Raw genomic sequence first — 221,868 nt, 5'->3', positions numbered from 1 at the left:
GTTCAAACGCCGTCGAAGAGCGACTGCAGTTCTCAGGGGTGACCCAGAGAGCGCTTTACCACCAAAATGCTGTGATCGCTGCAAGAGTGACCTGAACTGGAAGCTTATGGTTCAGTGCGCCACGTGCGCATTCCGCTGTCACCTTTATTGTTTCACCCCGCCACTCAAGCAGCACCCTGCGTTCCTGATTCGCCGTCAGCAGCAGAACAGTCAAGGTGATCAAGACAATTCTCCTCCCGTCTGGAAATGCGAAAAGTGTGAAGCCACCACGGTTGTCTTCAATGTGAACCCTAGGCCTTCCTCTTCGTCGGCTAAATTGTCAATGAAGATGATGAAGTCGGCCCGCTCAACTAATAAGCGGAACAGCGACTCAATTGCTGCCATAACAACACCTGCGCTGGAAGTGGCAGCAAGTACTAAGGACCAGAATGACGCAGGACCCGGTTGGATTCAATCGGTGCAGCCTCAGTGGCTAGAAAACTCTGCCGTTGTGTTTGACTGGTTTCGCTTCCGGTCTGAAAAAGCTGCGGTGCTTCGCTACCTGGACAGCGATACAAATCACTACCGCAATGGAGTAGACGAACTGGTTTACTATTCAAAATCTTTCGCACTGATGAAGAAAGCTACAGCAGTCTGGCGCGAGTACGTGTCGAAACGACAGCGTTTTCGCCACCAACAGGATGTGGAGGCGAAAGCCATGCTGTACCCGAGTGTGAAATGCAATGTGATGCAAATACAGAATTCAGTTGATAAATCGACAGTGACGTCTGAGGAAAATTGGGATGAGACAGAAGATGAAGACGTCGACCTCGTCGACGTAGCCCTGTACAAAACGTACTCTAGAAGACCCCCACAGCTCCCGTTACTGTGGGAAGGCGAGCCACCAAGTGCTCTGATGTGTTGGACTACTGGTGAACGGGAAGTAGTTGTCAATGTTTTGGATGGAATGATGGAGAGAGTATGTATGATGAATGAAGACTATACTGCTCCTTCCCCTCGCCAGGAAATGATCGTAGATGTCATCGAAATTGAACAAACCATGACAAATTCTGATGAAGCCATTCAAGACGACAGCCACGCCACCCTTATAACCTACGCGGCAGCGGTAATTGTTCAAAAAACACTTGCTCGACATCGTCTCTGGCGTCGACGAGTGGAACGAGCAAATCGAGAGCGACGTGTATACGAAGAGGCCAAACGTCGAGCCAAAGCACAGTCTTCTGTTGCTCTCTTACGAACTTGCATTCAATTCATCGTGCTTCTCATGAAAATGCTTGGACAGACTCGAACAAAGAAAGCAATGCTGTTAGTTCTTCGCGATGCAGCTGAAGAAACTCGAGTGAAAAACACCACGCCGTTGATCACGGATGGTTGCAGCGAGGTTGACAACAATTTGGAGCGGGAGCGTGTGCAGCAACTGGCGGAGGTGCGAATTCGCCGCTTTTTCGTGCGACGAGTTCATCCTTACATAAAGTTGAAGAAAACAGTGATGACACTTCGCCTACAGCATTGGTGGAAACGTGTATCTAATCTTCGTAAGTGGAGAGATGCGGCAACAGCTGTTCGTATACATCAGCTTGCACGCCAAATCCAGGCCAGCATCAAAATTCAGCATTTCTACCGCCAGCTACGGACTCGAAGACAATTTCTTGAGGTGGTCAAGAAACACGCTCTCAAAAAGCTGCGACGAGCTCTAACAAGCTGGCTAATGTCACGTCTTGCGAAGAAGGAAGCTTTACGCCTTGCCGCTTACGAAGCAGTACAGCTACCCAGTACAATGGATGACTCATTACCAGAGAGCGCGTCTCTAGACGAAATCCTTGAGAAACAAGGGATGGAGCTTTACCAGCGCGGCGATTTCTGGAATTCTGCATCAATTCTTGAAAGGCTTTGTGAGCTGAGGGACGGAAAATTGACCCAAGACTTGCAGCAATCACTCGCATATTCGCATCACATGGCATGGTACCTGTCTTATGACCAGTTCAATTTGTCTCGAGCTCACGAATTGTATTGCGCTTCACTCGAATGTACTACAACTGGTGAGCGTGTTGACCCACTCGTTCTACAAGACCTTGCCGTCGTGTCGATGCACAAAGGATATTTCGGTGACTCACTGCGCTTGCTAGCGAAGCTTATCGAATACTTTGCGCGACAACCTCAATTTCCACTCTGGCTACTGCTGGCAGCAGTTCAATTGCAGCAGCAAGGCGAGTGGGAACAAAGTGTCAAGTATCTGTCGTATCTGCATGACATTCCGCCACTTCCCTATTTGGAGCGTGACATGTTAGCACTGTGTGCAATAGGGTATGAACAGTTGGCCATTACCGCAGCCAAAGCGCCCGAAATACAAAACCCGAATGCCTCGTTGGCAAAGGAAGCATGGCGCGCTGCCCTACGTCAATGGAATCTCGATAAAATGACAACAGAGCGGCCTGGAAGTGCTTCTATCGCTCGTGGTCGCGCAGATGGACGTGCCTTAACTTCACAACAAAAATGGGAACTGCTCACTGATCTGGGACAGCGAGCTCTGGAACGAGGTCACTACCTGATTGCCTGCAGGGTGTACATTTACGCTTTAGAACGTGCCGGAACGACATACGATGGAGACCCCGAGAGCAGGACGGCAGCTTGGTGGGATCTTGCAGATGCATTTCGGCATCTTGGGTACCTGGAGTTGTATTTGAACGCCGCACAGCGCAGCCAAAACGACAGATTAGACCAAACACCAGTCGACGAGGATCAACTAAAAAGTTGGCAAGAACTCGCTGACCAGCATGCATGTAGTTTTCAGACCGAGCTCAAGACACTAACAGTGCTCGAAAAACTACGGCAACTCCGGGATGGATAATATGAAATATGCATATATTATGAATAGTGTCGACATGTGTAAAATGTACTTAATCTAGTCGTCCGTGGAACTTCTGCGGATGTCGTCGGTGTGTTCAATCGCTGAGGTCAGTTCTGCCACTACCTGTTCATCATGTTTCTCGCGCTCTTCTATGTTTCGTGAGGTAGTAGAGCGACGACGTTGAGACCTTCGCCTCCGAGGAGTAGCATCTTCATCACGTTCTTCAAGCATATCCTGGCCTTGCTGCTCACTTTTACCACGTTCGGACCCGCGGCGTTGAATTTCCCGTTGGGCTGCCAGCGCATCGCGCTCTCGAGCCCGCATCGTAAGCCCTCGGGCACCAGCCAAGGTACGATTAAAATGCAGAGGATTTTGAGTCATGGTAGCGACCATTTCAAGTTCGTCGTCATCTCCGTCGTCACTATCGTCGTCACTAGCGTGGATAGCTTTACGGGACTTCCCCTGATCGGATTTATCCTTTTGATGTCGGTGTCGTGCACTACTGAAAACCTTTTGAATACGTGTAATTCGTCGGTAGTAGTCGGGTCTAAGCGCTACAACCAGCTCTGTGACGAGAACAAGGGCGAAATACACGCAACTGGCTACCACAAGCGTAGTCGTGGCAACGGCAAGCATCTGCGCCGATGTGCTGGTAAATCCAGTCTCATTAGTACCCAGTCGCCCACTTTCAAACATGACACCTGCAAGCAGAACGAGGCTAGCACTGAAGAGCAGACTTGCCTCCACTGTGTTGTGATCCCATAGGTAACCAACAAGGTTCTGCGGCTCTTGTGAGGCAAGAATGGCTTCGTTAGCTCCACGCACCCCCAACGTTGGCGGTACTGAACTTGCTGCCACTCCTTGGCCTCCACGATCTCCGTGTCCACTCTTCCAAGCCGTCACGGTGGTTGCATGCATTTCTAAGCGAAGATGTGCCGGTTGAATGTACGCTTCTCCTTTTGTCTTGGCGCGGCGAGTTTCCGATAGTACCCGCTTTGCATAGTTTGCCAGGACTCGCTGGGTCTCGTAGGCACTCATGTACGGACGGCAGCGCACTTGTAGCGAGTAATTCACGAACAGCACAAACGTCGCAGTCGCTAGCTGGAAAACGGGGTCTTTCCGGAAAAGCAGACCGATGCCTGCGAGCAAAAATTTTCGCAGGATAATGAGTACCATCCAGTACCAGTACTCAGGCTTGAACTGATAATATAGCTTGGAAAACTTCTTGCGGAACACCCAGCAATTCGGGTTTGATCGTCGACTTGTTCCGCGTTGCATGGCTCTGAGTAGCTGGTCTTCCATCACCAGAGCCCGGTTTCGAGACAGCGTGAGAAGTACGAAGAGCGGGTACCCCAGTGAGTAAACTATGAACGATAGCACGGCGAACGGGAAGAGCTCCATGTGAATCCCACCAGACTTAAAGCACTGCGTATAGATGGCCACCATATACAGTTTTCCGTCCGACGGAATGCTTCCCACGCAGTTAAATACATCCAGAGTCGTTCGTGTCAGATATAAGAAGAGATAATACATCATCACAAGCGTCGACCCAAATAGCTGAGGCATGTGCGACGTTAGTCGCGTTCGCCGTCTCTTGATAAATCGCTTGTAAGCATAAAGTGCGGCAAAAATCGCTAGTGCTATGGCTGCCATCACCAGTGGGAACAACTCGATGATAAACCACTTGTTCACGTACGAAACCTGGAATGAAAAACATTCGGGCGCAATGAGCTCCAAATTCAGGTTAAAGGCTGACAATGTCGAGAATAAGTTGATCAACGTTGTTGGCCAGGAAATGCGGGCATTGCCGAAAATTGACAGAGTCTGGAAGTAGTCGATACCAATAGAAAGTAGACCGAGGCTCACTCCTTTTCGCGTGAGGAGATAGCTTACCACGGATGCTACTGCGATACAGATGACCACAATAGCGACAGACCCCCACTTATCATTCGGACACACATTGCATTCTGAATTAAGCTTGTGGTAATTAGTCACACAGTCTCCACACCTTACACCTGTATAGCCACTTGCACATTTATTTGCGCCCAAACAAGCAAACATCGGATCGCAAGCTAGAACCACTTCGCCTTCACGCCAGTAGCCAGGTTTTGCCAACGGCATCTCATCGCCACCAGCACAAGTAGCACCTTCTGGACAAGCGTCACAGAATTCTGTAGAAGTTCGGTAGTAGCCTGGACTGCATTGAAACTTCAATTGAGTTTGACTGTCGGCAGCCATGACGTTTCCGCCAACCGATAGAACAATGCTCGTGATGCCAGCCTTTGTCTTCGGTGGATACCATATCAACTCCGAAGCGCTTGCCCAAACAACTGTGCCTGTTGAGTTTTCACTCGTGTTTGTTGAACTGGAAGAAGTCGTAGCATCAGCTAATCGTCGACCACGTTCCTCCTCAAAAATGCTGGAGAGGGTTGGCAAATAGGAGATACTTGTAGCACTTCGATGCCGCGATATCGACTGCACCGACTGAGTTGTTTCATCACTGGAGACAAAAGAAATTGTAATGGCATCATTCGGGAAGCAGCCAAAGTCGGTGCCCTTGATCGTGATGGCATTTGCTCCATTCGCATCGGGTTGGTTCGGCATCTGGGCACTGACGACAGGTTGGTTGTACGAGAATGTCAATGCATTGCTTGGTTGATCGTCAACGATAACATATACCAACATATCAGCGCCGTAACCAGCAGGTACCGTAGTTACGATCACAAAGTCCGAGTGAGTGGTTAAGTTTTCAGACACGTCCAATAGTGGATCAACCGCCTCACATAGCATCTGTGTCCCTGTTGTGTCGTTACAGGCATCCAAGAAGCCAAACGAAGGACTCACAACATACATCGACGGATAGCAGACAAAAGTGTTAACGTCAATGCAGGGGCCACTCGTGGAGTATTCGCACGCGTCAGAGCCACATGCCCTCGGATGAGAGCTCTGACCGTCAGCACGAGCGTCACGACCACCGATCAGCACCTTCGCGCGAGTAGAGCCGAAGTTTTTACCATAAATCGTGATTTCATAACCTCCGCAAGTGGACAGGTTTGCGGTACTGGTTTCATATCCAATGAGTTGAGGTATCTGATAGCCGAATTCGATCGATTTGCTGACAACATTCAGCTCCGAGACAGTGAGATTGATGATTCGAGAGACACCTTGTCCCGGTGGCAAGTTGAACTTGATATTGGAGTGACTGAAGTACACAATGTCATCGTTGGTGATAGTCACCGCTTCCATATTTCCATCGGTACTAACTAACTCGATTTGCCAATCAAGTGACTGCACGCCGAAGTTCTTGCCAGCAAGTGTGACTGAAACACGCTCACACAGCTCCGTATCGGCCGGACAGGTACGCGACGAAGCCTTTGAGCATGTTCCAGGGTAGACTTTCATGGTTGCCATACTAACAGGCGGCGATACCGTCGCATTGAGCCAGCCTGACGGTGGAGGATTCGCCGCTATAACATTAGTACGATAGATGCTGATATCATGTTGTAGCACCTGCCAATAACCACCCGTGTACAGAAGTTGCAGGTCTGTCTCGGAATCACTTGTATACACGGGCTTGTTGCTGGAGTACACGTCAGCCACAGTTGTCACGGTGATTTTTTGCGCCACCCCACCCAATACTGTTTGCACACAATAGCTGTCGTCTGAGGAACTAGATGCACTTATCTCAAGGTAACGACATTCGAACGGAGCCGCAAGCGTAGCACAGGGTTGGTCCGGATCTGTGCAAACACAAGTGTATCCCGAGGTCGGGCCATCGCTCCGACTGATGTCGTAGACAACCGGAGGATCGTAGCTGAAAGTCACGCTTCTGTCCACGTTTTCTTGCCCACTCACTGATACTACCACTTTGTGACCGCTTCCTTGGCCTTCACTCGTTGTGCAAGTAATCATTTCATGGTCGACGGTGTCAATTGCGCATGAAAACGATTCGCCAATGGAGATTGCGTGCGCGTTTGAAAGTGCACTGGTTCCGAAATTCTCACCATGGATAGTCATCGTCGATCCGCCGGATGTGGTAGCATCATCGACGTCAATAGTGTGTATGACTGGAGCGTTATAGCTGAATACCGTCGCCTTAGCTAGATTTCCCGCTGAAAGTTTTAAAGTGTAACTTTGTCCTTCCCCAGGGGGAATGATAACTGTAGCATGAGAATGATTAAAATCAGTGATGCTGAGGAAGGTTGAGACGTTAGTACTCGTCGTCATGGTGATGATTGGACTAGTACCAAAATTTGATCCTACCAGGACCACTGTTTTTCCGGTGGTAGGTGCAGCAGTAGCAAAACTTCCAGTCCAATCCACTATGGGTGCAATATAGCTGAAATACCTGGGGCTGCTTGCCGTCGTACCCCGTGTAATTAGAAGAGGAAGCATCGCCCCTTGCCCGGTCGGAACTGTACACGATAATAAACGGATGTTACTTACTCCAGTTACTGATCCAGATAAGAGTACGCTTGATGGTAGGACAGGATTACTCAGCACGACGTTTCTACATATTCCTGCGCCAATAGTAACTTGAGGGCTCCGACCAACAAACTTGGCATATAGACTGAGAGTAGCTCCACCTTGGGTTGCTGACAGGTAATTAAAGATACCAGTTCCGACTTGCTCCGTTTCAAAAAGGTGTGTATCTCCATCCAAACGGTAATTCGTTGTGCAATCCGATGTTCCACACGAAAGGCTAAGTGTGTACCAATCCAAGATGGACGGATCATCCCAGCTGAACGGCACCGAGTTGCTTAGAATCTTTTCTCTGCCGAGCACTACAGTGACGTACCCCAATCGACCTACATATTGAGGAACAATTATGGTATTGTGGGACCAGTATGACACATCGACTGCTAATTCGTAGCTCGCACTTCCTAAATTACGTGCTGTGATAGGATACTTGGACACTAGTACACGTCCAGTGGTGTAAAAATTGTTACCACTTACTGTTAGCTGTATACACGATGGTAAGCACTCTCCTGGCCCCTCATCCGTGTACACGGCGTCAATCCACGGAGAACCATAGTTAATCACAATTACAGCGGTCTTTTGAACACTTGTCGCTCCAACCAAAAGCTGCAAGGAAGCCCCAGTGCCGTATCCCACAGGGATTCGAACAACCACATATTCGCTGCTGTTATAGTCACCAAAGTCGCCAAAATCAATAATAGGAATGCGATAGTTCGACAAACTCGATTGAGGCGGCGTGAAAATTACACGGGAAGCCGCGAAAGTCACGTTTGCGCCAAGATTTTCGCCGATGATAGTTACTTGACTTGCACCATCGGTAGACACAACGGAAGGAAAAGTTGCAGATACCACTGGTGGAGCATATGAACTTGTTGCACTGGACAAACTTGATGCTTGATCACCGACTGATACAATCCACGACAGATTCGCTCCTACACCCGGGACAGTCGAGCAAACGATTGTGGAGTCGTTGTGCCCGAGCACTTCAACTACCTGATAATCCCGCCCAGACGTGCCGTAAGAGATTTTGTCGATGCCGACATCGCTGGGCCCAAAGTTGCCACCGCGGAGGATAACATTCTGGCCGCCTCGAACAAGGGCGTTGAATGCTCCATCGCCTTCAATAGACGTGATAAACGGTTTTGCGTAGCTAATTGTGGGCGTAGCACTGGTCAAGCCATCGATGGTGACTATCCAAGCGAGGCGATTTCCCACGCCAGGGGCGGTTGTGCACACAATGCGCTCGTGGTCAATTACAATACTGCAGTCTTTCGCCGTAAATTCATCCCCGACCATGCCATATGTCACGCCTGAAATCGTGGATGCGTTAATAGTTCCAAAGTTCTTTCCAGTGATAACTACCTGCTGATCTCCGCTCGTTTTGATTTCATTATCGCCATCGGAGCGGAACACTTTGGTCACAATCGGCCCAGCATATGAAGTATTTTGAGTCATCCAGGCAGATGTTTGACCTTCAATAGTTACCCGCCACGAATGGAAAAAACCACTACCTGGAACCGAAATACATTGGATCAGGTTGTGCACCGTTGGAGCATTATACTTGCGTTTGCAGTTGACAGCACGAAGGATGGTAATGTTATCGAACGAATATTCAACAACGGGGTCCACAAAGATAGCGGTGTCAGGACCGAAGTTCTGTCCCCGTAATTGGAATTCAGTGCCTCCTGCTGTGGGGACATCCTTAAATCCCATTACTTCCCAAATTTCAGGCGAATTATAAGATGTCACGAGTTCAGGAGTTGGTGCGCTTTCCAGGTTATCAACTGCCACTTGCCACTGGAAAACTCCTCCTGCTCCAGGCTGCGACGTACACGCCAGCTGCACATGATCGACAACGATCTTGCAGTCATCCAACTCAAATGAATGTATGCTGTTTGAGTACCAGACCGTAACTCTGGCACAACCTTGGCAACCAAATCCTGTTCCGTTTATCAGGACGGCATCGCTTCCAGCAGTCTGCAACCCACTAGATGTAGTTATGTTGGTAATAGCAGGGGAGGCATAACGGCAGCTCGAAGCAAAAACAGCGCTTGTTTGTCCGCGAACCACCACCGTGAACGTAAGATTCTGGCCTGAGCCGGCAGCACTGTGGCATCCTATATATTGATCCGTTGGGGCGATGCTATCGTTAGATTCACGCAGTTGACAGTTTTGTGCTTCGAAATCAACTCCATACATAACGGTAGGCAGAACATCTTGGCTCGTCAAGTGGACCGACCCCAAGTTCTGTCCATAAACCACAATGTCTTCCATCCTACTGCCGTTGGTGGGGAATGCATTGCTGCACAAGACTGAAAGAATTAGTGGTGATTCGTAAGACGCCAACGGTACCGACGACGATGCCTGAAAAATGGTATCTCCCATACTAGGAACGCTCATTACCAGCGTGAGGTTCCAGTATAGGTTCGAGCCTATCCCAGGCGCCGACGTGCACTCGACCCCGGTATTTCCATTGACCAATGAGCAATTTGTTGCGTAATAGGGTGCGGTGCTCCCATACTCTCCGTAGCTTACAGTAAGCCGCTTAATAACGACAGAACCATCCGTTCGCTGCTTGAATCCGATGTTAGTACCTGTCAAAACGAAGCGCTCCCCTCCTATGGTGTTCATCTTAGTAGCACCAGCAGCGAGTCCAAACATATCTATCGTTGTATCAGAGACGTCCACCACCACAATCGCGATATCGTTAGCGATCGCTAGCGCGCTACCACCACTCAAATCCCGTGCCATCACGGTTACCGTGTAGGCTTGCACTGCTTCATAGTCAATTAGGCCACTAACAATTAGATCGCCGGTACTACCAGCAATTCGAAACACATCCAGACCTTGTGGGTATACCGCGCTCAGCGAGTACTGCATAGTTCTGAATACGTTTGAATAAACGTCGGGGTCTGTAGTGTTGATTCGAAGAAGCACCGAGCCCACGTCAGTATTTTCGAGAACAGAAACTGTCGCGGGAAAACGTACAAACGATTGCATTTCATTCACGTCTTCGACGTTGATCGTGATATTCGCAACTGCCGTCAGCTTGCCAGGATCTCGTGCTGTCAGATTGAAGCTGTAGAAACGTCGAGCTTCAAAGTTTAAGCTCAGTTTGATAACGATTCTGGCACACAATGCGTGACTGCAGTCCTGTTCAATTTGCAAGGAAAAGAGAGAGCAATCACTTGCATTCACACATGCTGTCGTGTAGGAGAGAGAGTATCCATCCCCCTCATCGGGATCTGCGGCGCCGATACAACGTGGCAGAGCAAAATTTGCTATTTCGTTCTCTTTCACTGCAAAGACGTACGTCTGCTCGCTGAAAACCGGTGGCTCGTTTACATTTTTGACTTGTACAACAACGTCTTTTGTGTTGCACATTTGCAATGGATCACACGTTGCCACGGTGCAAACGTATGTTCGCCGTTGTTCGAAGTCCAATGAACGACCTGCACGGAGCTTAATAGCACCACTTGATAACCCAATACTAAATGTATCAGCGCAATACGAGTCTGCCTTCGACTGGAGCGTGAACTGAATCGGATCTTTGTCAGGATCGGCGACATACTCAGATATCGATGATCCAGCTTGAGTTCCAGCCGCAGAATTTTCACTGATATTGAATGACGAGGGCAGCGTGCTCAACCACACAGGAGCAAAATTCGACTTAGTCGTGCGTATTGAAATGATCGCACTGTCTGAGCAACTATTATCCGTGACGGTCACCATCGCATAGTACTGTGTCGGATACGCTAGCTCATCATTAACCGGCGTTCTTGCCACCACCAATTGCCCGGTAAGACTGTCGATCCCAATCAAACCGTCAGAGGCGTTCGTTCCGACCACTGCGTACGAAAGGATATCCGATACATCTTGGTCCTTCCCTGGTAGTGGATATCCGATGTTCGTGTCAGCCGCAGATCGCTCCCTTATCATGAATGTGAGCGAAGCCAGCGTGGGGCAATCGTTTGCGTTGCGAATGTCAACCGTAATATGACTATCGACGAATAGTCCTGTTGTACCCACTGTTTCATCCTGAATCCGGACGGCGACAATGTATTGGACCTGTGTCTCGTAGTCTGGAAGCGAGGATGCACTCCAAATTAACTCCACTTGGCCGCTTGTACAAACGGTTGGGCTAAGGTTTGCTGTAACGCTTGATCCGTTCACGGACGCATCATACGCAAGTTGAAATGGAGAGCTGCCACCAAGAATTTGGTAGAACGAGCAAGACGCTCTGTCAGGATCGCTTGCTACAAACATACACGACGTTGTACCAAGCTCATTTAAGACTGTAGCTGTGTTTTCAACCATCGTGCAAGTAATAGCGGCACATGATGGTTCCTCTGGAACATCAGTAACATTCACCACCACAAAACCATTCCCACATAAACTAGTTTGTGTCGCATCGCACACGCGAATATTGAGCTTGAAGGTGGTAGGGTCGCTTTCAAAGTCAAATGACCTCGTAGTTCGAAGCACACCAGTAGATGCATTGATTGTGAAAGGCGCGAATCCGTCTGCGAGAGCGAATAGGTCGGTTGAGTTTTGGTCAGGGTCGAAATACTTAGCAACCAGCACAGGGGTACCAGCCGCCATATTTTCCGCTATAGATCCGCTGACGCCTTCGACAACCGAAGGAGCCTCGTTTTCGTCAAGTACGCTAACCGTGATATTTAGATACGCCCAGAATTCGCCGTCAGAGTAGGCAACTTCTAGGTCATACTCGGCTTTGGTTTCGAAATCCAAGGTTACTCGAGTCAAGAGTTGACCGTCGCTGCGGATAGTAAACTCAGCGCCATTCCCACTGGACGCACCGCGCACTATGGAGAACCCGTAATCGCTTCCTACGGTGCCATCAACGTCAATGACTCGAATCGGTTTCCCAACTAAGGACCCGGGGGCAAGATTTTCAGTTATGGTAAACGTGCCAGCTGTTAGAGTAGGGGGTTCATTCACATTTTGAACTGCCACAACGACGGTAATAGACACGGATATTGGTTCACATAGCGAAGGATCGAGTCGAATATCACACTCCACACCATTGTCTGCAACGGTGACTTTGACCACAAACTCTGATGTCGTTTCATAGTCAAATGGAATCAGTGAATATAGGCCACCACTCGACGACATGTAAACGTCTTCACTAGTATTTACGACGTACGTAAACCCTGAAGATTGATCTGGGTCTATTATCATAAATTGTCCGATAAAAGTACCATTGGGTGCATTCTCCTCGACACTGAATGATCCCATTTGAGAAAATTGAGGGGCCTCGTTCACGTTGAGTATCGTGACTTGCACAAAAGCTTGCGAATCAAGAGCTGTCGGGTACCCGGAGTCGATTACACGAACGCCAAAGGAATACTGGTTTGTACTCTCGTAATCAAGCGTATCCCATTGGACAGCAAGCTGACCTGAACAGCTTTCCAGGCTGAACGGCAATCCCCCCGCATTTTTACTCACAAGTTCATATCGTAACGTTTCCGTCTGGCCACGATCAGGATCGACAGCACGGATCGGAGTTCCAAATGGCAGGCCTAGGGCAGAATTCTCTGGTACAATGAGCGTATAAACTGATTGCAGGAAAACCGGCGGCTCGTTGACATCCAAAATCTTAACTTGAATTTCGCTTTCGCCAGTGAGACCGCCTTTGTCAACTACTCGCACGCGTATCGTTACCACGGTGTTTGCCTCATAATCGAATAAAGAACTGTTGCCCACGGAGAGATTCCCACTAGGAGTAACAACAACGTCTGTGGACGGAAACGCCAACTCGAAGGTGATTTGGTCTGACAAATCTGGGTCACTTCCGGATAGCTGCCCGATAAGAGTTCCGACAGAAGGATTCTCTTTTATCTCAAAACGAGAGCTAGTAATCGAAGGTGCCTCGTTCAGATCCTCGACGAAGATAGAGATAGTTGCCTCTCCTGTCAAACCTCCCCTGTCTACAACGCTCACTGAAATCTGAAGGGGTTGGTCAGCAGGATTGATACTCTCGTAGTCTAGGGCAGATGTTGCCAGCAAAAGTTCTCCTGTTGATGTAATTTCAATAATGTCACTATTCGATCCGTATACAAAATACTCCAGTGATGCCGCGAAAGCCCCAAATATACACAACGGACTATCTGTTGCTGCGGTAGGAACAGCAAAATTCCCTTCAACATCGTCCTTGACATAGATATCAAAGGTCATGTAGCTTGAACTACTGCGAGCTGACATATTTTGCCCCTCCACTTTCACAAGACCTTGTGTAGCAATCCACTCTGGTTTGTCATCGCCGCTTTGTTCTACTAGTGTGACGATGCTACCAATACTGGCTAAAGTGAGTGACAAATTAGACAAGGGTGATGATATAGGAGTATTGACAACATAAGCATTGCTAAGAGCTGGGGCAATGTTTGTCCATTCATAGTCACTGGATCCAGAAAACACCATCGATTTCTGCATCAGCTGCGAAATTGCAATGTCGCTACTTGCGGCTGACAGTTGGACAGTCAGAAAATTGATGTCGTCATACTCAGGATCAAATGCATTCAACAATCCAAGACTAGTTCCAGCTGGAGTATTTTCGTAGACGTGAAGAATTTGATCCGTGATAGAGGGCCCTTCGTTGATGTTGCGAATATCAACGGAAACGATTGCAGTTGAGTTAACCAGTCCATCTGAGCACTGAATTGAAAGATCGTATTCTCGTTTTGTTTCGAAGTCAAGATGTACTGTTTCAGCATACAGTAAGCCACTTTTCGTTTCCACAATAAAAGCTGCGGTGTCATTTAGAAGCGTAAACGATAATTCATCACCCACATCCTCGTCAAAACAGTGCATAGTGCCCAACAACTCTAGGTTACGGGAGTCTGGTCCACTCAGGCGAGATAATGCATACTCATTTGCTGTAAAGTGGGCTGACTGCACAATTGGCGGGTCATTAATGTTCAGGATAGTAACGACGAGAGTGGCCAGAGTGCGTAATCCTTGACGATCGGTAACAGCCACCTCAATGAAAAGCGACGGTGTCACCTCATAGTCTATCGTGGAGTCAGCCACTGTTAGGACTCCACTTGCTGTTTCCAACTTAAACGGAGATTTAGTAGCATTCAACAACTCGAACTGGATTACATCTCCTACGTCTTGGTCAAATGCATCGACAACACCGACCTCAGTCCCTGTCGCACTCATTTCTGCGATCACAAGAGGAGTATTCCCATTAATTATTGGTGCTTCGTTAACATCGATGACACTAAGCACAATTTCGTTACTGCATGAAAGCGATAAGCCCGACACCGGAACGTCATTTGTCTGGTAGCGAATGTGATACACCTTTTGCACTTCAAAGTCAGCAAAGATCGTTTGACTAGCAGCATAATGAAGCACTCCAGTCGCATAGTCAATGGAAAATGGTTTGCTATCAGCTGTAGAAATAAGCTGGTAGGTATGTGCTTGACCCATGTCCGGGTCTTGGACAACCACTTGGCACAACCCCTGAGTTCCAGGCAACCCATTCTTAATTTCCTGAGAGTTTTCAAGCGCCCAACACTGAACTGCTGGACAAATCGGAGGCTCGTTATCATTTATCACAGATATAACCACGTTTGAAAGATCTGTCAAGCCCGTTGAATCAGTGGCTCGCGCGATGAGGCTGTAGGTTGGAACCGATTCCGAGTCAAGAATACCCCCCTGAAACAACGTAATGACTCCCGAGCCAGAAGAGATAGAGAAAACGGTCGAACCATTCCCATCCTCCCACGCATACTTCACCGTATCATTTATATCAGGATCGACAGCTTGGAGGATACCAACGAGGGTACCCGCGTCGCTCAATTCGTGAACCGCGAACTCAAATCTTTGCACTTTAAACGTTGGAGGCTCGGGGACATCCACCACCAACATTGTCACATGAAATGCCGTCGACATATTATCAGCGGTTGTAGTTATCTTCCCACGGACTGTGAGTGTCGGTTCAGTCCAGGACGCGCTTAGTTTCGCCATTGCTTCGTAATCCAAGGAAACACCAGTAGTATAGATTAGGCCGTTTGGGTTCATTGCGATAGCATTTGGAATTGGGCGAGTGTCTGTCAATGAAAAACTAATGTGATCGCGTTCAGGATCCATACCTTGCAGCTGCCCCAAAAGCTGGCCACTCGGAGAATTTTCAGCGATCACCAAACTAGACGCTGATACAGGCAGAAGCATTGGCGGTTCGTCCACATCGAGAATAAAAACGAACAATAGCACTGTGTCTGACAGGAATCCCTTTCCTGTATCGGTGACAGTCAGCTGCACTCGCTGTATTCGCGCGGATTCATAGTCGAAAACGGCTCGACTGTACAACAGATCGCAACTTCGGTCATCGTTCTGTTCGACTTCGATGAACGGGGATGAAGCTTTATCGACAGCGTAATATAACCGCTGACCATTGTCCGGATCTACCGCTTCGATGTGGTCTATGAGGGTTCCCACTTCAATGGTTTCGTTGGCTAGCAGACAAAGGTGTTGATTGTCTTCGAATCGGTTCTCGGCGATGCCCTTGTCGTTAACAAAACAATTTCGAGGTATATACGGTGGTTCGTTGACATCCAGCACAGAAACGACTACATGGACCACGACTATGTTGTCCGCTGTGTCCGTAACGGCAACGCTTACTGTATAACCAGCTTGGGTTTCGAAGTCTAAAGATCCGAACACTCGGAGTTGACCAGTCTCAGCATCTATCGTAAGTGGTAAGTTTTCATCGGGCAATATCGTGAAGTTCAGTACGTCATTGGCATCTGGGTCATACGCTGCAATGGGTAGCCCAACGGCAGCATTTAGCGGCGAATTTTCATCGATAGTTCTCGTAGGCAAGCTTTCAACTACAGGCGGCTCGTTTACATCCAACACAAGAATTGTGACGGTGCACGTTGACGATAGTGACGAAACAGACTGCGCCGAGGCGTTACTCGAGGCATACCTATCCCCAATTTTCACTTCCACGGAGTATCTATTAACGTCTTCGTAGTTCAATGAGATAGAGCGCCGTAACGCTATCCAGTAATCCCCTATTTCGTTCCTCACCTCAAACAAACCGAAGTTAGTATTTTCGGAGTCGCTCACCACATCAAAAACTGTAATTATGTTCACAGCGGTCGAATCAGGATCACCCCACTCGATTGGACCGAACAAGGCATCTGAAGTAGCGTTTTCTGGTATCTTCAAAGTTTTGTCTTTGCAAACAGGCACTTCATTAACGTCGAGTACTGCGACGATAATTGGATCCGAAATTGCTTTTAGCCCAGCCCGATCTGTCGCACTAACTGTAAGAATATAACGATCGTTCGTTTCGAAATCCAACGCGTTAGACTTGCTTATGCGAACCTCGCCATCACAGGAGTGAACCATAAAAATGTCAATGGACCTGCCGGAGCGATCCGTTGCTGCTATTAGTTCGTAGGATATAACATCGTATTGATCCGGGTCGTAGGCAGGTCCGATAACTCCCACAACTGCTCCCCTTGATGCATCTTCGGCGATACGTAACACGGACTGGGATGCAAAAACCGGCGGCTCATTGACGTCAACGATGAGAACTCGAATTACAGCAGATGCCTGAAGTCCAGAGGAATCTTCCGCAGTAACTAAAAGGTCATAAACAGACTTTGTTTCATAGTCGACGGGCAATACCAACGATATGAAACCTTCGCTCGAGACTGAAAAGTGTTCAGTCGAGTTCTGGAATAGAGTCACCGAGTCATTCTCTGGGTCCCAAAACGACACACGGGCGTGGTCGTCGCCATCCGATCTAACCCAATTTAAATCCCCGTTTACGGACTCTGGTACGCAAAATTGGCTAGATTGAATTTGTGGAGGCTCATTAACGTCTTCAACAATTATCTGGATGCTTCCAGAGCAGATCAACCCACCGCCATCAACCGCGGCAATTTGTAGTGTAGCTAAGCGCTGGAGTTCGTAGTCAAACGGGATCTTTACCTTGACCTCTCCAGTTGCTGAAATGAGTACATTATCCTCACCTGGGGTTTCAGCCTCCAATTTGTAATAGCTAAGTGCTCCCCAGGTATTTGAAGTGTTTACGTCCGGGTCGATTGCAAGAACTTGTCCAGCCAAGCCAATAGTGTTTTCTGGTATGGTCAGCGCAGTTATCGACGGTACAAAAGAGCAAGCTTCGTTTTCGTTGGTTAGATCTACGGTCAATGAGCTTGTTGCTTGCATTATCGGATTGCCATCGTCGGCGACAGTCACCAGTAGCACCAGCTGACTCACGGTCTCAAAGTCAAAAGTGTTGACATCAAGAACGCGAATGGACCCAGAGGTCAGTTCAACGGATACCACATTGTTATTTATCTCGGGTACTGAAGAATTGTCGCGCAGAATGAGAGTGGTCTGGTTCAATACAAAACAGTGGTGTTGGTTATAGTCTTCATCAACGACCAGAATGGTGCCGATAATAGAGTTTCGTGCTAGATTCTCTGGGGCAAAAAAACTGGGTAGACGTAATTACAGGAGCATCGTTTCGATCCAACACAATAATCTCCATCTTGCTGGAGGTCGTTAGGTTTCCCTTGTCCGTGGCGCTAATAAAGACGACATAGTATGATTTCTGTTCGAAGTTGAGGAATGCTGTAGTCAAAATTATTCCTGTGACGGAATCAACAGTGAATGAACTTGATGGGTCATTTATCGCATAGATTAGGGAGTCATTTCTATCAGGATCAGCGGCATACGTAATGCCCGCTGCGGTTTCATTGAGGGCACTCGTTGTGAAGACGGACGAGCTAATCACCACGTTTTCAGTAATGTAAAGTGTCGATGGGCGGACTTGAGGCGCTTCGTTGGCATCCTCCACCTCAATAGACACTGTGCAAAATCCACAAAGGCCCCCCGGACCGTTGTCGGTTGCTGAAATAAGCAATCTGTATTCCGACTTCCTCTCAAAATCAAGTGCTTCCTGAAATTCCACAACTAGTTTCCCGTTTCCAGCAACCGATAAGACTCCAAAAGTACCCATATCGTTTCCACTTACAATGCGGTACACTATCGTATTGTTTTGGTACGTATCAGTGTCAATCGCTATTAAATCTCCGACCACCGTTTGTGCTGGAGAATTCTCCAAGATGCTAAAATTGTAAAGGTTCGATTGAAATACGGGAGGTTCATTGCTGTCGGTAACGCTGATGCTAACGGTCGCATTGTCAAATGCTCCATGCTCATCAAACACACAAACGGAGAGTTGGTACGACCGCTTAGTTTCGAAATCTAGCACTGTCTGAACCGTTATTACACCTGACACCGAAACCATAAATGCACCCTGATCACTTGTCGAGGTATCTCTTAACCGAAAAGATTGAGTCGACCCTGCATCAACATCTGACGCTAGCAGGACACCCAACATGGTGCCATTAGCAGTATTTTCCGCAACGGAAAATTGGTAACTTCCCTGTGAAAAAATCGGAGGCTCATTCACATCGATCACCGTCAAGATGATGGTCGCAACATCATTGAGTTGCGAGGATGAACTATTTGACTTAAAGATGCTCGTCAGTGGAAGCTGCACATAGATCACACAGGTCGGCACCGTTTCGTAGTCTAATGCACCCGATGACAGACTTAATAATCCACAAGAATCCACAGAAAAGACTACGTGACGACCACAGGTGCTGTTAACAATGTGAAAGTCAACAGAACATCCTACGGCGACATTCCAATTTTCCTCATCGATCACGTATTGTGATAGAGGTAGGCCAATAGTTGTCCCAACAGCAATAGATTCCTCCGCAGCGAATTGAATCATATCTTGGGAGAAATACGGCGGCTCAAACACGTTCAATAGGTTGATAAAGTATCTCGCTCTTCCGGTAAGCCCACCCTTGTCTCGCACGCACACGTCGACCCAAAACGACGCCATTCGTTCGTAATTAAGGGTTGATGAATTCTGAACCACGAGTTCGGCACTGCTGATACCAGTAATTTCCACACGAAAGGTGTTTGCATAGCTCTGCTCGCATATCCAGAACTGATGTCGCTCATCCTTGTCAGGATCAGTAACCAATAAGTTTGTGGCAATTGTATCCACCAAAGAATTCTCAGAGAGAAGAGCTGGGAGCGAACTGATTAAAACAGGAGGCTCGTTGACGTCCGTAACCGTGATAACTCCGACGACTGCCACAGTGAATTCACCGTCTGAGACTCGCACAGTTAGCGGCAGCGTGTTTCCAGAGGGAGACTCAAAATCTAGTGTACAGTCCATTGTTAACGTCAGTTGCCCCGAGGTAGCGTTGATTCGGATACAGCCTAATAACCTATCACTTGTACCGACAAGATCGTAGACTAGGGTAGATCCCACATCCTCATCGGTGGCTGAAATCGGACCCCCGATTGTAGATCCTGGAGGCAGATCTTCCGGTACAGTTATGTTGACAGCGCTAATTCGCGGCGGTTCGTTCACGTCAAGGATATTGACAACAAGATCGGCTTTTCCGGTCAGACCGCCAACATCAACGACTTCTACCTGCACAGAGTACACCGATTTGTACTCGTAGTCCAACAGCGCTAAAACCGAGACCTGGCCCGTTCTGGAGTCTATTCCAAATATTTGCTCGTTGTTGACCAGTCCAAAGGTTAGTACCTCGTGCCCATTGTTTATGTCAGGGTCTGTCGTTAGGCTTTGGAAATCTTTTCCCACAGGTGTACCGATCTCTGTGTTTTCGCGTATATTAACAATTTGTCCCAAAATTACTGGTACTTCGTTCACATCAATGACTTCGACAGTAACAGTTGCAGTAGAAAACAGCCCACCCGAATCTTGTGTTTTTACTATCAAGCCGTACTCACTCGTTTCCTCGTAATCTAGCGTATCTGTTTGCAATACAATACCAGTTAATGAATCAATTCTAAATGCTGTCGGGGTGCGTGCAGGAGCGCCCACTGGTGTCTCTGAAATTATGCTGAAGAAAATTGTATCTCCTTCAGGGTCACGGGCCTGTACAGGTGGCAGCAGTTTCGTCAACACAGGTTGATTTTCGGCAATTGTTAGCTTGAGCGGCTCTACAGATGGTGCCTCATTGATGTCGTTGACAGAGATAATAACACTGCTGACGCTACTATTCGCCCCAGACAGATCCATCGCCACTATTGAAATCACGTAAGATGATTTTGTCTCGTAATCAAGCCCATCATGCATCAACTGTACTTTGTTGTTCACAATACCAAACATTCCAGGCTGCCCGATCAAGATAACCGTTACAACATCGGGTGTACCATCACTGCTCATGTCGGGGTCAAAGACAGAAATATTCCCTGATGCAACCGTGCCTGCTGGTGTGTTTTCGTCAATATTAAAAGCCGTCGCGTTTAATTGGGGTCTTTCGTTAACGTCATGGATAGTGATGATAATCCTTTGGGGAGGGGACGATGCACCACCCAAATCCGTGGCTTGCACTACCATATTCCACGAATTTCGCTGTTCAAAGTTTACGTTTCGGGGATTATTTACGATTATGTGACCACGAGTAGTGACGTTGAATGGAATATCGGAATCAGCCTCTACTATTTGCCACGTGTGGGTGCTCCACGATGCATTTGTGTCTTCATCCAGGACTGTGAGTGTGCACACAAGTTCTCCAACATATAAACTCAGTTGTTGATCACTTAAATCGTACGGAAACTCGTTCATCTCACAGGTATGGGGAGAAATCAACGATGGTGCATCATCCTCGTCAATCAATTCAATCATCACGATGCCGCATCCGCTCAAAGGCGGGTTCCCATGATCTTGCGCACAGACATTCACAGCAAATCCAGGGGTTTCTTCGAAGTTAAAATAAGTTGAATTACCCACTGATAGTAATCCCGACATTGAATCGATCGTAACAGTGGCGTTCCCCAAGCTTAACGCATCGTATAGGAAGTAGGTAAGTTTTCCGGAAGCGAGAAGTGGGTTATCAGGATCAGTTGCGATAACAACACAAATTGGAAATCCCACCATCGAATTCTCTGAAACATGGCAGCTAATGTCATGAATAACTGGAGGCTCATTCACGTCTTCCAGCGCAACCTGAACTGTCGACACTGCTGATAAACCCAATCGGTCCGTCACTGAAATGGAAATTTCATAGCTGCTTTGCACTTCATAGTCAAGTAAATCAACATTTGCTGTCAACCCGCCGGTATCTTTGTCAATGAAGAAGACAGGATTGGGTGGGTTGCCTTGTATAATTGCAAATTGCACGAAGTCATGACTGTCAGGGTCTGAATATGGCACTACGCCTCCTACAAGCGGAATTTGTGAGACTAGGGGAAGCACACGTGTATGTTAGAAAGGGTCAGCTCATAATTAAGAGTTTGCTAGTCGAAGCGATAGTGTACCTTGAGCTGCCGTGATTTCTAGAACAGCAGCTAGAGCCGAGCTACGGTCGTAGGCGCTGACTTCACCAACGCCGCCTCCTGTGAGAAGGAATGAAATACTATGACGGCTCGACATCTCAGCAATCTGATTCTGAAGTATTGAAGCAATATTTGGTGACCAAACTGCAGTGGCTGCGAGTTCCGTTTCCAGCGTCCACTGGACAAAGCCGGGCATGCCAAAATTTTCAATGTTTATGTCTGCGGTCCATGCCAAATTGGTTGTGTTCAACACCCTGACTTGTAGTGAAAACGGTCCGACTGTCCCGGAAGGGACCGTAAATCGCAACTGCACTAGTGAAAGATGGTCAATCACTTCAGGGAGTTCGACCCCTGTAAACTGAAGAACAACCCCCACTGCCGCCTGGTTGTAGCTATCGTAACCCATTTGTAGTGTTTTGGTTGTGCTGTTAATAGAGTATCCACCTGTAGCTTTCTTTATTGCTACGTAGTCCAAAGAAGACGAGAGAATCGGGAAAGCATACATCTTGGTTGGCAGGGCACGGGTCGGATTCGAGTTGGTACCTAAAAATCCAAAAGAGGAAAGTTAAAACGATTTAAAAGCTTTCGATAAGAAACTAGCGAAAAATTTACCTTCAGCAACACTGAGAGAAAGGTTTGGAGTTGTCGGGGGCTCGTTGATATCTGCAGCAATAATTGATACTGCGCAGCTTGTGCTCAGTGCTCCAACACCATCGTGGTATGCCCCATCATCGTATACTACGGCTATGGCAGTCGTCCAGTTAAGCGAGGGTGATTCGAAATCTAAATTAACACCTTGTGTCACATACAATTGCCCCGAACTTGATAGAATCCGTAAAAATGGATGCTCGAGTGAAAATGAGAAAGCGGTTCCGTGATCATCATCTGTTACATAGGAAATTAGTGGCGACCCGACTAACGTTCCTACACCAGAATTTTCATTCATGACAAACGTGATGTTTTGTTGACAGATTGGTGGAACGTTTTTCGGGATCACTTGCACAAGAATGGTGGTTATTGCATATAGCTGCTTCAAGTCACTCACTCTGGCGGTCAGCATAAACTTTTCCCCAAGATTAAGCATTTGAATTCTTTGCACGGAAGCCACGCTGAGTTCTCCAGTCATCGGGTTCACCGAAAATACCTCAATACCATCTTCCGTACCAGCCACAAGACTGCTGGTAGATGGTTGTAGTGTGAACGATACTGAATCTCCATAGTCGGGATCGACAGCCTGTAGAACACTTATGACGGTCCCGGAAGTGGCATGGCTACTTACCGACAGTTCTGCAGACATTTGGGACGAAAAGAATGGCGGTTCGTTACAATCCTCGACCATCACCAGAAGCCGGCTAGAGGTGCACAAGAGAAACGGGTCACATGCTTGCAACACAAGTTGGTACTGTGTGGTTTCTTCGTAGTCCAGAGGCGACGTCAATATCACCACAGGCTTTCGATTGTCGTTTATAGTGAATTTGCTGTCACCGAAGATTTTAAATGTAAGCTCCTGACCGAAGTCTTCGTCATGAACATCCCACGCCAGCAGACTAGTTTGTATTGTTGCATCTTCTGGAACGGAGATATTTACGGCAGGGGCACTTATTGGCGCTTCGTTCACATCCTTTATCGTGACGACCAGATGACAAAGTGAAGACAGCGGAGGGGATCCTCTATCCGTCACACGCACATTTATCCACGCTGAATGTTGATCGATAGTCTCGAAATCAAGATGATTAGGTTCGGAAGCTGTTATAAAACCACGATATCGATCAACCACAAATAACCCAGAAGGTGACTGAGCCTCGACTTCATATATGAGAAGGTTTGTTTGGTTGAAATCCGGGTCGTAAGCTGAAACTGTGTAGAAGCTGGTGTTCGTGTTTTCGTTCACTTGGATAGCTTCACTTTTAGCTACAGGGGCTTCATTGACATCGGTCACTTTCATAGTTAAGCTGCATGTGCTACACGCTCCTCCAACATCGCAAACCGAAAATTGGAACATATAATGATCCTGTGTTTCAAAATCGATCGAGATACTCCCAACAACTATGAAGGATCTTTCGAAGTGAAATCCGCCGATGCCTAGATTATCGATGAGAGAATACGTTGGTGATTTCCCTACATCTCCGGCGTCGACATCTACGCTGTAAAATGGAGGAATGAGGACAGTCCCGACGATGCTATTCTCGTCAACAAACCGTGTTTCAGAATGGCAGCTAGGAGGCTCATTGACATCGAGAACGGAGATTACCACAGCCGTACATGTTTCAAGAAAACTATCAGTAACACAAATCCCCAGTGTATACTTAAACTGGGTCTCAAAATCCAGTGATGCATCCGATAACAATCGAATACCCCCCGTTTTGGAGTTAATCGCAAACAGAGTTGACAAATTAGAATCCGCCATTGAATACGCCAGCTGATCTCCCTCATCCGGGTCCGAAGCCGTAACGGTCCCAACTATACAAGAGGACGCATTTTCGCTTATTGCAAATATGAAGTTGTCTCGATCAAAGATAGGTGGTTCATTCACGTCAATGACCTCGATTGAAACCGAGAAATTTAATCGTGCACTTCCAGAATCGTAAACTGATATGGGCAAAAGAAACACATGAGGCGTTGTCTCAAAATCTAAAGGCGCGTTGGAGCGTAGCTGGCCGGTGCATCCATCTAAGCTGAAAAACGGAGAATACTCCGATGCATCCAGAGAAAAGCTCAGCGAATTATTTTCGGGATCCCAAATGTAGTTAGCGAGCGCCACACCAATAGGTAATCCGGCGATCATATTTTCGGACGCTGCTGCATGGATCTTATCTTCAGAAAGAAGTGCAGGGGGCTCGTTCACATCAAGAACTGTAACCGAAATGATAGTGCTGGAGTTGAACCTCGTTCCGTATTTGGCTACGATAACGACCAGAGTTATAGCGTGCATTAACTCATAGTCGAGTGGCTCCGTCAGAATAATTTCTCCAGTCAACTCGTTAATTTGGAATGCCGACACTTCTTCATTAAACGAGAACCGCAGCTTATCAGAAGATATTCTGTCTGGATCTGTAACATTGACGAGCAGCACTGATCGTGGGATTGGCCCATTTTCAGAGACCGACACACTGTAAGCCCCAGACACAAGAGGAGCCTCTTCTTCATTCAGTATCGAGATATATACAGTAGCTTGAGCGCTAAGCAGACCTCCGTCAACCACTTGGACCTCCAGTACCATTTCAGGGAAGGTTTCAAAATCGAGTACTCCAGGAACAAGAAGAGTAATATTTCCTGTGTTTGGATCTATCGAGAATACGCTGGTATTCGTCAAGCGATACCGAACGGACGCCCATGGGATTATCGTATCCGGGTCATAGGATCTGACAGAAAGGGCAAGGGCCCCCTTTTGTGCAGCTTCACTAATAGTTCCGCGCTGCCCACTTGGTATGGTAGGTGCTTCATTTACATCCACTAGTTGGACAGTCACGGTAGTGTAAATTGTTCTTGGTAGCATCGCATCATCCATTATCATAAAAATGCACTTAAGTGTAGGATTGGTCTCAAAATCAAATTCGCCAACAATGTGAGCCAACAGGTTATTCGTTAGTCCATCAAGCACGAACGGGCAGCCATTGTTAACAACTGAAAGCTTGAGTTGTTCGTATGCGTCAACGGTATTTGCCACGAAAGTTCCTATGATATCATCCACTTCAGGATTTTCGGCAATCCGGTACACTTGGGAAACAGACGTCGGGGCGTCATTTGCGTCAACGACGTCAATCTCAATCACCATACTATCACTGAGGCCAAAAGGGTCATATACATCGGCCGTGAACCGAAGAGTTTGTTGCAGTTCATAGTCAATCCAGCGAGGACGCACTGTAACGTAGCCAAACGAATCAATCTGAACCCCAGGTGGTCGATCACATTCTACTAGCTCAAAATAAAGGCTTTGGTTTCTGTCTTCATCGGTTGCTGTTAGCGGACTTGGCAGTGTGATATCTGAGGTGACAATAATAACAGGGTCAGCTCATACTAGACATCTTTTTCTTGAAATAAAAAACGTACCAGTATCCGGTCCGAACAACTCGAGTCGCAAGCAAGGGGAACCAATCCAACTAGTCGGAATTATACGTAGCTGCTTCGCAACAACGTTCGGAAAAACTACGCTGGCTGCGATCGATACGTCGGCTACCGTGGTAAACGCAGTAAAAGTAGCAGCCAAGCCAGAGCTGTCCGTCAAAGTTCTGAACGGTGCGTTTCCATCTGAAAGACGCCAAGATAGTTGAAAACTTTGAAGATATCCCTCCCATCCAGTAAAATCAATTCCGGTATAAATTTCAGTCCGAGATACCATTGTCGCCTTCGGAAACGTGATCTGGATCCATTCGTTAGAGGATACCGATCCCGCACACCACGAACCATCAACGGAATCGCTTCGAACAACATCCAACCCGTCGTAGCCATAACCGTGCTTTCGGCTACTGTTTAGAAAGGAACTAGCCGTAATAGCATCTGCTTTGATCACCGGATGTGAGGTTTCTCCGATCAACTTGGTCTCACCACCTATAGAGCCAACGCATTTATTATCGATTAGACATGAAGGACATTTTGAGATAATCATACATAAAGCTTACCCTGGGAACAGCATGCGAGGTTGGCATCTCTCGCGTTCTGCTCAGCACGTGTTGCTAAATTCTGACAAGCTGGGACAGTCATGATGCCTTGGCTTGCAGAAGGGAATGTTAAGGGGCTGTACATGGGCTCTACACACAGTGTGGTAAAATCAATTGGGTCACACAGACGTAGCCTTTGGCCGTTGCAGAAGTGCTTGCCTGTTTCGTGATCGACGTTATTTACTCCTGCTACATTATAGAACGAAGGTACTGTAGCAAAACAATGGTTAAAAGGGTAACAGCTTGAGGACCCCTTTTACATGCTTACCCGAGTACGTGGTAAGTTCTTCAACTTGATCCAACGAAATTGCCCCAGCAAAATAGTGGAAACGAGAAATCCATCCGGTAAACATGGAAGTAGCTTTTGATAGTTCAGCCTGCTGGGCCACCACAGGTAAACCGAACCTCGAAATAAATGTCATTTCGAGTTCCCCATCGATAAAAACACGAAGCTGATTATTGAAGATAGTATAAATGACGACAATATAGTGCCACTCATCATCAGTGATGACAGTTCGAGTTGAAGTGGAAAACACATCCGATGAGATCGCTAGAGTTCCGTCAAAATTTACAGAAATATCAAGATATTGGTTTTCCGTTTCTCCATATAAATACAAAATGTTTCCTCCGGCTTTTTCCGTACGTACACTCATAGCCGTGCTAAAATCGATATCTCCAAACACAAAATCAAATGAGCCACTTCTGTGCAGATCGTGAGTGATGTTGCCAAAGAATAAACCTCCACTATCCTGAAAATGAAGAGTTTCTTGTAGTTGGGCTGCCTCAGTGACTGTTCGTAGTTGAGCCGTCGTAGAAGTGAAGACAGGAGCTTCATTGACGTCACCCACGAGAAGCGTGAGATTCCCGCAGCCTTTCATCACATTAACGTAATTATTTCTTTCTCCGTCATCCGAAGCGCATAGTACGAAAGATACTACGGGCTCTGTTTCAAAATCAAGGTGTGTCCAGATATATACTTCTGATACGTTTTTCCCAACTGCAACAAAACGAATGCGGTCTGTGCTCGGGATAGTGTAAAAAGCCAAAAGGCTGTCTTTGTACGAGTCGACACCCGACACCCGGCCAACACTGGTGCCAACCGTAATATTTTCGTATACATTAAAAATGAAGTCCCCAACAACAGGTGGTGAATTCACGCTGCTAACTGAAATCAACAGTTCTTGATTAGTCGGTGATGAAAGACCAGCTCCGAACTCATCGACAACTTCGACAGTAATGTTAAATGATTCCAAAGCGTCGAATTTCCGCAAGGTCAGTAAAGCACCTGCGTCGCTCAACTGAAATGTACCATTGACCATGCCTCCAGCGATCCTGTAGCTCAAGTCATTGTTATTTCCATCTGGATCTAATGCATTCACGTAGTGCACCACAGTTCCGATAATAGTGGTTTCGGGGATAGATATTTGCTCGGTAGACTCGGTGAAATATGGAGCCTCATTCACATTTGTGATATTTACAATCACAGTAAATTTAACCACGTTCCCAGCATTATCTGTAGCGGTGCATGACAAATGGGTAGATGACACAGTCTCGTAGTCTAGGAGTGCGGAATCCAGAACATACAACTGCCCCATTTCAGTCATGTTAAACGCCCCGCTCAATGGTTTAGAATTCCAATTCGAATCGTCAAGCCGTCACCGAAATCTTGATCTGAAAAATATGTTGCCAAACGTTCGCCAAACAACGATCCGTTTGCTGTATTTTCGGGGACGCTAACATTGATCGGTAAGCTGACCGTAATCATTGGAGGTTCATTAACATCCATCACCAACACACAAAACGTTTGTGATGTTGATAAGTGATTGGGAGCCGTATCCGTTACCGTAACTGTAACATCAAACCTTTTCTGTTGCTCATAATCGATTTTTGCTCCTCGTATCTCCAGCTGGGCCCTAGAAGCAGAAAGCGGCACAATTCGGAAACCGGTCCCGTTGTTGTCTAGAGCAAAGTTTGAAATATACGTGAATGCCAACGTCTGGTTTTCAGGATCCCACCCTTGTAATTCGGCAACAACGGTTCCAGGTGGAGAATTCTCGACGACAGATCGAACATTTACAATAACCGCCGGGGGCTCATTAACGTCAATAACGCTGATAAGTACCTCAACAGCGATAGTGAAATTATCTTGATCGGTAATCACTGCTTGCAGTTCATAGCTATTTTTGCTTTCATAGTCAATATCCGCATTTGCCATCACAAACAACTGGCCAGTCCGTGCGTTAATTTGAAACGTTGTTGACAGTTCTTGCAGGGAAAAGGTAAAGTTCTCGTTTACACCTTCAGGGTCAACGGGAGAAAGCGGGCGCCCAACGGGTGCATAGGCCTGAGTATTTTCCTGCACATAAAAAACTTGCGGGCTTGCCAGTACTGGTGGTTCATTGACGTCTAACACAAATACAGATACCCATGCTTCATTTTTCAGTTCGGAGTCACTTGCCCGTATCAGTACCTGGTAGAAATTCTTGCTCTCGTAATCAAGCGCCATACTTGGATTGAGCACAAGTTGACCACTACGATTATCAATCCCAAACACACCGGGTGAACTCTGCTGAAGGATACTGTACTCCAGTACGGTGCCTGCATCCTCATCCACAGCCTGGATCGGATCTCCTACAGATGTACCTGGTGCGCTATTTTCTGGTATGGATACTTCGAGAGTTTCTTTGGAAATAGCGTCAAAATTCTGAAGCGAGACAAGTTTCCATTCACCGAAGTCACATTGAAACTCAATTGAGATCGCACTGTTGGATGTTGAATACATATAAACAACTACCTCATGGCTTCCCAAATGAAGATAACCCGCATCCACTTCATCACTGTATTGTGTAGAAAAGCCTGGTCGAATTGATGCTTCTGGTAGAAAAATCTGCTGATCGATTAGGAACACAATCACCAATTCGATACTAGACAGAACACGAATACGGATATGGCTATCCGTTCTGAGCATAAACGTCCACTGGATAATTGCACCATATTCTCCTCCAAATCCACTTGTACATAGCGCGCTGTTGGAGAAATCTGTAACGCTATCGATAAGGTTAGTGCAGTAGCCCGCTGGTTGACTGGCGGACTCAATACCAGTAGCAAATTCCATTCCACTAAGGGCGGCCACGGTGTTGATACTCACCATTTTCGTTTTGGCCCGAATAAAATAATTCATTGTCAGAATTGGTGCCTCATTTACATCTCGAACAACCACAGTAATGTTCGCAGTAGTAGCCAATGACGGCGTCCCACTGTCACTGACCGATACCAGTATCCTGTAGTAAGACGTGCTTTCAAAGTCGAGAGAGTTTGATCGCTTGACGTAGAGCTGACCATTACACGGTCGAATACCGAAAAGGTCGTGGCTGTCACCATTCACAATTCGATATAGCAAACGTTGACCCCGGTCAGGGTCCGAGGCAAGAACGGGCGCACCGACCAAAGCTCCTTCCAAAGCGTTTTCATCAATACTTACACTGGCTGCAGGCAGAATTGGAGGCTCGTTAACATCGTTAATCGCGACATCAAATCTGGAATAGGCGCATAACCCAAGCGAGTCGCATGCTTGAACCAAGAAAGAATAGTCTGACCGCATTTCGTAGTTTAATTCTGCTTGTGCGACAACGAGCTTGTTTTCTTTAAAAGTAAAGGGAATGCTTGATCCACCAATTGAATATACCACATTGCCCCCTTCTGGATCTACAGCGATAACTGTCGTCTCATTGAGAATTGGTGTATTCTCGGGACTATTTTCGTCAATGTTCCCGCTTAATACCTTGAACACAGGTGATTCATTCACATTCACAACCCGAATTTCCACCTCTTCAGTACTCGTCAAACCAGCGAGGTCAGTTGCAGTCACATTCAGAGAGTACATGTTGGTAGTCTCGTAGTCAAAGGCAGTCGGATCAGTGACGAATACACAACCGGCTTCACTGTCAATCCTAAATAGGTAGCTTGAGTTACTGCTGAGTAGTGCAAATCGTATACTATCGTTTTGATCGGGATCATGGGCCGTAACATTTAGCACTGATACAGAAGGAGCTTGCGATAAGCCACGCGTAAATTCTAAAACTGAGCCGACTTGACCAGGAACGATTACAGGAGGTTCATTCACATTGACAACGTTGATAGTTATCTCGGTACTGATTGTGCATGGAATCTTCGCATCATCGGTGACGTTTACGGTCAGCATTATCTGCGGCAGAACTTCATAGTCGAGTTTTGATGAGTCCGCCACTGTTAAGACACCAGACGTTCGCCCAATTTGAAATATATCGGAGGTTACGGAAAAGACCAGTCGTCCTGTCGAGTTCAGTCCATAATCTTCATCCGATGCAGCAATAGCATCTCCAACTGATGTACCGATCGCACTGTTTTCATTTATATACCTCGTCTGCACTGGTATATAAGGACAGTCATTGGTATCAGTAACATAAATGGCTATCATACACTGTACCACATTAACACCATCACTGACTGATACTGCTAACCCATAGTATGCTTGAGCTTCGTAGTTGATCAAGGAAAGATCTTTAACAAAAACCGACCCTGTGATGTTCGCATAAAATGTTGAACTCGATTCCGACACGTACGTTAACGCACCACCTTCGGGGTCCGTTGCACTGACTTGCAACTGCCACACATCGTGCCCAGCTAAGTTTTCTGGGATATTAACAGTTTGCATGCTGCACGTAGGTGGTTCGTTGATATCAAGCATCCTTATTGTTATCGGGCAGACGATGTAGTCGATGGGGGAGTAATAAACTTCAAGTATCAAGGAGTACACGTTCTGACGCTCATAGTCAAGAGGCGTGAGGTCATTCACAACGATCTCGCCATTGGAGGAGTTTACAGAAAATGGCACTCCAGTCTCTTGCATGAAAAAACCAACCGGTGGATATGATAACGGCACAAACTGAGCTTGCATTACAAGAGCGCCTACAGCGTTTTCTGACACGGCAACATTTTGCGTCTTGTCTAGGCATCGAATGGGCGGCGTTTCAGCAAGGGCCCCAACAGCGCAAATTATCTGGACTCGATTGTAACCATCACTTACTTCGATACTCAGTAGTACCTGGGCTAAGGCAGTGTCCCAGATACTACTACCGTTCTTGTTTAAAAATAAAACCTGGTCACCAGTTATAGCAAAAGCATCCATCGCTACTGACGACGCGGTAATAGAGAACGTGAGCGGTTTACCTTCCGGATCCCGCTGGCCAATTCTCAGTATTTGCGTCCCGGCAGATGCATCACTATATACTGACCCATTATAAAAAATCTGTCCAACGGGGGGTTCGTCAACGTCGGTAACCTCGACAACAGCCACGCAATCTCCGCTAAGTCCGCCGTGGTCTGTGGCCTCTATCGCAACAAAATGGTATTGTTGGGCCTCAAAGTCAACAGGATGCTTCAAAATCAGTTGCCCGCTGCTATCGATAGAAAACGATTGCGTGTCATTTTTCACTCGATATGAAAACACGGTATCGTATACATCTTCGTCCACAACATACACTGCTCCTGGCAGCAAGGTGGCAATGGGAGAATTTTCGCGTACCTGGATATGACCACACGTCGCGCTCGGCGGATCGTTCGCATCTAATATCATCATAGAAATTGTGTAACTACCGGTAACGTTGCCGTCCACGACCACGAAGCTTAGATAATGGAGCGCCTTTTCTTCGTAGTTTATACCCACGCTGCCAATGTGTAGATACCCGGATAATGCGTCGAAGTAAAATGATCCTGGAACGCTTTGATTCATCAATATGTACTCCAACGCTGTTGAGCCCTCCGGATCGATAAACAGAGAATCAATCGAAGGCTGGATTGGGGTACCAGTCGGTGTGTTTTCAACGGCTTGAAGAATCGTATTTGCTATCAAAAAAGGAGGCTCATTTTGATCGAGAAGATTGATACCAAACGTGTTCTGGCAAGTAAGCGCTTCTGGAGAAGCATCATGAACGATAACGGTTACTTGAAATGTCTTCTTCAAGTTTGCTACATCAAATAACCGATACCACTCGGAGCTTTGAAATTTGATATCAACCACATCGTCAACTTGCAGGTGTGGAAGTATAAACGTGGAAAATCCTGTGGTTGCATTGCCGTAAGAGTTCCAGTCCTCAGATGTGTTGACAGCGGAGAAAATATGTCCCACTCGAATGAGTAGAGAACTTTGGATTCGAGCCCAAAGAAAACTTGGGTCAATGTTGGTGCGCGTGTACAACAGCGTTACGATAGTGGAATTGAATGTTTCGCCTTCAAATATTACTCGAGAAATTTGGAGAACGTCATTAGTTTGTTGAGGCAGTAAGGTACCGAAAGTCGCTGGAAATAGAGTGTCATATATGAATGCCTCATAGTCAAAACAATTTGCGTTTGAGACATGTATCTGTCCCGACACGGCGTCAATCTGCAAACAACCGTCAATACTTTGTGAATAGATAGAATACTCAACGTGACCACCCTTATCCGGATCATATGCGTTAATCGGAAGTCCAACCGGAGTCCCATTTGGCACATTCTCACGCAATTCAAGCGCGGCATCGAGTATAATAGGGGCCTCATTCACGTCTCGTACGTAAATAGTCATATTCGTTTCAGCAGTGAGGGATCCGCGGTCAGTCACTCGAAAGATTAGAGTATATACGTAACACAACTCAAAATCTAGAGCTGTCTCCAGTACCAATAAGTTCTGTACAGCGTCGTACTTAAATGGGCAATTCATGGGTATGCGCGCCACGAGCGATATTATGGATGTATCATTGAAATCTTCATCATTCACCGTCACAACGCCCGATAAACTCATGTTTACGATAGTGTTTTCATCGATGAATACGTCCAATGGAGAGATAGTCGGTGCTTCGTTCACGTCAATTACATTGATTGTAACGTTGAAAAGTGACGATATTGCCGGGTTTCCGTTATCAGCTGCGCTGAGTGTTAGCATATAGTGGTTACGCTTTTCATAGTTTAACCCGCTTTGTAGCTGATATACAGCAAACGCATTTGCCCCTCCACAGGATTTCTCCGTAGCTTCATCGCACATGATATCACATGATGCCACCGGAAGTGAATCGCCGAATGAGAACGGCACAACATTGCTGCACCAGCACTCGGAGCCCAACCCCATCGACATGAACTGAAAAGCCGTACACTTGAGCGCACAATCTTCAAACTTAGTAGTGTTTTTGTAGGAACGATATGCACTGTCGGATCCACTCAAACGAGATGGAAAACATCCAATGAGGACCACTGGCGGTCCTTCCGCAACTTTGAGCTGACCAGTTCCCGAATCAACTGAGAAAAAGTTGTCCGCATTTCCAGCAACAATTGCGAAAGAGATGTATTGTCCAATATCAGGGTCGGTTGCGAGGAGAGCGCTTCCGACCACGGTTCCAACTCGAGAGTTCTCTCGCACTTCTCTCGTCTGGTTGGGGCAACGGGAGCTTCATTTTCGTCGATAACACTAATCGCAAGATATCCGACAGCAGAGAGGGTTGACACTTCTTGCTTCCTCAATCAGCAGCATGAGCGCATAGGATGGGTAGGTTTCGTAGTCCAAGACCGGGCGTGCGACAATCACCGTATTATTCTCGATGTAGAACGCACCAAGATAGTCGCCACTGGTTACGGATACAATTAGAGTATCGCCGTCAGGATCATACAAATCAATAGGCCCGACAACAGTTCCCGCGGCTGCTGTTTCAGCAACTTGAAGAGTCGAGTTCCCAACAAGCATGGGTGGCTCATCCACATCGACAACCCAAATTATCACTGACGTCTCCGCAAGCAAGCCTCCACTGTCCCGAACACTTAGGTGTATCTCATACTGGTTTTGAGTTTCATAATCTAACGAACTGGTAGTTTGCCGTACGTATCCTGTCGATGAATCGACCTCGAAGACTGAGGCAAGCTCGGAACTGGTTAGAGCGTACGTAAGGTTCCGGTTTCCTGTATCGTCGTCATCGGCTATTACGTACTGTTCAGGGGCTGCGAGAGTGAATATTAGAACTGAACTGTTGAATAAGCACAAGGTGATAATACTACTTACCGTAGGCGATATAACGCGAACATGACAGCTTCGTGTTTGTAAAATACGGCGATGGTTTCCAGTTTAGCTTTTCTTGGTTCCAGTATTGAATTTCAACTACAAAGACGGAGGCATTTGGGGTGCATCCTGTATCAAGAATTACTTTTGATGCGTCCACTTCATTTTTGAACTCAAACTCAACCCACATTCTTACATCGGTAGTCATATTTAGTCCGACAAAGGCGGTTGTGCTTGTGTCACCATCCATAGCTGCGCTGAAGTCAGACGCATCCGACGCGATGACGGACACAAGAGATGACGATAAATCAAGCTTGTAGCCCTGTGAGAACCACGAAAGTTCAGCAATCCCAAACTTCAGAGTTCCTCCGTCAGATAAGACGGCAAGACACCACTTTGATGCAACATATCCAAACGAATCGCTGATTGCCGGCCCACTAGTAAAGATAATACTGCTACCTACAGGAATGACCATATAGCTATTCTGAAATGTAGTATCTGCAAGGTCACCGTTAAATCTGTTTGGACGGCAACGCACACCATTGTAAGTACAATTACGACAGCTCGATACCATATCCATAAAAATCCATGTCAAGTGTTGACTAGCCGCTCACCTGTAAAGCGCAAGTAATCCTGAGTGTGTTGGATTGACCGAGCGGGCAATATCGTTTTTAATTTCTTCGGGTGATCTGATTGTACTCCACAGACGCAGCTTCAGGTAGAAAAATAAACACGGTGAATGAGAGAAGATAGACATAAGAAATTTGTTCCATACCAAGTTACACATATGCACCGTACCTCGTCAATTGCGAATTCAAAAGGCTTCACTGGACAACCGACGTCGTCAACGCAGTTTCCAATAGTCAGAAGGGCTGCAGAGCTCCACGTTATTCCAGCGCAAGATGGAATTTCTTGTTTTACAACCACCGCTCCATCCAGAAGTACGTTGAGTTCGCCAGAGAGATTCGAGAAACTCACAGCTATATGATGCCAAGTGTCAAGGTCTAATGTCACCTTTGCATTAAGACTCACGCCATGGAGAATAATTCGAATTGATTCCCCCGAGTACTTTAGTTGTAAGCCTATGATCGAGCTGTTGGCATCCTTCCAGCGCACAAATGACCCCTCATGAACGATAATACGAATCCAACACTCAATTGAAAAATCCGCTTTGGGTGAAGCCACCACCCTGCCTTGTTGCACATTGAGCGAATTGTCCGATATCAAAAGTGCCTTGTTCATTACACGGCCAGAAGTAAGTCTCTCGAACCCCTCACAATCTTCACACGGCTCGCAAGACTCAGTGGGCGTAATGTATAACATGCACGTGGCAGAAGAATAATTGAAAACCCCTGCTACACACGAGCTGACATGCTCACAGCTTTGAAGGCATCTCACATACGAAACAGTGAAGGATGGCTCGATTGTGGTGTTATCGTCCATTCTCGAACAGAGCCCTCTTGATCTGAATCTAGAAGTTGCAATAGTCTGGGTGTCTGAGTCTTCTTCAATAAAGAAATGCTGCTTTGGCAAGAAGTATGGGGCCTCGTTGACGTCAACTACTGTTGCATTAAAGGTGAGAGTCGATGCCGCTCCAGCCTGGTCGGTTCCGGTGATACGCACTGGATAAAGCGAGCGAGTTTCATAGTCCAGCGTTTTGGCCAATACAACATTATACAGTGATGAATTAATCGTCTCCAACGAGAAGGTTAACGAGTGGTCGAGCAACTGAGCTGTGCACACGTCGCCAGCATCTTCATCAAAAATCACCAATTGACCCACTGTTGTTCCGATCACAGTAGTTTCAGGGATATCTACACCCAACACCGATAATGTAGGAAGGCTAGGGAGAAACGAGAGCTGAGGTGGGTCGTTCTCATCTAGGATCTGTACCGTTACTCCAAGTAATGTAATTTTCTCGGGTCGATGTGCATTCCGAACGACAAGGGTTATGTTATAAGAGCGTTGCTCTTCATAGTCGAGCACCTGAGTGGCTCTGATCTGGCCGGTAAGACTATCAATGGAGAACTTTAAACTTCTGCCTGCCAATTCAAACAGGAACGAAGAAGAATTGCGTGTACCTGTGTCAACATCAGTACAATTTTTCCAGATAGCTTCACCAACCACATCATTCAATGCGTTATTCTCCGGAATTGAGGTGAAGACAGTACCAACACATATCGGAGCCTCCAGTTCATTTAAGATGGTAATACTAAAGTTGCATGTCCCAGTCAAAGGAGAGGCAGCGTCATCTTGAACTCGAATTTTTAGTGAATAGAGGTTCTTGGTTTCGTAATCAGGCGACTGGGTGCCAATTGTAACTACACCAGTCGACGAGTTTATCTGGAAAAGGTCGTTGTCCACCCCAGAAGCAATGGCATAGGACACGGTATCTAGGGCATCCGGGTCACTTCCGTTAACAGTACCAACGACAACACCGTACGCTGAGTTCTCCATGATCTGAGCCTGTGCGTTGGAACATTTGGGTGGGTGGTTAATATCCCTTGGTAGTATTCCCACCGTAATCTCACTGTATGAAGATGCATTGACAGTGTCCGTCACTCGTAACACGACATCGATTCGTGCGGCATCAGATAGATAGACACCAGGCTTCACTGAAAGCTCGCACGCTAAGTTATCAGTGCTCATTGCAATAGCGAATCCATTGGTCGGATCCGTAGTGATCGAACATATCCCGCCAATCTGCCCTGGATCTCTGTCAGCTACTGGCAGAAACACCGGTGCATAGGACCCATTACCCAATTGGCTAACATCAACTTTATAATAACCTTGTGATAGCGTAGAGCCCACAAAAAAGGGTGGGGAAGGCACCATATTCACAGAAATCTCAACGGGATCTGAAAATCCAATGAGGCCGTCCGGGTCAGTGGCTTGGATCACCAAAAGGTATTTGCTCGTAATTTCAGCGTTGAGAGATGATACAACGCTCAGATCCCCTGTCGAATTTGAAATGGAAAATTGGTGTAATGGGTCACCTGAGTAAATAGCATACACGAGCTTAGAAACTTGACCAGTATCTTCGTCTGAAAAAGTCACAGGTGTGCCTATGACACTACCCACGTTAGCATTTTCTAGTATCGCCACCAGCGCGGGCTCCGTTGCGATAACGGGCGCATCAGGGCCATCCAATATTTGGACAAGATTTGGTCCGATTTCAGTACAAAGCTTCAGAGGGTCACAAACACTGATATTCGCACTAAACGAGTGGGTAGACAGCAGTTCGTAGTCGATCGCTGCTTTGGTAACCAGTCTTCCGCCACTGACAGCAAAAAAGTCCTCGAACCCGGTCATGGCATGTACAATTTTGTATGTTACTCGGTCGCCTTCCGGATCATGTGCGTCAAAGGTGCAAACAACCGTTCCGATCGGGACATTTTCAAGAACTTCAGCCGTGAAAACGGAGCCGATAGGAGCTTCGTTTACATCCAACACTTGTATAGTCATTAGTTCTTCATCACGGCCACCTCTACCATCGTCAACAGTAACACTAATCGAGAGGGTAGGAGTCTTCTCGAAGTTTAAAGCCCCTACCGCCCATAATTCAGATCCTTTCATTTGAAAGGTGTTGCTTGCGGAGTTTAAGCTAAAGCTAAGAACATCATTTTTATCTTCATCCACAGCATACTTCGCGAGATTTCCTGCCAAACAATCGTTACCCACACAATTTTCAGGTACTAGGAAGACAGCACTGGTCAGGACAGGGGCGTCATTCGAGTCCGTAACATTAATCGCATAATCACACATGCTTTGAAACTTCGTTGTATCCGTAAAGCGGACTCGAAAGGAAATAGTGTCTTTTACCTCGAAATCAAGAGCCTTCTTCAGCGTTAGATTTCCAGCTGGTTGAACACCAACTGTTCCCGATGCACTTTGGGCTACCAATTCGCACGTAACGTAGTCACCTGCGTCCGGATCTATACCATAACTTTTCATGTTGCCGATCACCAATGGGATGGTTGTGTTCTCAGCAACACTAAACGGGTAGGGTGTACAAATTGGTGGTTCCGGTGCATCTAAGACAGCAATCACCACGTTGGCTCGTCCTTCTAGCCCTCCTTTATCTTTCGCAACCATTTCCAATACGAACTGGGGCGTTGTTTCGAAATCTAGAGCCTTAGTCGCGACAATAGCTCCGTCTCGGCTAACTGCAAAATTTCCACCTCCACCACTCGCGATAGAAACGGTGTAAGAATCGTACAAATCGGGATCCTGCACACTAATTGCGGGTGTTAACGTCACTGGGGCCAACAGGTTTTCCTGGATGCTGCGCACGGCCTGGCTATTGGTAATGACGGGCGCTTCATTAACATCTACTACACTCACATGAATTTGACATGCCGTGTACGGTACACTTGCTTGGGTCTCCTGAAGCACCAGTGTGAAATCGTATGAACTTCGTGTCTCGTAATCTAGCGCTTTCAAAAGCGTGACATGATTCTGACTATCCAATGCAAATAAACCAGCGCTGTCAGTTGGCACTTGAAGAGTATAAATCAAGCCAGCAGGGGAGGATACCAGGCTAAAACTGACGCTAGATACGAAAGTAGCATCATTTTCGAGAATATTCAAGGTCTGCTTCTTATCCACGCAAACGGAACTTGGAAATATGAATGCCAATGTGCGGACGCCTCCTGAGCAGCTGTATCCTGCTGGACATTTCTTGAGGGCATACCTGCGTGTGTCTGAGGTATCCTCCGGAACGCCATAATAGCCCGCTGGAATACTTATGTAATTGTAGTAAGCGAACGATTGCTGCAGCGGTAAGACTTGTACCAAGTTGTAGTTCGGTCCCGCAACGATTGGCTCGAACGTGGCCGGTGTCACGTTATCGTTAATCCCGACAAATACAAAACCAGAAGCTGCGGAGTCAATACTGGATTGGGGTACGCCATAGCTGATCAACCATGAACGAGCACTTGCTGGTATCGTTCCTGGGTTAACGCCTACAAGCACAGCAATCCCACCAGTATCCACGGCAGATAGCAGCGGCATGTAGGTGTCACTTGCAGATATGTTTGCTGTGATAGACGAGACTTGCACACCGACACCGGAATATATCAATATTTCTAAAGTGTTTACGGTTTGGACTGGATTCTTAGCTGTGTCTCCATTAGCATAGATTGTTCCTGTGCAGGTTGGTGCTGTAGTACCACACAACGATATCTCAAGGTGTAAATAGATAGGTTGACCATCCAAACGATCGCAGCGTAAAGTTGTGAAACTTGCGGCAGGTGATTTCCGATATAGAAGTGTCCTCTTTACAGTAAACTGCGACTCGGCTCCAATGATAAATAAAATGTGTTGACCCCAAGTTGATGTGAGCGAAAAAAATAGCGAGCTGTTTGTAGATCGGGGAACAATAACGGCTCCATCGAAGATCACGGTAGCACCCCAGTCAAACCCGGCAGTAGGCACTTGAAAATCGTACGTTGGATTGGATTGTGACTGCTCGAAGTACGATATCGTGATATTGTGTGCAAATCCTACGGACCATCCCGTTTTAAACTGAGTCAAATTCACGTCCCTGTAGTCGAAAATATCGATTGATACAGCGGATGTCCCGCTTGTAGCGGTAAATACGCTCTGGTTGAGTGAATCAATCGTCGTTCCTGGCTGTTTCGGTAAAGGTGCTAACGAGTGTGCTATGGATGACGGAGCCAACGCAACCTGTTGAACACTAGCTGGTGTGTCTGGACAGCGAGCAACACTTCCTGCCATGCAAACGCAACCGATTGCGCATCGACCAGAACATAGAGGACTAACCAGACCAGTTTGATCGCCAAACCGGGTGGGTGGGCATTGATACGATATGCCTCTGCGACAATAATACCCTCTTGGACAAGATAACACAGCGGATTGTTGGTCATTTGACGTGGATCCGATGGAATAATAGCCAGGAGGCACGACAATCGGACCCAAGTTCCCTGCTGGGCAGTAAACACTTCTGGAAGGACATGGTGCAATACTTGAGTAGCCACAGGGCGACCCGCTCGTGGGGCAATAAAATCCGCCCGCCAGGGACGGTTGTGCAGTTCGTCTGACCAGGCTTTGAGAACGTTCCATTTACACAAGAAGTGAGATCACTTCGAGACATCTGATCGAATGCCCCCACATAGCCTTCGGGTACATTAAGACATTGGCTGGATCCAGCATCTGCGAAGGTGCCGGCTAAGCACTTCACAGGTGTTGCTGATCCGATTGTACACATGAAGCCTGATGGACAAGAAAGGCACGAAGCGTTACCAGACAAACCAGAGGAGGGGTTGTATGTACCCGCCGGGCAACTCGTGCATCCTTGTGAATGGGGTTCAGAATAAGTTCCTGTAGGGAAAGGAGAACAGTCGCCCGTCTTGGACGCAGAATATCCCGTAAGGCACCTGTCTGGACGCAGCAAAAGTGTTGAGGAACCGTATCCGTCCACATTATCCCACACGATGCTTCCCGTCTTCTGACACCAGCTTTGTGCCCAAGCAACGAACGAATTGCAAATCGGAAGAATGTCAAATGGTGCGTTGAGATCGGATCTAATCGCACTAAGGCAATCGCCATACCAGAATCCACTGCGGCTATTCTTTGCGCAGTTTTGATTTGCAGACAGATCGTTATCCTGGTCGGGGGTGCTGAAATACGTACTAGAAAGTGGACCAAGCGCATCACTTGCATAACTTGCTGTCGAATTGTACCCCTTCACCGTCAGCAGAAACTTCTGGTTCTCGCTAGCTACTCGGAAATCGCTGTAAATTGCAACCTTGGACTGATAGTCTTTGGATATCACAATCATGGCCTCCGTAGCGTGCACAGAGATAGTTGCAAGAGCCTTGTTCCCAATCCACCATTCACTGGAGGATCCCAAGCCGAACCCATCTCGGTATTCGTTCCAATTGCGATTAAACGTGGTTTTCCCGTTGATGCGCCGTTGCGCAATGATCCATCCATCTGAGCAAGGAAGCAGAACTGGATCAGAACTTGGGTCGAGCTGAATATAGTAAAGGCCATCCGGGTTTTGGTCGCCATTTGCCATGCGTTCGTTCTTCAAATGCGTGCACGATACTGCCGGGGTTGCCGTCGATAATCCTAACGACGTTGTGAACGAAGACTCTACTTCCATCGATACCTCATCGATTCCAAAAGCACTGATATTCAACGTCCCAAAGTCAACTTCAAATCGAAGTTGGGTGGCATTTCCGCTGAACCCTCTTACCACAAAGCGGTCTCGTCCACGATAAAAGTAGGCCTGCTGAGCAGAGGTTTGACTCTGTCCGTAGCATGCATAGGTCGCCGAGGTATCAACTTGCACTTGTCGCACCAGTTGGGTGCCGAGGAAAACGCGAATATTCTTCGGCTCCGAACTCTTCAATAGAAGGGTGACCCAATAAAGCGGATCAAAAACAAAATAGTACGTAAACTTGATGCGTACGCTCGTTGGCTTGTCACCCTTATTGATTTGAGCAGTGGTCTTGTTGACGGAAGCGCCAGTGCGCGCAAATGACTTGCCGCCGAGCATCACGATTCCTTGACACAACTGATACCACTTACCACCACTCCACGACGTCAGCCATAGATTATCATCCCCGGTCCCAACAAAGGAATCCTGCAGTCCAAAGCTCCAAGCTATTGACGGGCTGATGTCGTTTGTTGAGCACAAATATTTTGTCGTGCCTAAGCCCCGCGGATCGAAGTTTAATCCCAGCCCATCAAGTACGCTTTCCCCATTAAAGTAGTAGTGCATTCCTAACCACCTCCTTTCGTCAGGTGCACTTGCGGGTGATACCACATCACAAGTACTACCGTTATCACGTACCCACCACTTCCCGCCATCAATTGCGGTCCAATCCAAGCTGCTGTCTTCATCACTTGGTAAATCTACGGCATCACCAACGTATGCATTTGTTATTCCTGGAACAGTCGAAAAATACAGTGAACCATATTTGCGGTGCATGGAGACTAAATGCCCTGATGACCGTGGCACAACTTGTCGAAGGCCCATTGCTTTGCAGCTATCGAGATCTTTTGGGCCCGCACTGTATAGGCAGTCAATATCGTTGGTTCCCAAATCGCATGGTACTAGCGTGTACCCTTCGCCACTGTCGGCTGTCATATTACAAAAAGCATCGTAAATCCCTGCGGTTGTTGCTATGGCATATCGCCCACTTGCAGCGTTTGGAGCGTTAACTTTAATCGCGTGGCATGTTTGAGGCATTTTCAGGTGAACAATACTGCCACCTGTTGCATTGTATGTGCCGGCTAGTAGATTTTGCCGCAGATCAGTCGTTGTAATTGCGTAACACGACGACCCATCCGGGTTTGAAAACCCAGCGCAGTCATTGTTAGCTAAACACATACACCGGCATCGATCTCTTAATGTGTACATGTCAGAGCATCCGCAGGCACTGGCTTGGCACTGCGCTTGCAACGACACATTTAGGCTGAGGGACCATTTGGTGTTCCGAATGATTGTCCAGGCAGTTTCCGAAACGGTCGACTCCTGGGATCGTACAAACACCACCCGTGTTGAATCAGTCGCCAGTGAAGACGTATTGCGTAACATATAGAGGTTACACGCCATCGAAATAGTGTTGTATACACCCAACCTGCAAAGTCCATGGCGACTACAACGAGACTGACACATCTCCTGCGATAACAATGCTCCCCTTTCCACTGTGACAATGTTCCACTGCAATCCTTTGAGTAGGTATCCTGCCGTTGTTGAAGTTTTAGCAATAACAGCAATTGTGTGTGACCCAGCAACTGCGTCCAAGACAGAATGCATTGTCAGTGGTTCGCAAGATCCATTTGTTGCGGTCCCGGATAGCGACGAGAAGTCTCCATCGAAAAGAGCATCTCCGTTTTTTAAGATCCGGGCGCGAAACGTTTCGTTGGCTGAATTCCGACAGATGATACCAGCAACACGGATAATCAAGATGCTGGCAGTTGAAAGTGTCATGTTCTTCGTGAAAATCTGCGACGTCAGATTAACATTGCTGTCAAGAAATATGTCTGCGACGAGCGACGCTCCTGGCATGAACACGGATGTAGTCCTCCCTCCTATAATTTTCCCAGTTTTAGTCCCTTGAAACTGATAATTGAGAGAAATGTTTGCTTGACTTGACGCCGAAACACTAGTGAAGTATGAGAAATCAAGAGGCACACCCGACGGATCGAGAAATGTTTCGTCTAAGCGAAATTGAGATGTAAGCGAGGTAGAACTAGGCCCAAACGCAAGATCCAGACGAAAGGTTTTAACCGCGCTCTTGTCCACAAAGAACCTCCCAGTAAATGCGCAGAGCAGAACACCCGTGGTAGGGTACGAAAGCGCAATGCTTAACCCAGGAACCACGGTCCACTGCGTGGTTACCGCAGTTAAAAAAGTAGCTTGATACGCCCTAGCGTTGCCCCAAGTCGTCGTCGGTACATACGAAAAAGAGACCAACGAGGAAGTGTTTCCTTTCGAACCTTGGCTATCCGACGGCGCAAGAGAGCCTAGATGTAATGCGATTCGTCCTTCGACTGGGACATTCTGGAACTGTAAAAGTGAAACACCCCTCCCGACACTGCTGGCTTTGTTTGCTTGTTCAGTTGTAAGCGTGTTTGTCATCGCCGAATCGGACGCTACAAACTGCACCCACTTGGTGAGCTCCCCAACCATGGCAGCAACAGACACAACTGCTGGAGCGGACCCTTCACGACTGAAGTAGACGCTCGTGGGCTCAAATTTCGCTGTAAGTCCATAAATTCTCAGCACATGGAAGCCAGGGGTGATTTTCATGGCCACCTGAGTGCTTTTCTCCAGAACACCTTTCCAGTAGCCAGTCTTGCCCAACAAATCCTGCACAACGACGCCATCGAGAACCACGACCGCGCCGTTGCCGAGTCGAAAAGGTAGTCCAAGGTACCACACCCAGTTCGTGGCAGCATTACTGGGCTCTACAAACTCCAATTGCAGTAGGAACCCAACGTTCGTATCGACCTGCTTGAACCTCCCACACAGATCGCTTTGGGTGTTCAACAGAGGGCCCAACGCAAACAACTCCCGCTCGCAGAACCCGTCGGTCTCGACAGGGGCAGCAGCGGCGTCGAAGTCTTTCTGGAAAGTTGCCCCTTGTCCGACTTTGTACGCGGTCGCTGTCATTGGCTTCGACGCATAGGAGATCTTGACGTACGGGCTCAGCGCAGCTTTGCACGACAGCGAAAGCAAATGTGAGTGCACTATGCTATCTGCAGCCTGTACTTAAGTAGCACCGACACTATTTTATAGTACTCATACTCGGGTAGTTGAGACGCGACTCCAGCACATTCTCCGTGTAGTATCTGGGGTCCTGCACGCATTGTGAGCTAGGATCTACTGGACCAATCAATGGGCGACTTCCCCACCGTTCTGTAGTTGGCGTGGGCCACGAGCACGCCGGCACTCGGCGTCACGAGAGTCGCCGTCCGGTCGCCGTCCAGGTTGTCGTACACGACCGACGGGAGGACTGCAGCGCAAGCGGCCAGTGGGTTAGTTAGCACCGAGTCCATTCAATTGGAGCGCGAAAGGTTTTCAGCCGCAACGCACACGGCACGAGCTCCACGTTCGCGTTGGTCGGGCGGGCGCTGGCGAAGGTGGCGAAGGTGGGCGGTGCGCCGGCTGCCGGGCGGCAGAGCAGAGCCCAGCGGGTGGAGAGCCATGCGCACTTGGATTCCCTGCGCAGATGATTTCGAAGTACACTGTCACGATCTCAGTACATGTATAGTAATGAGTCTGGCCCAGACTATTATAAAATTGAACATCAATTTGTTTTTTTTTTTACTCACAACAATTCTGTCTTCAAAAGAGAAAGGCTAATTTTGACCATAGACTAATTTTGAATACCGAAATAGTCTGGTAGTTGTAAAGAGGACGTGTACAGTATTACATACAAAAAAGTGCCATGAATTTTATGAACTTTTAAGTATAGTCCTACAGTAATTAGGCTGGGCTCAAAATTAGTCTGTCTTCAAAATTAGTCGGGGACAGACTAATTCATATGCTACAGAAATCAGGATGTTCATATTTAGTCTGGGCACAAATGTTCATAATTTGTCTGCCTGAACTGGGTTGGTCTCGGTGAAGTGGTTGGTTCCTGCCTATCCATTTCAATGAATTAAGCACGCAAAGCTATGATGAGATGTGGCTAATCGCTTGGTGTTGACGGAACATGAACATCAACGCAACTTCTCCCTCACTTACTGGAGATTATACAGAAGTACACAATAAAGTTCGCTGGCAAAGCGCGGCGGGGCCAAGACAACACAGATGAATAAGAGCCAATTGACGAAGACGGGAGTGAAGCTAGATGCCGCTCAGAGCGAGCAGGACCTGTCATCCTCGACGAGGCCATCGTTTGGTGTTTCCCTAGAAACACTGCAAACGGCAGTCTTAACTACATAAATACACGTTCTCTTTACCACCAGCAGACTATTTAGGTATTCAAAATTAGTCTGTCCATTTTTAAGACAGACTATTTATTGTGAGTGAAAAAAAAATCGATGTTCAAATTTAGTTTGATCTAGACTAATTACTGTAAGTACTGTAGTTAAGACTGTGGCTTTCAGTATTCTAGGTAATCATCAAACGATGGCTTCGTCGAGGATGTGAGTTCCTGCTCGCTCTATGCGGCATCTACTAGTAGCTTCACTTTCGTCTTCGTTGATCGGCTCTTGTTCATCTGCTGTCTCGCCACCCTCCTTCATGTTGCCCGCAAACTCCAGTGGGTACTTCTGGATGATCTCCTGTAAGTTTGTTGCTGTCCACGTTCCGTCAACACTAAACGATAAGCCGCATCCCATCATATCGTTGCGTGCTTAATTCATGGAAATGGATGGGCAGGAACCAAACCACTTGCCCAAGACGAGCCCAGTTCAGACAGACTAATTACGAATATTTGTGCCCAGACTAATTACTTTAGGCACTGTAGTACTTGTAAAATAGTATTAGACTGTAATACTACTACCCAATTTTATACGGTATTAGTAATACTAATACCGTTTAGTGCGGTATTCACTATGATGGGTCGAATGATCCTGATGTTGATGCGAGCACTGCTCGCATCAACATCAGGATCATTGCTCGCCGAGCAGTTACACCAAACCAAGCGCGAACGCGGGGCATTTGAGCAGGTGGGTAGTCTTATCGTGCGTTGGCACTACACTAAGAAAGGTTAATGGGATACTTAAAGGAAGCAGCAAGTTTGAATTGCATCGACATTTTAAGGAAATACGTTGTGTTTTAGTATGTTCAGCAACTGAGTATTCGAGATCATAGTTCTACTGTATGTACAGTACTACCAACCCTGGTCGCGACTACTAAGAATTACTCAGCTTTAGTCTAAATTTTAGTCGCGTAGAACTCTTGTGTTGTATCGCTCTCCGCAGGTCGAACTCGGCGGTCAACAAAAGACGACGCTGCAGCCTGTATCCGGATACTGTAGGACACACGTGCCCGTGTCCGAGGCGAACAGCAAAAACCTCAGGCATAAAACAGCTTTTTGGACACATGTTTTCGGTTTAGTAAACCGATTAACTCATCCAGATCCCGGTGGTCTTGCCCGAATCGCATGGCGCAGAATGTCCCGCACTGCATAGCTGCCGTGGGGGGATGCCCGTTATAATAACGATTATTGGTACCGCTGCACGAGTTGGACACTGCCTCGAACCGCTATGGATGCCGAGGGTCCCGAGCTTCGCACACGGCAGAGATCGACTCTCGAGCTCCTCGGTTTTGCTGTCGGAGCGCTTACGCAAGCTCGATTGGCAACAACGCGTTATTAAAAAAATGGCATATGTTTCACTTCCATCTGGCCCTGGACACAATCGAATCGCAGCTTTGCCTCAGCGATAGCCGAAACGGTGTAAGGAAGGGGTCACGCAGATCCGGCTTCAATTTCGCGCAGGGAGGTCAACGCGTTGTCGTTGGCAAACAGATCCGCCACGCAACTGGCAGCAGCGTGAAGGCTGATGTTCATTTTGATGGTCTTCATTCTCAAAAACGCCAGCGACTGCGCACTACAGTACCTCTCCTCGCTTCTTTCACCCCGATGGTTCGCGCTACGCTCTCTCTCGCCATCGTCGCCACCACGGCTGCCGTCGTGAGTGCTCGCCCGACGTACGTCGCGCGTCTCCCCAACGGCGACAACGTCTCCGGAGTGGCGGCCCTGGGTCACGTGGACCCTGCTGGCGGCGGCGCCAACAACGACTTCGGTCTGGACTTCGGCACTGCTGGCGATGAATGGACGACGGAGTTCTGCCAAAAGGACTCGGACGGCGATGGACAGACGAACGGTCAGGAGCTCGGCGACCCGTGCTGCGTGTGGACGGTGGGCGGAACGCCGCAGTGGACCAGCGGCGTCTCGCACCCGGGCGATTCGTCGTCCACATCGGACGAATCGCTCTGGGCCGACATCACCTGCAGTGGTGATTCGAACTCGACCTCGACTTCCACGAGCTCGACCGCCGGATCCAACGCTAGCACTGTTGAGGCTGGCTCGACCACTACCACCGAAACCACGGACGCGGCTACGCCTGCGTCTGCATCTTCGTCGTCTGCCGCCGCTTCTTCGGGATCAAGCGCGGCCTCGGTTGTGACGCCTGCAATGTGTTCCGCTGTCAGCGTCGCAGCGGCTGTCGCTGCATTCTTCATGTAGACAGACTACCTAGATTCATCAATCAAAGTTTCCTGTATTGCCATCGTTCGCATCGTTGACTTTTGCTAAAGGAGATATAAACTATCACTCGTAGGAGCTTTTAAAGAGCGCCGTTAGAGTGCTACCTGAGAATTACGAAGACGCAAGGCCCTGGCCTCGGCTGATCTGAAAAAGAGTGTCGTCTGCGAGACCCTGGTGCATCTGGCAGTGGTTGCCCTTGCGGACAGATCGGTTGCAGTTCTCGGCCTCGCACCGCCTACCGCCACCGTGCGAGATGCAGTAGCCATTGCCGCGGTCCTTCTTCTTGCACCCCTCCATGATGCATCGTCGAATTCCACCGTGCAAATAGCAGAGACCGAGACGCTGGGTTCCCTTCGAGCACCCTGGCACGCGGCACTTCTTGCCACCTCCGTGTGCACGACACAGACCGCCGCCCTGCGAACTCTTATCGCAGCCCTCTACTTGGCAACGTGCGCCACCACCGTGAGTCTTGCATCGGTTGTTCGACTGCGCTCGTCGAGTGCACCCTTCAGCTATGCACTGCTTGGCTCGTCGCGTCCCTTTCGACTTGGTAGACGAAGCCGACGACAGTGTCGAAGATGTAGACGCGTTCGAAATTGTGCGCAATGTGGCGGGGGGTAGCGGCAACGACGGTGCGAGGTATGGCATACTCTTTGTCAACGCCTGTCCTCCTAGTGGAGACGGAGTGGGGAGAAGAAAGTTGGTCGGCAGCGGGTTCACGCGTCCCGGGGTGGTTGAAATCGTGAATGGGCTCGGACAACTGCCAGTCGACTTGAAAGACGACCTTGCAGATCTCGTTCCCGGACCGACGATGTCATCCCATGACTCGCGTAGGAAGGAGTCCATGACCGGTGAGAAATCGGGCATTTCGCTCTCCTGCTTGATGTACACGTCGCCGCCCACGGGTGTTCGACCGCTCACGGGTGTTCGGCCGCTGACCCGAATTTTCAGGTCCGGTGAGAGGATCCCCACCGAATAACCTGATCCGGAATTCATGGCGTGTTGTGCACTGGTGGCAAGAGGAGACTCCGTGTCTTGCGGGTTGAAGGCGTCGCTAAGTCCTGTCAGGTTTAACTCCAGGTTGTCGGGGTCTTCTCTTCGGAACGTCGACGTCGGGGAGGATGCCATGGATCCCGAGTTGTCCAGCATCATCATGGTGCTCTCGAAATCGTCGTCGTCGAGCAGGTCCATTGCTGCAGGAAGATTCAGAATGTCGCCGATATTGTACAACGACGCATTGCCACTCGAGATTGGTGAAGCCCGCGGATCCATCGTTGCTGTTGTTGTTGGAGCGGCACTTGCGGTACGGAGCGAAATTGGATGTGAGGGAGAAGCTGGCGCGGGAAGTGTCCCGCTTGCGATAGTTAACATGCGTATGCCTCAGTGCATGTTGGCTGGGGGTGCTTCGAATAAGGCTCGCGAGTCGAAACGCCCAAGTCAAGCTGCAGCTTCACCAGATGCTAACCCTTCCTCGTCTTGATAACACGCAATGTATCAGGATGGTAGGCACTACCCTCGCTCCCACGTGGTCGGATGAGGTGGCGAGACCGACGTCAAGCTTCAGGTAATTCACACCAAGCAGCGTGTACTAAACAGTCCAGGTATAAATACTTCGCGCGCCAAAGACATCCGCTCCAAAGTTACTTTTTTTATAAGGTGCTTACTCATGAAGTTAGATCACTACCATTTGCTGAACAAGCTCGCTTTGAGTCTTCTGCGCGCAGCCGAACATCATTTTGCTGAGCCCGTTGAGTACAAAGTTTCGCGCGAACTCCAGATCCTCAGCTCGAGCGTCTAGGTTATTCTGCACCTCTGCGTAAATACGCAAGTAGCTTCGCACGACTGATGCATGCTGCGGGTCGGACTCGGACGCCGTAATAGTTGTCCACGATGGAGACTTGAATTCGAGTCCTTGGGTCGGCAAAATCATTGAGTCGGCTTTAGCGACGACAATGCGCTGGTCCTCCTCAAACTTGCGGGAGAAATGGCTTCCGTTGATCTCAATATCGCAGTCTTGCCCACGCAACCTCATCACGAAATTCTTTTCGAGCGAGTGAGGCTTGCTTCCGCGCAACTATTGCAGGAATAATCGCCGCAGCTCAAGTTAACAATATAGAACGGATCATAGCAGTGAGGGAGACGTACATATCGATATCGTTTGTCTGGGATTTCGTGAATTGTCTTCATGTCTTTCCACAAGATTGCAGCAGCTTCTTGGATCGAGCAAGCGACCGGCGTGATGGTCTCGATCTCAATAACCTTTCCATACTGTGTGTTGGAGTTGACGTTCATTTTAGAAGTGACCAACCAAGGCATATCCCATCCAAATCCGCCCTGTGAATCAAGGTAAAGATTTTCCACACGTTGCTCCAGCAAATGCATTATCCCCATGCTGCGATCCAACGGTTGGGGTGGCCGGTATAAAGGAGCTGAACCACCAAACACAACGTCCATGCCCTATATTAACAGAATAATGCCAGGGATTAAACAAAGCGGGCAAGGAATACACTCGGCTACAAGAATTCTAACTCACCTGCAAGGCTGAGCGGCGCTGTAATACTGAGCGCAATGATTCGCTCACTTGCTCCTGGTTTGCAAGAATTGCCTTTAAGTCACGATTGACTTTCTCAGCTTGCTGGCGAAGTACAGCCTGAGTTACAGCTTGATCGTAGCCCTTCGACTCCCTCGCTGATCGAGTGGAAGCAGTCTGAGGTCCCGTCGGTGATGATTGCTTGGCGTGTTTCAGCAAATCGATCTGGGCCTCTAGAACAAGCGCTTCCTCGCGCAGTGAAGTTGCCTCGGCCTTTTTGCGTTGCAGCTGGCGCGTGGACGAGCTCGCGAAGGTCTTGATACGCCGCTTCTTTGCCTTTGGTTTAGCTGGCGGTGTATCAGATCGACGTGTGTCCTTCGCAGAGCTGTCATCTCCAACAAGTTTGCCATCAGCGGGGACATGGCCGCTAGCGCTAGAATCCGTTGTATCATCCTCCTCGGTCCCACATGAATCGATGAAAGCAAGGGCTTCTTCTAAGACGGCTCGATCATCTTCGGCGCCCAGCAACGAGAAACTCATTTGATACGCAACGATGGGAGAAACGTCTTGTGTGTGGTATCGCTTGAGTATTGCCGGTATGGGAGAGCTGGGCACCATAAACAGTCTGGCACCATAAGCAGCGTTATACTAAGTACGCACAGCCGTTGTTCGAGAAGTTGATACCCTCACAAGGAGACCCCCCCCCCGTGAATACTATCCTGTCAATTTTACACAGGATAAACATTAAGTAAGAAAAATGTGCTAGCCATGATGGACAAGACTTCAGTTGATCGCTCTGGAGTTGGTAACACCAAGATTTTAGACAAAATGTTGATGGGCAACATGTACAAATCGGACCCCGTGGCGTACATAAGTACATCTCGACGCGTATCGCCGATGAACGCTGTGTGTCAGGAACGGTGGAGGAGGCCAAGCAGACCGTGACTGCGTTTTTTCCCGGTTGGAACCCGACGCCTTACGAGAGGGTCGTTGGGTAGGCTGGTACCGTGCTGCTCCCCTTCGCTTGTGTACGAATTGCACCTGCATTAGCTCTGTAGTTTGAATGCTTCAATAAGACAATGGCATGTATTATGCAGCTGCAAAATTATATCTATGCTCGTCATTCTCCACTGCTCTAGTCAAACACGAACTTCTACCCGACTACCTCGCTCTTGATAGGTGCATCACGCTGTGTGGACTCTGAATCCGATTTGTTGCTACTGGACGGTGGGGCCGACACTACTGCCGTTTGTGGCAAGTGTGGAGATCCTTTTCGGGGCGTCGCCTTTTTGGATGAATTGTCCTTGTCGTTCGCTTTGCTAGGCGTCACCTGCGTCTTTGCCTTCTCTTTCTTCTTCTTTTTCTGCGGTTTCGATGCCTCGTTTGGTTTTGCTATGGCAGCAGTGGGTGGGGGAGTTTTTGGCGTTGCAGGCGCATCCTTAGATCCTTCCTTCGCCTGGCTCATTTCATCCAGCCACGACTGGAGTCGTTGCTTCCTCTTTGCCTGCTTTTTGCTTTCCTTCAAGAGGCCAACCCTGCGCAGGAGCAGAGCCGTCAGCTCTCGAACTTTTGTGTCGCTGCGCGCATTCCAGTTTTGGCAGGTGCTCTCGAGCGCCTCAGTGATCAGTGAGATATTTTTCGAGACGTCTGAAATGGTGAAGCCCCCTTCCTCCCAGCCCTTCACTTCTTCGTACGCCTTGCGAATACGCACACGCAGCTGCTGGCCCTCCTTGATCGTCAGTGGGAAGCTGCTGATGATCTTCGACAGCGCGTTCATGCACCTGATGCAGATCAAATGTCAATGGTACAGTAACTCAAAGTTAACAGTAGTCTAGCCGCCAACATACCCGTTGAAGGCCGACGCCGACTCGGGGAACTGCTCCTGCACGTCCGCGACGTTGTCTCTGAATTTCTGCACCCAGTGGCGCTTCATGGCCGGTTTCCCGTGCTGCATGATGCCGACCGCCGTGAGCGCCACGACCGTGAGCGTGTCCAGGGCCTCGACCTGGTCCACGACACTATTGGCGTCCAGGTGCTTGTGCGCCGTGTTGAAGTGCTGCACGAGCGTCTTGAGCCCGTCCACGCGGTCGGCGGCCTTCTTCTTCTTGGCCAGCTCGTCCGCCAGGTTGGCGCCAGCCGCCAGCGCCCTGGAGAGCGCCGCAGTGGACTTCTGTCCGGCCTCTGGGGCCTTGGCGGGGGCCTCCGGGGCCGGGGAACACGAGCGCTTCTGCTTCTTGGCGCTCGGCTCCTCCGCGCTGGCCTTGCGCTTCTTCGGCAGGCTGGAGGCCGTGGACACGGCAGCGCCGACCGCTCGAGCCGCCACGCGCTCCAGCGTCTGCCCCAGCTCGTCCCGCGCGCGCGCACAGGCGACCAGAGTCGGCGACAGCTCCGAGGCGTCCACGAACAGCGCGATGGCCAGCTTCTGCGACGCCAGCTGCACCTCCTCCGCGCGCTGGGCGGCGGCCAGTGCCTCGCCGAGCACGCGCTGCAGCTCCAGGAGCTGCGTGCGCATCGCGTCGCGGCAGTGCGCCGCCAGCTCTTGAGCCCCCAGCTGCGCCAGTATCACGTCCATCGTGGCGGCGTCACTGGCGCAGACGTCACTTGGTTTAAGTATGGACTCGAAAACTTTCCGGTCTCTACAACTTTTCCTCGTGTGTAAACTGAAACACTACCACTGTACCTATTACTTCGAAGTATGGTATGTATTAGAGACATTTGAAATAATAGAATTATTTTCATTCTCAATTAGGGCGAGATATGGCTGCGCGTTTTTAAACATATTTTATTATTAAAATAACCGCGGCACACGACGGGCAGCACTGGTGTGTAGCTGCTGAAGAAACTTGGTGGGATTGCTGTGAGAATGTGGTTAATTCAAAACGTAAGGGGATTTTAATATTATTCATTTGGCTCTTGGGCTAACCGCCTCAATCAAGCAAATTTGGCCGGGAATCACAATATTAAAACTGCAATTCATGCTAGACAACTCATCAAGTCATGGGTGGGGATTATCGATCAGACCAGCAGAAGTCTCTGCAGGAACTCAATATCGGCGTCACTCCACGTGTGCTTGAACGATGCAACCGGCGTGTAGTACATGCAGTCGAGATTGTAGCTTGCCTCCACCTCGTCGCACTGAGGTTCTAGCACGTTGTGACTTCCGGGGGGCATGAAGTCGCTCGGGTATGAGTACGATGTCAAGTCGTTGATGCCAGTAGGTAGGAGATAAATCGTCCTCGATACCTGGATTGCTGGTAGTACTGTGGGCCAGGACGTGCACAAAGACACTATATTACACTAGTCAAAACATGACGATATCTGCTGCCACGTAACTAGTCTTAAAAGACTGACCCCTTTGGCTATCTGGACACAAGGGGTGTCGGCACTTTCCAGATGAATGCACATTGCAAAATACGCTTCCAACTGTTTGTAGGTAAGAGAGCATAACGGCGTACAGATTGGAGGGAGGCTCAAAAATTCTTTTTCTGTTGGATACTTTTCGGAGATCACAGTTGGCGCTAACGCTATGTGGTTATGTGTTATATAGTAGTGTACTGTTCTACTCTGCGTGGAAACTACAGGAGATGTATTTTATTAATATCTTAATAGTTTAAAAAGTACTTAACAATCGTTTGCGGCCAAGCCGTCGCCTGCTGCCCATGCCAATATAGGTTGATTTAAAATTGAGACCCCACTGTCAATGGGCCATTGAACTACTGTAGCATTGACCGAAACGAGGGTGTTCGTGTTTTGGCGAACGCCGGGAGTGATGTGGCGCGAAGACCACGAACACCAACTAGTATTTCCCGTTCTCATCGAGCACGAACGCTCTCTGGTTTTTCCACGCTAAATTCTCTATTCTTAAACAAAGCATGCAACTTACTTAAAGAAAATAATTTCGTTGTCTGGGTGATCGTAGTAACGCGAGGGTAAACGCCGGTACATGCTGAAGCACACTAAATCACCAGATCGTCATCTGTTGGGATGCAGCAATTGTTGCTTGTCTATCCAACGGGTCTGACTCTAAGAAAATACTTGGTGAAAGGAGAGGAGATTCCGGGGAAACGTATTTTAAAGTTGGCTGTTATTTTGACCCTGGCATAGCAGACCCGAGGGCGCGGTCAATAGGACTTCTCCTTAGAGTGGTGTGTGGAGTCAACGCGAACGTTGTTCATATACAGTATGCGCGATCAAATGGGAAAAGTGAGTGCTCATCATGGATCGTTCTGACTGTAGTTGGCTACCGTGGACGAAGTGTATGGGATACTGCATATTTGGAGCCCTGGGTTCGACGCTTTGATGGCGGCTCAACGCGTTCCATACCACTCCCCGTTTGGTTCCACTTTGCCAGATCGCCATCTTCTTCACGTAAACTGCGGGACTGGTTTTTCTGCTTCACCTTGACGCCACTGCGGATGCCTTCTTCTTCCCAAATCTCACGCGCCCGCGCCCAAAACAGTCTCTCAGTACGCTGCAAGTCATCTCGCACTTGACGTTTTTGGCTAGCACAGTTCGCCAAGATCGTTTCAGGAGATATCTCATCAGTTTTTGCGGCTTGATTGTTTTCGTTTTCTTGTTGAGGAATCAGTGGCGTCGGACTCAAACTAGCTGGGGGGCCATTTGAAGCGAAAAAGCTGTGTTGCCGATCAGAAGCTGGTAATGATAAGGGGAACGCAGAAACTCCCGATCCAGCGCTGTCGAATGATGCACTGTAGATAAAATCCTCGAAAGCACCAAGCGCAAAACTTGGAATCGAGGATGTCAACGACACAGGAATAATGGTATCCACTGAAAATTTCACAGCTAGAGGGGCAGGCGGCTTCACGATTCGAACTTGGATGATGAATTCTGGGACGACGGCATCGGGGAAGCGCACCAGATACTCTTCCTGTGTTTTGCAAATAGAGGAACTCAGTGAGTTGGTCCTCAACCAACAGGTATCGAAAACATCTAAGCGTACCTCATTGGCAAAATGGAGGGCACCGACAGTTGGGTCGTCAGGAAAAGTTTCCCTGGAGGTGCCCGTCACTCGTGCTGCCTTGCCTATTGCAACTCGACACAGCCCAAGGTACAGTACTGCGGGCTGCTCGGCTGTCATGAACGATCGCATTTCCTCCAACGTGCTATATCTGCCAAAACGCCGAGGGAAGTGAAGTGGTGTGCTGTCGTTCACCTTAGAGCGTGCTCGAAACACCATGTTAGTCCCTGGTGCGTCTTCACGGCCTTGTAGTAGCCTGCAGAAAGCGGCAAAATAATAAACTGCAAGGTTAGCAATCTCATCGTGTGCGAAGGGATATAGTACGACTGGCAAGTACATTGAGCGGTTGAAGATCTTGATCTCCGTCCCGTGCGAGTCTATAAAGTGAGGTTCTTCACCATTTGGCGATGTGTGCATCCCATACACGATGCAGCGTTCCACACTTTCAGCTGGGACGCTACAAAACAACCCCTTGATCTTGATGTCAGAGGTTGTTTGGGCTAGCGAGCTGGTGAATCTCTGGAAGGTAGTCAGCAAGACTCGGTTCTCGATCTTGTAGACTTCAAGCACTTCCAGGGCCTGCTCGGATGATGCAAAGAATCGCTTCTTGATGTTCTCCGTTGCTGCCTTGACACAGCGCTTACGCTGTGCATCCGAAGGCGGCAGTCGCCACATTCGCACCTGCCCTGACGTCTCACTCTCGACCTGCAATGCAAAAGAGCTGCAAAGCAGGCGATCGTTAGTTTCAGAATTATTTCCACGATAAATCGTTCTTCATCATGCATGACGCACTTGAATTGGTGTAGCAACTTGGTAAGTGCTCGCTGATCTCGGCACTTGGCCTCCTCGCGATTGCTCCACGCCGCGATGTACTGACGTTCAGCTTCGAGTAGCGCGTACAGATGCAATACATCGCTCGTTACGTGCTGTTTGTAGGCTTGTTCAAGCCTCTGGAATTGCTGCGAGTAGCGATCCAGCGCACCCGCAGCAGGGTGCACGACCGGTGAGAGGTGATCCGCGATCGCACCTAGACTCTTGCAGTCGTATGACTCCACAGCATCTCGCACAGCACCCCAACGCTTCCTCGCAACGCGCTTTCGCTGTCGAATCTGACGCCGAAGCTTGCGACTGAAAGCTAGTTTTGCTTCACTGGGCTGCACGAGAAGCTGTAAGGCTGCCGTACTGTCGTCCTGGAGATGTAACAGCGTCTTCAAGAACGGGTGAGCGCCATGGAGCGTCCCGTGAGGTTCACAAAGCCCAACACTATTGACCCGAACGAAGAGTTCGCCGCTCTGAATGCCATGAACTCGCTCGCTCCTCTTGTGTGGCTGCGTGTGGCTGGTATTGTTGTCCATGCAGCTCACTTGGTATGGTCCTGTTGCTCGCGAAAGGACACATCCGACCACCGAAAAAATATCTTCGACTACCGAAAAGCGTAGCCATGTCAAGTTGCATGCACGTCTACAGCCCTGCTTGCGAGTTTATGCTTAGAGTCGAGCCTGTCTTGGAGATATCTGAGCTGGCGTTTATGCTTTGAGTTGATCCTGCTTTGGAGATGCCCGAGCTGGATTGAAGCAGAGGCGCGGGGAGACGAGAATGCGAGCGCTCTTCTTCATGGGCGCGTTTGCGGGCCTGGCGGATCCACCGCAACATGTTGGACCGGATGAACAGACCACAGAGGTAGTGCTGCGTGAGCTTGGCTCGTTGCAACATCTTGACGCACGTCCGCACCTCGTGCCACACCCGGTCCAGTTTCTCCTGCAAAGCTGCAGTGTGCGCCGAGCTGGTGGCCTGGCGCTTGGCAAATGGCTGCTGGACCTGGAGCTGCTGGTGCAAGGGCGGCGTGCTCGCCACCAGCCTCTCTATTAACGCGCTTTGCTTCTTGAGGATGTTCTTGGTGGTTTTCTTTTGGTGCGCAGCTTCTAGTTGGTGCACCACGTCAGACCGCACACTGCGCCAATACCTCGCCAGGTCCTCCACCTCTCGTTGGGTAGACACAACGTTGGCGCGGCCTACCGACAGGCGCAGGTCCTGGAGGTCGTGCTCATCGAGGCTGACCTCTGGTAGATGAGTGTCGAAGGCGCGAAGTTGGTACGCTCGCGTCACACGAATGAATGTTTCGATGTTCATGAACTCTTGGCCAGCGTCGCTGAAGACCAAACGGCACTCCCGCGCCGAGATACGACCCGCAGAGACCCCCGTGACAATCTTGACGAACTCGTTCATTCCTATCCGGTCTCCACCTAAGTCGTTTGCAGCAAACGCTTGGCGATACCGCTGTTTGTATAGCATGAGCAGGGCAAAAGATCAGATGACGTTAACAAGTTTTCTCGAAAAAGCAACCTTACCTCCTCGGTTTGGTGAGTCTTTGCCGTCCATTGCTTCAAAAAGATATTCATAACATCGTCGAGTTCAACAAAGCGGGTTGTTCCATCACTCTGATCGATGATTTCGACAACATTTTCGTCGCTCCCTTCACCAGCAACATCTGCAACCGGTAGCTCAGTCATTCCTACCAGTGCTAGTGCATTGATCCGTGGGAGTCCTTCAATCTCCGCGCGCAACGCACGTATCGCTGTCTCCGTTAGTGAGAATGTGAATAGTGCGTTAGTGACAGCCAAGGCGTGACGAACGTCGATAGGACAGCTTCCACTCGTTGTTTCGTCTAGTCGCTTGCCTGACTGGAAAATCCTCATTTGCCCGTAGAATAGATGCGCGAGCGCATGAATGTAGTAGAGGAACACATCATAACTCGGTGGTCCTGATTCATACGCATCCGACGTTTTCACATCTCCCAATCCACAGGCCGACGCGAAGAATGCCACACGTGGATCATCCTGGAAGGCGACCAACCCATTCAACAAATTCTCAAGACGTGCACCTACCACGGCGGGCGCATTGTACCGAGCAATCAAGTAGTCGCATACGAACGGTGCAACGGACCAAAGGCTCGCGCTCTCCAATTGCAAGTGATCAGTCTTTAGGAACTCAAGCCAGATGTCGAGTACCAATGCCTTCACCCGGGCCTTGGATAGATAGGGCAACAACTCCCTCGTCCCGTCGGGGTCGTCTCTGGATAGCACGGCGGAGTGTGCTCGTAGGTACAGCTGCCACATCGAAGGCACTTCACCCCCTCTAGCGATGAGAATCCTCTCGCTGGTACTATTGTCACCGCTAGAAATTGGTGCGGCTTGGAGCAACCCACTGGTGTCACCACTTCGGGGTTGGCGCTTTCGTCCTGTCGTTGGCGCCGACGGAGTAGGTTTCTTCGTCCTAGCAGGACGCAATAGCGTCCGACCTGCCTTGTTGTCCTTGTTGCCTCGTTCTTGAATTGAAGACACGACCATTGCAGGTCCAGCAGCACTTGTTGCAAGCGATCCGGTCTGACACGGCAAAAATCGCCGTGGATTATACCCGACTACCGCGATCTGTGGTGCCACAATAGCTCCAAACACGGTGGGTTGACCACGTAGATAGATGCACTGGTGCTCCTTCCGGCGTGCACAAGCTTCGCGCAGCTTTGCTTGCTCCACGTCCGAGGCAGAGAGGGCTCTATCTAAAGCTGCAAGATCCAGCACTGCAGTGGTGCCATCAATAACAGCTATCAGTAGCCGTAGTAGCGTGTCACCGCCTTCAACGTGGTGAGTCTAAACATAAGGACGTAGAGGACATCCCAAACTATTAGATAATGAACAACCACAGCATACTACTAGTCTTACGTACCCGTTGTACGACGCTCTGGCGCAATAGTGTGTCGTTGGAAGCCACCATATCTACGAAGAATGGCGCCCATGCATCGATGTTGCCCAAGAACACTTCTTGCAGCACATTTGGATCCATAGCGCTTAGGCACGCTACGAGGTGCGGAGACGCTTGAAGCTCATGGAGTAGATCACGGTTTGGTCGGGTGGGCTGGGAACCATCACCACCGTTGTCACTGAAGGTGTCACGATATTGAAAGATTTCTCGCAAAACAGCTAACACGGCAGATTGATCTTCCAACGCAAGGCGTTCCAGGGTAGCCACCGATGCGCGTGATATGAAGTTCTGGACACCCGCGGTCTGCTGAAGTAGTAGCATGAGCTGAAAGAAAGCCGATACGTCACCACGCTGGTGCATTTTAGAGAAAAGTAATTGTAGCGGCTTCGGATGCTCAAGCAACAGATCGGTCAAATCATTTAAATGAGACGTGAACCACTCGAGTAGTAGCAATGCTCCCTGCTCCAAAGAGTCACCAGGCGGCAGTGCCAAAGCCAGCTCCTCGGCAGCAATCGACATTTTTCTCAGTCTGTTTACCGGTAGAAAAGCCTCATGACCACCGCCAATCCCTGGGGGGTTCCACAGTAATTGCATTCCCTTGTACTTTTGGACGAGCCCGTCCAAGAAATCGCAGGCTTTCGAGTCCAATGAGAGGAACCGCTTCACTGGTTCAGGAAACTTCGTGATTGAAAAGATCAGCATACCTGGATTTAGCGCAATAGCACTGAGAAGCGTCTCCGGGCTACGGTTTACCGCATTGACAAGAAGTTCTGGGTTGCGACGCTGTCCAGAAATGATGGCATTCATTAGCTCCGTGAGTTTGCGCTCGTCATCTGAACGGCTGCTTTCAAGTTCCGCCCGCTTCTCGCGTGCATCCTCGCATCGATGGAAACGCTCTTGGATCGGTTCCGATGGCTCCACATACGTACACAGCAGGTCTCGAAGCTTGAGTCGGGCTTCCATCACTATTCTCTCCCCAATCTCGTCCACATGAATGTCAGGCTCACCATTTCGTTCTTCAAGGGCAACCACTTGCTGCTGTTCAATCTCACAAAGCAAATCGAAAACGTCTTCGCACGTACGAAGGACGTCACTGTGAGATGCAAGAAGCTGCTCTGGTAGGATACCCGAGCTCACCGGCCGCGAACGCCCTTGGTTCGGAGACAACTGGATTTGACTTAGGCGCCCGTACCCTGGACTCGATGAGACCAGTGCGCCCAACAGAACCTGCGGGATCGACGCCTTGGATTCGGCGCCAGCGTAAGGCGAGTCCTCCGAATCTCCACTAAGTAATATAGTGCGTGCTCGACCCCTAGCGCCGCGGAGCTTTCCTAGCGCTCGTGGTGCGGTGGGGGCTAACGCGACATGCTTTCCTGCGGCTAATGGCTTATTCGGACCGGTCTCATTGATGATTCCAAGTTGCGAGGCCAGATTCAAATTTCGTCGTGAAAGTTGGCGTTGATGATGGATCAACTCGGAGACGTACGTCTCCTCCAGCGCGTGAAGGACGCTCTTCAGTGTAGCAACCGCCTGGGTGGTTGAGATGGATGGGTCGAGCGCCTTGTACGCTAGACGCTTTTCTTCGGTGCTCAGCTTTTGCCAAACAAGAATCACTAAGCGGACACGTTCTTGGAGAACAAGACTGGCGAGAGCAGCCCCTCGCTTTCGCGTTTCATTCCACGACATCGACTCCGGGCTAGCGTCAACGACATCAATTTCCGACTTATCAACTCGTAGGAGCTGGTTAGCTGATGCTTGCGTCGTTGCGGTAGCATTCCAAAGCACAAGAAGTAGATCATCGTCGAGGACAGGCGCCAGCATCTCAGTCACAGCACTCACGCGACGAGATAGATCCATTTGCTGCAGTAATTGACCGACGCCAGCCGCGCTGAGCTGATCAAACACGTGCTGCTCCGCAAGCTCACGCAGTTTTGCTAGCTTCGCAATTTCCTCGTCCTGGGTAGCTAGTTGCTTACTCTGACGCCATGCGAGTTCCGCGTACTGCTGCTGCTTTTCGAATCCTTGGTCTGGGTCGTACTGTGTGTACACCGAATTGGCGAGCCCACCAACAAGCACGCTTCGAAGTAAGATCGACGCGCCGCACGCGGCCAAGATTTTATCCGTGGCTTCCAGACAGAGAGCAGTGCAAATGGGATTGACACTCCCTGCCTCAGGGTTCCCGAAGCGACCCCGTTCAGAGTGTCGAAGCAATGCTTGCCAGATACGAGCCATCTTGGTCTCCTGCGTCATTGATGGGTCCTCGAATAGCTCTGCCCGCCGCGACACTGTGCTGTACAGTACTTCATCCAAATCAATCACTGCTGGCTGCTGCACGGGGTTGTTGAGCTCTACTCCGTTGAGTGGTGGGAAATCCGATGAAGCAGTAGTGGCGCGAGGACCATCACGCCGACGCCGAGGAGGTCGAGCCTCCACGAAATTGAAGCTCGGTAAAGTGATCCCGATGCTAGTGGCGCGCTCCAGTGTTGGCTCTTTCCTCAGGAGCAGTCGTCGTGGTGGGGCCATGACGGCAAAACCAACATGTCTTGCCAAGTGCTGGTAAATTTAGCGAATACTTCAGCAGGAACTCGAACAACGCTAGCTTTGCCGTGATAATTTTGCGACGACGCTACCAGGGGTAGTAGGGTCTGAAAGAAACAGGAGGGTGGGTAGACTGTATAGGAAACAGTGGAAGTTACAGCAGCATTGTACACGCTTGCTTGAGGCTAGTTGAACAAGTTCGCATCAAGACATCAGCGCTACAGAATAGCCGCTTGACGTGGCTTCATGCGCTTTTTCAGCTTGGCCAGTTCCGACGCCATTAACTCCTGCGACCATGCGCGCAGGGACTCGATCATCTTCTTCTTGAGGAACTCCTCCGCCACAGCGTTGTCATCTTCGCGCGAAATGTCGTCGTCCATGTCCGTATAGGAGGCCCCAGCGAGAACAACAGCAGCAACCCTCGCGCTACCGTTGCTGCTACTGCTGGTGTTGCCACTCATATCCCCGAAGCCGCCCATACCTCCGCCATCTCTCTCCAGATAGGTCGACAGGTCCTTGAAGAAGCTAGCCATGTCCTTGACGCCGTTAGGGAAGACAACCCGCATGCGCTCGATCGCTTCGTTGTCCTTCTTCCTCTTCTCAGCCTCCTGGTCCTCGATAGACACCGTGGTGCGTGCTGCGTGCTCCTTGCGGTTGCGCAGACTGCGCACCCAGCCGTTGGAGCCGCGGAAGTCGTCGATGCCGAGCTCTTCGGCGTACCGCTTGCCCACGTCCCGGATGAGGGTGTCCGAGATGGTGCCGTTCTTCTCCCGATTCATGTCGTACCAGTTCTCCACGAGCCGGTTGAGCTTGTCGAACTTGGATTTCTTGTTGATGTGCTTGGAGCAGCCCGAGATGTTGTCCTTGTAGTAGGCCTTCTTGAACTCCTCCTTGCGCTTCAGGATGCGGCTCACCGTGCTCTTGTTGAGCCCGAACTGCTCCGCCAGGCGGATGCCGTTCACGATCTCCTTGCCGTGCATGGCCCCGCCCTCCTGCTTACTGTTGCTGCTGCGGCTGGAGGAGCTCTTGGGGTCGTACTGGTACTGCTCGGCCACCTCGATGATGCGGATCTTGGTCTGCAAGTCGATGCTCACGTTGGTGCCCTGCTTGCGCTTGCGGCCCGACTTGGTCGGGGTGGACGTCATGTCCACCACCTGAGACGAGGCAGCCAGACGCCCACTATTGGGGTCGTACTTAACGGAACCGGTATTACCCGGTACGTTAAGGTTAATTGCGTCGGTTAAGCGTCGATATTCGTCGTTAGACTTCTGCATCTCGGCGTTAAAATCTGCTGACGCCAGCGGCAGCAGCGTGGGCGACGTGGGCAGCGTCAGCGACATGGCCAGCGGCTCGCCGCTCTGCTCCTCCGCGCGCCTGTCCGCATCCTCCACGTCCCCGAGCGTCAGCTCCAGCATCTCGTCGTGCGCCGAGGCGGCCATCACGGGCTACGTGGTTGCTGGTTGAATGGTCTCTGGTTGTTCTTTCGGGGAACCTTTGATACGGCATAAAACATGCGGTTACATGGGTTGACCATCACTCTTCAAACTTCAACTATGGAACTTGAAGGCGCCGCGCCACCTCCGCCGGCGCGCACTGCAGCAGCCCGAGGTACTGCGAGAGCAGCTTCTGGAAGGCGGCGTCGCGCTCTTGCTGCGTCATGCCGACGCGGAGTGTCACGTCTGCCGGGTCGCCGCCCTCGTCGGCGTCGATATCGCGGTCGCTCTCGTCGTCGCTCGAGTTCAGGGCGGACGGATCCGCCGTGGCCACGCGGGTCTTGACGCGCAGGCGGCGACGTCTGGCGCTGGTCGAGTCCGAGACCTCGTCGCTGGGCCCATAATGTGCTGCAGTCTCGTGCGTTGGGTTGGCGTCGCTGACGTCGACGTCGACGTCGCCCACAGCTTTGGCACTGCGAGTCACCCGACTGTTCCGCCGCCACATCCGCGTCTGCTGCTCGAGCGGACTCGGGTCTTTGGAGCGTCGTCGACTGTCGTCCACGGCGGCAATGGCGGCATCTTCTTCGCTCTGCAGCTGCGCCAGCAACGACCGCCGCCGCGTGAGCTCGCGCTCGCGGCTCGCCAGATGCAGACGCCGGAACTCGTCGTTCAGCTCCTGACTCTTGTTGTTGTTGTTGTTGCTGTTGCTGCTGCTGCTGTTGTCGCCGCTGTTAGGACTATTGGCTGGTGCGTTGTCGTCGTCTGCTTCGCCGGTTTCCGGTTGTTCGTCCTGTTCGTCGTCTTTGGGGTTGTCACTGTGTTGGCTGGCTGCATCGTCGTTGTCTTTTCCCTCTTCCTCCTCCTCTTCTTCTTTTTCTTCTTCGTCGCCCTCTTCAACGGTGAAGAATGTGTCTGGCCGCTCTGTGAGGACCGCAGTGCTGCGGAGATCAGCTGGGGGAGGCGCGCGCCCAGCGATGATGGACATGCGCCTCTGATGAAACGGCCTCGACTTGTAGCCCACGCGATCTCGGATCTGCGCTAACGCCAGCTCAGGGAGCTCCCCGCCGCGCTTCCACATTTGCTTGTTTGTGTCTGGGGCAGGAACATCTGGGAGGTCCTCGCCACCATCGTCCGCTAACTGGTCTGATCGATCCACTACTCGGCGACGAGCTGCTGCACGGGTTCGGCGCAATAGCAGTGGCAGCTCGCTGCGTTTTTCCTTTAGTTTTTTAGGAGGCTTGGCGGCTGGGTTCTCGATTTCCTCGAGTGGATCCGTGGGCTCGTTGTCGACGGCTTGGCGCCGAGGGCCTCGATGCCGTCTCTTGTGAGGTTGTTGGAAACGTCGGCCTGGAGGATGCGGCGTTGCCAACTCTACTGGGATCACTACTGATGTCGAGCGCTGCCACTCTTTAACCTCCTTTCCACCAGATTCGGCAGTGCTTGTTGCATCTCCTTCAGGTGGTCCCGACAATGGCGAGTAAATCATCGTTCCTTTACGCATAACCACCATTCGCTGGATATTCACACCTGATCAAGTCGTACATGTACACAAGTGTCATGAAGAGGTGAGAAGGCATCCCAAGAAAACCAGCGTCTTACCTTTGGTTCCATATATGAAGTAACCGGGCTTGCTCGTGCTGTTGTCTCCAGAAGGATCTGTCCGACTGGGGCTGGTATGCGGATCCTTGCTGTCTTGATTTTCGGGGTAGAGCGATTCGCGTGCTCGCGCATTTTGTTCGGATCCTCCAGTAATGCTTCGAAGTCTGGCGATCGTAGTTCGCCTTGAGCCCGCACGTGGGGTTTCCATGGGTGTGCTTTCGGGTGTTTTTGGTCGAGGCAGGGCTGTTGGGACGTGCTGCACGTCCGGTTCGCGGGAACTGACAATAGCTCGTGCAATGTGGGCAAATGAAGCATCTAGCCTTTCAACCCCACTGAAATCAAGATCGTACAGATGCTTTCTCTCTGGAACAGCATTGGGCTGCGACTTCTTGCTTCTATCGGCGTCAATGAAGGGAGCCATCAAGCTCAATTGACCAGCACCAGTGTAAGGCCCCGTGTGATTGTGCAGTGTAGCGTCGTACGGAAGGGACGAAGGTGGTCTTATAACTGAAGTACTCCGGTTCGTTGGCGGTCGAGGATGGTTCCTCCTTGGAGCCGTGGTCTCACGACGTGACAAACGGCTTAAAGTGGCGGTGTCTGACACTTGAGACTTGTTGATAGAAACCACAACCTTCATCCGGGGAGTTGGAGTTGCCGATGCCAATGAAGTTGATGACCGCGCAGAATTAAGAAGACGTTCATTTCTGTCTTCGATTTCGAGATTATAGTTGTTACCGACTTCAACCTCGTCGTCTGACCACGATTCCCAATTGTCTTCCATTGGCGGCAGTGTAACTGGTGGTATCGAAGCCACGGTTGGTTCCTCTTTTGACGTTATGTTTTCCTCATTGCCGCTGGGAGACTCTTGTACGGCGACATCGGCAGCTACTGAGCTCATAAATGATTGCCAAGCGGCCTCTACATCTGTAGTATCATCGTCACTGTCCGCATTATTTGCCCCAACATCTCGAGATTGTCGCTGCCTATTTCGTGGAGTTGCCGACGGCGACTTGGTCTTGTCGTTGAGAATCGAGATAGTGCTGTCACGAGTACTAGAACGATGGTTTGATACATCGATGGACGGTGTCCGTGGGGGTAGTACTTTTCGCTTTTCATCGGTATCTTCAGACAGCGCTCGGGTTTCAGAAGGTGTCAACTCCCTTGATGGTTCTTTTGAGTTCTCGCTTGAGGTAGAGGGCCTAGTGATGGCTGCAGCAACCATCGATGATCGAGCAGTACTTGAACGTTTTAGTGGTTTCGAGCCTCTACGTTTTCCAGCCTCTGAAGCCTTTCGCTTTTTAGCCTCCTTGGCGGCTTCGCGCTTTGCCTGAGCTTCTCGCTCTCGCTGTATGCGTAGCTCCTCCATCGCACGGCGCAGACGACGAGCTCGGACTACTTCGCGCACCTGGCGCCATATAGATTGAATTTTCATTGCGCAGCGCGAGTCAAACAGATACCGGCGGCGAGTAACATCTTCCACGGTACGGAGTGCCTGATCGACCGGGAAAAGAGCCATGTGCTTGGAGAACTGGAGCAAGTCTTTGAAAGCAATGCTACCTCTGTATCTGGATTTCGGATCGCATCGCCCAGTAGCAAGCGCGAAGATATCAGTGCTTCCATTTGTATTTCCCCCAGCAAGAGCGGCAGATGTGAGGCTCAACTCTTTTAACAGCGCTTCAGTAGTACGCCCAAAAATTTCGATTTCCGCAACGCGCTCACAAAAGGAAGCTTTCGATCTCACCCAAGCCAGAACGTTGCGTTTAATGATACTCGCGGCAGCGCGCTGACGAACACTTTGATAGGCATACGATTGTTCTAGGTGCCGGAGGTGCTCTTTTGCCGGATCTGGTGGAAGAAGCCCCGCGTCACCTGGGAAACGGTCAGCTTTTTCAGCGTTGTCGTTGTCCTCATCTTCACTAGAGGATTCCGAATCGAAGACACCAGAACGGTCCCAACGCTCTAGGAGAGCTCTGGCATCCATCGCCACCTCTGCTAGGCAAACATGGCCATCTTGTAGGAACTGAAGGTGCTCTAAAATTTGCAGCAGAGGGTCGTCAGCGTGGTTTTCACTCGGTTCGAATTCATACAGTAGCTTCTCAACGTTAGCAGCCCAATTAATGAAGCGATCACGTTCCAAGGGACTCGGTCCATTGTTGCGCTGTGAGGATTTACTGTCATGACCGCCTTCCTCGCCATTGTTCGCGAGTTCTCGTACGTTGTCGATAATACCTACGAGAGCGGCCTTGTTGTCAGCACGCAGTAAAAACGCGTGACGACGAGTTTGTGCGAGTTTCTCTTTTAAGCGAGATTTGTGACCAGATACGTGGAATTGAGAAGGCAACGATGGTCGCCGCTTTAGACTTGCTCGGTTTCGTCGCCGTGCACACTCGAGTAGGATGAATTCTTCCTAGAATTGACGGGTAGAAAAGAGGGTGAAGTGTAAGCTTTCGAGCCCGATGATATCGAGGTTACTGGTGCGAGTCGTACCGCTGTCTCGGCGAGCATAGAGAACGCCCCCGCTTTCCCCATTGCCGACATTTTGGCAGCTCGGGTCTCATGTGTCGCTCTTGCTCTGACGCGTAAATTTCCAGCCGATATTTCACCGCTAGTATTTTTACACGTATAAAAATACGCTAGACGATTGCCACACCAATTTGTTGAAAATACGCACGAGAATTGTGCTTGCCAATTGTTGCTTGCGATATTGGTGGGGTGTTTACATGCACGCTAGTGAATGGATGCGCGTTCAACTTGTATTCGCCATTTAAAAAGAGGAATACCATGTAAAATCATACTTCTCCATCGCGCATGATAGCAACTGGACTTTTCTACATCTGCAGGCATTTATTCTTCTTCGTATGATGCGTCGTCACACTGGCTTCGAGTCGATAGCAACAGGAGCAAGCTTTGTCAATCCCGAAAGACGGCAAAAAATGAAGCCAATACGTTGACTAACATTCAGGGGGTACGAAGAAGAAAGGTTCAAGCTCTTTAGGACACACACCGAGATTATTGCAGTCCAAAAGCACGAAGCCAAGCATCGTTAAACGCACTTTGGTTATCACAAGTGATACCTCGGTGGACAGTGAAACGGTATTGCTATATAAATCGTACTGGATTGTGTGGCTCGGAAAACACGGTAGTGGCGGTGTCTTCAAGTAGGGCAAACTGTCATCAAACGAACCTTACGTTTAAAATCTAGGATGTGTCTAATTTTATGTTTTTTAAAACACGAGACAAGATTTGAATCGTACCTAATCGGAGTGCAAAGAGCTGGCGTAACAAACTGTCGCTCTCGCAATTCCCAATTTCTGATGGACGAGGCCCCAGCAACGAATCGCGCCCCGACAGCGGCGGAGAAGCGGGCAGCGCGCCGCGCGCGCGTGCTGCAGAGCAGCGAGAGTCGGCTGAAGCTGCTGAAGGGCCAGATCTCGTCGCTCAAGGAGCCGGCGCCGACGCTGGACCAGCAGCTGGACGACGGCGTGGACGAGCTGCTAGCCGACGGCTCCGAGGCGCCCGCGGAAAGCGCCGAGGCCGCCGCCGCGCCCCCGCCAGAGCTGCAGATCCCGCAGCGCGTGGACCCGGCGCAGAGGCGACGCGACGCCGCCGCCAGACGCCGCCGCAAGGAGAAAATGGTGCAGCAGATGCTCGGGACCGAGCCCCAGGAGGAGGGTATTCCTAATAAGGGGTCGACGGAACATAGCGCCCACGAGCCCTTGCAACGCCAAGCAGCTGCTGCCACTTCAACTATCGCTTCCCCTGAGCCGACGTTCAGCCGCCACTCGACGGCACTGAAGCTACTGGCAATGGAGGAGAAGCTCGTGCTGCTGCTCATTGTGGCGGCGGCGGTGTTTGCAGCCGTGAATATGGACCTGAGGGCCATCGCGGCGAGCTTGGCCGCTGACGATCAGCTGTTCGTGAGTTATCAGGACCTGATCGCCAAGGGCGTCCCCATGGAGGCCATCCGGCAGCAGTTCGAGCGCGAGCAGGTGGAGCCCGAGATGAGGGTCAAGCTGGAGCACTTGCTGACGCAGCAGCTCAAGTTGGAGGCGATGGGCGCGTCGGCGGCTGCTGGCAGCTCTGGCTGGCTGCCGGATGTGGCAGACCTGGGCTTCTTCTTCACGTCGCTGCTGGCGCACCCGCCCATTGTGCTGTGCGTTTTCCTGGTGAGACTGCTGGTGTCAACGGGGGCGAGCGCCTTGCATAAGGCGCTGGATCTGCCGGACGTGAAGAACCCGCAAGAGGGAGACCTGGGATTCCTGGCAAACTTGGCGCTGTCCAGTCGTCCGGTGCTGAAAGGTACGTTTTATTAGTGGTTTGAGTGCTCTTGTAGGTTTGTTGCTGATGGTGAGTTGTTGGTTTACGTGCTGCTGTGTAGAGTTCTTAGTAAAGGGCCGCAAGTCGCTCGACGACGTTTTTGTCTTCATCTTCGCGCTGGTGGCGTTTGTCGCCATTCGCGCCATTTGGCTCAGCTAGGAAGTGTCGATGCATTGTGGTCAAACAAAATAGTTCTAGCCAGTATATAGTGCTGTTGGCGGTGCGTTAGGTGCTAATCAAGGGTCTTCTGCTGTCGTGTCACGATGATCAATCTTCGAAAGTTCGTAATGTTCATCACTCTGCGTAGCATTGATGGCCAAAAAAGTGTACGGAATGCTTTGTAGGCCAGTGACCCATATTGGAGTACGAACGTATCCTCAGTGTGCAGCACTATGCTAGTCGCTCATGCAATATTTACTGTTGAACGGTAACACCTGAAACTGTTCAAGGTGGCCGCTTCCAAGCTGACATTCGTCCACTTTGGAAGTCTGCATTCCATTATGGCACAAACTGTCAACGCTGCCTCATACCGTACGAGAGTAACAACAAAGACGGCAACATTGACTGTGGAGGTCCTAGCTGTTAGGACACTGGTGTTATGACCTAACACCAGTGTCCAGTTCACGGTGCTAAAATGGGGAACAGCACCTCGGAAATATGGAATGCCAGGCACATTTTTGTTGAGAGGATGATTCATTCTAGGTAAGAGTTTTCTTACCAAGCAACCGAGCCTTCTCCTTGTTTGTCTCGTTTACAAATGATCCGCAGTTGATGTTAACGAAAAAACATTCCAGGTCCACCCCGACGTCCGAAGTAGGGATGTCGGCGTCGGCTTGCTCGGGATGTACATCCTTGGTAAATTGTGTGAGATTGGGTCGAGTATGTCTGACTGAACACAGCTCACCCTAACAGATATACCGCCGCAATATCTATTATACAGTCCATGAGCTGTTCAACGTCAGCTGGCCTACAACACATATAGTATGTATTTGTCATTTCTTTACGGGGATAAATTGCGTGTTGGTGTCCTGGTGTTCACTACTGCTATTATAATACAGCCACTTTTCGTCGATGCAGGGGGGGGGCTCTGTGTGTATACATAGCTTGGGGGTGAGCAACTCCTAACTAGGGTATCAAAAGACATACACCAAGTAGCCGTCGCTTCGAGGCAATTATCGTACACACACAATGGATCCGTCGAACCTGCTTCTTCGTCAGACCACAGTGGCCAAGCTCGAAAAGCGCACGGTGGCGAAGTTCACTGTGTTCGTCGCCACCTGCCAAGTCATGCTGGACGAGAGTAATAACAACAATACTGACGCCAATAGTGGAGCTCCCAGCAACGTTAGCACTCCCGTGTTCAAGCAAGAAAAATTTCCGGCTGTCGTGTCGCCCTCCGCCAAAATGGAAGACCTACAGCGCTTCATCGTAAGCCAGTGGAGGATATCCAAGAGTCCATTTGCGAAACTCCCTCTCGCTGAGCACTTCTACACATTCAAAGGCCGGATCCTACGCCTTGACGGAACGCTGGACAGCTACTGTGGGTTGGCTCACTTAAAATGTTGGTGTTGGACATACCTAATGTCGTTTTGTCTGGGTAGATATTCTGAATAATGACACTATCTACCTGCGTTTTGCATCGCTGGGCAAGATATGTGATCCATGGGCCATGTCGACGAGCGAACTGCGAATTGAACTCAAGGCACGCAACGCGTACGAGATTAACTTGCAACCGGAACAACTGGTATGAACTTGTGTGTGATTGCTTCTGTTTATAATTGTGCACCACAACCTTATCGGCCTTGCACGCTCAGATGCAACGATTACAGAACTTGGTGATGAAGGAAAGTCGCATGCGACGACTACAAGAGGCAACCAGAAAAGAGGAAGTCGAGCAAGTTCAGACGATCACGAAGGAACTTGCAATGTTGCATCAGCAGCGCGTGAAAATGCGTAATTTCTTGTCACCATCAGAGCACCCGGTCGAGCGACCGCCTTCACTTGCTAAATGGCCAATCGCTCCGTGTGCGAATCGCACCGTGTTTCTCTCCATCACCGAGTTGGAGCGCACATATCAGCTAGTACCTCGAGATGTCTTGGAGATCGCATTACTCATCTTTGATACAGAGAGAAAATGGTACAGTGCGTCTGACTCGGAAGCCGGCTACAGGTTTGTTTACGATCATCGTTTTGCTTCGTGGCCAGGGTGTTCGACAAGCACAACATTCTACAGAAGCAGCACTTCGACTACAGATACATGTGCTTCGAGCAAGACTTTTTGGAGATGCTAACATTGAAGGAAGAGGCTGGCATGATTTTCTGGTTTCGGGTGCGTTAGGCATACTAGGCTGTTGGCTTCAATCCGATTTGGAATCGTTTAATATCTGAGGAGTTTGTGCCTGCAGCCACAGAAGAGCTACGAGAAGATGTCTTCATTCCTCACGTCCATTGAAGACCCCGCCGCTGGAGGCAAAAAATACCAACCGTTGACTCTCAAGGAGTCCAAATGGCTCACCCTCTGCGGTGAAAATGGTTGGGAAGGCAAAGTCCGTCACGACGGACGCAGGCGTGACGCAGAACGCTTGCCAAAGTTTACGAAGAGCGTTTCGCGCGTAGTGTCAAACATCAAGTCATCCAGTTTCGACTACGTGGCTGTCAAGGAATTACTCTTTCAGTCTAACCCAACGCTAGTATTCGCACCACTGTAAACTTAGGACACCAGTGCTTCTGTTTGCATCGCCTTTAGACATTCATTTTATGTTAGTGCTGGCGAAGTCATCTTGACAACTCCTGTAAGCAGCAGCAGCGCAGAGGGTTTCCATTCTACAGCACCCACTAATCCAGCCACCACCTCCCGCATGGCACTTATCGTCGAGCCCGAGCGACGAACGGTTATGGCGTCGGTCGTTGGCAAGCCACCGGATGCGGTACCCGGTGAAAGAAGCCGTGAAGGAGGCGAATGGTTCTGCCTAGTCTAAGCACCAGACGCAAAGCCTTAACTATGCCGCCAGCCTGCTGGTTATCCCGACGAGATCACCAACAGCAACCTTGGTTTCCTTACTCGTAGTCTGAAAGGGGCGGGCAGCTGCACACGAGGTGGCGGTCGCCGTGCACGTTGTCAACACGACCCACGGACGGCCAGTACGTCTTGTTCTTGCCACCCTGGTGCCACGGGGCAGGGAACGCAGCCTGCTCACGCGAGTACTTGCGGTCCCACACGGCAGCCGTGACCTGGTCCACCGTGTGCGGCGCGTGCTTCAGCGGAGAGTCCTCCACGGCGATGACTCCAGTGGCGACGTCCTCGATCTCGCGACGGATAATCGTCAGGGCATCGCAGAAGCGGTCCATCTCGGCCTTGCTCTCGCTCTCCGTCGGCTCAATCATGAGCGTGCCGGGTACAGGCCACGACATAGTGGGGCTGTGGAAGCCGAAGTCTTGCAGGCGCTTCGCCACGTCCTCCTCGACGATGCCAAACTCCTTGAACGGGCGGATGTCGATGATGAACTCGTGCGCGCACGTACCGTTGGCACCGCGGAAGACAACCTCGTAGTGGCTCTCCAGCTTCTTGGCCATGTAGTTGGCGTTCAAAATGGCAGTAGACGTGGCCTGCTTGAGGCCATCCTCGCCCAGCATGTTGATGTACATCCACGGGATGGGCAGAATGCCAGCGCTGCCGAAGGGCGATCCGCTGACTGCCGACTCCGTCTTCTTCACCGTGTGCTCGCCCTCGCCACCCGTAGGCATCACCGAGTGTCCAGGCAGGAACGGTGCCAGATGGGCAGCGACACCGATAGATCCCACACCAGGACCACCGCCACCGTGCGGGATGCAGAATGTCTTGTGCAGGTTCAAGTGGCAAACATCGGCACCAATGCCACCGGGGTTGCACAGAGCCACCTGCGCATTCATGTTAGCGCCGTCCATGTAGACCTGGGCGCCATGCGAGTGGATGAGGTCCACCATGTCCTTGATACCCGGCTCGAACACACCGAAGGTCGACGGGTACGTGATCATGAAGGCACTCAGGTTATCCGAGTGCTCGGCAGCCTTGGCCGCCAGATCCTCGCGGTCCACGTTGCCGTTCTCGTCCGACTTGACCACCACAACCTTCATGCCAGCCATGACAGCACTGGCAGGGTTCGTGCCGTGAGCCGACACCGGAATCAAGCACACGTTACGGTGTCCCTGGCCGATAGAACGCTGGTAGTTGCGAATCGTCAGAAGACCAGCGTACTCGCCCTGCGCGCCACTCTGGGGCTGCGTCGACACAGCGCTGAAGCCCGTGATGACGGCCAGCGAGTGGTTGAGCGACTCGATGAGCTCGCGGTAGCCAGCGCTCTGGTCCTCCGGCACGAACGGGTGCACGTTGGTGAACTCCGGCCACGAGATGGGGGCAAGCTCCGACACGGCGTTCAGCTTCATGGTGCAGCTTCCCAGCGAAATCATCGAGCGGTTAAGCGCCAGATCCTTGTCCTCCAGCTGCTTCAGGTAGCGGGTGAGCTCCGTCTCCGAGCGGAACTTGTGGAAGATGCTGTGCTCCAGGAACGGCGTCGTACGGCGGAGACCCTCCGGGATGCTCTTCTGCTGGATCTCCTCGGCACGAGCGCCCAGGGCCTCGCTCAGATCCTTGGGCAGGTCGGCCGCGCCGAACGCCAGCAGCAGCTTCTCCAGATCCGCGAGGTCAACGCTCTCGCCCATGGACACACCCACGCGGTTGTCGTCGATGACGCGGACGTTCACGCCGCGCTTCGTGGCAGCGGTGGCCACATCCGCCGCCGTCTTGCCCGACTGCGACACGTCAATCTCCAGCGTGTCGAAGAAGGCGTCGTTCACGACCTTGCACTTGGGCGCGAACTTCTCGAGCCCCGCAGCCAGGGTGGCCGCGTACAGGTTGGCGCGGGAGGCGATCCTGTCCAGTCCCTCGGGGCCGTGGTAGATGGCGTAGGCGGCCGCCATGTTGGCCAGCAGCGCCTGCGCCGTGCAGATGTTGCTGGTGGCCTTGTCGCGGCGAATGTGCTGCTCGCGGGTCTGCATGGCCATGCGCACGGCCGGCTCGCCGCGCGAGTCGACCGACACGCCGATGATGCGGCCGGGCATCTTGCGGTGGTACTTCTTGGTCGTGGCCAGGAAGGCGGCGTGCGGGCCGCCGAACATCATGGGCACGCCGAAGCGCTGGGCCGAGCCCAGCGCGATGTCTGCTCCCCACTCGCCGGGCGGCGTGAGCTGCGTGAGGCTGAGCGGGTCCGTGGCGACGGCCACCACGAGCTTGGACTTGTGCGCGTCTTGCACGAACTGGCGGTAGTCGTTGACCGCGCCGAACGTGGTCGGGTACTGCAGCAGCACGCCGCTGTAGCCCTGGTCCTGCAGGTCCAGCTGCGTCTTGGGGTCGCCCACCACGAGCTCGATGCCCGTGTTCTCGGCGCGCGTGCGCATCATGCCGATAGTCTGCGGGTGCGCGTCCTTGTCCACGAAGAACTTGGCGCGCTTGCCGTTGAAGTTGCCGTGGGCCAGCGCCATGGCCTCGGCGGCGGCCGTGGCCTCGTCCAGCAGCGACGCGTTGGCGAACTCGAGGCCCGTGAGCTCCAGGATCATGGTCTGGAAGTTCAGCAGCATCTCGAGGCGGCCCTGGGACACCTCGGCCTGGTACGGCGTGTACGACGTGTACCAGCCCGGGTTCTCCAGGATGTGGCGCACCACGGGCGCGGGCGTGAGCGTGTCGCTGAAGCCCATGCCGATGAAGGACTTGAGCGTCTGGTTCTTGGCCGCCAGCGCCTTGAGCTTGGCCAGCGCCTCGCTCTCGCTGAGCGGCGGCGGCAGCGCCAGCGGCTGCGCCAGGCGGATCTCGGCGGGCACCGTGGCGGCCACCAGCTCCTCCAGGCTCTCGAAGCCCACGGTGGCCAGCATGGCCGCGCGGTCCTTGGCCGAGGCCACGCCCAGGTGGCGGTGCAGGAAGGCGTCGGCCGGCGCGTACGAGGCCGACGTGGCCAGTGCGCGAGCGTGGGCGGCCGCGAAGCGTGCCAGCGTCACGCGGCGAGCGGTCAGGACGCGCTGGAGCAGCATTGCGGGACCGGAACGAGGGGCGAGAGCGACGACGAGCAGGCGGCGCAAATACGCGAGTGAGTGCGCGCGTATCGGCCAGCCAAAAGGCGACGAATCTTATTGGGGTGACGCACCACCCGTGTATTATACACACGTCCCATCCGAATCGGACGCATCCGAGGCATCCAATCGCTGCGATCATGGAGCCAACTTCAAAATGCACGGGGATTGGACGGAAGTGTGTGTTTAACGGCTGGTGATTGGATGAAATGGGGTGAAACAGACCAATCGGCGCGTAGGGTTGCCGCCAAAATGGCGATCTGCTGCATCAACAAGGAGGAGGTGTCCAGGTACTTCCTGGTCTTGGACAGTGAGGTTTTTAGTTTTGAGAGAAGCGGTGTTGTAGGAGACACACAGAATCAATGGTATCGTACGGTACAAAAGAATACTACGTAGTTTAACATTAGAACTGAAAAATAATGAGGTTGGGTCACATCGATGCTGCGAGTGCAGCCGTTGTCCAGTGGCTGCCCCCGCGGCGTTGTCGCCACTGCGCCAACAGCCGGGTCATGGCTGCGAGCGAAGCCGCTTCAGCCGTTCAGTCACAGCTAGAAGCACGATGAACCAGTCGGTGATGTACGCGACGACGAGTCCGAACAAGTAGAGCGCTTCAAGAGCCACCACCGCACACAGCAAGCCCAGAGCAATCGTCTGCTTGGCTGTTCTTCTCGCGAACACCCCCTCTCCTCGGTATTCCCCGATCTGAAGCCGACGTTCACCCTTGCGGTCGTTCGTGCCGAGGTTTGTCGCTGCCACCTCGTTCAGAGCCGTCGCTTGGGTTGTCGCCATCGAGTCGAGTCGAAATATGCTTTGTTGGTGACGTGAGCTGGAGCCGGCGAATTTGCAAGTGTCACCCGTCACAAGACTAACGGTGGAAGGAAGGCTGTTCGTCTCGGGATACTGCTCTATGGGGTGTAGGTCATATTATCGGTTGACAGTCGCACATCGAATCTGAGCGAATCTCATCAATGGCAGTGACCCACCCGCTGAACCGACAAAGAGTTGCTTTCCTGAAAGTCACCGATCTCGTGAAACCACGCACATGGAATTGTACAGAGGTAACTTCGCTCAACCACTGAGGATACAGTCATGGTGTGCACACTTGCCAGCAACCCGCGTCGAAAATTTTTTTTAGCAATACTCCAGGAGGTTTATGACACAATGTGGCACAAACTCCACGTCATGGAAGCACTGCTAATGGTTTCGTGGATCACGCTTGGCGCTATTATATTTTACCAGCGAAATGAACACTAATGCAAGCTTGTTGAACGTGCGTCGATAAATTTGCGTTCTCCATCCCAGCTGAATGACCCAGAACTCCGTGGAAACAAACAACCTTCGTGCTGCCACTCTCAATTCGTGGTATGGTCAAGTTCAAGCGCAAAATTGCACTAAACCTGAACTGCTATGGAGGTCAACCGACGACGTTCTCGACTCAAACCGATTTCGCTCTCACTTCATTCTCAAACCTTCGCTAAGCCCCATAAGACCCCAAGCCCAAGCATGTCGAACAGTGACGGAGCTGTTCGACCAAAACCCGGACCTGGAGGAAGGCTAGGGCTCCAAAGCCCGGCTGTTCGCCGGCAAGGGCGATCTGGACGACGTCCCACCTCCGATGGAGGGCTGCCTGTGCCAAGATCAGCTCCGTGCCGTGCAAATCGAACGAGCACTCGGTCCTTCGGGGGCCAAGCTGACGTGCTGCCGGCAGATCCAGGCCTCTTTGTCGACGTGTCCTCGTTCCCCTGAAAGAGGAGCGGGCTCTGAAGCTCATCAACAAGTGTGACAAGTTCCCGTTCGTCCACAACATGGTCACCAAGCTGGACGAGAGTGTCTACAAGAGCTGGCAGCTACCACCCGACCATGTGCAGTTCAAGAACCCGTCGTGGATCGGTTTGCTTACCGCCAACGATGCGGCGCCTGGAACGGAACCCAAACAAACCTATGAGCGAGGCCATGGAGAACATCGAGACCATGGAGCCAAGAGACGACTGCTTTACGCCTCTATTGGCGCACGAGTACACGCAAAAGAGCATTAAGGACTTTGGTGCCGGTGGGCTGAAAGGCTCGACGAGAGAGATTTATGGCGCTGGATGAAGCGAATTCGTCGGTTTCTGCCGAGAAGAAGTTGGAGGTTCATTTTGTGGAGCTCCATCACAAGATTGTTTTCTACGGTAGCCTCGGGTGTATCGGAGATTGGGACGAAGAGAGCCGTGTTGAGAAGACTGCGTGGTATAGAATCGACTGTGAAAGTCTTGGGCCGGCGGCAACTTGGAAGTCAAGTTCAATTTTCTTAATCCAGGCCAGGAAACGTGTTCTCAACTATGGGAGAAGCCGTGCGGGAGTAGCTATATGCATGGCTACTTGGGCAACGACGGGCCGACGAAGAGGACGACGTATTCCGATATGCCATTGTTGCGAGGCCTAAAGCGGACAGCGTGAAAAACAAAATGGAATTCATCAATTTGGAAGCTTCAGCTAATGGTTTCAAACACCAGCAACCGATTTCCACTGCGACTCTCGGAGGGTTCTGGATGCTGCGAACAGTGAAAACTTGGATGGATTGCCGGGTCGTTCGAGCGATTCAACCAGCACTAGTGAGCTTGTTCTTCAGTAACTTTTCAGTCGCCTGAAAACCCAATTCGACGTGGCTGTTTGGGTCGCCATTTTGCTGGAAAAGGCTGACTGGGGTGGTGTGGGTCCAACACTTTAAAGCATATTGACCGGGAAGAACAACGATATGCACGACATCATGAGAACGGCGCTAGAAGTGTCCAAAGAGCAGGAAATGTTGACGTTGGCTGTCGAAAACGCTGTGAAGGTCAATGACACAATGCTGAGCTCTTCTAGGTCATTAGACTGACTGGAGATTTGTTCTGGTTCATGGTGATGATGGAACCTTGACAAGCACGTTTAAGCACACGACTCCGCGTTTATTTTTTCACAACACGCTTATCGTATTCTAGCGCCTGCTGCGCGACATTGACATCCCCGATAGCAAAGTTGCGGTGCTTACTTTGATTGCTGCTCTTCGCGTATAGTGGCTCCGAAGTCAAATCCAAGCTCTCGAGAAGACTTTTACGTGGGAATTGCCCGTTGCTGAGTTCCCTGACACCGCGGAAGTGCAGGCGTTTCTTCGAGGTCCTGGCGTCAAGATGGCAACGGAAGCGTGATTCAGTTCGCTACATACGGCGCTAAAAACTACGCTAACACGTATGCCGCAGATTGAACGCGTAGGAACCAAACCAACGCTTCGTTCGACATTGCTTTGGGGAGAAGGCTGTATCGTTTGTGACATCACAAAAACGCGGAGTTGGTACGAGAAGAATCAAGAGAAGCTGCCCCAGCTCAAGAAAGAACTGAAAACTGAAGAACCTCATGGATCTGGACGGTAGTCACACTACCGGTGGTGACTACGGATCGCAGTGATGTAGCTTACAGTTCCAGAGCAACTCCGCTGCCATGTTTCACGATCCTATCGTCAGCGTTTTAGCAGCTCACACCGATGCAGTTGTAGAACAATTGATGATAGGGTCTTGCAGTCCAAGCGCCCTATTTCTTTTCCTTTTTCTTTCAAAGCCACCACAGCGTTTTCCAGAGCAACTTCGTCGTTCATATTTTGCCGGTTGAAGCTGCCGGGTACTGTTCCAAAAAAGCTGCGTTGAACATATTATTTTTGCCTTTGATAAGCCTGGCATCGTACTGCATTATTCACTGGTTTGCGCTATTCACCCCCACATTTTAGCCCTCTAGCGATTGTATGCGCGTCTTCTCAAACGAAGAACCGTCTTGCGATGGATTCCATAGTAAGGAGCTTATCTCCTCACCACTTCGGTTACAGTAGCCATCCACACGACGAAGAGATCAAAACATCTCGCCTAGAGGATTGGTCTCGGAAGCTACATGTAGTTCCAATGGCAAACTCCCAACATGAAGTGTTGTCTAGCCGATCGGCTGTAATTCGCTGCTCGACAGCCTAAGCCGTAGTGTACTTCCCTTCCAGCAATGCTTCAGTACGGAATCCAGCTTGCCGAAATGGCTACATCCTGTTTCGCCTTCCCACTACCCTACCTGAAAATATCCAATTCTCTATACAGCAATCGAATGTGGAAGGTCTCTATAATTACCAAAGTAATCCCCGCTGTCGGCGAGCTGCCACGTCAACTGGGAAAAAAGCGCCAGCAGCTTTGAGGGGGGAGAGCCGAGCAGCGGCGGGGCATACAATTTCCATAGTACGCGGCGTCGTCCCCACGCAAGCAGAGGCAGAGGCGAAAGTGACCGCGCGGGCGCCAGCAGAGACCGATCCTAGCAGCCCCAGCACCCGCAGCAGCCTCAGACCCACGCGACGCACCATGGACAAGGCGCTGCTGACCCGCGCCACGAGCAAGGATGACACGCCGACGCCCGGCTACCTCTACGGGGAGATCGCGCGCATGACGCAGCACAGCTACGACACGTGCACCAAGGTGCAGGACTTCCTCATCTCGCGCGTCAAGAACAAGCACCACACGGTCAAGTACAAGGCGCTGCAGGTCATCAAGCACGTGTGCCGCGAGGGCCGCGTGGACTTCAAGCGCGAGATGCAGAAGCACATCCCGACCATCAAGGAGTGCCTGCGTACGTAAAGTGTCCCTGTCACACTTTATACCCGCGCCCTCTCGCCAATGTATGCGTTCTGACCCCTCCATCACGTTGCGCAGAGTTCCGCGGCACGCCCGACCCGCTCAAGGGCGACGAGTACTTCCGCCGCGTGCGCGAGGCCGCCAAGGAGGTGCTGGACGCCATCTACGACACGGACAACACGCCCGGCCTCGGCGGCATGGGCATGTCGGCTCGCATCCAGGGCGTGGGCGCCAGCCCCAATGACAACGGCGCCGGCGCCGGCGGCTCCGGCTGGGGCTCCAAGATCTGGGGCGGCAAGAACTCGAACGACAGCTCGTTGCCACCACCGCCCATGGCCGGCCCGCCTATGGGCGGCTACAACGGCAGTGCGCCGCCCCAGGGCGCCCCGTACGGCTACCCGACTGACCCCAACCAGGGCAGCTACGGCGGCCCGCAGCCCTACGGCCAGCCGCAGCAGCCGTACCAGCCTGAGTACCCGCAGGGCTCGTACGGCGGCCCCGGCGGCGCGGCCAACCCGCCCTACGGAGGCGCCCCGCCCAACCAGTACGGTGGCGCCCCGCCGCCGTTCAACGACCAGAAGTTCTCGGGCATTGGCAACCCCATGTACCAGGACCCGCGCGGTGAGATAGAGAACTTGTTGCTGGATTCTGGAGATTTGTTGTTGTAGTTGTTGTGGTTGTTGTTGCTGACGGTGGATGGATTTGCTGGTGTTTGTTGCAGCGGACGAGAAGGGGTTCTTCAAGGGACTAAAGGAGAAGGTGGCGTCCAAGTACTCCAAGTCGGACCCGAAGCCGACTTTCGGCGGCGGCCCGCCCGGATCGGCCAACCCACCGGAGGGATGGAGCTTTGCTACCAACCGCGGACCTACCAGCGGCAACTACGGCCCCACGCCGGCGCCGTACAACCCCGAGGAGACGTACCGCCCCACTGGATACGGCTACCGCCCGGGCTCGTCCTCGTACGGACAGGACCCGCGCGAATCTGCGAGCTCGCAGCTGCGTGAGAAGTCTTACGGTACGTCTAGCTGCGACTATCACATGCGGGCAGAGGATGAGAAATTAACGGATGCCTGCATTGTTTTTTCGTTAGATGGTGACCGTAAGAAGGGTCGTGTTGGCGGCGCGTGGAGCGACGCAGACGTGCCGTCGAACCTCGGCGGCTCTACGGGAATGCAGAACAACGGGCCCGAGAGTCGGACTCAGAGCTTCGGTGGCAACACCCGTGACACTCGCTCCTACTCGCGGAACTCTGACTACGAGTACGACGACAACAAGCGTCGCGAGTCTCGCGAACCGAGACCTTTCCCCCAAGCCCCTCCTCCTGTTCTCACAGGCCAGACGTCTGGTGCGCAATCCGATGGTTCGTACGAACGTAACCTGGTCACGGCTTTGTGTGCCCCTGGAGGCATGCGTGCTATTCCCCCGAAGGACAAGATGGATGCGTTCTTGAAAAGCGCTATTACTCTGGACGCCGAGATCGTTGGACCGATTTTGGAGGACTGTCTCTCGGACGATCAATGGACGGTTGTGTCCAAGGCCCTAGCTACGATTGACGCCCTGCTGAAGACGGACGGATGCGAGGAGTTCGAAGAGTATTTCTCTGAAAACTCTAGCGAGATCGAGGAGTGCGCGAAGTCAGAGAAGGCTGCCGTGCGGGACCGCGCCGTAAAGGTTCTGAACCACCTGGGCATTGCTGGTGGACTGTCAGCGTCCGCATCCAGCCACAGTTCGTCCAAGCCCAAAAGCAAGCCTACTAGCCACAGGAAGCAGCCAGCCGCAGCGGAGGCTGATCTGTTGGGAGGTTTCGACGACGAGCCTTCTGACAATGGCTCGCTCTTTTCTGGATTGCAGACCAACGCTCCTCAGCAGGCTACGCAGGAGTCGGTTCAGGCTGTGCCGACGTCGGCGAACGACATGGCAGATATGTTTGGCGGATTGCAGCTTCAGAGTGGCACAGCAAGCACCGCATCGGTTCCTGAGCCCGCTCAGCAAGCTCCTCCTGCTCCTGCCCCCGCTGCTCCTGCAGCTCCAGCCCCCACACCGTCAGCAAACAAGACGATGGTGTTAGACCCACTTCTCGAACCTGTGCAGGCCCCTCCGATGAACCAGGGCTTTGGCGGCCCGATGAACATGGGCATGATGAACTTCAACACGCCGCAGCAAATGGCCCAGATGCAACAGATGCAGTACATGCAGCAAATGCAACAGATGCAGTACATGCAGCAAATGCAGCAGATGCAGCAGATGCAACAAATGCAGGGTATGGGAAACCCTGGCTCTCAAGTGATCGGAGCTGCGATGACCCCGACGGGTTACATTGCCAAGACCATTCAGGAACCTAGCGATGGCCTTGCCTCGGACTCAGGATTTGGATTCATGAAGAAGAAGGACGACTCGTTCAACTTTGTGAAGGATGCCATGAAGAACAGTTAGGCGGTGGCTCCCTGTATAGTACCCCCAGATCGCTTCGACGGAAGTAGAAGGAGCGTGGGGATCGAAGTCGCATCTACAGAGAAGATCAAAGGCGCCAGCGCGAGCCGTGGCTCCAAGAAGCGAACATGATAGTGACCGGCCGTCAAGGTAGATGAATGGAAGGAGAAGGGAGACAGAAATACAAGTGTCTGAGCTGTGGACTTTGCATCTCGTAGCACCAATCCATTCCTTCACTGTTCCACGCCAGAATCACCGCCAGCTCTACTGCCTGCTAAGCAGTCTTGAATGAGCTTGGTCGTTGCTTGCTCCAAATTGTGAGCCGAGCGTTGGTTTTCTCCATATCGTTGTTCATGATACTGACGCAGCCCATGCGCGACGCCGCCAATGGCTCGGAGCAGCCAGATTGCCACAACAATATCCTTGTTCGCGCAGCAATGGCCCAGAGCCTCGAACAACAACTCAGATAACTAAGCAGGCATTGGTGAAGGTTAATCACCAGCATCAACCATGAATTTCTGATAGGATTAATACCTGGTCGAATACCTGCGACGTCTCCCCTCCGTTCTCAAAGCACATGTGCTCAATCACTGCAACACCTCAGACACCTCTTCAGTAAATCACACAAGGGTTATCACTCTAGTCTCGTATCTGTCTACCCTGGACGATGCACACAGCATCCTGTTCTTGCGTCCTGATCATCGTCACCAGCACCGCCACCAGCGACCCCAGCAGCTGCTGGTCTGCAACGTACTCGCGGAGCTCAGCTATGTCGTTCGACCACTCCCGGAAGCGCTGCTGCACCAGCAACTGCCTCAGATTCGACACGTGGGTCGACACGAGGCAGTGGAAGTCAGGGTCGACGTCTTCGCCGTCTTCCTCGTCGCCACTGAAGTCACTGGGGGCCATACTGGGCTCGAGAGATTGAGAGCTCCAGGACGATAGATCTGGCTTCGAAGAGCAGTGGGAACTTCCGCCGCGCTTCATGAAGTACGTGGCCAAGGCGAAGCGCATGACGCTGCTAGCCATCTCCATGTTACTACCGGAATGCGGAATCCAGAGTGATTGTCACTTCAACTTGCCTTTGTTGCTATCTTTTCAACACAGAAGCTCTTGGGTGGCATAACCACGGGGATACCGGAGCCTGCACGGCTCCGACTTGAACATGACAGGCGGAGTCTTTTACATAACACACACATGCCCGAGCCGTAAATGATGCATTTGCATTTGTGGTGACTGCAGTTTGGCGGAGTTGCAGCAGGATAAATAGTTGGAACTACAGGAAGGACAGATTAGAGGTTACCTCATTTGCTATCGTTGCTTTCATATCGATACAGACCGGGAGACCGCCTTCTCCACCACCAGCTCCTGCAGAAAGACAGAGTATGACCGCATCATCAGACTCCACGTCGTGAGGCCGACGTCTTGGATGTACTTAATGTCCTTGTCTTGAGCGGAGAACCCACTGTCGGATTCCATGAAAAGCTGCAGGTAGAACTGCACATCGCTTTGGTGGGATGAATCTGCAGGCGAATTGGAGATGATCGTCCAGGCGTGACCGCGGAGATGCACACCTTCTGTTGGTAGGAGGAGCTTGTAGGCTCGAACATGGATGATGCGATCCAGTTCTTCAAACTTTTTCATGAACTGAAGACCGTTTACGTCTGTGGTACCGCGTCCGCTGCGGAGTGTCATGTCGAAGGCTTTGACCACTGCATTCGAGCCCTTGCTGGTTATCTACGCGTACGTAGGGGACATGTTAGTCTAATTCTACCCCCCAATGGAAAAATACTTACGTAGCGGTAGACTTTGTCCGGGTAAATTCGGACGGTGCTCAGCTCCTGCCACAGCATCTCGCTTGCCTGCTGCATGGAACAACTGACCGGTGCTTTCGCAACGATTTCCATCATCCTACCGAGGTACTTGTGGGACGTAGGCTGCATCTTGCAGCCAAACGATGGCATGTGTCGTCTCGGGAAAACTGAGTCGCAGTCCAGATACAGACGTGATACCTGCTCTGCAAGCTGGTCGATTATTACGGGAGAGTTGTCCACTCGCAGGATCGGAGATGGTTTCAATAACATTGGTAGCGAGCTCAGGCATCCCCGGTCCGCTTCCTATTATACCAACACAATTAGATACAAGCGCATTAGAGGGATCCAACTTGTGCGAAGTACAGTGCGTACGCTGAGTGGGGGCATCTCGTGGAGAATCGTAAGAATTGCATCTTTCACTTTGACTTGATCAACAAGAACACGTTTCAGAGCGTGGTTCAGGCTCTCAGACTGTTGTCGCTTTTGAAACTCCTCCATCGCACTTGCTGCAGCTTCCAGCACAACGGCGGCGTCTTGTTGATCGGATGCTTCCGAGCGCTGCCTGGTGGAATTATCTACACCCTCATGAAGGTTGGGCTTGCGACGCAATAAGTGTGCCACCCACTCCTCCATTCCTTTAACTTGGCCGCGAAGCGCTAGCATCTCTGCCTTCTTGCGCCGACTTTGTTCTGCTGAGTACCCGGGCTTGTACTTTCGTATCCGCTTAGGCTTTTTCCTGTGTGTTTCCTGTGCAGCTTGAGATTCCGAGTAGATGTTCGAGGGAATTTGAGCACTATCAGCATCCATATCCCCTCTCAAAATATTGTGAGTAGTTCCGTCGCTTTCCAAGTTTTCAAAAAAGGCAGCAGTAGCAGCCTCGAGCAGTGTATCATTTTCTTGGGGCGACTGCATAACCACCACGTCCAGGTACGGCCCACAGGTCCCGATTGAAAATGAACGAGTGATTTTCAGTCACACAGCAAGCCACAGTGAAACATTGATTACGATAAATCTTCGATTACGGTGGCCAAAACTCATTTACAAGGTAGTACGGTGCAAAGTCAAAATGTTTTGGGTCATGTCGTAGTTTCCCAGGCTATTGTTTTCTCAATCACCGTCTCTTGAAGATGGAAAGCGAATTCTCGAATTGCCAGGCTCCATGGTTCCAGGATCGTTTTACGAACGTGGTTGGTATTCAACTTTTGAGCTGAAATCTCGTCCCCGGTCTCAACGAAGACGCGAGCGTTAAATTGAATCTCGCTCTGGTACTCAGGATCATTTGCCAATTTTGAAAAGATCATCCACGCGTGGGCGCGGGCAGCAGTTGTTCGGGTAGGCGAAAGTAACTCGCTGACCCAAACATGCACAACACGTCCATCAGCTTGGAACTTTTGAAAAAGTTGTACGCCTTCGACTGTCATGATACCTTGCCCACTTTCGAGCGTCAAATAAAAGCTGCTAAATGTTGAATCTGCTTTCCCTGCGTTGATCTATTAGACCCACAGATACAATTATCATCAGAATACTAGCATGGTATACCGCAAGACGTGCAACGACGAGGTCTTACGTAGTGAGAAGCGCTTCCGTCTGCGCAGCTATTACTCAGTTCTTCCCATGCGATATCGCCAGCTTCCTTTGGCAAGCATCGAACGGGAACCCTTGATGTAATTCGTACCGCATTCTTGTTCACGTTTTCGTCATGAACGATCACGCCATACGCACAACTTGAGAATTCATCTTTAGGTGCGACAGCTTGCCAATCAAGATACAGCTTTGCTGCCATTTCCTCAAGTTGGTGAACGGCAGTGAAGTTGGATTGCAGCAATGAGTTTTGGGCTTTTGCACGTAGCGCTAACACAAATTCCATCCCCTGCACACAATATACACAACAACACAGCATGTGTCATGTGGATATTGCATTAAACGCGGCGCACAAGCGTACATATTACTCACTTCGATAGCAGACGTCCTGTGCAGAATGGCAAGAATTGCCTTGCCAATAGATTCGTGACTCGCGTGGATGGCTTTCAACGTGCTATTGATCTTCTCGGCGTGCCGACGCTTGCGAAATTCTTCCACTGCTTTGTCCGCCCAATGTTTGTCGGTCACACTCACGCGCCTGCCAGAAGAGCCATCACTCTCCACATTGGAGTGAGCTCGTTTGAGCCATTCCTCCAAAACTCGAACTTCATTACGCAGATTTCGGGCTTCCCTTTTCTTGCGGTGCAATAGCTCCGTCGAGTATCCTGGTTTGTACCGTCTTTTGGATCCCGTTCGACCTGTAGGAGATATCGCGTGAGGACTAGTTTCGATGTCGACGGCAGCATTGTCACCGCCGTCTTGGTCAGAAGTTGTTCCTTCTGTCACGTCTCCACTTATTCCGTCGACATCGAAGCTCTCGACGAAAGCAATAGCTGCTTCAATTGCCATTTCTTCCTCTGACATGATCTAGGGGCTAGCGTGCTGTAAGACGCTTACACGATAATGACGTCCTGCCTGGTTTCAGGGACGGCTAAGGACAAAAAAATATTCGATTATGGATAATGGACGATTATGTGCCTGTGTCAGTCACCACAACTACCACATTGCTGACGGAGATCTGGCTCTGCCATGCCATAATCATCGGAGCAAGATACTTACCGGATAGTTGGCCCACTTAGAGGTCCTTACGAAGTGAAAGAGTCTGTCCGATCGTTGAAACCAGCCTGTAAGGCACATTGAATTGTAGGTCTTTTTACAAGGCAGTATACATGAATTGCGTGATTCACCTAGCAGTTTGTTTTTACAAGTGTGGAGGCCATAAAAATGGCTGTAGATTATCGTGAAAAGAAAAAGACACACGGGCGGCGGATCCATAACGTTGATCGAGTCTCCTCTGCAGAATTTGGTGTGGCTTGCATCCAGGAGTACCTCGTCAATTTTGATACCATTCAGAAATGTTGCCGCTTGTCTTCCTCCAACAGCGGCGAATCTCTGCCGCTGGAATTGACTTTTGAAATGGAAGAGCGGACGATAGGCGATTATGCGTGCACAATACCTGGCTCAACTCGCAAGTCTCCGGTTTCGCGACGCTTTTCGAAGACGATAGCGTGTGTATTCGTGCCTGCACGTTGGCATTTGCAGAATTACTACTCCCGAGTAGTGTTGCCAACCAAAACTAACAAGCACGCCTTGGACGATGTTGCCATCGGCAAGCCGTTGACGGACTTCGGTAACGGAAGAGCCAGACTTCAACATAGACGCACACGAACGACGCCGAGTTCGATCTGCACACTGACTTACCGCAGGCTTCACTCGCACTCTGCGGTGGGTGTTTCACTGCGCTTGGCTTTTCGATGGATGCACGGCCGTTCGTCCCGTTCATTGGGTTTCGGCGGCCTTTGCTCACCGACAGTTCCCATCTCGACCAAGCGGACGAAAACGTTCCTGACACGTCCGACCAAAACAGATAACATGCAAACCCCCAGCCAGCCAATTGCGCGGGACGATGTGTTCAACGAGGAACCGGAACGAGAAGACGTCGACATGGAAGTGGAATTGGGGGTCAACCTGGTCGATGCGTTCACGAAGAAGCACGTGTACAGCACCAGCAGTCAAGTACCAGCACTACATTTGCTAGCCTGGACGAATGGCGAAGTGGATTCGGGCGAGTTGCTTCCGGCCAAATGCTGCCAAGACGGCGAGAGACTCAGCTCGTTGGGTCTCGACCTGGACGAAGTCGCCCAAGAGGTTCTCAGCATCGCACTGCTGGAAGAGCAGGACGTCTGTCACATGGAAGTTGACGGCTCCGTGCCACCTTTTCCAGACTGGGGGGACCCTGAGACTGGCAGCAAACTGGAGATGGTCGTGTACCTCTACGCGTTCGAAAAGTTTAGGATCGTGTACGCATAGGTTATTCGTCTACGATGTAGCTTCCAACTCACGAAGCATTTACATATACGTTATGTTTCATGATGAACACGACGTCTGCGATGGTAGAAGAGAACACGAACTAGCAGCTCAAAGTTCTAACCCTCAAGGGATAGTAAATTAAGTCTATAATGTTATAAGGTTACTTACACGATGTGCACCGCCTGGCTTGATGCGGCGGATGCAGTCGTAGATTGCTGGCCCTTAGGCACAATCAGCACGTCGGATGGCCGCTTGCGATGCCGTAGAGCCAATCCGCTGATCTCGAACTGATCGACGAGTTCGGAGCTGTCCAAATACTTGTTGCCAATGTTGAGGAGGTCGCACTTGAGCAGTCTGTGCGAGAACGCTTCGTCGTCAAGGAGAACACGGGCCAAGTGGTGCGGCTTGAAATGCCGTTCGACCTCAGCCTCGCGGCTTTTGCCTCCAAAAAATATCAACACGCTCATGAGTAGCAGCATGGCACAGCCTACAAAAGTGAGAGTAGCCGAGAGTTGAGGGACGGAGAGCGTCACATCAACGTATTTGACACTGGCATCAAACGCCAGCGTTGTCTTGCTTAGTTTCTGCTTCACTACACCGTGTTGGAACAGCCAAAACAGAGCCGACTGATAGGCCGGCTGCAGAGATCGCTCCGAATACAGGTGCGATCTCTGTACGCGATCCATGAAAGCTCCACGTTCACGTTCACATCGAGATCCATCTACTGGGGTCCACCCAGTACGGTCATCAAAATTGTTAGGGAATACAAAATCGCTCTTGAGAATATCGCTCTTATCCACCTCCTGCACATTCGAAGTCACGAGAGGTGTCCACAGCAGCAGCGACGGAGAATAAGTTGTCAAATTGCTCACTGGCAAATGTTCAGCGCCCACAATAACCAGTTGGTTGTTGTTAGATAGTGGAAACGCAAGGCCACTGCAATCGCTAGCTTCACACGAAGCCTCATACTTGGAAGCAAGGTCTGTAGTTTCCCACGACAACCGACCCGCAGTCACCTGATAAATTTTACGCGCATTTGTAAGCATAACGACAAGCGCGTCACTGTTCGAGTTATTCACCAGCGACGAGCTGATGGCATCTCCAACAATTCTCTTCGCAAAACTGAGGACAAGCACAGAGTTGTTGGAGCGATGTTCACAGTCGCTGCCATCCACGTCCATCGTCGCTTCGTAGTCTTCGTTACCATCCACGTCCAAGCAAATTGGCAATGCACGGACTTGGCTGCCCTCATCAGCAGGGGCTGTAGTCAGCGCGGCGCCCACCGGACTCACAACACATCCATATCGACCGCACTCCTCCTTCGCATTGATCTCAAACAGCCCGTTAAGCACCTGCGATCCATAGACCACGGACTGCGTGGTATCGTTCAGCAGCGTGATATTCCTACGCAAAAAGTCCACGTCCATCGGAATCTCGAGCGTCACACCCTCGAAAACCAACAGACCGCTGTCTGTCGTCCACGGAAATTGCACGAACTCCACACTGCTCTCGGCAATGCTAAAGTTTCGCAGATGTGCACGAGTTTTGACTGCGAGGCTCAGTGTAGTATTGGTGGCCTGTACAAGTGCCTGAACCATGCTCATGTCATCGGAAGACGCGGACTCGAAATTCGCTGGAAGATGAAGCAATTCGAAAGTGCTGGCGTTGGCCGCATCTTCTTGTTCACGATAGAAATCGTCTGTGGCGCGTAGAGCGTAGCCTACGAGATTTCGTGCAGCGCTCAACTCCATTGGCATTGCCAGCGCTTGAGTTGTATCAACGCTATCGCGTAGCGGAACCGATAGCGTGTTAGTAGTTGTGGTCTCCGGCGCAAACGGTAGCATTTCACTGAGCCACTGACGAGACGAAAACCCGTAGTCCAGTTGCGCAGGCAGCCTTCGAGGTGACGGCCGATTACATTGTCCTACAGCGTTTTCCGCTGTCGCATCAGGCATCTGCATGGCACTCCGAAGAATCGTATCCGCGCTCGATGTTCCATTTGAATCCGAAAACGAGGAGCTCTCGTACTGAGCCAAATCGTTATCACCAATAGCAGCATCGACATGGGCAGATTCCTCGCTCACATACAACGCCATGAATCCATTCAGCAGAAACCACAGCACCACATTGCCCAGCAAAGCCAAGGTAATTCTCGTACGGCGCGACGAAGTCTCCTGCATCGTCATCTCGGTCAGGAAGCAGAGCAGCATAGCGGGGACAACTGCTCCGACCAACCCAAGCAAGGGCTTCACCAGCACGGACGTACACAGCCCGACGTAAAAGTTGTAAGCGTCAATGTCATCGTCACCTACGTCTTCGTTGCTGCTGAGGGTGTAAGACTTGAGAACGATGCCTCGCTGCAGAAATACCATCGCCACCACAATCGCCGAGACGCCCAGCACTGCCGTCCACAGTATCCGATGCCGCTGCAGCCTCACCAGTAGTGGCACGGCGTTTGGTGCGAGCTGTCTCTGGTACAAAAAGTCCTTGGCCGCGGACGCCGCGGAAGGTGACTCGACGTCGAACATCCTGCTGCCATTGCTGCGGCTGGCCTGGCTGCGACTGGCGTAGCCCGAGGAGCTGTTGGACTGCGACAGCGAGATCTGCGAGACTGCCAGCGGTGAGTGCATGGCGGTCGGTCCACCGAGGGAGGCGACGAGGACTGCTCACCGCAATAACGGCGATACCAGTGCACGCAAGCAAGCGCTAAGTCGGTAGTGACGAGCGCCACCTGCCGCGAGCGAGATCCTCTGCCCTGAGCGGGACAGGCTGGCGTGTGCAATATGCGGCGGTGACTGTTGTCACGGAAGGCAATAGAGCTCGTGCAGCTGGTCGACAGCGCAAGTGTCCAGCCTCCAGGCGGTGCAGCTCAAGTCGGAAAGTGCAGCGGTAGGAGCATCCAGCAGCATTGACAGTGACCCCCTTTCTTATTCGTCGTACTGGGCTCTATAAAAAGGTTCTAAATTTCGATTTTACGAGGTCTGATTGGCTGGTGACGGATTTTTAGAAGCTTCGGTCATGTAACGGACCGATAACGGCCGTAAGGTAGCCAGACCCGGTGCACTTGCTTGATCAGCTGGAGGGAGCGCGCCACGCACTTGCGACCCCTTCCGGCTGCTGCCTGTCTTGATTCCTACGACAGCAAGCGAAGGCGAGCGTCTTGCTGGATCGTAGCGCGGTGGGAATTCTCCGACTGACTATCGCGCTCTCGCCGCCTTGATTCTGGGTGAAGGCTACATGCGAAGAGAGCTTCAACTCAAGTCGCTGATATGTCTCTTGGCCCATCGCGCTCTGAACTCGGTGTCGAATACGATATTAGACACTTGAACGGGCCGGTCATGTTGAAGCCGGCGCCAAAAAATCTGATCATAAGGCAGCGGAGCATCCATCAGCCGCGCCGACCTGGCAAACGACAAGAGCAAATTTGGCAGCAATACATAAGTTTATTCGCGAGCAGGTGGCCAGCGGCACGCGTTATCCTATTACCAGCGCTGGTCAGTCAGACTGACGCCAAATCATACCAGGCCGCCCGCGGAGTCGTGGCGGTGGCCTTGCCTCTCGCTCTCCATGCGCTCGTAAGACGCGGGGTGGCTTCCTTGAACGTTGTTCTGTCGTATACACGAGCCATGCAGGACAGTCAAAAATGTAAGTAAGCTTTCGGCCATCGAAATGCTGTATTACAATCGCGCAACGTCGACTGTTGGCACTGAACGCTCAGTGCGACTAGCGCCGTAGAAAAAAAATGTACAAATCTATACCGGTGAAAAGATCTGCTTGTCTTGCGACCGGAACGAGTCCTTCTGTGGTAGCAAACACACAACAACAACAAACACACGTCAGACGTTGCTTTCATCCCGAGCTTCTCCCCGCAATGCACAAACCTCGACAGGCGGAGGTGACGCGAGCTGGTTTTCCGGGTTCGGGTCGCTCGACAGTCCTTGGTAGTCCGGCTCCAGCGGGCCACGCTCCAGCATCGCAGGCTGCATGTACATGTCCTCGAGCACGCGCTCCAGGTCCTGCATTTGGCGCGAGCGACGCGAGTCGACCATCACGGCCTGATCCAGCGGCAGGTTCAGCGCGATTTTCGGGTAGCGGGAGCTCACGAACAGGTGGAACGCGAGCGTGAGGAACGGCAGGATGATCGAAAACGTCGCCGGCAGTGCCACCTGCTTGGTCGCCAGCACCGACGCCATGATGATCTGCGCGAACATGAGCGCGCCGACAATGAAGCGGTACAACGACGGAAAGAACGTGCCAGACGTCTGTGTCGACGGTTCGTGCACGCACATGACGGCCCAGCGATACACAAAGTCCGAGAGCACCAGGTACAGCATCGCGAAGTAGTTGAGAATCGGCGCAATGGCGCAGAACACCAGCACGAGCATCAGAACCAGGTAGTACTCAGACACCTGGTCGGACGCACCAAAGTCTCCAGGGTTCGCCAGCGACGTGAGGCCAAACCACGGCGACGAGCGTTCACGGGGCGTGAGCTTGGGCGCAAACACTTGGTAAATGGCAGCCTTGATAATCGGCGTCACGCGCAGCAAGATCAACGTCAGGTTGAGTCCAGTCTTGACCAGCAGATAGGTGATGAAGAAGGACGACTGCACAGCCACCGAGTCACTGACGAGCTTGAGAATGGCGCTCACATTCGTCAGATTCGTGCTACTCGAACCAATAACGGCATCAATGACGGTACCACCAATGATCGGCAGCAGGAACGTCACGTAAATCTGGTAGATCACCAGCTTGTTCAGCAGTGACGCGTCCACTTGAGACGCAAACGCGTGACCCTCTCGCTTGGACAGAATGCCGAAGATGATCGGGGCCAGCGCCGTCATAACGGACAGCATCAGCGGCGAGAGCTGCTCCAGCAGCGACTTGACCCACGGGTGGTTCTCGATCACCTTGGCCAGCCACGACCACTGCTTCTCCAGCGTCGACACCTTGGCGAAGGACACCACGAGGCCCGTGGGCACTGTCCAGAGCAGGATGATGGCGGTACTGAGCGCCATGGAGATCAGGAACCACGTGTCCTTAATGTTCTTGGACAGTCCGATATTCTCCCAGACCACGTCGTCTGCGTGGGCTGCCGCCTCCACGTTCATCTGGGTAGGATCGGCACTCTGCAGGATCTGGGTGCAGGACTGGGCGGCCTTAAGGCTGCGGAAGGTCACGAACCCTGCAGGCCGCATGATCCCGAGCGACTTCTTGTCCTGTCGCTTTAGAGACTTGATGTACCTCGACTCAAGCGCGTCTTCGTCCAGCTCCTCCTCCTTGTAGGCGAAGTTGACGCTCCTGGCCGAGTCGAAGTTCTGGTTCAAACCTCTGTTGAAAGTCTCGTCGTCGCCGCTGGACTCGACCAATTGGCGGGCGACACCGGCTTGGTTACGCACAATGGCGCGAACCTCCTTCTCAACGGCAGTATTTAACTCCTTCAGTTGCTCTTGGTACAACTCCACCGCGTCCACCTGCTCACCGCCGAGCAGTTTGTCACGGGTCATGACCCTTTCGCCCGTTTTGGCACTTTGCGCCAGCACGTGCTCCAGTTTGTTGCGCACCTTAACCCGTTCGGCAACAAGTTTCTCGAGGTCGCGACACTCCAGTGCAACATACACGTGCAACACGGATTTCGGGAAAAGCAACTCTAAATAGTTGCGCAGAGTCTGCTGGGTGCACAGGTTCGGCGGCAACCCGTTGAGCACCACCGAGTACTGCTGCGTGTGCTTCCGCGACATGAACTCGTGGCGCCGGCGAATGTACTCCTCGTACTCCTTCCACAGCAGGAAGCACGCGGTTAGAGACACCAGGTACATGGTGACCACGGTTAACCAGAACCGCCACATCTCGTTCGTGTCCAGGTGTGATAGCGTCATCCGATAGAGCGGGTCCAGCGTGTCACGCTTAGCATAGTAGTAAATGGGGAAGTTCGCCGCGGAGCAGAGGATGCCCACGGCCGTGACCTTCTCGCACAGGCGCAAAAAGCGCAGAAAGAAGAGCGTGTCCATCCCGCACTGCTCGAGGATGTCGTCGTCGCTCGTGAAGAACAGAAGCTTGAGCCACGCGAACACCTTGGCGCTGTGGCACTGCGCCACTGTGGCGTTGGTGGTCTCGGGGTTGTCCTCGCGGCAGTAGAAGGCGCGCTGCAGCTTGACGCGCCCCACCTCGAAGGCAATCCAGCCGATGGCGCCGATCACGAAGTACACGCGCATGCCATCCTGGATGGTCGTGGACGGCGTCAGGTCCTCGGTGGCCGCCTTGTCCGTCACGCTCGCCGCCGCGCTCGCCGCGTCCGCCATGGTGCCCCTGTCGCTTTAGCACTTGCCAGTGATTTAGAGAGTGCTAACTCGGTGGAGAGTTGGGAAATGGCTGAGCGCAGTCTTACCGCGACAGGCGTGGGGTTTGGTGGCCTGCACTCTCAGTGAGTAACGCAGGCACCATACGAAGAGCAAGTGATTTTTTTGACCGCTGCGCGCTATTCCAAGAAAAGAGCCAGCAATGGGCTCTAACTGCCAATGTCTGCTACATGTTGTCAGCAACCATTTCGGCGACCAAGACGAGCCTTGGCACGCAGAGATCTCCATGGTGCAGCTGTGGATAGAGCTCACTGACTTATACTTAAGAACAAAATATCGCTTGGATATGTACGCACGCGCGTGGACCGCCAAAAATCTAACGGGATTTTTTAGACTTAGTGGACGCTGAACTTGCCGGGCAAGTTGCTTTGCTCCAGTTGATACCTTTCACCCACCACCACACGCTTTGGTCGCCGCTAATAGCGGCCCGCTATTGCAGGTCGCCGCTTATTGCATGTATTACGCGCGCATGCCGGGCGTGGCGCGCAAGGCAATCTGATATGTTCACGTTTGGGCATGTGGCCGTCGAGGAGCAGGCAGTCTGCTTGGCAGACGCCCGACAGGCTACCTCGTAACGCAGCAGCTGTCGCCCGCGCTGCAACGTTGGCAGATATCTTCAGCTGCCGCAGCACGAATGGCTCCAGGAACGGCATCTTTGGCGTTCGCCATCATGCTCGTTGTCCCTCGGAAAAGAAAACTCGCCGACACTGCGGTGTAGGTCCTTTCGGACGGGATCGCTGCAAGTTTTCAATGGATACTGTGCATGCACATGTGAGCACCTGCATCATGCACTTTCAATTGGAGCGGGGCACACTTCCCCAGTGCAGCAGAACTGTAGCCGCCCCATCGTGCAGCATACGCTGCGCCTTATCCTGCGACTCCTCATACCCCGATCTTCCGATCCTTCTCCTGCGTCGCAATGGACGACCTCAAGGTGACGCTGCTGTCCTCCCCCGCGCCCGACGCCGCCAGCTCGCTGCCGGCGGCGCCCCCCACGTCCTCCTCGGGTTCCCCTCCGCGGCTCTCTCCGCGCATCCGCGACTTCAAGCTGCGCGGGCGCCACAACCTGCCTGCATGGATGTATCCGCCCGAGGGCGAGGCGCGGCGGCTGGCCGTGCCCGCAGGCTCAATCCAAGCCACGCGCGAGCGGCTGGAAGCCCCCAAGCCCCACCTGGGCGAGTGGCCGTCCACCGCCATCTGCGGCAACGACATCCTGGCTAGCGTGCTCTACTCGTCGGGCATCGTGGCCGCCAAGGCCGGCAAGCTCACGCCCCTGGCGCAGACGCTCGTGGCCTTCGTGCTCTATCTCTTCCGCTCCATCTACGAGGAGGCCGTGACGGCAATCCCCCTGAACGGGGGCTCCTACAATGTATTGCTCAACACCACGTCAAAGAGAACCGCCGCCGTGGCCGCAACCCTTGGCATCATCTCCTACCTGGCCACGGGCGTGGTTTCCGGCACGTCGGCGCTGCGGTACCTAGGCACCCAGGTGGACGTGAGCGTGGTGCCCGGCACTGTCTCGTTGCTCTTTGTGTTTGCCGCTCTCTCTATCGTCGGAATTGCCGAGAGCGCAACTGTTGCATTGGCCATTTTCATCGCCCACGTGGCCACGCTGACGCTACTGAGCGGGTTTTCACTTTACTACGCGGTGCAACACCCGGACACATTTTGGGCCAACATGAAAACGGATTTCCCCAGTGTCAATGTTGCCGGAGAGCTGGTTAAGGGAAATTTGCTCACGGGCATTTTCTACGGCTACTCGTCGGCGATGTTGGGCATCACCGGGTTCGAGACGTCGGCCCAGTTCGTGGAGGAGCAGGCGCCCGGCGTTTTCCGGAAAACACTGCGGAATATGTGGGTGTTTGCCACTTTTTACAACCTGCTTTTGTCGTTTCTGGCTCTGGCGGTGTTGCCGCTGGAAGGACCTGGCGGGATTTATAGTGACAAGGATGTGGTGCTGGCGAAAATGGGTCTTGTGGTGGCCGGCAAATGGCTCGAAAGTTGGGTCTCCGTTGATGCCTTTGTGGTGCTGGCGGGAGGAGTGTTAACCTCATACGTGGGCATCACGGGACTGGTGCGGCGACTGGCCTACGATCGAGTGCTCCCGGCGTTCCTCACGCACACCAATGCGTGGCGTGGCACGAACCACCACATCATTTTGCTGTTCTTTGCGTTGCAAGCGAGTCTCGTCATTTTACTCCATGCAGATGCAACAGTGCTCGCTGGGGTGTTTACGTTCGCGTTCTTGGGTGTTATGGCACTTTTTGCATTTGGGTGCATGTTGCTGAAGTTGAAGAGGGAAGACATCCCCCGGGACGTGCACGCTCCTTGGTGGAGTTGCGTTTTCGGGCTGGTTATGGTGTTGCTTGGGCTTTTGGGTAACCTGCTAGGCGACCCCGCCATTTTCACCTATTTCGCTCTATACTTCGTGGTCTTCGCCTCCACGATGTTCATTATGCTGGAGCGCGTCTTTATCCTGCGCATCCTGCTGTACGTAATGCAGCAACTTTTTCCCTCTCGGGGCGCTCGCGACGGCGCTGTCGAAGATATTGAAGCGGCCAAGTCTCAGGGTAAAGCAAAGAAGGACGGATCACGCACTGGAGCTAAAGGTGGACGCACTATCACGGCGGTGCTGCAGGAAATTCATTTGCCGCCAATTGTATTTTTCCTCAAGACTCCCGATTTGCCGCTGCTCAACAAAGCGATCCTCTATGTGCGCAAGAACGAGCAGACGCACAATTTGCATATTGTTCACGTGAGTGAGGACGCCAATTTGGATGAAGACAGTAGCGCCGAGGTGACGGAAGCCGATGTGCAGCGCCGACAACTCGAGCGGGAGAACGTGGAGGACATGCTCGAAATGACGCGTGTGTTTGACCTGACGTACCCGAAATTGAAGATTGACTTCGTGCACGTTTGCGGCTCGAGCTTCGACGCTGCTCTCGTCCACTGGCTGTCGGACGAGCTTCGAGTCCCGCCGAATATGATGTTCATTAGGCAGCCTGGTACCAAGCACATCCACCAGGTTGCAGCGCTGGGTGTGCGTGTCATCACCGGCTAGATGTCAGCTTCGAAGTGAATAAACGTGTATAGCTTCGCAGATCTTTCAGTTCCGCGTCGCAATCGTCCCCACACTTATTCTTCCAAGACATGGAAATATGGCAGTAGCACGTATCAATCGGGATCTTCACGGGAGGGTATAATGCGTCTACCGTGAAGCTCGACCATCCTCGTCGGTAAAGCGTCGGTGGCAGAGTGAACGCTTCGTGGAAACCGACGACCAGAAGCTGAGTTCTTACTACATGGAGTGAGCATGTAGGCTACGATCGTGCTTTTGAAAAATTGTTTAACCGCTATCCTGCTGTTTGGAGTCATTTGTACAGCTATGGCACGGAAGGTTTGCAGACGCTGGCACACAACCAGCCCAAGTGCGAAGCCGATGCCAACCTTGGACCTCTCGAGATAACGGGGACAACTCTACCACGCGGAGCGACGAGTGTTCTTGATTGGGTGGTCGAGATAGGGCACAGTCAAGAATGCGGAACCCGGTGTGGAGAACTCGACTGGAAGGCTGGACTGTGGGCCCGAGTTATTGGGGCCTGTGTAGTGGTCCTGAATCAATTGGTGAGCACGGAGTACAAATTGTATACTGTGCAGCAAGCAGCCTTACGGAATTTCGACACGGAGCCGGTAGTTGCTCCTGAGACTTTGTAAAACTTTGACTACTGCTGGGCTTACAGCCGAATGACAACCTGCCACTCGATCCCATATCAAATCTTCCGTTCCCGGACCCGATAGTCATGAATCTATATGGGGCTGTCATGCTGTAGCTCAAGGACATGGTAGTACTTAGCAGAGGTGCATATCAAACGGTTTAATATTTTGTCTCCAGGCTGAAAGCGTACGGGTAGGATGGGTACAATCTTACCTGTACGCGCGGCCTCCGATAGTTTAATATGAAAGTTTGTATACAATTACATATGGATAGCAAAAACGCTACGCGGATACGAAATCCGATCTTAGCCTACGTTTTCGAGGTATTTTGAGGAAAACTTGGTTAGCAATTTTTGGTGCGATCCTTGCTCATTTCAAGTATCTCTGAGTTGTTTCTAACTCTCTAAGTGATCATCTTTCCACTGTACTAGCCGTTTCTCCGTTGCATCTCTAGTTTTCTCAAAACAAAAATTTGGTGATTTTTACTCGTCCGAGTCAAGTGCGAGACACACATAGCCTTAGTCCGCGAACTTATGACCAAAAGTTTACTGTGTAACATAGTACACTTTTGGTCATAAGTTCGAGGGTAATCGGCTGAGAAATGTGGTGCAAAGACAATGGCGACTTTAACGTTGGATCCTCACAGGACGGAGTCGGAGCGAAGGAGTTGTGCTTCAGAGGAGGAAAAAAAAAAAGTAGAACTGAATTGAATAGCAGATTAGAAACTCGAGCTACTTGTCGCTGCGGACTGGCAGCTTCTGCGATGCTAGCGAATCTAATGTAACATACAAAGCTTCATGTGCAGTAGGTCGTCTCAGCGAATCTGGAAGCCGGTCCTGAGGCCGGACAAGAGCTTGTTGTCGGGATCGGATGATCCTGTTCCAGATGGCCACCGGAAACTTGAGCTTGGCGTAATCCAGCGCGGGCGTCAATATCACAGCGACGCTCATGGCGTCTGGTCCTCATTCCTCCATTTGTACTCCAGCAAACAAGTTCCGTCGTCCAAGATGAAGGTCATCGCTCCTCTAGTGGTCATCACAGTGGCCCTGGCTTCCGCCGCAGTGGCCTCCGACGTCAATCCCGCGAATGAGTCGATCTACTATGGTCGACCCAACAATGGTGGGTATCCTTATCCGACACCCACACCTCAAGCGGCGACCCCAACTCCTGCAGGCGGACCGATTTACTATGGCAGGCCTAACAATGGTGGTTATCCTTATCCGACACCCACACCTCAAGCGGCGACCCCAACTCCTGCAGGCGGACCGATTTACTATGGCAGGCCTAACAATGGTGGTTATCCTTATCCGACACCCACACCTCAAGCGGCGACCCCAACTCCTGCAGGCGGACCGATTTACTATGGCAGGCCTAACAATGGTGGGTATCCTTATCCGACACCCACACCTCAAGCGGCGACCCCAACTCCTGCAGGCGGACCGATTTACTATGGCAGGCCTAACAATGGTGGTTATCCTTATGTGGACCCAATTCCAAGTGCCTCAAGTCCCGAAAAGTGCAACTAAACCTGGATACGATAGTAGTGAAAGGCTCGAAAAGGTTTAGAATGGAATGGGTGTGAATCGCAGAACTTTTGCGTACACGCCAACACAACTACAGGAAGCTAGAGAGTTTTTTTTTGCTTTTTGTCACCTACTTCATTGTAAAGTACTAATACACGTCAAACAGTGGAGAGTGGTAGAGAGTGAACAACCTGCAATGGCAACGCTCTCCCTCGAGCGCTGGCCTGAGAAAGGTCCCAGTTATCTTGCTACCGGGAAACTCCTTGAAACTCTTGCGCGAGTTCCGTACTCGCAGAGTATCATCGACCGAATATTCCTCTCCGCGGCGGAGAGGGGCAATGGCGATATGGTCAAGATACTTGTCGAGCACATCTCTATGGGCTTTGGCAACGCTTTAATCCCGCTAATCGGCTGACGTCGTGAAACGACGACCGCAGATGACGAAAAGTATTCAATCCTCCATTGGTTATGGGATTCTACCAGAAAACAATCCAGTCAGCATTGAAGAATGTCTCGTCAGATTTGAAGACTAAAGTCACGAAGGTATTGCTGATAAAGACCGATCCAGCAGTACCCACAGCTATTTTCATGCACTGAACTAATTCGCAGTTCGAAGAACTGTCGTTTGGAGCTGTTTTTCGGATGTCATCAAGTAACATTGGTGCGACATTCTCCTACTCCAGGGTTCCTATATTTGTCCAACTTCCGACAGCAATGTTGGGCTGATGCGTAACTCGAATCGATCCAAGGAAAAAGCTGAGTACTCTTCAGGTTTCCCTCTTTCTCCTCATCTATTTTGTTTGTCTATTCGAGCTCTGTCGCGTTCAAACTTTCAAAGCCGTACGCGCGGGAGACTCACTATCCTACCCCTGGAGACAAAAGGTTAAAATCTCACGACATGGTGCTGCTTTGCGTCGGAATCTGACGACAGGGAAGATAGGACAGTAGCGTCCAGAGTAACCTGGACTCAATATTTTCTGGACCCGCTTACTGTCGCCATGTTCTAGGCACTTGGAGCGGCAGGCCTTGTTGTGGCATCGAGCGAGCAAACGAAACTGAATAGCATCATTTTGGCTGCTGTCGCGGGTATACCCGTAGGCGGGCCGCGCTCAGCGCGGCTTTGGGAACAGTTAGCCGTCAAAACTGCAATCAAATCAAATCAAATCAAATAAAACAAAATGAATAGCATCATCCATCAACGAGGAAATACAACTCCGAAAAAGCTCAAAACAGTTTGAAATCGATTACAGTGCTCATTTCTCGATCCGTCTCGTCACAGCCCAGCGTTGAGTACAGCCTCAAGCTGTCGCTACGGTGAATCAGCAACAAGCAATGGCAGTCGCTCGTATCAATCGGGCGAACACTGCGCTTCATTTGATATGACGCTACCAGAAGGCACTACCATTCGCGTCTGCGAGGCGACAGAGGAGGACTGGGACGCGTTTGTCGAAAGCGAGGATCAGGAGCTGAGGTCAATCCACATGGTTTGGAGCGACGACGAGATCTTCATCGTGGAGTTACCATCGCCGCAGCATGGTTCATGTTGCTCGGCGTTCATCGAATCTTCTTGCGCAATGACATCGTTGACGACCACTTGCAGGAATATTTGTGTGCACCCGAAATCCGAGACTCGAAGCCGATATGAGTTATGGACTACTATCAGGCCCTTTGCCTGCAGGTCTACAAGAGTATTGGCAATGGCACAGTCTCAAGGTCGAAATTGGGCTTTCTCGTCGCTGGGGGATGATGTCGGTCAATTCAACTGGAAGGCGAATCGTTGGACGACGTTTGTGGGCGTTCGATACGTGGTGGTCTGGCTTAATTTGACACGCGTGGAGCACAAGCTGCACACGGTGCAAGGTTTGGGCATTGCACTCCCCGACCAAGATCCGACTCCAGTGGCCGCTCCGGCTACGTTGGTGGCTTTCGGCACTCGAGTTTTGCTTGAATTGCAATCAGGGGTAACTCCGCCTCGTGGTTTTCCGGACCCGGTGACCATCGACCTATTCCATGTGCTACTTTTCGAGCTCGATGTGGACGCCGTTGATTGGCATCGTCAAGCGTTTTCTTGGCAAAGCTTGAAAAGCTTCATGCATCAGCGGGGAAATTTTTTTAACACACACAAGCTCATATTTCGTTAAAAAATGTCTATTTGAAATCTACACAGTACTTATGTATCCATGCTTCGTGATAAAACACGTAGTGCTGGGTTATGTTTCCCATGTTACGCTCATAAATGCACGCACAGCATTACTTTTCCTCAACAGGCACTCGATGCATCCTCTTGTTGGTTCGCTCCATGCTCGTAAATTTCACCAACCCACCGCCCGATTGTTTCCCTTCGCGTGCTGCGAGAAAACGCGATACTCGTTGCGCCAACAACTGCGAGGGATACTCGATGAGATGGTAGCTCACCGTTGCTAGCAACAGGATCACACCGAACCGAGCGAACAATCGGTTAAAGTACTTCTTCTGATGGCTAATCGGAGGGTAGTCCACAACGAACGAGTGCAGCAGGTAGACTGAGAAGCTGATCTTGCCCCAGTACCGCAGCACGCTCCATTCGAACATCGTCGAGATGCAGGACGGACGTATCATTTCAATGACGAACACCATCGTCATCTGCACGCTGACAAAGGAAAAGCCCGGTGCTGCCGGCACGGGGTCTTTGTGCACCCAGTCGAAGACTAAACCTTGAAAGGATACGCTCAGCATCAAAGCAATCGCCAAACCCTCGGCAATACGAAGAAGAAGCGTGTGCCACCAGCGGAAGTTGAATTCCGTCTTCTTCAACCACAAGTCCAGCTTGACAAAAACGACAGCTCCCAATGACCCCGCCATGAACGTGTGAAGATGCGGTGTAAGAGGCATGTGGCTGTTCCGGTACACGGTAAAGCCTTCATACATGATCCACACGGCCAAAGGCACTGCTCCAAGCCACCAAAATCGCCGCATTTTCAGCGCAACCAAGACGAACGCTGGAATCACAAAGTAGTATCCGATTTCCAGTGGCAATGTCCAAAACACGTGAGGACGGAAGCCGGTGTAGAACGCAAGCACCTTGCTCAGCTCGAAATCCTCGGGCTTCTTCAAACGAAAGTATCGGTGCTGGTTTTCAAACGACATGCATGAAAGCACGATCGCCGTCACTGCGAACAGCGGGTACACACGGAAGAATCGCTTCTGGAAGTAGTCCGTCAGCGCGAATATCCACGACCGGGAGCTTGCTTGTTGCGCCAGCAGCTTCATACTCTTCTTCAGGAACAGCCACGTCAGTAGGAACGATGACAACACGAAAAACGCATCGACGGCTACTGATCCGAGGTGGAGGCCATTTGTGGGGGCTTCGTGCGAGTGCTGAACAACAACCAAAATCGCCGCAAGGCCGCGAATCCCGTCGAGGAACAAAACCTTGGTCGGCGGGGCGTTCGTTGGTGCTGGATTGGTTTCAGGGGTCTTAGCAGCTGACGCTTTGTTGGCTTGCTCGACAAAAGTCTGGTCCTCTGAGTCAGTCGAAGGCGCAGTCTCTTCATCCGATATTTCGATCACGCTCAACTGAGTATCCGAGTCTTTGCGCTGCAAGTCCTGCGTATTCGTCGCGGGTTTTCCTGAGCTCCCCAGCATGCTGCTCTGCGTTCAACAGTGCGATGCGAGCTGATCCTGGCGGTTTGGGAAGTGAGCCAGTGGCTACCGACGGTTCCCCAGCTCTTGCTCTTGCGAACGGACTTTTATGGCCCGCGAGCAAGTACGTGCTAACAACTTAGGGATAGTATGCTACCTACACGCCGCTGAAAATCAAAGCTCATTTGGAGTGGCAACAGCTGGGATTGATTAAGCGATGTGAATGTCGCTGAAAAACTCCGTCTGCTAAACGCGATTCGTACACCAAAACTGTCGGCAAGAGGTCGCAAACGATAGCTGGGTACAGTATTAATAAAAGTTTACCCAGCTCTCGTAGCATAACTTCGCCTTTGCGTGTAAGTTACACGGTGTAACTAAGCGCAAGAAAACTTTTCTTATTTATTCTAAGTCAACACGTATACATGTAGCGTGATGTTTACTAAAAAAGCTCCGTACATATCGGTAGACAGCTTGCAGAGAAGTTGCTACATGTACTGGTACGCGTCATTCGTCCCCTCGCCGCTGCAAGTCTGACATCGATGCTCTCTCATCCCAAGGCCGAGAATCCGTACATTTCATCTACACCTGTACTGAATACATGTACATGTAGTACTTGTAGGCTATAGGTCACCGTCAACGTGCAGCACGTTGCAGCACAGCACGGTGAACATGGCTTCCTGCTTCCAGGATTTGACCCTTCGCCACTTGCTCGGAGACTCAACATTCGCTGGGAAGAGGACTACAGTACCCTACTGTGTCAGCAAGCCCCGTGCGTTTATACGTTTTGATCCAAAGATCATCAGCAACAGTGGTCTTTGCTGTCCGCTGTCATGCATTCGCAGGCTGCAGTACTCACCCGAGCAGCGAAATGGCTACATTTATGTAAGACACATCCGATTAATGAGGGATACTTTGCCCGCAGTGCTCTATTAAGCTTGGTGAAGATGGAGTACGTCAAGAGCGTGCGCAGCGCCCTGCGGCCCCGGACGTTGTTTGCGTCCGCGTGCCCCGTGCTGGTGACCGTGAGCCTGTTGTACAAGTCGCACGGCGTGTCCCCCCTGCAGCTGGACGTGCTGGCTGCTCTGGGCTGCGCTGTGCTGACCCAACTGCTGGGCAACCTCAGCGCCGTCTACAGCAACTTCCAGCGCACGCTGCAGCCCAAACCGCCGGGGGCTGCCGACGGCAAGATCATCCTCAAGTAAAAATCATGTTACCTCAAATTATTTCATATTGCCTCAAACTACTTTACCCCTAAAACTGACGGTACTGATTTGTATTGGGTGTTTTTATCGGTAGTTTGCTGTCGTTGACGCAAGTTCGACGCTGGTCGTTCCTGTTTTTCGGCGTTCAATTGCTGCTGCTGGGTGTGACGCATGTCGTTTGCGACAAAAGTGTTGAAGTCACGGGCGGGATGGCTCTGCTGGCCACGTTGGCCTTGGTCTACTGTCGTCGTGGGGAGGAGCCGCTGCCCGTCGTGGGGCTTCGGGAAGTTGTTGTGGCGTGGGCTCTTGGGCCGGTGGCAATGCTGAGCACTTCCCTTTACCTTGTCGGAGAGGTACCGTGGGCCGTGGTGCTCTACGCCTACCTGGTGATGCTCTTCGCGTGGGCTTTCCTGCTCCTGGAGAGTGCCCGAGACGCACCTTTTGCTCGACGCATGGAGCGGGCCGACACGTCGTTGGCGCTGAGACTGGGGTTCCAGTGGAGCTTTCAGGGGTTCTTGCTGCTGATGGTGTCATTCTACGGTACGCTGCTCGTGTTGGGCATTGCGATGGGTCACCTGGGAAACTTTTTGCTGGTGGTCACTATCGTCAGGCTCAAGGACATCAGCGAAGATTTTAGACTGGAGAGACTCAACCACTTGCCCGACAAATTTGCTAGACTTGCTGCATTCTTGGGAGTCGGTCTCATCATTTCGATTCTTTCGGGATTGTCGTAACTACGAGTCTTTGGTAGGAACCCTTAGCTAACCTACTTATCACAATTGCAGACTTTCATTTGTCACATTCTTCTCTCCCGGAATGTTTCAACACCTTGAAAAGCTGCTGCGCGTTTCGATCCTCGCTTTTGTTGAGATCACTCTCTTGTCTTTGAGCTAGACGGTAGTTCCACCGCCAGGTTCTGTACAGCACGCACAAAAGGCAATTTACAGATGAACTCTCAATCAAACGAGTGATGTTGCATATAATGCACACTTACAGGATCCGTTTGATGAGCTTGAATCAGGTTCTCAACTTGCTTGGACAGTTGCATTTGGGCCTCGAGGCTTTCTCGCAGCTCGGCATTCTGCAGCTCAGCCTGGCGGCGCGCACGGAACTGCTGCATTGCGATGTTGCGCCACACCGTGGCATCACCCGAGCTTTCACTTGCCGGTTCAGCTCCATTCATGCCTCTGCTGTCGTTCTCACCTGCCGCTAGCACAGCCTCCCTGTCCTCGATGCACTCTCTGAATCGTGGAGAGCGTGGGCTTCGCAGCGTGTTCAGATGGTTCTCCATCTTTTGCACCACCGAGCGTAGTTGGATCAATTGCTCACGCATACGAGTGCGGCCTCCACCACTTCTGCGACTTCGCGGGGTCTTCTTCTCCGTGCTGGCAACAGTGGTGTATATTTGCAACGGAGTACGCTTTGGGGGATCAGTCCCTTGCTGGCTGTTGTCATGCGCACCAGGAGTTATTGTCTTTTCAACTTCATCGTGCCGTTGAGACTTCGACTCGTAGGACTTCGAGTCGTTCTGCGGTCCCCCCTGTTGAGGATACGCTGCGTGGACGGCTTGAATCGCGGTCTTGAGCAAGTCGTCAGCAGCAGCATCTTGTTCAATCGATGCTTCTGGAAGTGAAGAGCAGGCTCTGGAGCTGGAAGCTCCAAGACGCTCGATGTCGACGCTGTCGAGGATCGCGAGAGCTTCCTCCATCAGTTCTTCGTCATTGACGATGCTGAGAGACGGCAACTCCATAGCTGCAGGTGGACTGGTTCTTGTGTGCTCTTGGTGAAAGAAATTGAAGAGTGAGGATAGCTGTCATATTGGTAGGCGCTCACGGAGCCTTGACCAGTAGCGGTTGACGTTATCGAGTGAACATCGACTACTCCAGAATCCGAAATGGCGATGCATACATTCCGCCATGCACAACGAGGCCCGTTACCGGTAGTGCGCGAAGCAGAGGTGTCGCCAATAAAGTATAGCATGAATTCTACCGCGGGGATGAGCAACAAAGGCCGAAACGGTGCATAGTTTGTGACAATGCAACAACGAGTCATCAGAGTTGAGACGTGTTCGTTGATGCTTATGCAATCGACAAAACGCAAGCAAGCTCGGCAACTCGCTTGCTCCTGCTGGCTTAACAATCCTTTCTCGCACCAGCGGCAACCGACCTGGATTTCGATCGAGCCCGTACGCTCTCAAACGAAGTGGCTGGGTTCTCGGTCAGCTACATGTATGGCTTGTCTTCTCTTTCGGGTAGCTCTGGTTTAACATTCTGGATCGTTGAGACGTGCTTCGCTTACCTACACTCAGTGTGCTGTGCTGTGTGTGTGTGTGTGTGTGTGGGGGGGGGGGGGGGGGGGGGGGGGGGGGCAAAGGCGAAGCCATGTGCTGTGGAAATGCTAGTCTCGCCCTCGAAAGGCTTTCAGCTCTGGATGCACTTCATTACATGTCATTACTTTGAAACATAGTAAACGAGTGATAGCTTGTGAGCTTAATTAAAAGGAAAATGTTTTGTAATGAAAAGTATAACACGAAGTACTTAGTAATCGACTTGAGTCATCGTAGGTTGCCGCTACGGGTACCTCGTGCTGTTTACGATCCTCCACCCAAAGTATCCTATCGTTAAAAAAGAGACGTTATAAGAGTTAGCACGTTACTCATGATAAGATACAGCTACGGACGCACCTGGTGTGGCTGCTGCGACTCCAATAGGGTCTTCAACTGCTTCGATAGGCGAACCTGGGTAGCCAGAGCTTCTCGTAGTTGAGCGTTTTGCTGCTCGGCCATACGACGAGCATGGAACTGATCCATGGCTATGGTTCTCCACACTTTTGCTTCGGATGCATGTACATTGATCTCGCTGCTCTTGTATTCATCCATTGTGCTGAGCTCTGCCCTGATCCCAGCAAAGCCTCCCAGCCTCGGGCTTCTCAGCGTCTCCAGATAACTCTCCATCTTCTGCACCACTGAACGAAGTTGAATCAACTTTTCACGCATGTACATCCGACCGCGACGGTTGCCTCGTGTTTGCTTCTCGGTGCTGCTGGCAACTGCAGGCCCGTGCTCGTTGGGATTATCAGTGTATCTTGCGGAACTCTCTTCATCTTGCCCTTGGATTGTCACTCGTGGGGTAGTTGAGGTGCTATGTTGATTGTCCTCTTGATCTTGGATCACAGCTCGCAGCAAGTCGCCCTCACCAGACCTACTTTCTCCGTCAACTATAGCAGGCAGTGGTGATTCAGGATCGAAGCGGTTTAAGATCTCGAGAACTTCTACTAGGAACGCGTCGTCGTCGATTGTGGAGGCTGATACGTTCATTGCGAATGACGAACTATTACACGAGCAGTTGAACAATGAGGGCGATTGCCTAGAGGACCACAGTCGGCAACACACCATGACCGAGCGTCTCCGTGGAGAGGAACTTAGCTCTTGAAATCATGGTGCCATTCTCTCGGCAGCATCCTAGCGGTAGAATTCCAAGTTCATCATCCGAATACTTCGCGTTGTGAATGCTACCATTGGGATGAGCTGTACCTGTCACAGCCTGCTATGTTTTGAGTCACGAATATCAAGTTCTGGTCACCTAATTTTTTGAAAATGCCCCGAGCATGTATGGAGCGAGGCAGAGATCAAAAGAGTTTAAAGCAGCATGCTTAGCGTTTACATGGTTAAACTACATCGAGTTCTCATTTCAGCAAATGGCAGCACAAGGGACTTGTAGACACAGAGCTTCTGAATCGCTTTATCCGGTGGGTGATCCGCTAACTGGAGACCCTCCGACTGATGTAGACCCTGACCCTGCATGTGTATTCTTCCGCAGCAAACGGAAGAAGGCACGCGCCACGGTAAATGGTACGCGGGCCACTGGTGACGATACTGGCGACGACGAGACCGTCGGTGGGGAAGGAAGCATGTTCTTCGGGGGCGTGGCATCACTGCAGGCACTAGTTTTCCGCATCGAGAAACCGTGAAATGCGCCACTGAAACTCGATGCCTTAGAAGTGGACGTAGGCGGTTGAGGCACCTCGTCGTCATCCTGCACAGAAGCAGCCACTTCACTGATGCGGTTGATGAGCCACGAGTGCCACGTTAAGAACGGGACTTCCTTTGCAATTATCTCGCGGTACCACATATCGATCGTCAGACGGCTGGAAGAATTGAAACAGCGTTCGAGCAAATTGTTTTCGTGGATGATACTGAGAGCCGTCAGGTGGAAGTAGTGATGAAGCTTCTTGTGAGTTTCCATTTCAGATTCTGATGCTTGCACACGCGTACCATCTTCGGAAACTGTGGTCGTCGGGAAGGGCGAATACGGAGTCGCAGTTGCCACCAAGAATGACCGTCTCCGTTTGATTCTCAAGGGCGATGGCATTGCAGGGGTTTCCGTATCATTCTCGGATCCATCGACATTTGCGGCGATATTCTTCACCTCCGGCTTTTCAGACACAACAAGTGTTTCTAAGTTGCTTTCTTCAACAACAACTTCATCATCCTCGTCGCTTTCCTCGTCGTCACGATCAACAATGGCTTGCGAGAAGTACGATACATGCTCCAGCAGCTCCAACTCGCGCTGAAGCCGTTTGCAGCGCGACTCCGACGACAAAATCTCCTCACTGAGCTCGTTACTGTGCAATTGAGCGTCATCTCTGGTCTCCTCTGCAATCCTTAGCTGCTTTTTTAGTGCTCGCATTTCCTCCTCGTGCTTATGCGCAGCTTTACGCAGCTGATCCTTCTCGCGCTTGAGTTCATTCATGGCACGCTGAGTCGCAGCGCGTTCTTCCTCCATTTTCTTCCTGTACGAAACTTCACTCTGAGCAGCCAGCACTTCGCACTCCAGTGCCTCTTGCTGTTGCTGCTCCGCCACCTCCTTCCACTGCCTCAACGACGTAAGCTCTGCCTCATTAGAGCGCTCTGTCGCCTGCAGCTCCTGCAATTCGGTTTGGAGTTGTGCAATCGTGTCCAAGTGATGCGAGTACCTGCGTCCACTGCTCGTTACCGAGGCAGGAATCGACGTTGCAGCATCAGCAGTAGTCGTATCCGGAGCGCGACACTCGCAGCGGTCCACGAACTGCTCGAACTCCTCTGCCAGATCCGTCTTCTCCTCCTCCACACGAGCGAACTTGCGCTTCCACTGCGCCACCTCCTGCAGTGCGTGGTCGGAGCGTCGTTGCCACATGTCCCTCTCCACCGAGAGCTCCTCCGTCTCGGTCTCCAGCTGGATTTTCAGCGTGGCCACCTGCATCTGCAGCTCCTCGTTGGCTTCCAGCAGCCCCAGACCATACTCAGCCGCCTGCCGCAGCTCCTATCAATCATAAACATAATGAATAATAATATATAGTCAGCAACCAGACAGCAGAACCGTCTTCTTGCCGCTTCGCGCCACCGCCTCGTACTTGCTCACGATGCTCCAGCAGCAGCTTGAGCTTGTCCAGCCGGCTCTTGTCATCCATCGGCGACACGGAGATCAGACCGTCCTCGCTGCGTGCGTGTATTAACATGTGATAAGAGTTAGTAAATTTAAATTAGCTAGAAGAAACAATCCGGAGCCTGATAACGGCCCCTGCGACGGCGTAAAACCGCTGTAGCTCGCACCCGACGTAGAGTTCCTCCTCCGTATCTTCGGGGCTGGAGGACTGGCGCTTCTGCTGGTTGGGGTGCGCGTCCATGCCCGGCGTGGCGGTGGCGGGGAGACGCATCGGGGCGCAGGACGGAGGGGAGGTGTGTCTCCAGACTTGCTGGAGATAATGGCGACTGCGAGGAAACTGATACACGGACTTTTCGACGATATTTTGGGCTAGAGAGCCGGAGGAGCCCAATCTAGCTCGTTTTGGGCGGAGTGGTTTGCGCTGGTTTGGGGTTTTAGCGTAGCCATGTGGGAAGTCTCTCTTCAGGGGGTGGCAATCCCTCGCTACAAGGGATGGATGACTTGGTAAAGTTTGCACTGCTCTGCCGTGGCTGCCGTGGATTCGTGTTGACCAGGTGGTATGCAGGCACTCGGCTGGCAGAAAACGGATACTTGATGAATATTAACCTGACGAGGCTGACATGACGTCGTTTGGATGTACTGTATCGGCCAGAGAGCACTGCAGTCTATACCGGCGCTGATGGCGTTCTACGAGCTGGAGATGGACTTTGGCAGCGTTGTAGAAAGTTTGCAACCAAACACCAGCGGAAATACTTTCATTGCATGAAAACGCTTTCCCATCGATATAGCTCCGAGTAGACAGACGACAGGCCGAGCCTTGTCCCGCTTGGCATACAGTTAGAACGCGAAGAGCTCCTGAGAAGATGCAGAACCAACTTCAACTTTGGCAATAGTGAAAGACGACGACCATGCGATCGATTGGGGTGCCGTCGCGCTTGCTAAAGAACCCTGGGCTTAGCTTGCAACGTTCAAGTAGAGACAGAATGGACTTTAGAATGACTTCAAATACAGAATCCCGCTATTCCCAATTAATATGTACGGATGAAAACCAGCGAACCAAAGCACCGGAACCGAGTCAGCCAAAGCAAACGCCGAGATGGCATCGACCACCACCACCGCCAACGACACGTTGAAGTTTGCAAGAGAACATCTTCGCCCATACAAACTCCCATACATGGACCCCCCGCGCCACTCATTCTGCGTGTCGACGTCGCCTTCGTCAGAAAATTTCCTCCCAACCCCCTAATTTCTCTCTAAAACCCCAAAATTCAGAAAACGCAACCCCGAGCCCTTGTAAACGCTTTTTCGACCAATGAAAAGTGCCGAGGTCAACCTTTACCTTCACTCCTGCCTCCATATTAAGCCCAAGCTAATCGCTAACCAAGCTAAAAAGTGCGCGTGCGTGAGCAGGAAGCCCCGACGAGCATGGTGCGTGGCGCGCTCTATGGCGCCCCGTATGCGTCCGCAACTGGCGCGCTCCAACCTCGGTCTCTAACCTCTGTGCTGTGCCCACTTTCGCGCCCGCAGGCCACGCGCAACGCCGCGGCGGAGACCGCGGAGCTGTGGAGCTCCGGCTCCGAGAGCGAGGTCACCGTGGGCGGCACCACCGTCAAGCCCAGGCCCAAGCTGCGCACGCACCGCAGCAAGGCGCTGGAAGACTCCGCTGTGGACTCGCCTGAGGTCGTGCGGCCGGCCAAGCGGCGACGCGAGGCCAGCAAGCGGGTCCAGGTATTTTTTCTTGGGTTTATTATAGGATTTACTTATTTTCTTTTTTTTCTTAAATGCGTTTTTTGTTTATGTAATCATATTTTTATGTAATGCTGCAGTACTTTGAAGACGATGGAGGTGAAGAAGAAGACGATGATGCAGAGGAGGTGGATGAAGACACGACGGAGGACTACGTCGAGTCCGTCGAGTCGGTGGAGACCCCCTCCGAGGAGGAGAAGATGCCCGAAGAAGACCCCAACCGACGCCGCAGTGGCCGTAAACGCAAGCCGGTGCAGACTGTGATCGACCTGTCAGAGGACGATTTCATGATGAGCAGCGACGAGGAGGAGGAGGAGAAACCCAAGGCCAAACCCAAGCCCAAGAAGAAGGCTCCGGCCAAGGGTAAAGCTAAGGGCAAAGGCAAGCGGAAGCGCTCGTCGTCGGAATCTAGTGAAAATGTGTCGGGCGATGACAGTGAAGTGGAAGTGGTGGAGACGAGACCGAAGACTGAGTCGGACGGATTCATCATTGACAAAGTGTTGGGGCGTGAGGTGCATACTCTCAAGGAGTGGAAAAAGATATGCTGGAACAAGAACACTCGCTTCTTGACGCATTGCTCCATCTTCCTGCCGAATGAAGAAGAGGATAAGCCGGAAGATAAGAAGGAGCTGAAAGAAGAGGAGGAGGGCGACAAAGCTGCCTCACCGGCAACTGAAGGTGCTGTCGAAGCTCCGTCCGCACCGAAGGCTAGCAACGACGATGATGAAGTCGAAGATGCTGGAGAGGAGCGTTTTTTGATCAAGTGGAAGTCGCTTTCTTACTTGCACACGAGTTGGCAAACCGAAGATGAATTGATGGAGACCGACAAGAACGCAAAGGGCAAGATCCAGCGTTTCCGTGAAAAAGAACACCGAGCACTTTATTCGCAGGAGGTCCAAGGAGACGAGTACTTCAACCCAGAGTTCAGAAGCGTCGATCGAATTCTTGAAATTAGGGACCGACCGCTTGACGACTTCGCTCCGGATGATACGACTGACCGCGAGCAAAAATTTCAGTATTTCTTGGTGAAGTGGAAGGCTCTTTCTTATGATGACATCACATGGGAGCGAGAGGACGATGTTGGCGATGACGCCGCTGTTCAGCAGTATAATGATCGAATTGTTCGAGCTGCAAAACGCTTTAAGAAGATTGCTCTTGCGAAGCACCTGCCTAGTGGCAAACGCAAAAATTTCAGGGGGTATACAGCCGAAGCGCCACCGCCGTGCAAGAAAGAACAGACCTTCCAACTGCGCGACTATCAGCTTACTGGCGTTAACTGGATGCTGTTTAACTGGTACCAGAAGCGTAACTCCATGCTTGCTGACGAGATGGGTCTCGGAAAAACCGTGCAGACAGTAATGTACATTAACCACCTCGCGGTTGTAGAGCGTGCGCCAAACCCGTTCATTATCGTGGCACCACTGTCAACGCTAGGTCACTGGCAACGTGAATTTGACAGCTGGACCAACTTGAATGCCGTGGTTTACCACGGATCCGCTACCGCGCGAGACATTTTACAGAACTATGAGTTCTTCTTAAGTGAGGATGAGTTACTGCGCGCCGATGAGCTTTCTGGAAAGAAAACCGCTATCAATGGCAAAAAAGCTTCCCCACGACCGAAGCGAAATTGCTATCGGTTTGATGTGTTGATCACGACGTATGAAATGGCATCTGCCACGGATCTCTATAAGCTGGCACAGATTAACTGGCAGTTGATGGTCGTGGATGAAGCTCATCGCCTGAAGAACCGGAATTCGAAGCTGTCCAATCTTCTGCATACACGATTTACGTACGAAAACATGTTGCTGCTGACGGGCACACCACTTCAAAACAATGTGGAAGAGCTGTGGGTGCTCTTAAACTTTCTCGACGATGAAAAGTTTGGTTCGAAGGTCGATTTTCTCGAGAGATTTGGTGAGTTAACGGATTCCGCACAGGTGGAACGCTTACACTCTGAGCTTAAGCCTTACTTGCTCAGACGAATGAAAGAAGATGTGGAGAAGTCGCTTGCCCCAAAGGAAGAGACCATTATTGAAGTGGAGCTTACTGTGCTGCAGAAACAATATTACCGCGCTATTTACGAAAAAAATACCGAGTTTCTTTCGAGGGGCGGCAGGAAGGGAGACACCCCCAGCTTGATGAATGTTTTAATGGAGCTCCGCAAGTGCTGCAACCACCCCTTCCTTGTTAAAGGTGTGGAGGAGCGCGAGGTAAAGCGATTGGCTAAGCAGACCTCTGTTTCTAAAGAAGAGATCCAACGACAAATCAGAGAGAGCCTTGTTGACACTTCTGGCAAGCTGGTTCTGCTCGACAAGCTGCTACCACGCTTAAAAGAAACTGGTCATCGCGTGCTGATTTTCTCTCAGTTCAAGATCATGCTGGATATTATTCAAGATTATTTGGCTTTGCGTCGATACAACTGTGAACGTATTGACGGCAACATTACGGGCAATGAGAGGCAGTCGGCGATTGATCGATTCTGCCGTAAAGACAGCAACTCGTTTATTATGCTACTGAGCACCCGGGCAGGCGGTGTGGGCATTAACTTGACGGCGGCAGACACTGTAATTATTTATGACAGCGATTGGAACCCGCAAAATGACCTTCAAGCGCAAGCACGCTGTCATCGCATCGGACAAAAGAAAAGTGTAAAGATCTATCGTCTTCTCACATCCAAAACTTACGAATTGCACATGTTTCACAAAGCATCGTTGAAGCTGGGATTAGACCAAGCGGTGCTTGGAGGGATAAAAAACGATGATCCTGTTGCAAAACTCAAGGGGACGGCAAAAAAGAGCAAGCCGAATGATCGAATGTCCAAAGAGGAAATCGAAAACTTGCTCAAGCATGGTGCTTACGAAATGTTCAAAGAGCAGGAAAGCGAAGCTGAGGCGGCGAGTAAAAAGTTTGGAGAAGAGAGCATCGACCAAATTCTTAGCCGAAGTACTACAATCGTACACGATCCCACACGAGACGCTGATGGAAATGAGAAGAAGAATGCGATGTCATCATTTTCGAAGGCCACTTTTGTGAGTTCAGCTAACCCAGACGAAGAGGTAGATATTGATGACCCCAACTTCTGGACCAAGGTGATCGGCTTAAACGGAGTGGAAGAACAGAAGAAGGAGGAGCCGTCGCCCCTTCAAAAGAGGCGATGCCGCCGAAAAGTTAAATCTTACTTGATTGATGATGACAAGGCCTTCATGATGGACGATAGCGGAGATGAAACGTCTTCGTCGCACAAAAAGAAACCCCGAGAGTTAGGCGTACAAAAAGATGAAGAGTTCGTAATCTCTGACGATGATGACGACGATGATGACGACTCGAGCGATGTGACTCTAGCAAGAGACGATTTGGTGGGAACGAGCGCTAATGGAAAGCGTAAGCGTGCGCATGCAGCACCAACAGTACCAATCTACTACCAGGTAGAAAGAATCACAGAGCTTCTCGCAACATTTGGATACGGCCGATGGGATGACATGAAGCGTTCTGCACCACCGTTGCAGGGGTATCCAGATAAAGAACTGATTAAGTTTTCTCAGGAGTACCTCACCAGCCTGGTTCGTGTAACGACGGCTATGACAGCGTTTCAGCGGATTGGACTGGATTTGGACCCCAGCAGAGTTTACATCGTTTCTACGACGACTCCTCCGCCGCGAATGGGAAATGCCTCTCCAATTGAGAGATATGCGAATGAGCTAAATGGTGTGTGTCGTCGATTCCATTTCCTTCCGGCCATGCTAAAGGATATGAAGGTGTCAAATCTGCTTGCTGTGGCGGTTCCACCCCGTATGTGGATTACAGACTTTAAGAGTCGGGCAGCTCGTGGCTGTCGCTCAAAGCTACAACAGATTGACACGATGTACAATTTAAGCCAATTTGTGCAAACTAGATTTGTGCCGACGACTCCACTCGTCGAGTTACTGAAAGAGCTCCAGAATGTCGAAGATGAAGCCGAGGTTCATAGATTGATTGAATCGGGCACGCTACCAGCAGCATCAAGTGAAGCTGATCCTGCCGACGGGGCTGTGAAAACGGACGATGAGGATAAACCGGGGGAGAAAACCAACGAGATCTCTTCAGGACTATCTTCTGAGAAGGCTCCCGTCGAGAAAACCAACGAGATCTCTTCAGGACTATCTTCTGAGAAGGCTCCCGTCGAGAAAACCAACGAGATCTCTTCAGGACTATCTTCTGAGAAGGCTTCCGTCGTAAAAAGCAGTGGTGAAAATGTTAGCAAGAAAGAAGAAGTTCCACCTCCCGTATCGATGGATGAGCATCAGGAAGACGCGCCTTCGAAATCTGCAGATGATCCAAAGAGTAACACAAATGGTGAGTCTGCGCCAGCTAGTCCAGCACAATCCGTTGCTACAGAATCGTCCGATACAAAGGATGCTACGGCGAAGGATGCTTCCGCTGTTGCGGCGCTATCCACCTCAGACGCTCAATTAGACAATACGACGAATACGAATGCAGAAGCTATTCGTGATGAAGAAACCAAAAACGTATCGGAATCAAGCGACACAGCCGGAAGTGCTGCCGTCGTAGCGGGGAGTGAAAATAAATCATGTGATGAAAAGCCCGCAGTAGAGGAAAAAGACAGACCTTCTGTTCTGTCTGGTACTCCAACTTCTCCTGATGAACCAAGACTCTCCGTTCCAGTTGCTGCGCCGAAGCAGCAGCAAAAGAAAACAGAGTCAGCAAAATTGAAGATTGAACACAAGCTGGCTATGCGGATCTTGCAAGCGTTGCCACCAGTTACCTCTCCGGAGGCAGTGGCGCCTTGGTGGATTTCTCGTGTGGATGATGTTTTACTCATGATGTATGTGTGTCGCGACGGATGGATAAAGGGCCGCACCTTGCCTATCCGCTTGGTAGACTCATCGTCACTTTTTGGTGATCGTGCAAAGCGATATCCCATATCTGAGTGGCCAAGTCTTGCAGGACTGAACAGACGCATCAAGGTGCTGCTCCACGTGTGGACTGCTTTTAAGAAGGTGAAACCAATTGCACCTGCCCCGACATCGGCCCCTACAGCTGTAGGTGTAACTTCAGCAAAGCAACAGCGGCAGTTGCAGCGCCAACAGGAGCTCTTGCAGCAACAACTGCGCCGTCAGCAGCAGGAACAGCATCGCGCACAGCAAGTACGCCACTACTCCTCCAGCGCGTCATTCCATGGATCCCGCCACAACCAGTTTGCGAAGTTGATTTTTTCATACGGCATTCCAGATGTGAGTACGTGCCGTGACGAGCGAGAGCGCAACGAGAAATGGCGATACTTTTTGCAGGATAGCCAGCTTGGCATTGGGCATTACCCGCTCGAAGAACTACTTGCAGAAGCATTGGATTTGGAACGTGTGTGCCGTCAGCGTTTGAACAGTGAAGTCGACGGGAGAGTCGCTGAGCCGAGCGAAGAAAACTCCATTTTGGGTGGTAAACGTGGATTTTGGCTGCTGACTACCACGCAGTGTCGACGCTTGTTGCACCGCGTGGATCTCTTCCGGTTGCTTCGCACACAAATCCTTGTGTTGCCACCGGCGCAGCTCGTAGAATTAGTGAGTCGGGTTGTTCGAGCTCAGTCAGCCTCTACAGATTACCCTGTGTGGTGGAGCTGCCCACGCCACGATATTCTGTTGCTTCAAGGTGTCGAGTGCTATGGACTTGATGAACATCTGGCGTCAGTGTGGAAATTGCCACTGTTCAACTCGGCGAACACTACGAGTGCTTTTCCGAGCTCAAGCTGGGTGGAAAACTATGTAACGGCCCTTTCGCTTGCCTGCCGCAACCTTATTGTCAAGGCACGTGCGTATCGAAATCCCAATGATGGATACGAGGATGTGACCAGTGGCGAGGCTAGAGAAGCCCCTGTTGCGTCAGACAGAAATTCGTCACGATCAGAGCCAACTCAGGAAGCGGAGACTAGACGTCGTATCCGGGATATTCGTGGGATGCGGGAGGAAGACCCCTACTTTGTTCCAACGGTCCGTTTGCGCCAACTAATTGAAAGTAACGCAGCTAGAGATAAGGTGCATTCCGACGATACCCGCGCCGATAAGAAGGGCAAGGCTGCGATGGTGGAGTTGAAGAGCGAGCCAAAGGAGGAAATGACGGCGACGGAGGAGACAGCGCTAATGCAACAGGAAGATCCCAAAGAATCTGCACGCGTGTTGGACGAGCAGCTGAAGCAGGACACGGTTGATGCGGCGGAAAAAGGATCCTATGCTGCTAGCGGTGGCACTCCTGAGGAGAAACCCGCTCCTCCGGACGATGATGTGATCCACCTGGAAAGTGATGACGACGATGAAGACGACGCAGGGGAAGAGAAGAAAGGGGACGCCGATAATTGTTCAACTCGTGTCAATGGCTCAGCGCGTCGCCGTCCTGCAGCTGCTGCTGTTGCAGCCGCGAAAGCCAAAGGAGCGCAAGCGATTGGAGACAAAGAGCTCCAAGATCCTGCTGCTGCAGCCGCGGCCGCAGCTAAAGCCGAAGAGCAGCAGTCCGCTGTGCGCCCATGGGACGTGATCGTGATCGACTCCTCGGATGAAGACAACTCCGATTAGAATTAGCTAGCGAATTCAGTGTGTAGAAGGACGAGTACCTCCCGAAGAGCGATGTATGAATGAAACTCGAAGGTCACAAGGAACGTGCATGCTGTGGCCCTACCTGACCGAGGTAGGCCAAGGTAACCTTGATATGGGAGGAGCTGCGTAGTAATCCCAACTCGAAGTTGACCTCAATCTGAGCTAGTCACTTCAACTTTGGCGTACCGCGTGCGCGTGATCTGCGCCTGGCACACAACGCGACTTTCTGCGGCAGAGCTCGCCGTCTGAAGGACCAATTAGCTTCAAATCACTTCTGCGTTCATGAGACCGATCACATTTGCCCCAGGTCACGTCGACATTCGATGCATGAAGTGCTACTGCGTCTGCAATTCACTTCGCCAGCAAGGGGCACAACGGGTATTACGTGCGCTCGCTCGGGCAGCGCTAAATTTCAACCCTGATTGACTCCCCCAGCGAGCGGTGATTCGCCATGAACGTGGTGGCATTTTCCAATTTGCTTCGAGTCCGCGATGGATCCTTCAGTCCTCAGTACATGTACTGTCAGCGATGATGAACTTCTTCAAGAAGCTCTCGCGGTACTTGACGGCTTCGACTTTGGGGACTTGGAGATGCTCACCCCTTTCATAGTTGAAGGAACAACAGACGCAAGTGATCCTGCCGACAACCTGCTCGTAGCCGTCATGGATGTCGCTCGCCACCCAAGTATCCTCGAAGTCCCCATGTCGACTGCGGCTATCAACGGGCCCGAGCAAGAAACAAAACCGGCCACACCCACAACCAAACACCCTCGGCAAGGCAATTCATCCCACCATACCGACGCTGTCGAGAAGTTGACTCCAACAGGCCGGGGTTCTGCAGGCCAAGGGCGCGTTCGACTCCGCGAACAACTAATTCAGCTCCGTTCGGTGGTACAGCAGATGGAAAGGCATCTAGAAACGTTGAAGAGTCCTACCTCGCCTCGCTTCAACACGTGTGACGGACAAAATGAAGTAAGTCTCGTCGCACCAGACGAGAGCTACTGCAATCAAACGAATTCACTTGATTCTGCGGGTGATGGTGAAAACCGAACAGTGTGGCGCACCATTGCAATCCAGCAATTCTATGATCGTCGCAAGGCTGAACAGCAAAACGCCCAACTACGCGAAAATCTGACGACCCAGATCCGCCTATCGAAGCAGCTCAAGACTTTGCTGCAATCGCAGCAACCGAACTTGGTACGTGACTTGCTTTCTTTTAATTGTTACGATCAGTGTTACTCACGTGACGTTGCACAGGGGGTTTCGAGTGGAGGAGACTTGTAATTAACAACAGGTACCCGCTCTCGACGCCAAGACAGGAACGATACCCACCACTTTCGTGTCCTATATCCTAATGACAACCAGTTTCGACATTTGTCGTGATCATGATGCAAATGTAATAGTGTTGATCCTAACGTAAGACTGAAGTATCCGATCCAGTTGGGCAAAGAAGTGTGCTTCCTCAGTTTTTGCCGTGCTGGAGACGGCAAACTGTCATACAGAGGTGTAGAAAGTCGTACAGGCTCAACGAGAACCCAGTCATTTCGTTGCAAGCCAAACCCAGGTCAGCCAGCGCGAGTGAAGCGTGCTCGTCGATGGAAATTCAGGTCGGACAGCAAGATCAAGCGGGAAAGGCACGAGTAAAACCGTCAACCTGGTGACTTCGGACGCCTATGTCACAAAATCCGCTTCAAACTTCGTCATAGATTTCATGGTAGGCTGCACGCTTAGTCGTCGACTGAAATCACAATTAGTCGAGGCGTCACCGATACTTTGGCCCACTCTTCGATTTTCTGTGTCAAGGGAAAGAGGGCGTTTGTGGTTCTACATCATGGAGCTGCCATTCCCCGACATTGCCAGTGACGAAGAATTGATGGAGGAAGCTCTCGCGATGCTCGGCAGCGTTGTCAACGAGTCTCACGAAGCTACCACTTCGGCGTCAGCTCTAAACCCGAAAGGGCCACCAAGTAAACAAAGTACAGCAACTGCCGACGAGTTACTCAAAACCGCAATTCAAGCTGTCCACGCCGCATATCCTCAAACGAGGAATCCTTATATGAAGACTCTTGTTCCTGCAACTAACAACCTAGCATTTGACAACGAAGAGAAGCCTACAACCTACAGCAGTGATCACCCAGTACGTCCTACACTGCATTTACGGGGCGCCGATGCCAGCACGATGGAAAAGAACCCACGAAGTCCCAGAAGTGGTGGGGGTCGCACTCGTATGCGTGAGCAATTGATCCAGCTGCGCTCGGTGGTGCAAAAGATGGAGCACCATCTGAACACGCTGCGAAGCCCACGCTCTCCACGATTCAGGGAGCGTATCGAGGACAGAGAGGCTGCGCTAGCAGCAGATGAGAACGACAGCAGAGGCGTGAATGGAGCTGAACGGACAAGTGAAAGCTCGGGTGATGCCGCGGTGTGGCGCAACATCGCAATGCAGCAGTTCCGTGCGCGTCGTAAGGCTGAGCAGCAGAATGCCAAGCTGCGAGAAAGCCTTGAGGCTCAGATTCAACTGTCCAAGCAAGTTGAGAACCTGCTGGAAGCCCATCTAAAATCTATCATTCCGTAAGTTTTGCGTGTCGTTTTGGAGAGAATCGAAGTCGACATCGAAGCACGAAGACCAAGTACGATCGACAGGACAACACGTTTTGAGAGGGAATTGTACACTTCGACGGTGTTGGATTGTACAAGTTATGACCAGAACCCCACTTTTACTGCTGCTCATTAGTACTGGTACTTCCACTGTTTAGAAATAAACGCAACAAGTATCCAAGTGATGTATTGAGAAAACTTACTACATACGTGTTTTAAAATTAAACTACTAACTGGTTTGACACCAATGCAACCCTCACGAATTTCACTAAATAAAATCAAACCTACTACTCCCGTGAACAGATAATCAAACAGAAGTTGTGGTCTTCCTTTCTAACTTTCCTCCTTTTGGAGGAAAGTATTGGCAGGCTTCGAAGATTTGATTTCATTGGACAATGAAACTTTTTACTTACTTGCTTTCCAACCGTGAGAACCCCTACTAGGGATAAAAGTGCTTCAATGATTTTACAGCACACAGTACTGTGAGCCACAACAAAAGAATACTGCTCGCTGAGCACCAATGCACCCTGCTTAATAAACGAATTGGGGAGCAAGAGCAACTTTTTAAACAATTGGGGGGATCATCTCGCAGCGTTTTGTCGTCATCCCATGACCACCAGCACGTGACCCTCATCTGAATTAAAATCCTCTCAAATACTTGGTTTGTTGATCCTCTGCACAGGATTCAATACCTCGAACCCTTGCCGGGCTCAATATTCATCGTCGATGAATCATCGAACACCACTTTCATTGAGTATAACAGCTGTAGCCTCAGTCGCGGTCAGCTACACAGTGCCGCAGGTTGGCTGCTTGTGTTGCAGCTTGTGCATGCATATCAAGACCCCACCGTCTTGAGAACCATGATGCCATCCTCAAGGCTGTAACAGACGATGCTGTGTGTTACGAACAACGTGATGAAGGTTCTGGCGCTGGAAGCTGCAGCTTCACCTTGACAAGCTTCAACAACCCCGTTTATCCTCATACCTTCCCCACATCACCGAAACCACTTGTCAAGTCCCATCCATACAACTAGCCCTCCTTATTGTTATCCCAATCCATCTGCCAGTCGAACAATCTCGATCCAGGCTTGGATACGTCAGTCAGCGCCCATACAAAGTCTATCCAACGCCATGGCCGCCGAGCAAGCCAAGGACCGCGGCAACCGCGCCTTCTCCGCGGGGCTCTACGCCGACGCCGTCGCCTGCTTCTCCGAGGCGCTGGCGATCGCGCCCTCCGCGCCCAACGCGCACGTGTTCTACAGCAACCGCTCGGCCGCGCAGCTCAAGCTCGGCAAGGCCGAGGACGCGCTCAAGGACGCGGACCAGTGCATCGCGCTGCAGCGCAGCTGGCCCAAGGGCTACTCGCGCCGCGGGTCGGCGCTGTACGCTCTGGGGCGCTACGCGGACGCCTACCGCGCCTACAAGGACGGCCTGAGCCACGAGGCGTCCAACGCGGGGCTGCTCGAGGGCCTGCGCGCCGTGGAGACCAAGCTGGCCACCCAGCGGTCGTCCTCCACCTCCTCCTCGTCCGCCTCGCCGCCCGCCACCGGCAGCCTACGGACCTTCCTGCTCGGGGACAAGCGCAGCATGTTCCAGCTGTACCAGTTCGCCCTGCGCGGGCTCATGCTGCTGTGCTTCTGCAACTTCTGGCTGCCGGCGCTGCTGAGCAGCTACGCCGCGTACGCCAACTTCTTCAAGCTGGCGCTGGTGAACCACGCCAGCTACCTGGCTTTCACTCACGGCGCGCCCAAGTGGAACGCCGCGTACGCGCAGCGGCTGCTGCTGGACCCGGCCACGCAGGTGTTCTTCTTCTGCCTGGTGTTCTGGGTCTCGGCCCCGCACGGCATGGCGCTGCTCCCCGTGTTCCTGCTGGAGATGGTGCACTTGTTCACGTACCTGCAGTCGCTGCTGCAGGTGCTGGGGCTGGCGGACGCGGCGCCCGTCGCGCTCGTGACCAGCAAGGCGCTCGTGCCCCTCACGGCGCTCATCATCAGCGACCCGAGCTTCCCGGCGCTGGCCACGCGCGCCAAGTGGGCCAAGCTGTACACGCGCATGCCGCAGGTGGCGGCCAACATCGACGTGGCCATCGGCGTCGCGCTCATCCTCGAGATGCTCACGCCGGCGCGCAACTTCCTGCTGCTCGTGCTCTACTGGCAGGTGCTGCGCGTGCGCTACATGATCTCGCCGCAGCTGCAGGAGGCCTTCCGCATGCTGCACGCCACGATCCTCACGGTCGTCCACCACCCGCGCTGCCCCGCGGTGGTCGGCGCCGTGTACGGCAAGATCCACGCGTTCGCTGTCAAGATGGGCGACGCGGCCCAGCAGCAACAGCAGGCCGCGTCTGGCGCTGGAGGCCTGGCCTCGCGCTGCAACGTCATGTAAGTGCCGAAGACGACGGAGCCGATCAAGGTCACAACAGATAGACCGATGAAGGGACCTCGACTAGCGAGATCGACTTGCTCATACTGTACTGTTGAATTCAATTGCACTTGACCACGTTGCTCGATTTGGCCAGCGGTCCGAGTTCCCACATCGAAGGGATTGAATTCTTGTGCACGAACACATGCACGATATGCGGAGCACGATGTCGGCCGGTCGCGGTTAAGCCATGGGCCATCGCGCAGTGAGCACGCACGCCACGTGTGAGCGTGGAGTTCATCTGCCCTGCAGTACATGTACATGTAGCAGTCTGCACGAACAGCCTGTACATGTATCTAAACGGCTACGGGCACTTAGGTTTGCAGGGCTACGAAATCCACTGGATACTGCACTTTCATGCTTTCGAGTTGGAAGGTGCGTGGAAGCAATCAAGCTCCTGGCAAAATGTGACGGTGAGCCGGTTAGCATACGATTCCTGCGCAAATCTGCACGATTTGGGCAGAGAGGCGTAGGTAACTTCACATCCTGTTGCCGTGCACTTCAACCTGCAGCTCCCGCTGATCGACACCTTCAACGTGAGAGCGACGTGTCTCCCGCCGTGAAAAATATCGCTGCAGCTGCGACCTTGCCGAAAGCTTTCTTCACCACGGAAGAGCATCGTTGTCGCTTTGTGGTGCTTTGTGTAGTTGAAGGGGCTTGTCGCTGGTTCTGGCTCCAACATCTTCTCGCTTGCTGCTTAGCAGCAGAAGATGGCCACGCCGCTGGGTGTTCGTTCATAAGGTTATCGTGTTCTTGACGCGTGTCAACATGCATAGCTCGACAAAATCTAAACTATCCTAGAGTCCCCTCCCTCTGTCGGGCCGGGCCGCTGCTCTCTCTTTCAAGCAGCTCAGGCGGCCGTGACGGTGGAGAAGGAACCGATGCGGGACCGCTTGGCGGCCGCGGGGTCTACGTAGCCACTGACGGACAGCGCACGCATACGCTTCGTCGGGGAGTTGATGGACGTGTCGTTCTCGCTGGTTGTAGCCGTGATACTGCTGGGCGAGGTCGGCGCACTCGTCTCTGTAGGCTCCTTCTTGATCTGCTCTTCTGCGTCTGCTGGTACCTGCTCGTCCACCGACTCTTTCTTTTCGTCATTGCTTGTGGACGAGTTGTCGTCCTTAATCGAGGAAGACGAAGACGATGATGACGAAGCAGCAGCTGCGGAAGAGGATGGCTTCTTGCCGCCCTTCTTCTCGTTCCGGTTGGCTTTGTAGAAGAAGTCGAGCAGTAGACCCACGGCGTTGGCGTCGTCCACGTCGCCCTCCTTGCCCGAGTCCTCGTCGCTCTGCTGAGTGCGGGGCTTGAGCGGCACGGGCCGCGACCTGTGGCCCGGCGACGAGGATCGCACGTCGAACTCGTCCGTAGGGACTGGCGGGTCCTCCCGGTTCTCCTTGAGTCTCTTGATGAAGGCAGCCTCGAGCGTCACGAGCTCGAGCTGGGCCTGCATGATCCTGACGCGGGACTCGGGCGTGGGGCTGCAGGGGCGGAACACCTGCTTGCCGATGCACTCTCCGCCCGTGAACTTCTTGGTGATGCGCATGGGCTCGCAGTTGAGCTTCTGCGAGAGGTAGAGCCGTAGCATCGTGCCTCTCTCGAGCGGTAGGAGCCCCTCCTTGAAGTAGTTTGTGAGCTGGGCGGCGTAGCGGCTCTCCTCCTCCGTCCACTTGCCCTTGCGGAGGCCAGGGCGGGCCTTACTCTTCGTGGACCTGTTGGAGATCTTGGGCACGCGCGCGCGCTTGGGCGTGATCTTCTTGGGCAACTTCTGGTCGTCCAGGTCTCCTCCCGCGGTGGGGGACAGCTGCTGTTGCTCCGTCTTCATGGTGTAGCGGTCCTGCGGGAACAGCATGGAGTGCTGCGGCTGCGGCTCGCGCTCTGGCTCATTGAGGCTGCTGCTGGAGTTGTAGAGAGCTGGCGGCGGGCCGCTGGAAGACGGCGGCACGGCGGCCGTGAGCCCCGCTCCGAAGCCGCTGGAGGTGCGTGAGCTGGGGATGATGAAACGCAGTGGCGCGAGCGTTGGCGCCTGCGGGACGGTGCCGGGGGCTGCTTGGCGCTGGAAGATGGTGGGCTGAGGCCGCATGGTCGCGAAGGACGGTACCGGCAGCGGCGCGGACACCGGGAAGCTGGGCGCGGCGACGGAGGGAGCGGCGTTGCTGCTGCTAGTGGCGGTGGCGGCGCTCTGCTGGCCGATGCTGCTGCTGGGGGACGAGCCCTGGTGGATGAGCGAGCGCATGTCCATGGTTGCGTGTGTCCTCGCTGGCCTGGTCTGGTCTTGCACTGAGTGAGCGAAGTGGAGAGTGAAATGGCCACCACCGGCTGGAAACGCGTTCCTACATATTTCTCCCCCCATGACGACGAGACGCTTTTCAACCAATCGTAGTGGCGGCCTTCCTCAATTGACGATTTTGTAAATGTTGAAGTCAAAGATCGCTTGCTGTGATTGGTCAAATTGGAAATAGAAGAGGCCCGTCTCTGACCGCTTGCAACTTCAACAAAAAACGGCGAGTGCCAAAAGGCGACTAGCGCAGCGCTGGCGGCCATGAAATGCGGTCCGCTGGCGGCTAGAGCGGCGCCGCCGCAGCACTGCCGAAGCCCCCAATTGATGCTACACGGCGCTGCCGCGTGGCGCTGGCGAATCTTGAAGTGGGCATGGCACCACACCGACCCCTCTCATTGAAGATATGCAAGAGGGAACGCCCCGGTTCTGCACCAGGTTGAAGAGGACCTCTTGAGACATATCCTGCTGAAACCAGCTTTTCCTGCTGAAACCCGTTATTCCTATGTTCCATGCAATATCAGATGTTGTGGGTTTCTGCCATCCAAGGATGGGTGCTCAACTCAACAAAAGTATGAAACAAAACTTACAATTAAACGGCACTCAACAGCTTGATATAAATATAAACGGGGTATCGAGAGGAGGGAGGTCCCATGCGACGCGTCACTGGGCTCCACTCAATTTCATGCTGAAACTTGTATGGACTTGATTGAGGGCCGCCTTGACCCAGAAACAGGTCGGCATCAGCGCGCACACAACGATCGGGGAGGCGTTCCCGCCACTTTCAAAGTGACTTGGTGTACACACGCACCCGTGGTTTGACGCAGCGCAGGCGGGATCCCTTGCGTGAGCGCGGGAACGCGGCCAGAGTCTTCTATAGCCGCGTGAGGCTCGAAGGCAGAGACGCTCGGCGACTGGAAACAGGTCCGCGACTTCAACAGCCTGCTCTTGCACCTATCACCATTCATGTTTCCGAAATAAGCCAGTCGCCTGCGTCGGGCGCCGTGCACGGTGGCGCTGCAGTGCAGCGGATCCCCTGGTCTGGACGCTTCAACGTGGAAGTGTACATGCACATGTATCGCTGCCGTACTGTAGGGGAGGCGAACTGTGCCTTCCCACGACGCGTGCCCTCCACCCATTTCAACTTCGATGTCGAACTTGTCACGTTTAGGTCCAGCGTGAAGTTGGGATACCTTGCGATCACGCGAAATTTGTAGGAAGGAAAAAGAAAACTAGATTAGAATTACAGAACCGCTCTGCCAGACCTCGCTCGCGGTCTGCAGCCGCGACGCGCATGCGGATGACGCATCATCAAAAGTGCTCTGCTTCTCTGCAAGTTGCTGCTACGCTGCCAGCCTGAGGCTGGCCAACAGCGTTTCGGACGAACTCGGCACTGGCATTCAAAAACCGCGCGCGGAGGCAGCGACATTTTAACTTATATACGGACTACGATAGGTGTGGCGCTTCAGTTGACGCCCTCGATGCGCGGCAGGTTGATCACGGGCACTCGCGACGACACCCGCCGTTGGTGTTGTTGTTGCTGTTGTTGCTGCTGCTGATACGGCGAGTAGCGGTGCCGCATGAGGTTCCCGTTGCTGCAACGCATGGCGCGCCGAGCGCACTGCGCGCACGAGCACACGACCTCGCCCGTCGACGCGTTGCCCAGCCAGAAGACCAGGTCCGACCACGGGATCTCGTCGGTGCACGGCTCGCGCGACGGCTCCAGCTTTGTCCAGCAGTTGAAGCCGGGCTGAGGCGGGGGCGTCCGCCGACCGAATCCGCTGGCGGCGGCGCAACTTCCTTTGGTCGCGCTGCCGCTGCTGCTGAAGAAGCCGGCGGGGTCCAGCTCCAGGAACGTCTCGGACGCCGCGGGCTCCAGGAAGTTGGCGGGGAAGAAAAGCGGGGCCACGTCGGCGCCGTTGTCCTTCCAGAAGCCTGCGCCTCCGCTCGGACTCTGGCGCGGGAACGGCGACGCCGGCTCCGGCTGCGCGTGTCCCGGGTCCGTGAGCATGGTTGGTGCCGCCGCTGCTGTAGAGTACGCCTTCCTGGCGTCGGCGTCGGTTCCCTCAGCGACGGAGAGACTTGGCTTCTGCGCGCAAAATACGAGAGTGCCGACGGCGGAGCGCCGCGAGAAAGCGGCGACGTACCCAAGAGTCGCGAGGCTTTCCGTGTCGCGTCGAGCAGGGAGCGTAACGTGCTGAAACACCTGAAGTAGCGCGAATTTCCCCTTCATCGCATGCGGAAAAACAGCGAGCGCACGAACGTGAACGACTAAATTTGTGGTCCGCTGATGCTATAGTATCTCTCCGGACTGCTGCGGGTCATTTGTTGCTCACAGCTCCAGCGAACATTTTCAACGTCGGAGAGAGATAGCAACCAGGGGGTGCGAAATGCAGATAGGGTCGACCACCTGTGCGTGGCGCAGGTGAGAACAGAGGTCAATGCTGCGATACTGGAGACATCTTGCTTGCAAGCCATTTACAACCGCAATGAAGCCAGCTTGTATCAGGCGCGCTACCCCTTCAGGCTACACAAGAAGGAGAAAGCAGCCATCACCAAGGAAAACAAGACAGCGGGAGTTAAGGCGAGCGCCTGCGCGCTCGGCTGCGGAGGGAGATATTGCACACCAACTCCAAAAACACCAACACCATGAACAACTTCCACCCGAAGCTCGCGAGCTGGATCGCCGCGAACTTCACCTGTTCCTGTCGTTGCAGACGTAAGGCTTAGCTGATCCCATCAGTGATGTGCGCAAGCACGAAGAGGAGAAGGCCGCGGACGGCTCGCCCAAGTCGCTCGGCCAGTTCGAGGTCTCCCGCGGGAAAGGGCGCCGTATCTGCAGCTCCACGGCGTGTGCCATGCTCGTTTACCGCTACGGTACAAGATCGGTGCTTCCTACTAAGGTAGCTCACTTCAACATTAGTATTGATGTGCGTAATATATACAAGCAGGACTCGAGTTCAGGCAAGATGAAGGTAAAAGGCTCGAAAGAAGATAGTCCTCTTGCCACTCATCCGTACAGGAACTGCGCCTCGCCCTTGAGCAAGACGCTGTCGCCAGAACTAGCTCGTGTTCGACACGAAGCGGAGTCCAGCTCGGGTTCGCTGCTGTCTTCCGGGTCCCGAGGTTGCTTTGGCACGGGATCGGCTTGCAACGTAGTAGACTTAGAGTACGACTGCACCGTCACGCTCGGGTGGTTGGTCTGAAGCACCAGATCCGACAGCACGTGCACGCTATCACGACGGTAAATGCTGACGGATACGCCGTGCCGCTCGCGCATGATCGGGACCAAGAGCTGCGTGAAGCCGGCGGCGACCTCGCTTTTCAGGCCAAGCAACCGCAGCGGAGTCGCGCGACCTGTTCCTCGGATCGAGTTGTGCAACCAGTCCGTAAGCAACATGACCTTGGACTTTTCAGTGGTCCAGTTGTCCAGCAGACACTTGATCAACGGCGAATTGAGGTCCCCCGGCGGAGCTGGGAACGGCGCCGTCTCTTCCGTCCATTTGCCGCTTTCAGGACCATTTACCAGTGCTCTCAGCTGGTTTTCTTTCTCATCGATATCTGCATCCGCCAGAGCTGCGAAGTGGTGGTCCAACTGCTGTGTAAGCCGCGAGATTTCCTCTTGGGCCGTCTTGTTGCATTCCTCTAGCGCCTTCTGAGAGGCTACTGCAGCACACCACTGCACCTTCGTGTGTCGGAGCATCTCTTTCGACAGATTATACTTTTCGGTGATGATCTGCAACTTGCGGGTCAATCGTTCATTCACCGTCTCCATGGATTCTCCACTGCTAATTGTTGTGTCAGAAGCCGCTGAACCATTGCTGCTGTTGCTGCCCACTCGCTTGAGTGCCTGCTCCAGAACTTCTTCCTCGGCGTTTTCTGACATCATATGTGGCAAGTCCATGGCTGCACGCAATTCGCGCAGGTCGGACTCGAGCTTCATGTTCGTCTCAATCAGCACGTCCCGCACCGTCACACCTAGCTTCTGCGGGTCCGCCTCCTCTGGGTGCTGTGAGCACGTGCAGTCCGCAGCAAACGGACGAGACTCGGCGATCTTCTTGTAGACAAGATTCATCGAGCGGAGGCTGTCCAGCACAGCTCGCTCCTCCATGCGTTCTTCGCGCAGCGTCTCATTCGCGCTCTGCAGCTTCTCATTTCGTTTCTCCAGGCGCTCGATGTGCGCGATGCACTCTGGCAACTTGGCCACCTTGCGACGCAGCGCGTCGGCCTCTTTCCGCAGACTCCTGACTTCCAGAATGTGCGACTCATTCTCCTCCGACGTGGCGTGGAGCTGTTGCTGCAGCTCCTCGTAGTCCGCGTACGTGAACACGCTGGCCTGGTTCGAGTCGTACGTGGCGGCCGGGTTCACCACTGCGTAGTTCTGCTCTGCAGCCTCCGCCTTGGCCTCCTCCGCCCTGAGCTGCTCCAGCTCCGCGCGCAGGGCGGCGATCTCGCCCTCCGCGAGCATCTTGGCCGCCTCGGCCTCCTCCGCCTGCATTCTGAGCGCGTCCTCGCCCTCGAGCAGATCCGTCACCAGCGCTGACTTGCCCTTGAGCTCGTTGTGCAACGCGCTGGCCTCCATGAGCAGGCTCTTGCGGTTCTCTGTGACGCTGGCCAGCTCCTGCTCGCGCGCCTCCAGCTGTGCGCGCAACTTCGGCCGCTCGCGCTCCAGCGCCGCCACCTGCTCGCGCAGCGCGGCCACCTCTTCGTTGAGCGCCTGGTTGGTCTCCAGCAGCTGGATGCCGGCGCGCGCAGCCTTGCGCAGCGCCTCCTCCTCGTCCAGGTCCGTGTCGAAGCACTCGGAGCCGCGCGCTGTCCGTTGTAACAGATATGGATGTTGAAGAGAAGCCACAACATACATATGGTATTTGTTATTAGAGACATATAGAAGTCGTCCATTCTCGAGGCGCTGGAAGCGTCTGCGCGTGCTTGAGACCTACCGGAGTACGGCGCGTCGTCGTCCAGCGCCGAGCTCGAGGACAAGGCCCTCTCCAGGCGGTTCATGGTCTTCGGTCTTAGCCAGCGCGAGCCGTTATGCGGCCACGCTCCTTCTCGGTCGAAACTGGAAGAAATTTCGTCTCTTCATAAGCTAGTATCGATTATGAGGATGGTATTTGTATTAAACACCTTGTAATATGTAACAGAAGTATAGGGATCGTTATCGTTATTGAAAGTCATATCAGATCATTCCGGCGGCAGAGGTGTCAAGAGCAATAATACAGGAGGGCATGGCCAGGAGCAGTAGCGAGGACATGGCCGCGTCGCTCAAGAAGGAGATGCGCCGCAGCATCGGCGCCGCGCTCAGGGCGCTGCCCGACGCGGAGGTGGCGGAGCAGAGTCGGCGGCTGGCCGAGCGCGTGTGCGCGTTGCCGGAGTTCGCGCGCGCGCGCGGCGTGAGCGTGTACCTGGAGATGCCCAAGGAGGCGGCCACCTCGGGGCTGCTGGAGGCCGCGTTCGCCGCCGACAAGAAGGTTTTCGTGCCCAAGATCACGGGCCGCTCGGCGCAGGACCTGAAGATGCTGCGAGCGCAGTCCATGGACGACATCCGGCGCTTCCCCAAGGTAGTCAGCGCAGGAGGCTGGCTGTCTGTTCGCCCGGTGATCTGATCTGCTGCGGAAACTGTTGTGCAGGACAAGTGGCAGATCCCGGACCCGCCTCTGCTGACGGACGGCGGGGCGCCGCGTGACGACGCCATGCAAGGCGACGAACTGGAGCTCGTGCTGCTGCCCGGCGTGGCGTTCGACCGGCGAGGCGGGCGGCTCGGCCACGGAAAGGGATACTACGGTGAGACTAGTGCAATTGCCTGGTCCAATCGGCTCGTTTTGAATATTGGCGTTGTTGTTGTTGTTGCTGTTGATGTTGCTGCTACAGACTCGTTCCTGCGCCGACTGACGGAGCATTACGACGATATCGGACACGCGCCGCCCACCACCATCGTACGCAATTGTTATTATCACCTGGAAACTTGTGCATCGATTCATTTGTGCTGTGTGGACATTGCAACCGCAGGGTCTCTGTCTGACGCCGCAGCTCGTGGAGCAAGTGCCGCTGGCAGCGCACGACCGCATGCTGGACCTGGTTGTGACTGCCGAGGAGGTCATCCGCGTCGAGTAATAGAGACCCGCCCCATCATTGGACTAAAGTGGAATATAAAATATCTGATTGGTCAAAAGTCTGCACTCTAAGTGCGCTACGCGGCGCCAGCGCAATTGCGAACGAGCATCATGATGGGGAAGCGCGTGCTGCTGGGCGCGCTGTGTCTTGTGCTGTGCGCCGCCTCGGCGCTCGGCCAGGACCTGTACGAGCTGCTGGGCGTGTCCTCTTCCGCCACGTCGTCCCAGATGAAGCGCGCGTGCGTAGCAGTCGAGATACCGCGAACCTGTTGCCATTTTAACGCTGTGCTGGTGTTTCGTGCAGCTACCGCAAGCTGTCGCTCAAGTACCACCCGGACAAGCAGACGGAGGAGACCCGCGAGGCCATGAAGGAGGAGTTCGTCAAGATCTCCAACGGTGCGGACGGCCACACAGCACTACAATGATACACCAAGAGCTAATTGTTGGTGTGTGTTGTTGCTATGGCGATCTGCTCCAGCCTACCGCGTGCTGTCGGACCCGGAGCGTCGTGAGAAGTACGACGTATACGGCATCGCCGACGAGCAGGGCTTCGCGTACGTGGCTGTCGGAGGAAGTGCTGACTGAGGCACGATGTCTTCTGTGCGGCTATGCTAACGGTTCTGTGGTGTTCGCTATGCGCGTAGCAACTTCGACGAGGCCGCTCGCTTCGCGAGTGATGGAGTGGAGGACTCGCTGATGAACTGGGTGGGCCTCGTGGCGGTGCTGGCAGTGGGCGTCATCCCGATCGTCATCATGCAGCGCAACCGCACCAAGCCGCTGAAAAAGAGACGTGAGGTAGACGGTTATTGCCGTGCCGCTGAGCGGGAATGGTGGTGGAGCTGACATCGCATGGTGTATTGTGTGTGACTTTGCTTGACATGGCGCAGGCCCTACGAAGCCTAGCAAAAAATAGACTCACAAAGGCGGGGGACAAGTCGTTCACCAACACTTTCACCAAGACACGCAAGCAATACGTCGACGACCCACTGCGAGCGCGTGAGTGCAGTTTTGCTTTTTGGATCGAGCGCTTAAAGGCTGGCTGTGCTAACGCTGCCGTGTTGTTTTGCTGTGCCACTTTCAGACCAAGATTAGACGCCGTAGATGTAGATGCGAAAAGCCCTGAGGAGTTGAACGAGCAAAGTTGTTGGTCAGTAATGCTCTACATGTACTTTCAATTTGCTTTTCTTTTCAGGCTGCCGGGTCGTCTTCACCGAGGGCCCCCAATCGAAAACTGGTGGCCACCACGGGGCAGGGCCCGACGCCGTCGTCGACTCGTACGTCCAATGCCACCCCAGGTTCTTCCGTGCAGCGCTGGAGCGAGGTGTACCTGTACGGCGCCAAGAACATCATCGTCTGGGCCACAAAACCAAGCGGTGGTGCTGTCTGAGTCAGACTAGGAAATATACTTGATAGATGAAGCATAATGCGCTGCGTCACACGGTCTTCTTGACCTCTTGCGCCAGTAGACCCGGTCGAATCGACCGCAACAGCGATCGGCGAATCGCCATTGGGCATAAAGCGGGTGTTTGCGCTCAAGATTAGATGGCCATCTAGTTAGGATGAGTGCAACTAATAATCGTTCAAGTGCGAAAACAGCTCTATACATTGAGCTTCTAGGCGAGGGGGATGCACAGCAGGCTGCGGTCCGCAGCCACAAGAGCTGGCGTGACGCTGAAGAGCCCCGGGTTGTTGAGGTTCACTTTCGAATCCACCTCCCAAGACGAAGTTAGCAACCCAACACCACCAAGCTCGTGATGCTGCCTAACCTATCGGACAAGTGGGGTGCAACGCTGGAAGTGCTGATACCGACCACCTCGGAGTCTGCCAGTGGTTCGAGTCGGCGAAACGCGCTGCTTGAGCTGAAGAAAGTTGACTCGATTCGCGTCTCGGGCTCCGGGAAGGGCAGCAACGTGCGCTACGCAGTTGAGGTGACTGTGGACTCTCCGACAGCGACTGGCTCCTCAGGCCTTGCAATCGCAGCGTCGGGGGCAACTGTCCGAATCGAGAGGGAGCTGTCCGAGTTCAAAGTAATTTCCAACGAGCTACACGGGATCGTGGACTCAGCCCATCTGAACCAGCGCTGCGAGTTCTGCTCGGCGGTTCTGAACTGGTTCGTCTTCGGGGAAAACCCTGACGGCTTTTTGCTGCGGTTTGTCAGCAGTGACCGGGTCGCGCGGAAACTCACCAAGTTCTTGGAAGACTTGCTTGCGCTGACTGTTAAATACGCCTTCGCCGACGCTCAAGGTTGCTGCTCCGGGCACCTCCTCATGCCTCAAGTAGTGCACAAGTTCCTGTTCAACCCCTCGACAACGTGTGATGCAGCTTAGGCTGATATCGCCATGTTATCGATTTCATTTTTGTAAGTGTGCTCATCGAATAGCCAAGCCAGTTGATGGCGTAAGTCCTTCGTTAATAAAGTAGTATGCGCGGAAGCCACCCCTTAAGGAACTGTGTGAGGTTCTGCCTTGATCGGGGTGTCCTCTTCATACTCAAGAACGACGGAATCATTTGCCCTCAATGTGGACAGAACAGAAACTGGTTCGGGTTCCGGAGCGGGTACTGCTATTGGCATCTCCACTTGGTTTCGCTGGAAGAACTCGGCAAAAAGAGGGCTGCAATCCTCGGAAGAGCGGAACTCCTGTACGTGCGACCTCATCCACTTGGAGAGAGAGTTTCTGTGTATGTTGCCTCGATGTCTCGAGTCTATCAAAAGGACAGCACCGTAGTCGCGACGGTGGCGAATGCATCGTCCAAGTGCTTGGTTAAGAGCTCGAAATGCCTGGAGCTTATACCACAAAGAACCATTGACTAGCCTCCTATCAACGCGCGACTTGTTATCTTGATACTCTCGCTTCAACAACACCTTCAAGTCTTTAAAATTCGGAAACGGAATCCCAACAGCAAGCACTGCTCGCGCATTGTCGTCCGAGAAATCGATACCTTCACTGACCTTTCCACGATACACAGCAAGAAAAATAGCACCAGTCTTCCGTGGTTCAATTTCACTGACAGTCCATCCACTTGGTGTTTCATGCGTAGCAGCATGTCGGGCAATGATAGCTTTGTAGTTGTCAAGGAGCGTATCAAAATCCTTTCCTCCTTGGCGCGGTTCGCTGAACATTTTCTTGTGTTTTTCGAGCTGGGCCCAGACACCTGTACGCTTCCAGCGCGCCTCTATTATACCCATCAGTGCATACGATGGAAAGAACATCAATATTCCACCCGGAATCACCTGTGCATATTGTAGCAGTAAGAAGCCCATAGAATCTTGATACTGGAAGTTCTGCTGGTTCTTGTACGTTGATAATAAGTCAACGCCCCCCGGTCCATTCATGAGTGCGCCGATAAAAACTTGTTTGCGCATATTCACCACGTGATTGGCCTCGAGGCGTATGGGGAAATCCACACCGAGCTCCCCAGCGAATGAATCCATGGGGCTCAGCGTACCCGAAGCCAGAATCACGCTATGTGCATGGCGCGCGACCTCCCCGAATACCACTGCTGCGCTGAGACACCAAATGCACAGCTTCGTATCAACCACTTCTTCCTTGTCGTCATTCAAGCGCATTTTCTTGTTAATCAATAACTTGAAGTCGTCTGCATTCTTAGCATTGTTACTGAACATGTAGGTCGCGACAGATACCAATCTCGTAGCGGTGCTCAATGCATGATTGCTTAGCATAACTTTTTTGCCTGCAGACATTAACTTCATTTGCTCGTGTTGCGTAATTTCCGCAATGTCAGCGTTTGTGACCTCCAGAAGCTTGCATTCGCGCAGAATTGCCAGCGCGTCTTCCGTGCTCCAAAGCACGTTGCAATCATCGTCATCAAGATCTTCTGGGTCTCTCACTAGGTCTGAACTGGTCGAGAACCATGACTCGACGCAGCTGAGCATGCGACGGACTACATCGTAAGCTACCGGCTGGGGGCCTGCATTTCTTACTTTCCAAATAACTTCGTCAAACGACTTGACTGCACTCTCCAGCATTTTATGCGTGATTTCGAGACTTGCACCATTACGGCATGTGTCTTCAACATTGTGAGCTTCGTCCAATACCACAATAGCATTGTGCAACGAAATGCCCATAGCTTTTCGAATTTGCGGGTCGAGCACGTAGTTGTACGGACAGAACACGATGTGCGCGGTACTAAGCTCCCCCTTGGCAAAGTAGTATGCACACTCTTCGCATGACGGTGCAAGTTTGGTTATGTCTTCGATATCCCAAATCTGTGGCGCTGCAACACGCAGGCGACTAAAAGACGTTTGGCTGTATGGGCAGCCTCCTTCGTCCTCATCCTCTCCTGCTGTTCGTCGCCGCTCCTTCTCCGCCCGCAGTTCCTGACACTTTTCATTCACCAGAGTAGGCTCGTTATTCACATCCTCGTTTACACACAGCAATCGCTTGGAGGCGAGCACACACGACCTCAGCACAGTTGTGCCAGGTGCAGCATTAGGCCACTCTGGTGATTGCATATACGACTCCGGACAGCTTTTGAGCTCCTTAACCGCCTGCGCCAATTGTGAATGTGTCCGCGAGCAAAAGAAAATCTTCGGAACGAGAGGCTGCTCGTCGCTCTCAAGATCATTAGGCCCAAACACAGGTTTCTCGTCTTTTGGCTCTAACTTTACTCCCCCCTCTCGTTGCGCATCCTGCTTCATCTCTTGCTCCTCATCCAGTTGCTGCGACTCTCGCTGAGTCTCCTGATCAATCAACGCGCACTGGTCATCATTGGTAAGGTCGATAACCACGGGAGCGGTGCTGTCATCCCGCTTAAACCTCTTAACACTGCGCTGCAAGAGGCCAAAGACATCATCATCCCAACCCGAAGCCTGACTAGCAGCGTTTTGACTATTACTAGAGGCGAGATGGTTCTGACTCGCAGCCTCCTCCTGTTGCTGCTGCTGCTGCTGCTGTTGCTGTTGCTGCTGCTGCTGTTGCTGTTGCTGTTGCTGCAGAGCCCTCGCCTGATTCATCGCCTGCTGACCCCGCGCTCCTTGTTGCTCGTAAGCTGCGATGGCTTCCCGCATGTGGTCGCGCTGGAACGTGAGGCAGGAGCTCAGCAGCGCCAGCGTCTTGCCGGAGCCTGTGGGCGACTCCACCAGCGCGTGCTGCTTGCGCTTCAGCGCCGCCAGCGTGTTGCTCATGACGGCCAGCTGCGCCGGAAACGGGCTCTTGCCGGTGGGGAAGGCCACGCGGTGCCCCATGATGAGCACCGACGTCTCGTTCGCCGCCGCTAGTGGGGGCTCCATTCCCGGTTGATAGAAGCAAAAATGACAATAGATTGAAATGCTGCAGTAGGGTTTTGGCGAAAAAAATGAAAGGCGAAATTTCAGGTTGAAGTGAACTGCAACATGCAAAGTGTTCCTGGCTGCACCTTAATCGGCGGACTGCTTCGCAGCGTCGTCGAGCAGAGAGAAGTAGATCTGAGGCTTTTTCTGCGTCTTGGCGTACAGAGCTTCCGTCGCGTGAGCGAGACGCAGCATGATGTCCTCCTGCCAGTGGCCGGTCTGGAACTGGATGGACATGGGCAGTCCGCGGGAGTCGTAGCCGATAGGCACGGCCACGCCAGGCACGCCGATGAGGTTGCCATACACACAGAAGCGGAAGATGGCGCCGAGTTGCTGCGCATTGAGCTCGCCAACTGCTAACGCCTCAGGTGGGATTTCAGGCGCCGTGATGCCAGTTGACGGTGTCACGAACGCGTCCACTTTGCTCAGCACGTTCTCCTGGAACTGGCGCAGAGCGAACGCACGGACGCGCTGAGCCGCGAGGAAGTCCATGGCCGAGAAGCTACGGCCGAACGTCAGGATGAGCTGCACTTCAGGGGACAACTCGCCGTAGCGCTCATAGTACTTGTCCAGGTTCTGCGAGAATTCGGATGTAATAGTGACGCTGTGCGCGGTGTGAATGGCCGTTAGGTGGTGCAGCGGCGTCTCCACAAGTTGGGCTCCACGAGCCTCGAGAGCCTTGAGGGCCTTGGAGGCTGCCTCGGCGATCTCCGGCGACGAGTGATTCGAGTAGTCACTGAAGTAGCCAATACGAACGCCCTTGAGCGAGGTAGTGTCCTCGAACGAATGCAGATCCACTGGCGGCTGTGTCACGCCACGCGGAAAGCTTGCCTCATCCTCGCCACTCATAATAGCGTAGCCGATCGCGGCGTCACGAACGGACCCTGCAATTGGACCGACATGGGCGACTGATGGGCAGTCAGCAGCCGCAGGTGGAATGCGCTGGAACGTAGGCTTAATTCCTACGACGCCGCACAGCGCGGAGGGGATGCGAATGGAGCCGCCTCCATCCAGTCCAAGCGCTAGTGGCACCAACCCGGACGCGACCGCGGCAGCAGAACCGCTAGATGAACCACCCGTGTAGCACTTTGGGTTGTACGGGTTACGCACAGTTCCATAGTGCATGTTGTAGCCCGTGACACCGGATCCAACTTCGTGCATGTTGGTTGTTCCAAGGATGATAGCTCCAGCTGCGCGGAGTCTGGCAACGGGCGGGTCGTCCTCGGTGGCAACGTCCTCTTCATACCCCAGGAAGGATGTGCCCGTAAACATGCGGTGGCCCTTAACGTGAACTTCGTCCTTGATAGCCACGGGCACGCCGTCCAGCACGCCCAATGGTTTTCCGCGCGCGTAGCGCTCCGCCGAGGCCTTCGCTTGATCCAGAATCTCGTCGTCGTGCTTTTCCACGAACAAGTTCAGCGGATACTCGCTTTGCTTGTTCTTCTCGACTGCGACAAGCAGAGCTTTCGCCACTTGCACGGGCGTCACGTCGCCCGAGGCGTAGCGGGACGTGTAGTCCGCGATGCTCCAGTGCTTGAAAAACGCCTCGTCACTATTGGCTCTCACGCCCTTCTTGCTGAACTCCTCAAGAGACAGTGGCTCTTCTCCCTCGGCCAATTGCCTCCTGTCACTTTCCTTGGGGTCCAGGTACGGGTAGTACAGCGGCAAGTCCGGGATGGACGCCGCGAATCTGTCGCAAGCAGTGTCAACACCCCCTTAGTGCACACATCTCGTTGCTTTTCAATGGAAAATTAAAGATTAAATATCGTACTTGCGGACTTCCACGATCTTGTTGTCTTTGGCCAGCTGGTTGCACAGGATGCGGCCGAGCACCGGTAGCCGCGCGACGTAGGCCAGCGCCTGGAGCGGTTTGCCGTACAGCACGGGCGAAGACAGGTCCTCCAGGTCGTAGCCGCTGCTGGCCGCCCACTGCTGCCGCAGCACGTCCAGCGGCGGCAGGTCCACGCGGTCCCCGAGCATCAGCAGCGCGCTGGACAGCAGCACCACGACGGCCACCGCCGTCGATGTCGACACCATCTCGCCCCAAGAGAAGATGATTGCAAAGTGGCGGCCGATGGCTTCAACTGAGCCCAACCTGTCGTTTAGACTGCAATAGTCGGTTCCACAGGCAATGTATTGGTCGACTCGACTATTCAAGAGCTGCACTTCCGCTTTCACGTCCAACGGCCAGAGACGCAACTGCAAGCAGCAGCTCAGTTGTTGCTGGTCCGAGATGCCGTCGCTGGCGCCTCCGACGCCCTCGCTCTTCAGCTCCGTGGTCTCGCAGGCCACGGGCGTGCAGGCCGTGCGCGCGCGGCTGCTGTCCGGCGCGCCGTCGCTCGAGGTGGAGGACGCGGAGGACGTGGAGGCCGCCGACACGCGCTCGCTGTCTTCGTCCTCGAGCCGCGCCGCGTCGTCCACGGCGCACTCGCACTCGACCTGCGAGTCCTGCGCACAGCTGGAGACGGACTTTGCCGGCGCCGTGCTGTTCGTGGAGAGCTACCAGGGGCCGCACCGCATCCTGACGCAGGAGAACTCGTCGCCCAAGAAGGACTTCTACGCCTTCTACCAGCAGGCCACGGCCGGGCCCTGCCCCACCACAGCGCCGCCCGCAGGACTCGGCAAGCTCGAGCTGTCCAAATGGTGTGTGCTGGGCGGTGTAGTTAGTGTTAAGCTAGAAGCAGGTTCACTGACTGAGATTCTGCGCCGTGTGACGGACACGTAGGGAGAAGTGGCGGAACCTGGGCAATATGACCAGGCAGGAGGCCATGAAGCGCTACACGACCGCGCTGGACAATCTGGTGGACGACTGGCGCCGCAGCGCCAACTTACGCAGCGCAGCGGACCCTCGCGGCAGGGCGAGCGAGACCTCTGCGCCCTCGGAAGCGGGCTCCGCGACGCCCAACAGAGTGAGGAGGGCCACCAGCATGTTCGAGCGCTTGCCGCGCATCTACGACGAGCTGGGGGAGCTGCAGGACCGCGTGGAGGACGAGGCCAAGAAGCGCGACGAGCTGGAGGCGCACCTGCTGCACTTCACGCGCGACAACCGCGCCATGTTCAACCAGCAGATCGAGCAGGTGGAGCAGATCCGCAACAGCTTGGTGTCGCTGGTCAAGAACTTGGAGGACGACGTGGAGCACCACTCGACCGAGCTGCAGCGGTTGGCGGTGCGACAGCAGGAGATGGTCGCACTCGCCAACAACTCGGTGCTGCTGGCAGTGGAGGCACGCGTGCGCCAGGTCTTCCTCATCGTGCGCGGGTGGGTGCAGAACCGCACGTTCCGCGCGGCGCTCGTTGTACTCATCGGGCTGCGCGTGTGGCACTTCCTCCGGCGCCGCCGCCTGCCGCAGTTCCTGGCGCGAATCCTCATCCGCTGGCTGGCCAAGGTGTCGTCACTGGACGCTGCGCCGCCGCAGCTTGCCGCCGCGCCTCGACGCTGATCCAGCGTAGCTCTTTTGTTCTCTCCATGTCCTCTCATCAACGGACATACCTCTGTCTACTGTAGTTGCAACTGCTTTGTGCGTAAATGCCATCGACCCCATCCACACCGAAGTTGCCGTGGTTGAAGCCGTCATCGGTCGCCAAATTGAACTTTGGGCTGGCACAAACTGTAATTTTCTCAAAAGCCCGGCATACTCAGATCAAGATACGCCCCCTCCTCACACGTCTCATTTGCAGATTCCCATCAAGCGAGACACACGCACGCCATCGCCATGTTCTGCGGGGAGTGCGGCCACCGCTGGGAGCCCGACGAGATCGCGAGCGCGCGCTTCTGCGCCGAGTGCGGCGCCCCACGCGAGGACGTCCCCCCTCCGGCGGCTGCAGCGCCCGTGCCCGCGCCGGTGTCGGCCCCGGCCTTCTCCGCGTCCTCCAGCTTCAGCTCGTCGGCGTCGTTCGCGTCCACGGCCGCCCCCAGCTCCAGCGCCTTCACGCCCAGCTACAGCTCGACTGCGCCCTCAACCTCGTCCTACGCGGCCGCTGCTCCAGTTGCAGCGCCGAGCTACAGCGCCCCGACGCCGAGTTACAGCGCGCCGGCGCCTGCTGCAGCCAGCACCAAGTGCGCGCAATGCGGAGAGCCCTACGGAGACTCGACGGCGCTGTTCTGTGGAGAGTGCGGGGCCCACCGCCCTGCAGCTGCTGCAGCTGCTCCTTCCCCGGCCCCGACAGTGGCGGACGACGGGGGAGACCTCTTCGGGGTGGCGTCCACGTCCTACACCGCTCCAGCTTCAACCCCAGCGGCGCTGTCGCAGCCTGCTGGATACGGAGGAGGCTCCGACTTTGCGGCCTCAGCCAGTGTGAGCTACAACCCGCCGCACGCAGCAGCCCCTGCAGCCCCGACGCCGGCGCCCACGCCTGCTGCTCCAGCTTACGACCCGTATGCACCTCCGCCGGCGGCTCCGACGTACGATCCGTACGCGCCGCCGCAGACCCCGTCAGGTCCTGTTGAGCCACCGGCTTCGGTGAATTTGGAGGCCGCGGCCCCATCGGCCAGCAGCATCAGCACGCTGCTGGCGAACCTGTCGGTGAGTGCCAAGTCCGAAGGAGAGAGGGACGAACCCGACGGGAAGGGGGTGGGCGTGAGCATCCGACAGATTGTGCGCGCGCGCAACATGGAGTCGTTGAGCACGAGGCTGGCGATTTCCAACGCTGTGGAGCGCAACCGCACCGACCCTCAGGAGCGCAGTGAGGGCTACAACGTGACCAAGGTCAACGACACGATCACGGTGGTCCAGAGCGAACGCGCGGACCCGGCGGAGGAGCGCTACTACAACCAGCGCACCCTACCAGACAACGGCGAGTGGCTGCAGATCCTGCGCAAAAATCGACAGGCGGGATCCAAGTTCACGGACCCGCAGTTCCCGCCGGACGCAACCTCCATCTTCCGCGATGCTACCAACCCCAAGTACCCGCACCTACAGGAGTACATTTGGAAGTGGAAGCGCGTGACGGACTTCTTCAATGAGACAGCGTACGTGGAGATCACCATGCTTGACGACGACAAGAAGCTGGTGTGTAGCATGTCAATCAAGAACCCTGCTGAGGCGGAGAGCATCCTGGAGGTGATCCGCCAAAATCCGACGCCCATCGACTCGCAGTTTTTGAAGATCGCCAAGGACGCGGTGACGACGGGTGTCACGAAACGTAAGCGGGACCACCTGTTGCTGCTCACCAAGAATATGATTGTGCACATGAGCGAGTTCGTGCAGGACGGCCTTCAACGCTTCGAGCTGATGTGGGAAAAGAGTCTGCTGGACCACTACAAGCCGCTCGCGTTTGCCAATGTCGGAGAAGGATCGGGTTACCGTCTGGATGGGTCGGAGACAGGAGTCGTCTCTCGTGTCTCGGTCTTGGTTCCGGTGTACTTCCACGCCCAGGGCACGTGTCTCTTTGACCGCTCGCGCGAATCCAAGGCTGCCAGTCGTATCTCGGGCGTTGGCATTAGCCCTGGAGACATGCGTGTCGGAAGACTTGCGGATGCGTATGTGTTTGGTGCTCTGTCAATCTTGTCAACATCTCAACTCGCGCTGTCGCAAGTGTTTCCCGAGCTGAGTGACGACTTGGTGCGGCCAGATTACGTCGAGGTCGGTACATCATTTCCTAAGGAGCAGCAGTACAACGAGGAGGGTGTGTACGCTGTGCGCTTTTGGCGCAACAACCGCAGTCGTGTGGTGGTTGTCGATGATTACATTCCCTGTAGTCAATACGGCAAGCCTGTATTCGGATCATTTACAGGCAGCAATGGAAAGTTTGAGATCTGGTCACTGCTAGTAGAGAAGGCGTACGCAAAGCTTCACGGTGGATATGAGGCGGTCGTGGGCGGACAGGAGGGTTACTGCTTGCAAGATCTCTATGGCGGTGTACCTGCACGCTACAAGTTGCAGGAGAAGTGCCCGAGTGAGGAAGTCGCCTGGCAGACAATCAGCAGCGCCTTGCAGGCAGGTTCTCTCCTGGGATGCAGCAACGAAGACATGGCGGCCGAGCTGCCTACAGGGCTGCGCAAGACTGACACTTATGGTATTATGAAGCTTGTGGAGCTAGACTACCAGGGCGAGCCCACTCGCTTGGTGCAGCTTCGCAACAGTTGGGGCATTGGAACGCACCAGCAACCCGAGAAGTGGAAGGGCTCGTGGTCCAACGAAGATCCGAAGTGGCACACTTTCTCACGTATGCAGAAGGTGGAGTGTGGCTTCCAATTCCGCGAAGATCACACGTACTGGATGGATTTCAGCGCGTTCTACTGCTTCTTCACGACTGTGATTGAGTCGCGCAACCTGTACAACTTCCGGTCTCTTCCGGATGGCATCGGTAACCCAGTCACTCCGAATCTAAGCATTCATATCGTGTCTGGCGAGTGGAATGGTATTACAAGTGGCGGGCGTGATGCGATGCACTTGAACCCGCAGGTGCAGCTCTTTTCTCCAGCCGCGAATGGCTGTAACCTCATCGTTCACCTTGAACAGCCTTCCCGTCGGATGAAGATGGAGACAGAGTACACTTCATACATTGCACCAGTTGTTGTGAAGAACGGCGAGCGTCAACAACGCAAAATTGATCTATCACAGGATGTAGTGGCTACGGGTACTTTCATTTCCAATCGCAGCTGTGTCTTGGAGATCCCGCTAATGCCAGCCGAAGGCGGCAAGCCATTCGTGATCATCCCTGCTACGTACGATGGCCACCTGCCGTACCAGCTTGGCTTCTCGATGACGCTGTTCACATCGAAACCGACGGCCGTCGTTCCTGTGTCCGATACGGGCTCGTTGCCTGTGTGTTGCATTTGCCAAAAGGCTTTGTCAGGCACATTCCGCACATTCACGCACGAACAGAATGGTCAAAGGAAGGTGGACCGCGTGTGCCAGGGCGCCTGCGTGGATGCGTACCGCGAACGCAACACCCCTGTGTGTGTGGATTGCCACCAGCGCATCGAAGTCGTGGATGGTCGTTTCTCGGGTCGCATGTTTACTCTTCCTGATGGCTCCAGTGTGCACGCCGAGTGTATCGACGCATACCAGATCCGCACGTCCGAGAAGTGTATCCACTGCGGTCATGCGATCGCTGCCATTCCTGGGCAGTTTGATGGCAAATACTACCAGGTCAATGGAGGCAAATGCCACGGCGAGTGCATGGAGGCGTACCAGATGGCCACTGCTCAACGCTGCGTGCACTGTAGCGAGCCTGTGATTAAGATCGCGGGCCGATTTGACGGTCGCTTCTACAAGATCGAGGGCGAGCGCCTCGTCCACTTTGAGTGCTGGGAGCAGTACCAGCAGTCTGTGGCACCCAAATGCGTGCACTGCGCGCAACCAATTTTGCAGATCCCGGGTCGGTTCGATGGCCGTTTCTACGAATTGGCGAGTGGCATCGGCAAGGTGCACTTCGAGTGCTGGAATGCGTACCAGACGCTGGCGAACGCGCCCAAGTAAACCAGTAGTCTTGGGTACCGTGCCTTGGCTTGAAGGGAAAAGTCTAGACCAATGGAGATCACTGTTAGCTGCGGGAAGTTAGGTGTGGCTTTCGTGTTAGCTATCTTGAATTGAATCGAGCTTGTCAACAGGGCAAATTTACACTTTTTTTAGTTTCACACGACAATTTGTCATCGACAAATGCGTTGTAGACTGAAAACCGAATCGAAGTAAGAAAATTAACTTTATCAGTGTGTGGCCTACGCGCGCTGCCTACTAGCGCCACACATGCACTGCACAATATCTAACGAGTCGATCACTTTTGTGTGTGCGTGGTCGACACAGAAACATCTTCGCGGACACTATGTTCAGCATCCGCTGCCGCCAGCAATGCGCAAGCAGCTCGTCGAGTCGAACAGACTCAAGATGTTGGTCATCAGCGACCAGGCGAGAGCGAAGATGAGCACGCAAATGGTCACGATGCCGGCAAGCTTGTTCTTGGCGCCATCGCGCTGCAAACGGTGAAGCTCGTCCTTCTGACGCGGAAGCAGCAAGACAAACACGACGGCGAGCAAGTTGACGGCGTAGGCAATGATGTACGCGTACGTGACCTCCGAGCGCACGTGGTGGTCGTCTTTTTGGATGTACTCGCGCTCAATGTCAAAGTACCCATCAATCGACTTCGTGATCACTGTCGCGAACGGAACACTAATACGCTGCGATGTCACAGCCAGTCCGAACAGAGTAGCCTCGAAGTCCTCGCTGTCAACTTCGAGCATGAACAGCGCTCCAACGAAGTCGGTAGCAGCGTACGGAATCTTCTCAAGAAGCGGGACGCCAAGCCAGAACCACTGGCTGCGGACCACATCCCAGATCGTGAACATCGTTGGAATAATGTCGAGGCACACGACGAGAATCTGCGCGAAGATAATGATGTAGCGCCAGTTCCACGCGAGACCGTGCTTCTTGATCAAGTACGTTCCGAGCATTGTCAAGAATGCGGCAAGCATCGAGGCAATACCGTTGTTGATCGGCTCAACACCAGCCCACGTACTCTGGATCGCAGTCGCCGAAGTCACGGAGATCATAGCAAACACGTTGTAGCAGAAACGGAAGGCAATGTAGCGGTAGATCGTCTTGCGCTGAACCAACTCGTACAGGAAAGTGAACACGGACTTGGACGGACCAGACGTGACCCTCTCTTCTTGAATGCAGAACCAGCAGAACGGCAAGACGATGAGCGACATACCGGCACAGACGCCCATGATAGCGTTAAATCCGATCGACCACGAGAATGTGCCACCATAGTCCTCGCTGTTCAGGCCCAATCCCGTAAAGAAAGCCGAAACAATCGAAAACCAGTAGAAAACAACATCGCAGTCACCCATGGCAGTGCCTCGGATGTGGGCTGGCTCCTGCTGCGAGATCTCGATCATGGTGCCGTTGAAGCCGCTGTAAGCGAGGACAGTGCCGAAGTTGGCAAACATCATGAGGATGATCATCTTGATGCCACGGTTGGGGGCGTCCGTGTCGATCGTCGCAAGCTGCTCTGCGGTCAACTCGCTGGTGTCCAGGTCGGCGATCGACGGGTCGCTGTAGTACGGGTCACCGAGAGGCAGGACAGCCATGAGGAAGCACGACACGAACGTCATAGCCCACCCGATCACCATGTATGGACGACGACGGTAACCGAAGATAGGGACGGTGTCAGTCAGCATGCCGGTGAAGACGCGGAGACTGCGGGGAAACTGGATGAGAGCCACCGATGTCGCAACAAGCGTCGCCGACATGTGGAGGTAGTTGTTGAACGCCGCGTAGATCACTCCACTGATGCTGCTGTTGACGATACCGACGCCAGCCGAGAGAGCCACCATACCGAAGTTCTCCCACGAATACACGGACACGGAGCCACGAGTGGCACGCAGGGCACCATTCTCGTGCTGGCCGAGGACCACACCGTTCTCAACATTCGGCGATTTGGCCTCCACGTAGGAATTTTGCTTGAGCTGCTCAGGAGCCTCCATGGCGCTCGGAGGATTCAGAAGTGAGCTTGGTGGCGTCTACAGGACAAGACCAAACGAGGCCCTGTTGATTGACTGGACCTGCTCGCTTTCACTGCAACGGAGTCCGTTGAACGGACAACCAAGAGAGCGACCGAGATGGTGATCTTGCGTACGCGCGATGGTCTCCAGGTCAGGAGGCTGCACATGTACATTCGGACTCGCGGAGATTAACCCTCTAATCCCCTCAGAGAGGGAGCTGCTGCCAAAACTGTGACAGACGAAGGTGTACAAGTTGTAGTTGCCCGGTTTTGCATGTGGATCTCGAGATTTGTCCACCAATACAGTAGCCACAATTACATAGTCGTCAAAAGCGCACGTAGCGTTATGCTAGTCGTAAGAGGTGACATGAAGGCCGCGTTTGCTATTAGCACTTGGCTGCTTTGGCCGATGGAGCTCGTGTAGCTCGGTTTCACCAGTGGTCAAGTCTGGACCACCAGCAATTTACTGGCTAATAAACGATCACGTGGTTGTGCAGAGTGGACTGGTTTTGCTGTGGGATCCTTACTAAAAAACTGTATTTCGGAGGGCACGCGCACCGTGCACGAGCACGACAAGAAGTGATTGGCTCGAGGCACACGCGCCTATTATCCGTCTAGCATTCCTCCGGTGCAGCTGGTACACTTGGATATGTATCGGGAACGTGACTCCAACTTGGAGTCCAAGACATGGTAAGAGGAGGACACCGCAGTGTAATTGCATCTACAGGTAAGTAGGCAAATAGCTCCATCACACGGCAGTATCTACATTTCTTGTAGGCACAAGGATATCGTGAAGTGGAATCTGCAGTATCCGTCACATTAAAATGCATATTGATGGGGGGGGGCATCTACTGAGGCTGCAAGAACACTGAGCTCCATCCAGGCGCCTCGGTTTCGAGATTTGTACAACACAGCCTAAAGATTTGACTGGAGGGCGACTGGAGGGTTCGTGAAACGCTGCATTATATAAGTACATTTTGGAGTCCAAAGTTTGGACTCCAAAGTTGCTTGTCACGAGAACTGTTACCTTTCTCCAGCGCTGTCTGCTGGGAAGAAAAATGCAACGCAGGCGCCCGCAGAGACTGTCACTTCGAAATGTACACTATCTTATTGGTTCTACATGTATATGTGCCGAGATGAAAAAGAACTATGATAGCACAGTACTGCATTGGTGTCAAGGTCTGGTGATCTTACGCCCAATCTACTTATGTAGTTTAATTAATAGGGGTTTGAAGATGACACTCGCCGTCGACAAATGACGATGAAGGCCGAACTGTACAGATTATCAGCATCCCTCCGATACACTGTAGTACAGTTTGTACAACGGCCGGAAGCTCTGCCGGCAGTGCAGGCTGCGCTGCACTGTGCAGCTGCACAATTGTGCAGTGTACTGAACAGTACATGTACATACGGTATGTTGACTCGTCTTTTCCAGTCGTCTTGAGTCTAGCTCCGGGCGAGAGCAGCAGAAAAGGCCCCACTCACTGGTCACCAGCCTTCAGTTTCAACCGCGACCTTCGAGTTAGCACGGGCAGTTCCGAAGTCTGCTCGCGACTCATACCTCATGCTGTACTGTACACGCGAAGTGAGTTAAAACAGTAGAGTTAGCCTACAGGAATCCTGTAACCTGTACTATATATTATATCTGTGCATGTACATGCAGTTAGGATGAATACGCTGACGGTAAAAATGAACTACTGCACTTGCGCGCTATCACCATCATGATAGCGCCCGCGACGATGCCGGCAGGAAGTACATTAACTCTAGTAGCTCCGAGGTGCAGCTTCGCCTTGTATTTAGAATGCAGTCTGAAATGACCTGTCAAAGTTCATGATTGAATAGAACTACGATCCCCATAAATATATGTACTGTATATTGAGCACAGTAGTAGTGAATAGTTTTGTGGGTACCGCCGCGTCCCAATCAAAGAATCTTTTCTTCTTCTGATCACATCCGCGATAGCTCTCCAGCATGGGCACCACGCAGCAAGACGCGGCTGCTGCGAACGCCAACCCGAGTGGCACCATCAAGACCAGCGTGTCCATCTACTTGCCGATATTGGCGGCTGGATTTCTGCTCTTTGAGTGTCTTCGCAGACGTTTCCGTCGCGCCTACGACAGTCGTCGTGAGGACGAGGACATTTTCGCTGCATCCACTTCGAAATCACGTCGAGATGGACCCTTCCACTGGATTTCAGCGGGTTTCCGCGTGTCGGACGATGAAATCCTGGAGAGATGCGGACTGGAGACTCTGACGTATCTTCGGTTCTTGCGACTTGGGCACAAGTTGGCGCTTTTGGCGGTGGGCTGTTCCGTAGTACTGTTCCCTCTGTATGCAACGGCACAACCCGCGCAGATCCATCGAACGCCAGTGGACCCGTTGATGCGGATTTCCATGAGCAACTTACCCGAACGCAGTGATCGGCTGTGGGCACCGACAGTTGTGGCGTTCGTCATGGCGACGTACGCGATGCGGTTGCTGGTGAACGAGTACAAATTGTACGTGCGTTGTCGGCACCAAGTTCTTGGCAAAATGGAGGCACCACAGTACTCGGTGCTTGTGAATGATCTGCCACTGCACCTAAGAACTCGGCAAACGTTGGGGAAATATATGGAGAAAATATTCCCATCGTCGATCCGACATGTGTACGTGGCACTGGAATGCGCTACGCTAGAGACACTGGTGGATCAGCGCGAGAAGGTTCGGGGAGCTTTAGAAAATGCGTTGGCAAAGTGTGAGCGTTCGCGAAAAAGACCACGGCACCGAGAGGGAAGATCGTGGGTGGGGATGCTAATTTGTAGATCTGGCAGTCGAGGATATGTGGTCGACAGCATTGACCACTATCAAGAGAAATTAGCGCTGTTGAACGAAGAAGTGGCGAGAGAGCTGCAAAGTATTGATGGCGCGCAGACTCAACTTGCTATCCAGGTCGAAGAGCATGAACGAGATAGGGGAAGTTTTGATGACGGGGATGAACTGCAGCTGCCCGAAACAAAAGAACGCTGGAAGCAGGTATTGAAGAAGCCGAAATCTGACGAGGATCCGAAGAAAGCTCCGCTGTTGGATCGTCGAGGAAGGATGGAGCAATTGCGGAGCAGTTTTGGTGAAGATTATGAGGACGATATTGACGAAAAGAAGACGCGGCGTTACGAGCGAGAAATGAGCCAGGAAGAGCGTGAACAGGTTCGAAAACAGCATCCTATTCGGGTGATGCGACGGGCTGCCTTTATTTCGTTTTCGTCGCTTATGTCGGCACAAGTAGCGCAACAAACTCTGCAATCCAAGGATCCTGCCTGTATGGCTGTTGTCCCGGCACCACATGCGGATGATATTAATTGGGACAATATTGGACTTCGCTATCGAACTCGTGCTGTCGGAATGCTTGTGTCGTCTCTGATATCGGCCACAATTGTGCTTTTCTGGACTATCCCGACTGCTTTTGTGGCGTCGCTGGCTACAGTCGAATCGCTTCGACGCGCGCTACCGTTCCTGAATAAAGCATTTGACGAGCATCCGATTCTCCAAGACATATTCAAGCAGATCGCACCGCTGGCCCTTGTGGCGTTGAGTTCTTTGGCTCCAATCGTGTTTAAATTTTTGTCGGGGCGTGAAGGCCACCCATCCAATACCGAGGTTCGGGCAGCACTATTCACGAAGTTAGCGTACTTCCAGCTTGTCCAGATATTCTTCGTTACAGTGATTGTCGGTACCATCCTGGACAGCCTCAAGGAGATTTTGGACCAGCCAAAGAAACTCGTGTCGATGCTTGGCCGCAGCATGCCTCAACAGTCTACATTCTTCATCTCGTACGTGATTGTGCAGACGGGTCTTGGATTGGTGTTAGAGTTACTTCGCGTGGTTCCGCTGGCACTCTCGGCACTGTTTGCACTATTAGCACCTAAGCACACGAGACGCGAGCGCAACTCGCCGTGGCTTGGACTACGGGATATCGCGCAGACTGATCCATTTGACCCAACCAACCCGCTAGCAGATTGCTTCTTGGTTCTGCTCGTCACGATGACGTTTGCACCCATCGCGCCTTTGGTTTGCTACTTCACCTGGTTCTTCTTCTTCGTGGCGGAAATTGTTTATCGTCGGCAAGTTTTTTGCGTGTACAAGCCGATGTGTTTCGGACTAGGAGCTTTCTGGCCGCGCGTGTTCAAGTTTTGTATCATCGCACTTGTTGTAGCCCAGCTGACACTTATCGGAATTCTTTCGCTCAAGAAGGCAACAGTAGAACCGATTTTTATAATCGTGCTCATCGCCATCGTGTTGCTATTTGACTACAACGTGCTTACACTCTATCCACCGGTGGCCAAGTATCTGCCGTTGACGGAATGTGTTCGCCTGGATACCGCGCGAGGTCTCCGAGATCCAACGGCACCCAAGTTTTTCTTCCTGGATAACGTGTATCGACAGCCTGCCATGAACCAGCGAGTGCCTCTGAGGGCGGACTATCGCATACTAGTGGATGATTACAGTGAAGAGACGGCCTTGATCTCACCTGAAATCCACTCGCCCGAAGATCAGCACATGTTTACAAGTGTCGTCTGACAAATTGAGAGCTACGGCGGTTACGGCAGTTGCTCGCCAGGCAAGGATGGCCAAAGTAGCGGGGAAAGTAAACGATGCTGATGTACAAGGTTTCGTATTGCTGTAGGTGTTTCGCTCAATCACTAAATGTTGGCACACATTTTGGCAGCTTTTCTGCGTGCAAACTCGCCTACCCATTCCTGGTCTTCAATGAGAGCTGATTCCACGTCAATTAGCCACAGTAGCGAGCGACTGATACGCTGCAAACAAGCTTTGGCTTTTGCTGCGTCAGCTCCTGTGACTTCCATCTTCAGATCCGTCACGATCACATTCCGTAATCGCTTCTCCACCTGCACTTGTACCCCGAACTTTTCTCGTAGAATAGGCACTAGTAAAATCTGAAAGCCTGATGCAATCTCACCTGAAAGTTCGTACAGGTAAAGTGGTCGGCGCTTTCCTGTTCCGCGGATGGCGTTTGTGAGCCAGTCGTGCAAGCGCATTCGCTTTGCTTTATCAGTTGTCCAGCTGTCTACTAGACGACGCAAGATGGAGAAGCAAATGTGTTCAGCCTCAGCCTGTTCCTCTTTGGTTTGGCACTGTGCAGTATGATCCAGGAGGGTTTCGTACACTGCTGCCGAGTTTTCCCACGAGGTGTCGTCGCCTTCAGACAGCAAGTCCTCGCGCTCCTTTTCGCACGAGGGGCATTGTCGCCTCAGAAGTACCTGCATCTTTTCCATTCGTTGGAGTAGATCAACTTTGTCACTCTCGACAGCGCGACGTGTGGCATACTCGTACTTCCATTGTACTCGGAACCGTCGAAGTAAATCCTGGAGAACGGAGGCTTGTTGCTCCAGGAATCGCATTCGTGAGCTGGTTCCATAGCCCACCGGGCCTACCGTGCCTGCAGCAGAATCACTTCGATTTTGGTTTTCTGGTGCTGTAGGCACGACAAAATTTGCGAAGCTGGTACTACCACCACCCTGATGGGGTTTCTTCGGCGATCGAACTGTTCTTGAAATCCCTTCGAGCAACTTCAGATTCAGCACTTGCTGGCCTAGGTGGTCCAATTCAGCGAGCAGTCGATCGTTTTCATCTCGGAGGCTGAAGCGGTCATCCAACGCTGGGTACGAAAATTCACCCGATAGCAAATGTGGTGACGGTGCTGCAGAGACATCTACGCGCCTTCGACTTCGTTCTCCTCGACGAGGTGAGCTTCGTGGAGTCACAGGTATATCATCATCCCGAGCGCTCACTGTTCGCATCTCATCAAGCTTGGTGGCGCATGGGTCATCAAGGGTTTGATAAATCTCGATCGTATGGCGTAAGCTTTCGATTAGCTCACGCTCCTCTTCGCGTTCCTCTGTCGATAACGCTAACTCGCGAGCCTGGTCCTCGACCTTAACACGAAGTAGCTGCACTTCGAGCTCGGTCTCCCGGAGTTGAAGCTGGAGCGGCTTGAGCTCCCCGATTTGCTTCTGTGCGCTTGCAAGTTCTCTTCCTAGAACACTGTTGCGACGGTGAGCTTCTTCAAATTTGGCTTCCACTTCGGCGGTACCTTCAAGTACTGTAGGCATGGAGTTTCTCCTTGCAATTGGCACGAACTCGTGTTTCTCCGGACTGTCGCCACTGTGTGCCGGCGAGGGCTCTTCAGACGACGGAGGCTCCTCCGTCGCTATAGTCTGGGAGGTTGATCCCACTGGTGGATCCAGTTGTAGGTGTAGTTTTAGTCGCGGAGACAAGCGCTTACCGCGTCGCTTTCCAGGAGAGTGTCGATTTGGCCGAGCTTGCGCTTGTGCTTGGGCTTCGAGCTCGTACTTCAATTCGTCGATCTGTGCCTTGGCCTTGCTAAGCTCCGATAAGATACTTTGGTTCTCTCTGATGCTCTCACGCAGATGCTCAGACAGTTGGGCCTCTTGCTCATCCTTCTCGGCTACAAGTCTTAGTAGCTCCTCCTTCTCACTCTCGACTTGCGTACATTGTTCCTGCAGTTGGCGCAGCTCCTCTTGCAGCTGTGCGTTCTCCTCTAGCAGTCGAATGCCAGCTCGAGCAGCGTGCTCGAGCTCCGTTTCCTCATCGTCGTCCGCGTCGCTTTCTTCTCCACTGTCCGGAAAGGCCTTCGGGGCGTCTTCTAGCTGGGAATCCTCACTTTCTAGGACGTCATCCGACTCCGAAGCTGCACGACCAACATCCTCGCCATCGTCACTAGTCGGTGATCCAGCCATAGCGACGCCACGCCTAGGCAGAGAACCGCCAGCCAACGAGGGATCTTCAGACGAAACCACACAATGGTGCATGCACCAATGATACAGCGCGGTCTGTAGAGACCCTGAATAGATCATGAAGGGGCGCTAAAAACGGACGTTGAAGTTGTCCGCACTGTCACGTGTCAATTAAGAGCCACACTTTTTTGGTCAAGAAAAAAAAATCGGCTTAGCTTTGGTGCCAATGAGCTACTGCACCTGGTGCTTTTTGGCACGCCATGAAGAATGGGTCCTATGTACTGCTTGAAGGAGCGAAGTTCAGAGTTTTTCCTTCTCAGCGTACAAACACTTTTGTCCAGTGAGCTGCTCGCCGCCAAACATTCAGCGAACATGAAAAATGGGTCCGTTCCACCAGCTCAAGGATAGTTCCAGGGTACTAGTCATTAGCAAGGCGTATGGTGATGCGGAGCGTTCGCCCAAAGCCGCAAGTCGTGTTAGTTGCCGCCCGTGACTGGCTGCAATTGCGCGCCGTGCTCATAGAGGTGAGATCGTCACGTCCTTCGTGTGGACAGCCCTCCTCAAAGTTCTTCAGGAAGATGAAAAGAGAAGATAAAGGCCAAACAGATGTCGGATATCACGATGAAAACAAGGATGGTTGCGGTTATAAGACATGTATGATGTTCTGCCTTCGTGGCGAGTTGACATCACGCCGTGGAAAGTCTAGCGTTGAAGGCCGATAGGTGTATCCCCGAAAATTCGTGAGACCTGCGCCCCAGCTGGCCACATTTGATAGCCGAACTCATAGGGGAAGGTGGTTCCCATACAAAACCAAGGTTTTCAGTGTGTCGGGTCAATATGAGAGCTGTCCCAGCCGGCTGGATGCGGCGCCGACGCTGTCGCACTCAGGCGGTGCGAACGCACATTGCACCGATTGACCGCACTCCTGAAAAAGCGACCAAATACCTAAGCAGCCGCAACACCAAGCAATAGAGATCATGGGCAATAACAACAGTCGCGTGCGTTCGCCTCCGTGCGCCAACCCGTCCTCAACGTACGCGTGCCCGTCCGCTTACGGACGATCATCCGGGACGCTCTTCTCGGCCTCGGCCGTATCCCAGACCGGCACTCCAAACTATGGTGCGCCGAGCCCAGCCGAACGCGGTATGCTGTACTGCAAGACCAAGAACACGACTCCGGCACCGACGCCTTCTGGGCTTTACGCCAAGAAGTCCACGATGAAAGCGAACCAGGCAGCACCTACGCCCACTACGCTGTACTCCGAGCCGTCAGCGGCCTCAGCGCCCAAACCGACGCCAACGTCTTTGTACTCGAAAAAGCCCAAGGGTTCACTGCTCCGTGGTTTCTCGAGATCGTCAATCCCCCGGTCAGGAAAATCGTTGTCGGGTGCATCAATCGGACAGCCGTCCCCTTTTGCGATGTCGGTAGCGTCAGCAAGCTCCGCCTACTCGCGGTCGACGGTGGCGCCCAACGGTGATTTGGCTCCGATGGCCATGACTTCGTGCGTCAAGTGCCGGATGCCGTTTGGAGACTCCACCGCCGCCTTCTGTCGGGATTGCGGCCACCCGCGACCGGCAGGCACTGTCCCTATTGCACCCGCGCAACGGGTGAGCGACGAGCGCAGTTCATTTGGCAAACACGCCGTAGCATTCTAGATCGTTATGTCCTGGTGATAATGTTTATGACGTACATGGATTGGATTGCAGTCGCGAGAGCCCCGAGCCTACTTACCATATCCAAAGCTTGCTGATACACGTACCTGTACTGTAGCAAGTACCGTAACCGTCAGTATAGTACCCTTATCTTGTCTATACTATAGTGTACAGTCTTTCTGCCCACCCTAAGTCCGAAAGTTCTACTCTTTTGACCAGCCAAAATCTAATAACAAGCGCCGCCATCTTGCACTATGGACGAGTTCCTGGCCGACTTACGCGAGCTGGACGAGACGCAGGAGCGCGTCGAGGCCGTGAGCGACGGCATGATGCGTGTGCAGCGCTCGGGCGACGCGTCCCAGGCGCGAGAGATGGTGGAGAGCTGGATCCAGGCGCTGCGGGCCAGCGACTTCCAGTCGGAGCGCGTGGCGTTCCTGTACGTGGCCAACCACGTGCTGCAGAAGACGCTGTTCGGCGAGTCGGAGGCCTCCAAGACGCCGCTATTCGTGGAGCTGTTCATGCAGCACCTGGAGGAGGCGGTGGCGCTCGTGAGCAACTCGCCCATGGACCGCCAGAACGTCACGCGGCTGCTGGAGCTGTGGCACGAGAAGGCGATTTTCACGGACGCCCAGGTGCTCAAGATGTGGCGCTGCACGGGCGAGGACCTGCCCAATTTCCTGGAGGCTGCCGAGGGCGACGCTGGAGCGAAGCAGGGGGAGAAGGCGGCTGATGAGGAGGACTTGGAAGAGCTGCCCGACAACCAGGACGCAGCCGCGGAGCTGCACCACGTGCTGCCCATGAAGCTCAACTCGCACTCGGTGAACCCGGTGCTGGATGTGCTCAAGAAGATTGACCACCACAAGACGGCAGTCAAGTTCCTGGACCAGCAGATCAGAGAGAGACACCAGGTCTTGCTGCAAGACAGCGTTATGAGGTATCAGACGGCAGCGGATCTGGTGGCGGACAGAGCAACGGCATCGTCGCAGATCAAACAACGCACTGAGGACTGTTTGAGACTGGTCAAAGTCCGCAACGTAAGTGATGGAAACTGGGCTGTGGCGGAGTTGTGTGTGTTATTGACAGTTGACATGGTCTTTTGTTGATGCTGGCAGAAATTTATCCGTGACGTAGCAGACTTGAAAGCGCAGCTCACCGAAGCGATTGCGAATATGATTGACTACGAGGTAATGTTGAGTTTGGATATAGATACTATTTGCCCAGCAGATATTTACGTTCTTGGTATTGCTCTTAATTAATGACTGTAGGAAGAAGCAGCGACCAAGATCGAGCAGAAGCTTGAGGTACCGTTACATTATGCGGATGCACCTACGGCGGAATCTTGTCCTCATGATTGTTTTGTTGCTATTTTTTATGGCCAGCAATGTGACGAGATCGACTTAGGGCTGATGGATTTGACGGATCACAAAAACAAATTCCCCGAAGAGGTAGGCTAATTCGATATTGTATCTTACTTTGATAGCAGTGCAAGCCTAACGGTGGGACGTGGATGAAGTGGTCGCGCGCACGGATTGTGAGTATGCAGCGCCGAAAGCAGCGCGAGGAATTCCAGCGTCAAAAGGACGAAGAAATCGCTCGCCTCCACCAAGAGGCTATTGCTGAGAGCGCGATGCATGCGATGAACTTGGAGGCTGATATGAACTCCAATTCGACCTCTGAGCTGCAATCTCTTTCCAAGGAGTTCAAGGACCGTCCGCAAGAGAAGGACGCCAAAACGGACAATGAGAATGAGCTCGTCTGGAATCCGTGCGTGCTATGTAATGGCATGAAGCCGAACATTGCTAGCAAGCAACTAACAACGTGCGTTTAATGCTGCTTATTTCAGGATTCGGAAGGAATTGGTACCGCTGCGAAGCTTGAACGTCGACTGGGAAGATTGGCGAGACCACTGATTGGAATGCTACACGTAGCTTTCTTTCTCCTTCGTATAATATAATTCAGCGCCCTATCACAACAAATGAACCAGATCATTACTGAGCTCAAAGTTAAAAGAAAGGAGTATTAATAATATACGGAGAATAATGGCGATCGACATTGTGCTAAAGAGTTGAAGTTTGTTTGTATACCACGCTAATAGGTTACCGTTGACTTTTTCTTCCGCGTCGCTGATGTGTCGTGGGCGTGAACTCTTGCTACCTGCCTTCATTTGTTTTCTGCACGTTCTGCATGATGCTTTCCCCATGCCAGATCCGTAGTCAGCACAAACAACTTCAGCATGAAAGACACGACGACACGGCTGAAGATTTCGGTGGCTCCCCACGTCCGCGGGGACTTGGCCTTCTCGGCGACAACGCAGCAGAAAAACACAGGCGCGAGCATCCACGAGACTGCCTTATCAGCCAGTCTAGCGTTCTCGAGCTCTTCGACAGTATGCCGACCGATATGTTGGGAAAGTGGCGTCGGTGACAGTAGCTCCGGATGGTCCGTTTGCACCCGGACTAGCCCCCACAACTCGTCAGTGAGCTTTGCAACTGGGGTCTGCATTGCGGCGAAAATGTAAATCTGGCCATCGATTGTCATCGTCATCATCATCGCCATCGCAAAACGTTGAGCAACAGTAGAGACCCACTTGGAAAAGCGTCTGGGTCCCAGCAGGCGACGAAGCAGATTCGACTGTGGAGGCTTGGATTTGAGTCGTCGACGCACAGATGTGGACGGCTGTGCGAACATTCGGGCGGTAGCGATTTTGCGCCATTGGGGCGACACAGGTGCTGGACGCATTGCTGGGCAGTGGTCGGAATGAAAAATGCTCGAGGCAGGTGCTTCTGAGCAATGTCGTGCGTGTCTGAAGCAAGCTGAGAATTCCGTTTCTTGCACGCAACTGACCCATTTATTTTCGGGGTTGAATCTTGGATGCAAGTGACGTCTATTACTGCAGGCGAGAATCGCAGACTCTGCGATTCTCGCTAGTGACGAAGATAGTTGTGGGAGCCTTCAAGACGCTATCTAGTCCACTGGGAGGCAGGAGAATGGCTCAGTTTGCTGTTAATTTGCGGCAGTTTAGTCAGGAGAGGCTCCTGCTAACGTTACTGGAAGCTCGCCAACGAGAAAAGCCGAGAAAGCCGGCATCGTATTTTGCGCTTCGCATACCATCCGCCATCGCAGCGAGGCTTCGACAAAGCAAAAATGAAGCCGCTTCGTTTTTGCTGGTCTTGCCAAACCTAATGGGCGAGGCTCTGCCCTAATCATGGTGTTACCTTACCCGAGCACCACCGCACATTTTCCCTACACAACTGGCTGCACTACTGCACCACCCCTCTCTCACACACAATTTTTCAAACGCACCTGCCCTTTGCGCCGAGCAGCTCAGTCACGGTCTCAACAATTTCACAGCAGATCCCTGTACTAATGCTTAGGACGAGATTGCTCAGGGAAGAGCGAAAACCAAAGCGTCCCCATGCAGATTCATAGATCGCAACACAACTTGACCGTGTGGACCACCCCACTTCACCCCAATACTGGCCCCTCTTCTGGGCCTTTGCCAACCAGCCAACCCGGCCGCACATCCCTCAGTCAGTAAACGGGAGCTCTCCGCTCAACCTTCCGAGTACGTCCTGGACCCTCCCCCCGCCTTCCTCTCCTCCTCCTTGCACGTGCACTAACCCGCTTCTCGCCCCCTACCTGCAGCTCCCTACACACACAGGAAAGTAGCATGTCGCACTTCTTCCACAAGCCCGAGAACGCGCTGAAGCGCGCGCGCGAGCTGCTGGCCATCCCCAACGTGGACGCCGGCGTGCTCAAGCGCACGAAGCACTCGGCGCTGGAGATCCTGCACGATGCGCTGATCGCCAAGAAGAACCGCACGTGGCAGCCCACGCACGAGGAGCTCATGATCCTGTACCTGGACATTTGTCTGGAGCTGCAGATGGGCCGCGTGGCCAAGGACGGCCTGCACCAGTACCGCAACCTGAGCATCCAGCACAACCCGGCGTCGCTCGAGACCATCATCAAGCACTTCGTCACGCAGGCGGAGCGCAAGCTGGCGGCCGCCAAGAAGGAGAGCAACGAGCTCAACCTGCTGGCCGCCGCCAAGGTGGACCTGGACGCCGCGCAGACGCCCGAGGACGTCATGCTGTCCACCACGACGTTCGAGGGCTCGAGCGACCGCACGGACCGCGAGGTGGTCGTGCCCTGGCTGCGCTTCATGTGGGAGACGTACCGCACGGTGCTGGACATCCTCAAGAGCAACTCGAAGCTCGAGCCGCTGTACAAGGCCACGGCCATGCAGGCCTTCGACTTCTGCATCGAGTACCAGCGCAAGATCGAGTTCCGCCGCGTATGCGAGATCATGCGCAACCACCTGAGCGCGCTGCAGAAGCACGCGGCCGCGCCCACCACGCAGTCCACGCGCCAGATGCGCAGCTGGGATGGCTTCACGCTCGAGAGCGTGGAGCGCCTGCTGGAGGTGCGCTACCGCCAGCTGCAGGTCGCCACGGACCTCGAGCTCTTCTCGGAGGCCTTCCGCACGATCGATGACATCAACAACATCATGAACCTCGTGGAGCAGACCCCGCGCGTGGAGCTGCTCGTCACGTACTACGAGAAGCTGGCGCAGATCTTCCAGGTGTCCAAGAACCACCTCTTCCACGCCTACGCGCTGTACAAGTGGTACTCGCTGCGCGTGGCGGGCCTGCAGGGTCTTGCTGGCGCCCAGGCGCTGCAGGAGCTGCCCGTGCTGGTGTCCGAGGAGGAACAGAAGGAGATGGCCACGCGTGTAGTCCTCGCGGCACTATCTATCCCGCTGCTGGACTTCGAAGCGTCCTCGTCCGTCCTGGGCGACGACGATTCGTCCTCGGCTGCCCAGGCCGCCGACAGCTCGCTGACTGCCTCTGCGCGCGACAAGAACTCGCGCATGGCGGCCCTGCTGGGCTTTGCCACGACGCCGACGCGTGCTAACCTCCTCGAGGACATCGAGGCTGCTGGTCTTCTCCCTAAGGCCTCAACTGCCGCGACCGAGATTTTCCAGCGCGTTGAGCTGCAGGAGGTGGACCCGCTTCAGATCGTTAAGCAGGTGCAACCGTTCTTGACGACGATTCGTGCTGAGCCTCTTGCCAAGGCTTACGTCGATGGCGTGGAGCGCCTTGTGGTGCGCCGCGTGCTCTTCCAGCTTACGCGCGTGTACGCCAGCGTGACCATCGCTCACCTGCGCTCGATCTTCGTTGGCCTTGACGTTTCCTACGAAGAGATCGAGACGCTGATCGCGCGCTCCCGCAGTCTGAGCACTGTCGCCCACGCCAGCGCTCCTAGCCTGTCGAGCATGTACCGCCGCAATGTTACACAGCACGGCAGCAATAACGCTGAGACGTCCTCGGCTGACGCTGTGTCCTCCACTCAGACGCGTACTAAGATTCGCATCGACCACGTCGAGCAGTGCATTCGCTTCACGGACGCTGTCGACCTTGAGGCCAACGCCGCCCAACTTACTCTTTTGGGTGAGCGTCTCTCTCGTGCGATGAACAAGGTGCCTGTCGCTGCTGCGTCTGCTGCTGCTGCTCGTAACGAGCAGAAGAAGAAGCTGTTCGCCGCTACCCGTGCCCGCATGCAGGAGCAGCGCTCGGAGATGCTGGCTCGCCGCGAGGTGATTGAGCGCAAGAAGGAGGAGCTCGAGAAGCTGCAGCAGGAGAAGCTGCAGTCCTTGGAGAAGAAGCGCCAGGAGTTCGCTCAGCGCCGCGCAGAGATGGAGAGGGAGCGTCTAGCACAGGAAGCTCGCCGTCGTGAGGCTGAGAAGAAACAAAAGATTCAGGACGAGATCAAGCTGAAGGAGACCCGCCAAATGCTGGACAAGCTGGGCCACACGGATGTGAGCGACCTGGACCTTGCTACCATCGACAAGGAGAAGGTGCTCAACGAGGCTAAGGAGAAGGCTAAGAAAGCTAAGGAGCTTGCTCAGCAGAAGCTCCGCGAAAATGCGCGTCGTCTGGACTACATCGTGCGCGCCACGCGCGAAGAGGAGCAGCCTATTCTGCAACGCCAGGTCGCTGAGGCTAAGGCCGAGGCTCTAAAGCGCTACGAGGAGGAGTCGGCTGCGAAGCTGAAGCGCGCCAAGGAGGAGCACGAGCACGGTCTCAAGGAGAAGGCCCGCCTGGCCCCTGCTATCACGGTTAGCGCCGAGTTTGTTGAGGCGCACAAGGCCCGTCGTATTGAGCAGTACAAGAAGGCTTCCGAGGAACAGAAGAAAAAGGCTATGCTGGAGCGTCTGAGCGCCCGTGTGGCTCACGCTAAGGAGCGTTATGAGGAGGAGCAGCGTCGTCTTCGTGAAGAAGAGGAAGAGAAGGAACGTATCCGCCGCGAGGAGGAGGCCGAGCGTGAGCGTCAACGCCAGATCGAGGTGGAGGAGGAGATCCGTCGCCAGGAAGAGGAAGAGGCTGAGGAGCGTCGCATCGCCGAGGAGAAGGAGCGTGAGGAGCAGGCCCAGCGCCAGCGCGAGGAAGAGGAGAAGAGCATTGAGCAGCGCAGCCAGGGCCGCTTCGGCAGTGCTGGTGCTCGTGGCCTGACCGGTGGCTTCCGCGACTCGTACCGTGGCCGTGATGACGACCGTCGCGGCGATGACAGGGATGATGGCGAGTGGACCCACGTCAACCGTGGTGGTCTCTCTGGCCGTGCACAGACTGCTGCACCGGAAGGCCGCTGGGAGCGTCGTGGACCTCCGGCTCGTGAGAGTTTCGGCGACCGCGATGGACGCGAGGGTAGTGGCCTGCGCCGTGCCTTCGGGGGCGAGCGTGAAGGAGGCTTGCGCCGTGGCTTCGGTGGTGACCGTGAGGAACGTGAAGGTGGCCTGCGCCGTGGCTTCGGTGGTGACCGTGAGGAACGTGAAGGTGGCCTGCGCCGTGGCTTCGGTGGTGACCGTGAGGAGCGTGAAGGCGGCTTGCGCCGAGGCTTTGGTGGCGACCGCGAGGAGGGCGGCTCTCGCTGGGGCAACCGCGATTCGTTCCGTCGCGGTGATGGCGAGCGCGATTCGTTCCGTCGCGACGGTGACCGCGACTCGTTCCGCCGTGGCGGTGACCGTGATGGCGAGCGTGACTCTTTCCGCCGTGGAGGAGACCGTGATGCCGACGACCGCTTCTTCGGCCGCTCGCAGCGTGAAGGCTCGTACCGCCCGCCACGTGCTGGTGACCGCGAGGGCTCGTCCCGCGAGAACACTCGTGCCCCTGAGTCTGGCCGCTGGAGATAGGCATTGAACAACTCGTCGTTAGTGCTTTTGTAGGAATACGATCCAAGGTAGCAGCAGGTTAAGGCGTGTTGGCGTGCTAAGCGAGAGTGCGATTGGCCTCGTTGCAACTTGCTCGACAATTGATGAGAACGCGTCGCACCGGTTCAAACGCACGGCGCCTAACTATTTAACTAGTTTGGTTGTACCTTCACCGAGTTCACTCTTCGCATTCATCATCATGAAGTTGATATACTCTTTGAGCTTTACACTCGTTTGCTACAACACCACATACTACGAGCTTCATCACTTGCTACGCACCTGCTTAGTTGGCCAGAGCCACGTCGCGGATCTTGCACGTCAACGCGTACGTGTTCACGGCGTCCTGGTACTGGCAGCGGATGTCGTCGCCCTCGCCGTGAACCGCCTTCAGGAACTCGCGGTCCTCCGTCAGGTACATGTCGTCCCCAGGGAACTCGAACGTCAGCTCCTCGTCGCTGTCGCCCTGTAGCACCTTGAGCGTTGGCGTCTCTGAGTACGGCTTGACCACGCCGATGCGCAGGCCGTCCGCCATGATCTCCAGCGACGCGTCGTACGCCTCGCCCTGCAGCAGCGCGCCGTGCACCAAGTTGCCCAGCGCACCACTCTTGAAGAACCAGTTGGCCACGTGCGCGCGCGGCACACGGTTCTCCGCCGGGACGGTCGTCTCGTCAACGGGCACCTTCTCCAAGTAGCCGATGTCCCCGGGGGTAAGGCTGGCCTTGACGCTGCGGCTGTAGACGGTATCCATGTCCACCTCGCCAACAAGGTAGCGCGAGATGTCGGCGAAGTGCGTGGCCTGCTCCACGATGGGACCACCGCAGTGCTCCGAGTTCCACCAGAACGGACTCGGGATATTCGCGTACGTGCAGTTGTAGCGCGCCATGAGGCACACGGGCTTCTTGCCCTTCAGCAGCTCCTTGATCTTCTCACCGAAGAGCGAGTAGCGGAACATGTAGCCGACGGACACCACGAGCTTCTTCTCCTTGCGGAGAGCTTCCACTTCCGCTGCGTACTTGGTGACCTCGTCCACAGGCGCGTTCGACAGCGGCTTCTCGAGGAACAGGTGAGCACCTGCGCGGAGGCACTGCAGCTCCAACGGGTACTTGTAGCAGCCGTGGAATGAGGGCGGCACACCGATGAACACGGCCGTGGGCTTGACGGTATCGAGCATATCTTGCAGGTCCGCGAACACTTCCGTGTTGGCCCAGATGTGCGCGAACTCCTTGTTGGCGCGGCGAGTTTCGACCTTCTCTTTAGCCTTGGCGACAAGCGGGTCCACGACAGCCACGATGACGGCGCCGAGTTTTTCGAGGCGAGAGGCGTGGTCCCAGGGACCCTCGGCGCCTCCGAAGTTGACGGCGCCGGCGCCGACAAGGGCCACACGGGTTCCGGAGATAGATGACATGTTGGTGGTAGTTGACGCTGAAAGGTGTTTGTAGTGGATAGCAAAACCGGAAATGAAGGAGTGGCTTCGAGTCCAAGCCTTTGGACGCGATCTCGAAGTTTTAGATCAGAATGGTATTTTTGCCGGCTAATCCCATGAGATATTGAAGAGGCGAAGTGCTGGCGGTACCATCGAATTGCACGTGGTTGAACATGGACGCTTGAAGACCTACTGCGTTGGCACCAGTAGTCCGCTTTAACCCATCAATCTGTCCAGGAGGCGTGACGTCACCCTTTACATATAGTTAGCAAAGTGAAAACGCATAAACACAATTTTGAGGCTACTCGGCATAATGACATCATGCGAAACGAATCCCGCGACTTCACCCTTAACACGTGCCTTCGGTTCTGACGTAGCTTGTCGAGAAAGTACACGCGGTCCTGACACACAGTTTCTCCTGTTGACAGGGAGGTGCAATCATCAAAAACGTGAGGTGAAATAAGTACCCCAAGCAGGTTCATTTGCCTGTGCCGAAGGGCTTAGGCATCCGAAACCCGCGATCTCCTGTCAGTATTACTAAGAAAAGCGGCACCGCGCCACGACATGACTACCTAACGCATTCTTGCACATCTGAAAGTGGTTGAAGTCCAAGGCACCGCATGCATCCGTTCCTGCCATCTTCAAACCACACATCAGACCACAACATCCAACAAGTGCACGCCTGAGCCGTTTTGTACGGATCCTCGCATTCCCCAATTGGCTACCACGCGCTCCAACATCCAAGATGGCTTCTGATGCCGCTGAGACGACGATCAACGTCCTTGCCACCATCGCTACGGCCTGCATCTTCCTCAGTATGCTCCCCGGAATGTACATCGTACACAAGAAGCGGAAAACAACCGGCGTCAACTTCTACCCGCTCGCGATGATGTTTGGCCAGAGTATGGGCTGGGTCATTTACTCACTTGCGGACCACGCGTTCTTCCCGGTGGGAGCGGTCAACTGCCTGGGGGCTGTTCTCGGCGTCATCTTCTCGGCCGTCTTTATCCTTCACGAGAAGGAGCGTCGAGTGCGATACTCCATTTTCTTCTGTGGTGTGTTCGCACTTATAATCGCTCTACTGCTCTATCGCTTTCTGGGCACGCAAGACGACGACACGATCGCGAAGGTGCTGGGGTACTTTGCCGACGTTATGGCCATCATCATGTTCGGGTCGCCACTTATGCTCATGGGTGACGTTATCAAGACCAAAAACTCGGAGATCATCGCGGCGCCAATGGCGGTGTCCGGCTTTGTCAACGGTGCGCTTTGGACCACGTATGGTATCATGCAGACGGACTACTATGTGCTCGTGCCGAACGCCATCAGTGGGTTGCTGTGCCTGGTGCAAGTGATTCTAGTTGTGATTTTTCCGCGTAGTCGATCGGGAGAGAAGAAGGGGGAGCTATCTGAGAAGCTGTCTGTGGACAATGAGGCGTAGATCCTCGACCTTTGCTTGTAGATATGACAATAACCCTGAGGCAATGGATAAGTGACTTCTGCATAAGCTTTTTATAATACTACAGTACAGTCAAACCTGTTTATATGATCCTCCCTATTTGAGCCTTGCCATTTATTTGATGCAAGCTTTGTTGCTACCAAATATTTTACTTCGTTTTTTTGTATAACCGCTGTTTATATGTATACAAGGTATATGAGTCACATTTTGGAGGACCAAACTAGGTCTAACCTGTTTATTTGATTCACACTGTTCACGACCACACACTCTTCAAAGCCCCCACTGCTCAACGCCCAACGCCCAACGCAAGCCCCCTTCCCTCGCAATGTCTCCTCGCACCTGTCTGACGCTAGAACAAAAGCTCCAAGTGCACCTAAAGCTCAAGCAGAATCCTGGCATGAACAACCCCATGCTCGCTGAGTGGATTTGACAGCGATTTTATCGAAGTGGGAGGGCGCTGTGAGCGCTAGTGAGTATCTGGCAGTGGACAAGGACGTGCCTGCGCACGAGCCAGATGTGATAGTGGACGAAGCAGCAGGAAGTGATGCAGTTTCGCAGGACGAGCAGGAGGAGGAGGAGGACCTGGAACCCACAATTCAACCTGCCATCGCTCTGAGACACTGCATGGAGCTGTCTGCATTTCTGCTTCAATGCGGAGAGCAGACTGATAGAGAACGAAGAGCTTTACAGACCGTGACCGCTTTGGTTCGGGAGACTACGGTGAAGGCAAAGCAGCAGCGAATTATGCGCGATTTCTTTACGTGCACCACATTTTTTTTTTAAACTGAGTCCATTTTATATGAGTCATTGTTGTAGATGGCCACCAACGGGGCCTCATATAAACAGGTTTGACTGTATTCCAAAATCATCTTCGACCGTATGTGACAGAAAAACGCACACGAAAAAACTCGGCATTTTCGGCGAAAATGAGTGATAGAGCTATTCCTATTCTAAACTTGACGGGTAAACCATGTATAGATAAACGGAATTCTTCGTGCAGATTGCGCGAAGCATCGTGTAGAAACATTTCTATACTATTTCTAAGTTGAATAGGCAGTTTAGAAACTGCGTTGAAGTGAGAGGCCACAATGGAAGACTGTGGTCTTTTATCCTGGGGAATGAGCTTGGAAGGCTCGCATCCCCCACTCAGCCGTCTATCGAACGGACGTGGCCTGTTGAAAAATGTGAAGTTCAACTGGAGACGGGTTGTCGGCAAGATGTTCTTGAGCGGACTTAATCAGAAAAGGGTAACCGCCCTTTGAAAATGCAGAATCGACAACGCACCGCGCTCCAGTATCTTCATACACCTGCTCCAGTTTGTTGTATACCCCTCCCCATGCTGCAATCAAAGAATCGTGCATTGAGCCAGGAGCATTGATGGCGCATGCCGTGATGACTCCATTCGGAGTGAAACCCAATACATTGCTCACGTAATGATCACAAGTCCACCTGTTGTAGAACGCATTTTGAAGGACGGGGTCGCTTGATTGCTCGAGGTTGAGCTTGAGACCATCAGCAACTGCAAATACGTCTTGAAGAGATGAGTACTACTTTGCAGAGATAACGCGCTGGAAGATTGTAATTTCATCGCTTGAAGGCAAAGGACAGCATCATATTTGTCTGCAGTCAACGCCTTTAAAAGTATCCTCCTGCTGAATTGTAGAAACAGCGAGCAAACGGTATGTGTGACGCCAAACAGCATACACAAAATGTATTCCGACCCACGTGTGCCAGTCCACGCCAATGCCAAAGTCGACGCTGAAACAGTGTACGGGGCTTGCACCGGCGGCTGCGTCGACGGTCTTGTCGACGACGACACCAAAAGGCAAGCAGAGCTGCGTGGTGCATTTCAAGCAGAAGATAAAATGAGCTTATAGCAGCAAGTCGGCGATACGGGTGTGCTGCAACCTCTCTGCGCGCACCCCCACAGCACTCGTATTGACGCGCGGGGACGCGCTGGTAGTCAACGTAGCCTGCGGAACATGGAGCTGGTCGCGGCGCGGCGAAGGGCATCGCAGTGGTAGAGTTCCAGATTCGACTGACTCGGGAAAGCGACTCAAGGTTGCCGAACACAGCGCCGGCGGGAGCTCGCTGATGGCCTGCAACACATTGGGCACGGAGGAACGCAAGCCGGCCTTGAAAATTGCAGTGGAGAGGCTACTGGCTTCAGAGGATAGACGCTGCTGCCGGCAGCGGGACCGCGTTTGTAGTCCGCTCAATACAACGTCAACGTTGAAACGAAAAAAAAGCTCGGAATGCAGTCGAGTGCCTCCACGGCTGCGTTTCAAGACTGCCCGTTCCTATAGAGCGCGAGTTTGAAGTGACTCAGGCAGTTATCTATGCTTGTGGATGTGTACACAACTCTATCCGGCGTCAAGATAGTTGCGCCTCAGCCGAGGACATTGAAGAGGAGGATGAAAGTGATGGCGACAACGCTATCACAGAGAAAGTATTCCCATTTGACTTCAGAACCGCCAGGAATTGGAGAGACTGGGTGTCAGACGCGATGTGGATGGAGTACGACAACCGCGGCAATGCGCGAAAAGCTAGGAGACAGCTCCAGATAGATGATGCTGGGTTCAAAATTATTGAAACCCCGCCAATCGACTCCATAAAGAAAGCGATCTCGTCCCTGTTTTCTTGCGTCTCGTCCTATATTGTCCACCATGGTCCACTAAAGTCCATCCCCTCGTTCCATAACGTCCTCTGACGTCCACATCCCCGTCCCGTATTGTCCACCGCGTCCCATATCTGGGACGTGATCACGTAGAAAGTGGTGTCGACCTCCTGCCTGGATAATTATGAGCCCAGCAGAGCAGTATGCTATGTCTAGAATAGGGGTCGTTCCTGAAACCTCAACACATTAAACGCTCATTTCGGTAGAACCAGGGCGTTAACGTTTGGGTACGACTTGTATCCGCACCGGAGCCAAGGACACCAGGAACGGCTGGCTCCACGAGGGAGGAGTCGCTGTCCACTCGTGACCAATCAGAGCGCTCTTGGTGCTCATCTTCGCGCCCTGATTGGCTGACGCGCTGGGTCAGCCCGTTTTATCACCGCGGTGCCCGCTGATTGGTTCCCCAGCGACTTGAGCAGATTGACGAATGCCGAGCTTTGGAATTCCTCAAGTTGAACAGCTCTGCGGTCTGCCAGAGCGCACGGCAAATTCGTTTTAACTGATGGCGCACACCACGAAGGGGGGGGCATCTTTAGGTGAAGCACGTAGCCGACACCGGCGAGCACGTACATCCCCTTAGCAATATCTTAAACTAAGTCGCTGCGGACCAGAATCGTTGGGTCGTGGGCAGCGCCCTCTGTGTCTGGATAGATGTAGGCTACGTTTAGTTTCCAGCCCGAGGCTATGAGGACATTGGTAAATGTCGAAACCATGACTGGTACACGAACGCCGTCGATAGCCACTAACACTAGGTCGAAGTGTGGGAACACTTCGGCGAAGTCCCTAGGCACTGAGTCGGGCATGTGTATGGTGTCCGCTAAGGCTCGAATAATTGCATAGAGACCGACGTGTCGGTAGCGATGAACGGTAGGATAGGCCATCCGGAACTCTTGGCCTCGGCAAGCCGCTGCTCGACCAATCCAGTCCAGCGTTACAGCAGTCACTTCTGGCCGCTGTTTGATTTTCCTGGATATGAAAGGAGAATATATATATATAAATATAATGTGTTGTACACCTTTCGCTCCATTTGGAAGTGTCACCGAATAAGAATGGGTTAGCACTACACTGTCGTAAATCTTATCGAAACAGCGTTTACCTCTTCCTCAAGTTGCAACGTACTGCTTGTAGTAACGGCAGCAGCTGTAGTGCATCTCCTTGACTTTTCTGCCGTCATAAACGGTAAATCTTACTAGTACTTGTGAAGAATGAAAACACAGGCGCGATTTTTACGTCATATAAAGCTAGAACGAAGTTAAGTTTACTGTGCACGGAGCTGTTCACGTTTTGTCAGGAAGCTCTGGTTTGCAGGATAAACTGGGCGGATCCCCTCAATCGGTGATCTTTGTACAGGCGTAAGCTGAGCGCGTGAGACAGCCCGCCTCGCTTCACCAGCAGGGGGGGGGGTCTTATATATTAAATGTTTTGGTTGACTTTTTGATTTAATACTACTGCCCCGCATAACCATTCCATGATAGCGCAAGTTTGTGGTCATCAGAGATTGAAAAAAAATAAAATTGGCATGTATTTATGACAATCCTGAGGACCGCAGCACATAGTGCTGTTTAGCTTCTTTTTGCAGTCGAATATTGCAAAATACACTACCTTCTTGCAATTTGCTACTGTAACAGTACAGTAAATTATAGTAATTGCTGGCAAAGTTATGTTCTTAATGAAAGGTACCGACTAATCTTTGTTATCACCTTCTATTTGCTATGGCATACAGCAGTGATATAGCCAATCAGAGCGCGCGCGGGAAGGACCTTGGTGCACCCTTTGTTATGGGGATTGCTAAGGAGGGCCCTCATCAGGAGGGCCCTCGTTACAACCAGGGCATTTGGGCAAGCAGATGGCAGATAGTAACGCCCCAAAATGGGCAACACGCAATACCAAGTACACTGACCCACTTTCGCTGATTCGGGTCACGAGCGTTCTTGACGTGGCTACGGCTTGGAAACACAGTAAGACTCCTACTCTGTTTCAATGTACGTTACTATCATTAGCTCTTAGCTTCTAACTCGTCTCTCGTTCTTAGGAAAGTACATAAGATGCGAGGTTCATGTCAGCACGTAGGAAGAAGCAATTAATAGAGGACATCATTTCGAAAATCGTTCAGTCTTCCCGCACACACACTATGAAACTCTACGAAGATGGAGTCCAGGTTATCAAGAAGGCGATCACGCATGAACAAGCGGCTGCTATTCGACTCAAGGCTAACGATATCGAGAAGTGGGCCACCGTTTTCAGCATTGGAACAACCCAAGACGAGTTCCGATTGCAGGCGTATGTCCCAGCATGGAATCAATCCGACAGCCCACTTTCGCCAGTCGAGGCCGCTGCGAAGAATTATGCGGCCGCATACAACGAGCACTGGATCATCCGAACCGGCTCGTGGGTGTTCTTGAAATCTTTTCCAGGTGGCCCACTACAGCAAGTTCACAGGGACTTTCTCAATAGCGAAACTGTGGATGCTGATGAGGAAGAATTACCTGCGCTTGTTTTAATTGCTCTACAGGACGGAACTAGACTGGCAACTTACGGGTGGAATAATCGCAGGCCCCTGAAAGACAATGAAAAGATTATTTCTCTCGAGAAAGGTGATTTGGTAATTTGTCGTGGCGATCTCGCTCACTGTGGTGTATCCTACGACTGCATCAACATCAGGCTACACTGCTATTTAGATGTTGATTTACCTGGAGTTAGCTACCGCTACAACATGACACAGCTTTGCCGATTCCACATGTACCAGTGCCGTACATGTTCGGTTGCAACTTTCGACGCGAAGGCTGTCCGTCGAGAACACGAGCGGGGTTGCACCCAATTTTTCTGTCGTATTTGCAAGAAAATATTTGAACATAAGGAGACGTTGAGATCACATCGTCGTGTGCACCATTCGTACGTGCGGCTTTAGAAAAAAAAATCTTTGCTTTCCTTAGTGTTATATTTTCTTAAGAATATACTTTCTGTTTTCTTTTTGAAAATTATTCTGAAACTCTATTCTGATAAATTTAACGGATATATACTTATCTGAGTTTTCATGAAAGTTTTTTTCGATGTTATTTTCCTAGGTAACATATTTTCATTTTATTGATTATTGTATGATTTTATTTTACTAAAGTTATTGTCCTTGTCCGTTAGAGCGAACTCCCGGTAAATTATCACTATTTCCAATATGATTCAAACGTTTTATAATTTTTTTTTAATCTTCTATAAGTTTTCGTGATATGTATAATTCAAGTATGACTCAATCTTCTAAGCTTCCACGTTTAGTTCCTTGTGTATTATATATTCCATTTACTTTCGCATTATTCTACAATGCTATTCTACCGACTTTAAGGCCCGTGTCTTTAAGAGCGAACGCCAATTTATTTTTTTTAAACTAGTAACCCAGTCTTACCAATTTGGGTCAACTTCAATATATTACATGATGCAGTCAAATTGAAGATCCACGCTTTGTCTACGAAGCGGCATAACACTAGGCTATCCGAGCTTGTGCGGAAGATGAAAGTAAAACTAAAATGTTTTAGCACTTGTGGTGTTTTTGAATGTACGTATGCAGTATCTAAAACAGACTAGTATGGTTTTCTGTTAGCATACCCCCAGGATCTAGGGGGAGCATGAGTTGAGTGGTACGTACTAGCTTGGTCCATCTCAACACGTTCTTGAGGCATTGCAATCTGGTACACAACTGCTTGGTGGGGTGTCTCTAACGTAGAATTAGTGGATGGGTGGTTGCGATCAACTCGCTCAGCAAATGTTGGGAGTCGTGCAGTCCCAGTGGCACCATGGTTAGCCTTATGAGAGCGAGCAACACGACGCGTTTTACGTAAACTTGCCGGCTCGTGGATTCTAGGACGCCAACTATAGATACGATCGCGATAAATCCACCAATGTGCGTCAAAATGACTAGGCAATAACTTCAATTTTCCATTAGATTTGATGATAGCGATAATTTCATGAACACAGGGCCTCCCATTGACAGTTCGGAAATTTCCGGAACAACGTCGGGTCGGTTTAGCCCCGGTAATGGCGTCCATGGCTTCTTTCCAAAGATCGTCTGTAGCACGAAGGGCCCAAACTGTAATTACGCGAGCCACCTGTGTGTATTTGTCGTGTTGAAGCCGGTATGGTAATATTGTAGCATCACGCGCAGCACGTTCAGTAACCGCACTTGCACACGAAACCCACCAGGGCAACAGCCGCTTAAACACCGTGTACATGTCACCATTACAGTCGTGCAGCCAACGTTTACATTGTGCATGTGTGGCGATGCGGGCTCCAAAATCAGGGAATAGCCTCGCGGCTAGACCTCGATCTCAGACCACTCAACTCAGAATCTGAGATTAGATCTCAGATCCTAAGCTGGGTGAGGCGTGTGTTCCTCACTCTTGCAATCCCTTGACTTAGTTCTTCCTAAGGCTACGCTGTGGGCCCAGACTTGCGTCGGCCACACCAGCTGCCTCCGAACTCGACAGTTCCCAGATGCCCCCAGACGAAGCTTGCTCCTTGCTTGGAAGGCCCTTGTACGCACGTGCTGAGTCCGCTGTGCCCCGTTTTCTTGAATATAAACACGTTCACTCCACACACACTTAGTCCACTTCTCTTCTCAGGCCCTTGGACTCTGGGCCTTAACAGCCTCCTCCTTGCTCAGCGACTCCGGCTTCGAGTCGCTTCCAGTCACGACACTTCCTCCGGCGGCTCAGACTGAGAGCCGCACAACGGTCTTCACTCGCCCCTCAGACCAGAGTGGCCCCGAGAGTTGGCTCGGTCTGAGCCTGCCTTGATCCAGGGTTCTCGCTCTGCACCCTGGGACTTCCGCGCACCACGCCTTGATGTAGGCGACACAGCGAAGCTGGGAACCACTATCCCAGACTATTCGCGCCACACGGATACCACCAGCAACCCCAGAAACCACTATCCCAGGTGTTGCTCTGCCGAAACCTCAGAGCGGAGCACCTTCCGCCCGAAAATATGCAGCACCGCCAGGAAACCAGCCAACCAGCACGAAAACCAGCCAAACCAATGTCCCGCGTGTGGAAATACAACAACGAAGGCAAACCGGGCCGAAACACGAAAAGGCTTGGTTGTTGAACTTGAATTTATTTGGAGTTAGCTGAGCTTGACCGTAGAACACTCGTAGCGACTCCACTTGACCTTGCGCGCGCCGCCGGGGGCAGGGACTTGGTCCCTGTGTAGCAACACGCCCGTTGGCGCAAGACGAACTCCGCAGCTTGCGGTCTTCGGGGCAAAACAAACTCTGATTATTATCATGCACATGCACATACAAAGGGCCTATCAAGTAAGGGTGCAAACATCTCCTGGGTACACCTTGAACAAGGGTGAGACACCCACTAAGCTACTGGCTTGGCGGCGCCCGTGAATGCGCGTCGGCCCTTCCATTGGCCTGTCTGTGTCAGTCATCACTTGATTACACTGATTACACCTGGGTGCAAATCAGTGATATCCTGATTACGCCAGGATCTTGTGGCCGGGATTGGGCGGACTTGGTCTGTCATCACCTGATTACACTGATTACTCTGGGTACAAATCAGTGTGTAATCAGGATGACGCCAAGATTCTGCGGCTCCCGTTGGCCCAAATCCATAGGCGACTGGTCAGGCCGAATCTTGTGTGCCCGACACCAGGGGCCGAAAAGCCACAACGGGGCGACCCTTCAGAGTGACCTTCCAAGCGGCAACCGCCAACTCCAAAGAGCAACTACCGCAGCTCCCAGACCGGCAATGTAGCCATCGCTGTGTACCCACTTCATAGGCGAGACCACGAAGTCGCACTTCAGGCCCTGCAGGCACGCCGTAGGCTTTTAGTCACGTCCTAGGCTTGGAGCGTCAGCTGTCTTTCACCAGTTGCCACTTATCCTCACGAACATCGTGCATCCAGACACCAACTTGCGCCCACAATCACCGTGTCTCAGTTTTGGCACAAGTTGAGGGACTGCCGGGCTGAAAACCTGAGCTGGGGGCAAAAATACGATGTTGATTCCATACCCCGGCTGTCCAACCGATTTGACATGTCTCAATTCTGGCTCGAATTCTGGGACTCTGAGGCCGGGAATCTGAGCTGGGGGCAAAATTACGATGTTGATTCCATACCCCGGCTGTCCAACCAATTTGACGAGTCTCAGTTTTGGTTCAACTTCTGGGACTCTGAGTCTGGGAATCTGAGCTGGGGCAAAATTACGATGTTGACTCCATATCTCAGTCGTGGCACCCCAAAGCCGAGATGAAATCAGACGCCGCACGCCACGCCTTCTTCCCAGACCCCAGACTGCACATCTCATGGTCTGGTCCACAGGCAAACCTCAGACCGAACTCCAAATCACCAAGTCTCAGACTTTTGCCACCACTCTCAGGTCTCAGAACTCCGGGCATTCCAAACTGTGAGATCACCAATCTGAGACCTGAGGTCTGAGACTTAAGCAACCATGGGACTTCAAATCACAGACCCAGAAGGCCAGGGCTCACCTGTCACCCAGAGCCCGATCCAAGGCCTGGAACCTCAGATCTGTGGCCTCTAGAGCGATTCTCAGACCTCAGACTCCAGACCGAATTCAAATCTCAGACCTGGGGATCTGGGGTCGCCGCAACTCAACGTTCGCAGAGCTCAGTTTCCAGATGTAGCCAGCACAACTTGAAGTATGTACAAAACCAGACTTGGATCAAGAAATATCCACGTTCCAAGTGACATGTGGCCGGTACGTGGTAGGGTTTGGGCCTCTGACTGATGGGTCCTGGCCAAGAATTGGCTCGGACCTCGTCACAACCGTCCCTTATGTGCGCTGGGTCCAAAGAGATCATTCTCGAGTTGGGCCCGGCGCACATAACCGGAAGATGCCCACACTCGCCCCGTCCCGGCCGCGAAATCTCTTGCCGCGGCTCCCGGGTCTCGGGCCCAGCCATTTCGTGAACAGTCCGGAGTCACAAAACTTCATATTGCAGCGCTGGCACGCGCAGCACATTTTTCGGATGGCCGACGACCACGCGGACGACCAGCGGCTCCCCGTGCCATCGCAAGGTGGCGGCGGACAAGACGCGGGGTCGCGGGGCGCTCCTGCGGCTCCCACAACCTCCGGCAGCGTGTCCACGTCCACAAGCAGCACGTTCACGGCCTCTGGCAGCACTCCCACGGCTTCCGCCTCCGTGTTCACGGCGACGGCGACCTCCACAAGCGCGTTTGCGTCGTCGGCGACCTCCACGAGGGCGCACACGGGCTCCACGACATCTTCGGCAGCTTCCAGCATGTCTCCAGTGACTCCAGCATCCGCCTCGACGGTCCCGCGCTCTGCACCGGCACTGCCGGCTTCGCAGCCACCGTCCGGCAGCACCACGAGCTCCTGCACGTCGATCACACCGCCATCCGCATCCACGACGCTCGCATCAGTGAGCACGGCAGCTTTGACGCCACCGCCAGCGTTGCAAACGCCTTCGGCGACGTCTCCGGCGGGTCCACGGCGGTCGTTCACGCTCTTCAGTCCCTCGCAACGCCACCCGTCGCCCGTGCCGTCCACCATTCGGGTCCCCGCGACGCTTGACGACGTGGAGAACCGCGCAAACCTCGTTGATGGTTGGATGGGGTCGCGCGCATCGAAGATGTTACGCGCTTCTCGAGCACCGAGTTGGCGTGGTTGAGCAGGATGGCACACGTCACCGCTTCGCAGGACGTGATCCAGCCAGTCGCTTCCGTGCCGCTGAACTTCTCGGATCCAAGATCGCGTATCCGCTTCGAGCGAGAGACCGTCCCTCTGGTGCAATGTTTCGGCGTGGAGCACTTCGCGCGCCGCGTTGTCGGTACGGCCCAGTGCTTGCAGCGCGTGCTGAACTACGCTCAAGCACTCGAGCGTCCCAGTCCCGGTGGTGCGGCCCACATTCAAGTCGGGCAGCTCTCGGCCGAGATCAATCGGCTGACCGTGGAGCTGAAGCGCGAGCGCGAGCGCCACGCTCAGGAGATGCGCGACTATCAAGGCTCTCACCAGTACGACGCTGCCGCAGCCGGGCGAGAACAGGTGGTCCGTGGTGAGCTCCAGGCCGCTGAGGCTCAGCTCAATTTCCAGCTGTCCGAGAACAAGAAGCTTCGGGCTCAGCTCAGGGCACAGTCACCAGCCCCACCTCCGGCCAGCAGTCCGGATCGGCTACTTCGAGCTGAAGTTCAAGCGCTAACCAAGAGGCTGGACGACGTGCAGGCTGAGAACCAAGCGCTTTGCGGGCAGCTGAAGAAGTGCGGCAGCGACCTCGCCGCCTGCCAGAGCACCCTGCACGCCAGCGACGTCTACACCACGCAACTCAAGCACCAGCTACTGAGCGCGGTCCCGTTCTCAGCTGAGGCGCTGATGAACTTCCTGATGGCGAACTGCAGCGCTTCGGGGCACTGGGCGCGCCTGTATGAGCTGCTTCAGCGTTTCCAGAGCCAGACAGACGTCCCAGCCAGCTTCAGGACGACGCTCCAAATCTCGGCGCGGGACCAGACTTCGGATGACTGTGGGCCCTACGTTCCGCTCAACACCGCCGACCCAGTTCCAAGCCCAGCGTCCGCGATCGTTCTCAGCGCTGCGGCTTCGACGTTGACGTCTCTCCTGGGTTCGGCCATTGCCTCCGGCGGCGTCAGCGACATCGGCTCAGGTTACCACTTCGGTCCCGATCCAAACTCAAGCCTCAGCTCAGCCCAGCAGCACGTTAGCTCAGCCCAAGGCCACGTCGACAGCAAAGCCGAGCAAGAAGAAGAACAAGAAGCCAAGCTCCGCCCGGACTCCTTCGCTGAGCAGCGCTCGAAAGGCTGGTGGCAAGGTAGCCAAAACTCCAGCCCAGCCAAGCAAGTCTTCAGGTCTTCTCGCCGCTTCCAGCACAAGTCCATCCAAGCACCTCAGGATCAAGCGTATCAACGATCGGATGAGTCTGCCCGGCTACCCTTCGTCCCATTCGCCCCAGAAGGTTCGCGCCTCCAAGGAATCTCCGTCCCGGGTCTCAGATCGTCTGGCAGCGCCCCCGACATCTGCCGTGGGAGCATGTCCGTGGCGACGTCAGGGAGTTGATGCGCGCCGGCGTCGACTTCTGGGACGCCGTGGACCAAGCCGGGAAGTCACAACTCCTGCATGACCAATTTGGGAAGAAGGCCCTCGTGAGCATGCTGGTCTCGGCGATCTACTGGGAGCAATTGGACTCCGCGCCTTGGCTGGCGTACGTGCCGTCAGCGTACTACGAGGCAGCGATCAAGCGGGTCCGCGACGTGCACTTGAGTCAGCGGCCGCCCAACTGGGATCCATTGCCTGAGAAGCCCAGCCCGGAAGACGAGGACGACGACTCTTCAATCGACACTGACTTCTCAGATGTCGACGACGATGCCGATGACGATGATGATGAGCTGGGCAGTGGCGGGCACTACCAAGTCAAGAGCTCCAAGTCAGGTGCCGCTTCAGGAGAAGCTCCAGTGGGGGCAAAGGATACGCGACCCAACTTCGTCCGCCGGTGGCTCAACTTCCAAGCGCGGCAAGACTTCGTCCCGTACAACTTCGCATGGTAGGTCCAGTCCTGTTGATCTGCAGGTTCCAGTGTCTGACCAAGCGATTGACCCAGCTCGTACATTGGCTCCGCAGCAGATCTCAGCTCGCTCGAGTGGACGCTCTAAGGCAGGGCTCGCAGCGCGCCCAGATGATGGAGTTATTGAAGAACCGCAACCGGGCCAAGGTAGCTGGTTGCATTATGGCATCAGAGTCCAAGACCTTCCTCGGCAGACGTTTGGCTTCCCAGATACGCGCCGTGCAAGAGCCATATTCAGCACCTGCACCAGCGCTGGGAGCCGGTCGAGTACTTGGAACTTCTCAAGACAAAGCCCTGGGATGCCATGTGGAATCAGCGAATCCAGACCCTGGTGTTCTTTCGATGTCACGACTTGGGCCCGGTTATGGTTCGCGCTCTGAAGCGTGTGGTCAACTTCATGAGCCTCTGGCGGCGAGCTTACTGGGAACGCTTGCACTGGGTCACGATGGATACACGTTTTGATTACGAAGCCATGGCTGCACTCCTGGGCATTCCTGAGCTTGTGGATCTCTACCGTGACCGCAAGGAGCGCAGTGCCGAGTTCGAGGTTCGACGTCGGGAGCTCATGGAGGATCTGGGACGCGTCAAGGGCTACACGGATGATATCTGGTACGAGCCTGGACTCTGGGTCGTCCTCACGATCCTTGTCATTGGATCCTTCGCGACCCAAGTCGCCAGATCTCGCTCCCGGATCAACTCGAAACTTTGGACGATGCTGAGCCGGCTCGCACGCAATTCGCCACTCGCAGCTCGGACGACGCGTTTCTGGACCTGGCCCCTGTCGAGCTCCAAAGAGACCCACTGGACGATGAAGAGCGAGCCCAGAATCCAATCGACCCAAGCATCATCTACGATCAAGCTGAGTTGGAGAGAGTTTTGGAGAGCCTTCGGCGCCACCGAGGAGAGGAGGATGAGTAGTTCACAGAGATGTAGCGTTTTAACTTAATATGACGTCCTCACGATTTTGCATTGCGTGTGTCACTTGAGTTCTTATGCATCTCAGCTCGTTTTCACTTCCTCAGTTAGAAACCGCTTCGGCTCACTCCAGGCATATTCAGGATAGGGTAAACATGTAGAACTTCAACAAATTTCAAACACAAAGCAACATTAACACATGCACGGTTTAGGCTGAATACCTCTACTGAGCCTCAGGCTCAGGAGGTTCATCACCAGCCTGCATAGCTTTGAACCGTGCCTGCGCTCGCGTGCTCTTGTTGAATTCGTAAAGTAAAGCTCCACAGTTCAGCTGCGACATCGGCAGCCACTCCAACTCCGAATAACCCTTCCACTTTACCAAATACTCTCGGACTCTTCTCGACGTCCGGGTTCTCTTGACCCAGCGGACATCCCGGATGGCCTCAACCTCATAGACATCCTGAGTTTCATCGGGCTCGTCAATATCCTCGGGCAGTAAGGCTGCATCTAGATCATCTTCCTCAGACACTTCAATCTCAGCTGTGGGTCGGTCTGGGAACAGCGCTCGCGGCTTGAGTCGACTCACGTGGACCCACGGGTAGAGCTTGTAGCCAGTCCCCTCGATTTTCAGCTTGCACCGATAGTCATCTGAGACTTCCAAGATCCGGAACGGCCCATGCCAGAGATGAGCAAATTTCTTGCTCAGTCCAGGTTGCACTCGGGCCAGGTATAACCAAACAGCATCACCGACAGCAAACCCTGACTTCAGCCTCTCAGAGAGTTCAGCCAGACCTTAGTCTGAGCTTTCGAACGTTTCTCTTTGGCTTTAGCTTGGAGGTCCTTAGCCCAAGCTTGGGCGTACTCATATTGCCTCTGCACGTTCCGTCGCCACTCATAAGCAGTCCTTTGATCCAGCCCAGCGGGGGGAGATCCCAGCATAGCTGAGACTGTGCTTTTCGGGTCCCAACCGTGAACCAAATAAAATGGAGTGTCGAGACGAGTAGCGTCGAAGGACGTGTTCAGAGCCCACATCAACTTTTCCACTTGGTCGTCCCAGTCGCTTTGGTCAGGTTCGGAGACGTAAGCTCGGATAGCTCGGACTACGGTTTGCACAGAGCGTTCTTGCTGGCCATTGGCCTGAGGGCGGTAGGCTAGGGTCGCACGCTGTCGACTTCCCAGCATTTCCCGGAACTTGGTGAAAACCTCACTCATAAACCGAGGATCTCGGTCATGACGCAGCATTTCACTCGCTCCAAACCTCTGAAAGACATATTCCATATAAACCTCAGCCACATCCTGAGCTGTAGTAGAACTCATAGGCCGCCCAATAACATACCCTGAGAAAGCACACTGGAAAAGCAGCAGAAATACATTGCCACGGTCTGACTTAGGAAGATGTGTCACAAAGTCCATAGAGACCACCTCAAAGGGCCGAGACGCCAGAATATTTCCGGGTGAAGGCCCTGGGTTGGGCGGAGCTCCTTAGCAGTGACACAATCCACACATTCCTTGACATAGCGTTCCACATCTGCATACATCCCAGGCCAATAGTATTCTTGGCGAAGTCTCTCGAAGGTGCGAGTAATTCCCTGATGGCCGCCTTGATAATCTTCATGGCTCAGCTGCAACAGGTCGTCCCTGAGAGCGGAAGGTACTACCAATCTCAGATTCCCAGCAGCGTCCCTGGGTCGACCTGGGGTAGGACGGCTCAGATAATACAGGATATCCCGAGAGTCTAGCACGTAACGATCCACAACCTTCGCCACATCTTCAGCTTCGGCCGCGGACATGTCTTCAAGTTCACCTTTAAGATAAGCTCTGAGCTGTTTTGTCCAGGGCTCAGCTTCTTGCTGCACGAGGATTCGTCGCCACCTTTCGGCTATTGATGCGGCGGGTGTCGTCATCTCAGGTACATACCTGGGTTCTGCTTCAGCCTGGATTTCTGAAGTCTCCGTTGGGGGTTCCTGTCTGCATCAGCGCCCGCTTCTTGGCGCCGGGCTTGATTACGAGTGACCACAAAAATCTTTGCGTCAGGAGTCAATGGTTCAGCCGCAGCTTCGAGAGAGGTTGGTTCTGTCTTGGGTCCGGGCGCAGTTTTTGTGACAACTAAGTGTTCCGCCGAGGGGTTAGCAGGTTCAGGTGCCTCAGATTTCACCAATTTCTCAGGGATTCGATTCATCTGTCTGAGCTGACTCAGCTCCACCGGGTCATCAACCACTACTGGGCCCTTAGCAAGGAGTGTCTTTGAGGTCAAATAATCTGCGGCAGCATTGAATTCTCGCTTGACATGTATTAGTCTCAGCGATTTAAACTTGAGGCGGGTAGACTCGAACTGAGCCAGCAATAATTGAAGCCCAGGGTTCAAACATTGAATCAAACCCTGTGCCTGCTGAATAGCAATTCGAGAATCTCCAACTACAACCAAATCTGAGATTCCACGTTCCAAAGCCATGCGAGTGCCCTCGACTAGACCATGATACTCGGCTTCATTCACCGTGACACCTTCGAAATGAAAACCTCGAGCTTCTACAACGTCCCAGGACGGCAACTTCCACAGGATGCATCCAGAACTGCCTCGCCGATCTGAAAGTTTAGCTGCTCCGTCAAAACTAAGCAGCCATCCCTCGTAATCAGCTTCAAGCATCTCCAGACTGATGGGTGGAGCTCGGACTACACGTCCCTTAGCCGGGATCAGGTTCTCAGCGATTATATCAAGCTGCTCCCGGGGGGTTATCCCAGCTCCCAGAATTGCGGCGAGTCCGTCTTCATCACGCTCTACTCTGTAAATCTCCAAGGGCCATGGAGCCAAGCGAGCAGCCCATTGCTCACAGCGACCTTCCAGGGACTGAGACCTAAACAACCACTTCAGAACTGAATACCGGGTGTAGACTTTCAGCAATTTGCATCCAACCAGCATTGTGTAGAAAACTCTGAGAACCCTGAGTAGGGCTACGACCTCTTTCTCAGCTGGGTGGTATCTGAGCTCCTGATCATGAAGAACCCTTCCGGTGTAACGCACCGGATGAATTACTCCATCGTATTCTTGTCCCAGCACGGCACAGACAGCCCAAGGATTAGCGTGAACTATGATCACAAACGGCTTTTCCCTGTCTGGGTGTCTGAGCAATGGCGTCGAAACAAGTTTCTCTTTCAGGATCCCAAACGCCTCCTTAGCTCGACTGAGATCTCGACCTTCCCGGACTTGATCGTCGGTCAACTCGTAGAGGACAGAGGCTACAACTGGGAGGTCTTCAATAAACTTATTGTAGTAATTGAGACTTCCCAGAAAAGACTGAACTCCCTTTAAAGTCGACGGGAACGGCAAATCTCGGACTCCCTTGGCGATCTTCGGCTTAGCTCGGATCCCTCAGCCCCAATTTCGTGGGACAAATACGAGATCGTCTTTTACCGAATTCACTCTTAGGTAGGCTCACAGAAATTCCCCAGTATCGCAGTCGGTACAACAATCGATTCAAGTCGATACACAGTTGATCCCAGGTTTCAGCACCATAGGCGATGTCATCGATGTACGAACTTCGTCCCAGAACTGGGTTCAGCTGAGGAGGGGCTGGTATGTTTCTCCGAAACACCGTCAGCTCTGCACACAACACCGGCAATTCATTCTCAACTCCATCTGAGCCCTTTGGCTCAATCCCCAGAAACCTCAACACACCTGGGTCCACCTGAGCCTCTTCCGAGGCTGGGAGGCGGACAAACCCCCACAGACAGTTGTCCAGCATTTGTTGGTAGATCAGCGGGGCATTTTTCAGTCCAAACGGCATGCGGGTCCACTGGTAATGGCCTAACGGGCAAATAAAAGCTGATATGAGCTTAGCCCTGATCGTCATAGGCACAGCCCAGAATCCACTAGCCATGTCCAAGCTGAGAAACCACATCGCACTCTCAAACCCGATCAATAAGTCATCGATCAAAGGCAGAGGGTAATGCATCAGCTTGATCAGCTGGTTCACCAGTCTGTAGTCAATGCAAAGTCGAATATCAACTCCATTCTTCTTCATCACAATGACAATGGGTGATGCCCAGTCTGAGTGTGAAGTCTCGATCAGTCCAGTTTCCAGTAACTTCTTGAGAAGATCGTACACCTTCGGCAACAGATGCGGAGGAATCGATCTCGAGCGCTGAGCTATAGGCTTGGCGTCACCAACATCTAAGTCACAGACAACACCTCGCGCAGGGGCTGGGACTGCATTCCCATCTCCCAGAAAACTTGCGTGATGTCTTTCCAAGATCTCCCGGATCTGGGAGTCCATCTCAGGTGTAGTTTCACCAACTTCGCCGATGTCAGCTGAGTTCAGGTCCGCTTTGGGGTTCAAGTCCTTCAGTTCAGGGAGAGCCGCTAGTTGATTTCGGAGATCGCTCAGCAGCGCGCTTCCTTCGTGATAAAACACCGTAGCTTCTTCATCTATTTCAGCCTCCATTCTCAGGCATCGAGAAAACGTCTCGTCCAACTGAGATCTGGAGTTGCTCACAAAAGTCTCCGATTGTCTCGAAAAAACTCTCTTCAGTTCCTGATCAGCATTCTCAGAGGTCTCTGGCTCAGATTTTCGCGCAAATCTCGGGTTCGTTAGGATCTTCTGAGGCCAAGGATAAGAATGCTTCTCAACGGCAGGGGGTTCGTTCAACTCCCGAAGTTTCTCAGCTTCCTCTTCTCGCCTCAGAAAATCCTCAGAGGGCTCAGCTTCAAAAATCAACTGTGCCCATTCTCGATACTTCCGAGATCGCGGCCGCACAAAAAAGTCTCCATGTGGCAGGTAATCCTTCTCCACCAAACAAGCAACCACAGTGTGTTGATATACTGGGGTCAACCGGTCTGAGATATTGACAATCTTGACTGCTTTCGGTTTCCGCCCAGCTCCATAGATGAACTGTGTCACCCATTGCTTGCCCCTCCCAGCCCATTCCTGGACTTTCTGAGGGTCGGCATGGTCATACTTCACAGGGCGAATCACAGATTCTCCTGGTTGTAGCCAGGCGGTCTCCAACATTCTGACTCCGATTTCCAAACCAATATGATCCACCTCAGGTCCTCCAACTAAGAAAAGACTTTCCTCATCTGGGAGTTGAACCATGCCTTCGCGTGCACAGAGGCGAACCCCAGCAGCAATCATGAAGTCCATTCCCAGAAGACAGTCGACACCTTCTCCAACATTACCAACCCAGATATCCATGATGTAAACAACCCGAGTTCCGAGCGTCAACTTGATCTTAGCTTGAGCTGAAACATAAGTGGGAACGTCCCCGACCCCAGTTACTTTGAGTCTGTAACCACGTCTGAGCTTGAGCCTTAACCTGCGTGCAAGGTCTAAGCTCATAAAACTCGTAGTAGCCCCAGAATCCAACATAATCTGTAATCTGTGATCGAAAATCGCTCCATGCACCTTTGCCACCGCCCGTTTTTCACCAAGTAAAGTGTGATTGCTCCACCAGCCATATCTCTGACCTGGGACTAGGGCGAACTCGAGATGGTTCTCAAGCTCAGCCTCAGAGTCTGGGTCTTCGAGGTCAGCTCCAACGGAATAGACACATCCTTGCTCAGATGAAGACATACATTTGGGGTTATTACTGCGCCAACATGGAAGGGCAGAGCCCACATATGCATATGCGCAGCATGCTTGGGACTTCGGCTCGTCACGCACTGGTTCCCAGACCAGCGAGCCTAGTGGTTTAACGGCATCCCAGACTCCGGGCCATCCAATAGAGCTTGGACTACCTCAGGAGCGAGGCCCTCGATGGAACCCCCCAGCACGGGTGACATCCTGTACTGCTTTTAGAGCCGACCACATGTCGCATAAACCCCGGCGATGGTATTCGCCGCACTTGGAACATGGTTGGCGTCGACAGAACTGAGTCGGGTGACCCTCTTCGTGACAACGTCCACAGATGAGCTTGCTCCAGCATTTCTCCGTAGTATGGCGGCTGCTGCCGCATTCTCCACAAGTCTCAGCATGCTGGTACTCATCGCTTCTGGGCTGGGATCTGGGCTTCCAAGCCAATTTCTCAGCAACTCGGTAAATCTCCTCATCCAGCAGGGCTGTTGTACAGCTTAGCTCAGATGGTTCTGTGATCTCCTTCCCGGACATCTGTGCCTCTTTGGGGCTTAGATTCTCAGCTCCGGTCTCAGTTTCGGTCTCAGCTTTATTATCTGAGGGAATCTCCGAGTCATCCTTGAAATGGACATGTCGTCTCAGATCTGAGTCGAAATTTCCTCCATCAGCCAAGAACGCCCGGCCCTCAGCTCGTCGTTGCTGAGGCTTAAACCTGCCAAACTGCACAGTCTGGGATGGGCTTCGCTTTTGCTGAGCATCCCGGCTTTCATCTCGCTGCAGAGCTTCAATACGTTTCAAAGTCTCCTCCAACTCGCTCAGCGTGTCAAACTTCTGACCTTGCAGAGTGGTTCTCAGCCGAGAATCACCCACAGCTTTGATGAAGCGCCTAATATGCGCTTCACGGTCTGGGGTTGGCTTCAGATAAGCGATGTTGGCCTTCTTTGCAGCACGGTTGAGGCGGTAGAAGAACATTCTGGGGGTCTCTCGGTCTCGGATCCTCATCTCGTAGTACCGCTCAGCCTTGGAACCAATGCTTCGGCACCATTCCTTCTTGAAAACGTGTGAAAGCTGTTTCCAGTCTGAGCGGACATCATCTGAGAGCTGAATACACCAGTCTTTCAGAGAACCTGAGAGTCTCATACGAAGCTGGACAATCCGAGTTCGTTCATCCTAGGGTGCCATGGTAGCATAGTACATGAAACGCTCCCACCAGTTGACTCGGTCCTCCAGGGGTGCATATTCATTGAACTTTTCCAGAGCATCATGGGGAATCATCGCTTGGACTACCACTCGAGTCCCAGAGCTGGGATCAGCACTCTTGGACTGGGCCACAGCTCCAAACTGATTTTCGAGCTCATCCTGAGAAGAGTCACTTGAGCTGGAATCGTCTGACTCAGATCCGCTATCATCTGGGCCTTCTGGCGGCGACGTCCGAGATTTCTGACTTCGGCGAGACGCTGAGCCTGACTTCATCTCAGACCTGGTCTCAGATTTGGTCTCAGAAGTCTTGGTCCTGGTTGAAGCCTGGGCTTTCCCAGCTGAACTTGGCTTGCTTTGACTGGCTTTTACCAATTGTTGCACAATACTCGTCAGCTGAGCAAGCTGGGCCGTCACAGAGTCTCCAGGAGTCTGAGATGTAACCGGGATGGCTGGGATAATCTGAGCTGGGGTCTCAGGCTGAGATCGAGAAACAGCAGTTTGGCGAAGTTGGTCTTGAGCCACTTGGAAGCGGCGGATTTTCTCTTCTTGGATCGCCACTGCCTTCTTGTGGTCGATCTGAGCTTGGGCATATTTCTCATTCATCATTCTCAGCTCAGATTCGTATTCGGCTCGAATGCGGCTCGCTTCAGCTTCCTCAGCTCTCTTCCGCTCAGCCTGCCGAGCTCGATCCTCAGCTTCTCTGAGACTTTGTTGCACACCCAAGAGATACCGAGCTCGGGTTTCGTCTTCCTTGCGTTTCTGAGACTCCTCCTCAGCCCTCTGCTTGGCCAACCGCTCGAGTGCTTCCAACTGAAGTTGTTGCTCTGACTTCTGAGATCTGGGAGCTGAGTTTAAACTTGTTTGGGGAATGTACTGCTGAGAGCGGTGATCAATCGTCTCGGCTCCTTGCTCCACAAGTAAAGTTCTCAGCTCAGCCTCGAGCTCAGCTCGTCTTGCCTGAGCCGCAGCAATTATGGCTTCCGCCTCAGCTCGGACTCGGGCTATCTCGCGTTGATACACACTCTCCAGTTCAGTGTCAGTCACAGGAGGCTGAGAAATTTTCGGAAAAACATATTGCGGGGTCTGACGAATTTCCCAGGTCGGCTTCACAGATGGGGTCACAGTTCTCTGAGGTTCCGCATCATTCATGCCGCTGAGAGCGTCCTTCTCAGATTCTGGTGTGCCAGGCAATGGCACTTGCGAGGGGTTCGCGTCCCTGGCCGTCCCAGTCTCAGACCGAGCTGAGGTTGAAGTAGTCTGGGGTGTAACTGAGACCATTACAGCTGGGAAATTACTCCGCGCGGCTGAGGTCACAGATCCCATCATCACCGTTGCACCTGAAGTGGGTCCAAACGTTCCAGCTCCAACACCATAATCTGAGAAAGACATCAGAGACGATCCCGAGGAACTTAATCCAGACAGGTCCGTCCCTTGGTCATTCCCAGCCATGGAGGCATCAGAACCAGCTTTTGCACCAACCACACTTGGAACTGTGCCCGATCTTGCACTTCGCATAGCATCCGAATCACTCCCAGACCCGTGCCAGGATAGCAGAGATGTTGAGGGGATCGAAGGATCTGAGCGTAACGAGGGCAGCGGAATCTCAGCCGGTTCATGGCTCAGCTGGGGTTTCTTGCGAATTGGTTCTTCATCCAAGCTCGAAGCTGGGCTTCTCGGCCGAAGACCAGTCAGCTGAAGACGCATTACCACTTCTGGGCCAAGGAAAAGCTGGGCATCCTCACCCATAGCCACATCTCCATCTCGATCAACTGGGAATCCGAGTTGGGTATCAGATCCCTGAGCAGCAGACTGGGTCTGAAGAGAATCTGAGGTTTGTCGAACATAGTATGCTGTAGTACCAACCACAGATTTCCAAGTCGCCAGCTCAATGCCAAGGAAATGAGCGATTCGCTCGATCTCAACTCGGACCCGAGAATCTGGGACCCCAGACACTTCATCCAAGCTGGGCCAAGCTGGGACTCGGTTCACAAATTCATACCCAGCTTCCCAGAGCATAGTCTGCAAGAGCGCCACGCAGGCAATCGGTGGAAGCAATTTCAGCGAAACTTTCACAGCTCTCAGGTCTGAGATGACTGGGAGTCGCCGTCGCTCAGCTCGAAACACGTTCAACCACCTAGCGGCAGGCGACCGGGTCACAGAAAACAAGTGTCGACCGGTCGACTCAGCAGCTTTGATGAATCCCCACAGGTCGTAACCACCGTGACACGGGTTGTACGCGATGTCGACCGGGTGAACAGTCTCAGCTGGGACTCCCATCCACATCTCAAACTGGGATCGTGCATAGCTCAGCATTTCTTCGTCAGTCATCTCTGGGAGTGGGGCTAGAGCCCAAGTCTCAGCTTCTCCCTCAGGCACACCTTGCAATCTGCGAGTGGTTCTCTGCTCAGGCCACAGAGTACTTGACCAAGCACCGCCACCACTTGCATAGCTGGGAAGTGTGACACCAGGCGCATAACTCAGCCTTGTAGGGGTCGTCCCAGCCCCAGAAACACTTTTCGTTCTCAGATGTAGCTCGCACTTACCCAAAAGGCTGAGCGCACCACCCTCGGCTTGGCTACCGGGATTACTCCCAGTAGTTGGCTCTGGGCTGAGACTCGGCGCTTGAGCAGTGGTCATCTCAGCTGAGAAACTTCCTCGATATGTCGAACTGTGACTCGCTGGTGGTAATCCCAGACTCGGACCATCATTTCTCGGAACATCTTGTCTTGGATCCGAATCTCGACCAGTCTCAGCTTGCTTCTTCACAGGCGAGCTGGGCGGCGGCTCGGCATCCTCAGTTTTGGGCGCAGCTTCAGGTTCAGCACTCATCTCAGCTTCTTCCTCAGCAGATACGCTCAGATCATCACTTTCTGGGACCCTTTCCGACTTCCTGGACCTGGGCGTCCCAGCATTCTCCATCATCACTTCAGCCGGCAAACCAGCAACTCTGAGACTTCGCCGAAGCGAAGACTCAGACATCTCACCACTTGTCTTGGAAACTTTCGAGTCGGGAGCAGTCGACATGACTTGCACACGTCCGTCACCAAAGTCGTTTCCTGATCCGGGCACGCGCACCAGCTGTGGCGATGCGGGCTCCAAAATCAGGGAATAGCCTCGCGGCTAGACCTCGATCTCAGACCACTCAACTCAGAATCTGAGATTAGATCTCAGATCCTAAGCTGGGTGAGGCGTGTGTTCCTCACTCTTGCAATCCCTTGACTTAGTTCTTCCTAAGGCTACGCTGTGGGCCCAGACTTGCGTCGGCCACACCAGCTGCCTCCGAACTCGACAGTTCCCAGATGCCCCAGACGAAGCTTGCTCCTTGCTTGGAAGGCCCTTGTACGCACGTGCTGAGTCCGCTGTGCCCCGTTTTCTTGAATATAAACACGTTCACTCCACACACACTTAGTCCACTTCTCTTCTCAGGCCCTTGGACTCTGGGCCTTAACAGCCTCCTCCTTGCTCAGCGACTCCGGCTTCGAGTCGCTTCCAGTCACGACACTTCCTCCGGCGGCTCAGACTGAGAGCCGCACAACGGTCTTCACTCGCCCCTCAGACCAGAGTGGCCCCGAGAGTTGGCTCGGTCTGAGCCTGCCTTGATCCAGGGTTCTCGCTCTGCACCCTGGGACTTCCGCGCACCACGCCTTGATGTAGGCGACACAGCGAAGCTGGGAACCACTATCCCAGACTATTCGCGCCACACGGATACCACCAGCAACCCCAGAAACCACTATCCCAGGTGTTGCTCTGCCGAAACCTCAGAGCGGAGCACCTTCCGCCCGAAAATATGAAGCACCGCCAGGAAACCAGCCAACCAGCACGAAAAACCAGCCAAACCAATGTCCCGCGTGTGGAAATACAACAACGAAGGCAAACCGGGCCGAAACACGAAAAGGCTTGGTTGTTGAACTTGAATTTATTTGGAGTTAGCTGAGCTTGACCGTAGAACACTCGTAGCGACTCCACTTGACCTTGCGCGCGCCGCCGGGGGCAGGGACTTGGTCCCTGTGTAGCAACACGCCCGTTGGCGCAAGACGAACTCCGCAGCTTGCGGTCTTCGGGGCAAAACAAACTCTGATTATTATCATGCACATGCACATACAAAGGGCCTATCAAGTAAGGGTGCAAACATCTCCTGGGTACACCTTGAACAAGGGTGAGACACCCACTAAGCTACTGGCTTGGCGGCGCCCGTGAATGCGCGTCGGCCCTTCCATTGGCCTGTCTGTGTCAGTCATCACTTGATTACACTGATTACACCTGGGTGCAAATCAGTGATATCCTGATTACGCCAGGATTTTGTGGCCGGGATTGGGCGGACTTGGTCTGTCATCACCTGATTACACTGATTACTCTGGGTACAAATCAGTGTGTAATCAGGATGACGCCAAGATTCTGCGGCTCCCGTTGGCCCAAATCCATAGGCGACTGGTCAGGCCGAATCTTGTGTGCCCGACACCAGGGGCCGAAAAGCCACAACGGGGCGACCCTTCAGAGTGACCTTCCAAGCGGCAACCGCCAACTCCAAAGAGCAACTACCACAGCTCCCAGACCGGCAATGTAGCCATCGCTGTGTACCCACTTCATAGGCGAGACCACGAAGTCGCACTTCAGGCCCTGCAGGCACGCCGTAGGCTTTTAGTCACGTCCTAGGCTTGGAGCGTCAGCTGTCTTTCACCAGTTGCCACTTATCCTCACGAACATCGTGCATCCAGACACCAACTTGCGCCCACAATCACCGTGTCTCAGTTTTGGCACAAGTTGAGGGACTGCCGGGCTGAAAACCTGAGCTGGGGGCAAAATACGATGTTGATTCCATACCCCGGCTGTCCAACCGATTTGACATGTCTCAATTCTGGCTCGAATTCTGGGACTCTGAGGCCGGGAATCTGAGCTGGGGGCAAAATTACGATGTTGATTCCATACCCCGGCTGTCCAACCAATTTGACGAGTCTCAGTTTTGGTTCAACTTCTGGGACTCTGAGTCTGGGAATCTGAGCTGGGGGCAAAATTACGATGTTGACTCCATATCTCAGTCGTGGCACCCCAAAGCCGAGATGAAATCAGACGCCGCACGCCACGCCTTCTTCCCAGACCCCAGACTGCACATCTCATGGTCTGGTCCACAGGCAAACCTCAGACCGAACTCCAAATCACCAAGTCTCAGACTTTTGCCACCACTCTCAGGTCTCAGAACTCCGGGCATTCCAAACTGTGAGATCACCAATCTGAGACCTGAGGTCTGAGACTTAAGCAACCATGGGACTTCAAATCACAGACCCAGAAGGCCAGGGCTCAATTCGTCACCCAGAGCCCGATCCAAGGCCTGGAACCTCAGATCTGTGGCCTCTAGAGCGATTCTCAGACCTCAGACTCCAGACCGAATTCAAATCTCAGACCTGGGGATCTGGGGTCGCCGCAACTCAACGTTCGCAGAGCTCAGTTTCCAGATGTAGCCAGCACAACTTGAAGTATGTACAAAAACCAGACTTGGATCAAGAAATATCCACGTTCCAAGTGACATGTGGCCGGTACGTGGTAGGGTTTGGGCCTCTGACTGATGGGTCCTGGCCAAGAATTGGCTCGGACCTCGTCACACTTGCGTTCCTTGCACTGCTGACGTATCTCGATATCCATAGTGACGATATCGATTCGTCCAACAACGTACGAGTTTTGTTTTATATTTCCACCAATGTTCATCCAAATACGAAGCAATCACCGGAGACAGTAAATGCAGATGCGCGCGATGAAGTTCAAAATCTTGTTCCGTTTTAGAGTCCACAGTCTTGTAGAAGAATTCCATGAAAACTTGAGTCTCCCAGGTATTCTCATATTTATCCTGCCCAGGGAGCGGATTGGATACAGCGACCTGGCCCAACACGGTCCGTGTTTTCGCTAGTACATTCTGGTTAAAGTGCCACCTACAAATCATCGAGGGAACGGAGGAGAAAAAAATTGCGAGAGCATTCATACATGCAAGTTCACGGTCTGTAAGAATTACAGTAGGAAGCGGAATTCCTTGCTCTTCTAGCATTGCCCGAAGTGTCTTGAGAAACCAACTGAAATCTATCTCTTTCTGTCCAGGGAGAAAACACTGTGCTACTGGAAGAACTGTGTTCATACCTGTCATAGATATGACGTTCACAAGCGGAAGATCGTACTGGTTCGTCTTGAACGTGCCGTCCATAATTAATACATCGCAATGAGTAACATAAAGACGTAAAGCTTCTGGATGTGCCCACAGTAGATACGACAATTCGTTAGATACAGGGTCCACTTCAAATCGATAGAAAAACTTGTGGGTTTCTAGTAACGCGAACATAGCCTCCATCGGTGTCTTGGTCGCCAGAGCTATATGGCGGGTTTTGAGCTTGGAATTACTGATGTCCTTTGGGAGGACTAAAGACTCCGGATCATTATGTAAAATAGACGCTCGAATTTTCGTCACTGGTATTCCAGCAGCCGATTGGCTGTCAATAAACTCGTGCATATTGTCAGCCGGAGCGAGGGCAAGTCTGCTCGTCGCTCGGCGTCGATGAGCTGCATGAACCCTAATATCTTCTGATGGGGGGTGATTGTGAACCTCACTTTGGCGAGTGTGAACAATTTTCCAAGGGCCTAGAACGTTGGTTTTAGAGACCGCACAAATTTTAAGGCGCATCGGGCAACCACTGCGTTTAGATTCGCGCATATCCCGCTTTCTTTCACTGTCTATCAGGCGTTGCGTGCACTTAGGCTTACCAGCTCGATCACATTCGTAATTTCTTGCCCAAAAATCTGTTTTTGACCCATTCAGGTAGCGTACCCGACGCCGCGATACGTTAAATCCATGGCGCAAAGTCCATTCATGAACCGCTTTTTCAGCTTCGTCATGGTTTTAATACAGATATTCTGGTGGAGGTTGAATTACATACAACTCGTCTCCAGATAATTTGGTAGGAACAAAAACGTTCCCGCCATTGGTTCCCGCCATTGGTTCCCGCATAACCACATGAAACTTCCTCTCGAATACGACTTGCAGATTTTTCCTCTTGGTCGAGATAGTGCGCGCAAACAGGGGCGAAAATTTTGTCATCTACCCACTCCAATTCGTCTGAGTCTTCAGAAGAATTATCCGAATTACAATCAGGGAAGTCATACTCGAATAGCAACATTTCTTTTTCAGAATTGGATAACCCGAAATCATCACATAACGAATCCTCTTCACGGATACTTTTCGCATCGTCACTTCCTAAATTCATGTCTTCATTGCTGCTGTCATTCATGCGTTCGTCACTGGCATCCCTACGTTCGACCCACGATTCCGACTCCCCGGAAACATTCCGAGCGACATTATCTCCACCTGTATCGCGCTGTAAAGCGGATGCCGCATAGTAGATTTCCGAAAGCTGCTCATTATCCAATTGTGTCGCAACATGAGTCGACTCCCGATCGTGTAAATTGCCTGTACACGCTGACAAAGCCTGGTGGTTGCGAGGGTTGTCACCTTGATAGAACGTGGCTTTTTGCCAACCAGGTGATCGCATCTCGTATCAATCGGTAACTCTTTGATAGATCGTGTAGGCGTTTTCAAGTAGAGAGGAGAAGGGTGGGGGGTCGAAGCAGGTGCTAGCTGAGGGAACTCACTAACGGACGAACTCTAGAGCCGACACTACGGTCGAATTGTTGGCAAATTCAGTTGCTATAAATGTACGTCAAAACGGACGCTTCAGTATAGTTGACTCACACAGACTAATTCGGGTCATTCGCAAATGCGTGACTCTCAAAACGCATATACCACTGACCCACAACAGTGAAGTTGGGTCAATAGTGCGGTTGACCCTAATCAAAGAAATCGGGTTAATCGACTCGGATGGGGTTGACCCTCAACAACGAAATCGGGTCAAGCCACTTAGACGGGGGTTGACCCTCAACAGCCAAAGTGGGTCAGCACGTTTGGTATTGCGTGTTGCCCATTTTGGGGCGTTACTATCTGCCATCTGTTTGCCCAAATGCCCTGGGGCCCTCCCAATGAGGGCCCTCCTTAGCAATCCCCTTTGTTATCACATACTAGCCTCGAACTGTATGTTTCGGAGCTCATTTTGCCACCTGATGGCTCAAACACAGCGCGGGGCTAAGAGCCGACGTCCAAAAGGACGCCGCCGTAAGGCGAAGACGCACACTATTTCATCCTTCCCCGCGTTACAAAGGTCTTTACGCCTTAGTATCTCCTCAAATGTATTGTGTACCAATACGCTGGCACAATTCCTCATTCTTCAGCAATCTACAGCTGCTCTTACGAGCAGTTCCACCTGTAGAGTTCAAAGTGGGGCAAAAATTTCAGATTTTCATGTGCGACAATGAGTGGTTGTAAATATGATCTCCCTGGTTTCGCATAAGGTGCTGTAAAACGAGGGGAGAAGCGAAGAACAAAACAAACTCTATGCATGCGAACTCTTCAGTAGTACGCCATATCTTGAGTGCAATTGGTGTCCAGAGGATACTAACTGAAACGTGCTCAGCGTGTGCATGCACCCTATTGATAACAGAGCATTTAAGAAGGCCAAGGGCATCATATCGGCTTTGCATTACAAAATTGTCGACTGTTCCATCTCGGTGTTCACGACGTTCCTCTGAGCCCTCATTGGCTATCCTTTTTCTACGCTGCAAAGGGATCCCTCTGCCATTTTTGACCTAATTGTTACCCCGTTGGCATATATAATCCACTTTTTCTCAGACCAGTGCCAGGGTGTTGTTGTATTCTGAGGGGGTAAATAGCTTTTAGTCCACGTTTCACTCTACCGGTGGAACTGCTATAAGTTAGCAGTTTTGTCAGAAGTAAGAGTTGGAAAGGCTTTCCTCAAAAGTCAACAAAAGTTACTCAATAATAAGTAGTTCCCGCATTCCCCTCGCGGAGAATTCCACGTTGACCTGCCACCACCGTGTCTTGGCCGGAAAGTAGATTTGTCCGCTTGAGAGCATTAAGGGGAGATGCGATCGGGCAACTGGCGCCGAATACAGCAGGTTGAAGTCATGATGCTCACGCACTGACGAGTGCAGATCGTCAAAGTCGACAAATAGGAAGCGCATGTCCGGCATAATGCCCAGTGCCGTCAGAAATCGGGTATGTAAGCAAGCGATAAAGGCGAATTGAAAACAAAAAACACAAACGTCATCAGGAAAAATGAAATTGACTTAGTCGGAGCTATAGCATCGTATCCGTTTCTCCCGTTTTTGGCACTAGCAACTAGAGAAGACACATCCCGAATTAAATCTGTACTTGTACGCTGAAGGGAATAATTGGATTTGTCGCCTCATCCAAATGGTCATTTCGATCAATTACTCCTACTTTCAACAGCATCTCCATCGCTCATTCCGACTTCTTGATTTCATCCTTCTTATCCTTGTTCAGCTCCGCCAAGCGAGTTTGTTGGCTAATAGGTTTCGCTGGTTTGTTGAGAGGTTCCACAGGGGCTGAGGGAGGCTCAAGTTGCACGTTTGTCGCATCAATAGCAGCACCAGCACCACTCTCCGGGTCGCGCCCTAAGATCGAAGCTGGTCTGAATGCCTCAATCATCGCTGGCTGCTGATAAACCCCATCCAAAAAATCATACGAATCATCCTTACGCTCTTCATCGACGTCGCAGCACTGATCCAGCGGTAGGTTTTCAGCGGCTCGCTTGAGATGGGATAGATCGACAGCATACCAGTGGAAGACTAGCGTAATGAAAGGTAGCATCGTCGTGAGTACGATCGGTCCGTACCCAGCCGACTTTAACGACAGCAGGCCGATAAGTGTACACTGGGCAATGATGAGCGCGCCGATGACGAATGAATACAACGGAGGCCAAAATACGCCCATGGAGTTGGTCGTTGCCCAGCGCGTGCTGTTAACGAAAAAGAAGCAGCGCTTGTACGAGAGCTCCGACACCGCAAAGAACATCGCTCCGAAGTAGCCCACCAGTGGCGCGATGGGAGCAAACACCACGACAAACAAGAAGACGAGATATTGCTGAGCCAAATTCATCGGGGCGTCAAGATCCGTCTGGTAATTCACGGGGCAAAGACCCATCCAGTCTCGAGGTTGTGGGAGCTTTGCATGCATCGGGGCAAAAAGGTGATACGCAGCTGAGATCGCAACAGGCGATACTCGAAGCAAAAACACCGACATATCTACACAGAATTGCGTGATGATGAAGGTAATGAACATCATCGATTGGTTTGCGATAGTGTTCCCGAGAAAAAAGAAAAGCATTCGCGGTTGGTCCAGGAAAACCATGAACTCGGTGATGATGGATCCCGCAAGAGCTGACACGAAAAACATTTGAAAGGCTTGGAAAAAACACAGCTTAGTGAAGCGGCTGGCCTCCACCTCCGAAATCGACAGATGGCCCTCTTGCGTCGATAACAGTTTGAAAATCACGTTTGCCAGTCCATTCATCGCTGAATACACCAGAGGTGCTGTCTGCTGCAGCGCAATGAGAAGCCACGGATTTTTCTCCAAGAAACCACCAAGCCACGGAAACAGGTGCCGCAACTCGTCGACACTCGCCATGGAAGCGACGAAAGCTGTTGGCACAGTCCAGAAGCACCCAATCAAGAGAGAAACACCCATCGAGATGAGTTTCCACTTCGCTTTGAGCTTGTGAGGGAGACCAAAGTTTTTCCACTGCACGTCACGGATGTTGGGAGCAGGAAGCACAACCATCCGGCGCGGGTTCTCCACCTGAAGCAATTGTTGCGCAGCTTGAGCCGACCGAATACTACGAAAACTCACGAAAGCGCAGCTGCGCATCACATTCGGGCGCTTCGGTACAGGAACACTAACATGTAGCAGCGGCAGGGTTTCTTCGCCCCACCGCCGGTCATCCATCGAGCTCTTCGTTCTGCGCAATTTTTCCGCTAAGTCGCCTAGGGCTGAGAATCCACGAGGAGCAGCACTCGTCGAGCCGTACTGCTTTTGGCTGGTGACTTCCTGGGCTTTTTCTGCCGACTGACGCTGCAGAATCTCGTCCCGGACCCGAACAATCTCGGCCTCGAGCTTTTGCAACTCCTCGGTGTAGTGATCGACGGCATCCACTTCCTTACCGCCGCCACAGAGACCGAAGAATCTGCGGCCGATCAATTCCTTCGGTCGCTTGATGACGTCCTGGTCGCCAGCCTTGACTTTCGCTTCCGTCAGCTTGACGTTCGCAGCGTACAGGTGATACACGAGCTCCTGGCGCTTGTCCAACAGTCCTTCCAGTTCGGCACACTCGACGCCAATGTAAACCGAGTGGACCGAGTCAGGAAACAGGAAGTCCAGATACGCCTGCAGCGTCTGTGGGCGACGCTGTGCCTGTGGCAGGTCTGAGATGACAACACTGTACTGCTGCGGGTGTTTACGCATGAGGAACTCGTGGCAGCGCTTTCGGTAGACCGTGTACTCGTTGAGCAACAGCCGCATGACGTACACGCTGATAGCGTAGGCGACCAGCACGGTGAAGTACAGTCTCCAGTCGTCCTTGCCCACGTTGGCGATCGTGAGTCTGTCCACGACGTCCAGTTTCACCTTCCCGTCCGAGGACAGGACGTTGGCTGTGCCGTTGCCGGCATCAATCTGCTCGTCCAGCATGATCATCACCATGGAGGTGACAGCGGAGGCGTTGCCCCCTCCCGCTGCGCCAGGCAGCAGCTGACTCAAGTGGTGGCGCTGCTTCTCCTGCTCCTGGGCCTCGAACACGGCTGCCGTGAAGAAGTACATGGGGAAGAGCGCCAGCGAGCACGTGACGCACAGGAGCGCCACCTTGCGGCCCATCTTCATGAAGCGCAGCAGCACCCAGGCGTCGAGGCCGCACTTCTCGGCCACCTCGGCCTCGTCGATGCGCCACAGGAAGGGCACCCAGCCCAGGAATTTCCGCTGCTTGGACTCGGGGAAGTCCGCGTGGTTCTCAGGCGCGTACACGTGTGGCACGCGCGGCCGCAGCGTCTCGTACAGTAGGATCAGCACGATGAAGACCGGGAAGTACACGGCCACGCTGGTCAGCAGCACATTGGCCGCCGCTTGGGTCGTCACCTGCTCCGTCGTCACGTGCATGCCCATGGTCGCAGGGTGTGCGGGGGTCGTTCACGTGCGCCTCGGGGTGCGGATCGCTCGCTGGAACTTGGCGAATGACGCAGATGTGATTGGCACCTAGAAATCAGGGCCGCCATAATCAAAAACGAAAGATTTTACCCGCGAAAAAGGAGTGGTGGCAAAAAATACACGAACTGCACATTTTCGAACATTTTAACCAGTAGTATGTTCCAATTCGGTTAGAAATCGGTCAATCGACGTACATGTATCTCGCGAAGCCCGCTCGAATGTGGTCGCCATTTTGAAATCGGCTAAGAATTGACGGAACTGTCAAAAATAACGCCTTGCAGGGATGGCAAAAAGTATAAGAATGAAGGCGTATATTGCGTTTTTAATGGGGCTCTAGGTGTTGTTTAACATTGCCGTTGCGTTTTGGATGTATCGCGCGATTAGTACGTCTGTTAATAGGAGTTTTGACTTCTGTAAAGGCCAAGCATGGTGTCAAGAGGCCCAAGCTTCTTGGAACACGAGCAAGGTCAGATCCGAGCTTTCCAAGACGGCGGCATGAGCCTGAATGCGGTAGCACAGCGACTTGGGTGTTCCAAGACCGGTGTGCATCAGTATCTGAAGAACCCAGAGGCCTACAACACCTCCAAGCGCCCAGGAAGGCCGTCCAAACTGTCAGCTAAAGATACCCGCCGTCTTCTGCAAGGATCTCATTCTGGGAAATTTAGCTCGTCATAGCTTGCTAGCGATCTACAACTACCTATTAAAGCTCGCCGGGTTTACGCAATCCTACATGACACGTTTTCGCAGAAGCACAAGAAACGAAAGAAGGCACCGGCGTTGAAACGCCACCACAAGATAGCACGTGTGGAGTGTGCGTATCCTCGGGCTAGATGGACGGAAACATGGAAGGTTGTAGTCTTCAGCGACGAAAAGAATTTCAATCTGGATTGTCTGGATGGATTTCAATACTATTAGCACAACCTCCGCACCGAGGAGCAGCTATATTCCAGACGACACTTAGGTGGGGGTGGGGGTGGGGCAGTCATGATGTGGGGTGCGTTTTCATCATGAGGTAAGTCTAAGCTGGCTATCCTTTCAGGTATGCAAAACAGCGTCAAGTACGTGGAGACACTAGAGCAATATTTACTGCCGTTTTGTGGAGGATTGCTTCCACCCCGCTATGGCGTAAATTTTAACAGCTCTGTCAATTATGTTTCGATTTTAAAATGGAGATCACCACTCGATCGGGCGTGTCGAGATACACTGATTGGCCAATGATCAGTACGGTTAGAGAATTGCACTGATCAAAAGGTTAGAAAACGAACCGTTCGTATAGTTTTTTTTTGTTTTTCAGCACTGTAGGTCAGAACAAGAAGACCACCATCTTGAGGGCATCCCCAACAGGCGGGGTCTCAGGGTGGTTGTATCTTGAAATTGGAGCCCTGTACCGTTCTGGACGGATCAAATCGGACTAAAACCCCAAATTTAGTTACATGTGCCAGAAAAGGGTCATTCATACGTCTTGGCGTCAATAAAAGAATTTGGGGTCGCCATATGTTATTCCCGAACTTCTCGTGATTTAGGACAGGAACAAAATTAATTTAATGAGACAGGGTCACACAGAACTATGCTTAATCCCCATTTGGAGTTTTAGAGATTGTCACTATCTAGAAAAACGTAGGAATTCCTTCAGGCAAAGAAGATACGCATACTATCGATGGAGATACATGAAATTTTATCCAATCAGGGGGCACTTCGAGAGCGCTCATCATCTGCTTGACAAACTACGCGGGGTGTAGTTCCGAGGGACAGCTCGGATACTCGGCGCTTGCGCGTCGAGGCTAGCAGAGGCAAGTTCTCCATGCCTATCCTAAATATTTTCTCTGCCTGCTGCACACTCATGTCTAACCTAGTTTCGTAGCCTACTACTGCTGCTCATTCAGCAATACGTTTTACGAGGTTCGTCCAGCCCGAGAATGCTCTCGATACAATGACAAGGGCATCGGGACCCCGACTGAGCTTTGAAGCCTCCATGCATTTTAACCCTGAAAATGATGTGGTCATGCGTATCTTGAAAGCTGCAGGAAGCGGAATTTCTTGATGGTAATAACAATCTTTAATACCCCCTTATAATCCCCACACCGTTTTCCTTTTCTCCAACAGGAAAGCTTCAAAGTCTCTCGAAGCAAAGTGCGTGTGGTCAATATAACCTGTGCCTGTGAAATATCTTGGCGCTTCATTGCTATTAGGCGATCGGATCCATCGGAATATAACTGTCAAACTACTTCGATGTCGCGCTGCATCCCGTACGTCTTGCACAGTAATTTCCCTTATGACCCCCTCGCAGAAGCGAGGAACGCTAGAGTAGGTGGGAACCTCAACCGAGCGCGTCGGCGAAAAGAAGGTAGCCGTGTTGCATGCTGAAGGCGCTGACAGTTGGCTGAACGCTGCCGTACTGATCGCAGTGGAGCTCAGGGACGCGATGGCCTCGGTGAAGGACTTGATCGAGGTCGGGGGCAAGCTGGACTCGCTGAGATCCGGGGTCGATCTGAACGGGGGGAGGGGGGGGGGGGCAAACTCGTTGGGGGCCGGGGGCCGAGCAGCACTTGGTGCTCGAGGCGGACTTGGTGGTGGACGAGGCCGAGCCGGGCTCGGAGGCAGATGGAGGCTTGCTGGGTGAGCTGCGGGTCTTCATGGTGCTGGAGGGTTTGAGGTCTTGGCGTCAGGAATTGTTTTGTACTAATCCAAGGGGGCCAGACTTCTTGGCTAAGAAACGCGGGCGATTCGATTATTTCTGTGAGTGTATACCTATTATTTTGTGCTACCACCGACAATGTTTGGGATTTGGGCACAATGTTTCCTACGATTACATACAAGTGCCATATCGCAACCGTTCCGACATTCCGACAACTTCCCTACATACTGGATATTGACCAAATCTAGGTTCATGGGAACAATGAAGAACTAGGCAAGTCTATAGGAAGCCCTACAGTAGTGATTGCTAAGCTAGAAAAGAGGAAACGGTGCATGTATTGGTGAAGGTCATTAAATATAAATATTATTGAGAGCCACGATCCGGAGACACGCCGTTCACCAAGCTTTAGGACCCCCCAATGGCTCCTTTGAAACGAGACGAACCCCGCCACCTCGGCCGACGTGTCGGTTGCAGTACGCGCAATTTCTCGACACCACTTTTACCTTGTAGCCGAACGTCAAGCCGCTCTTCATCCTGCGCGACCGACTCACCTGCTCCGGCTTGTGCACCAAGACGCCCTCGTGAGGGCATCTCGTTGACGTGCCAGTCTCACGTCAACTTCACGAACGCCTCCACGCTGCCGTGACCTGCGCCGCTGTAAATCCCGAGTGTGCGGCTGATCCGGTGGGATCCGATCCCCCGGAAGCTCGCCTCCGAAGTTCAAGCTAGGACACAGACACACAGAGAACGTAGCATTAGTGGGAATCTAATTGAGTTTGAGATTGGCACAGTGTTGTGCAATCGGAGCAGACAGATCAAAGTCGACTTTAGTTACTGTGCTGCGCAGGCGCAGACTCCGCGTGACACGAAGACACGCGTGACAAGATGGCCGACTCGGACGAGCGGCTGGCCGAACGTACGGTGGCGATGCGGCTGGACAGCGCACCGTCCCCCTCGCGTCCGGCAGACCTGGAGATCCTGATCCCCAACCCCTTCGAGCGCAGAGACGACGAAGGCCACGGTGCGAGTGACGCCGAGATGCCTACGGCGAGTCCGAGGCAAGGACCCAGGGATGGAAGGATCGCGGCGGCGCCGGCGCTGCCGCAGCCCCCGATGTACTCGGGGCGCACCATGCAAGATCGGCGCGACTTCATGTACAAGTACGAGGGCTACTTGGTGAAGGTGAACGCGCTGCAGACGGAGTGGACAGCAGCGCTGGCCATGCCCGTCAGCGCGTGTATCGAGACAGATACGCGGCGCATGATCGCTCGCTGGGAGTTCAGCGGAGCCTCTCCCGAGACGATCACGGAGGAGCAGTGGAAGGACTATTTCGCCAGGCTCTGGTGCCTACCCTCGTGGACTACGCGTCGATCGACACGGCCATGAAGTCCCTCAAGATGCAGACCAAGTGGCCGGAGCCTGAGAGTCGCATGATGCACTTGCAGGCCGACATGGAGGCCATCCTCAACCGCTTCAACGTCACGGACCTGGCGTTCAAGCACGAGCAGCGCCGCCTGGTCGGCTACCTGACGAAGGCTCTCGAACCTGTGAGCTTCCGGGAAGTCGTGGCGACCAAGCTGACACTGCAGGAGTTCAAGCCGTTGAAGAACGACGCCATCGGCTTCTGCAAGTACGTCGTGGAGCTCATGCGGGGCTTCATGACATGGGAGCAGGCAGCCGAAGCTGCTGCCCGCTCCAGCACTAGCAGCTCTGGCGGGCGGGGCGGCGGTGGTACCAGCGCTGCCCACTCTGGCGGGCGAAGCGGCGGAGGTCGTGGCGGTGGCAATACAAGCGTCGGGCAGTCCGGTGGTAGTGGTCAAGCCGGTGGCGACGCCAATAACCGGACCGGTGGACGCAGCAACGGCGGACGTGGAGGTGGTCGGAGTGGACGTGGAGGCGCACGTGGTCGTGGTGGCAGAGCTGGAGGCCCGCCTGTCGGACAAGGAGGGCCGGACGGCGCCGCACGACCTCGCGGCGCCTGCCTCAAGTGTGGCTCGACGCAGCATCAAGTCCTGGGCTGCCCAGATACCCAACCCGGCGAGGCCGAACGCCTGCTGGCGGAACTGCGCGCGCGGCGTGCGGCTCCTACAACTACCTTGCGTCGAGTCGAGACCGTGGCCGAGCCTGGCCATGAAGCTGCGGCAGCGACAGAGCCATCAGGCGCAGTTGAAGCGCGAGTGGATGGACTGGAAGTCCACGCTCTCCTCCTCGATACGGGGGCCGACGAGTCGTTGGTCGCCCAGGGCGTCGTGGACGCCATCAAGGCCCGCGGAACACTGGTCTTCTTGGCGGACATTCCGCCTCGCACACTGTCGCCGATCGGAGGCAAGGACTTCGTCGTCCACCAGTCAGTAACGTTCCGCGAGGTGGAGTTGGCCACGTCGGCCGGACCCTTGATGCTAAGGAACTTGGCCTGCCTGGTGGAAGACGGCAACACGTCGCTGGACTTCACGCTGGGGCGGCCCATCATAACCGTGCTCGGCTACTCGGCCGACGAGCTGCTCATGCGTTCCCGAGGCACTAAGTCGGAGAGGGAGCTTGGTGACAAACAGTAAGTGGGGGACGACACCGAGACAACGGCGCTCCAGCGCATGTGCCGGATGCAGACGCGCGCGAGAGACATCGCGTTGGACACAATGGCCCTCGAGGGACTCGTGGACAACACGGCGCCTACCGACCAGGACTGGGGTGGCAGCGACACGGTGCACGGCGGCATAGACTCGCCGGATACCATCTTCAAGACGAAGAACCTCACGCCCGCTTATTGGCAGTTGCCTCTGTCCTCAAGTGGTGCTCAAGTGTTGGCCTTCAAGACGCTTGGCGTCTACTCGCGTTTGAGTCGCGTGCCAGCAGGAGCCCACGCGGCGGCCACCGAGAACGCTGATGCTGTTGAGCGACACGAGACCCGCACGGCGTTGCCATCGCTGCGGTTGCATGACTCCTCAGCCGTGCAAGACATGTTGGATTCGAAGCTCGCGGCGGCGCGAGCGAAGGGTCTGTCCGTGAAGGGGGTCAAGCGACTGCGGGAAATCCTGCTGCGACGCCAGGACAGCTTTCGTCTGGAGTTTGGGCGCGACCCGCCGGTGAAAGTGGCGCCGCTGCAAGTGCGCGTGAAGGTCAACACGCAGCCCACGAAGGCGCAGCCAAGGCGCTACTCACCGGACGACAGGGCGTTTCTTGACCGCCACACGGCCAAGCTGCTGGAGTTCGGGCTGGTGTTTCTGAACCACCGCTCCCGTTGGGCGTCGACGCCGCGGATTGTCCGCAAGAAGGAGCAGGACTCGGATCCGACGGCCGACCCACGAATGACGATTGACACCAGAGGCGTCAATGAGCGCACGGAGGCTATGCCGTGGCCCATGCCCGTGCTGGAGGTCGTCCTCGGCGCCTTGGAAGGAGCCAAGGTGTTCTTTGCCCTGGACTGGTTCAGGGGGTATTGGCAGTTGCCGCTGCACGAGGACTCGCAGGAGCTCTTCACATTCATCACCCACCGCGGCATGTACACGCCGACGCGCGTGCCGATGGGCGCCATCGACGCTGTGGCGTACTGCCAGGGAGTGGTCGAGGAGATCTTCGGCGACCTGTTGGGCAACGGCATCCTAGCTTGGCTAGATGACATCCTAGGCTACGCCGAGTCCGAGGACGAGCTGCTGCAGCTGCTGGACCAGGTGCTGGCCAGGTGTGAAGCCTACGGGCTGAAGCTGCATGCTAAGAAGTGTGACTTCTTTGAGGTTGAAGTCAAGTGGTGCGGTAAGATGGTGTCCGCTGCTGGCGTACGCCACTGCCCCGACCGCGTGCAAGGACTCGTTGAGATGCAGCCGCCGCAGACGGCTGGCGATCTGCAGCAGTTCCTGTGCGCCGTGAACTGGATGCGACAGAGCATTCCAGAGTACAACCGACTCACAGCCGGCCTGTATGCCGTACTGGAGGAGGCGATGAAGGCGGCAGAATTGCGGAAGAAGGTCAAGCTCGCCAAGTTCCCGTTGCACCAGATCGGCTGGGGCGACCCGCAGCTCGCGGACCTTGCCGCTGTGAAAGCTGCCCTGCTGAAGATGGTACCGCTGGCACACCCGAGCCTGACAGCTGAGGTGTGCCTGTATACCGACGCCAGCCAGGACTCGTGGGGAGCCGTGGCTACGCAGTTGGAGCCTGGTGAGGTCCAGCTGCCACTGGAGCAGCAGCACCATCGCCCCCTGGCATTCCTAAGTGGGCGCTTTGTGGGAGCGTCGAGCCGCTGGCCGACGATCGAGAAGGAGGCGTACGCCATTGTGGAGGCGACGCGCAGGTTGGAGTACCTGCTTCTCCGTCCTGGTGGTTTCCGTCTGTATACGGACCACCGCAACCTCGTCTACATCTTCGCACCTTACGGGCCTGACACTGCGATGGCTCGCTATCAGGCAGACAAGTTGCAGCGATGGGCGCTATCACTGCTGAGCTTCACCTACGTTATTGAACACGTGCCGGACGAGGCCAACGTGTGGGGCGACCTCCTGAGTCGCTGGGGCGCCACGAAGATGCCTACGGCAGCGCCAACCGGTGCTAGGATGTCAAGACTGGCGGCCGTTGAGCGCGTTAGCCCACTCGAGGCTGTCGACTTCGTGTGGCCCAGTGAGGACGAGATCAGGACGGCCCAGCTCGCGAGAAGGGCCAAGGCCTCGATGGAGCCAAGCCAGCCGCCGCTGTGCTGGTCGGATGACCGGCAGCTTTTCTTGCTGGCGGACGAGCGCGTGTGGATCCTGTGGAGCTGCAGTTACGACTATGTGTAGTCGCGCATGCTGGTGCCGCCGGCCATCGTGGAGCCAAGACCACCGCGAGGGCACTAGAGGACCTGTTCTCGTGGCGCTCGCTGCGCAAGGACGTGGCGGTGTTCGTCAGCGAGTGCATGCACTGCATGGCCACGGCGACTGGGAAGATCCCCCGGTCGCTGGGCGAGACGTTGCGGGCGACCAAGCCCAACGAGCAGCAGCACTTCGACTTCTTGTCGATGGCGGAAGGCGCCGGGGGTCTCAAGTACGTCCTTGTCCTCAAGGACAATATGAGCGGCTATGTAGAGCTGGTGGCCTGCGTCCAAGCTACAAGTGATGAGGTCTACCAGTCGCTGCTGGACTGGTTTAAGCGGTTCAGTGTCGTCCGACAGTGGGCCTCCGATCAAGGAGCCAACTTCCGCAACCAAGTCATCGCGGAGCTGCAGCGCGCCCTTGGGGCGCACCACCACTTTACCACGGCCTACACACCGTGGGCCAATGGCACTGTGGAAGTGGTGAACCGAGAGGTCTTGAAGGCGGTCAAAACGCTGCTGAGTGAGCGTCGCTTACGCGTCGAGGACTGACCACGGGTGCTACCAGTAGTCCAGGGGGCACTGAACCAAATGCCGGCCGATAGGCTGAACGGCAAGTCGCCGCTGACAGCTTTTACAGCGCTACCAGGAGGAGCACAGCTGGCCAGCATTCTGCACCCCCGAGAAGCGGTGACCACGACGGTCGACTGGGTCGATACCCAGGTGAGGGAGCACCTGGAGACAGTGCGTGCAGCACTGAACGGCATGCATGCTGAGATGACTGCTGCGAGTGAGAAACGCAAGCGCGCTGCTCGAGAGCGTGTAGCTCGACGTCAAGGTGTCACGCTGCCTCGGTTCACCGAGGGCGACCTTGTCCTGGCCGCGACGGCCACGGGCAAAAGCGGGAACAAGCTGGCGCTGGTCTGGCGGGGACCCAAGAGGATCGTGCGGGCCCTCAACGACTACACGTTTGAGGTTCAAGACCTTACGAGCCGTACGCCATCACCATTCGCCATGCCGCGCGGCTGCAGCTTTACCGTGAGGCTGCGCGCGGCCAGGTCGTAGAACGTACGGAGCAGGCCATTCATGGAGAAGGTGGCCACCTGGTGGAGGCCCTCAGAGCGTGTCGGCTCAGCCCCGACACGCAGCAATGGGAACTGCAAGTGAAGTGGTTTGGGCTGGATGAGGTCGAGACCTCCTGGGAGCCTGCTGAGGTCATCAAAGAGGACATGCCGGTCCTCTTCGCCCGTTTCGTCGATGAGAAACCCGACGACCCCGACAGACTTCATATGACGGCGGCCCTGGACGCGCTGGCTGGCCGCCTGCCGACGGCCGCTATCGCGTTGCCGGTGCCGAAGAAGCGCTGCCGGAAGAAGGCAACACCCGCGGTGTAGCCGCTCGTCTACAGTGCTCACGCACCAAGCTGGAGGGGGAAGTGATCCGGTGGGATCCGATCCCCCGGAAGCTCGCCTCCGAAGTTCAAGCTAGGACACAGACACACAGAGAACGTAGCATTAGTGAGAATCTAATTCAGTTTGGGATTGGCACAGTGTTGTGCAATCTGAGCAGACAGATCAGCGGCGCCCAGATAACCACCATTCAGCATCCTTCAGCTTAGGCGATAGAGGTCGCGCTGGTCGGTGCCCAGTCACTTGGGCACACCCCTGCGACGAAGCGCACACATTCACCCACATGTCCTTGATCTTGGCGTTGTCGAGCATGACCTGGCCGTCTTAGTTCTTGTTCACGGTCACGACGCTCATCTTGCCGTTCACAACCGACGTTCGTAATGGTCGGTCACCTTGCGCACCTTGTCACCGCACGTGCCGCTGGATAGACAGAAATTGCCGACGCCCTGCGCGTAGAAACTCTTGGTGGCCCTTGGTGGAGATGGGTGATCGCGCGCCACCGCCAATCACCTCATACTGCTGACAGACCCGCTCTTGGTGTCTCGCACACGTCCTCCCACCACGCGTTCTTGCTCGTGCAGCGATGGCGCCAGGTTCCATCATGAAGACGGCCGCTGGTCTAGGAGCCCTCACGTAGCCTACCTCGGCGCCATTCGCCTTGTACCGCAGGTTGTCTTGCTATTTGCGCTGGTCGGCAGCTCAAACCATAGCTGGACAGCCAACACGACGGCTTCGCACGCCACCACCGTAGGTGCCCTCGGGCGCGTACATCGCGGGCGAGATCGCTGTGCACAAAGCACACCCCGTGCTGGCCGACCTGGTCCTTGACTACACCTCCGTCTTCTGGCCCTAGTGTCCACGGCAATCCGTGCACGGAGCCTCCATTGCAGCCCGACGACTGCGCGAGAGGTCATGCCGCCGGGTGTACCCAAACGCGTGAACGGAGAGGACGTCCTTGTGCTCCGCGCTCCCGCGAACATCTCAAAACAATCCTGTCGTGCTATCTGCCGGAAAGACGTGTACCATTCATCCAAACAGGGTTTGGTAGTAGCCACAGGAATAGTAGAATTAGTAGAGGTATTATCACTACTACTACTACTACTACTACTACTACTACTACTACTACAAAGCTGTGCTTCGCTCGGAACAGCTCTGGATTTTAACTTGTAGACCGTTCAGCATGCAGCTGAGGTAGATTCGTGCCTTAGTACTGCTCTCATATTTTATCACATTTAGGTTTTACTTGTTCACTCCGACAGCATTTTATGGAACTAATTTTGAGTTGTGAAACCCGGCCAAATATGTCGAAATCGGTAATCAATCGACCAGAGAATTTTCGAATCGATACATTTTTATCAAGTAAGCTTAGAATATCTAATGGCATGCGTACTTGCACTGAGTATCTACTTCGTAGTACTACGTATGGATTTGATATTGCAATTTTACTGCTGAGGTGGCTGGCGCGAGCTGCACGATGGTCCAAGATTCTCCGAGTTATTCGTCAGATAATTTTGTTCTACACCCCAAAACAGCTATGGTTGCACTTTCAATGCCTGCGTTGCGGGTTTTGATCACGTTTAATGGTTTAGTTTGGCGAATTGCCAGCAAAGTATTTATTTGCTCGTAAATTACGCGAATTGCTGAACCAAAAATAAGGCTTACATGATTTCCTACTAGTTTTCGAACCGCAAGAGAAGGTTTGGAGTTGCATAGAGTTAAAGGTTGGAGTTATTGATCATTGCGCCAACGCTCATTCACTACAAAACGTTGTGCGCATTTATAAAATCATGGGCTAATGGATGAACACTGCATAAACGATAGTGGGCTCCTTAAACATGCCTAGACTAACTGAAAGTAATTGTTTGGAACGCGTGTGTTGCCGTTCGTAGCATCACTGCACGGATACATTGCTCAGGCACTGCTTCGTCAGTCAAGCAACCGAGGCCTGTCGGCAAGGGGTGCGCCATTGATAGTAACCACACCATTTCACGGTCAAATTGAAAATTGGTAGGATAAAAACGAGAAAAACTACATTCAAAACGAGAAACTACCAACACTGGATTTGCTATCCTGGGTATTATCTTCGATCGGTGTTGCATAGAGACTCCAAATACGACATAACTTTAATTTACTGGTTACTGCTGGCTCTCTGGTTGGAAGTTCACGTAGCGATATTATAGGTTTTCTAGTTTTGATTGTAGATTTTCTCAACTTGATCGTGAAACGGTGTGTCCACCCGTCATAGTGCATGCAACTATTGGTAGAATGTGTCCGGATGCTCTCTAGGCTACGGCAACTGGTTGGTAAGGTATATGTGTATGTGAATTCGTGCTTGAAAAAGTAGTGGTCTCGAGCAAGACGTCGTAGATAGTTTGAAGGAACTGCAAGCAGACAATACGTTGCACAGTTATTAGTCTATTATAAATTTCAATAGTGTTTGCAGAGTGCATGGTAATGGCAACCAGAAATTAGACATAGCCGAGGATAACTAACATGTACTAAGTATCCCTGATATACTAAACGCGTTTGTTTGTAATTACTTCTGTTCGCTAACGTTTAGGCGGACACTACTGTAGTATCGATTTCGGAAAAAGCCAATGCGGTGGCCAATTATGTCAAGCTTTGCTCGCCTGAGGATAGACATGGAAACACTTCCTCAACGTTCATGCACAGTTAATAATGTCCATGTACCTACACCATAAAAAAATACTTAGATGAATCTTCGCCTTCAAGTCGAATGCTCGAGTAAATAGATAAATCATTGCCATAGGTATTATCGTTACGTAGAGGCTATGCAAAAGAATAGGTATATGTTTTCAATCTCTACTGGATGGGTCAACATAGCAGCATAATTTGTACAACAAAAAGGCTATTCAAAATAACAGGCATCAACACGGACATTTCTTCAACATTGTAGACCATATTCAACAGGGTATGTGATTAGCCAATAATGGCACTCCGCCTATGGACTCTGGATAAAATCCAGAGAACTACTATAGTACTGGGTTTGATGTCACTAGTAGTGCCAATTCAATAGTAGCCAATAAATCGTAAATAGTAGTGCTATTATCACTACTATTGTACCCATATCAATGCTCGTGATCTACGCTGCTGTTAGGACGTTCAGTGTCCTCTTTCATTCTCTTTTTTTCTCTTTCATTCATTTTTCCAGCTGTTTGCTTCAACTGTTCGAAACATGTTTGCTTCTGCTGTTCAAAACAAGTCTTCAGCTGTTCAAAACGGTCACATGAAATACGTAATGAGACCAGAAAGAAAAGTTCAGAAGTCAGAAAAGAAGGCCACAGCTCAGGAAAACAAAGCTCAGGATCACAGTCCTAACGAACTGTGTTCATCCCCGGGCGCGCCCGCCCGGGCGAGCAGTACCAGTATCAGACCGGTTTGAGAACCTATCTGACGAAAATGTGGGTGCGCACCCATCCTCCAAGCAGTGTAGTATGAAGCTTTCTAAAGACCTGGTATCTTTTGGTATCTTTATGACTTGATTTCACTATTAAAATATCGATAATTTACCGGTGCGTGACATCAATCGGGGATAAGCAACAATTCTCCACTTCGTTCCGAACTGTGAATATCAACCTAACGTCGGTTTAGCAGCTCTAAGTGTTAGTGTCGTTTTTAGACAAGGCTAAACTTGATATGCGAGTTCTTGATCTCCATTTTTAATGTAAATATATTTATCACGTAGTTACTCCCTCGTTCCCTCATATCCATTAAAATAAATATATTATCTAGTAAGGCGTGGGCATTCTGACAGCGTGTCTCAAGAGAGTGGCTTCTTCAAATCTATTGGTAGATACGTGGGATAATTTGCGTCTCCGTGTCGCAGCTGTGTAGGGGTACGATGTGCCACAAATGGACAACACAGAACGAGAGGTCCTCACACATTTTCCGTTCGGAGGTCTGTGCAACAAGAGATCGCGGTCATTTCTCTGTTGTTCAGGCAGTTCTCTATAGCGCAGACAGGGAAAACCAGTTTCTAGCTCGTTGTGGGCCCGTTGAAGTTACTGCTTGTCACGTTGGATTTTCATTGGACTCACTGTGGAGTTGTTTGGAGAATTGCGGCTGGTTGTCAGTTTGGAGTTCACGTGTGCCATCTCGATATAGTGGGTAAGTTTTGGATTACGTGAGTTAGTGCGGTTACGGCTGGTGGGGCCCTACCCAGCGCAGATTTAGCACCGCAATGGAATCCACATTACCTTGCAACTATTCGTGTCGCCAGTGTGAAGATAGTGTTCCAACCGATTCACAGCGGAAAAGACATACCCGTGTGGTCCATCAGAAAATAGTGAAATGTGCACTTTATAAGAATTCTGAGCAAGAGGCACGTAAATACGTCGATGTTGAACGAATTGGAGGGGTTTTGAAGTGCCCAAGCTGTCCTAGCCGTTTTTTGGATCCGAAGCATCTTCGCAAGCATTCGGCAGCGTGTACCCCAACGGTGGGTGAGTCTTCAAGCAAGAGAAAACAAGTGTTGCATACTTGTGCACTCCCTATCATTGATGCTGGCGTGGAATATAATTCACGAGTACGCCTGTTGATTTGTTCGTTGTGTCGTCATGCAATTAACCCGGGGGTTGATCAAGTAATGCGACACTTCAGAAGACAACATGAAATAGCGTTATCAAGTGACGACCTGGAGAGTAAACCCGAGCCGCTTGAATTTGCTAATGAGAGTGCACTTGAGGAATATTCAGCAAACTCAAGAAAGCTGCGACAAGTCATTGATGGTATTGAAGTTAATCAAGGATTTAGTTGTGGTATCTGTGTATACTACGCACCACAGAAAGATACAATGTTGAAGCACTTTCGCACACAGCACCCCAGGATTACCCCCCTTGTGTATGGTCACTGTATGGTCCAAACCTTGTTCCTCGGACCAAGACGAAAATATTTTGCTGTCTCCAATTTTCAATGCTCAAACGGTGACGGAGATCCATTCAACCAGGCCGTCAGTAATTTACTGAAGAAATATACAGAGGAAGTAACTCACGTGCACCCAGCTGATGACAGCCTTGTGTCGCCATTTCTGAGGCAATTTAGATGGCGCGAAGTGGTCAAAACGCACTGCACCGATGACATATCCACGCTAATAAGTTCTGTCAAGTTTGATGGCGAAGATCGACTGCTAAAGCTCGTTTATCCTGTTATACTTCGGTATTGGGACATAGGTCAAGAGATAATTGGTACGCGGACATATTTGTTCGAGCGTCTTTTCTCATCAACAGGAGACGATGTAGTCCCAGCGTCAAAAATTAACAGAATCCAGGAGAGTGGAAAAAAGTACTGTCAAACCATGGGCGCTCTGCTACGCATGGTACAGCTACACGCGTCCCCCCGGTATATAGTTCGGAACGAATCTGCTGCCAACATCGATATAAGCAAAAAGATTTCTGACCTTTCGGTGTTGAGCTCAAACCCTGACGAGGTGGGTCCAAATCATTTGAAGTTGCTCGATGATGTTCTTGGTGTAATTTTTCGAGTAAACTTGGACAGCGAGAACGAACCGAACGAATTCCTCTTGTTTCCAACCCATCGATTTATTATATGCAAATCAATATCGGGCGTCACAAAGGACTCTTCCGGGTTCGTTCACTTCAAACCTGCAGGGCAAATTACCAGTTTAGTTGCTATTTTGAAGTATTGGGCACGATTTTCGGCGCTAATGAATATACACCAGAGGTTCTGGGGTGCCCCCCCAGATGCAAACAACGATGCCACTCTGTTAAGAGCGAAGTCACTTCACTTTTATCTGAAAAGTGGAAATCGTACGCCATTTAGCGTAATGCAAGAAGTTTTGAGTTTTGTATCTAGCATCGCAATGGCACCTGGCGAAAGACGCATCCCGCAAGTTGCGTACCTCTCAAAATATGATCGCTGTTTGATGGACGGTTATCAAGTGTCGCTGGATAACCTAAGGGACTTGAGCACCCAGCTAATCTCGAGATTTCAACGAGGGTTGTATGCAAACGTACTCATGGGGTTCGATACGACTCACATTCAAGCTCTACTGCGATCTCCTGAACTAGTCTTCCACGACGATTACTCAAACAACAAACCTGGGTATTCCTTTCTTGACGATGAGCGCAATCCATGGAACGCAATGCGTATGAATTTAGTCACGTATCTACTCCGTGACGTATGTTCAAATTTTATTGAACCCCAGTCAGACAACACCATAAGGTTGAAGCGCGAAATTATTTCAATGTGGTGCTGTCAAGTGGATAATTTGACAAAGCTTCTTGTTCCTCTTGTTTATATTACTTCGGGATAACCACCTAGAGCATCGGAAATGAGTGCAACGACAATTCGAAACACTGTTGCAGGGGAGAGATCGGTTTACATGATGGTAGATCAAGTGATGCTCGTTCAGAGATATCACAAAGGTCAATCCAAATCAGGACAGGACCGCCTTATAGCAAGATTCTTGCCCAGAGGCATCACGTTTGAGATTATGATCTATTTGACTATTGTCCGCCCGGCGCTGGATTTTTTTTCGGAATATCTTCGCGGCTTTCAATCTGGTCTTCGGGGGGTGAAAGCTAGCGATACTCACTATTACTTATTTTGCAGTCACGAGCAAGGACATTTAGACGGAGACGCGTGCCGCGCTTCGATAAATAAGGCATTTGTAAACTGCAAGATGAACATTTCAGTCCACCATTACCGCCACATCGCTATTTCATTCATGGAACGGCATCTCAAAATTGACAGAGTGAGGTGTGATGTCCTAGATTTTCAAGCCGCTCATTCAAGCTATACCGCATCAACTGCATATAGTAGGTCATCGGAAGATCCTTACTTCATGTCTCGGGATGAATTGTGGGAATTTCGATGTACTTCGGAACAATGGCATTCATTATTACATGTGGGAGAAGCATCCAGTCCTGATAACGACGAACAAAGAACATCTGAGGTGACAATTAGTGGCCGGATAAATAACGAAGCCTCAGGATCTGTCGTACCGGCTCCCGATGTGCCGCTCGTGGCGACACGCATCGAACCGATGCGAGATATTACTGTTGCTATACCGCCTTTCTCGAGACCGGCAATTCGAGACGTGATGAATGCTTTGCTGCCGGTTCATTTTGCAACTGCTAAGAGCCAACTACGTTGTTTTTTGAAAATCCTACTGCTAAGTTTCGTTCGACAGAACAGTGTAGCGCTATGACAATAATTCTTCAAAGTGTAAGCCACTTGCTTGTTGTTTTGGCTACCAACGGCGGCAAATCACTACTTTACCAGCTGGCTTCTTTTTGCGATCCTTCTCGAGTGGTTATCGTGGTAGTTCCTTTGGTTGCGCTGCTCATAGAATCGGTGGATAAAACAAACGCGTTATGAATACGCTGTTGCGCATATCACCAAGACATGAACCCGCACTCTTATTGCCAATCGGTTTTGTTTGTCGGAGTTGAGTTTTTGGAGATGCAATGTTTTCAGAGCTACATTTTGACACTCCAAGAGCAGCAAAGAATTTACAGGATTTTTTTTGACGAAGTCCACCTGGCTCTAACCGCTACTACCTATCGAAGATGCATGGTACACGTGCATTTGCTATCATCCATAGCTGTTCAAAAGACGTTGCTGTCAGCAACCCTTCCTGTGGAGTGGGAAGACAAACCTGCCATAGCTTTGGGGTTTGAATTTGTTACCATTCGAACACCCACTGCACGGCTTTCTTTACGATATAGAGTTATGGAAACTGTAACAGTGAAACAAATGGAGCGGTCCTGCCTGTCCATCGTCCAAACACCGTTAGTGCACCCTGATAAGGGAATAATATTTTGCTTTACCAGATCGGACGTCGAACGTTTGGCTAACATCTTAACTTACAATACGGAGCAAGAATTCGTTCGCTATCATAGTGGCATGAACCACCTTGACCGTGTGGAGAGTCTGAAAAAATGGAAATCCGCTGCATGTTCTTACATCGTTGCAACAAGCGGGTTGGGTCAGGGTGTAGACTACCCGTCCGTCCGAACCGTGATTCACTATGGATTGACACATAGTCTCATTGACTATGCTCAAGAAACTGGACGTGCAGGGCGTGACAAGCAACCGGCTGAGTGTATTGCAATTTATTCAGATGCGTACTGGGATCGGTTCAAAAAACTCATCGAAAACGCATCAGAAAAGGATGTCCACGCTCTGGAACAAGTAAAAACTTTCTTTTTGGATAAAGATCACTGTAGAAGACAGCGGTTACAGGAGGCGATGGACGGATCAAGTCTCCCTTGTACTGTTAGCAACGCTAGTCAATCATGCGATGTGTGTACTACTGCCCAGCTTCCTGCGTTGGAAGAAACAACTACTTCTGTTCCAACGCATCGCTTTGTAGCGGAAAGCGTGGTGGCAAACTCCCTCCTTCAGGCGAACGAAATGGTTTATTTGACATTTCAGCAGTTCTTTTGCTACAATAAGCCGTTATATTGCATGGTGTGTTGGACATCAAATCCATGGAAACGAGTGCACCATTATCCAGACCAATGCCCCCTCCAACGTCGGCAGTGTTTCAAGTGTCTCGGAGACGATCACGGATCCCTAACGTGTCCTAACGACTTACGCTTCAGCGCCAACTCATATTCCTGTTATATCTGTGGATTACCCCTAGGCAATATCCTCGGGAAAACTTCGTTACATTTCGGAAGTGACTCGGGAATGCTCTGTGCTACGCGTCTCCGAGGTAAGATGATACCCAGGGTGTGGGCATTTTTTTACTGTTGCAAAGCCAAAATAACCACAGCAACTGGTATTGAGGCCCAGATCAGTTGTTTTACAAGAACAGAATTTTCGAAATGGCTTGTGAAAACGCCAACAGGAAGGGTATTCACGAATCTTTGCATTGTCGGGGCACACATTCTAGAGCAAAACACAGCTGGCCCCCCACTATTCGACTTTAATTGACTACAACAGTCTACATGATTGCGAAAGAGCCAAATACTTGTGGTGATATTGCGCCACGGTATCTACACACACCAGCGTCTTTTCCTCACGATGAAAACTTCCAGCAACATCAAATCATTTTCATTTGTTCACACTTGCCTCTCTTATCTTTTTTTTTTTACTAACTGCATTGTAGGTATTATTTAGCTTGGCAATTTCGAACTCTTAGACCTTGCCTCTATCGTCCACAGTAGTCCACTAGGTCGCTTGTTTTTCTCCACGTACATCGCTTAACCTATAAGAATCGGGGTATCCACCAGCTTCTTGTCCCGCTGCAAATTCCCCACTGACCGTTGAGCCCGTGACTTTGGCACCACTGAGGGCAACCAGACCGCCTTGGTGCTTCGAAGCATGCGGCATACATGATTTATTATACATATTCTCAAATAGTTTACGAGTCGAGGTTGGTTAGTCAGGGATAGTTGATAGTCAAACCGGTGAAGTTACTGATCGCGTTGGAGTTCAGTGGAGGAATTGGTGATGACATTTACATACAACCGTGTCCACTAAATATGTAAGCGTCTCGTGTAATTTAGTAGCCAATTGGGTAATTTTGTAACAACGCCTTAAAGATTCAGTAGCCCGTCGAGTGATTCGGAAACATTACGTAATCAATCGAGAAATAATGAAAACACACATTGAAGTCCCACATGCACTAATCCCTTACTTCCCAGCTCTTTTTACGAGGGTATATTTTTTACCTGTCCCATAATCAATATATAGATCTATGTATGAGTCGCAGTGTAAGTACGATTTTGAAGTGGGTGTTTAGGGGTGGGTGGAAGAAGAGACAGGTGGGTAAAGTAGCGGCTACTACAACATAAAGCAAGCTTATGTAGGTGAAATGAGCCAGTTGCATCTCGTATGTTGCCTAAATAAACATAAAAATGTCCCGGTTATTGGTTAGGCCCTCATTGCATTGTTGCACACGTCCAGCAACGATGGTTTCACGTGCTGTAGCCAATGGCAGGAATGCAAAAGTAACCTTTCCATTGATTGCAAGCTACCAAAAAACACAAGTGCTGCCTACGACTCGTCGTCTGCCTCCCCTGCACTGTCGTCAGCATTTCCCTCCTCATCAGTTTCCTCTTGGCTAGCCGCCGAGCCGTCTCCGTCCGCCTCCTCTTGGCCAGTAGCTGAGCCATCTCCGTCCGCCGACCCCACCGAGCGGTGACGTCCTCGAGTCGAGCGGCTTCGCTTCTTCCCAGGACCCGACGGCGGAGGTCTGTTACGGATCTTGTGTGCGCTCAGGAGCACACGCGGGATGTCGTTGCCGTCGCTCCAGTCAGCATGCCAGACCTGAAAACATGTTTTCTCTTTTCCCTCCCGTGCTATATTACACAAGTAGGTACTGCATCATCGTACAGCATGTTAGTATACGCAAATCAAACAGAATTAGCAGGAATCACGCACCGTCGATTGCCCATTGATCACCCGGGGCAAAAGTACTTGGTGAACTTCCGTGGCTTCACTTTGAGAATGGCACACACCTTGCATGTTCGGTGACGCCGCTTCGTTCCTTGCTCGCAGTCAACCGTGTCGAGATTCTCCTCGAGGCGGTGATCCGATTCCACCAAAGCCGGTTCGTCTTCAACAGACCGCTGAGTCGAACCATCTCTCACTTGAGACGCTGCCGTTCGTTCCTGTGCGCTTGTAGCTCGCTGCAAACAAATAATGCAACATAAATAGAGTTATGTGTGATGCCAGCATACTGTTATGTTAGATCAGCAACATAGCGCTTACCTCATTTGCTTCAAAAGCTTCAGATGAGTCGACGGAAAGTAGTTGCTCCATCAATGTCACCAGAAACACAGAGTGTTTAGGAGGGCGCTTGTTGTTCACCTTCCGGAAATAGTGGTAAATAATGAAGGCGTTCACTAACGCCATATCAAACAGACCCAAGAAGACGGTCTTGTAGTACTTGCGTGTTTTGTACGCTAGCTGCACACTGTAGCGCTGGAGTCTCAACTGGTCGTGGACGTCGACACCGCCCATCGAGCGGTAGTAATCCTGCACCAGTCCTGGTGCACGAACAGCCTGCATATCTCCATGTACACGACGCACTATAACAGATACAGCATTGACGATGTTAGTGTGTCATCCTGAGTAGCGTACTCATGCATGCATACGTACTGACTGTGGTGGGTTGTCGACTACCTCATGTGGACAACATGTGTACGGGTAGCCGACCCATCCACATGACGGCGCTCAGCTGGGGGAATCGCTTGTTTTCTGCTATGATAGTAGTGCCCTGCGGAGGGACCACCACTTTTGGCTTGTTCACGGTCCTGGTTTTCTTCTTTGTGATGACGTTCTTGGCATACCCCGAGCGGCCAGTCTGAATCGTACCCGTCATATACATCCGGCGGTGAAGCAGCGCCAGCGCAAGCTTTACCGAGGTGTAAAACCTATCGGTGACCACCAAACGCCATGGGGCAGTCGGCGTTGGCGGGCATAGCGTATTCATGTTCCGCAGCACAGCAGCTTCTCCAGAATTATTGTCTTTGGGCAATGGTGTCCGCAAATGCGCTTTCGCTCCACAGTACACTTCAATTCTGAAGATATAGCAACCACAACACATAAAGTTAATCTTATGTTAGACATCGAGATATATATCATCCATTATGTAGCATAATGACTTGAGCCAAAAAAAAAAACCGTAGCGAGTTCGTACTCCCCACGGGTACTAACCTCATGCTGTAAGCCGTCTTGGCGCAGGCAGCGACGAAAACCTTGGTGCCCCACTTGTGGGGCTTGTCCTTGTTGAATTGGCGGGTAGGATTGTATCTGGAACGCGATGGAAGGGTTGCTTCGTCAAAGCTGATAACAGGGGGCACTCGGTAGCCGCGGACGAATGTCCGTTGCAGGACGTCGACGACTGGGCGTATTTTCCATGCTCGATCGATGCTGGCTTGGGCGACTTGTTGTTGGAGAAGTGAAGATAGCCCATGTGAAAAAAAAAAAGATTCTTGCCCATGAACAGCCCAAACCGGATGGCAGGCATCGCCCCCACCTTCCCCACTGACCAATGTGCAGCAATGCCTTTGCGGATAGGCGCCAGCATTCTAGCAATAAGCAAGCCCATCACTTGCAGTACCTCGTACGCTGCAAGGTCCTTCACGCCTGATAAACGCAGTCGAATGTCTCCAAGGTCCTCCACTTCACCACCACTTCGACGTTGCTGCGTCCGAATTGCCCGTGCGCGCTGTGGAATCGACTGACGGTGGTAAGTATTGCTTTCAACTGCAATCTGGGCCCACAGTTTGGGCGGCATGAAATAGAACATGAGCGCGAGAGGGTCTTCAGCGACTTCAAGAACACCGTGCGTAGGTCCATACGGTCCATCGTACAAGTTCGCATACGTGGGATCTGGGCCAAACTTGGATTCGTCTGTATATAATGTAAAACCGATACGTTAGTGTTTACGGTGGATGCATATGATCATACAAAGAGTTATGCTGAGCGAGGTCGACTTACCATACTCCCACCCGATGTCCCTCATCGCCGTGATGTACTTGCTGACCTTTGCAGACGAACACACCGACTCAGGAAGCTCCTCGCGTTCAGCGTCCGATTCTTCATCGGTCAGCGGACCAATATCCCAGTCTCCGTCCCAGCAATCGTCGTCCTCTGCGTCTTCTTCGTCTTCAGGTTCCTCACGTACGTCGGGGCCTTCGTCGGAGTTGAGGTTTGTGCAAGCGGCAGCCCCTGACGGCATCAGATTGGGGCCACCGTCGACGACACAATTCACAAGAAGAGGAGTAGTCACCACAACGAGCTCCTCACCAGACGCAGCAGTATCGTTTTCAGCACTTGACAGTTCCTGCCAAAACAAAAGAACAATAAAAGGTTATGTTAGTCATAAGTTGGTTGCAACGTGTCATCACCATCTTTATGTTGGACGCTTCCAACATTACATACCTCAATGTCGTCAACTCGTTCCTCTTGAAGGAGTCCTCGTCGCCACTTTCACGATTCCACCATGTCCACGCGCTTCCGCTTCCCCGATCCAGTTGGTCTTGATCCAGAAGATGTGTTGGTCGTCCTGGCTGCTGGCGCTCCATCTTGCCTCTTCCCCTCCACAATCGCCGTTACAATGCTGGCCATCGCGCCCGCCACACCTGATGTCATGGTGTCAGGCGGGGTTGTCGATGTAGCAGCTTCGGCAACTCGCGGTGCGATGGGGCCTGGCACAAAATCCGTCCTCCACATCGCTGGCGTCTCTGCGGGCGCCTTTTCCGACTCGGCGCCTTCTTTCCCGTCGGCTTGGCCTCTGCTGGCGCCACGTTCTTGGCCTGCGGTGCGGCCGTCGCCCCCACTGTAGCCGCATTCGCCTCCGCGGCTGTAGGCTTGGCCGCGGCTGTCTTCTGTGGAGCTGCCGCCGCTGCGTTCTCCCTCTCCTCCATCTCTGCCGCACGACGCAGTCGCCTCTCCCTCCGCTGCGCTTCGAGGCACTGCTGTTTCTGTGACGGCGTTAGCGTGTGGCGTGGGGGTTTGCCGACGGGGCCGACCATTGTTCTCCACGCGGTCAAGTTTTCGAATGAAGGAGTTCAGTGTCCGTCGGCCACTGATTTTGATGGGCGGTAGAATCCTTTCTCTGGCGCGTTGAACCCAGCCCGCAGGAAGGTCAAACCTAATCCTGTGCATTTGTCCATTTCACACGCAAACAACAATCTTAATTTTTGTATGCCAGGTTAAGCGACGATGGTACATAGAATATCCAAGTATACATCAGTCTTATGTTGGACCTCCAACATAACATAGATGCTGCGACGGGAGGGAATTAGGGTATACACCTCTTATGTTGCGCGTTCCAACATGCGGGAAGTAAGGGGCTAACCTGACGAATAATTCTGTAATTGGCCACCGGGACGTCACGGCTGGACGTGGTGTCGTCCTGCCGCTCGGTCAAGTACTTCTGTAACTACGCCTGCAAGTACTGCATTCAGCAACCTGTCGAATAATGATGTAATAACGCCTTGAACCGCTGCACTGACTAACATGTCGATGTATTATATTACCAAACGTTGAAGCGGTGCATTCACCAACGTGTAGAGTAATTTGCGTAACCACGCGTTGAAGCTCTACAACTGCACTGTAGTAATCGGTTGAGCAATTTTGTAACAATCCCTTGAAGTACTGCATTCAGTAACCTATCCAGTATATGTGAAACTACTCGTTGAAGCCCTACAATTAATAACCTGTCGAGTAATGGTGTAATACCGCCGTGAAGCCCTACAATGAGTAACTTGTCGAGTGATTCTATAACTACGGCATGAAACCATACAATTAGTAATCTGTCGAGTAATTATGTAATAACGCCTGGAAGCACTGTACGAAGTAACCGGTAGAGTAATCATCTTACAACACATTGAAGTCATGTATTCGCCAGTGTGTCGAGTAATTCTGTAACACCGCCTTGAATCCTTACAATTAGTAACCGGTTGAGTAATTTATCTACAACACATTCAAACCGTGGATTCACCAACGTGTCGAGTACTTGTGTCTCAAATCCTCGAAAATCTGCCATTAATAATCCGTCGAGTTGATATATTACCACACAATGACGCGGTGGATTCACCAACGTGTAGGGTAACTCCGTAGCGACACCTTGAAACTATTGTAATGAGTCTTGGGACACCTGCTCGCCGGTGGGTCCAAGCGCTGCTGCGAAGGCTGTTCAGGGTCCGCTAGTATAGATAACGAGACAGCCAACACCATACAGGCCACTTCAGTAGCTGGACTCGCGTCCTATTTATTAGTCTGTTCCTCGTGTCCTCCGTCCTCCGTAATCCTCCCCTGTGCTAGAGCTCTTCGAACTAACGCACACCGGCCCAGCCCCCGTCCACGTATAGGTGCCCCAGTCACCGATGGCCCGTAGTTCTCCGTGCCCGTAAGTTGCCCCGAAAGGCCTTCGTGGTCACCGCGAGAAGCCTCATGTGCTCCACCCAGCGAATTATCACGCCTCCTGCCCCCACCACTCGCTGGACTATCGCCTTCTCCCACTTAGCTGCTTTGGTGACCTTCGGATCGTCATCCACGTGCTCATGACGACCCTCCGGACCACGATCTTCGCCATGGACAATTTCCAGCCGTCTATTGCGTTCCTCCGGTATTTGATAACCGCGAAGATCATCGGGAACAATCCGCAACCCACGGTAAACGCCACACTCGTTACACGCCTTCTCCACTACCAGAGTCTTCCACGACTCTACCGGTGTCGAACAAGTGGTTGTACTCTGCGAGAAATACCCACCGAGCCCCGTCGTCTTCGGGCTCATCGTGTTCATCATTTCCGTCGTGGGCACTCCGTGCGAGTCGTAGCCTCAACTCAAGTACGTAATGTCCAGCTTTGTTTCGTCGTCTTCGTCTGCCGATTTCCACCAACTACACACCCTCGTCTCTCCAAGCCTCCTGACTTGTAGCTGCAGGTCTACGTCTTCGTTTGCCTGTTGCTTCCGTAACAGGACGCGTTGTCGCCGTCGTTGCTCCAACAGCTGTTCCTGCTTACGCGCCATCACCTTCTTGTTCGATTTCGCCTTCATGGTTCAACTGCGCTTCAATGTCTTCGGCTGCTTTAATCTATTCGTCGGTATGTTCGTGGTAGTTCGTTAAGATTGAAACGTGCGTTATAAATTCTCGTAGCTCTTCGTTTTATCTTCACGTTTCACCAAGTAGTTCTCGTAGCCAACTTCACTCACGATACGCATCGGCCCCATCCATCTGTGAAAAACTTCGTAGCGTTTGGTCCTTTTGGAGGTCTGTACATCCATACACGATCTCCTATCTTAAATGTCCTCGTTGTCTTCAGACGCTGGTTATAATACTTGACTTGTCGGGTCTGTTCGCGACGTCGTGCTCGTTCTGCGTACTCGTGATTACTTCTCATCGTCTGCAGCAACTTCTGATGATACGGCATCAATTCACCTGCCTCCGTCACACCCGCACTCCGTAACAAATCGTTTGGCGATCGCAGTTTTCGCCTTATCATGAGTTCATTAGGAGAGAGAGGTGTCTGCCCGAGTTGTATGCAAACACCACAAATGCTACCCACATCTCCCAGTCATCTTGTTTGTCATCTTGTTTGTCATCATGCATGTACAGGGAAACAGTGTCTTTCCACGTCCGGTGGAAGCTTCAACCAAACCTATCAC

The 221,868-nt window shown here is 52.5% G+C and overlaps 49 protein-coding genes across 51 annotated transcripts; 23 read left to right on the top strand and 26 right to left on the bottom strand.

The window, feature by feature from the left end:
• Window positions 1–20,170: 20,170 nt before the first annotated feature.
• IUM83_10827 (protocadherin fat-like protein) lies at window positions 20,171–26,786 on the bottom strand (the record flags this gene model as incomplete). Its single annotated transcript, XM_067935346.1, has 10 exons — window positions 20,171–20,179; window positions 21,597–21,613; window positions 21,689–21,766; window positions 22,151–22,249; window positions 22,319–22,369; window positions 25,676–25,690; window positions 25,757–25,879; window positions 26,111–26,254; window positions 26,326–26,574; window positions 26,633–26,786. The coding sequence occupies 10 exons, from the start codon at window positions 26,784–26,786 to the stop codon at window positions 20,171–20,173; spliced, it is 939 nt and encodes a 312-aa protein (XP_067780538.1).
• A 5,002-nt stretch (window positions 26,787–31,788) lies between these two features.
• IUM83_10826 (protocadherin fat-like protein) lies at window positions 31,789–45,087 on the bottom strand (the record flags this gene model as incomplete). Its single annotated transcript, XM_067935345.1, has 11 exons — window positions 31,789–31,802; window positions 31,928–31,968; window positions 34,311–34,365; window positions 34,427–34,745; window positions 34,887–34,941; window positions 35,038–35,135; window positions 35,222–35,250; window positions 43,898–44,617; window positions 44,709–44,760; window positions 44,816–44,916; window positions 44,997–45,087. 11 exons carry the CDS (start codon window positions 45,085–45,087, stop codon window positions 31,789–31,791), a joined length of 1,575 nt encoding a protein of 524 aa, XP_067780683.1.
• Window positions 45,088–47,496: 2,409 nt separating this feature from the next.
• Window positions 47,497–48,102, top strand: IUM83_10825 (Calcium-activated potassium channel subunit alpha-1; the record flags this gene model as incomplete). Its single annotated transcript, XM_067935344.1, has 1 exon — window positions 47,497–48,102. One exon carries the CDS (start codon window positions 47,497–47,499, stop codon window positions 48,100–48,102), a length of 606 nt encoding a protein of 201 aa, XP_067780537.1.
• Window positions 48,103–48,234: 132 nt separating this feature from the next.
• Window positions 48,235–49,395, bottom strand: IUM83_10824 (WRKY transcription factor 19; the record flags this gene model as incomplete). The annotated part of the gene is made up of 1 exon (XM_067935343.1): window positions 48,235–49,395. The coding sequence occupies one exon, from the start codon at window positions 49,393–49,395 to the stop codon at window positions 48,235–48,237; it is 1,161 nt and encodes a 386-aa protein (XP_067780682.1).
• Window positions 49,396–49,795: 400 nt separating this feature from the next.
• Window positions 49,796–51,193, bottom strand: IUM83_10823 (uncharacterized protein; the record flags this gene model as incomplete). The annotated part of the gene is made up of 3 exons (XM_067935342.1): window positions 49,796–50,197; window positions 50,269–50,580; window positions 50,657–51,193. 3 exons carry the CDS (start codon window positions 51,191–51,193, stop codon window positions 49,796–49,798), a joined length of 1,251 nt encoding a protein of 416 aa, XP_067780604.1.
• Window positions 51,194–51,806: 613 nt separating this feature from the next.
• On the bottom strand, window positions 51,807–53,225 carry IUM83_10822 (uncharacterized protein; the record flags this gene model as incomplete). Its single annotated transcript, XM_067935341.1, has 2 exons — window positions 51,807–52,434; window positions 52,501–53,225. The coding sequence occupies 2 exons, from the start codon at window positions 53,223–53,225 to the stop codon at window positions 51,807–51,809; spliced, it is 1,353 nt and encodes a 450-aa protein (XP_067780605.1).
• A 443-nt stretch (window positions 53,226–53,668) lies between these two features.
• Window positions 53,669–56,986, bottom strand: IUM83_10821 (uncharacterized protein; the record flags this gene model as incomplete). The annotated part of the gene is made up of 5 exons (XM_067935340.1): window positions 53,669–53,913; window positions 55,388–55,541; window positions 55,614–55,887; window positions 55,969–56,352; window positions 56,424–56,986. 5 exons carry the CDS (start codon window positions 56,984–56,986, stop codon window positions 53,669–53,671), a joined length of 1,620 nt encoding a protein of 539 aa, XP_067780539.1.
• A 106-nt stretch (window positions 56,987–57,092) lies between these two features.
• On the bottom strand, window positions 57,093–61,913 carry IUM83_10820 (uncharacterized protein; the record flags this gene model as incomplete). The annotated part of the gene is made up of 5 exons (XM_067935339.1): window positions 57,093–57,908; window positions 57,980–58,104; window positions 58,930–59,278; window positions 59,355–59,568; window positions 60,877–61,913. 5 exons carry the CDS (start codon window positions 61,911–61,913, stop codon window positions 57,093–57,095), a joined length of 2,541 nt encoding a protein of 846 aa, XP_067780540.1.
• Window positions 61,914–62,146: 233 nt separating this feature from the next.
• IUM83_10819 (tigger transposable element-derived protein 6-like) lies at window positions 62,147–63,367 on the bottom strand (the record flags this gene model as incomplete). The annotated part of the gene is made up of 1 exon (XM_067935338.1): window positions 62,147–63,367. One exon carries the CDS (start codon window positions 63,365–63,367, stop codon window positions 62,147–62,149), a length of 1,221 nt encoding a protein of 406 aa, XP_067780635.1.
• Window positions 63,368–63,479: 112 nt separating this feature from the next.
• Window positions 63,480–64,439, bottom strand: IUM83_10818 (tigger transposable element-derived protein 6-like; the record flags this gene model as incomplete). Its single annotated transcript, XM_067935337.1, has 1 exon — window positions 63,480–64,439. The coding sequence occupies one exon, from the start codon at window positions 64,437–64,439 to the stop codon at window positions 63,480–63,482; it is 960 nt and encodes a 319-aa protein (XP_067780708.1).
• A 3,835-nt stretch (window positions 64,440–68,274) lies between these two features.
• Window positions 68,275–69,436, top strand: IUM83_10817 (putative transmembrane protein; the record flags this gene model as incomplete). The annotated part of the gene is made up of 2 exons (XM_067935336.1): window positions 68,275–69,259; window positions 69,339–69,436. The coding sequence occupies 2 exons, from the start codon at window positions 68,275–68,277 to the stop codon at window positions 69,434–69,436; spliced, it is 1,083 nt and encodes a 360-aa protein (XP_067780644.1).
• Window positions 69,437–70,465: 1,029 nt separating this feature from the next.
• Window positions 70,466–71,985, top strand: IUM83_10816 (Linear gramicidin synthase subunit D; the record flags this gene model as incomplete). The annotated part of the gene is made up of 5 exons (XM_067935335.1): window positions 70,466–70,817; window positions 70,879–71,021; window positions 71,092–71,414; window positions 71,483–71,606; window positions 71,683–71,985. 5 exons carry the CDS (start codon window positions 70,466–70,468, stop codon window positions 71,983–71,985), a joined length of 1,245 nt encoding a protein of 414 aa, XP_067780643.1.
• A 349-nt stretch (window positions 71,986–72,334) lies between these two features.
• Window positions 72,335–75,337, bottom strand: IUM83_10815 (Glycine dehydrogenase; the record flags this gene model as incomplete). Its single annotated transcript, XM_067935334.1, has 1 exon — window positions 72,335–75,337. One exon carries the CDS (start codon window positions 75,335–75,337, stop codon window positions 72,335–72,337), a length of 3,003 nt encoding a protein of 1,000 aa, XP_067780642.1.
• A 546-nt stretch (window positions 75,338–75,883) lies between these two features.
• IUM83_10814 (uncharacterized protein) lies at window positions 75,884–76,165 on the bottom strand (the record flags this gene model as incomplete). The annotated part of the gene is made up of 1 exon (XM_067935333.1): window positions 75,884–76,165. One exon carries the CDS (start codon window positions 76,163–76,165, stop codon window positions 75,884–75,886), a length of 282 nt encoding a protein of 93 aa, XP_067780641.1.
• Window positions 76,166–79,725: 3,560 nt separating this feature from the next.
• On the top strand, window positions 79,726–82,428 carry IUM83_10813 (Armadillo-type fold; the record flags this gene model as incomplete). The annotated part of the gene is made up of 4 exons (XM_067935332.1): window positions 79,726–79,990; window positions 80,074–80,616; window positions 80,717–81,010; window positions 81,086–82,428. 4 exons carry the CDS (start codon window positions 79,726–79,728, stop codon window positions 82,426–82,428), a joined length of 2,445 nt encoding a protein of 814 aa, XP_067780719.1.
• A 636-nt stretch (window positions 82,429–83,064) lies between these two features.
• IUM83_10812 (uncharacterized protein) lies at window positions 83,065–83,460 on the bottom strand (the record flags this gene model as incomplete). The annotated part of the gene is made up of 1 exon (XM_067935331.1): window positions 83,065–83,460. The coding sequence occupies one exon, from the start codon at window positions 83,458–83,460 to the stop codon at window positions 83,065–83,067; it is 396 nt and encodes a 131-aa protein (XP_067780636.1).
• A 288-nt stretch (window positions 83,461–83,748) lies between these two features.
• Window positions 83,749–84,902, bottom strand: IUM83_10811 (uncharacterized protein; the record flags this gene model as incomplete). Its single annotated transcript, XM_067935330.1, has 3 exons — window positions 83,749–84,162; window positions 84,222–84,542; window positions 84,612–84,902. 3 exons carry the CDS (start codon window positions 84,900–84,902, stop codon window positions 83,749–83,751), a joined length of 1,026 nt encoding a protein of 341 aa, XP_067780718.1.
• Window positions 84,903–87,692: 2,790 nt separating this feature from the next.
• On the top strand, window positions 87,693–88,130 carry IUM83_10810 (uncharacterized protein; the record flags this gene model as incomplete). Its single annotated transcript, XM_067935329.1, has 1 exon — window positions 87,693–88,130. The coding sequence occupies one exon, from the start codon at window positions 87,693–87,695 to the stop codon at window positions 88,128–88,130; it is 438 nt and encodes a 145-aa protein (XP_067780658.1).
• A 164-nt stretch (window positions 88,131–88,294) lies between these two features.
• IUM83_10809 (D-lactate dehydrogenase) lies at window positions 88,295–90,760 on the bottom strand (the record flags this gene model as incomplete). Its single annotated transcript, XM_067935328.1, has 1 exon — window positions 88,295–90,760. The coding sequence occupies one exon, from the start codon at window positions 90,758–90,760 to the stop codon at window positions 88,295–88,297; it is 2,466 nt and encodes an 821-aa protein (XP_067780529.1).
• An 885-nt stretch (window positions 90,761–91,645) lies between these two features.
• On the bottom strand, window positions 91,646–94,429 carry IUM83_10808 (Calcium permeable stress-gated cation channel 1; the record flags this gene model as incomplete). The annotated part of the gene is made up of 3 exons (XM_067935327.1): window positions 91,646–91,738; window positions 91,889–91,930; window positions 92,012–94,429. 3 exons carry the CDS (start codon window positions 94,427–94,429, stop codon window positions 91,646–91,648), a joined length of 2,553 nt encoding a protein of 850 aa, XP_067780530.1.
• Window positions 94,430–95,405: 976 nt separating this feature from the next.
• IUM83_10807 (uncharacterized protein) lies at window positions 95,406–97,547 on the top strand (the record flags this gene model as incomplete). Its single annotated transcript, XM_067935326.1, has 1 exon — window positions 95,406–97,547. One exon carries the CDS (start codon window positions 95,406–95,408, stop codon window positions 97,545–97,547), a length of 2,142 nt encoding a protein of 713 aa, XP_067780639.1.
• A 6,741-nt stretch (window positions 97,548–104,288) lies between these two features.
• IUM83_10806 (uncharacterized protein) lies at window positions 104,289–105,280 on the top strand (the record flags this gene model as incomplete). The annotated part of the gene is made up of 2 exons (XM_067935325.1): window positions 104,289–104,542; window positions 104,641–105,280. 2 exons carry the CDS (start codon window positions 104,289–104,291, stop codon window positions 105,278–105,280), a joined length of 894 nt encoding a protein of 297 aa, XP_067780623.1.
• A 137-nt stretch (window positions 105,281–105,417) lies between these two features.
• Window positions 105,418–106,296, bottom strand: IUM83_10805 (uncharacterized protein; the record flags this gene model as incomplete). The annotated part of the gene is made up of 2 exons (XM_067935324.1): window positions 105,418–105,462; window positions 105,541–106,296. 2 exons carry the CDS (start codon window positions 106,294–106,296, stop codon window positions 105,418–105,420), a joined length of 801 nt encoding a protein of 266 aa, XP_067780624.1.
• A 1,990-nt stretch (window positions 106,297–108,286) lies between these two features.
• On the bottom strand, window positions 108,287–110,240 carry IUM83_10804 (26S proteasome non-ATPase regulatory subunit 10; the record flags this gene model as incomplete). The annotated part of the gene is made up of 3 exons (XM_067935323.1): window positions 108,287–109,846; window positions 109,938–110,022; window positions 110,137–110,240. The coding sequence occupies 3 exons, from the start codon at window positions 110,238–110,240 to the stop codon at window positions 108,287–108,289; spliced, it is 1,749 nt and encodes a 582-aa protein (XP_067780554.1).
• A 1,154-nt stretch (window positions 110,241–111,394) lies between these two features.
• IUM83_10803 (snf2 family nterminal domain containing protein) lies at window positions 111,395–118,275 on the top strand (the record flags this gene model as incomplete). Its single annotated transcript, XM_067935322.1, has 4 exons — window positions 111,395–111,397; window positions 111,497–111,697; window positions 111,796–116,047; window positions 117,398–118,275. The coding sequence occupies 4 exons, from the start codon at window positions 111,395–111,397 to the stop codon at window positions 118,273–118,275; spliced, it is 5,334 nt and encodes a 1,777-aa protein (XP_067780621.1).
• Window positions 118,276–120,522: 2,247 nt separating this feature from the next.
• Window positions 120,523–120,870, top strand: IUM83_10802 (uncharacterized protein; the record flags this gene model as incomplete). The annotated part of the gene is made up of 1 exon (XM_067935321.1): window positions 120,523–120,870. The coding sequence occupies one exon, from the start codon at window positions 120,523–120,525 to the stop codon at window positions 120,868–120,870; it is 348 nt and encodes a 115-aa protein (XP_067780622.1).
• Window positions 120,871–122,227: 1,357 nt separating this feature from the next.
• On the top strand, window positions 122,228–123,274 carry IUM83_10801 (putative transmembrane protein; the record flags this gene model as incomplete). The annotated part of the gene is made up of 1 exon (XM_067935320.1): window positions 122,228–123,274. One exon carries the CDS (start codon window positions 122,228–122,230, stop codon window positions 123,272–123,274), a length of 1,047 nt encoding a protein of 348 aa, XP_067780637.1.
• Window positions 123,275–124,160: 886 nt separating this feature from the next.
• On the bottom strand, window positions 124,161–125,549 carry IUM83_10800 (uncharacterized protein; the record flags this gene model as incomplete). Its single annotated transcript, XM_067935319.1, has 1 exon — window positions 124,161–125,549. The coding sequence occupies one exon, from the start codon at window positions 125,547–125,549 to the stop codon at window positions 124,161–124,163; it is 1,389 nt and encodes a 462-aa protein (XP_067780638.1).
• Window positions 125,550–127,050: 1,501 nt separating this feature from the next.
• On the bottom strand, window positions 127,051–127,818 carry IUM83_10799 (uncharacterized protein; the record flags this gene model as incomplete). The annotated part of the gene is made up of 1 exon (XM_067935318.1): window positions 127,051–127,818. One exon carries the CDS (start codon window positions 127,816–127,818, stop codon window positions 127,051–127,053), a length of 768 nt encoding a protein of 255 aa, XP_067780526.1.
• Window positions 127,819–128,595: 777 nt separating this feature from the next.
• Window positions 128,596–130,589, bottom strand: IUM83_10798 (uncharacterized protein; the record flags this gene model as incomplete). Its single annotated transcript, XM_067935317.1, has 2 exons — window positions 128,596–130,397; window positions 130,526–130,589. The coding sequence occupies 2 exons, from the start codon at window positions 130,587–130,589 to the stop codon at window positions 128,596–128,598; spliced, it is 1,866 nt and encodes a 621-aa protein (XP_067780527.1).
• Window positions 130,590–130,837: 248 nt separating this feature from the next.
• Window positions 130,838–131,699, top strand: IUM83_10797 (5-formyltetrahydrofolate cyclo-ligase; the record flags this gene model as incomplete). The annotated part of the gene is made up of 4 exons (XM_067935316.1): window positions 130,838–131,146; window positions 131,216–131,369; window positions 131,457–131,521; window positions 131,595–131,699. 4 exons carry the CDS (start codon window positions 130,838–130,840, stop codon window positions 131,697–131,699), a joined length of 633 nt encoding a protein of 210 aa, XP_067780521.1.
• A 110-nt stretch (window positions 131,700–131,809) lies between these two features.
• Window positions 131,810–132,790, top strand: IUM83_10796 (DnaJ like subfamily C member 7; the record flags this gene model as incomplete). The annotated part of the gene is made up of 6 exons (XM_067935315.1): window positions 131,810–131,937; window positions 132,003–132,094; window positions 132,177–132,252; window positions 132,343–132,493; window positions 132,586–132,694; window positions 132,780–132,790. The coding sequence occupies 6 exons, from the start codon at window positions 131,810–131,812 to the stop codon at window positions 132,788–132,790; spliced, it is 567 nt and encodes a 188-aa protein (XP_067780519.1).
• A 521-nt stretch (window positions 132,791–133,311) lies between these two features.
• Window positions 133,312–136,949, bottom strand: IUM83_10795 (Fanconi anemia group J protein; the record flags this gene model as incomplete). The annotated part of the gene is made up of 2 exons (XM_067935314.1): window positions 133,312–133,397; window positions 135,719–136,949. 2 exons carry the CDS (start codon window positions 136,947–136,949, stop codon window positions 133,312–133,314), a joined length of 1,317 nt encoding a protein of 438 aa, XP_067780522.1.
• A 126-nt stretch (window positions 136,950–137,075) lies between these two features.
• On the bottom strand, window positions 137,076–139,025 carry IUM83_10794 (Glutamyl-tRNA(Gln) amidotransferase subunit A; the record flags this gene model as incomplete). Its single annotated transcript, XM_067935313.1, has 2 exons — window positions 137,076–138,678; window positions 138,760–139,025. 2 exons carry the CDS (start codon window positions 139,023–139,025, stop codon window positions 137,076–137,078), a joined length of 1,869 nt encoding a protein of 622 aa, XP_067780520.1.
• Window positions 139,026–139,221: 196 nt separating this feature from the next.
• IUM83_10793 (Acyl-CoA-binding protein) lies at window positions 139,222–140,428 on the top strand (the record flags this gene model as incomplete). Its single annotated transcript, XM_067935312.1, has 2 exons — window positions 139,222–139,631; window positions 139,714–140,428. The coding sequence occupies 2 exons, from the start codon at window positions 139,222–139,224 to the stop codon at window positions 140,426–140,428; spliced, it is 1,125 nt and encodes a 374-aa protein (XP_067780523.1).
• A 273-nt stretch (window positions 140,429–140,701) lies between these two features.
• Window positions 140,702–144,412, top strand: IUM83_10792 (calpain-like protein; the record flags this gene model as incomplete). Of its 2 annotated transcripts, XM_067935310.1 has the most annotated exons (2): window positions 140,702–141,511; window positions 141,581–144,412. In XM_067935310.1, the coding sequence occupies 2 exons, from the start codon at window positions 140,702–140,704 to the stop codon at window positions 144,410–144,412; spliced, it is 3,642 nt and encodes a 1,213-aa protein (XP_067780553.1). The 2 variants fall into 2 exon arrangements, with proteins under 2 accessions (XP_067780553.1, XP_067780552.1); XM_067935311.1 differs by having other exon boundaries at window positions 140,702–144,412.
• Window positions 144,413–144,759: 347 nt separating this feature from the next.
• IUM83_10791 (Transmembrane protein) lies at window positions 144,760–146,415 on the bottom strand (the record flags this gene model as incomplete). Its single annotated transcript, XM_067935309.1, has 1 exon — window positions 144,760–146,415. One exon carries the CDS (start codon window positions 146,413–146,415, stop codon window positions 144,760–144,762), a length of 1,656 nt encoding a protein of 551 aa, XP_067780524.1.
• Window positions 146,416–148,403: 1,988 nt separating this feature from the next.
• On the top strand, window positions 148,404–150,986 carry IUM83_10790 (Calcium permeable stress-gated cation channel 1; the record flags this gene model as incomplete). The annotated part of the gene is made up of 2 exons (XM_067935308.1): window positions 148,404–148,930; window positions 149,234–150,986. The coding sequence occupies 2 exons, from the start codon at window positions 148,404–148,406 to the stop codon at window positions 150,984–150,986; spliced, it is 2,280 nt and encodes a 759-aa protein (XP_067780525.1).
• Window positions 150,987–152,612: 1,626 nt separating this feature from the next.
• IUM83_10789 (WD repeat-containing protein 63) lies at window positions 152,613–153,187 on the bottom strand (the record flags this gene model as incomplete). Its single annotated transcript, XM_067935307.1, has 2 exons — window positions 152,613–152,661; window positions 152,781–153,187. 2 exons carry the CDS (start codon window positions 153,185–153,187, stop codon window positions 152,613–152,615), a joined length of 456 nt encoding a protein of 151 aa, XP_067780634.1.
• A 974-nt stretch (window positions 153,188–154,161) lies between these two features.
• On the top strand, window positions 154,162–154,839 carry IUM83_10788 (uncharacterized protein; the record flags this gene model as incomplete). Its single annotated transcript, XM_067935306.1, has 1 exon — window positions 154,162–154,839. The coding sequence occupies one exon, from the start codon at window positions 154,162–154,164 to the stop codon at window positions 154,837–154,839; it is 678 nt and encodes a 225-aa protein (XP_067780695.1).
• A 251-nt stretch (window positions 154,840–155,090) lies between these two features.
• IUM83_10787 (RNA polymerase II-binding domain) lies at window positions 155,091–156,746 on the top strand (the record flags this gene model as incomplete). Its single annotated transcript, XM_067935305.1, has 6 exons — window positions 155,091–155,870; window positions 155,949–156,020; window positions 156,102–156,137; window positions 156,216–156,281; window positions 156,350–156,600; window positions 156,680–156,746. 6 exons carry the CDS (start codon window positions 155,091–155,093, stop codon window positions 156,744–156,746), a joined length of 1,272 nt encoding a protein of 423 aa, XP_067780629.1.
• A 1,760-nt stretch (window positions 156,747–158,506) lies between these two features.
• IUM83_10786 (Eukaryotic translation initiation factor 3 subunit A) lies at window positions 158,507–162,025 on the top strand (the record flags this gene model as incomplete). Of its 2 annotated transcripts, none has more annotated exons than XM_067935303.1 (2): window positions 158,507–161,543; window positions 161,625–162,025. In XM_067935303.1, the coding sequence occupies 2 exons, from the start codon at window positions 158,507–158,509 to the stop codon at window positions 162,023–162,025; spliced, it is 3,438 nt and encodes a 1,145-aa protein (XP_067780628.1). The 2 variants fall into 2 exon arrangements, with proteins under 2 accessions (XP_067780628.1, XP_067780627.1); XM_067935304.1 differs by having other exon boundaries at window positions 158,507–161,663; window positions 161,715–162,025.
• Window positions 162,026–162,326: 301 nt separating this feature from the next.
• On the bottom strand, window positions 162,327–163,448 carry IUM83_10785 (NAD binding dehydrogenase; the record flags this gene model as incomplete). The annotated part of the gene is made up of 1 exon (XM_067935302.1): window positions 162,327–163,448. The coding sequence occupies one exon, from the start codon at window positions 163,446–163,448 to the stop codon at window positions 162,327–162,329; it is 1,122 nt and encodes a 373-aa protein (XP_067780694.1).
• A 763-nt stretch (window positions 163,449–164,211) lies between these two features.
• On the top strand, window positions 164,212–164,907 carry IUM83_10784 (Bidirectional sugar transporter SWEET7b; the record flags this gene model as incomplete). The annotated part of the gene is made up of 1 exon (XM_067935301.1): window positions 164,212–164,907. The coding sequence occupies one exon, from the start codon at window positions 164,212–164,214 to the stop codon at window positions 164,905–164,907; it is 696 nt and encodes a 231-aa protein (XP_067780626.1).
• A 29,271-nt stretch (window positions 164,908–194,178) lies between these two features.
• Window positions 194,179–196,890, bottom strand: IUM83_10783 (Calcium permeable stress-gated cation channel 1; the record flags this gene model as incomplete). Its single annotated transcript, XM_067935300.1, has 1 exon — window positions 194,179–196,890. One exon carries the CDS (start codon window positions 196,888–196,890, stop codon window positions 194,179–194,181), a length of 2,712 nt encoding a protein of 903 aa, XP_067780633.1.
• Window positions 196,891–200,452: 3,562 nt separating this feature from the next.
• IUM83_10782 (Pol protein) lies at window positions 200,453–202,122 on the top strand (the record flags this gene model as incomplete). Its single annotated transcript, XM_067935299.1, has 4 exons — window positions 200,453–200,794; window positions 200,905–201,346; window positions 201,426–201,554; window positions 201,734–202,122. The coding sequence occupies 4 exons, from the start codon at window positions 200,453–200,455 to the stop codon at window positions 202,120–202,122; spliced, it is 1,302 nt and encodes a 433-aa protein (XP_067780632.1).
• A 36-nt stretch (window positions 202,123–202,158) lies between these two features.
• On the top strand, window positions 202,159–204,333 carry IUM83_10781 (DNA/RNA polymerase; the record flags this gene model as incomplete). Its single annotated transcript, XM_067935298.1, has 2 exons — window positions 202,159–202,565; window positions 202,737–204,333. 2 exons carry the CDS (start codon window positions 202,159–202,161, stop codon window positions 204,331–204,333), a joined length of 2,004 nt encoding a protein of 667 aa, XP_067780631.1.
• A 62-nt stretch (window positions 204,334–204,395) lies between these two features.
• IUM83_10780 (DNA/RNA polymerase) lies at window positions 204,396–204,896 on the top strand (the record flags this gene model as incomplete). The annotated part of the gene is made up of 1 exon (XM_067935297.1): window positions 204,396–204,896. One exon carries the CDS (start codon window positions 204,396–204,398, stop codon window positions 204,894–204,896), a length of 501 nt encoding a protein of 166 aa, XP_067780630.1.
• A 39-nt stretch (window positions 204,897–204,935) lies between these two features.
• IUM83_10779 (uncharacterized protein) lies at window positions 204,936–205,738 on the top strand (the record flags this gene model as incomplete). The annotated part of the gene is made up of 2 exons (XM_067935296.1): window positions 204,936–205,402; window positions 205,480–205,738. 2 exons carry the CDS (start codon window positions 204,936–204,938, stop codon window positions 205,736–205,738), a joined length of 726 nt encoding a protein of 241 aa, XP_067780541.1.
• Window positions 205,739–221,868: the final 16,130 nt, after the last annotated feature.

The sequence above is a fragment of the Phytophthora cinnamomi genome (genome assembly GCF_018691715.1).
Source record: "Phytophthora cinnamomi strain GKB4 chromosome Unknown Contig126, whole genome shotgun sequence".
In the NCBI taxonomy this organism is placed as follows: domain Eukaryota; phylum Oomycota; class Peronosporomycetes; order Peronosporales; family Peronosporaceae; genus Phytophthora; species Phytophthora cinnamomi.
This window is presented reverse-complemented; position numbering and strand designations above follow the sequence as displayed.